Below are 288,358 nucleotides of genomic sequence, written 5' to 3'. Positions count from 1 at the left end.
AAACATAATTTTGAAGGGGTTGGTGTTTTTCTCACCTACGGAAGAATGGATGAAATCCTTGACTTGTCTAGGGGTATTTTGGAGGTTTTCCAAATAACCATCTTAGGATCGATATGGCGAGGACTTTCTAGGTTATGAAGGCTTATAACACTGGGCTTGAACCCCCCCTTTAATTTAAGTCTACCCCACCCCCCCCCCCCCAAAAAAAAAAATCAAACAAGTGTAACACCGAAAAATTCATCGCTTAAGTGAAACTTTAAAAATATAACTTTCATATTTTATTTCTGATTTTGATTAAATTTTGAGCATTATTGTGTGTTTTTCTCTCTATTCAAATAATCATTTCATGAGGTGGACTGGCCCTTTAAAGAACAAGTCCACCCAACGAAATCTTGATTTGAATAAAAAGAAAAAAATTCAACAAGCATAACCCTGAAAATTTCATCAAAATCGGATGTAATATGAAAGTAATGGCATTTTAAAGTTTCGCTTCATTTCACAAAACAGTTATATGCACATCTCGGTTGGTATTCCATTATTTTAACATTTTGTGCTTCCGGCAAGGAGGTCCAAAACGTACGTCAAATTCGTAAAAATTGAAATATTGTATAATTCAAACTATAAAACACAAAATAGTGAGTAAAATCATTGACTCTCTCATTTGGCTCGTTCATATCACTATTTTTTTTTTAAATAAGCGAAACTTCGAAATGTCATAACTGTTTATTTTACATCCGATTTTAATGAAATTTTCAGCATTGTGCTTGTCTGATTTTTCTCTATTGATTCAAATCAACATTTTTCTGAGGTGGACTTGACCTTCTCTCTCTCTCTTTCCTTCTGTCACATCGATCGACCCTCTTCAATTATCCTCTACCCAGTTTGTTCATATACACTGTAGGCAGCGGAAGCGGGGGGGGGGGGTCCTGGTCCCCTAAATTTTAGGTGGGGGACAGACCCCCAAAAATTTTTGTTGACAACTTTTTTTTTGTTCTTTGTGCTTGTCAATTTTTTTCCTGCATCCCCCTAAATTCAGGTGGACCCCCCTAAAATCGTTGTGGTCCGCCCTGAAATTCTGGTTGATAACCCTTTTTTGATACTTGTCAGATTATTTCTTTTGTTTTGCATCCCGAGTTCCTAAATTTTGGGTTGATAACATTTTTTTTGCTTGTCAGATTATTTTCATTGCGTCACCCCCTAAATTTCTGGTTGATAATTCCCCCCCTTTTTTTTTGCTCCACCGAGACATTTTTTCTTTGAAGACATTCGGCATCTCAAAAGTAAGTTCTGTGAAATTTCTGAAGTCTGTAAATCCGTCTCTGTAGCTTAATGTCTTTTTTACGTACTTAAAAAAAAGAGTTCTTGGAAAAAATAATTTGATCTATTGTTGACAGAGAAATATCACAAATTCACATGCCACAAGTTACATAAGCCCCCTAAAGTCCTAGTCCTATACCGTACATGTACCTATATAGCTTGTAAATTTTATTGTCCTTTCACAAATAAAAGATAAATAATTTTCAGAATACCTTGTAGATCCAGTCCTTGTCCCAAAAATCAGTCTATTTCGGTCAGGATCTATGCTTTGCAAAAAATATTTTTGTTTAACTCCTCCGAAACGGCAGATTTTCAGTCTTAACTTAAGTTTCACAATACATGCTATACACGGTCAGTATTTTCGTGTCTCAGTCGTGATATTCTTCTGTCCAAACATGATTGATAAACTCATAAAACTTGGTGACATTTGTGAATATTAATAAACTGAATATTTATTTGAATCATGGTTTGAATTCATCACGCTTCCAGAGAAATCACAACAATCGATAACCCCCCCCCCCCCCGGAGTTTTAGAGTTTTGGAAACTTGCTCTGGTAATTTAGAATTACCACACATGTATTTGAGCACATGGGACTACATAAAGTCTACAACTATGCAGTTCACCAGCTTGTCTTATCTGTGAAAAGTAATCCCATTTTCTCTGTTTCCACGGTCGTCACAATAAGTGCAATTATACGTGGCACAGGACGACATCTTAAACTTTGTATCAGGTATAGATTCACATTGAAAAGTGCTGTTATAAGAGTTGATTTGGTAAGTATAATTAAGAATTGACACTATTGCCGTGTACCAGACTCTACTCCGATTTTGGCTTTTTTGGGGGAACTCGGCGTGCGGAGGTACCAACTTCCGGTGCTTCAACACGGAATAGGCCAATCAGCGTTATTGTTCCCATCCAGGTAGGGGAGAGATCAGTGGTATGATCTCAGTAACGAGAAAATATTAGAAATGACTGGAAGAAATGAAAAACGAAGTCATGGAGATACGAATATCGACATTTTAACCGTCTATTTATCAAGGGTTGGAGTGGGAATCGGAGGGTTAATTCCATCTGTCTGCAGTAGCGACGCGACGGCACGACGTGTCGGTTTCAGTTGCTTCACATCAGACACGTTTTACTAAATTAGAGGTAGGAGAACGATGAAGTAATATCTGGCAACATGTACTCACTGATGGTGTACAGCACTATGGGAAAAACGGGCCTGCTGAGGAACAGTCATTGGCCGAAGCACATTAAGGTGTTTAAAATTATAATGATATAAATGAAGTGATATTAAAATTAAATGATAGGCCGGGTTAAATGCGAGTTCACAATGCGGTACTTCGTTTCGGCACCTCGAGAATATTCTGGGATCAGTGATGGAGCAAACTAAACGTATTTTTATTATGAATTCAAATTGGGTAATACTACAGACGTGTAGTTCGAAAAAATATCATATCTAATTACAGAGCGGTGAAATCCATCAACATCTGCCCATCCAACCTTCAAGCCTAGAATGTCACTGACCAAGGCGAGTTTCCAGACAGCCCAATACCTGGCGACGCGTCGCTAGACGACAACAAGAATATTTCAGAAATACGCAACAGACCAGACTGCCCAAATTAGGATAGGGTAAGATCCGTAACCTACCGGATAAAAGTAAACTGAATTTTTTTAGAAAGTCAGCAGGAAATAATCAACAGAGAGATACCGAGACGGGCAGCCGTAGAATTAAGAATAACCTTGATGTGATAGGATACCCAAAGGTATGATTAATAAATGTTAAAAGTAACCACAAACTCTTATCTTATAATGTTTTAGACAGAAAAACCTCAAAGATGTCAAGATCACTTTGTTTTCCACATTTATACGATGCGCACATGTGTTGGGAGTTGATCAGGTGCTCCAGACATATCCGGATATGATGATTAAAATTAATGAGTTGGTTGCAGGGGAATTTGATGCTTTTGTGCTTCAAAATGACTGAAAACAAATATCCAATAAAAAAGACAATGACATTGACATTTGTTACATTGTCTTCCACGGGAATATTGTCTTTCCTGCAGGGCCCTCTGGAATATAAAAGAAAAGCTCAGGGAGTCTATACAAGTTGGGTGGTATACAAATGACATAAATCATGACACGTGTCACGTTAATATATTGGGACTGTACTTTATTAAAAATGTTGCCACTTTTCCTGAAAGATCTTTTGTCTAAAAACAAATGACAATGAATACATAAATAAAAAAAATTCTCTCATTTTTCGAGCAATCGTTTAATAGCCTATCTTCAAATTTCACCCAATTTCAGACTATGCATGATATATCAAGACCAAAGGTCAAAAGAAATTTGTCCGAGGAAGTTTATCACCCATATCACCCACTACAATGTCTTTTTTATATTATCCCCATTTTTTATCATCCCATTGTTATCATGTACATAGTTATATGTTGCTTGTTATCCATGGTCTCATGTAAGATTAACTTTTGTTGAATGTGCTACCCTGGTAAAATATAATGATTAAACAAATAAACAAAATAAAAAATAAATCAGGTCAAATTTTCTGTCTGATACCAAAACAACCCTAAACTTCCCCCATCAAGACCATGGATCCGATCCTTGGAGTCATGTCAAATATTCATTTCCAGAACTAATTGCACATTCAGGTGGATCTTCATACACAAAATAACAACTGAACCTTGACTTTTATGACAAATTTCCCCAAGGTACCCCCAAGGTTGAATTTCAACCTAGATCATGTGCATCCAAATTTGATACATATGCTATGGCATCAAATGCGAGTCAAATCACTATAGTCGATGTGAAATAATTTAAAAACTAGGGTCATTGTGCATCGTCTGTTTATTAATTATTGAACGGTAATGTCGACAATTAATTCTGGTATGAATGGTAACTGTTATACTTTTACCTTAGCATGGAATCGTTAGAGGGTGTAGAAGTCGACACATGAGCAGGATCTGCATCCGGTCTTGACAGTACATTACTTTACCCAGAATAAGACCATGGTCACATTTGTTCTACGGCGAGTCGAAAACAGCCGTTTTATCAATTTTGATTCAAACCACCTATATGTAGTCGGACAAAAAATGTTAAAACGGCTGTTTTCGACTTCTCGTACGGCCGCCGTAGAACAAATGTGACCATGGCATAAGTCAGCGGTTCATTATAATGTGCGTAAGAGTCTCTGGGGAATTGATATCAATACCAATGGCGTAATTGGGATGAGCATAAAGGTATAATAGCTCCATGGTACAGGTGACTAAAATATATTATGGACGTTCCCTGACTGGACCATGGATCGAGTTGATCCTGCTTACCAAGCTCGGTGACGCCATAGAAGATACTTTGGGCTACATAGAATTGTTTTCAGGACCCATCTTTACTGGTCCACTCAGCTCTAGATTAATGTCAGTTGCCATTGGTATATGCCTATAGCCTTACTACAATCAAGCACTTTTGCACTTTTTGTGGGCATGGTTTTATTGTTTTAAAAAAACCTACTATCAATTATACAAATCATAATAGCGATGAATATAACAAGAGTGCTATTTTCGATGAAAAAATTAATAGATAAAAATTGATCAAGAACCCACCCCCTTTCAAGCCTGAACCTCAATATGACCTTTTGTAGTGATTCAAACAACAATAGGAAGTCCTTCATTTCCGTTCTATTCTGTTTGTTGGCAGAACAAAAATCCTGCCAGACGATGTTGACAGCTTCCTTATCAATATTTGTCACTGGACACATTGGGGTGCCCCATGACTTATTTCAAATTCCAAGTGACCAAGTCCCCTGTAATGTCCTTTGATTCAACCTATACGACGGTAAGTCTTACGCAACAGGTGCAATTATGATGAACAGATTGATGGCAAATCACGAGTACGTCGAGGTTCAAGGTCACCAAAGGATTTATCGCGACCAAGATACGAGCTCATTACGACCATTGACACCTCTGATGCACCTCTGTTACATTCATTTTCTAAAGGTTCTAATACGGATGCACCATGTGCCATATTTCGATATGTTGACAAGGTTGATGACGGACTACGAGAACACGGATGTTCGCAGTTATCAAAGTGCTTATCACGATCACGACACGAGTTCATCACGAACATTGACATTTCTTTCTGATACCCTCGGCTACACTCATTCTCAAAAGGTTCTAATGCAGATGAAACTTGTGCCATATTTCGGTATGTCAACAAGGTTGATGACAGACCAGCAAGAGTATATGGGTGTTCGTACTATGGAATCTATGTTAGTAGTTTCCAAAGGATTTATCGCGACCGTGACAAGTGTTCATCACGAACATTGACATCTCATCAGGTGTCCTAGGCCACATTCATCTTCAAATAGTTCTAATACTGTGTGCATCATATCACTTAACTTCATATACAGGCCTTAGCCTAACCTTCACACCCAAGTACAAAATGTGTCAGGCATCGCCGTTTGCCCATTTATCGGCTCATGGTAACAAGCAATTGTAAAAGCAAACACATAAGGTCAGACATTACAGGACAGACCTGTGATGCAAAAGAAGGAAGACCAAATTTCCGTTTTTATTTTAACGGATTCGTGGTCAAGACACCCAAAGCCGATAGTTAAACAGGATGAAAATGATAGTCACAAACATCACAGACAATATTAAGCCAACTTTGTGAGGGTAAACTGATCTTCCATTTGAACAACTATACTACGCTCTATGATAATCCATGGATCTTGGTAGCTCCATGGATTTACCATGCGCAATATGCAAATGCACCTTTTATTTGTTTTACTGAAAACATGAAAACTACATGTGATGAATACGCCGGTTTTTACTGCATGATTTAACAAAGTGTTTGCTAAAGTAAATTAAACCGCTGCCACATAGAATATGAGAAAACGATCCTTCCTAAGACCCTTCTTTAAACAGAGAAAGGACATTGCTCGTAATTTCTTCTTTTAAATCTTAGAAAACAGTGTATTTTTGATTGTTTCTATAATCACCTGTGGTTTAATAACATAGATTGTAAAATGCGCGAATTATCGTATTGGGAATATGAAGAGTAAGGGGGTGTTGCAAGAAAATATTTGCGATCATTTGCGAATATTTTATTGCAATTTTACAACTGATAGATCAACGGTAGTTATAGCAAATCAGATTAAACTTCTTGTTTCAAGGAGCAAATTAGCAATCAATCACTAATTTGCAATTAACTGCAAGACATATGAGTGATTTAGGGACCAAAAATAGACTTGCAATTGACCGCAAGTTTCTTGCAACACCCCATTAGTATAGTTCTTGACGACTGTTTGCCCCTTTTTTCGGTGTTGCCCTTTCACTCGGCTTGGTGTACAGGTGTAAGGAAAGGATAGTATAGTTAGTCGGCGAATAAAGAATTTCGGTAAAAATCTGTTTTAACTAGACGAATAAATACGATAAGTTGGCACTATTCAAAGCCCCTGCGGCTGTGACAATGTGTGGTTGCGTCTTTACGTGTTCACTTAAAATGACTTAAAAATGACTTAAAATAAACCGATAAGTATTAATATCCAAGTGCTCTTTATATAAGGCAGTGTTCGGCATAAAACGTTTTCTTTCTATCCCACTTTCTCTCTCTCTCTCTCTCTCTCTCTCTGTATTAACTGAAAATTAAGAGTTCAATTTCAGAACATGATGATAAAAGTACAAAGACAAAAATATATAAATTTCTTATTCCTGAGAAAAGATACCCCTCCCATTGTTACATGTCATTTTCTCCTTCTTTGATCAAACGCACGTATGCTCACACCTGTTTTCAAACGGTTCCGATCAGAAATATCATATCTTAGAAAAAAATATTTAAAATATATTTTCCCAGGCATAACGTTCTTGACTCGTCTCGCGACATGTCATTGAGATGCCAGATGGGAACAGCAATGACATTCCAGTGTAGAGAAGATGCATTCTCCGTTCGTACCTAAGCAACACAAACTATTAACAGCCAAACTCATTTGACGTGTTAAAGGTAAGGTACTTTAGTTACAAAGACTCAGTTAAAGATTGTTTTCTTCATCTTAATTGCATGTATCCATTGTTGAGTCAAATGAAAAATCAAAATACCATATCAGTGTTTTTTAATACCAATAAATCAAAACTTAATGGAAGATCGCACCACATCCACACATTGGAGAGAACATTGAAGAACCCTTATATAAATGTTGTAGTTCTGACTCGGGTCTATACTTTATAATCTGTAGAAAATATATGGCGCCAAAAATACTTGCAGTGATCATTGTTATATCATTGCTTCATATCTGTTATCATGATCTTCAATAAGTATAGGCCCTACAAATAAAAATATAGTTATTATTTTTAACTCTTTTTCAACCACACACCATTCCTTTAAAAGGAGAAAAATGAAATGTTTGCTCAACAGCCAATGTCTAGGAAAGGAGTTAGAATGTCCAAGATTACCTCGACAACGTAGACTTGTCACTGAGGACCTTCATTTGAAAATTTACAACGGTGCCAAAGCCAGTAGGGTATGTAAACATAATATCATAACTGAGATGTAGAAAGTGTTTTTGCTGACTGACTTACATGTATTCCCTACAAGAAATATCTTAAAGTTGACCCCCCTCCCCCACATCCCCATTTTTTATCAATGTTAAACTGGGGTAAATTTATCTGTTTGAGAGTATCGACCTACAAAAGAACTGAAAGAACAAATGTATTTAAGATTAATATGAGCTCATCCTATTAGTCTATGTGGACCATTTCACTTTCAATCAATCCAATCTCGGTCTAGGCTAAATGATGATTAGAAATCCGGCATAAGTTATGTATTCATTGGTACACTTTGCAAGATGAAATTCAGCTGAATTTCCCATTCCCTTCGTATACTTCTTGTAGGTTTACATATCGAAATATATCAAACCAAATACTTTATTAACACAAATCATTTTTTACACATTCGAAGCCTGTTATCTGTTATCAATAATACATGTTATATTATAATGGCCGAATGTCTAACAGGAAATGAAAGTAGCATCAGAATACATGTATATGTAGCCCTAGAGTACAATGATCCTTTTTATATATCAACGTGATCATGAGTAAAGGTATAAAGAATTCGCGCCTTAAAAAAAACGTACTCGAGATAGTGCTAGCAGGACAAGGAAACCGTGGTTCTGTCATTTATCGTCGCACGACATGAATAGACCGTTATGTTGGCGTGGTTGGTGTGTTTCACGAGCGAAGGAATGGCCTTGAACATGCACGCGATGAGTACGTCTCCAGCCCACCGAAAATGGGGAAAACCACAAACATTATTCACCCAACCAACCAAACGTAGCGTCACACCCCCAATTAGGATTGTGGAAACCGAAGTTTTCAACAAGAACCAAGGAAAGTAAGGAAAATATTCATTAAACAACAGATAAATAGAGCACGGAGAATGACACTCAAGGTCGGCTGAGATTGCCAGAGCAGCACCGCAAGGGAGGGATTGCCTAATTTTCGTTTTGATAAAAAATGATATCACAGAATCGACTCGGCAATAAGAACGTTCTGCACCTCAGAATGGCAAGAGGTGACGAAAATTACTCGTCCAAATCGATGTTCTTGTGAGTGAAAGAAAATAAACGCCTCAATAAACGTGTGATTTTTTTTAAACGATCGTATTTTCAAACTCAATTTCTGGGAAATTGTGAAGTTTCAACAGCGTCGTTGTCAAGAATAAACCATGGGTGCAAAATACAATGTATACAATGGGGAGGGGACTGATGTTCATTGGATATTGACGTGTGACATTTTCACTATAAAGATGGTGTTGACTTTCGTGCCATATAGCTGCCAAAAGTTGAAGCAAAGGAGATTTATATTGAACTGAAACAATACATATACTTTTCATATGAGAAGGATACTTGTTTGCCAATGACACGTTGGATCTAATCAATAAGCTATGACTAAGTTCACTATCTAAAATGTGCGTTTCTTTTGTTCCATTTATGTTGATGAGAACTTTAAAATCATACGTTGCCAATTGAGGTTAGAGTGTGGAAGTCTTCAAATCTTGAAAAATCATAAACACGGTTAACTAGTTTCCACGAAAGAGACAAATTATGGCTGAGTTAGGAAATTGGATTTCCGTCTGTTGCTTTACTTACGTCTGTCATGTTTAACGGATGAGACAGTTTTCATATCGAATAATAATTTTGAGGAAAATAATGACGCCTCCTTCATGCGGATCATATCTGTTCACATCTTAAGGAGACGTGTCTTTAGTTCTCCCCCACCCCTCTGGCCTCCTTTAACCGATCTGCTAAGGTGATCAGATGAGTAACTAATGGTTAGACATCAGGAGAGTACTAATGGAATCGACAGATTTTTTAGCATCCCATTCTCCATCTCTAAATTCTTTGTTTCCCGAAAAATCCATCCCATTCCCCCACATCAAAAAAAACGCACACACATAAACCTACACATAAATTCTTTCCATTTCGCGCGCGTAAGTTCTTGTCGAACTGCTACTCTGTTTGATTAAATACACAAATTTCCTTCTTGGAAAATCATTAGGGGATGGGTCGAAGAGGTCTGTCAACCCCACCCGTTCCCTTCCCTCTCTATCTCTTTCTCTCTTGAGAATTACCTTTCACTTGCTCCGTGTTTTCATGCCCCATCCCTTTGTCATCCTGTCATCTATCATTGTTGGCTACTGCCATTGTACGTACCTCAAGAACGGTTGTTACCTTTCGAGCGGAAGCCTCTGCATCCGGTATTGTTGGATTACTCACACACTTCGAAACATGAAAATATTCCACAAGGGGTAGGGGTATCATGTCAAAAACATTAGAGCGAAAGCTTCTCAGCTCTGCGAGAGGCAATCATTTTTGTTAGCTAATTTCATATTTTCACAATCATTTTAATGATATCTTTCCTTCGGTTACAAGAGTTTCGCCATCTTTTAGTTTGCTCTATAATCAGAAAAAAGTGAATTATTATCTGGGTCATGAAATGTCAACAATATTTGAATACTTACAACATGCAATATTCTAAAAGAAAGGATTAATAGTATAGACATTTTGTTCAAACCAAATATCGGATTTGTTCAACCAACACTGCTACATACATGAATATATACGAATTGTGAGATTTTCGTAAAGATAGTAAAGACACACATCAAAATCTTGATAATGTTTGTTCCATTAATTACAGATTGGATATTTATAAAGTTCATATTTAAAGAAATAATCGTTCTCTTAAATTTGAATTTGTGTGACCTCGTAAATATTTCAGAATATAGTGTAAAAAGGAACCAAAATAACACTTTTGACAATGTCTTCCTCGAGAAAGAAGGTAAACAAACTTCGAGAGTAATCGCTTGATTCTAACCCTTGTAATATTCCCAGGCTACTCACCAAATAAATTTACGATTAAAGTATATCTCGTCTTCGAATTGTATCTGATACTCAATCTTAATGGCATCCTTTACTGATGTACAACTAATGTGACAAAATCGATCTCAAGAGTATACATATTACCGTCAACAGTGTCAATTCTAAATAGTGAGCTCAACCTTGTGTAGATTCAATTTTATCGGTGTGAATTCAAAACAAACCTTTGATGTGTTCACTACTTCGAAGCCCTGACTTAAGAATTCGGGGAGTGGATATAAAGCCTACAAAAATGCAATGTATACATAAGTATAACTGTTATATCAGTATATTATACATGTTATAAGAAGGTGAGGTTAGTGACGCTGGAGTGAGCACAAATAGGCTAAGTTATCAAGCGAACGTGTATTGCTTGCTTGCTACTATTCCTACATAATAATGGGACAAGCATAAAATATTCACAGATTTCAAAATACCGAATTGATGTAGGCCTAAAATGATATGTGACAAATCACATATCAGTTGCTTGCTTATGATATTTTACGTGGTTAACTTTATAAAGGACAAGTCCACCCCAACAAAAACTTGATTTGAATAAAAACGAGAAAATTTCAACAAGCATAACACCGAAAATTTCATCAAAATCGGATGTAAAATAAGAAAGTTATGGCATTTTAAAGTTTCGCTTCATTTCACAAAACAGTTATACACATCTAGGTCGGTATGCAAATGATGAACTGATGACATCACTCACTCGCTATTTCTTTTGTATTTCATTATATGAAATATGAAATATTTTTATTTTCTCCTCATTGTCATGTGAAATGAAGTTTTATTCCTCCCTGAACACGTGGAATTCCATTATTTTAACATTTTGTGCTTCAGGCAAGGAGATCCTAATCGTCAAATTCGTAAAAATTGAAATATTGTATAATTCAAACAATAAAAAAACAAAAGAAATAATGAGTGAGTTACATCATCGACTCTCTCATTTGGATGTAACTGGCTCGTTCATATAACTATTTTGTTAAAAATAAGCGGAACTTTGAAATGTCATAACTTTCCTATTTTACATCCGATTTTGATGGAATTTTCAGCATTGTGCTTGTCTAACTATTCTCTAATTCAAATCAACATTTTTCTGAGGTGGACTTTACCTTTAAGTGTCATTGAATCTGATGCACTTAATATCCCTATTCGTTTAATGTGTAGGATATCATGACTAGATAAGCTGATGATGGCCTCATTAACGTACTGATAAAATGGATAACATAGGTCATTGCTCCTTCTAATAAGAATTCCAATGGGTAGTCATGATACCTACGTTACTATTTTCGGGGGATAAACAGATTTTTTAAAGGAAATTACCAGTAATAATTAATTATCAAAAATATGTTTTCAGTCTGATAAGCAAAAACGTCAATGTCACCTCGTGCAAGTTCACTTTTTTTTCTCAAAGTATATTTTCATTTCTGTTAGACCACGCAAGGTGCACATGTGGCTCATCTTATGAAGCCAGACCAACACAAGTTGCATTGTTCTACATCGTCGGGACAACCTCTATTTTTTCCAGGACGGCCGAACCTTCACAGCACGACCCGTCTGCGCAAAATTGAGCCATTTAAAACCAAAGATTGTCTCACGTTCTCAAATTTCGCTGCAGTTCCTTGAAGTTTCCTTTTGGCTGGACTTGACCAAGACACAATTTTACGATGAGTCAGATCACGACCCAGAGGTCAGTTTGTAGTAATTGTTATAATCCAGCCATGCACCTGTTGTATATCCAAGGTGTGTTCCATCTATACCCCTAGGGAGTTGATAGATATCTATAATGCATCCGTGATCTGACTAGCTAGCACATCGTTTTAGTATTTTACGCTCGAGAGGTTTAATTATTGAATACAAAACTAAAAAGCGCATTGATGACTAAAGTTGGAAAAGATTAAGAAGTTTCCTGATAAGTGATGACCCGTCGCGGTCATGAATGTGATTGTTTCCATCTCCCGAACCTTATCTATTTTTTATCTCACTTTCAAACATTTGATTGTACAAATTGTATTTCTGAATAAGCTTCATTAAAAACATCCATAGAGTTCTGTGTTATCTAATATCTGCTAGGCCACATTTTTTCTATTAAGCTTATTTGGAATTCTGTGACCTATCTTATGAGAGAATAAAAAAAAATTCTTCCATTATAACTCTTATATTGACATTTCATAATAGTCACCCGTTTACCTAATAAACTGATAATTAAAATTGAATATTTTTGTTTTTCAGCCCGATATATTCTCAGAAGCTCGAGGAAACCCAGCAAATTTAGAGGAAATTTGAAAACGTTTGAAAGAAAACTATGTACACTCTAACGGGCAAACACGTCGTGTGCGCGCACAGGAGGTGTCACGTGACTAAACATTCTGCCACTAAGGAGGATGTACGTCAATTAGTTTTCACAGATAAAAGTCAAGGAACTGCAGATCAAACTGGATCGGGGCGAAAGATCTATAGGACTTGTTGAGTCTTAAAGTAATGTTCCAAGACGTTAAAGCCTGGTAAGACCGGTTGCATTAGTTTATATCCGTGTTTAAAAATGAACTTTCAGGACGTCGCAGAGAGAAAAATATGATTTCCTATCAAATCACTAGCATTTTCTGCTACCGGGAAAGTAATCAACTTAAAAATAAAATGTTTGCCCGGTTGCAAAAATATACTTAATACCGTTTCTGAGATGCTGGATTTGCAAGAAGTCAGGTTTAAACTCCAAACCCTTATTTTCCTATACTGTATCTAGCAATGTAATGCGAGTAAAATGTATCATATAATTTTATTATATCATCATTAAATCATTTATTATATTTCCATTGTACTTTTCATACATTGCTTTCATTTGGTTTGTGTAATCATTGTTTATTTCTAGTATCATTTTAGTGTGATTATCCCCTTTTCTACTCTCTATCCATAAACATCTGTTCTTTGTTTAATCTAGTTTTATTTTTGTTTGTCTGTCTTGATGTATACTATGATGTTTGTTTATATGAACCTCTGCTGAGTCTGGAATAAAGTCTTGAATCAAATTGAAATACGACACTGAACTTCTCCGTATTATTAAAGCTCTAAAAAGAGCAAGTGTCATGACAGTTATTTTTGAAAATATATAACATTATACCTGAAGAAATGTAAAATTAATTTAAGATCTACGTATAAAGCAGTATGTATGTGTATATCATTACTTAAAGTCTATTTTTTTTTGTTTCGGCAAATCTCGTAAAATTTTATGTCACTGATCGAGTTCGTCATTGCATTATAATTATGAATAAGTACATATCATATAATTGTGATGTGTTGCATGATATGAAACAAGTGTAAGTGGATATATTTCAAGATTATACATGGACATTTATCATGATCAGTTCATGGCACCCGATCAAAATAAAATTTCCGCGTATTATTTTCTTTCAAACAGGTCCCAAGCTTGAAATGAGCTGAAAGACAGGATATGATCTTTGAATGCATAACATCTTGATATCAAATCGCTCAAAAAATGTGTAGAACTGATGTTCAAAGTGTAATTTTTTTCAAAATAAAACAGTACCGAAAAGGATATATGTATGTCAAAAAATGGAATGTCTGACTTTAATAAAGAATCAACTAAAAAGGTAAGTCTTTACATTTGTTTTAAAGATTGGAATGATAAATTACAGTCAGATATGATTCGCGTTCTTGGCCCTCTATCAAAGCTTTAAATGGTTTTAATGATAAAAAATGAATTACCGTCACAATGGTGGTGTAAGGTGAAAAAAAGAAACTGTTCTCACAATCAACATACTTGAATAAATACAACGAATGATAAAATTCCTCCTTTCCATTTTCAAAAAAAATAATCGGCTTTGAAGATGTATTCAATTTTGAAAGCAAGTGTTCAGATTGTGACAAATAATAAGTCTACATCTATAGATTGGAGGAACTCTTTTTTCTGCTCTGTCATTCAATTGGCATATTTATGGATTGTTTCGCTTATAGTGAGAACGCTTACTCCCATAGTTTTTTTTTTGGGGGGGGATGGTGTCCCCCTCCATTCTGTCAAGGGTAATATAATTTCCGATTGTGTTAAGCCGTTCTTGATCTTGGTTTACATGTCCTAGGGGAGACGATGCTTACACCCAAACACGTGTCTCCAATTGAATCGAACGAGCAGTCAACTCGAAACGTTTTGAGGTGATTGAATCCAATCGATACGATTCAAATCCATGCAGAAATCATTGGAAACGGATCCGGTAAGTTAAAAAAAAATCGAGAGAAATAAAAGTGAAAATATAATGGATAGTAAGAGAGTGCAAATTGGATGGTAATAGACATGAATAGGAGACGGTAAATTGCCACTTCGTCTCCTGCCTACTCGTCCACACATCACATGGACTACTGTCATTTATTCTGCCATTCCGTCCATCAACATTCGTCTAACAATCATTTGGTCCGGTAAACATTTGTTCCAATCATTACTTCGCCTAATCACCAATTCGTCTTTGACCATTCTCATAACCAGTTGGTCTAATATCCATTTCATTTTCATTTATTCTGCACAATTAACGCCGAGTCCAATTAGACCAAATGGTATATGGACTAAATGACTATTGGACCAACTGGTTATTAGACGAAATGGTAAGTGGACGAATTGGCAACTAGACCATGTGTAAGTGGGCGACCTGATGGTAGCCCGAATGATAGTAGACGAGTTGGCAACTGGACGAATTGGCATTAGACGAATTGGAACATGAAGCCCTACAGGAAACCTTTTCGTTCCCCAGCCCCAGTCCCTTCCCCACCCTCTCCCAAGACGGGAAAGAGTTTTGGATACGCCGCGCCCATCACAGCCACCTGCCACCGCACGACGATATAGAAAATGATAGCGGGTTGGGAGAGGGCACGAACTTTTTGGACTGTCGAAGAGAGAAAGAGAGGGAGTGTGAGACAGAGATTGCGAAGAATCTTTCGTGGGCACGGAATTTATTCTTTTCGTTCTTTATGTAAATAATGAATATGACTACAAAATAAATATACCGAACGGCATAATGAACGGAGTTCCAGTGATTTGATTTCCTAACAACCAGAATACATAACAAACACACGCTGGTTGTTGCTATGGATAATATCAATTACTTCTCCATCCTTATATGATATGATGTTTTGTAACCAAAAGAGCTGGAGAAAAGCAGAAATTCCACCTCCGCTCTCATCACTGACCAAATTTTCCCTTGACTTCAAAGTACCATAAACGAGTGGGCCCGGTGAGCTCATGAGTTTTTAAATAGCTCTGCCTTAACTGGTTCAAAAATGTCATTTATTAAACACAGTTTTATGTTACAGATTTGAAGGAGGTGGTCGATCGCTAAAGAGGGTACTAAGTAGTGCTGTCATTTTCATATTAAAGGTGAATCTTCTTCACCCCCGCAGACGCCAAGAATTTGATAGGGGAACCAGTTCGGCATGTCAGTGCGAGGAGAGAATTTTTTTTTTTCATCCATTCCTTCTGCCCCACTGACATGACTGACATATTTCCTAATAAACAAATGGGGGCTTTCAAGTTTAAGTTTCAATTCCAACATAACAGCATAAGTATGGAGATGATATTGTTCAATTTTTACACACAAAAAAATCAACATACATTACACTTTCTCTTCACCAACCAATTATGTTGATGTCTTTATGGACATTTTGTGATTACAGTGTGATTATATTATTGAAGTGAAAGCTGGACCAGGAAGGACTCCTTGTGTGTGTGTGTGTGTGTGTGTGAGGGTGTGTGTATTTTGTGGAATTGATTTGACTAGGCTTCTCTTGGTCACCGGGGTTTATTCACCTCATTCATTTTTTCCCTCTCGTTTGTTTTCCCACCTTTGTTTGACTTTAATCTATCTCATCTCAACCGATTATCTTTTAGATGAATTTCAAATAACTACACTCATAAATTCCCTGTTTTCTCCGCCTAAAACATCAGGTATTAATTGTTAAGAGTTTATCATCGAATGCACCGCTCGGGATTACAGCACTTAGGCGAAATTCTATGTAATGGACGCTTATACAACAAATACATGTACGTCCATGATACAACTATGATCGTCTATAATGATAAAAAAAAACGCTATTGATGATATTAGTACAAACATCCTTCTGTGTTTTACGTAATGTATAAATTAGTATAACTGATCAAACGGTTGTGACTTAATCAGCTCATCGTAGTAAAACAAAACACGAGCTACCACTAAAGTGAAAACTACTTTTTGGCTGGTCGGTAACTGGTAGCTGTTTAGTAGCTATCAATCATGCATGTACGCTAATCAATAGCATGACGTCAATTATATTCATTAAGATATCGGAGTAATGAAATCTACTCTGGATATCAAAGTAGTGAAATAACCAACCATAAATCATCAGCATATTAAATTACACCGTCGAAAGAGTTTACATCACACCCACGCGCACACGCACCCTCATCAGCACACACGCGCGCACACACACCCTCCCAAAACACATTGAACTTTGTAAATCTTTTTTACAAACGCAGTGCCGCACTCAGACTAAGAACGTGGTTGACAATTATTAATATGAATTAACAAATGCCAGCACTGTTCCATGATGAATCAGCTTTGGATGACAATACACTGAAAGTCAAACCGTTCTATAATTTACGAAGAAATTACGACTTCAACAGAATATCGATTGTCCGAGCAGTTTATGTAGTCACGTATCCTTTGCATGTCTATTGATACAAATGCGAATACATTTCAATTTAATATTAAATAACTATAAAAGTGACAATAATTTGCAGCCTATGGTTGTGAAATACTTTTTGAGCGATCCCTCGCCTTTTCACTGGTGAGAAAAATAATAACGTGAGCTTGAAAACGGAACGGATATATTTTCATTTAAGCAGTATATAGCGTGGTGGTTAGCTTGATAAATTGTTTGCCCTTATATGTAACTGGGGATTATAACTTATCTCATAAATCTAAAGGAAATCGATTTGTTTTATATTGTTTATAATAGCAAACCTGGACCAAAGCTATATACACGTTAGTTTTGCAGGATTATTATGGTTGGCACTGTTGTATTATATCTTTATCCTACCTCAACATATTTGCTCACGTTTTGTTTGCAGGATGTATTTTGCCCGGTAATTAGACGTCTCCTACCACGATTGTAAGTCAGGATTAGTAATGTGTCACTGCTTAGCTGCCATTTCCTTGCACATTAATATATACATTCTACGCACCCCTTGGAAAAACATTAATTTTCTTTCATTTCTTTGACGCCGTTTTTGTGTTTTCTCTTTTTTTTATTGCGTTTTTTTTTCTTCAAGATATTGCCACTGATTATTTTGGTTAGGAATGATTCTAAATTAAATTAAAACAAAGACATATTACAAACTGCAGAGTAACGAAAAAAGACTGCTAGCGTTCGACATTAACTTTAAAAAATACATTCAGTATAATAATTATTTAAAAGTTTCGTCTTCAGCACATTCGTAGATTGGGGTATTTGGAACACAGGGTTATGGGTTCGAATCCCTGTGCTGGGTAACAATACTTGCATTTCCTCTGGTAAAAACTCCTTTGCCATTATAAGGGATTGAGTGATGAAAATTATAAAGTTATGTAAATTATTATATATTTCTGGGGGAAATTTTAAAAAAAAAAACTGATATTTTGCATCAATAAAATAGACTTAAAAATTGCAATATCACCGTGCTCAAAATTCTTGGCCATATGGGATCGATATCACGGTATTAAACATTAATTATATCCCATCCAGATCCAGGTGTATGAAATTATGACGTGCTTTCACCCTTTCATCTAAGTCTGCGGTTCAGACTTTTGTCTTTTTTTTAATTTGTGACACTGCATCGCAGGAAACATTGTAAATCTCATTAATGATTCATTTGAGTGAGGAATTCGTGACACTTTGTCACTGGGGATGGGTGAGAAGACAAACTAACTCAAGGTAATCTTTACATTCTTACATCTAACGGGGTAAACTTCCTAATTACTTAAATATCAGAAAACCCATACAACAGGTGCTATGTACAAGAATGGGGTGTGTGTTGTAGAGAAAAACTTTTTGTAATGTTAATATTAGGGAAGTTTGGTGGGAATTTATTTTCGATGTATTGACAAGTTCAGAAGTTTTCCTCAAAAGATCTGATTCAATATCACAAAATATGGAAATTATGCTATTATTAATAACATGAGCATACTTCTCCTCATTCTATCAGCGACGGGAAAGGGAACATCGTAATAAAAAGTTATAACTTGAATACATGAAAATACATGAAGGAGTTGTGAAGAAATGCAAAGTAACGGAAAATCGTTTTTAAAAAATCAGTAAATTGAAAACATGAAAAATGAAGGAGTTGTACATAAACGCAAATGCAAATAAGGATTAAGTGTGGAATTATACACGGAGAGCCGGGTTTGAGTGTTTATGGGACACTGTCTGGTATCCGTAAACACAGGCTAGAGGAATCTAGACAAAGTTAAGCCCTGGTATCACGAACTAGACGCAAAGGCAGGAAAGAGAGGTAAAAAGAGCTCTGGCAGAAGCAATTCGTTATAATCCGGGAAGGAAAATGTCAGATTATTATAGAAAAGCAAATATGATTTCTAATTCCGGCCGGGTCTTGTATGAGTTCGCATTGCCGATATTTTTTTTTTATAAAGTAGAAGAAAAACCAAGTTAACGTACAGGTTAATATGGTAAAGGTGGTTCCCCGGGTTGAAAATATCACGATTTGAACAGATAAAAAAAGAGTCAAATCATATACAAATCATACAAACAAGACAATGAATATTTCATCAATATTAGACAGGTTTTGTAATATTTTGGTGAATCAGTTCTATGCAAATCCTCGTGAATTCGCAATGAGCAGCTGCTGATGATGTATTAATATCTTTTAATCTCTTGTATTTAAGTATAGGAAATTATATTCTGTCAACATTTATTGTTGAAAATTATTTTGTTACAAGATTTCGATTATACCTCGTTCCCACCGGAGCGCGATCCTTACGAAAGCCACCACAGACCCTTTGTAACTGATCGCTTTGTGAACTTTTCTTTATTTAAAGTAGATATGATTATTTCCAGCCGGAGAACCGACCCCCCCCCCCCTTTAATGACACAAAAATAGAGTATATTTGACCTCTACACCAAATCGGGGCCAAATCCTCAATAAATCTCTTTCGAAATAATATTTTCCCCTATTTTGCAGGAAGGAATTGTTGAAGAAGAATCATTCAGTATTACCATGGAAACGGACACTGCAGTAAATATATCGTCTAAACACATGTCACAAAATCAAACGATTCTTCCATTTCATCGGGTCCATGATTTTATCAACTTGTATCGAGCATTAAAAAAACCTTACATTTAACCATTATTTTACCAACATTTCTACTCAGGCCACTTCTAAACTTTTGGAAAGAAAAGAAAAGGAGTAAGTAGTGACCATCGCCATGATAGATTTGTTTGAAGTGTTTATGGGTTAATGCCCTTCTTTCTCACTAGGATGTGACAGATTAGTTCAGGTGGATAACACATGTCGTTTACTTCATTATCAGAACTCGCTGCTGAAATGAAGTAAGGTCGAATGGAAATTGTGTTATTTCAGGATCGGGTAAGGAGCTGCTATTAAATAATGATATCCTTGGTGTGTGAGGAATCGGGAATTGCCTATAACACATCACAACAGGAGGACAAAAAATCAAATGAATCGTATGCCACAAATGTATACAGGCCTTATTGTGAATCTAAAAGGCAAAAATATCTGCAAATTGGAATTATGTTTCTGATATCCTTAGGTTTGCTGCACCACTGCAATGCACTATCACTTTCCAATTCCCACTTTGTTGTTTTGTATCAACAAAATAATCACCAAATGCCTAGTAACAGCAATCTTTCAGACATTCGATCTAAAGTCAGAGAAACGAAAAAATATGAATATTTTATGACAAGCGATGCATCTTCAATGCTGACATCGTGTTTTCAATATAGCGAGTTGTCATTTATGTACCTATGCGAGTATGTGTACTCATGTCTTTTGAAATTTTTAGTTGCGTGTGTTTCCCTTGTTTTTACCAATTTTTTTTCATTGTACAATTAGATTATATTCCCTCACATCATTCTTTGTCACGCACAGGAATCGCTACTGTATGCCCGTTCTCGCGCTGCATATTGACCGATTTTGGACATGTTGGATGTGTGATGATGTCATATTAGGGTCTACTCCATCCAAGTCCCCCCCCCCACCCCCTTTTTTTTACATATTTCTCTCTCTTCTTCCTTTTGAAGTTTTTCGCACGAACTAACCCATGTGAACACAATAACACACGCGCACATTATTTTGAACACCCCCCCCCCATACACAAGGGAAGATTTTAGCGCGGAAGTTGCGATTTGAACAAGAAGTAGTTGCTAAGGGCCACTCCTTAATCCCCACTGTCTCCGGGGACGAATTAGGGGTGCTAGTAGCCACGGGAAGTCCCCAAGCCATACCTAATACAGGGCTTATTTGGGTCTCTCCTGTCACTTTGGCACCGTGAAAAACACAGCACGTCTCCGTTAATAAAAACCACCATGGACTTGCAAGAGACACGTCGAATAGAGACAAAAGAGTTATTTCATAATGAAAAATTATACATTCCGCTCCTTGATTCATATTCATACATCGTTTTACGATTAAAAGCAGATTAAATGAACCTCGGTGATTTGATAGGCATATACACACTACAACTTTTATCTCTGACGTCAGGTCATGGTCAACTTCAACAAAAAGTGGAACCTCTTTTTTATATTTTTTTTTGCGAGGGAATGTAGGGCCAACAGGACTATAGACAAAGTTACGACAATAATTCATTAAATATTCTTGAAACATAAGAAAGACCATATTCTGTTTCGTTAGCAGTTTTTACTGTTTATTTTATCCCCACTTGTGGAGGTCACCCCCACACTATTCCCACGAACCAGTCATATCCTTTCCTTGTAATTCCTGAAAATGCCCCCTCGCTGGTCCGTAAATTGCCCTCCCCTAGCAATCCACTTTAATTCTCTCCCTCTATCGACTTTAAAGGGCAAGTCTACTCCAAGAAAAAAAATGAATGAAAAGAGAAAACAAAATCAAACAAGCGTATAAGGTCGAACACATTTATCAAAATCAGATGTAAAATAAGAAACACGGCATTTAAAAGTCTAGTCTAAATTTATAAACAGGTATTGCCAATCATGATTCGTATGCAAATAAGGAACAGTACTACTGGGAAATTGTGATAGTGACTTGACACATATTTTACGTGACATTTAAAGGCTAGCTAAAGCTTTGGTGAAGGTTCAATAACATAAATTATCTCGTATTATCATCTAACACGCAAATCTTACAAAAAGTATTGTAACCGTTTTATTCTATGTGAATATTTGACTTTTACGTTTGAGATTAGCGTCCTCTCTCTTGGTTATTTCTGAAAACCCTCTGAATATCAATTTTACAAATTTAGTGATTGAATATGAGAAGGCTATATAAACAAAGATGAAGTCCAGATTTTTTACGCAATCTTAAGAAACTGATTACAACTGAAAAAATAAACCCATTTATTGTTTTGGTCAAAATTCAGCCGATTTATTTTTTATTAAAATCATGAGAGTCAAAACAGAATAGAGATATATAGAGATGAAAATGTTAGATGAGATGATTAAAAATTTACTGTTTCCTGGAATGTACAAACAAGAATCATTTAGGAAGAATTTAATTTCTATCATATTGCATGAATTTTATTATAAATCTTTAATTTAAACGGCTGTGTAGCTGTTTCGTCTCTAAAAGAAAAACAAGTTCTCTGCAACTTTTTTGGGGTTGTTTTTGAAAAGCCGATAACGTACTTTGAAAGACATAAAACCACTTGTTTGCAAAACACCCTCGTGATAATCGAAATCACATTGGGTGATATCCGGAGTATTGCAGGTGTAATACCGGTGAATATGGTGTAAATTAGACGCGGGCTTAACCAACTATTAATATGTGCACAAAGACATTACACATTTGATGCAAGTACACGTACCGATTTATCAATAAAAATAGTAAACATCTGACAATGTCTTGTCATTCTTTTGTATGAGGCTCCACTACGATGACAGATAATGAAAAATCATGATAAATCGCAATAAGCATAGGGCAAAAATGTCATAAAGTATCGATTTTATTCATCCCAAGAATATCAAGAACCGATAATATGCAATGTCATTGGGTTAAAACGTTAACTATCGTCGCAAAGATGAACCTTTTAAGTCTTAATAGAGTTTCTAGAAAACACCGGGAACGTTATCAAGTCGGCTTTTTTTTCAAAATTGCTTAATTATGTTAACAAAGAAGAGAGGAAGCGTTAAAAAGCATGAACACCAGTGTCTCTAAGTGTTACCCACCACGTCACAATACTGTTGAATACTTGAAGTAAACAACAACCGAGAGTTAATGGATTAAACATGTTGAATTTAAAGTTGGCACTACATTCGAATATGAATAATTATCCGATCCTTATTAGGACTTTGACGATCACACATCAGCTAAGGATGGGAAATGGAGAGTCACCCTTGGCGAATCATCTCAAATAAGAATTTCTGATTTTCTGCAGAAACGTGATAAATTGCCAATCCGGAAACATCATTTCAAATCAAAGAAAATTATTTTGTTATAGATCACAACTACCTTCTTTTTTGACAGGTGATAGCTTGCTATGTCACTGTATAAAAAAAGAGAAAAAAGATGTTTCCATTCATATCTGCTCATGGGGGGAGGTTGTCTGCCATTTATCGGTTTTACCTGTTGGATGGCCTTGATGACTTGGTTCGATGCCAAAAGGAAACATATGCAGCAACACGTTCTCATCTGAGGAAGTCTGGAAGTTACAAATACATTTAGCCATCGGGTATCCTTTAACTGCTAGGAGATTACATCAACGACCAAAACAGTCATCTTGAGTAGAAACATTCCCTTTCTTCAGGAACGGCAGCATGAATACAAATACTGTGTGGTAAAATTGGCGGTAATGCACAAGAGACAATCGCCACCTTCGACACATCCTTTCCATTTCTCATAAAATGGATTTGACCAGTGACTAGTGCACTTTTGTGGGGGCTGTGGCGTACATACTTAAACCGCGAACGACATTTGGTGAAACGTATATTCAAATTCAGCATGTTCAGTTGACCTTTTACCAGTGTCATGAATAGATTCGTATCGTTATATTTTGCTATATATATATTTGATATGTTGTCGTTTGAAAAACAAATCCTTGCCACCCAATAACACTTCAAGTACATTTCACTTTGCTAGTCTTAGCCAGTTGAGGATGTACTATTGTTTTTTTTTCCTCATTATTATTTTGAACACCGTACAAGGGGTCATCATATTGCCTCACTCTCAGTGGACACCATCCCTTTAATCTTGAGGTACACGGTCGCCGCCTGCAGCGGGTGAACCCTTGGGCTGACCCCGTAAGACAAGGCGCGGTTTGTCGCGAGGGAAGTTCACGAATAGTCACATATTTCATTCATCATCATCATTACCAGCATCACCCTGCCATCGGCCCAAATACCCACAATTATAGGAGACCTTGCTACAATGACTGATGATATGATCATCGCCATGTGCACCAAACTGGTACAAAATGTGGATGAAAAATGAACATGAAAAAGAATAGAGTTACGTCCTGCAGGACTTAAATGTCCAAAATATTGGTCCTGTTATTGGTTAACCCTTCTTCATCTAAAATGTTCGCATACAACCATTCTGAATGGCACAAAGAGCAAAGCAGATACATTGCTAATGTTCAACGAAATGAATGAAAACTCTTCCCCATGTATATAATATTTTGTTGTAGATAGGCTTTCAATTTAAAAAAAAACACACATCCGCCAGTAATTTGTTACGCCTTTGTCGCCATAATAATTTCAGTCCTTCAACATCTTCGGAAGATCGGTCTAGGTTTTCCTTTATAGGCAAGTTTTAATTATCCTTCAAGGCCAGGTATCAAAACAAACTTCCAAATCTCTTCTTCAATTTTGTATGAAATTAGGCTCACCTGAGCCCAGCACATTGACAGTTAACGTCTCTTGTGCCTGATAGACGTGATGGAGAGCGACCTTCTGCTTTTTGAGGACCATCTGAACCAAGTAGGCCTAGATCCATTCCTCTTGAGGTGTAAGGTAATCGTTCCCTCTGCGACGCAGATTTATCTTATGTTTACGATGCGTGACATAATACAACATCAAGAGCTGATACTTACATGTCTTATGACGAAGTATGGATGTCTCCCTATCGGGGTTTGCCCGTCACATTTCGTTACTAAACTCGCCTACAAATATTACATCCTCGAAAAAAAAAGTTGTCTGAATCTAGATCACGGGAATAAATTCGTGTTAACTCGTTACAAGTTTCGAGGTGTGACTCATTCGCCCGCGACACACATCCTCGATGAATTTTCATACAGAATTTACAGAGAGGGGTGTTGCTACATTCAGTGTTATAATTATGTCCTCAATTCTCATCATATCTTTAAGCACGATGAGATTAGCAAATATGGCTCATTTTGAAGATGATATTCGTGGCAGATTGATATAGTGTTGGTAATGTCTTGAAGGCGCGGCAGGAGAGTATTTCCAGAGGGGGATTGACTACATGATCTTATCTCAATTCGATAACATGAATACAAAACCCTATACGGTACAGAGTTAAAAACGACTAGGAACTTATTTACTAGTATACTCCCGTTTCTTTAATTATTCCGTTATGGGTTTTTTCACTTCTTACATGTCTTCAAAATTCAAAGGGGTGATCACCCCCTGCGCAGCCATTGAATTCAAATGTCATTACGATAATCATACTTTTATGTGGACCTTCCTACGAAACGCAGGTCAACTTTGGCTACTTGCTACGCATTAGGACTGGCCGTCAATCCCATACCAAATTTTCCTTCGATGACCTTCTTTTAAAGGCTATGGAGTGTGTCATTAGCCAAGCTGTATGTACAAATTGTTCTTTGAACGAACACTACGTTATTCAAATTAACCTGATAAATATCTGCCAGTTTACCTTCCTCCCTTTCCTTATCTTATTTATTGAAAGCTGAAAAACAAGGAAGTTCGACATTAATGTATCAACGCATATTTTGAAGGGAATTTCAATGAAAGTGATTTTTTTTGCTCCCCGCCAAAGTCGAGATGCACTTTTGTGAATGACCTAAATTCAACACTTTTTAGTCTACACTGGATATTGTAGAGAGGTGATAAAAGATAGATAATACTCCGATTACCATTGTTTTATGATATTTGGTGATGATCTGGAGATGTAACATTTATTGTGTAATGTGAGTCAATGAGCTTCCTCGTTGATTAGATTAACATGCCATCATATTATTTGATTCTTAATCATGTTTATGAGGATTTACCTTTCTTTTACACTTGCCTTAATCTCTAGACCACAATAATGAGTAATACACATTGCCACGTGCACTATGTAATACATTTCGGAGTTAAAAGTAGGAACATTAAAAATGCTAAAGTGGGGGATAATCTGATAATTAAACCGAGGTTCAAAGAAAATAAGATTTTTGGACCACACTTCAACAGAACTGTGGAATGCTGGGTGTCATAAAACATTTTGCAAGTTCATTTTAAAGATATTATTTTCATTTAAATTCATTTTTTTCATATTTTTCTTATTTTAATATACAAGTACTTTGACAATTTTTCGTTGCAACATTAAGTAACATTACTTTGTGAGTATAGGCTTTTAATTTGACAAAAGACTCCCCATAAAAGTGTGGTCCAAGAAAACTCACGGGTAACTAAACCATGACAACAGAATATCACACTTTGATGACTTTAGGTCGATCTTGGGCTACTCGTTTCAATGAAGGTTAATGTTTATTAATCAGAGCTCTGCCATATCAGTCAACTAGAGTGACAAGAGAGAGAAATCAAAGAGAAATCGATGCCCAAAATAAGAAGTTAAAGAGGTTGTGTCTGAAAATAAAGTTTGAAATTAAATTGACACTCAACGCAACTTACCTGCTAACAACACCGGAGATTACGGCGACAAAAACGGCGGTACATAGTAAAATCTGCATGCTTGCACGGGCTTCTTAGCTCAGCTCCCGATGCGGAACACTTCCAATATTCTCTTACTCCTGATCAGCTGTTGTCCAAAGAGGAGACAGGGCAGAAAAGTTTTGAGATATCCAAGTAAGTAAAGAATGCCGACAAGTTGATCGGACCACGAACAGTGACAAATGAGCGAAGGCCCGTGCGTCAGAGTAGCCCGGCGTGTTGCACCTGTTTCGAGTAGATTTCAAAATGAACGGATGAAGAAAACTTTTTTTCTTCGAGGCAGACGAATAAGTTCGAACGATTTCTCAGCGTGTTGCAAAAGACAAACTCCAATTTGGGGTTGTCATTAGCAACTGTGTAGGAGACAAGGGATGGATTTCGTAGCGAGATAAATATTTTGAGGGAAATGTGTGATTTGTTTTCACACTTTGACGAAAATGGGATAGTGATGGAGGGTAGTTGTGGTGAGAATGGTGACAGTGGTGCGTCCTCGCTCTGGTGGACGGCCGGTGCGAAAACAAAGCAGTTGACAAATTTCTGTCTGACTGCACTTCTGAACAGCGCACGCCTCCAGTCTGCGGGGTGAGCAGCGCGGTGGTGGTGTGTGCGTACGACAACCCTTTTTTGGTCTGGCTCTGGTCTGGTGATGCATGTTGGGAAGGGTTGGGGAAAACAAACTCGAAGTTTGTGTCATCTTTACGTTAGCCTGTGTATTTATGAAATAAATCATCACAGACGTTTTGGAATAAGCGGAATGAATATTCACCAGAAGCATATTAGTCCAAAACTTGTTACACTATTATACAGGAAGGATCGTGTGTGGAGGGAGGGAGAAAGAAGAGAGTGGAGATAGGAGGAAAATTATGAGGGATGCAGAGAGTGAAAATGAGTGGGAGAAAAGAAATAGTGAGAGGGTAAAAGAGGAATAGAGGCCGGAACGATAGTATGAGGAGATTTAAAAAAAAAAAAAAAGAAAGAAACATACGGGGTATCTTGAAGAGATAGATCGTGATCGCGCTGTATACAGTGCGGCGATTTCTATTTTTTATAAGGTGAGTGTGCCGTCGTTTAGCTAAGGACAATGGTTGCCACAACGTTTAAAAGCGAAATAAATAAATAAATAGGCATATGACGATAAAGAAACGTCATGCAAAGGCAGTAAAATATATCGACAAGTTGAATAACCTTTTAAAATATAGTTTTCATTGTCCTTTCTCTCTAACTTTAACGAACGTACTTTTTTTGCAAGCATCATGTCAAAAAGAGATTTAAATGCTCTGGTTATTCTCGCATTCTTTTCGTCAATAAAGTGTTATATTACTTCCGCTTTTTCGTGGGGTAATAAAGCTTTGGATTTATTTAGATGTTGCTTTTGCAAATTTATTACACTGACATAAGATTTTTTTTTTGATACAGGAGATTGGGGAAAATATAATGATGCGATGGTGGTGGTGGTGGTGGTGATGATGATGATTATAATGATAATGATGATAATGATAATTATGATGATGAGATATGATGGTGGTGGTGGTGGTAACATCAATGATAATGATATGATTATAGGGGTTACATCCTGATAATAATATGATAGTAATCATGATATTAATATCAAGTATAATAATAGCCATCATGCTAAGCACAAAAAGTAATCATGAACATACATCATTATCAATATCACGAGCGAAAATTTATTTTCATGAAGGGGGTGGGGTCGAAACAATCGTCTTTCAACGCTATAAAAATGACAGTAAAAACTATGTTTCAGATATTATACAACGCTGTTACTATATGGAACTTATAGTAGCTGTTTACTGTTTTTATTGAGAATTAGATAACAAAACAAATAAACTGTCGTTTAAGATTTTGAACAAGTGTTCAAACCGTTTAAACGACTACTGTATGATTTTATTTAGTAAAGAGCATTAACATAAACAGCGTTGTTTTACTGTGTACCGCCGCCTCCATCACTCCCATCTGCACCACATCTTCATCAATTTCTTTGTTAAAATTTTAGAAAACATTAAACAATGTTAAGATCTCCGGAAATGAAAATAAAAGCAAGTAACAGAAGGGACAAGAATTACGTAAGCTAATAGGAGACGACATTATTAATGACTTGTGATCACCGCTTCCAGGTCAATTATTAATTGGTCTAGAGTGTCGATGAATAGGCCCCGGGTAAACATTGAGATGTTAACATCAATAGGGATTAACGTTGATCAATTCTTTAGGACCCAAATTACAGGAGTACATTGTAAAAAGAATAATGACTTGATGTTTCAGTTTCAGGTAATTTCAGTTGTGTTGATATATAGCTCCATGGTTTTAGCTAGTGTCTGATTCATTAATTGGTTGAAGCACAATAAGCATTATAATGCAGAGTTATCTTTTTTTAACGATATTGTGAGAAATTCAGTCCCACTTTTTAAAGCAATTTTATGGTATCTTGTTGAGTAAAAATCACTGACAAACCACTCCTTCAGTCGTCATCATACGAACAGCACCCGCGCATCGACATTTTTTTAGGCTCGGTGTAAAAATAGCAAAGGTAAAAATGGCAGAGGTAAAAATGGCAGAGGTAAAATTGGCAAAGGTAAAAATGGCAGAGGTAAAAATGGCAAAGGTAAAAATGGAAGAGGTAAAAATGGCAGAGGTAATTGATAACACTTGAGTTGGTATTTCTTTTTTTTTCCTGACTTACATGCACGACCTTCTCATGTCAAATCACTCTTCTAATATTCAAATTTGAAGAACACTTTGGATCCCAAATATTCATTACAGGGGAAATGCACACTGACATAAAGTTTATTACAATGATATTGGTGAGGGCTTTGGGGAATCCATCAAAGATTTAAAAAGCTACTAAAGTTATACATGTTAATGGGGACGTCATCTGCGAGCAGTTTTTCCCATATATGGTGTAATTAAAATATAAATGAAATATAATTTTCTTTAAAAAAAAAGAAAATGGTTTTAATTGTACCTTAAGTATATTGACATACAAATAATTTCACATCCGCTCCTGAAAGTTACTAGTATACGACGTCACAGATCAAAACCCAAACTTCTAATAACTTTCTTAATCTTTGATGGGTTTTCCGCAAACCTTCACCAATATGTTTTTGCCTTTTACAGTAAACCATTTGTCAGGGTGAATTTACCCTTCAAAAAAAGGTCGACTTGGTAACTAAGAAACACCTATATAAATTTAATCACTGATTCGCTACACATTTCAAAATTCATGCGGTTCCCGTTGCCATAGAAACTAGTTAAGGAACCTGATATCCACTTGGACTAGCTGCAATGAGGTATTACTCTGAAAAAAATGAGCACTAGTTGCTATTATTTTATCATTTTCATTATACGTATCATATGATTATCTATTCGGATCCATTATGATGTTGAAATATGAAAAATTACTTTTATTACAGAACGTTTCGTTATTTTTCGGTTATCAAAGTTATGCAAGTGGTTCAAAGAAATCCTGAACTCGTCTATTTCAGTGTGTTAATGGTAGCGCACATTGGGAATACATTATAATTCGTTTGGTATGTGTGATGATGTGCTGTTCTACTATACGAACTGGCCAAGATATATCCTTTCACTCACTAATTGAAATAATTTTGGCATGAAAATGTTTGAGTTTAATCATATCAACGATAAAGTATAGACCTAAAATGATGAAAAAAAATCTCCAAATAATATCTCAACAGTTCATAATACTCATTTTGACGATAGGAGTCCATTCAAGGTCAATAATTACGACTGATATTAACTGGAAAGGCTCTATTTCTATTGCTGATCTACTATAGCATGTCATGATCATTACCTCCGTCATTTTTGCCTTTGCCATTATTACCTCTGCCATTTTTACCTCTGCCATTTTTACCTCTGCCATTTTTACCTCTGCCATTTTTACCTCTGCCATTTTTGCCTCTGCCATTTTTGCCTCTGCCATTTTTGCCTCTGCCATTTTTACCTCTGCCATTTTTACCTCTGCCATTTTTACCTCTGCCATTTTTGCCTCTGCCATTTTTACCTCTGCCATTTTTACCTCTGCCATTTTTGCCTCTGCCATTTTTGCCTCTGCCATTTTTACCTCTGCCATTTTTACCTCTGCCATTTTTACCTCTGCCATTTTTGCCTCTGCCATTTTTACCTCTGCCATTTTTACCTCTGCCATTTTTACCTCTGCCATTTTTGCCTCTGTCATTTTTACCTCTGCCATTTTTACCTCTGCCATTTTTACCTCTGCCATTTTTACCTCTGCCATTTTTACCTCTGCCATTTTTGCCTCTGTCATTTTTACCTCTGTCATTTTTACCTCTGTCATTTTTACCCGGCACCCGGGTGCTATTTTGTCCGAAAAAAAATAACAATAAAAAAATCATTAGCCCCATATTGAGCTACGTTCTGTTTCTTGTAAATTTTGACAAGCAAGAAAAGTGTCATCAGTCGAAAATTAGAGGCATGTTACCCTAAAAGCTTGACAGGCAAAAATTGCAGGGGTCGTCGCTCCCAAAATGAAGTCATTTTTTTAGCGGGTGCGCCATTCTTTTTTTTCCAACCGACCCCAACACCTTCCCGTCCATCCCTGAATATGGGGAAGAGAGTTGGAGTATTGATATGAATATAAACAAAAACAACAACAAAATATAACTTTCACCAATCTAAATGATATGACAAATTTCGAAAAAAAAAGAAATTAAAATCTACACCTGGGTCCCGTATTACAAAGTTTAGCAATTAATTATACGCTTGACCATCGCAATTAACTGTACAGTGTATAGGTAATACAATCAATCACTCGTAAAGAAACGTTCTGCGATGATATAGCTAAGCTAAGTATTTACATGGCCTTGAAGAAGCATAAATGCCCAGAGACCTCGATTGGCCCACTCTGCCACTGTTATAGTGGAGTATCACGGAGTATGCCGCTCTTTGTCCAAAATAAAATGCCAGCGACATGAAACAATTAAAAATTGTTTGCATGTATTATTGCTTGAAATACTTCTAAAACAAATAGAAATAATGAAAAATGTGGGCGACGCCAACACATAAAGAAATTTATTAAGAATATAATTCAAATTTAGTGAAGGGCAGTTATTTACTTCGAACTTTGGTCTTCTCTGCCACTGATCCATTATACCTTCAACATTTCATAAAATTACATATTTTGTACAATTTACAAAGAATATTTTATCCTACAATTGCACATTTTCACAGAAATACTTAAATTACCCCAGAGCAAAAGTGTGTCTTCCACCCCTTTGCGTTTAAGGAAACTGATAAAAGCGATAATTGTTCGAAGAATCTACTTTTCCCCGGAAATATTCACCCACGATTGAGAAATAAAAATCCTCGTTGATCTTCATCCTTCCATTTTGCATTTGTAATTGCGTCTAAAAACGAGGCATGATGTGATTTGTATTCCCCTGTAGTCATGGTAGTACACAGTTCTATAAATATACACAGCATGGCGTGGAAAGGACTTTGCCGTTTCGGCATAATGTATTGGAATGAAAAGAGTGAGTAAATGAATTGAAACAAATGAAGATAAACCTGAAAAAAAGGGTGATTGCAAGATAATTGAGTTAAAGATTATCGAAATAATTGTGAAATATTCATTGATGAAAAAAATATTGAGGAGTACAAACACAAAAGTTGTCAAAGTACATATTAATTTCAGCGCGTCATGTAGTGAAGCACCCCCCCCCCCTTGTCCCATTGACCTATCCACGGAGGATTATCTATTGTAGTAACAACAGAATAATCCTCCGTGGATAGGTCCATGTCTTGTCCCCTTCACAGAAAAAAAAACGTTTAAGGGAGAAGTCGAGGGGAGAAATTGCATTTCCATCCTTCCGTAGAAAAATAAGCCGAGAAAACATAATCAAGATGGTTTGGCAAGAATCCGTAAATAATAACAGAATTATGGATCTTTTGAATGTTGATTGTGTGACGCCATATAATACAATCAGCTCCCCTATAATCATGTTATGTGATTTTAGTTCGATAAAGTGCAATATTCTTTGAAAACTGAAAACACATTTCCCTGTGCATTCATTATCATTATAGACACCTTTTTCTGCTATTTTGTGAGAAAACAATTATTTCAGCCATCATGAAACATCAATAAATACGAATATACGACGTATGCTATTGCTTTATATATATATACATATATATATATATATATATATGTATATATATAAACACTATTGGCATTGAAAGCATTATCTTCAGCATATTTTGTTACTATTACAGAAGCCAATACGTGAAACTTTAAGATATATATACATGTATATATATATATATATATATATATATATATATATATATATATATATATATATATATATATATATATATATATATATTTATATATATATGTATTTCGGAGATTCCATTTAATTTCCTTTCCTGCACTGCATGACAATCATGACAATACTAGAAACCAACTTTACAAAATGTTTGAATTTCTTTAATATACTCTTAAAGTGAGGACATTTTTTAACAGATTTAACTTGATTAGGTAGAGCAGTCCAAAATTGGATGCCATCAAAATAAAAAAGTGTTCCCTGTATGACCTTCACGTTTTGGTAGTACAAACAAATAATATTTCTAGTATCTTATCTATTTGATACACGGGTGAAATTATTTGTTATGTAATGATCTAATGTATCCGAATGGAATATCTGATGCACGTGGTGCAATACTAATTGATCTACATGGAGTAATCCTCATTACGGTTATGTATTATGTCTGCTTACTCTAAAATGGAATGAAAGGAAGGTCAACTTCTCCGAGGCTCTTTAATCATGTAAAATGTTTGTGAATGTGGCACAATATAAAAAAACATTGACTTTCTTCATGATGAATTTACAAAAGACACTAAGAGAATAAAAAAAGAGCAATGAAGGTCCGCTCAGATGTTTCTAAGAATATTCTTATTATTTTTCTGATTTTTAAACTACCTATATGAAACCAAATTCTGCCTCCACCAACAAAGATTAACACCGGCCTAATTGTAGTTTTATTTTGACGTCACAATGTCTCGCAGAGACAATCAACCGTGTATATTGCACGATATGAGTGTCGTCAAAGCCTACTATCCCAGTTTCATATAATGCTTCTGATTTCAAGGCTGATCAACTATAGATTTTACGGAAATCGAATTTAGATCATAGAAAGGGAGTAAATTTGCGACTCGCAGGTATTCTCGAACTAAATAATTAATGCTATTACCACAGAAATATGAACGGCGCATTGCGGTATCTGTTTTATGTTATGTGTGCAGTTGGCTAAACCGTTGTTAACTACATATATGTCTGCATTGTAGGATGTCACCCACTTGTGTGGAAAAGTCAGACCTCTGCATTTTCTATCAATTACAACATTATTTTAATCATCATTCTCAAGTGGTGAGGAAGAGAACAGCACATAGAATGACGCAACCGGAAGTTGAATAAGAAAAAAAAAGTGGCACGCAGTTGATGTCTACTATCTTTCCTACGAGTTTTAGAAATGTAAAATGCCCAAGTACATGAACTTTTACATTGCCACTTGTTTTACGACAGCAAGGATGTATAGATATTATAATATTCGACTTCTATGGAAAAGAGTTCGATGAGGACTTACAATCATGAAAACAGGAATAAATAAAAGATGATAAAATATGACAAACATACTCTAAAAAAAGAAATGTCAACTAAACATTTGAAAGGTTGGAGGAGTGACAACATTTTCTAAATGTTGCAGTTACCACTTTAAATGGTTCTACACAACACTTAAAATGTTGGATTCAGCTTCATACAAGGTTGGATGTAACATTTGGAAAAGGTTGTCACTGCTCCAACCTTTCAAATGTTGATTTAACATTCGAATTTAGACAATTGAAAACTTTCTTTTATCATCATGATAATAAAAGAAAGTTTTCAATTGTCTAAATTTACCAAGTTTTTTTTTTTTGTAGTAATCCCATGCATTGCAGAATGGAAGCGATTTATATTAATTCAAATCCCTCGGGACCCATCCTTCTTCTTGTTTATTTATTATTTTAGACAATTAAAAACAAATAATTAATACTAATATATCAGAAACTGAAAGAAACAGAACGCACCAAAAAATGACGGTAAACTTAAAGGGCAAATATAAACAAAAGATAACACGTTTACAAAATGTATAATAAAAAATGACCCATATTCTGAAGTTGTTAGGAAGCCAGAAATGTCAATAATTTTGTTTAGAGTTGTCGTAAGTGTCATGTTTTTAATGCACACTTTCCCGATCATTTAATGGTAAAGACAACTATTTTAATCGTTCCCAGACAGTTAGGAATGATTTGAGAGTCAAATGAGCTGATACATTGAACCTCTATACTATTTTACAGTAATGTCACGTTTGTCTTTCCATAGTTAAACCACATCTTTATACCAGAGTTGGATTATGACTGGCTTCAAAATATACGGGCCTTTGAATTGAATTGAAATTAGTTTAATTGTCCATAAAGGAAATTCTTTTTTTTTTCATTGGTTTATACACATGTAGATATAATGTACAATGTATGTATATACACAGAACAAAACCCCCCAAAAAAGATGGTGATAACATGTCAACATAAGGCAAATTTTTTCTCGGGTATACATGGTTCACGCAAAATTTGCATTTCACAAATATTTGAATTACAACTGTACAAGTCAAGGTGAAAGTCTGGTTTAAGAATTATTCATATTTGTACAATTATTTTGGGTAATAATCATCGGCAAAAGAGTAGTAATGGATCGAAAGCTGGAAAGCATGTGCAATGTAATTGTATAGTGTAGTGTGTCTGTTTTCAAGAGAGAACCTCTATTATATAAAATAAAATCAATCAATCAATATGAATAGTCAAAATTTATCTATTGTGATCATCATTAAACAATCAATAAAAAAGAGTTAGGGACTAATTACAAGCGAGACACAGACCTTCGGAATTGTTTAAGTTTAGAAGCGACTCTTTCAAGGTAAACATGGCAAAGATCATCAAGGGATGATAAGTCTAACCCTTATAAGCATTGTACTTTTTTGGGTTGATTTAGCTTCTTCAAGTCACATTTTGCTGCATTGGCAAAATAGCACACCACATTATACATCAGAACGCTGATGCACAATTACTGGCCTATTGTTCTATAGTGGACAGTGTTTGTATTCTGCGTAGAAAAAATCTAAGCGTTAATAGAGGGCGTAAACCACTTTAATGTAAAAGGGTGCACTTGAGCAGAAGGCAAACACACCAGTAAATATTTCTTCGTAGGCTCATGTGTTAAAATGAGATTTGATAAAATCACTAAAAATAAGTATCAATAATGACACAATTCATACCTTTGTTAGAGATCATCAAATATCCTTCATTTTCTGAGAATTTGAAAATAGGTTTTTAGTGTTTTTTCTCAGTAATAATAATAATGATAATAATACCAACATGCTTATAATAAAGCGCATATCACTGCCAAATTCGTCCCTATATTCCGCATTTGCAACTTCATGATTTTCTTGTTCTGTCGCTACGCACTCTCGCATATGATTAATTGAAATATGTTTTGTGATTTAAAAAAATTAACCTGATAAAACATTTATTAATGGCTTTAATATCAAGGAACCTGTACCCACTGCACACTGCAGCGTATTTGTTTCAACAACAAAAATAAGCATATACCAGCAAGAATTTGTTTAACAACGTTGAGCACGATAATGGTTCCGCATATGTTTCAGTCGGGTCCACTTGAATTAGACTGGATCTGAAATCACAGCACCATGGTTGCAAAACGAAGAGCGGATACCCCCCCCCCCCGGACACACTATCCCCCTCCTCCTCCTCTCCTCCTCCCAGGTTAAAAAGGAAGTTCACCCTAACAAGAAAATTATCGTGAGAAATAAAAAGAAAATAATTTTTTTAATGGTGGTGAAGGTTTAAGGAAAGTCCATAAAAGATTTATCAGAAGATTATTATTTTAATTTGTGAAGTCATTATGTGAGCAGAGTTCTATATATCGTGAGTTAAGAAAATCCACGAAATATCAGTTTCTCAAAATTGTAAATGTTTATGTCATACCTTCATTTTATCAACAGATTCACCACTTCAAACCTTCCCTGAAAGAAAAAAGGTATTTAGTCATCATCCATGAACCATTCAATAATTGAAATTCATAAATTGTATATTACATGACATTATGATACTCGTTTATGACATGTAAGACGTCAGATATATATATAAAAAAAAGAATCTAATACCTTTCTTAAACTTTGATGGATTTTTTTATCAAACTTTCACTACTATATATATATAGTAAATAGTGGTAGTAAAATACGAGCTGTGATTGGCTGGATTTGTACCACGTGACCTCCCTTCAAAAAGTTATATTGTACATATGTACAATATAACTTTCGATTTTTGGATGGCAAAATCCATGATGGGGGGCTTAGATTAAGGGATCTATTTACTATAATAAATAGTGAACGTTCTATCATACAATATTACTGGACTATATGAACTCCAAATATAAAATTATCCCTCGTGCAAGCCTACTTCACCTCGGCCTTCGGCCTCGGTGAAATAAACCTGCACTCGGGATAATTTTATATTTGTCGTACATATAATCCAGTATATTGTACAATAGTTTGTACACTATTTATACAATATTTGTTCTGGTATCTTTACAACAGACTTTCCGTCAGGGTGAACTCTCCCGGCCGTTAAGTGCGCATTGTCTCCAACCCGTATGTTTTTTCTCGAATTGGCCACTCTATACTTTAGCTCACTAATCAATTAATTTTACCCACACGCATTTGCTATCTTATTACCAACGTTACCACCTTCCAGTAAGAGCTTTTTGTCACATATTCGTTCCCCTCCTGTTGCTGAGATGTCTTGTACGACAAAGATTTTCTTTGTTGGTACACTGAGCTTATGTATTCCATTAATATGGATTGGCAGTTTACTAAACCGATCTACTCCGGTTAATCACAATTTTGTGGCAACTCGTGGCGCTATGAGAGGGGAGGACAAAGTGAATATGACAGGGACCCGGACAGGGATTGATTCTCGTAAACCATGCTATAAAGTGGTTTATACTTGGCTCGATGAGCGTGACGAGTTCCATGTCAAACTACTCTTCAAGAAGGTTGGTAGGTTTTCCTGTCCCGATCTTTCTTGTGGCGTGCAAATAGAGCATGGACGAAACCTGACTGAACTCGCTGCAAGTGATGTCGTCTTTCTCTTCTACAAACACAAGTGGGACTGGCAAGCAGTACTGAAGCATCAGTCCGACAGGCAGAAATGGGTATTTTGGACATCGGAGAGCCCACGGCACATCCCTCCGCGTCGTATCATCCCTCCACAAGAATATTCAAATAGAACATATGATTACATCATGTCATTTCGGAAAGGAGCATCTAACGAAGACGCCTACCTATCTGAGGGTGGATATGGTCATTTTGATAGAACAAGACCCTCTGTTCAGAAGGATGATAACAGGAATTGGGCAGAAAATAAAACAAAATTAGTCGCTTGGGTAGCTTCAAACTGTTACACTGGATCGCTGTCCTATGATCGTACAGGGTTTGTAAATGCTTTGGCCCGTCATATTAGAGTTGATACGTTCGGTCACTGTGGCTCGAGGCCCTGCAAAGACATAGCTACCTGTGGTCTGCAAAAATACAGGTTTTATCTAGCCCTCGAAAATTCGGAATGCCAGGATTATATCACCGAGAAATTCTGGTACAATTCACTCACACTTGGTCTGGTCCCCATCGTGTTCGGAGCTCCGAAAGAAAACTATCTGAGAGAAGCTCCGCCGAATTCATTTATATTCATCCCAGACTTTCCATCTATAGCGAAACTTGCGGCCTACCTTGTCGAACTGAGTGAGAATGATGACCTGTATAACAGATACTTCCAGTGGAAGAAAGAAGGGTCAGTTGAATCTTTTCTCCAGTATTCTAACTTCGAACCTGAATCCCTTTGCAGAAATGTCGTTCGTCGAGTTTTAAAAGATGAGCAGATTGAATCTGATAAAAAAGAAAGGAAGCATGTGAGGGAACCTGTGGTGGATGACTGGGATAAATGGTGGACAAAGTCATGCAAATATACTGTCACTGGATATCCTATTCCTGATAGTTAAGGATCTTATTTTTCCTTTATTTATTGCGATTTTATTTCTTCCACCTTCTTCATTAAGTAGGAAGTTTGAAGGGGGATTGAAACTTGGTTAAGGCCTATTCTTTTGAGAAAATAAGTTAAACAGTAATACTAATAAGTATGATACTTCCGTCTTAGATATCTATTGATGTTTGGAACTGAGATGCCTAATACTTTGAATATTCAAATTTCAAATAGTAAGATCAACTTCAAATCGTTATGATTTATCAGAAGCGTTCTGTGTGGCCTATTTGAAATCACCATTGGAACATTGCAAATAGGTTTGTTAGTCCAGAGCCTAGAACGAAAATGCTGCTTTGATTCACCAATTTTTAATGAAGACTTCCTGACTGTTCATTGTAATGAAAGACATTTGACAATATATTTTATATGTTCTTGAATCCGTCGTGTGTTGTGGAGCGAAAACTTGCTAATGTCCAAAGGTAAAGACGCCTTGCCGGAAATCGACCACAGCTTTGCATGAGATCAGACGCCTTAGACCACTCGGCCACGGAACCCCATACTTTACTCACACAATTAAAATCATACATTTCATACCCACAACATAAAGGAATATTTTATTTTTCTGTCATTGGCATTCCTCTCATAATACCTATATACAACTGACTTTCAGAGATTCATATTTTCATAAATTGATCATTCTTAAAGGGAAAAGTCGTAAAAGGGAGGAAAAAAAACATTCGCTTAGCTTTCTCATGGCAATTGTTTTTTTTTCCATATTTAGGGTTTACTCTGAAAAGCATATTTATATATTCCAAACTGATAACTGATAGGTACTAGATACATAATACAAGTAGAAAGGTGAATTCTTCATGCATAATGTTTTCCCCTTTTGTGTGATTAATATTGTTTAATTACATTTTAGGAATAATCGTAACTTGGTTCATGGACAGAAGTTCATTAATAAATGTTTTTCTTCTTTTTTCCAATTCAAACATAACAATTTCAACAATAGATCTTGTGCATGATTTTTTTTCCTCCCAATACCTAATTCATTTCAATTCAATTCCTTTTAAATTGTCTTCCGTCTCTCCTTTATACTATAGTTTTGTAATATACGTATTGAAACTAAGTTACGGGGGCTTGCCTCCCATACAAGCTTCGCTTTTCTTGGCAAGCCCCTCCGTTCTGTTTTATATAGTTATTATAGTCAAAGTTACTTTAGTTTGCATTAGTTCTCATTGTTTACACCTTATTTCGATTGATGTTGTACTTTAAATTTGACTATGTATTGTTGGATTTTGTTGTACTTTGTGAACGGAAATGAATCAATCTAAATCTTTATTTTCAATTCCGATTAAAAAAATATACAGAGAAATGTGTGTGGGCGTAATAACAGATTGTCAAAACAAAAAGAGACATTATAAAGATATACTATAAACATGCCTATGTTCCATAAAGTGATATAGAGATATCAAGAAAAGGATGGAATTGAGGAATACTGCAAAAAAAAAACATCAAGTTTTTGTCGAGGCAGTAGTCCAACGAGAGAAAGTCATGGAATTGAAGAATTAAAAACATTTTTTTAAGAAGGAATATGAGAAGAAAATTAAAATACATTGAAATGCATAAATAAATACATTCAAATACATAACAAATACAAAGCAAGGATTTTGGTCAAATTATCGTTAATCCGAATCGTGAGTTAAAATATATAATTTGAGTCTTCGTTTGAATACATTTGGAGAAGGGGAAACAAGAATGGATGAGGGAAGGGAGTTCCAGAAAAATGGGCCTGAGTACCGTATGGATTGTAACATGAACTCTTTATTGACTTTACCAACATGGAATTTAGAAGAACTTCTTGTATTATATAAGAGTGAATACTGCTATTAAGAGAAAACATGTTATTTAATGCATGTGGAAGGATTTGTTTGTGATATTTAAACAGTAAAATCATTGTGCAATATTTATTGAGTTGGTATCACGGACAGGAAATGTTTTATATTAAGACCTTAACATGAGGCAATCACTTTAAGTAATCATAAAAAAGAATCATATGTCACTACATAAAACAATAATATATTTGGTGTATATTGACTTGAAAACGTGAGGTTTTAGTACAACAGGTTTATATATCTCGTTAAACAGACATAGACATAGGCACTGCGGAGCAAATTATGTTTCATTAAGTTAAGAAGAAATGTTTCCCATGTAATATAACATAACATAATCATAATGTGATATACCATTATAATGCATAATAATATCTTCTTTCCCACTACGTTTCTCTTCCTTTCTCCCTCTTTTTCGCCTTTGCCTCGTTTTTGGTTTTTTTTGGTCAGCAGATTGGAGGGCACGTGCCCCCATGCCCCCCCCCGTAGTTACGCCACTGGGCGTGGAGGTGTCCTCCCTCCCACAGTAGGGAAAATTTTTGAAAATCTGTGTGTGAAAATGGCGTTTTCTTGCATCTAAAACACCACTATTTTTGGTATAGAGGTCGTTGCCAAATTAACCCCCATGAAAATTTGAAAAATTAAGTTGCATTTTCCTGCAATGTAAGGCCAGTTAACAACACAGCTACAAAGAATTGGGGACCTTGGAATAAGCACTCACAAAAGCTGATGGGGGGGCAAGGGACTCTGTGACATTTATTCGCCCAACCCCCCCCCCTCCCCCAAAAAGAAATAATAATAATAATTAATGAAATAAATACATAGAAATAGAATAAAATGAAATTACAAGTTAAAAAAAAGATAAGATTTAAAAAAATGGTCCCCGGATTTTTTTTTTGGGGGGGTTGCAACTCCCCCCCCCCTCTAGATCCGCTTCTGTTCAAGGTAAAGGAAGTTAAATGAAAAACAAAATTAATAATTCAGGTGAATGAATAAATTTGTAAATGAAATTTTGTCAGCATAATTCGAACATTATGGCAAAAGTAATAAAAGGATTAAGAGGAAATCTGCTGATTAGCCAAAAGTCTAATCATCAAATTTCTCATTTCTGCCATTTTGGCGCAATCCTCTTTCTGAAACCCCCGACAAAAACGTCCCGTGTTCGCTCAAGCATTAACAAAATTTATTTTTTTAAATGGCATTTCAAAGATAAGATCTCAGAGCATCTATGAACATCAACATATATAATGATTTGAAACAAAATTTTTATAGACTTTTTAAAACTTTTTTCCCTAAAGGTGCATTTAGAACATTTGTGAGCGAGTGAAGTGAGAAGCGAAAAAACATGGGATTTTCAATCAGTAATTAATTTTGTCAGTTTGTAGGGCTTAATAAAATGAAAAATTTAATTTTGTAATAGATTTTGACATATATATGTAATATTCCCAAAATAATATATATTGACATTCTTCCTTTTTTCTTTCTTTTTTATCCTTTTCCCCTTGGTCATGGAACTTTTGGGGGGACCATACCCTTTGTACTCCAGTACAGTTCAATCAAGATATTGTTGACTGTCCGTTTAAAGAGTCGTTCCTGTGCAAACTTATCCCATACCTTGTGACACTCATACCCCTTTCCATCCATTCATTAGAAAGAAATGATATAGCCCTTGTGCCGGTACATTATTTGATTTGTTAAGGTTGTAAAAATGATATCTTTGATCTAACAAAAATAAAGCCCCAACACCCCCCCAAAAAAGCGACTGAAAAGCTAAATAAATACGAAGAGTAAATGACAAAATGAGGGATTCTCTAAAACTTTTGGCACTTCCGGATTAGTATACAGATCAGTGAATTATGTTTATGAAGTAACTGTTTAGGTCTTTTGTGCCTCAAAGTTATGTTTTTTAATACTTATAGAAGCTGGAGTGGACCCAGAAGTGATTGGTATTCCACCTCCTAGCAGCTGCCCACATATTCCTACTAATAATGATCTCCGGTCGCTCCGCTGTATTTCACTTGTTATTCTCGAACAGTAGGGGACACAAGGGGTAGGAAGTGATTTATATACGTATCTTACTCAATATAGGGCTTAAAATATCAAATTTTGAAGTCGATTTACAAAACATATTTCAGTTCGGAAATCGAACTTTCATTTTGTTTGATTTACAAATTGATTTTTAAAAAGTGCTCTTTAAAAATGTCTGTCTTCATCTGAATATCAACATTTTCTGATTCCGTTGTACTTTCAAATTTTGATTTTTTAGGTACCTATTATTTTCCTGTATTCCATAAAGTCCTCAAAATATCCGTATTCAGGTTAGATTGTCGCTTGCATTTTCATTGGTGAGTTGTGTATATCTTAATATTAATTCTTAAACAGACTACTTAAAATTTTATGACAGTTTATCCAAAATTTCGGCTCACGATTTGCGCTCACATTGATTGTTGAAAAGATATATGAACTCATGCATCTTATTCATGATTACAAAAGTGCTTTACATGTCCAGTTCTCGTGTCATAATATCAACAGATTTCGCGCTCTCATTAGACTTAATAAATAAGATCAATTCAATAATCAAACTATCCCTTTTTCAGAATAGAACATCGACAATTTTAATCTCACGCTTAGGAGGAGAATATAAAGATAGTCATCATTTTCATATGATGACATAATGTCCTTCGAATTACTCATCCTTTCCATGATTTACAAACATGAATAGAGTGTCTCATTTTTAGGAGTAAATCTCGATTTTTTTCCGCTCGCAATTCGCCCTCGCATCAATTATAGACAAGACCAATATGGGGAGAATTTGAGTTCAAGAAGCATTTTGGGGTAAAAGTTCGGAATCGGTCAATTTCACCCAATTTGAATGTGCTGAATCTGATAAGACCGGTTCCCAAGCCAATATTTCATGTTTTGACCACCTAATTTGCATAAACAAAATGGCTGCCAAATTGACTATTTATAATCTTATTTTTACAATATTCTTTTATAATATTCGCTTTCACCGATATTGATACTGCAAAATCCTGCATACATAACAATGTACCTTTCAGAAAAATTTGTTATTTCTGTTTGCTGCTAATTAATTATGCAATTATGCATATTTTGCAAAAATGTGCTATAATTTGATAATTACAAAAAAAATATCATTCTGGGTACAAATATAATTTGTGTCAGTATGATAACTGTTTGCCCCCTAAATATAACATTTAAGTCAATTCTTATTTATGTATTTTATTATTCTTTGATATTTTTTTTATGTTCTTGTATTTTTGCCATTTCTTTGTATATGTTTGATATGAGATCTTGAAAAACTAGTATCAATGGCAGACAAATATTAATTACTCGTTTTTTTTAATCATTACCGATATATTTATTTTCTCTGAGTCACCCATCAAAGTAATAACTGAACACCACAGCTTCTATCCAATCCTTGCCATTGAAGATTCTTTGCCAAACGATACTGAATACGAGGAAATGAAAAAAAAAATAGGGGGCTAAACACAGATTAGCTCCATCATGTCCATGGTAAAAACATGGGCAAAACAAGAAGGTTTCCAGCTGCCCAGTCACGGCTAATGCAGAACAAATTTTCACACTGCGTTCTATGGTTGAAAAGTGCTAGGGATGCCTGATGAAGGTAAACCAGCATGGAGACAGTTTGCAGAAGTCCAGTCTAGAGGTTATATGGTCATAGATATTTTCCGCACAACCTCATGTAAGACAGTGTCTGGTCTCAGCAATTCTGTGAAGCTGGTAATATGCAGATTGGCAGACATGTGATGTGAGTTTCTTCATGCTCATTGTTCTATCAAAGACTACGCCAAAATATCTTTACTGGAGATATATAGCTTCCTCACCTATTAAGACTGGAGTTGTAGTCATAATAATTACGCATATGGAGATGACAGAACAAGTTACTTCGCTTTTAATCGTTAAGCTTCAAGAAGTTGACCTTCATCCAACATCGAATCCTCAGTGGCAGCACCAACAACAGCAGCTGCACGAACCTCTGTATCTTTAACTTTTGGATCAAAAGTGAGGTATACAGCTGGATGTCATCAGCATAAAAGTGTACACCAAGACCAAGTTGCCACATTATAGAGCCAAGAGGAGTGATGTACAGTTTGAAGAACAAGGGACCAAGGACAGACCCCCAAGGAACTCCATAGCAAAGGATAGTAACAAAAGACTGCATGTCAGTGATGAATACAGCTTGTCCTCCTGTTGGCAAGGTAAGAGGAAAGATATTGGAGTGCAGAATCATCAATTCCAAAACAGACTGTCAGTCTCCCAAGAAGAATGACATGTTCAGTGGTACCAAAACCGGTTGACAAGTCAAACATAACCTAGGCAACTGCTTTCTTCAGAGAAAGAGATCTCCTGGCTCTATAAAGAAATTCTTGACCTAGACTTTGATGGTGATATCTCAGACTCGCATGCAGCCTATTAGAGCTGGGTCAGCTATTGGATGCTGTTGGGTTTAATACCGATCAAAGGAAGTGGATTAATAATAACCTACATGAACACCAAACATGTCAGGAACCCACCATCCTCTGAAAGATATCTTCGTTATCAATTAGAAATAATCTATCTTATGAAGATATGAATATGTGTGAATATTAGAAGTTCGATAAATGGCCAAGGGGACATTAACAATTCACTGCGGTATTGAAGGTACACTCCGAGCATTTTAACACCTGAAACAAGATCTGGTCAGACAGCAGATTCTCTCTCAAGACAAAAGTTTAGGTTTTCTCTATGGATCTGTGACATAAGAATCGGACATATCTCAAGAACACAAACACGATGACTTCGATACCAACTGCCTCCGCAGAACACTTGTGCTAAATTGATTTGATTTCAACAATTTTATAATGAGGCTGCCCTATCAATCAAGCCATCCAATGGAACACCAGCTCGATAATAACTGACATTGATCATTCAACACCCCGAAGGTGTATCAAGCTGGAGGAAGCCGGATGTGGGATGAAGCGGCAATCCTTGATAGGAAAGGTGCAGTACTGCATTGGAAAAGATTTATTATGGAGATGCACATGTAATCAGTTAATGAAGTCCAATTATCAAAATGTGTTATTAAAAGGACATGCAGTGACTTATTCGTTGTGGAACTTTAGAACACCATAGTCTGGCTTTTAAATCATTTAAAACGGTCTAATTGATAGGCAAAATGAGACATTAGATGGTTTATAAATATGTGGGTTCAATTCTGAATTTTTTTTTTCAAAATTGGAACAATTTGACAAGCATAATGGAGAACACACAAGACATTTCATTTTCAGCAGACTGTTTTCACTTCTTTTTGCTAAAGAAAAGCACACTGAATATATATATATATATATATATATATATATATATATATATATATATATATATATATATATATATATATATATATATATATATATATATATATATGTGTATATATATATGTATATATATATATATATATAATTGTGATGAGCAAGGACCTAAACAGGCTACGTCTCCCGCTTCAATGCTTTTTGAGCTTCTTCGCCAATATATATATATATATATATATATATATATATATATATATATATATATATATATATATATATATATATATATATACATGTATGTGTATTGAGATTCTGTTGGTCGGGGAACGTAACTACTCCAAAGGATATTAAATGCGACTGATTGACTATTAAGAGTTGAGATTTACAGTACCGTCATGATTCAAATTTAATAATCCATCATCTAAAACTGTAAATAAGAATGAATTGATTGATATCATAATTCAAAAATATTTTATATTAAAAATTTAAGCAATTAATAGTGACATTCCCTTGAATACAGATAGGTTCATGAAATTCGTTGGATCACCACCAGTGTGCTATTAAAATGCGAAGGCCCTCCCTGCAGGAATTTACCTTTGTATGCAGATGTCAGTGTGAGAGTCAGTGCATCTGTTAATGCACATGGATACATACGAATACAAACAATTTGTAAAAATCATTGAAACTTGTTTTCTGCCATTGATAATCAATACTTTGACAGATCCCATGACAAAACATGCACGAAACAAATGGCACAAAATACAAAGAAATACATATATAAGAAATTCAAAAACAATAAAATACATTAATATTCACTGTGGTATTATATTCTAAGGGGCATACAATCATTTATAATGATGCAAATACTATTTGTACCAAAAATATAAAAATTTGAGCTGAAATTATCAAATTAAAGCATAATGATCCAAAATATGCATAGATCTGCATAATTAATTAGCCGGAAACAAAAATAACAATTTTTCCCGAAAGATATACGTATGTATGCATGATTTTGCAGTATTCATGTCCGTGAAAGCAAATATGAGTAAAGAACATTGTCAAAATAATATTCTGAATTATCAATTTGGCAGCCATTTCATTTATGCAAATTAGGTGGTCAAAACATGAGAAATTAGCTTGGGAACCGATCCTATCAGATTCAGCATATTTGAATTGTGTGAAATAGTCCGGTTCCCAACTTTTACCCCAAAATGCTTCTTAAAGTTTATACAGGCCACTTTTTTCCAGAATGGCTCTAGTCTATTATTCAGTAATATACTTGTCCTTTTCACGATTACAAAAAGTGCCATAGAATTTCCATTCTACAGCACCATTAAATGATAAAGGCGTCAATCACAATATTCTTTATGGTTCATATTTTAATGACAATGTACCTCTACACAGAGCTGGCCGGATAAGGGCCGATAACGATTCGCATGTGTAACATTTCATTTCATTTCATTCGTTTATTTCCATTTTCAACAATTACAGTTTCTTCTGTACATGTTGACATATATAAATAACAAAACATATTTCAATTATTCCTGTACAGAAAATTATATTCAAGATTATTACAAATCAGGTTGAAAATGGAGGAGGCTGCTAAAAAGCGGAGCTTGTAGAGTGCAGCCTCCTAATAAATATTCTTGCAGTTGTTTAGCATATAAAAAAAAATAAAGTACCAACTTGAGCATGACCAGTTGAATTAAAAAGAAAAATTGGAAATAAAAATAGAAAAGGAAATAAGAAAAAGAGAGATTAAAGGTCTCCAGAATCCAGCCCCTGCACTCACAGACGGACCTCGCCGATCAACAGGAAAACGAAAGAGATGTATAAGTGTACGTGACATAATAAACATGTTTGATTAAAAAAATACAAGAGCTTGAGTGATGAAGAGTTAAATTCAATGGTTATCTTGAAGAAATTTTTTGAACTTATATTTGAAAGAATTAAGGCTTGGAGATTCTTTGATGTTACTATTGATAGTTCCCCAGAGTCTAGGGCCTTCAAAAGTAAAAATTGATTTTGCAAGGATGGTCCGGGGTAGTGGTAAATGAAATTCATCGGATTGACGTGTGGGATATTTGTGAAGGGTTTTGTTTTTGTTAAATGAAAAATTAAATATGGGTGGTAACATATTATTGTTTAACTGATACATGAATTGACCTAAATTATATTGGTACAGTGTTTTTATTTTTAGAATGTTATTGTTTAAAAACAACTCATCTGTGTGAGATCTCCAGGACACGTTGAAAATAACACGCAATGCCTTCTTTTGTAAAAGCAATATTCTATCTAGGTAGGTTGAGTGTGTGTTTCCCCAAACAATTGCTCCATAATTTAGATATGGTAAAATTAATGTTGAATAAAGCATTTTTAGGGAGGAAGTTGGAAGAAAAAACTTAACTTTGTTGATAACACCAATATTGCGTGAAATTGTGCGACATATAGAGTCAATATGCGATTTCCAAGATAATTTGTTGTCTATTATGAGGCCTAAAAATTTAGTTGTAGTAACAACTTCAATGTCTACATTGTCTAATTTGATATTAAATGGCAATTGTTCTAAAGAATTGCTAAAAAGCATGCATTTCGTTTTTTGAACATTTATTGACAATTTGTTAGCCTTAATCCATTGTACCAATTTATCCAGTTCAGTGTTCAGTACATTAATTAAAATATTGGGGTTAGGATGAGAGTAGAGTACATTTCAATCATCTGCAAAAAGGACATAAGATAATATTTCAGAGGAGTTCTGGATGTCATTTATATAGATAATAAATAAAAGAGGGCCCAGGAGGCTACCTTGGGGAACACCCCAGTTAATATTTTGAAGAGAAGAATTTTGTTCATTTATGCTTACGAATTGTTTGCGATTTACAAGGTAGTTTCTGAACCACTCCAAGGCCTTCCCACGAACTCCATAATTTTCAAGTTTGTAGAGCAGTATCTCATGATTTATGGTGTCGAAGGCCTTGGAGAGGTCCAGAAAAACACCTATTGTATGTTCAAAGTTGTCAATAGCTTTTGTGATTTTGTCAATAAATGAGAGAGTGGCATGAGATGTACTATGTTTTTGTCGAAATCCAAATTGAAAATCGGAAATTATATCATATTTATTCAAAAATTTTAATAATCTTGTGTAGATTACCTTTTCCATAACTTTTGACAAAGTAGGTAATAAGGCTATTGGTCTATAGTTACATACATCAATCTTTTCTCCTTTTTTGTGCACTGGTATTATTTTTGATATTTTCATACTGTCAGGCACTACGCCATTACTTAAAGAAAGGTTGAATATGTATACTAATGGGTCAACAATGTATTCTATAACATTTTTTAATAAAATATTGTCAATACCATCGTGACCACAGCTTTTTTTGTTTTTTAAGTTGTTCACCATATCTGTTATTTCATTTCTATGTACAGGTACTAAAAATAAAGAATTTGGATTTGGTTGGTGAATGAAATCCGTATATTTCTTTTGGGTTAAAGGTATATTATCTGCAAGACTTTTTCCAATTTGTGTGAAGTATTGATTGAATATATCAGCTATACGAAAAGAATCGTGTATTTCAACATTATTGTGCTTTATTGTTTTTATGCGTTCTTTTGTGCTTTGTTTATTTATGGCAGTGTTTATTGTTTTCCATGTTTTATTGATGTCGTGTTTGAAACGAATTAATTGATTTGTGAAATATTTTCGTTTTTCACTCCGCAATAGTTTAGTGAGGGTATTTTTATATGTAGTATATTTACGATGTGACTTTTCTGAGCGACTGATTTTATCAGCATAGTACAAGTTATTTTTGCGATTTATTGATCGTAGTATTGATTTCGATATCCATGGAAGTCTTGGACTCTTTTTATAATTATTACATTTACTAACAAATTGGTACATGTCTATCTACATGTGAAGTAAAAATTTTCATAAATATGTTATATGCTGCATTAGTATCTTGAGAACTGAACACCTCAGACCAATCCGCGTCTTCAAGACCATCTTTCAAGCTCTGTAAATTATTTGGTGTTAGTCGTCGGAATTTATGCATATACAACACTGCCCGACAGAGGGCAGCAATCCACAATGGCGTGACCACTTTTTCTTTCCCTCTACTGACTTCTTTAACTTTCTCTTCTATTAACTTTCTAAATTACTGCAATTACCCATCTGACATCCAAATAGCTCGTTAAGTGTAAAATCATGTTTAGACCATATCATCACATTTAAGCCATAAAAAACACAACTCAACTGTTGAAATATAAAGCAATACAACTATTCAAACAATAACAGTAACAGTGATGCAAACTTGCCTTCACATAAAATCCACTAAATTTAAATGGAAAAATGCTCAACAGTAAACATTTTAACTCTGCTAATAATCACTGTCTTATCAATTACTGAAAGTGCTGTAACACTAATACCAACTATAGTGTACATACCAGTTCACCTTCATGAATAATGATAGTCTTATTGATAATTCAAAGTACATGTATCACTATAAATAATCATTGTCTTATCACTAATACAAATTAACTGTAACTATCATCAACTACAGTGTACATACCAGTTCACCAACATAAATTACATACAACTCAATTAAATTACACCAAATCACTTTCTCCACCTATTATCCCCCTATTACCCCATCAAAATACACAACATGTCATAAACAGATAACAGCTTACCATGGCAACTTTTTTAACAGAATAGGAAACTGAATAAAAGCCTACGTCTTTAAACAATGAACAAGCTATGTAAATACAGCAACTATGATAAAAATCAATTTCCACCAATGCAAAACATTACCCATATAAATCAGCCTAAGTTGTTGGTAAAACGCACAAGGCAAAATATAAGTCTTTAATACAATGAACTAAAATCAAAAGAATAACCATTTCCTTAATACAAATCCTTGAAATAAAAACTGTGCAAGGTAATGCAAACTGCTTCCTATCAATCTCTAAACATAATTACAGTAATAAGTCCAAATTTTACCAAATGCTGTAGCATATATATAAGACAAATAAAATCATTAATAAATCATGAATGTACTGCAACCTTTGACATGTATAGAAAAATGATAAACTTGTAAATAAGTAAAAATCACCAAAACATACACACATTTGCACATAATTCCCTACCTGCAACATTAAAAAAAAACAGATAACAAATAAGTAATAAGACAACGACAACAGTCTATCTAACTTGGACAGCGGATAAATGACATAAAAATAGATATCAACCAATAGGGTAATATACAAAATGACCACTCTCAATAAACCATCAGCAAAAAAAAATTAAAACTGTAGTCTAAGCAATTCACAATAAACAATGCATAAATAGCGAGCGTCATATAGCTGTAAAAGATAGCAATCCTAACCATACCAAACAAAATTAAGGGCAATAAACTTGGGGGGGGGGGGTTCAACAATAAAAGCTTATCAATGCAAAATACATGTATCATACAACAATGTCATTTCCATGGTATATAAAGTTCAAATAAACAATCTCATACACCCAAATTAATTTCAGCAAAAACAAAGGGAAAACAGGCATTTATGAAAATACACTCATACCCATGCATAGCAAGCATCTGTTAAAAATCCCACTACATACGAGATCATACATACGTCTCATAACTACAAGCAGCCATCAAACCAGTTTAAGTAGTACATCACTACACAAAATACTAAATAAACAACAATACATGAATAAGACCACCATATTCATATAACAATGTTTAATTAGCAGGGTTATTCCAAGCCCAAAACAAGTAGTCCATACAAACAAGAGTATAAAAACATTTAAAAAATACATAAGGCCATCAAGTATACAATAATATCAATGAGCTCAAATTTCGATCAAAAACAAGTGTCCATGATGACATCAAAATTTATAAAAAAAAAAAAAATAAGCTGTCCAGTATTTGCAAAAACAGAAGCAACCAAATCCTAGGTAAAGGCTTAGAGTCAATAGTTCATCCATCATGGTACATGTGAATAACATGGTCCAAAAAGTCCAAAGAATCAATCATGGGTAGCGGTTATAAATGTAGTCCGGGGGCGTCCATGAGGGGGTCCCAATCTCAAGCTGAAAGGGAGACCTGGCCGAGTACGAGCGATCAATGGAAGGGGCATGGCAAACCTTCTTACGTCAGACACCATGGGTGAGATAGAGACCATCCTGGAGTGCACATGGGCAGGGATGGAGGCAAACAGTCCAAGGGTAGTACAAGGAGTCCTATCAGGGGGGCGTCCAGGAGGGTACTCAACCTTCAAGGAACAGCGATGGTTTGGTTCGCCATTGAAGTTGGTGACCAAGCAATCCACAGGCTTATGAGTAGGGGACGCATCTGCCAGAGAATCACCAAGGTGGCACTGGTCGGCATTTGATGATGGTACTTGGGAGGACTGACCACCGGATTGAGGTTCCGGTTGGACTTTGGTGATCTCGCTATCAGGATTGACTTCTAGAGCAGTGGAGGAACCATCAGGGATGTACGTTTGGGGTATCTTAGAACAAACAGCATCCTGACGGGCATCCACAGTGACTTGATTATTGGTAAGTATTGGCTTGACGTGTATGCAAGCTTTTTCATTGACGTTGAAGCTGGAGGAATTTGCCTCCACATTGGCTGCAGGATCAGTGTGAGGTACCTGAGATGCAATGCTATGTTCGCCAATGGGAGGAACGACTGACGAGACGACAACTGAGAGCGGTGTATCTAAACGCGCAGGGGCCGGCGCTGGGCCATAGGTGTAAGAGGACCCATTAGCAATCGTGACCGAACACCGAGAAGGACGAACAGAGATATCATTCACCTCTAAGAAAGGGATACCAGCAAGGCTAATTCGGTATCAGCCTCGACGACTAAGCTTTCAAAGATGAATTCATTATCATCCCTTGTAAGTACGAGCTGCGTCTCTCCAACAATTACATAAGGCAGGCTTGAACTATCGGCATGACACATACCTGAGGACGTGTCAAAGATAACAGCACCAAGACTCAGAGCAGTTGAGTAACCTATGAAACTCTGTGATGACCCACTGACTAAGGTGACCCTGATGTCAGGGTCACCTTAGTCAGTGGGTGTGCACTGCTCACCATGATACAGGTCAATATATGGAAGTGTCTTGGCCTGCTTAGGCAACATAGACGATTCAGCCACTGGACAATGTGGCAATGAATGGTAACCTTGATGTAATCCATTGGACTTTGATGAATCAGCATTGTCATTAGTACCGCTGAGAGGAACTTCAAGAACTAGAGGCGACTCATCTGACTTCGATGAGTCAACAAGGCAACTAAGAGGACTGTCACAATAAACATGTGACTGATGACTGGTTCCAGAAATATCTGAATCTGTTGTTGGAGCACTACCAGGAACTTTGTCACAATCAATAGTTGATAAATTGTCAAAATCACTATCATAATCTAAATCACTGTCACAATCTGACAAATTCTTGTCAGACTCATGTATCCTAGTATACTTCCTGTTTGGCGAGCTTGCGCAATGATATTTTTCTCATGTTGAGGGAGGTATTCACAGTCACCGATGTGGTGGTGACTTGGGCGCTTAGCTGCTAAACATAAAAGGCAACTATATGGATCTACTGGTACTAGACCTATCGGACCTAGACTTACATTTGGCCTACTGTTGTTACTAGTAGTATGTAAAACCTTAACTGAGGGAGGACGATTGTTAGGAATAGGATTGTCCCATATGGGCTCATCATCAAACTCAGACTCATTGTGATCAAACTCGGACTCATTACGATTGTCAAACTCAACTAACTCAGACTCTATCTCCGAAATATTCTCTCTACAATCATTTAACTTCTCACTCTCAGCATAATCATCAAAATCATCATAATCAAGACTGTTACATTCATTCGCATTCTCAGTCACTCTTTCATTCTTTCGATTTGTATTAATGTGTAAGTTATAGTGATTCAATAAATCTACGTGAGGGCGGCCGCGGGTTGGGGCCTGGGGGCGAGGTTGAGGGTGCAACCTCTCATGGGTAAAGCCATAGCTGAGGCTATACATGGGACTACAGCTACTGCGAGTGAGTGGTACGACCCAAGACCGACAAATGCGGAAAGATTTATATCACGACCACTTTTGGTCTACCGACTGACTGCTATTTTGAGCAAATGCCATCATAAACAGACAATGACAGGGCTGATCCCAACTGCCACCACGCCATTAAATGATAAAGACGTCAATCACAATAATCTTTATTGAGAGGGGGGCCCATACAAATTCGACCTGATTTTGGCGCCCCTGTGTACTTTTCTGAAAAATGGCGACCCCTCCCCCCAGGCAATCATAAGTGCCTTAAATGCATGTTAAAATATCTTATTTCATAGGCACATGAATCAGGGGCGGATCCAGCCTTCGCCAATAAAGGGGCCCGGAATTTTTTTTTAGCCATATTTTCCCCGATCGGCCACTCGAAGATTTTTTTTTTCGTTTGTTTCTTTGAATGAGGTAGTCCTATACGTCACTTCTTAGCTTTATTCTTTAAATCAACATAAATGTATAATATCATAATCCTTATTATATAATGCCTGCGCGAAGAGCGAGCAATTTTTTTTTAAATTGTATGTACTTTTCCTAAAATTTGAACATTCAGAAGATGTGCCTGCAATAATTACTGCGAACGCGAAGTGCGAGTAGAAATTTTTGATAAACGTTTTGAACTGATCGGAAAGGTAGGCCTACCAGTCCTGTTAAAGACTACATACAGTTAGCCATGAAGACGTTATATATTTCAACAATCAAATAATGCGAGCGCGAAGCGCGAGCTGAAAAAAAATGACATTTCTACATAAAGAATGGAAAACTAATCAGTTTTTGTAATCATGTACAGGATAGCTATACAGTATATTAACTAAACAATTGATGCGAGCGTGAAGTGCGAGCGGAAAAATTCTAGATTTAGACCTAGAACGGGACACTCTATTCATGTTTCCTAAATCATGAAAAAGATGAGTGAGAGGGGATCTTCCTACATTAATAATGCGAGCGCAAAGCGCGAGCAGAAAATGTTTGTATACGTTTTGAACTGATCGAAAAGTGCCTTTTAAGGACTGCTTGCATTTAGCCATGAAGAAATTACATATTTCACAATCAAATAATACGATCGCGAAGCGCGAGCTGAATTTTTTTTGACATTTCTACATAAAGAATGGAAAACTTTAATCAGTTTTTGTAATCATGAACAAGATAGCTATATAACTAAACAATTGATGCGAGCGTGAAGTGCGAGCGGAAAAATTCTAGATTTAGACCTAGAACGGGACACTCTATTCATGTTTCCTAAATCATGAAAAAGATGAGTAAGAGGGGATCTTCCTATACATTAATAATGCGAGCGCAAAGCGCGAGCAGAAAATATTTATATACGTTTTGAACTGATCGAAAAGTGCCTTTTAATGACTGCTTGCATTTTAGCCATGAAGACATTACATATTTCACAATCAAATTATGCGAGCGCGAAGCGCGAGAGTAAAAAAAATCGAGATTTCGACCTTGAACGGGATACTCTATTCATGTTTTGTAAATCATGAAAGGGATGAGAAAGGGGATCTTCCGACATTAATAATATGAGCACAAAGGGCGAGCAGAATTTTTTGATAATGTGATCTGAAACTGGATAACTGAATGAAAATTTAGACCTAGAAATTTTAGACCTAGAATCTAGGCATTCTAAACAATCTTTTATCATGAAAATAAAAGCGAGCGCAAAGCGCGAGCTTAAAATATTTGATATTTCGATCTGATATTTCAAACACTGTGTAGAAGGTGGATATAAATCGCACTTGATAAAGAGCTGATATGTTTAATTTTGAGACATAGGACCTTGACATGTTATCATATGAATATGATGACTATATATCTTCCTATTCATCTTGCTAAGCGCGAGATAAAACAAAAGTGACAATTTAATTATTAAATTGATATCTTAGTATTAATGCATAATGAGGGCGCGGAATCTGATGATATTATGGCCTGAACACTGAACATTTCAAGCCCTTTTTATTTATGAATAGAATACATCATTAATTGGTTGATATATTTTTTAACCATTAATACGAGCGCAAATCGCGAGCCGAAATTTTTGATAAACTGTCATGAAAAGGGGATTTTAAGTAGTTTGTTATACAATCAATATTGAGACATACATAATCCGCCAATCAAAAATGCAAGCATAGCAGCGCTAGCTGATGCGTTTTGACAATCAGACCTGAAAAGGGATATTTTGAAAACTTTATGGAATACATGAAAATAATAGGTACCTGATAAATCAAAATTCGCGAACGCGCAGCGCAATTGGAAAATGTTAATATTCAGACCATAAAAATGACATTTTTACAGAGCACTTTTTAAAAATCAATATGTAAATCACAAAAATTAATGAAAGTTCGATTTCCAAGGAGAAATATGTTTTGTATACTGACTTCCAAACTTGATATTAAAGATCCGTGATGAACAAGATATGTGGATCACTTAACAGGCAATGCGAGCGCGAAGCACGAGCGAAAATTTTATATAGTGACATACAATATTTTGTCCAAGTCTTCCTCTAATCTTATTTTATTCATTCGTCTTCCTCCTTTTCTTTTTTCTCTTCCTTTTTGTTTCTTTCCCAACTTTTTTTGCTCTACCAATAGGGGGGTCCGGGCCCCTCAGGTCCCCACCTGGATCCGCCTATGCATGGAGAAGAGGCAATTGAATAATGGTTTTATAATGATGTATTCATGAATAAATGTAATATCACTTTAAAAAATAATCAATGCGAGCGGGAAACTCGAGCGATTTCTATTTTAACCATTCGATGCTCTCAATTTCGTTTAACTTCTCATCAGAGTAGGCCCTGCTAGAATTATGTGAGCGGGAGCCAGGCGCGGATCCTGGGGCGGTATTCTGAACATTGTCTTTTCTCCATATTTTATCTTATCTCAGAGATATGACAAAATCGGTATTCTGGTGGATGTCATAACTTTTGTCACAAAAACTGTCATAAATTTTGTCTCTTCTCTTTAGCGCGCAGCAAAAATACGCGGCTTTAAATGCGCGTAATCCTTTTATACAAGCAAAAGATATGACAAAAGTTATGACAGGGGGTAGCAGTCATAAATTTTGTCATATCTTTTAGTACCAAATATCCCGATACCCTGCCGACTGAATGTCAAGCAAACAATTATATTATTTAGATTAGATTGTGGTATTAGTTTTACTCATCTCCCATGACAATTTTCGAAATTATTTTTTCATGCTACAATTTGTTAGGCCCTACATATTTATTCCTCCCTTTTTTTCTCTGTTTTCCTTACTTTTATATTTCTCCTCTAAAATTCTTCACAGCTACTAGCTCCCTGTCTCTCTTTGTGATTAAGCGCATCGATATACGCGTAGTAGCGCGATGCCAGCAACTGTTATGGGGATACGCCCTACTTGCCACGGGGCTTTCCTATTGGCTAGAAGGGCTCCAACTGGGAACTAACGATGATTTTAATTGGTTTGCTTCCGAAAAGATGGGTGGGAACTTTGAGAGATATGACAGGGAAAAGACAATGTTCAGAATACCGATTTGTGACAATCATAGCGGTGTCACATCTCGGAGAGAAATGACAAAATTTATGACAAAAGTTATGACAGAGTTACAGAATACCACCCCTGGATTTCTTAGGGGGCCCTAATTTCAAGTCAAGTAATAATCGTGCCGAAATATTGACTCCCATTGCCGAATGGGTAGGGGAAGGCGGGGTAAGTTGAGCATAGGGGCAAGTTGAGCCACCAGCCCCAGGCCAATAATGAATGAGTCAGACATTGTGGTGGTGTCATGTATTGATGACCCATAGCATAACCCCTAACCCCACCATATTGTTTTCCACTTTGAAACAAAAAGTAGTTTTTTAGAGGGAAAAATATGAATTTCAGCCAAAAAAGTAAAAAAGAGTGTGAAATAGATAAGTGCTTTATAAACACACACGTCTTTAAATATAATGAAGACATGATAACAACATTATTAGTCCAGGTATGGATCTTCATTCTTGTCATAGTCTTTTATATGATGGATGCATAATAAATGTGTGGATACAAAATTATCGCACTAAGTTCGGACTGGGGTAAGTTGAGCCAAACAGCATGGGGTAAGTTGAGCCATGGTAATTCCTATGGTAATGTATCTTAAAAAACAAACAAACCATAAAAATTGATTGAAATGCTGGCTGAAAGGAGCAAATTTACATGACTGCTCTTTTCCTTTTTAAGGATGTTAGTATTTATAGAGAATTAGCAAGTGAAAAGACTTTAAACAAAAAATTGACATGCTGGTTCTCCCCTCATACATTTTGTACATAGTGTTTGTGGCTCAACTTACCCCAGAAGGTGGCTCAAACTTACCCCATATATGGGGCAAGTTGAGCCATTTGACATCGTTTTTTTCAAAGGTCACGATGACTTTCAGTGTGGGGATAGAAAGTTATATATAGGTGGAAAATATTTCAGAAGAATTAAATTTCAAGGCAAGGTACTTATTTCGACAAGATTATTAATCATATCAATTCTAACATGCAAAAAGCAAAAACTGTCACAACTTACCCCGCCTTCCCCTAATGTCTAGTTCAGTTACTTCTCACAGAAACCTTTAGGCATTCTTCGTTCATGTGGGTACTCCAATTTTTTTTTCTTTTCTACTTTTTGCTTCAGGAGTTGAAAAATCTTACGGGGATGACGCCCCTGTATCGCCGCGTATGAAAACTGGTTGTGCAATAACTAAATTGCATATTCTGCATGAAAGAAAATTAATATTTTATTTTGGGTAAGATATTCTTGAAAAGATATAAATTTACATGCTTTTTATTATATAGTTGAGGTAGACTCAGTAGTCAGCACTCAGCATTTACTAATTGGGAGTGCACTGCCTACTTAGATCTGTGTTTGGATATATTATATAATATTTTGTTATACGCTTGAAATACATTCAAATGAGTGAGTGTGTTGTCAATCCTAATCAACCGACATTGGCTCTTCCGCTCTTGCAACAATCATATAAAGTATCAAAAGGTTATGTATCTTATAATCTTGCTCAAATTTTATATACTCCAAATAGATTTTCAAAAGAAACAGAATGCGCGTAAACGGTGTATATAAAAGAATATAAGATACTAAGATAAGTGTACTGTAAAAATATACTTTATTGTCAGTGTCTTTATATATGAAAACAATGCTCTTAAGTTCGCATCATTTTGGACGATAAGTTCTTATCTCTCTCTTTCATACAATACTATAGTGAAACATAAATTCCAAGGTCCCATGTATCTTGTATACATCAACTATTTCAAGATGTAACAATAAATGTAAATGATAGCAATGCAGTTTAGGCCTGAGTAAATCCACGTAATGGTTTGACTGGAATTCGTTTAAAAAATAAAACGTGATTTCCCACTGTAGGTTGGAAACGAAAAGGTGTCGTATCATCAACTGTATATAGCTGTCTTTTACGCATTGCTACATGAAACAAAAATATAGTAACGATATAAACCATAAAGTTATGTCAGTTATTTGAGTATCTGACGATTCGTCAAAAAATAAGAAAAGGCATCCGAAACTTTCACCATTACAATGAAAGTTTCATTTATTCTATTACATATTGCACACTAAGAAATAAAGGTTCAAAATTGAACCCCGCAAGGTTCATGCAAAATCAGCACCCTATGAGTTCAAAAATTGAACCCCCTGATTTGGGGTACAAAAATTGAGCCCTGCGGTTGGGGTTCATTTTTGCACCCTGCGGGTTCAAAACTGCACCCCTAAATTTCAAACTGAACCCCTAGGGGTGCAATTTTGGACCCGCAGGGTGCAAAAATGAACCCCAACCGCAGGGTTCAATTGGGGTTCAATTTTTGAACCCATAGGGTGCTGATTTTGCATCAACCTATCGGGGTTCAATTCTGAACATTTATTTCTTAGTGTGTGCAAGTAAACTTAAAAATTTCTGTAAATGATATCTATCAATATATCCATCAGTGTTGTAGTCAAGGCTCAAACCTCCAAGGCCAAGGCTTTAATACCCAAGACCAAAGCTTCAATCATCAAGGCCAAGGCTTCAATCCCCAAGGCCAAGGCCAAGGCATGGAAACCCAAACCTAGATCGTGTAAGTGAAACAAAGTTGTTAGGATTATGGATAAATGATCGGTTGAAGTGGGATACCCATACTGATCATGCAATTTATTCCAAAGCTGCAAGACGACTATTCCTCCTGGTTCAGTTACGCAGAGCCGGCCTTTCTAGTAATGAATTATGTATGTATTACAAAGCCTGTATACGTTCTGTTCTCGAGTATGCCCGCCAAGTATTTCATGGGGGGTTAACAAACGAACAGTCGCAATTACTGGAATCTGTACAAAAACGAGCAATACGTATAATCAACCCACAATTATCGTACACTGAGGCACTCAAAGAATTAAACTTAGAATTGTTATCTAACCGTAGGAAAATCATGTGTGAAAAGCTATTCCTCCAATCACAAAATTCAGATCATATCTTGAATAACCTCCTTCCATCAAAGAAAGAGTATAAGTATGATTTTAGGAACAAAAAACAATTTCCTTTGCCAATGTGTAAAACAAAGAGGTACAAACATAGTTTTATTCCCTGGTGTCTGTACAATCTTCAATAGCAAGAATAGTCTCTCGCGCTTTAGAAAATGAGTTTGTTTAATCATGGACCCTGGTTGAAAGGATCAAGCACTCTCTCGATGTCATACATTTAATACATTTTCATATCTAAATATTGCGTTGGATTCGCTATAGTGTTGAGTCTGTATACTTGAAAGTGATGCAATGTATAATATCTCCCTTTTCATTCTCTATGTTTCCATTTCCTCCTCTTCTCTCTCTCTCTCATCTATTTTTTTTAATTTTTTTTTATTCCTTTCCTCATTCCTTCTCCTTTTTGACCCCTTACCCCTTTTCGTACTCCCTCCTCCTCTTTGTATTTTTTTTCTTTCTTCTCCTACTTCTCTTCATATTCACCATGTTTTTCTTCTTCATTTTCTTCCTTTTTATTTCCTTCCTCTTATTCCTCATTACTTTTCCCCCAATTCTTTCTCCTCCCCATCCGAATTATCTATTAACTATCCTAATTTATTCTGAATGATCTGGTTTGACCATTATTAGGAATTGCGGTTCAGGTTGTTTACCCCCATACCCTCTTTCATGTGAATATTTTGTCAGCTTTGAATTGATATTCTTGTTTTCATTCCCTGCTTATTCTTCATATTCCGTTTTCCTTCTTATATTGATTATTTCCTGTTTGTTTTTGGTATTAATGTACAGTGTATATTGTTACAAATTTCTCACTGGTTTTTAAATATTTATTTGATATGTAATTGTGAATTTAATTGTACTTCTTTGAATTGTCATAATCCAACTGTCATGGTTGCAATGAATGAATAAATAAAATAAAATAAATAAATAAACGCCTAAAAACCTCAAGGCCAAGGCATTTCAAACTTTCAATATATGGAACAATGAGCCAACAACAAGGCGGCAGTTCGAATATCAGTTCGGCGCCCCTTCATGTAGGTCGATCATCAATTTGCCCCCCCCCCCCCCCGAACATCAATTCGGCCCCAGTTCGAACATCATTTTGGCATCCCTTCGAATTCAATTTGTCTTCCCTAGTTCGAATATCATCCCCCCCCCCTAGCTCGAGTATCAATTTTGCGCCCCCCTAGTTTGAACATCAATTCGGCGCCCCCTAGTTTGAACATCAATTTGGCGCCCCCTACCTCGAACATCGATTCGCCCCCTCCCTAGTTCGAGTATCAATTTGGTGCCCCCATTTCGAACATCATTTCGGCGCCCTCCTAGTTCGAATATCAATTCGGCGCCCCTACATGTAGGTCCAACATCAATTTGGCGCCCCTAGTTGAGTATCAATTTGGCGCCCCCTACCTCGAACATCGATTCGGCCCCCTCCCTAGTTCGAGTATCAATTTGGCGCCCCAATTTTGAACATCATTTCGGCGCCCTCCTAGTTCGAATATCAATTCGGCGCCCCTACATATAGGTCCAACATCAATTTGGCGCACCTAGTTGAATATTAATTTGACGCCCCTACATGTAGGTAGATCATCAATTCGCCCCCACCGTTCGAACATAAATTCGGCCCCCAGTTCGAACATCATTTTGGCATCCCTTCGAATTCAATTTGTCTTCCCTAGTTCGAATATCATTCCCTCCTATCTCGAGTATTAATTTTGCGCCCCCCTAGTTTGAACATCAATTCGGCGCCCCCTAGTTTGAGTATCAATTTGACGCCCCCTATCTCGAACATCGATTCGGCCCCGCTCCCTAGTTCAAGTATCAATTTGGCGAACCCACTTCGAACATCATTTCGGCGCCCTCTTAGTTCGAATAATATCAGTTCGGCGCCCCTACATGTAGGTCGATCATCAATTTGCCCCCCGGCCCCGTTCGAACATAAATTCGGCCCCCAGTTCGAACATCAGTTTGGCATCCCTTCGAACTCAATTTGCCTTCCCTAGTTCGAATATCATTCCCCCCCCCCCCTAGCTCGAGTATCAATTTTGCGCCCCCCTAGTTCGAACATCATTTTAACATCCCTTCGAACATCATTTCGGCGCCCTCCTAGTTCGAATATCAATTCGGCGCCCCTACATGTAGGTCCAACATCAATTTGGCGCCGCTACATTTAGGTCGATCATCACTTCGTCCCCCCCCCCCCCCGTTCGAACATAAATTCGGCCCCCAGTTCGAACATCATTTTGGCATCATTTTGGCACCCCTTCGAACATCATTTCGGCGCCCTCCTAGTTCGAATATCGATTCGGCGCCCCTACATGTAGGTCCAACATCAATTTGGCGCCCCTAGTTCGCGAATACCATTTCGCTCCCCCCCCCCCTAGCTCGAGTATCAATTTGGCGCCCCCTAGTTCCAATATCAATTTGGCGCCCCTACATCGAACATCAATTCGCCCCCCCCCCCCCCGTTCAAACATCAATTCTGCCCCTAGTTCGAACAGCATTTTGACATTCCTTCGAACATCATTTCAGCGCCATTTTGGTTCGAACATCATTTTCTTTCCTCCTCTTCCTCTTTTATTTCTCGTCCTTCCCCTCTTCCTCTCCACTTTTCTTCTCTTCTTTCCCCCTTTCTCTCTTTCTTTTTTTCTTCTCTTCTTTCTTCCCTTTTCCTTTTTTTCCTTTTTTTCTCCTTTTCCCCTCTTCCTCTCTCTTTTCACCCTCTTCCTCTTTTTTTCTCCCCTCCCCTTCCTTTTCTTCTCTTCCTTCCCCCTCTTCCTCTTTTTTCTCTTTATTCCCCTCTTCTTTTCCCTTTTTTTCTTTCCCCTCTTCTTTTCCTTTTTTTTCTTTCCCCTCTCTTTTTTTTTCTTTCCTCCCTCTTCCTCTCTCTCCTTTTTTTCCCTTTTCTTTCCCCTCTCCCCTCCCTTTTCTTGTCTTCCTTTCCCCTTTTCTTCTCTTCCTTTCCCCTTTTCTTCCCCCTTCTCTCTCTTTTTTCCTCTTCTTTCTTCCCTCTTCCTCTCTTTCCCTTTTCTCCTTTTCCTCTCTCTTCCCCCTCTTCCTCTTTCTTTCCCCTCTTCTTTTTTTTTCTTTTTTCTTTCCCTTCTTCTTTTCTTTCCCCTCTTTTTTGTCTTCTCTTCTTTCCTCCCTCTCCCTCCCCCTTTCTTTTCTTCTCTTCCTCTTTTTTTCTTCTCCCTCCCCCTCCCTTTTTCTTCTCTTCCTTCCCCCTCTTCCTCTTTCTTTCCCCTCTTCTTCTCTTTTTCTTTCCCTTCTTCTTTTCTTTCCCCTCTTTTTTTTCTTCTCTTCTTTCCTCCCTCTCCCTCCCCCTTTTTTTTCTTCTCTTCCTCCTTTTCTTTCCTCTTTTTCCTCTCTCTCTTTTCTTCTCTTCCTTTCCCCTCTTCCCCTCTCTCTCTTTTTTTCTCCTTTTCCTTTCCCTCTCTTTTTCCTTCTCTTTCTTTCCCCTTTTCCTCTCTCTTTTCTTTCCCTTCCTTCCCCCTCTTTCCTTTTTCTTCTTTTCTTTCCCCCTTTCCTCTCTCTTTTCCCCTCTTCTTCCTTCCCTCTTTTCCTCTCTCTCTTCCCCTCTTCTTTTCCCCCTCTCCTCTCTCTCTTTTCCTTTTTTCTTTCCCCCTTTTCCTCTCTTTTTTTCTTCCCTTCTTCCTTTCTTCTTTTTCTTCTTTTCTTTCCCCTCTTCCCCTCTCTTTCTCTTTCTTTCCCTCTCTCTTTTTTTTTAGCCAAAGGGGGGGGGGCCAAGGCCCCCTCGGCCCCCCATGGATCCGCGCCTGCTAATGAGTGCCCCCGGGGGGGGGGCAAAATAAAGTACACCCTTTATAAAGTATTTTAGTCTTTTTATACTCTATAGTAGCTCGCAAATGGACCGTAAACTCATAGTTCCCTCGCCTGCTAGACTCCCTTTTCATTATTTTAGTTTCAGTGTTTTTGACACCCTGGCCTTAGTTAACGTGCCCCATCTTGAAAAAAAAAATTGTCTCGTTTAGTATCCACTCGTCATTCATGGAAGTGCCCCCCCCCCCGGATATATTACCCAATCAACTGGTAGTAAACATTCGACCCCCTAATTTCATCCTTATTTTTTTATGATTTTTTACGTGGCATTTTAACACACAATTGAATCTATGGGAAGTGTTTTACACCCGTTAAGCCCCCCCCCCCCCAAAAAAGCTGCACGTTGATTTCATGTATTAATTTTTCAAACAGCGCGCACGTGCTTCTGAATCGCATTGTATATCTGTACGCGCACGTACCAAGCGTGCGCATAGCGTATAAGCAAGTGAAGAGTCAACGTACATTGTGCGTTTATGTGTGGGACTACACTGAAAATTCCACAACTTTCGCTTAAATTTAGTCAAAGATGGCGTGTATATTATCAAATAGATAGTGGTTGAAATTGTTTTTTGAACTTCATTATAGCAACTACGCTCTCCAGCCACTGATTTCGCTGAGTCTCTGCGAATTGTTGGACTACGTAAACATACGGACATCAATCAAGACTCCAAAACTGTCCAAGTCCAACCAAGCCACACGAGTTGACACTGTTAGATAGTGTTACTGGCCTGTGCACGAAGTGATTGCATGCATGCAATTTCAATTGAATTGCAGACGAAGCGAAGAGTCGAAGATCAGCTGGAAAAGGACACAATAATGCCTGTTATTGAAAATGTGGAGGACTTGATGACATGGCTATCCAAAAAGTTGGAACCCATGTGAGTATTAGTGTAGTCTGTAGCAGGCCTCGAAATAGGATTTTGCATGGGCAAGGCCACTTTTTTGAGGGGCACTTTTCCACTGAGGCCAGGCAGCAGAGGGCACCAAGGCCACTTTTTAAGGGGCATGTAATAAATTATTTGTAGGTGTTACAGTTTCGTGGCGTGGGGGGGGGGGCTTTCCATAGTCGATGTTATACATCAGATTCATTACCAAACCACATTATTTACTTAAGAAAAAATGAACTTTACGCACTACTGGTGATACCTTCTTCATGACTCATGTTCTTGAGCTACATGTAATTAAATGTGAATCTGATTAGCACCCAAGAAAGTATCACCTGTCGTTCGTAAGTTGTTCGTAACTGACGAACAGCTTTTATGAAACACTCCCATTCAAAGTAATGTACTTACGCATCGCGCACGCTCGCCAGGAAAGTACAGCGCGCGACATTTGTGTAGTACACATACGGAGCTCGCGCTCGTCCATTCTTATGCTGCAGCTTACATAGCATGTGTAAAGCGCTCTAGCGGCCGGCCAGCTGTGTATAGTTGGCTCATCGTTCGGCGCGGCTTCGGACTAGACTGCATACATGCACTGGACGTCGCTGGTAAAGCTAAGGTATTAATACTTTTTGAGATCGGAGAAAAGTTTTCCTCGCTCAGAAAAAAAAGTGCAGACTTTCAAAAGGGGTACATTATATATCAGAAAAAGGGTACATTTATGAGAAAAAAGGGCACCACGGCCATATAAAAAAGGGCACATTTTTAGTGGCCGTAACTTTTAGCAAAAAGAAGAAGGGAATGACGGCCAGTAATGAGGGCATCGACGGCCATGGCCGTCGATTATTTCGAGGCCTACTGTAGATTGTTAAGTAAATTTAAAGTTTTATGATGGTCATGGTGGGCCCCAAGTCTGCTCACCTAACAATTTGAGTTCAAATTTAACATGAATTTATTCTTATTTCACAAAATCTTTTAATTAATAGTGTTCCTTATATTATTGAAAATAAGTGTACCAAATTTCTCATTAAAAAGTGAAAGGAAATACAGGATTTTCTTGAAAAAACCTCGGGCAGTCATTTTCAGATTGAAAAAAAAAAAATGGTAGATCTACCCCATGTCTGCGCACTCATTCACTTTGCACACGATTCGGGGATTGTGATGAAAAAGGCTGCATTTTGAGGCCGTCACATGAAATGCCCTGAATTCATTATTTTTCCACCATTTTGAGTCAGATTTTTTTATGAATACCTGTCTATGTAGTGCATGTGTAAAGTTTGTGTTGTTGCATATCTTCTGTAACTAAAATCACGCAGATACGCGGGTGCGCAGACATGAGGGAAGTGACCATATAGTGCGGGGTTTCCAAGTTCCAAATCCAACAAATTACGGGCATTTCAAATTATAATTATTCATCAGCATGATAATAATAATAATGCTCAGTTCTTGTATAGCGCATCACACATAGCATAGCATGTCCCTATGCGCTTAAAGAAGAAATAGTGTGAGGTAAGAATAAAGTAATCAAGATATTTTCATTGGACCATTAGTTCAAAGTTGGTATTTTATGCATTGAATAGATATGTTCTGAGGGATCTCCTGATCACAATGATCAGATCAGGCTGACATTAAACTTCATTCACAAAATATTCACATTTTATACCAAACCAATTCAAATAATAGCTAGCAAATTGAGCGCAAGATCGTAAACTTAAAATTCAATTTAGAAGAAGATGTGAAGTAGGCCTAACGTTAGAGTATGACTAGGCCTAGAGACTTCGTCTTCGGACTAGACGAGAAACACTCATTCTATGAACAAATGATTTTAACGTAGCTTACCCAAACTGGGTTTGTTACCATCCTGCCTGTGGGGAATCTACAGGTAGGACTATGGTCATGATGGTACTTAGAGACTGTGCCAATGCTGTACATAGCACACAATTTAAAAAAATCATTAATATATCACTTTTGTCATGTTTGTGAACCAAAATACTAATTTCCATGATATAGTTGCAATTTATTTTTCATTAGTTACTCGGGAGTAATGTTTTGTATTCACCAGAGTGCTGTAGAACTTGAATTTTGTGCATATTTTTGTGTACGCCCTCTATTGGTGGAAAATATGGCAAGACAATTGTAATTTTTCAATCTCTATTTTTAAGTAAGAAAAAATAATTTAAAGAATCAAATTTACTTAAGAGCCAAGTCATATGATGAAAAGCTGTAATGGAAACTGACAGTGTCAAAAAATCAAGCATTTGTCCCAAAGAAGAAGAGAAAATGAGCCAAACATTGCCAACCTTATTTCACCACACACAGGGAGTAGTAGCAGAGATAGTCCGGCAGCCCAGGAGGTTTATTCAACCGAAAGCAAGACAAGCAAATGACCCCATAGCTGGATGGCATGGACCTTGAAGTTTACAAAAATGCATTGCTGCCGGGTTCTATGCGTGGTCTTCCCTCCGAAATGATGTAATATATGACGTCACTACAAAATGGCCATATTTTACCATTTTGCAGACGTTGTACACATAGCATGAAGTCAAGGGAGAATATCTTGGCCAAATCATGCTTGTTTTGTATGAAACTTTCACAATATATTATTCAAGTAGTGCACAAGAGATATGCAAAATTTCACGAACAGAAATTATTGTTTACATATGCAAATTACGTAATGAAATTTGCATATCATTAGTTTTGGAGATTTCTCGCTTAAAAATCGTCAAAAATCGATTCAGAAATTTATTTTCTTTTTTAGTGTACTTTATCTGATATTTTTCCTCTCAAGCATAATATCATTGTCTTCATCTATATCTCTACTTTAAGAAAATATATAACAATAATTGAAAAAGACATTATAGACTGTGATTTCAGCCCCCTTTCCAATATGGTGCGCACGTAGAAATCGTGCGTTTTTGGCCTATTTTCACCATGTGGCTGAGGTGTGCGAACGATATGCCTACTTTATTGATGTTTCCTGCATTTTGCATGATACTAAATCTTCCAAACAACATATTTTCCTCTTCATTATGTCTCTGGTGATCAATCAATGATTTCAGCAAAAATTGATTGCCCACTGGGCAGTCTATAGGCTATGTTTTCAGCCTAGTTTTCAACAACGAACCTATACCATGTATGACTGCATCATTGTAGTCGAGTCGGATAAGGGGGTTTCTATGTACCATCAAAATATTTTTACTCAATGTTTTGGTATTTGCCTAAAGTGTCTAGTTAATGAAAATTTTTAATGAAAATCAATTATTTTCATATTTTATTGCACAAAGTCTGACAATAGGAAATTTTAAATCTATACGCATTTCACTAGGATTTGGATAGTAGAAATCGGTTGAAATTGTTTTCTGAATAGTCCGGTTAATATATTAAAAAAAAGAATTCATAAAAAATTTTGAACCAAAATGTTCATGTCCATTGACATCTATCTGTTTCATCTTGCATTCGATCGCCTTTTGTTGATGTGCCTAACATGCAGAAAATAACGTACTTAGCGATCGATAGAAAGGTATGTATTACTTGTATCATGTGTATGAGGGTAAAGGCATTTTCTACACAAAGCAATTTTTATGATAATTAAATCTCTTGAAAAAGATAGAAGTTTGAGGCATTGCTCTGCATTTTCATTTTGCATGCAATTACTCTCGGGCACCTTAAAGCATAGTCCCACAAGAACCAGTAAAATGTTACATACAGTACCATACCATTATCCATAGCTTGACTATTATGATATCATGCTTTTCGGAGCCCCCAATGTGGTAAAATTTTGTTTTGAGTATGTAATTTTTTCCTTTAAAGTAGACAACCGAAGAATCAAAAGTATTTTATAATGACTTTTTTTGGTCATCATTGTAAAGGGGAAGTATTACTAATCAGATATATAACTTCACCTTTTAAAATAGTGATTAGAGTTTGCAGAAATCAGCTCTCAAAAATGACTTATTTTCATGGCATATTTCTGCCTTCGTCCATCCTCTGGCGAGCTCCAGCTGAGTGACGTCACACCACGAGCAGTGAGCAGCTGAGCTGACAGCAGCCCATTGAAGACGATCTTTCCAATCAGTGTTTTTTGCTCTTAGAATAGTTTATTCCTCTGAAGATTGGTCTTATTACATAGATAAAAGTTTGAATTTTCTGAACAGTAAAATGAAATGCACATTTAACATATTTTGGTAACCGATATTTAGCTTAGAAAAAATTATTTGTTTTCAAGAAATATATGTGAATAAACAAAGCATATTTTCACTTAGAAATCATGCTTGCACCACATTGATATTATTATCAATATAAAGCATAGACATTCGTCTTCACAACTGAATAAAAATTATGAAATTTAATTACGTAGCAAGTTCAGGAACCACAAAAAAACACGGCAATATATGATCGCGAAATGATTGGAATTGCAGTTGGATTGCCGAAGCATTGCGAGGCAACAGCAGCGAACGCACTTTGTTCATATATCGTTATGAATACGATAGACATAGAGACATAGACTGTGGATAAATCTGTCCGCACGTGGGTTTTTTTATGAGTGCGGGGATCCTGGTTCGAAACTCTTTGATTTTTTTTTGGTTCTGGATTTTTTTAAAAATTATATTCCTTCCCCATTCCTATCAGCTCTTTTTACTCTTTTTATTTTCATGTGAGATTCTATTCAGTCCTGTATTTATTAAATCTTACTTCTTAATTGCTGCTTTTGATTTTCAAGTTCTTGATTAGATTCTCTACTTATTTGGGCAGCGACTCACTCACTGACTGGAGTGGCCGGATCGAGCAACACAATCACGACTGCAGTGGACAAAATTGGTCTTTACAGTCCACAATTCAATAAAAACGGGCAAAGGAACACAGTTCTGATTCACGTTTGGTCTGAAGTTGTCGAAAACAGAAATTGAATATCACATTACATGAAGAAAACGGTAAATTCGGAAGATATTGAACAGGTCAGTAAGGTGATTCAGTGCATGATGCACAGAGAGATGATGAGCACGTCGATTGTGTGACGTCATTATTCTCGACCGTTTTCGGCTGCGTGATTGTCGGTCTGGGGGGCTGAGAAGGGTGTCTAATAATTTCATTTCTTGCATTTCCACGACATCTATAAGACTTTTTAGTGACATATTTGTGTATAAAAAGACAATACCTTTCCATCCACATATAATTTGTCTATAATCATCACTTTCGTGAATTTTCTTCGTGTGTCTACTTTAACTCACTTTTCTCTATCAGCTACATAAAGAAATTGGGGCATAGCAAAGCCTACCCCTCAGGGGGCTGCCAAAGTCACCCAATTTTTTTCGTATCTTGCCAGTTTCTCGGAAAATTAGTCATTTTGAGGCCAACTGTGTTTCTGTGTGGTAAAGCCCTTGTTTTTGTTTTGTAACCACATAAAGATGACAAAGTAGGATCTTCTTTATCAGTTACATATGTCTATTTTCATTCTTTATTGTAAAAAAATGCAATGTTTGAGCCCCCATTCAGACAAAAGGGCATTTCTGCTATATAGTAAAGCTAGCTTTGATTTTGGAAACCCCCTTGGAAATAAAAGAAGAGGTATTTTTTTTCTATCAGCTACATGTAAAAAAGTGCTGGCACATCGACTGCTACCTTCTTCAGAGGCTCCAAGATTGGCAGATTTTCCCCACATTAGAAAAAATATGGAAAAGGGGTGGGTGCCTTTCGGAACCCCCGGAGGGGATAGACTTTGCTGTGCAGCCACGTATTAGCAGCAGATTGAAGAAAGTCTACTCCTTTAATTCCATGTAGTGCTCGAAAATAGCACATTTTCCCATAAACAGGTAAAGTATGGAAAAAGGGTAGGTGATTTTGGCGACCCCATAAGGGGGGTATGTTCCAATATGCCAACACCTCTTTATATGTAGCAGATAGAGGAAACTCTACTCTTTCGTCTCCATATAGTTTAAAAGCAATAAGAGTAGTTTTACTACATAGCAGAAACACCTTTTGCCTCAATGGGGGCTCGAAAATAGCATATTTTCCCATAAATAGTTAAAATATGAAATAGGGTAATTTGGCGACCCCCAAGGGGGGTATGTTCCAATATGCCAACACCTCTTTATATGTAGCAGATAGAGGAAACTCTACTCTTTCGTCTTCATATAGTTTGAAAATAATAAACGTGGTTTTACTAAATAAGCACTTTTTGCCCCAATGGGAGCTCGAAAATAGCATATTTTCCCATTAATGGGCAAAATACGTATAATTATCGGGTAACTTCAGCAGTCCTCAGAGGGGGTAGGCTTTGCTGTACCAGCACACCTTTTTTTGTAGCAGATAGAGGAAACTCTACTCTTGTCTCCACATCGTTTAAAAACAATGAAAGTGGCCGTACTACATAGCAGCAACACTTTTTGCCTCAATGGGGGCTTGAAAAAGCATATTTTCCAACAAATAGGTAAAATATGAAAAAGGGTGGGTGATTTCGACGCTCCCTGAAGGGGGTATGCTTCAGTATGCTAGTAGCAGATAGAGGAAACTCTACCCTTCTTATCTCCATGTAGTTTAAAAAGAATGAAAGTGGCTTTATTCCATATCAGAAACGTTTTTTTCCTTAATATGGGCTCCAAAGTGGCATTTTTTCCAATAAATGGGTAATAATGGTATTTGCCCTTAAACTAAGCAAATAAAGACATACATACTGTCATGAAGCGTTACAGTATTATCGGTATATTATATCCTCTTTCGTGTCGAATGCTGATATTTTGAAATAGTTGTTGATGTTAATGATTGAACAGATAGATATCAATGCACATGCAAAATTTTGACCAAAATCATGCCCATTTCGGGATAAATTTTATTTCAAAATATATCATCAGAAAAGGAATTAAATCGATTTCTACTATCCAAACCATAGAGAAATGCGTATTGATTAAAAGATTGTCCCATTGTCAGACTCTGCAATAAAATATGAAAATAATTGATTTTCAATTTCATTTTAAAAAAGTCCAAGAGGGCCGCCAAAGATATCAATTTTGAACCCCGTTGGACACGATTTTGGGAAGGGAACATCAAGATTCATTAACATGACAGTTTAGACAAATACCAAATCGTTGATTGAAAAATTGAGTGAAAAATATTTTGATGGTACACAGGAACCTCTTATTCGACTCGACTACAATGATGCAGTCTTACATGGTATAGGTTCATTGTTGAAAACTAGGCTGAAACGTAGCCTATAGACTGCCCAATGGGCAATCAATCTGTGCTGAAATCATTGATGTATCACCAGAGTCAAAATGAAGATGAAAATATGTTGTTTGGAAGATTTAGTATCATGCAAAATGCAAGAAGCATTAATAAAGTAGGCATATCGGTCGCCCACCTCAGCTATATGGTGAAAATAGGCCAAAAACGCACGATTTGTATGTGCGCACCATATTGAAAAGGGGGCTGAAATCACAGTCTATAATGTCATTTCCAATTACTGACATATATTTTCTTAAAGTAGAGATATAGATGAAGGCAATGATATTATGCTTGAGAGGAAAAATATCAAATAAAGTACACTAAAAAATAAAATAAATTTCTGAATCGATTTTCGACAATTTTTTATGCAAGGAATCTCCAAAACTAATGATATGCAAATTTCATTACGTAATTTGCATATGTAAACAATAATTTCTGTTCGTGAAATTTTGCATATCTCTTGTGCACTACTTGAACAATATATTGTAAAAGTTTCATACAAAACAAGCATGATTTGGCCGAGATATTCTCCCTTGACTTCATGCTATGTGTACAATGTCTGCAAAATGGTAAAATATGGCCATTTTGTAGTGACGCCATATATTACGTCATTTTGGAGGGAAGACCACGCATAGAACCCGGCAGCAATGCATTTTTGTAAACTTCAAGGTCCATGCCATCCAGCTATGGGGTCATTTGCTTGTCTTGCTTTCGGTTGAATAAACCTCCTGGGCTGCCGGACTAAGAACAAGGTTATATCATGTGAACCAGTGCAATATTTGTCATGATTTTAACAGATACATGTGTAATTTTTTTATCTCCAACAGCTGTGATGCGGACCCTAATGCCTTAGCCAAGTATGTAGTTGTTGATTCCCACTTTTGGTCTGACAATTGCGATGGGCCCAAAATTGCGCATGTCAGGCTTCAAACAGGAGTCATGACTTAACCATACGTCCAGACAGTCTTACATGTAGTATATAACGATAATATCAATAGGGATTAAAACTTGGAAGAGTACAATTTTTCATTATAAGGGGAAGTGTGAACACGATTGTGCGTACTATAAAGGGAATATAAAGCAGTTTGATCATGTGAACCAGTGCAATATTTGTCATGATTTTAACAGATACATGTGTAATTTTTTATCTCCAACAGCTGTGATGCGGACCCTAATGCCTTAGCAAAGTATGTAGTGGCGTTGGCGAAGAAGGATAAAAGTACAGATGAGCTGAGGGCTACATGCATTGATCAGCTTGGTGTCTTTCTTGTAAATGGTATGTTTCTTACAACATACTACTAATAGAGCTTCCATGACAGTATAGCCAGCATTGTTGCTGTTTATGATTACTAGTTACATGTACATGTAGATGCCAATTCTGGTCAGTATGCAAATGAGGGGACTGATGATGTCATCCACTGACTATTTCTCCTGTATTTTAATATGAAATATTGTAATATTCTCATTGTCCTGTGAAATGAAGTTTTATTTGTGAAACAAAGTTTTATTCCTCCCTGAACACATTGAATTACCACTGTTTTAACATTTCAGTGAAGATGATCCTTGTTGTCAAATGTGTAAAACTTGAAATTTGTTTAATTCAAAGTAGTTATAAAAAATAAAAGAAATCGTGAGGGACATCATCTTATTTGCATTTCGCTTACCGTAAGTAACGGTGTATTACCCGCACCTTTTTCTCGGCGGGATAGAAGCAAAAGTCGGGGGTGCGGTTTATACACGGTGACGGGTCTGAGCCAGCCCGCCGTAACCCCTCCCGCACATGTACGATGTCTGCCAGTTCACAACACATTGAGTGGCCGGGCGTAGCCGCCCAGGCAATGTCGTTTAGAGGGGTATGAGCCGCAGGTAATGGGAAGCGATTATTACGATCTTAATTAAATATTGTCCATAACAAATGCACCCACCTTCATGACACTAATTTTACTTTATTCTCGATTAAAAGTAGTGAAGTTCCCTGGCTAATTTAAAAGAGACGCCAAGCATACTCGGTAATATTTTGTCACCGCTGAGCGAGAGTTGACTGCTGAGTGAGCTGATCGAGCTTGCGTTGTATTGTGGTTATAGTGTGACTTAAGCTGGCGCTATTCATTTTAGTCCCTCCCCTCCAAAGTCTAGTTTCATGCCAGCTTATTTTTTCTTTCCCGTTTGCTTTTCATAAGATACCATGTAAACCACGCACGTAAAGCCGTAAAAACAACTGGAAAAAATGCCAATTTCTTTGTTTCTTGATCCTTCCTGTAATCCCGTATCCAAAATTCCTGCTAAGACATCAAATTTCTGAAAGTGATTGAGAGGTTGTGATGCAAGAAATGTGGATGTTTCTTCCTCCTATGCCTGGAAAGACACAGATCATAATTTGATAAGATGTACTGGTACTGTACCGTAGTTTGCAATGTACAAGAACGGCAGTTCTGAATGTGTACACTGTGATTGTGAGGTGAGTGAGTTTGTGAGTGGCCAATATTGTCGGGACCTTTCTTTCTTGCTAACAATTGTAGATGAATTGATCAAGAACAGCAGACTCCGCATACCGTATATCTCTTTGGATGCTTTGAAATCTTTAAGTTAGTTTTTGTTTTTTTGTACATGTACCTCAAATATGCATGTAAATGTGAGGATTTTTTTTTAGTTCAAAGATGGGGGTGCGTTAATCCACGGGTGCGGTTTATAGTCTGTTACTTACGGTAGTTGTACATATAACTGTTTTGTGAGAATTAAGTGAATCTTTATGTCACAACTTTCTTATTTTACATTCGATTTTGATGAAATTTTCAGCTTTATGTTTGTTTTTTATATTGGTACAACTACAAATCAACCTTTTTATGGGGCAACTTGACCTTTAAGTGTAAGTTTTTGCAACCATGAACTGAAAGAAAAATCAGATTTGCTGAATAGAGGTGGAACAATTTCTGTGTTACATGTACAGTATAGGTAATTACCCTATGGAACTTGTTACTTTGAGAGGTCATGCAAGTACAGCTGTTGCAAGTGAGATTATTATGGCACCAGCAGTTTTACATTCTTAACCACAACATTGGCCAATACAAGTCATCAACAATGTACATTCTTATTCTGTTAAACTACATATATCAAAATAACAGCTACTACTACAAACCACATTTTCAAGTAATGATTGTGAAGAAATCTACAGTGCATATAAATTATAAAGGATGTAATTTCTGTTAGGTACATTGTAATTACAGTTTTTTTAATTGAATATGAAGTAAGGAATACAATAATGTTATCTCCAAGATTGTGCAGCTACTTGTATGATCTAATTTTACACATCATATTAAAACCATGAGTTGAGGCCTCAGGTCCAATCTTAGATAGTCCTGCTGCCGAAATTCCCCATATTTGTCAAGATATTGTGTTTGCTGTTGTATGTACACATCTGTGAAAGTGAATGTTCAATGTGCCATTAATTACTGATAATGCAATTTCACATCCATTTTGTCACTGTTCTTTGCAGAAACCCAGTCCTTCGTAGATGACCTTTTCGTCGCTCTTGCCACAAAGTCTTACATTCCAGGGGGAAGTGCCAATATTACATCAGGAGAGGGCGGCAAACAAGATCCACCATCACAGCCTGTGGCAGCGGCTCCCGGTGGTGCCGACTTGCCGACCAGTACTGAAATTGTATCAACCAAAGAAGAGGGTCGATCAAGGAGCTCCAATAGGGATGTGGTGAGCAAGTTTTGAAAAAAAAGTTGATTCTGCAGACAACAATATATTTGTGTGTATGCGCATGTCAGAGCTGCCAAGCAGTACAGATTTTCCATATTTAGTACTGAAAAATGAGAAGAATACTGATGGTTTCATGCAAAATACTGATTTCTCAAGTTTCATTTTTATGTGTTGTCCTATGGTATTTCTTTGAAAATACTGATTTCCTCACCAAAATACTGATTTTCAGCTTTAAAAATACTGAAATGATCTTGTTCAGGTTGGCAGCTCTGGCTTGTGCTTTATTATGGACTCAAAACATAAAAACAGTTTTCATCAGGTTTAAACTGGTAGATAAGAACAATTACAGCAGATTACAATATTTGCAAAATAATTTGTTGATCAGGGGGAGGGGGGGGGGGTAAGAAAAGAAAAGCAAGGAAATGAGCAGAAAGCAGAATATATGCAAGTATAGTGATGTAACATGTCAAGTACATGAGCAAGAGCACCTGGATTGTGAGTACATTTGCCTGAAATCTAAAACAGCAGAAGTACAATACTCTATAACAGCAAGCAAGGCAGGAGGAGGAAATCAACTAGCGTGACAATCCGCTGCACCACATCCCCCCCCCCCACTGCCCCATGGACTTGTGTCATCTTTTATAATCACACATATCATTTCTAAGTGTAAAAAGGCATTACAGTTACCTTCTATTCTTGGCATTTATGTCCCTTTTGGAAACCTTGCCATATGATTTTTGTTTGAACCATTTTGTCATCATCATTGCGAATAAGAAGGACCAAATATCTTATTATTGTATTTTTTGCCCAGTGCTATGTAAGTGTAAAAAACAAGGAAACCTTATATTATATTGATATTTTCATCAACATAAAAGGAAATAATAGAACATGGAAAATATATGAACATGGGTTTTACGATTGATGTAACTTTCAAGGGTTTCTGGATGTGTTACATGTAGGTATGCAAACAATGAAACAAACACCTTCCAAAGAAAATCAAGATGACATCCACTTGAATTCCAGATAGTGCTATTTTCAAGAATATTTATTAAATACTGTTTTATATTTATTTATAATTCACAGTGTTAACATTAATTTCAGTTTCATTCAACGATGTAAAATAGTGAAAATATTATACAGTGTGTTATATTTACTTCAATAACTCCATACATCTACTTGATTTGCTAGTTCAGCCCTCTGGACTGCCATACCCGAATAGAACTCCCAAGGATTTAAAAAGCGCGAGCGCGCCCTCTCCCGTTCAGGCTTACTACCCATGATCACCGCGCAACTAGCGTCCATCTTCCTCTTTTGCTTTCGGCAAGCCACCTGTCAAGACGTGCTCAGATAAGTCTCCTAAGAGCTCAAATCTTTTTGAGCTTTGGTATATTATTTTCGCTTATCTGTGGTGCATTCTCCCTTTTAATTTCAATCTTTCCATTTGTGTGTAAGATTGTGTTCAGAATTTACACTTGGCGTGACTTTTTAGACGTGTTTTTGGTGACACTTAAATTGTTTTTCTAACGTTTGAGTTCTCGTCGCGCCGCATCGCTAGCGCGTTCGCGAGGCACCGGGCTTGGCCTGCCTACGTGGCAGCAAGCCTTCACCACCTGTCATGGTTATTGTTCTTCACGTTCAAAGCGTGGTGGCTTTTGGTGCCGTTTTTGAATTAAATTCTAGACAGCCTCTACACTTTGTTGTCGAGGGTGTTGTTATTTCTTTTTGCAGGTTGGGATCTTCAACTCTGTTCCTTCCTTGCTTTCTGGAATTGATTTATTAAGATTTTCGATTGATTATTGATTGATTAATTCTTCAATTCTCTTTCCTTTCTGTTCTGAATAAATTTCTTAATTGATATTTTATTCACAGGCGGATCTTGAAGCTCAATTCCTTTTTCCTTCTGTTCTGAATAAATTTCTTGATTGATATTTTATTCACAGGCGGATCTTAAAGCTCAATTCCTTTTCCTTCTGTTCTGAATAAATTTCTTGATTGATATTTTATTCACAGGCGGATCCTAAAGCTCAATTCCTTTTCCTTTCTGTTCTGAATAAAATTCTTGATTAATATTTTATTCACAGACGCTTCGGGGATTGTTTAATTCGGCTTACGCAATTATACCTGATGATTGTTTGGTTATTCAATCCCCCCTAAAAAAAAAAAAAAAATTTTGTTCTTTACAGGTGGGGTCTCCTTCCTGTTAGAAATTTTTTTGACCTGTCCCGGAATTGTTTTCTTCGTTCAATTCCCTCTTCCCTCCTAGTCTTATATATTTTTTTATTTCGACAGGCGGGCTCTACGATTCCCTTTGAGGATTTACTGTGTCGTTCTTCCTCTTGGAATCGTTACTAGAGACGTTCCTCCTTCCTCCTGTTCTGAATTTCTTTACCTTTCCACAGGAGGTTACTTTTTTTTTTCCTCTTGGAAATTATCGTAAAATTTCTCTTATCTAGGAATTATTTGTCTCTCAATCCCTTTTCTTCCTGCTCTGAAATGCTTGTTTTTGTGTTTCTTTGCAGGTGGAAACTTCGTTCTCTTCTGAACTTGCATTCATTTTTGAATTTTTGTTTCGAATTTTTCCTTCGGGCACAAAAAAAGAGAATATAGTAGGGGAACCTTGTAGGAGTTTCTTTTTTCAAAGTCTCCGACCTCCTTTTTATTTTCTTACAGGCAGATACCTAAACTATTCTCAGGTTCTTCTTCCTCCCTACCCCTCCCCTCTTGTTTTGTTCTGTTTGCTCAAACAAACTCCTTTTAGGAGGAGGGAAAGACCACTCCGGTCTCCACTTTTAATCTAAGCGAGATCTTTGTAAAAAAAAAAAAAAAGAAAAAGAAAAATTCTTGTTTTTCCTTTTTCAGGGTAGAGAGAGGTATCTTTGAATGGGACTAACACAGCCCCAGAGGACCTGGTGCCCTCCACGGGGACCGTCCCGATTGCAAGTTACAGAAGTCGGCCGCCTCCAGGCGAGCAGGAGGGACGCCGCGGTGAGCGCCCAGCGGCGGTGAGTATGAGGGTGCGTCGATCAGCATTCCGAATTTGCGGTCGGATGCTAAGAGAAGGAAGGCCGAGACTGTGGTGCCACGGTCTCGGACAAAGGAAAAAGTGGTAGCCAAGGCTTCCAAGCCTAAACTAGGTCCTGCCGCCGCAGCACCCATAGGGCTATGCGACCCACCGGCTACCGGGTCACCAGAAGTCCGGAGGGAGAGTGCGGTTCTCTCCCCCCGGCACAGGTCAGGATCTCTGCCGTATAAGTCGTCCTCCGTTGACAGCATCGGGAGAGATCGCCCAGCCCCTGACCGCGAGAGGCGTCACACAGACTGTAACCACAATCTGATCGTGACCACAATCTGACCCCGTCAGATTCGGGTGAAGTTTCGTTGTTGGCGGCCGCCCTGCCAGGGGCGGCAAATCGTAAGAGATCACCCGTGCCTCTTGTGCCTTCTTCTGCTCCGGCCACGCCGGCGGAGCCCGCAAAATAAGAAGAAGAAGAAGAGGTCGAAGGAGAGGTCGGCCAGCCCTGTTGCCATGGGCATTCCTCCTTCAGACCCTCTTATCGGTGGCCAGATGTTACAGTCATACATGTTATGCTGCTATATTCTGCTACCGCGAGAGGCGTCACACATCGGGCTGTGACCACAATCTGACCCCGTCAGATTCGGGTGAAGTTTCATTGTCGGCGGCCGCCCTGCCAGGGGCGGCAAATCGTAAGAAATCACCCGTGCCTCTCATGCCTTCTGCCCCGGCCACGCCGGCGGAGCCCGCAGAAAGAGAAGAAGAAGAAGAGGTCGAAGGAGAGGTTGGCCAGCCCTGCTGCCATGGGCGTTCCTCCTTCAGACCCTTGTGTCGGTGGTCAGATGTTACAGCTATTCATGCTGCTACATTCTGCTACCGCGAGAGGCGTCACACATCAGACTGTGACCACAATCTGACCCCGTCAGATTCGGGTGAAGTTTCGTTGTTGACGGCCGCCCTGCCAGGGGCGGCAAATCGTAAGAAATCACCCGTGCCTCTTGTGCCTTCTTCTGTCCCGGCCACACCGGCGGAGGCCGCGAAGAAGAAGAGGTCGAAGGTGAGGTCGGCCAGCCCTGTTGCCATGGGCGTCCCTCCTTCAGACCCTTGTGTCGGTGGTCAGATGTCACAGCTATTCATGCTGCTACATTCTGCTTTCGAGTAGTGCGGGTTCACCCCACCCTCGACGTCTACTCACCCCGCTGATGCCCCTGAGCATCAAGCGAGACAAGTGGGCAATAACCACCAGACACCCGGGAAATCCTCGAGCGATTCTGTTAAATCGCCAGCCAGTGCACCGACTAACCGGGTGCCCCAAGATCGCGTGTGCTTTCCAGCATTTTCGTCGATCTCAGAGCACGTGTCCCAGCCGACACGCGGGGCCACCCCGGCGCTTACTGGACAACCTCCCGGTTCAGTCCATAGAGCGAGACTCCCTTTACGAGGACAACCCCTATCCCGCGGGCGACTTTTCAGTAAGCGCTCAGGCGCTGCTTGACAAGTATCTACCTCACATCTACCCTCCGAGCGGGGGTATTGATGAAGCAAGGGAGTCCATATTTTCTCGCCCCGCCTCTTCAGGCGCTCCGAGCTCAATCGGCCGAATTGGGGGTCTCGGAGAGTGACGGGGTCGCTCTAGACGAGGCGGCTCCTACGACGAGGAAGCCGCCAGCTCCGTGGGTGTAAACCCACCCCCGCTCTGCTGCTGCCCGGAAGCGCCAGGCTCCGGCGCCGCCGTCTCGAAATTTTCAAGCCTCTCGAGGCTAGCGAGAAGGCAGAGGCAGGGGGGGGGCGATTATTATGCAGGTACTCCCGAATTCGCCCTCTACGTCAAGCTCACATACGGCGACGACTCCTTCAGCGGTAACTCTCTCCATTCTTCCCCCTAAGCGGGCCCGTAGATTGGAGGTATGAATCTCTTACATACCGCATGCCGCACTTCTCTCGTGAGAATGTTTGGCTGCTTTGAGAGGACAACCTATCACGTCCGCGGACCGTCCGCCCAGGCGACGGGACCGTCGCTTTTCTGGCCTGAACCTCACTTTCTATTCGAAAGTAAGGGTGCCCTGTCTTACTTAGCTCCTACCCTTGCAACGCCAGAGTCAGGGCTATAGTACAGACACCCGTTCTCCAGCGATCGCCGCTGAAGAGAGGGCGACTCTGATATGAGCACCATCACCGCTCAGCGGTATGTCTCACTATCTCATAGCTCTCCGAGCTTATGAGTATGTATATCGGATCTGAATGTCACGGCGATTAAAAGTTCTCCTGTGCTTAATAATCGCTATGCCTTCACCACCCGGTGCATTATGGTTATGTTAACCTATTTGTCTCGTATTCGGGCGGCTCGTACGAACCCTGCCCGAGCTGCCATCACCGGTCGTCCCCCCGGACACCGCCGGCAGCACCCGCACCGAATACGTGGAAGGAATCAGCTTTTCATATGCTAGATATCCCTCCTGTTGACATTCACAGCTGTTCCCCGAGTCTTTCCCGGTTGGGTAAACATCATCTCGGAGGAAAGTAACCGCCGTACATCTCATGAGATTGTTGGCTATGTACGTGCGTTCAAACTTGTTTAAAGCCCCAGGATTCTCTGTCGGCATTCTATGCCTACTTTCTGGGCACACCCACCGTACCGGGTCGGCGAGTTCACACCAAACTGTACACCGCCAGACCATCGGTCGAGCTCTAACTGTCTATCTTATAGACTGCCCTCTATGTGGGTCAATCTTGCGGGCGTCTACGCCGCTCCCTCCTTGTGCGGAGTGGTCTACGGTGGATGTCTTTACCGTGCCCGTTAGTCGAATCGGCTTCTTTCTTAGAAATTTTTTCACGGCACACTCGAGTCGCCCCGCATGCTGCTTTCATCCTCCTTCCATGCAAGGCATGTGGCCAGGGTCACCGCACGACCGAGGATGATGTAACAGTGGATGGATGTATGCTTATGCCTTCCTAACCACGATCACTACGACCCGCCTTCTCTCGGGCCGACTGTGGATGAGCCTCTCCATGTAAGTGATTTACTTCACTGGAGTTCTTCTTTTAGAAATTTAGATTCTCATCCCCCGCTGCTTAGGCGTCATTTTTGCCGCCCCCCGCAGCTTTTTGGAGCTCCTTATCTTACCGATATCGGACTGTTCCACGCTGCCGCAACCAGCGCCGGCGGTGCTCGCTCTTACGATCACCTGAGAAACAGGCCTTGTGACTGTTTTCATAAACAACTGGTTCTCACCGCAGACTGATGGAAATTTTGTGATTACTTCCTCAAGTCTCCTTCGCTTGTTTCTTCAAGCGAGGACTTCGACACTCTTAGCCAGTTTCCGTCCCTAACTTGATAGGACAGGGCCGTTGCTACCTCATTCGATTCCGTTGGGAATGTAACGGTTGAGGTATTATATCTGGCGATGTCTGTTCGTTTAGAGCATCTCTTGATGGTCGTTTACACGTAATATCGTGACAGATTTTTTTTTTTTTTTTTTTTTCTCGCCAGCTCCCTCTGGCGTACACTTGCTGCTGCTAGGGATTCCCCCGCCCAGCGGACAGCCATCGCAGCCTAGCCTCACGGGCTCTCTCGGCGATGGTGGCTTGAGCCAAGCCACCTCTTCCACCGCGGGCACTGCACCCTCAGATGGGTGCTTCAATCAGTATGGGAGAAAGGGGATCCTGAGTTCTCTCTCGATCACTCGGTCTAACACACTTTTGTCGTGATGTGTACCGCGCTGTATCCCTGACACGCCCGGTTGAGCTGTTTTGACCAGACTGCTCTATTCTACATAGGCAACATGTCCGCGGCATTCCTTATTAACAGGATGGCACTCAGTCGCTTTCTCGACCCTTGTCTGCCTTACGAGTGGTTTTCTTCCTAAATCCCTACTCTCCGTCGTTCCTGGTCCCCTTCGGACCGCTAGTAACTTTTTACCACAGCTCTCTATCAGAATTCTGCAGATTTCTGCCCTCACGCATTTGAGACAGATATCGAATTCTGGGCGCTTTCTCCCACGCGGAGGCTTCCCCTACAGAAATTTCCAAGCTTGCGGGAAGCGTGCGACTAGCTTGCGCAAGCTTGCGGCATGCTAGTAACTAGCATGCGGTTAGCTTAATAAGCGTGTGATATGCGTGCAGAGTAATAGTTAAGCGATCTTTTAGCGAGCAGGGACTGTTCGCTAGCATGCACTCGCTTATTAAGCGAGTGCCCTGCTAGTCGCATGCTAGTTACTAGCAAGCGGCACGCTTAAATTTCGGTAGGGGTTCTGAGATATCTCGCCTTCTCAGATTGGTCGATTGATCACTTACTGAGCCTTAAAAGCTTCAGTTTTCCGATCACGATTCTTGTTGAAATTTTCAACAAATTTCGATTCTTACGCTCTAGTCAGCAGGTGATGTTGTTCTCCTGACACTAGGCCGAGGGCCCATGATACTTAGTATTCCTGAGTATACAGGGCATTCCTCTCGAGGACATTTTTTAGGGCCGCCTTTTGGCGCTCAACTAACTCCTTCACTTCTTTCTACTTGAAGGACATTCCGTCCAGCGAGGCGAGATTTGCTGCTTCGGCGCTTAAAGCAGCTGCGGCTTTTTCCCCCTCTCCCTAAATTTCGTTGTTTTTGTTTTTTTCTTTTAAATTTTCTTAGGCTTACAATTGAAAACATGCCTCCCTACGGTTTGAGTCCGTGCTGGTCTAGCAAATCAAGTAGATGTATGGAGTTATTGAAGTAAATTATGAAAATACTTACCTGATTTTCTTATTTACGAGATAACTCATACATCTACTTGATACCCTCCCACCGACCCTCCGCCTTGCGTAGCAACATGTTTCAACGTATGGGCTTGCGAAAGGTGAGGAAGATGGACGCTAGTTGCGCGGTGATCATGGGTAGTAAGCCTGAACGGGAGAGGGCGCGCTCGCGCTTTTTAAATCCTTGGGAGTTCTATTCGGGTATGGCAGTCCAGAGGGCTGAACTAGCAAATCAAGTAGATGTATGAGTTATCTCGTAAATAAGAAAATCAGGTAAGTATTTTCATAACTAAATGGTTAGACAACCCTTAAAAGCCAAGGCTATGATGGGGAACAAACATAATATCAATAATAAAAATGAAAAATAAAAACATGTTTGCATTTCTAGACTGGAGAGAATGATGAGAGGGATCATCGGCGGAGCAGCAGGAGACACTCGAGGTCACATTCCAGGAGCAAGTCCAGGAGCCACTCCCCCAAGAACAGGAGTAGGAGCAGAAGTTACAGCCCAAGGTAATTGTAGTAAATAAATTCTGAACCTGGGTTTGATTTAACCCTATATATATAGCCAGATTTGCTATTAAAATTTTGCTTTTAAAAGTTGTGGAGGACTTGAAAGAAAAAATCCATGAAACATAGATCAGCGCATTCATTTTAGGCTAAATATTTATTCCAGAATACATGTATTGTATGTCATGTAGGGTTAACCTTCTGGGGCTACATAGGGATTAATTCTGGCCAGAAGGTATGGTTTTAATATGGATAGTCATTGACACACATCTCTTACAGCAGAGATCCCACTTTGTCAGCACAATTGGTGCTCAATTCATTCAGAATTGTCTGGCAATAATAACTGAAATAGTTTCCTTCACCATTAAAGATTTTTGGAAGGGCACAGTAAACATAAGTAACATGCAATGGAAACATAATGTAGATATTTCTGATTCCCTTGATTTTGGTACATAGTTTTTCATGCCATAAACTAGATGGGCCTTTAATATCTAACCATGACAGCAATTTGTGCGGGAAAAAATTGTAGAATTATAAATGAAAATATTGTTTTCACTATAATTGTTTGTGATTTTGCTAATAAAAAGAAGAAATTCTAAACAGATTATTTTTTACTATAATTGTGTTTTTCACTCACATCGGATCTTTGGTAAGTAAGTCGCGTGGTTTTGAAAGATAAGCGTTCATTGCATACTGTGAAATTGCTTCTTATGTGGGCTTATATTGGGGGTTGTGAACAATTATCTGATATATAGTAATTTCTTGATCCTTACACTTTCAGAGCTGCAAAGTAGTACTGGTTTTCCATATTTAGTACTGAAAATAGAGAATACTGATGGTTTCATGCAAAATACTGATTTCTAAACTGTCAGTTCAAGAGTTGTCCTATGGTATTCCTGTGAAAATGCTAATTTCCTCACCAAAATACTGATTTTCAGTCTTGAAAATACTGAAATGTTCTTGTTCAGGTTGGCAGCTCTGACTTTTTGCCTTTGACCTCTTTGCTGTCATTGCAGGAGAAGGAGAAGAGATGATGACCGAAGGAGGAGAGATGATCGGTTAGATCGCTATGGCCCTCGTCGGTATGGAGACAGGGATAGAGATAGAGATAGGGATCGTAACAGGGATAGAGACTTCAGAGATCGAGACAGAGACCGGGACAGAGATCGTATGAGAGGGCGCGATGGAAGAGGTGGGAAGATACACCAAACTAAGTGCATAATCTTAGAAAAAAAAATCAACATACCTCTCGTCGTACAGTAGGGCAATTCCAAGCAAAAGTGGACATTTTCTAAAAATTTTAATTGGCTCTATTTCAAATCTAGATCAATTTTTTCTAACAAAACTCAAATGGAATTTCATAAATACAAAAGGGGAACATAATTAACCACATTTTTTTTTTCTTACATATCTCCATATAGGATAATCCAAACCATACAAGAAATTCTATACATGGGACTACATTTATTGTTTTTTTACTTAATAACAATTTAACAGAAAACTATTGCTTGTTTTGTAAAATTTTCTTCTGGATAATCTGAAGGTTATCATTTTGCATCATATCAAACAAAAAATTTTAAATATAAGTTCATTTTACGTTGCCCACAAGTGGATAGTTCTGATGTCACTCCGTAACCAGGTATCGGTTTCCGTTTTAAGTCGTAATGAAGGAAACAATGCACCAATTTTTTTTATGTAATGCAATATATTAAAGCTAGAACAACATAGAATCCAATCAATAAATCAAAATTATGATAGCAATTTAAAATTCACAGTGTTTGAGCAATATGGTTTCTCCTCAAATATGCATGCCCATTTTGCATCACTCCATAACCATGTTTATGAATGTTCATATCATTAATTCAGTGGATCAAAATAATTTTTTTTATTATATTGAAAAGTGGGATTCAGCAACTACTGTCAGGTACCATTACTTAGTAAATAACTACTCAAATGTGGGTGATATCTTTGTTTGAATGCAAAAAACCTGTTTCTGAATGTCACTCCGTAACCGTGGAACTGCCCAGTACATGTAAATTACTAGTAAACAAATTCTTACTGTGCTGCCGCTGGATGTGAAGAATTCATGAATTATTGATATTGTACTCTGTAATAAAATTGTATGGCTTAATGCATATATCTTTGCAAGAAGTAAGATATTATTTGGGATGACTGAAGTTCAGATAACATAATAAGATCGCAAAGAAAATAAAATGGTTGATTACTAATCCCATGATTTTCCCATTCTTTTACATTACAACACATATGGTGATCGTGAAGAAAAGGGACCTTGCGCTAGGTATAATGACCAATCGCAAAAAAAATAAGCGATTGATTAGCAGTTCCATGATTTTTCCAAACTTTCAGACTCCAGCAGGTATGACGATCGAGGAAGAAATCGCGAAAGGGACCTTGATCGGGACCGCGATGAGCGGTTGAAAGAAAATAGCACCAAACCATCGGCAATCAGCAGCGTCATCACTGTAGTGTCCAATGATGGACCTGAACCTGCACAGGGTTCATCCAAGCAGGGAGAACAACCTGTACAGAGGATACGACAGAGATGTAGAGATTATGATGGTAGGTGATTTGAGCAGTGATTTCATTGAAGTTTTATATCAAGTTTCATTCAAGTAAATTTTGTTTGTATCCTGCAATTATTTGTATATTTTGTGACTTGAATATGTATAGAATGATTTTATTTAAAAAAATTGTCAATAAAAAGCGGGTAGTCATTGTTGATAGTTTCTTCTATTCTTATGTTCCATTTGCAGAATACAGTGTAAAGTCATGAGGACATAATAGTATTGTAAAAGTGGATTTCATCATGTAAGTCTAGAGTAACAATAGAGTAACAATATCCCATTCTTTTATCTATTTATTCTACAGAAAAGGGATTTTGCATGAAAGGAGAATTTTGTCCATACGATCATGGCAACGACCCTGTAGTTGTGGAGGATATAGACATGTTCAGACCGCCTCCAAACATGGATGCCCGACCACCAGTGCCTTCAATACCCCCTGCTCCACAACCTCCTCTTCCCCCGTTACCCCCTTCTCAGCCCCCTCCACCCCTTCTACCCCCCTTCAACATGCCCCCACCTGGGTTCCCACCCACGACTGGGATGCCCTTGCCCCCTCCACCGAGAAGTGTGCCTCTTCTTCCCCCTGGAAGGATGCATGGGCCACCAAGACCCAACGGACCGCCCCCTGGACCCCCTCCCGGGTTACCCCCACACATGAGGATACCACCACCCCCGACATCTGGAGGACCGCCTCTTCCCCCGATGCCTCTTCAGATGAACAGACCCCCTCCTCCTCTACCTCCTGCACCAGATGCTATTATACCACCACCAGGTCAGTCAATAACTGTCCGAATCTACTCATTTCCTACAATCAGTTTTAGCGCGCTGAAGTAACGTGACATTACTGTGATTTGTATCTACCTTACGATAGACCATATCATGAACAGGCTGTTAATACTTCATAAATAAAAATAAGAGAAAATGAGGTCAATTCAGAAAATGCTGTAGATTCATAAAGATGGCAGTGGTGGAAATCCCATATATTCTGTAAACAGTCTCCTAATTCCTGTATAGAACTTTAATATCATGACTCTAAAATAATTATTTATCCCGCCTTTCCTCGGAACTTTACGTTTAGAGATGCAAAGTTTAATAGGAGCAATACTGTTATACTGTTATTGCAACTACAGTGTAAAGGCCACCGCACACCTTACGACCCGACTGGCTGGCGACTGGGTTAGGGGAGATGTGACGTCACAGCTCTTTGTCAGCTTGAGCGTCGCAGACTGGTCAGAGACAAGTCGCAAGGAAAATCGGAAGGATTTGACATGTCGAATCCTTATGACTGGATCGCAAGCTAAATCCAACCTCCAGCCGATCAGACAGCAGAGTTGCATAACGCGTATGATGATAAACAACGCGCGTACGCAGTTCAGTAAGCGCAATTTCTCAGATGCTGTGCCAAATGGCAAAAAGCGCATGCGTGAGTCGCAGATCAGATCGCAAGGTGTGCGGTGTCGAGGCTTATGACTGCCTTGCGATTCATCTCCCCTCACTCAGTCGCAAGCCAGTCGCCAACCAGTCGGGTCGTAAGGCGTGCGGTGGCCTTAAGTGCAACATGATAAGATTCATCTTAGCAACAAGAATAAGGATAGCGATAGTTGTCTTCGTGATCATGTGCACGCTCAAATGACTTGTCTGAATATGAGTGTTTTTCTTGTTCTTCCAGTGCCTCAACCTCCATCTTCACCTCCCAGGGAATCCAGTCCTCCTCCACCACCATCAGACTCTAAGAATTATGTATCTTCTCAAGGTGAGCATTCAACATATTACTCGGATGAGGGGGGGTTGCCATAATGCCCCCCCTGCATTTTTCACAATTGGTCCATACTGTTTGGGAATTTTCATTATGCAACATTTTGTAAGTGCATGTCGGACCCAAAATTTCTCGAAAACATGAAGTTCAAGTGTAAAAATTTAATCCAGTATTCAGAAGTTAATGATTACATGTATTTCTAAAGTTACTATCTTATATTCGATTTCTTGTTGTTATTGATCAGAATAAAGTCACCAACAATATCCATTGAAAAGCAGTGAAAAAAAAAGAAATGCATAAGAATTTTTAAAAAACATGAAGAAAAGTATTATTGGTTATTTATGACTAGGGCAGGTGTCAGCAGCAAACACAAAGGTGGCACTCTGACTTAATGAGTGCTTCTGTGTTCAAAAGATTTCTTGTTGTTATTGATCAGAATAAAGTTACCAACAATATCCATTGAAAAGCAGTAAAAAAAAGTATTAAAAAAAAAGAAATACATGAGACTTTTAATAAACATGAAGAAAAGTATTATTGGTTATTTATGACTAGGGCAGGTGTCAGCAGCAAACACAAAGGTGGCACTCTGACTTAATGAGTGCTTCTGTGTTCAAAAGACTGCTAGATTAAATACCATATACTCCCTTGTAAATCAACTTGTGTCTGTGCTTTCCACACTGTCGGCTTGTCAAGAACAAGGGTACATTATTGTTTCATTTGAATGATTATTTCTGTTTTTAATAATATGGATATAGATTTATAACAGATTTTATCCTATATTGATATAGCAAATGATATATCACTTTTAGTATTTATGGTCTTTTTTTAAAACCAATTTCATGATGATACTGTGGGGTATTTCATTTAAGTTTTTTGTAAAGTTACACACCTCTTAACTAGGCCTGGGAGTAAACATTGATTTATCGAATGGATCGAATGGATTGCTGCCGATCGCTATTCAATTAGTACAATGTGCACTGTTCGAATGTTCGGCAGATCCTGAATAGACACTTGGGATCACGCAAATACTCAAGTAATAGTAACAAGATGACAGTGATAATAATTGTTTTTAAATACCTGATACAGGTTTAAAAATTATGTTATCAAGGTAATTTGTCAAAAATAAACAATGACTGTATCACATTCATAGTTAATTTACACAAACCTGAAAGAGCTCTTAAAACTGTAATCCCACCCGACCTTACCCTTGATACACAATGTTGTCTGCATGCTTAAAACAGAAAGTACACACAAGTAGCTCACTTGAGCTGATCTGCGATTGGACTTTCGACTTCCAATGAAACTTTTGGGGAGGTAAAGAAGAAGCCACATGCGTTCCCATTATCAGGAAAGGTCACGACTTCAGAAACAAATTGACCCCTCCCCCATCTTAGTGTGTGTGTGTGTGAGATAGAGAGAGAGAGAAAGAGAAAGATAGGGGGTTTGGATCAGAGCCAGGCAGGAGAATTTCCTTTCATGTTTCAAAACAAAGCTTCCTGGTGAGTGTTTCATAAAGCTATTCGTGCGTAAAGTCATTTGTATCTTACGAACAGCTTTATGAAACACCCACCTGGCTCCATTACCAGAGAATTTCTGCATTGGGGTCATAAGTAGGTCAACTATTGTGACTTAGATGACGTGATTCCAACGAACAATTGAATTATTCGATTGTTCCTTCAGTAAAAATGTCCCAGGCCTACTCTTAACACACATCTGGAACATGTAATTTGGTACTAAGTCAGCTACACAGGGATATTTGTACTGTAACACAAAGGGTCACAGGTAATGCATATAGTATATAATCATTCTTAAAGTTATATACAACTTTATGCTTGACTGGAACATGTAGTCATGTGCTTTGTCAGCTACCTGTATACAGGGATGCATCATATCAGACATGCCAACTGTTCCCTTTTTAGAGTATTTGTTCCTCATTTTTGCTATGAATACACCAATACTTTTTTGTATGATTTGTTACCTTTTTTTCAAAATTCCAATCATGGAGTGTGTATTATACACAGCATGCGACACTGGCGCCAATCCGAAGATCCCAGACCGGTAAAAGTCACTGTTGGGCCAGTAACTTGTTGCATGAAAAGAACAAGTAAATTCTTGCCTACGAGCACATGTTTAAATGTTTTAAATGATGAATTATCAAGTTTTCAAGTAGAGTCAATTTCAAATCTTTTTTCACCGATCTCACTAACAGGCTGGCGAGTGTTCCGTTGAGACAAATTTTCAAAAATACTCTATTTTGTCAATTTTTTTTTCCTTCTTTTTTGTTGTTTAGAAGGTTGGCAGGTCTGTCATATACATTTAGCACCAGAATGGGTTACCAGCCTAACATAAAGTCATTTGTAACATACAAACAGCTTTATGAAACACTCACCTGGGGGGGGGAGGGTGTTCACAAAGAGTTAAGTGTGACTCAGTGTCATGCTTAACACTTTGCTCTACACAAACTCTGTTTCTTGGTGGCCCGATTAGTCCATCAAAATCATCAATTTCATATTTTTCGTGGCGTGGAAGCAAGTTTGGTGGCCCCAAAACTATAGAAAACATTCCAATATATCAAAGCTTTGGGAGTCCAGGCAGGCCACCAAGTGTGGGCTTTTACAGATTTTGATGGCCTGACCCTCATTTTCGGGTTGCCCAGGGCCACTGCTAATGTCGAGCCCTGCTTAATCACCATCGAACATAACCATTTATTATAATGCGTACTCTGATAGATGGATAAGTGATAGTTCATGTACCGTGCACATGATGTGACCAATGAGGTGTTGCACGCAACTGACATTTCAGTGCGACTCAAAGTCAGATTTAAGTTTTTGTGAAAAACCTCCTGGTTTTAGTACTGAACTCTTAATTTTTCCTTCCCTCAGATTTTCAGATGGAAGGGTACAACCCCGAAGACCCTAGCATGGAGGTTCAGGTAGATTACTTTGGGGGCAACCGAGCCCCAAGGCAGGCCTCATCGAACCTAAGAACCTTAGTAGGCATCCAGACAGTCCCTACAACCACAAGGGAAGGTGAGTTGGCTGATTGATGTAAAACCACTTTGTTCACTTTCCATTTGGTCTGATCCCACATGGTCTATTCCTACCGGTAGTTCCTACAACCAGTTTTTCTACTTACCTGATGGTCTAATTGCCGAATAGCTTATTTACCACTTCATATAGTTTCTAGTTAATGTAGTCAAGGTTTTAAATACGGTTTAGTCCTTGACTGTGGGGATGGCTTTACCCATTTCAGCTAACATCCTCTTTTTTTCCTACACCACTTATTCTATATGATTAGAAGAACTGTTTGTGAACCAAGTTTTCATTTGACAAAGTGCAGAATAGTAATAATATAGGGTATTTATATTGCACACATATCCACCTTGTTAGGTGCTCAAGGCGCCCCTATATTACCCGGCTAAGCTAGGCATTCATAGCGCACACAGCTTTTTAAGGAATTACTTCCTACCGGTACCCATTTACCTCACCTGGGTTGAGTGCAACACATTGTGGATCAGTTTCTTGCTGAAGGAAATTATGCCATGGCTGGGATTCGGACCTACGACCCTCTGTTTCAAAGTCCGAAGACTAATCCACTCGGCCACAACGCTCCAATAGTAGGCAGACAAAATTAGACCATTAGACCATTTGGGCATAAAACGGACAGTTAGACCAAGTGGTGGTTGGACCAAGTGGATTTTGCCTTGATGGTTCCAGAGAAACTGAGATTTGAATTAGACCATCTGCTTGTAGACCAAGTGGATGCAAACCGATGAGAGGTGGTCAAAATGTGGGTGGGGTCACCCAGTGTTAAAGCAATGAGCCTTCATTATAAAAAAAAACAACACAATTTTAAAGGAGAATTCATCTACCATTAGTTCTAACATAGTTATTTTGCCCAATCTCTTAAGATTAGAGCGTATCATTGACACCATAATTTGAACTGTTCAACTTTGTGGTTGCCGGCCCATACAAAACTTGAGACCGCAAAAATATGAAGGGATCTTCTATAATACTAAATATACCGGTACTTTGCAAAAGTGCTAAAAGTTGTTAAGTAAATGGTCATCATCTTTGAATTAATTTTCCTATGCAAATTTACTTCCTATATCTTAGCTTTTCATAACTTTCAAATTGTAGATCTGATTATGATGAAAGTTTTCAGGGTTGTCGATATTGTTCATTTTATTCAAAGCAACATTTTATTGGGAGAACCTTACCATAACATACCCTTGTCTCCCATCTTTCTACCACTCCTTTGTACCTAACAGAATTGGAAGAGATAGGCGCCCTGACGAACAAGGATTCCTCTGATGAAGGTCAAAGTGAAAGGAAGGTTATCGATCTCACCACTGGCCAAAAAGATGAGGGTGTCCAAGAGGAGCAGAGACGAGCTGTGGTGAAGAGTGATGACAGCGCCATGGGGTATCCACTGAAGAGGCCTTTCAACCAGAGTACTGGCGGACCTGGCACCGGTGTTGGTATTGGTGGTGCAGTTGATCTCAGGGCAAGGATCGGAGGGAAGGGGAAGGGAAGATTTGTGCCAAACAACAGGATCCTGGAGGTGCGCAAGATACCCAAGGACTGCAACAATATCACCAAGCTCAACGAGCACTTCAGCAAGTTTGGCAATATCGTTAATCTACAGGTATGTGTCATGAGTAACTTGGCATTCCATGTTTCAGATTATGTTGCCATTTCTTATGAATATGAATCCAAGTGGATGATTCATAAAGCTGTCGTAAGTTATGAGCAACTTAATGAAAGACTGTTGATCCCTTCTTGAGCGCCATATCAACATCAATGAAAATTTGGTGTGTAACATTTACCACAAGTAAGGACACCACTTGTTTACAAAGTTGCTTGTAACGTTCAAACAGCTTTATGAAACATCAAAGGTTTCATGGCCATTCTACATTTGCTGTATCTTTGGATTTTGATTGATGTTGTTCTCATTCTAACAATGCTAAATACTACAAATGAAGTAATTAATCAACATTTAACTTTCTATATTTCAGATTGCATATGCTCAGGATTTAGAAGCAGCATTGGTCACCTTCTCAACTCATTTAGAGGCCAAGAAAGCTTACCAGTCCACAGAGGCAGTCTTCAACAATCGCTTTGTCAAGGTCTTTTGGCATATACCTCCTGAGGTAGAGTTGGATTTTACATTATGCATGTCAATCATCTCTTTTGTAAATATCAAAGAAAACAGATCTACACACCAAAAGGAGATATTGCTCCATACTCTAATGAGAGCACATCACAGAGCCTGTGCTACAGTCACATTAACAAAACTAACTCAAGACATAATGGCCCGACTTCACAAACATGTTTTGAAAACCCAGTTGAATCCATGGTTTATGCAGATTTCCTGTTTACATTGAGCTTTATTTATCACCTATCGGGCACTTGTATAAAAAAATGTCCAATGCTGATGCGCGATTCTGTCACAGTGCGCCAAATTGACACCTGTTACCTTGGTTAGATACGCTATTTATTCATGAGTCCACTGTTTGAAGAGTGGACTCATGTATTAAATAGCGTGGATAGCCACAGCAACAGGCGTCAATTTGACGCATTGTGACAAAAGCATGCATCATCATTGGACATTTTTTTTAATATACGCGGTAAAATATGCGTATCTGCATAAACCATGGACTCACCGTGGGTTTTCAAAACAACCTTTGTAAATTTGGGCCACAAAGGCTATTTGTCTTTACCATTGACAAATCATCAGTCGGTTTGAAGTCATTTTCATTGTTGTGATAGCAGAGCTGCCAAGTAGTATGATTTTTCCGTATTTCATATGGAAATCAATTTAAAACACGGCAGTACGCTTTTTCATGATAAAATACGGGAAAAAACAAATTAGAGAAGAAAAGGTATTGTTCGCCCCATGACTAAGCATCCAGGAGCTTTTGGGTGGAGATGAAAGAATGGCAGCCATATGTTGCTGCCCTGTACGTTCAATGAGTTGTGCTTGCATCAAGCCTTTCCGATTAGAATTTTTCGATATCATGGCGAATCAATGCGGGTGACAAGTTCTGAGCGCACGCACATCTACAAGCGCAAAGCAGCGGCTCAAATCGCGATATAGCGACTGGTAAATACATCTGTAAGGATGATGACGTCATCCAAGATGGCAACTCACTTTGACCAACGAATGGATCGAAGATGACAATGTTTCGATAATCATTTGAAAGGAATTAGCCTTAACTGCGGTCTAAGGTACAATATTTCTGAATTTCATACATTTTCCCGTAAATATGGATGCAATTTCTTTTTCATAATGAGACATTTTATGTACAAAAAAACGATCGGAAAATCAGGTTTCCGTCGAATATTAGATCTAACGTTACTGCAATTTAGTACGTTCTGTACGTGCGGGCCTTCAAGCTCTTCAGTCTATGTATTGGTGAGTGAGCCAACGCAGCTCAGCGAAACAACCAAAATACAGAGACTTAAGCTTTTGGTCTCGTGTGGGGCGCTAATGTAAGAAGTGATCAAACTTTGCCATTATGCATGCATATTTATCTCACTTGGTAAAAATACAGAATTTTTTGTCAAAACACTGATTTGGGGGGATAAGAATACTGAAAATGCATAATGCAACTTGGCAGCTCTGTGATAGTATCATGAAGTATGCTTGTTTTCAAATTTTATAGCAACAAACATCTCTATTTTTTTGAGGTGGGGGAGTAATCTCCATTGGCCTCTATTGTCGTTTTATGGAGAATACTTGGGTGACATTATTTCAAAGATTCATTATTGAATCTTAATGTTTCTATCATGTCCTTGCCATTTTTCTCAGTAGTATCTTGTTCTTCAAAGATAGCACCAGTTCCTGTACTTTTCCAAAGTATATATTTGTACTTCTAAATTTGCCATCATAATAATATTATGATTACTTTTATTATTTTGTTTATTCTAAAGAACACAGCAGGGGAGAATGAGCCAAATCAACAAACCAGAAAACCTGCCAAGCAACGAATACAATTACCTACCAAAAAGCAGCTGACTGTTGTTAGGAACCATCCCACTCCATCAGATAAAGTAAGAGGTGTCTTCCTTCCCTCTCTCAATATTTCCTCCCTCTCACTCTTTATCTTAATATATTGTCTACATGATCCATTTGCGATCAGGATTTGGAATGATCTTTATCATTTGGTACATGTAAGAGCATCTAAGCCCTATAAAATCTTAAAGATAAAAGTTCTGAAATATGGTATTAATACATGTACTAAAATCTTGATTTTCAGTCTGTTAATCATATTGACATAGCTTCATCATTGGCTCCAATTTAAAGCTTACTTCAACTTAATGTATTGTTTTAATGTTTAACATGCATGAAATATATTTGTCATGAGATTTTATTCATATTCTGTGTACAGGTTTGTACTGCTAGTGAAGGCCAAATTTCTATATTTTATTATGGATCAATAAATGGATGAATCTGATTTTTTTTCTTCAATTTTCATACTTTTATTTAGATCATAACTTAAGCAGCAAACAAAAAGAGGTATTCTGACTTAATGAGTGCTTCTGTTTTCAATAGACTGCTTAGATTAAATTCCATATACTCCCTTGTAAATCAACCTGTGTCTGTGCTTTCCACACAGTCGGCTTGTCAAGAACAAGGGTACACATTTTGTTCATATATGATACGTCATATGAAAGAATTCTCTGATTGGTCATTCATCATATGACCAGATGCGCACAAAGCGTGGTAGGATTGTCAGTCACTAGGCTAGTCAAGATCGGTAAGCAGTGCCAGTAGTGGTCCTGACTTATTTGGGACTGGCATACCCGTGCGTTGAACATTTGGTCTCAAAGATTGGAGATTTGAAGATTAGTCAGGAAATAGAAATTTATTTGGACTATTTCGTATTGAATAGAAACATGATTTCTTTTTACTATAACCAGGGGTGCAATTCTGAAAATTGTCTCATCTTTTCTATTACTTTTCTTGTAAGTCAGCAAGATAACGGCTCGCTAAAACAACCGGTATCTTAAATTGGTATTCTGAAAATTGTCTTATCTCTGTAAGGACGTCCCCTATTTTATCTCTGACACACCCAATATTTCATCATCAAGTCAACCAATCATTAAGCTTGTTATATGCTTAGGTCAACAATAGAAGCGTCTCTTCTGAAAAATAATGAAGGGCATTGTTGATATGAGGCGTAATTTCCTTGCGCCCCTGACGCTTATGCTTGTGCGCTTCTGTGCTAAAAATACACATGGCTCTTCTCAAAGATATATTTTCTCTGAAAAGATCCAGTCTTGAACACCAATTTTTAATTGTTGAAAAGTCCAACACCGGTGCCAATCCATCGTTATAATGTCTTTGGAATGTCTCGTTTTGTAAAACATGATGTTCTTGTGGGATGCAGCAAGAAATAATTATTGCAGACGGACAAATATCGCATGCAACAATAAGTTACAATAGCCCCCTACCTCTTGTAAATTTTCTTGTATTTTGCAGGGAAATTAATAGAAAGCAAAGATAAGAGAATTTTCAGAATACCTTTTAGCTCGATATGTTATCTTGTGCAAAGGGATATTTGTATGCACCTTTAACTTTATGCATAATTCTAGCTCTGACATCATAGCGCTCAGCAAAATTTACAAGAGAAGATACAAGAATTTTCGGAATACGGATTTTATTGTAACTTTAAAGATACAAGAATATTTCTCTTAAGACAATTTTCAGAATACGGCCCCAGGCTTTAGCTGGTGTAATTTTCTCTTTCTTTATGTTGTCTTTGTCTCCTGATATTCTTTTTTTATATTCTATTATTATTTATGTAATGATATTTGCTAGTGAGTGTCATTGTACATGTATTCTTGGAAATAACATAAGTAAATGAATAAAAATAAATAAATTAAAATAAGTCTCTCCATCTAACCCTGTCAGGTGGTCGTCCAACCCAGTAACTCCACCTTGACCAAGACAATCATCAACCCCAAGGCTGTGGCCATCAACCAAAGACTGGTCACGGTCCAGAATAACCTGGCCAATGCCAAGAAGGCCGCAGCGGCCCACACTTCGGCCTCGGTAGCCAGGAAGCTTGCTGCAGCCCAGGAGGCAGTTAGGAAGAAGCAGGAGGAGGCTAAGAAGCTAGTAGCCAAGAAGCAGATGGAGATCCAGAAACAGAAGCAAGAGCTGATGAATGGGTTCATCCAGCAACAAAAGGTAATGTATTTTGTTTTCATACAGTATGGCCCGGATTCACAAAGGTGGTTTTGAAAACCCACGGTTGAATCCATGGTTTATGCATATTTCCTGTATAAATTACGCTTAATTGTGGCCCAGTGGATTAGTCTTCGGACTTTGAAACAGAGGGTCGTGGGTTCGAATCCCAGCCATGGCGTAATTTCCTTCAGCAAGAAATTTATCCACATTGTGCTGCACTCAACCCAGGTGAGGTGAATGGGTACCCGGTAGGATTTTTCCTTGAACGCTTTAGCGCCTATTAATATGGCGGCTCAGCTACAGCCGGGGTAATAATATGATACCAATTATCAAAGCGCAGTAGAGTATACGCACATAGTAGCTGCGCTATATAAATGATCCTATTATTATTAATTTAGCGCGAATCTGGCGTGTGTATAAAAACTTGTCCGATGCTGGTGCGTGCTTTTGTCACAGTGCGCCAAATTGACGCCTGTTACCATGGTTAGATACGCTATTTTATTCATGAATTTACTTTTCAAACAGTGGTCTCATGAATAAAAACAGTGAGTTTTCAAAACCACCTTCGTGAATTCGGGCCTATGTATTTAAATTCAAGTTTTAAAACAATTTAAAACAGTTCAAATAAAAAGAAAATTATCTTAACCCTGATCGGGGTTTTGGGGATTAAATTCACCAAGAACTATAATTGTTCAGTTTTCAGACAAAAAATAATAATGCAAGTTTTACATACTAGAAATTACACGTTCATGTATAGCATCGAATAGCAAAATAGCAAAAATAAAAGAAGAGCTTAAGTCTCCGAAGCTAAAAGCATCTGATGATAAGCATAACAAGCAAGAGGATGACTAGAATAATTACCACATAATGTATCATGACTGCTTTACACAGTACCACTTATGAGGAATTCTCTCCTTAATACAGTGCACCCCCCCCCCCCCAAAAAAAAAATGTCCCATTGACATAGGGCTTGATTCTGAAATGTGGTAGTATTCTCAAATAAATGTTCATGAGTAGAAAGCTCATTTAATGATCTAACATAAGATGTGCATCCTATTCCTTATTTTTCACAAAATAGTTATATGCACAATTTAGTCACTTGCAAATGAGAGAATCAGTGATCAATATCCCTCACTATTTCTTTTTTTTTTTAAATTATATCAGTTTTTACAGATTTGACAATAAGTACCAACTTGACTGAACCATACAATATTAATACAATGGTAATTCCACTTGTTCAGGGAGCAATAAAACTTTGTTTCACTGGACAATGAGGAGAAAATTAGAATATTTCATATGCCATGTAATAAAATACAAAAGAAATAGTAAGTGATGTCATCAGTTGCCTTATTTGCATACCGACCGGGATGTGCATATAACTGTTTTGTAAAATTTAGCGAAAATTTAAAATGTCATAACTTTCTTATTTTATGTCCAACTTTGATGAAATTTTGAGTGTTATGTTTGCTATTTTTTCTCTTTTTATTCAAATCAACTTTTTTGGGGGGGTGGACTTGTCCTTTAAAAACAGCTGAGAAAGGAGAATTGTATATAGTGTAAATGCACAATTTTACATGACTCCATTTTGGATTTTGAATGGGTTGTTGGGGGAGAGAGATCTAGGTCATGTATCCTACAGGATGCTGGTAGATTTCAATGGATGTATATTACACTGGAACACTTGGTGAAATGTACACAAAGCAGGTGTTGGGGATAGTTTTGAGCTGGAAAAAGTGTAGATTACAGGATGAAATCAACAATGAGTTATCTTTAAAGCCAGAATCTGTAAACAAGTAGGAATGCAATCTACAATTGGATGATGACCATGTCCTAATTAGGCCTGCCAGGCCTCTTGAGTTCAAAAGTTCAAGTTGTATGAAAGTGCTAAGGCAGATGAAATAATGTCTTTTTTATTCCATTTTTAACATGCCAAAAGATAATTAATGCATTCTAATGTTTGTTCAATAAACTTTCAAAGAAGATGAAAATGCAATAGAGTACCGAAATGTGACATCATACAAAAACATATTTGTATGTCACTCTGTTTTATCCACATCCACAGTCTCAAGGGGCCTGAGATATGACCACATGAATACCTTATTTACCCTCTTAAGTAAAAAATAAAAAAAATGAAATCCAAAATCTTTTTATTCAGATTCATTAATTTATTGTCCTCAATGGAAATTCACTCTGTTGGTATTACAAAATATACATACATTATTTACATAGATTATACTGCACAACAATTCAATTAATATACATTATGCACACCATAGATGTCATTATTTCAGTCATTATATTGTTATATTATTATATTACATGTATGTTCACTTAAAGATATGTTAACTGACTGAAGTGATGAAAGTACAGATGACTGACAAAGTGAAGGGCTTATTCAGTTTAGTTCATTGTATTTGCGGATAGAGAGCGGAACAAAGGAATAGAGGAAGCATGAAGTATGTGCTTTCATTGACCGATACCGTTTGTCTGAGCGCATGAGAGTATAACATGGGTGTAGAGGGTCACTTTTTTGTACTCTACATGTATGTCTATGACCAAAATAATTGCAATAGTAACGCCATATTTTCCCAGGGTAGCCACTTCAGTTCTGAAATCTACTCCCACCGTGCCCTGCTTAACATGATAATGTAATTATTACCTTCGGTTCAGCATGCCTACCTTGATCGGGCGCTCAAGCATTTGAGGAATTTCTTCCTACCGGGTACCCACTCACCTCACCTGGGTCGAGAGCAGCACATGGCATCATGTTATGCAGTTGTGATTACGTGTTTGTAAATAGAAATATACCATTATTATTATCTTGGGGTTTTTTTTTTAAGACTAAAACTGTGCATATTTCATATTTTGAATAATTTTGTATGTCATCCCCTCCCCTTTCTTTAATCAGATCCTAATTGCAAAGTTAGAGCAGGGGAAATCTACCATAACAACCTTGAAGAGAGCTGAAATCATGAAGTCAATTAAGATGTTATCTGAGAATATTGAGAAGACCAAGAAAGAACTTATGGATGCGAAGCCAAAACCAAAGGATAAGAAACAGGTAAGAGTATTGTTTTCTGTATAAAAACAAGGCATATATGTTTTGCACTGAGGAAAGTAAGAAATATTTTACTTTAAGATTATATAAAAACATATTTGTGCCCAAATATTAAGTTTTTATTTTAAAAAATCACTCTCGAATAAACATAAGCCTTAGTTAGTTTATATGAGTCAAATGGCATAGAGGGTTCCTTAGTTTGATATAAATACTACATTTTACGTGGTTGCACTGATGATATATAATAATATAATTCTGTCCCATTCTTGCAAGTGAAGACTGTATGTGGGACAGGTAAGTGAATGTAAACCTCAGACTGTAATTTTGTTTCTTTTTTGTAAACATGATTTTAAAAAATTATACCTCCTTTAATAATAATAATAGCTGTATTGATAAAGCGCTTTTTGCCTGAGAATACAAAGCGCTGCTATTGTTACCCCGGCTTTAGCTCGAGCTACCATCACCGGTGCTCAGTGCATGCAAGGAATTAATCCTGCCGGGTACCCATTCACCTCACCTGGGTCGAGTGCAGCACAGTGCGGATAAATTTCTTGCTGAAGGAAAACACACCATGGTTAGGAATCGAACCCACAACCCTCTGTTTGAAACGCGAGAGTCAGAACCACTAGACCACAACACGCCCTTTGAGGATATGTAATGTACATTGTGATTTCAATATTATCAGTGTCGGCTGAAATAACTATAAATCTATGAATTTGATAGTTCTTATAGTAAATACAAGTGTATAAATTATTAGACTGCATTCCTGTACATTTTGTAGTTTACTTACTCTTTTGAAAGGAACTTAGATTTTTAACATTGATCCAACTAGGATCCATAGGTTTGAGAAGATTCATCATCCATCCTTCTCTAAACATGTGTGATTGTTTCCATTGTCTTTTCTGCCAGGCTGAGAGGGAGCTACTAGACACTGAGTTAGACCTCTACAATCAACAATCAGAGGGAGGGGATACCTCAGAGCTAAGAAAGAGAGTCGATGAGCTGAGAAGAGAGGTAAGAACTATCAATCTTTCAATGCTGACTGTCCTCCTTATAGCTCAGCACATTCAACGTCTACAGAGAATCGTTAAACGGTTTTCCTTTTCTGGAATTAAAAAACCATATCACCCTTTAACCAAAGTGTTTCTGCAGAGCAAATGATGTGATTAACTCACATTAAAAATGGATTAACAAGACAACAACCACCCCCAGAGGTGGTGAGGAGTATGAGAAACGTATTTTGCGTAAACTGCATCGCGTCTGTATCTACAGGGAAGTTTTCCGGAATCCTGGATACTTATGCGGATAATGCTGTTTAACTATTCTCTGAAGAAACATGCCAAATTGTGAATTTCCTGCCTTAGGCCCATGCTATATGACTAACTTGCTACAATTAGACTTTATCCTATGGGCAATTCCACAGGTTGGGACAAATCTGTAACGTGAGTAACCGACACATTCCAAAGATTTGCCAGGAGCATAATAGAATTTCCCAAGTTTTGTTTTTATACAAAGGATAGTCAGACTGTGTACTTTGTTGTGATACGGAGATGTTAGTTCCTATCAATAATAATGGAGTTACAGCTCCAAGTATGAGTCAAGGTGTCTCCAAATGTAACGTGAGTAACCGTGGAATAGCCCCTATCCATTTTTACACAGAGACAATGTGAAGAATGCTTACTACCATAGAATATTACCTTTGATGAATGAGGGATTGAGATTGGCCAGTCTATTAAAAGACACCTCCTTTATTGGACCTTTGTGAGAATGTAACTAAATATCAATAAAGTTTTCCTTGATGGAGTCATTAGATCATTCCAAAATTTGGCATTCCAATTAAGCACATACTGTTAATTGTTAGGAACAAAAACCATTGCAAGAGGTATGGAAGTTTAAAGTGGAAGGGACAGTACATTTTATTTATACTCTATTAATGTCTTGATCATTCATATAGAGTGCATATCAAAAGAAAGTTTACACTTAGAAAACATCCTGTCAAATTATACATTTGTGATATCCTGAAAATGTTTCCACATTTTAACATTGGTACAGATCCATGTAAGCAAATGACGATAGAACTGTCAAAAAATATTTCTGTTTGATTGAGCACCATTTACATTTGAAAAGTGAGTGAAACATTATTTGTGCAGAACTAGTTAATACATGTAGTTATGCAAATAAGATTAGACCTTAATCATGAAGAACGTGGAATTTCGCTAGTAAAATTGATTTGAAGATATCTTTTACCTGTTTAACTTATTTCCGTGCCCAAAACCCCGGAGGGGCCACTTCCATTGACGAGTGGATACCATGCGCGACCATGGGGTCTCGAAAAGCACCCTAAACTTGTATTTTCAATATTCTGAAATGCACCCCTTAACAAGTATTGACGTGTGAAACCCTACCCTTAACAAGTATTAGAAACAAAATGATACTCTTGGTACATGTCAGTATTCCCTGAATTGACCCCCTAAACAAGTACAATTGTTATGTCACGGACATCAGTCGTCGGTACCTACATCATCGGGTACCACCTCCCACATCTCTCGCAAATCGTACTCTAAACATGTATAGTGTTGGCTCTTGGGGCAAAAAGTACATCCTTTATAAAACATACACCCTCGCAAATTTTACCCTAAACATGTAGCTATCCTAGCCAAAATAGATACCTTTTTTCATTATTTTAGTGTTTTTGACACCCTTATTATGTTACGTATGTAACGTGCCCTATCTTTTACATGATTTTTGGGATGCGCATGGTATCCACTCGTCAATGTAAGTGGCCCCCCCTCCCGGGCCCAAAACACTTCAAAGAGTGCATTTCGCCCCATCCCACTTCCCCAAACACCGAGGCCATCGTGACGATATTGCTTTACACTGAGCTGTGATTTACATGAAATGGCTTAGGCTTGATTTTTATTTTGTTAATCGTTGTCAAGCTTGGGAAAAGTGTGGAGAAACAAGTATTAAATGAAAAATGAATTAAGAACCCACTTTAAATGATCAAAATTTTTAATGAAAAAATGCTGGAGATGTCTGATATAAACTTTCGTTCAAATTCAGTTATGTCCTCAGATCCAGCTGGCACAAAAAAGATAAAGGTTGTGCTTACTAAGTGTTGAAATTCAAATTGGGTTGAATAGTTGAAAGTATCCTTTTATTTCAATTTACTAAAAGTGTCAGGGAAATGTATGAGAAATGATTCGCAGGGTAAGTTTGATTTCGCCCTTTCCCCTTGACACAGCATGAAAACAAGCATTTCTGCGCAAACAGATTTCTGCGAGCTTTACAAAAATGGACAGTGCTCACTCAAGTTTAACATTCTATCATTACTTTTACTTTCATTGGATAGATGAGACCCAAACCCAAGAATATATGTGAAAAGAAAATTACCCACATGTTGTATAGTTTTTAATTCCCAGGGTTTTTTCTAAGTGTGAACTTTTTTATGATACGCACTGTATAAGTCTTAGCTTATCATGAAATATTAATATTTTTTATTTTCCAGGCCCAAGCCCTTGGTCTGTTAGACAATGCTGGTGGAAGCAGGGGGCGTGGCAACCCAAAGTCAATCCGAGGTCGTGGACGGGGTCGTGGGAGTGCCTTCGTTGCAGCCAGGAGGCGGAGCTCCACCACACACAAAGTGGTGGACAAAAGACCAAGAGGTCTCGTGGTTGGAGGTTTTGCACCTGAGGATAAAGACGAAGTACTGGTCCATTTTAGTGTGAGTGCTGTCATTGGCATTGTGTTTTTTATCCACCATCCGTACAATGACACTTATTTACTCTCAATAGTGTGCAATTTTTAAAGGGTACTTGTGATTCCTTAAAGCCAAGAGAATGTGGTGCATGTAGTTGCAGCAAACAATTATTTCATTTTGAAGTCTTTGGAATCAATGTTAATTGTCACCATATCATTGTAGATCTGGAACTGGTACATTAAAGGGGTACTGTAGGCTGAACATAATTTGATTTTTACAGATAAAGAAAAATCAGACAAACAAAACATTGACAATTTTATCAAATTCAGATAAGGAACAACAAAATTACGGCATTTTAAAGATTTTCATTTTCTTATTGAAACAGTTCTGTGCATGTCATCGTGAATATTCAGTGAGCAAACTGATGTTATATCTCCACTTGTCCTTTTGTTTTTTAATATATGAAATTGTTTATTCAAAATTTTTCCCCCAATGATTTAATGCATTAGATATTCATTGCTACAACTTATTTTATCATAAGGGAGACATGTCATTCACACTTGTATGAAAAAATGAAATAATTGATATTTCTTGCAATAACATAAGATAAAAGGAAAGCAGGGATGTGACATCATCACCCCCACCTAATGAATATTCAGGATGGCAGGCATATAACTGTTTTCACAAAATATTGCTTAACTTTAAAATTCAATAACTGTTATTTGTTATAAGCTTTTGATGATTTTTTTTTTTTGCATTTTGCTTGGTGAATTTTGCTCTATTCCTGTAAATATTAATACCCCTTTAACATAAATTTAACTTCGCGAAATCATGAAATTATCACACTAGAGATCACAGATATGCACATGTGGGACAGCGTATTATTATTTGGAAAAAGACCCAACAGCTGGCTAGAATACCAGGCCTATTTTGCTCATTTCTCAACAATTGCACATCTTCTTCCAGTGTCATTTGACACATATTTTTTTTTTTTATTTATGCATACATGTATTTGGAGGTCATTTTATGGGGTTCTGTTTAATCTCATATGGAGATAGTTGCTACAACTGGAATTTATCTTTAAAATTGTGATTTATAACAATGCAAATTATTATTCAAAGATTTGCTTTGGTTTTTGTGCTTGAATCTCAGTTTTTACTTATTTTTGTTTTTTATCGATGTTTGTTGCAATCGTCAAATGTTGGTTGTTAGTGTCCTGGGCATTTCTACAGAGGATATCAGGAATAGAAATCATTTACTTTTGTTATTGATTGAGAAAAAAAAATGTTCTCCATTGAAGTGAATTGACTTCTTTTTATTTCACATACTTATCTTTACAGAGTTTTGGCGAGATTGACAATGTAGAATACAATGAGGATTCCGGAACATATGTTTTAGAATTCAAAACGCGGCAAGAAGCTGAGTTGGTAAGCATGTTTGTGCCATATCTTGTCCCCCAAGCTTAGATAATGCCTCGGGGTCATGCAAGAAATTTGCAATTAATTACAAGTCAAGAATAAGTTTAAAAATCAATTATATGTGTGGCAATAAATTGCAAATTTCAAAGTGGCTTGTTGGTCTGTTTATTGCAAAAAGAGGTATATAAAGTAAACAAAATTATTTACCTTAGTGAATGTTGAATAATCATTTGTAAATGAGCAAATCATAAATGTAGTCAATTGCAGATAAGTATCTAGCTATGCCCCCTTTGCCAAATTCTAAAGAGAATTTGTTTGTGCATCCCACCCCCCCCCCCAAAAAAAAATGTGTGCTTTCTCACTCTCTTATTCTGTCTCTCTCTTTACATGCATACAAATGAAATGTAATCAATTTGATATGTGTATCTGTTTTGTTATGATGCAATGAAATAAGAAAATGTTAATTGGAGTACAGGTCTGTCTTTTGCTAGTGAACTGCTGCAAAAATTGCATCTGAAAAGCTTTTTCTTTTGTTTTTAATGGTTTAGTGAGTAATTCTGGAAAAATTTGAATAAATGAATTACAAAAAGTGTGTTGTATGGTTAGTTTTTTTTTATTACTGATAAGCTGTTACTTGATAAGCTTGCACGGAGTGGAAAATTAGAAACATTGTGTGCAGGCAAGCTAGAATCTGATGATCAAAATATAAGGCAACTGCGCACCCTATGAGTGGTCTGCAACCCGATTTGGAATAAAATGTAGTAGAATTTGATGCTAAAATTGAGACCTGTAATATCTTACTGTGTTATAATCTAAATCATCATATGAATACCTGCGTTCAAATCTGTGACTATGCTATCATGCTTACTAGAATAAATGTGAATTTAATACCTAGTCGTAATGATGTCAGAGCAATCGTACATTTGGCCTTTACTCCAAAATAAAGGCTTTCAATCATCCAAAATTGTTATATTAGTATTCTTTTAGTTAAAGACCCAGACCGGACCCAAAAATGAAATTGACAAATTATATACCAATCGAAAGCTTATAAGCTACTAAATACAGCAATGTATGCTTTATGCATTTTCACCGCTTCCCAGCTGAGTATTTTGTTTAAAATATTCCATTTATCGGGCTTCAAACTCAGCTTAGAAAATAGGCTTTATTGTGCTTTTCACCTGCCTCGAGTCTGTGATGTCACGTTGTGTAAGAAGTGTCGTGATTCCATAGGTTTGTACACAGAAAAACTGGGTGATTTTTTTTTGCTTTCCAGATAACGCATTTCATTTTCTTCACTTCTATCACAGAGGGATATCACATATATTTTTTTCCACAAGCTTGAATTTATGAAATCTACAGTTTTGAACTAGTTCTTGCCATATTTTATTTCCTGATATATTTGGCGCAGATTTCAATTCTATCTGCATTTAGATTATGTATAACAACTTTTTCTGACATAGCAATTTGGGCCCAATAAGAGCCAAACAAAGAAATATAAAAAAAAGGTAGTGAAAAGTTGTAGGTTTACATCAGTTTGAACAGTGAATAATTTTGAGTGCCATTTTCATATGAAAACGAAAAAAAAAATGGATTCATAACATGGAAATGGAAGAAAATACCCAATTTGATGCTTTTGTACACAAACCTATGGAATCATAACCCTCCAGACACAAAGTAACGTCATCTTTTCCAGACGACGTGGGGGTGTTAAATCGAAGCGTACTTTGGAGGAGAAGGTTATTTGATTTTTATTTAATAGTTTTAAGAAATGGAAGGAGATATATGTAATATTTTTGGTATATTTGTATTCTATGAATCATTACCTTTCTTTTGATGTATGATTGTCTTTAACCCGGTCAGGGTCTTTAATTCAAATCTCAAATAAAAAGATACTTTTCATCACATTTTCAGAAAATGAGCAAAATGTGATTTGTTCCAAAATAGGATTGTGGACCAGTTCTAAGGTGTGTAGTGGCCTGTATACCAGTATACATTTAACTTTTAAGTGCTAAAAGACATCATTCTGATGTATTAAGCACTGTATTAAACCTTTATTGTCATTACTATTTTAACCCTACATGTAACTACATGTAGGCCGGGCTTGTTTGGCTGTTCTGTGGCCGGGGAGGGGTTGATTCCCCCCAACCCCCCCCCCCCCCCGAGACCTCGGCTGACGATCGCGCGAGCACCGCAAAAATTTGCACGCTGGTAGTGTGCGATGTAATCTACAAGGCTGTATGGTAAAATTTTCCAAAATAATGAGATTTTATTTTATATGAATTAATTATGCTAATTTATGCATAAATCATACTTTTTGCTCTAATTTACTAAATAAAGCTCCTAGAATGCTAATTTTTGGTAAAAATATTCTTTGTAGCATTCTTAACAATCGCAAGTGAAAAAAAATTCGTTTTGGAAATAATTTCTTATGTATTTTATTGTTTTAAGAATTTCTTATGTATTTCTCTGTTTTTGTCTCACCTGCATAGCAGAATGAGACTATAGGCGCCACTTTTCCGACGCCGGCGGCGGCGTCAACATCAAATCTTAACCTAAGGTTAAGTTTTTGAAATGACATCATAACTTAGAAAGTATATGGACCTAGTTCATGAAACTTGGCCATAAGGTTAATCAAGTATTACTGAACATCTTATTGGAGTTTCATGTCACATGACCAAGGTCAAAGGTCATTTAGGGTCAATGAACTTAGACCATGTTGGGGGAATCAACATAAAAATCTTAACCTGAGGTTAAGTTTTTGAAATGTCATCATAACTTAGAAAACATATGGACCTAGTTCATTAAACTTGGACATAAGGTTAATCAAGTATCACCAAACATCCTGCATGAGTTTCACATCACATGACCAAGGTCAAAGGTCATTTAGGGTCAATAAACTTTGGCCAATTTGAAGCATAATTATGCTAAAATCAATTGATTTCAGCTGTTGAAAGTGAAAATAGTCATATCTTTATGAATATGATAAGGAAACTCAATTTGCATTGACTTTGTACACTAAATCACATTTTGAAACAATTTTTGGTCTGATATGCACTTACAAAATGTTGCTTAATTTCGGAACCGCGTACCTGGGTGTCATAAATTTGGTCTCAAAAGATGCACGAGACTTAAAAAGTATAAACTATGTGAGTGGCGCGGTCAAAAAATTTCACACGGCGGAATTATCGCAGAAAATTATGAGGGAGGGGGGTGATTCAACCCCCCCCCCCAGCCATATTAGGGTTAAAATGCTTAATTTCTCTTGTCAGTATATTGAGGTCATGTTGCTATTTCTGCTTTTATATCTAAGTTTTCCTAAAGAACAATTTCTACTAATCTCATAACTATGTTTCTGTCTGTCACTTGTTAACATGTTCCCTATTTAGGGGGTTCCACCTGAACCATAATTCAAGAAGACGTGAGCAAATAAATGGGAAGTCTTTAAAAAGTTTATACTGTTATAGAAAGAAAGAAGATCAAGTTTACCACAGTACAAAGTCCATTAGTTTGTTATCTCATTACTACAATATCATGAATGCCCTTTGGCCATTACAAAGTATGCTAGCTTTGTACAATCTCCAGTTCACAGATAAGTTTGAATTTCCTCTTGGGTATTGGAAGTGTGAACGCTGAATTTTGCATTTGATTATGTACGAGGGGGAAATGCATATGTTTGGGTACAAAAAAAGGAAATATATTGGAAATTCAAAATGCAAAATTACAGGAAAATCTTAATTCTCGACCCAAATTTGCATGTATATCATGTATGAGTAATTAATTAGATTTTAAATGAAAAAAATACATGACAAGTTTTAGAATTAACAATTATCAAACATGACATCTGCATTTAAAATTGAAGAACATTTTCTTGTAAATAAGCTACAGGGAGACATGCTGAAATTTGAATTTGCATTATTTTTGCATAATTGGCTGTGATTATCCATGTGGGGGTTTCAAATAGCTGTTTGCAAAGTAACGCATGACTGGAACATGTTCTTGGGTCATAAATCAATCATATAGAGATATCTCATAGCACAAGAACGGATCGCCACTCACGTGTGAAGTCATTCGTATCTTATGTTTTATGAAACAACCACCATGTATCATTAGTTAAAATGGATTGTAAATCCAAGATGTCATCAGAAGATTTTACACATTGCAGACTAAATATACTAATGATCCCCCCCCCTTGACCTCTTCTTTTCAGGCTGTAGCTAAAGGTTATCAGTTCAAGGGTGATTCGTTGAGTCTAGCCTGGCACAAACAGCAAGATCCCACTTCAGAGATGGTGGAGGACGCTGTAGATCCAGGAGAAGAACTCGAAGAGGAAGAGGTAAGATCCACTTCTTATTATGACCAGGGACCCGTAACTGTAACACAAAGCTTAGCAATGATCGATTGATTCCATTGACTGTATACGATGTATAATCAATCTTAAAATTCAAGCGTACAATTAATTGCTAACATTTGTTTAATGATATACAATCAGTTGTAAAAATCAAGCGTAATATCAATCGCTAACCTTTGTGTTCCGGTACCTTGGAGCCAGATTTTATATTACTTGTTTAAACAATAACAGTTATAAGCTACCGGAATCATCTGATTTGATCGGCTGATAGTAAACTTAATCGCTAGAGGGTATTCATTTGTCTCGCAATCTACTATGGTCAACAAGGAAATTCGTGATCACTCTCGCAAAAAGTGTTCACTGGCTTTCTAGGAAATTCGTGATCACTCTCGCAAAAAGTGTTCACTAGCTTACAAGTTCACGAGCTTTCGAGTGCCGCTGCAACTCTTTATCAAGTGACAAGGATTGTCCGATATCGTATTCTATTTATACTAATCTCCAAGACCGTACGCACAAGCGCGAGAACAATAGGTGGGCACTGATCCGTTGTGTGATTGGTCAGGAGTTATTCAAATTATATGCAAATACGCCGTGGGTCGGCAATATGCAAATGAGACCAAAATTGGCGGGCTCGCTAGTTTCCGCCTACAGGAAACTAGCGAGCCCGCCAATTCCCTACCCTCATTACTGAGAGAAGAATGTTCACTACCATAGGGTGAGTTTTGAGAAAAGAGGGATTAAATTTGATTAGTCCATTGAAGCACAGTTACCTTCACACTATTGTCCAAAGGTGACAAAAGGTGGATTAGAAATCATTGAATTTTCACTGGAAGGGGTCATCAAATTGGCTCCAAAGTTGTCACTTTGATTAAGCACATCCTGTTCATAATAACAGAGAGGTACACATCAATGCAAGAAGTTATCTTATATCTGTTGATGTTCAAAATGAGTTGAATAGTTTGACTTTCAGACTGCAAGGTGATACAAATATATTGGTCTAATTAAAAGTGTAAAAACAACCTTGTGTGGGTTGGTAGTATGTCCATTATTTTATTGAGGCACACATGTTGAAAAAATACCCTTTCCATAAAATACAAAAAAAAAAACACTTATGTCCTCCAGCTAAAAATCAGATAGTGCAACTTTTTGTGGGTTTTGCTGTGCCTGTTCACATTTATGGCATTGCATCAATGGAAACCCAGATGCATGTTGCCCAGTTGGTAGAACATCAGGGAGCTGTCCATCGTAGAACTCTTCAGATGTTTTATCCAACATACTTTGTTTTATCTGAAAGTTTTCCATAGTTCCACTAGTGCCTCTCAGGAACTCAAAATCAAGTAAAGTTGTCAGATCAGAAAACTTGTTGGATGACAAATGTTGATACTCCCTGGGTCCAAGGTTCATTTATATATATTTCCCATATCAAGCCTTCCTGATAGAGCAGAGTAATAATCACCTTCAGTGATACATGTATTCCTATTACCATTTCTATTAGCATCCCAATGAATTAGAAGTGATGTCAATGGTATCTGAAGATTGAATGAAATATTGTTCATTTTCATTTATTTCTATAATTCTTTTTAGTATGAGCCACTTCAACAGTGACTCTGTCACTGTGAAAGAGCTCCTAAGAAAAACTGTCATGTTGAGATAATTCACAAAGTAATTTGTTTCATTTCTAGTTTTGGTGTTTTTTTTCAATACCCAAGTTTTAATGACATAAGCCATGCTTACTTCTTAAGTACACTGTATTGGGATTGTTTATCTTTTTTCTCCATTCATTGTCCTAAAGTTGTAAATGATAATAGTGATGATAACATAAACAACAACAGTCTTTAATATTTTTCCCCTCTCCCTTACCAACAGGAGGAGGAGATGGAAGACGAGCTCGAAGATGATCTGCTCCTGGTCGATGACGAGGAGGAAGAGGATGATGAGGAAGGACGATCATGGAAGCGATGACGATTACAGGAAATTAAATGCTTATTCTGAGTGCAAAATATTGAACACTACATTATGAAGCCGATGCCTTGCTTTAAAAGGGCATGTAGCCACTATTGACATTATTGGATCTAATAAGGGCCTCGTGACACAAAGCTCTACAATTGATTGTAGGATTTATTTCTTACAATATTTAATTTGTACATGTAGTTGTGTGCAAGCTGTCATTAAATTAGTTGTTTGATCAATCAATAAGTTTTGTATTAGAGACGCCTGAATACTTGAACCTTGAACCATTGTTTATCAATATCCAAAGATGACTGGTAGTGTTTTAATATTTAAAGATCTGTCCCACAAGTTTTTTAAGTAAGGCAGATTTGAATAATGCTTTTCAAGACAACTTCAACTGGGAAAATGCACTTTGCATGCTCTGAATGGCTCAGGCATTGACGATTGTCTAAAATAGCACAAATTTCTTTCAAATATAAGTCATCTTCTTGGACATTCAATAGTTGAACCGTTCAGCAGAATAGCCTGTGTATAGAGATATCACCATTGATGGTGCCAAATACAGTTCTCAATTATAGAAGTTTGATGACCAGTCTTGTCTAAGGATTTTATCTTTTGTACAAAAGAGAATAGAAGTTTAATTACATCGGAATCGTTCTCAGATACTCTCCTTTGGATATTAGATGATCTTTAGAATGATATCATGGGTTGAACCCTACCATGTTTCTGCATCAGCAAAAGGTAATATAGATAGGTATCCTTCAGGGTTGTCCCTTGTCGCTATTCACTTTTTGAGGGTTGAAATTTTATTGCCCAACTCCTTGTAATAGAGCTTCAGGGGAACCCAAACGCAATATTTTTCAGGACTTAAACATTGAGAATATCGTTTTGTTATAATTTTGTTTGCCAGTCGATAAACTAGCGCTTGTCATAAATTTTTATGGGGGAGGGGGGTGCCAATGGGTGTCGACCACTGCAATGGTAACACTGGTGTCCTTCATAGCAAGGGTGTTAAAACCCTCATATCTCAACATTTTGATATTTATAGGACAGCTCAGAATAAGCTGTAAGTTTTGAAATGTGGAAATACGAGCAAAATCATAATTGTTTAGAAACAGTCGCCTAATTCTGAACATTATGGCAGATTTTTGGGGGCTTTAAAAGTGGTCAAAATGAAGCCATGACCTTTGAAACACTACATGTAGGTAATTAAAATGGTCAAAATTGAACCTTTACCCATTAGAAACTTCACAGGTAATCTGTGTATCAAAGCTATGGGACTTGGGATGTTTCCCTATGTGGTGTTACATTCTACATTGAATATCATATTGTCACAGGTGTCCTAGGTCCATATTAGGTCAAATGATGTCAATTGTCTTACCCTTTTCTATCAAATAAATCATACATTTGTACTGATATCAGGATTTTGAGATGTATTTCTTGACATGATTGTGTAATAGGACTTTTTGGTAACAAAATGATAATTTGCATTTCTACTTTATAATATCATCTGTTTCACAGATGTATTGGACAAATTTTCAAAGCCTTAAGCATTCAAAACAATAGATACAACTGTCTGAAATTTATCTGAGATCTGCCTATTACACGTTATGAATTGGGACAAAAACAGAGCTTATTCATAGGCAATGATGCAATACATTCAGCCTATGACAAATTGATGGCATTGTGAAATTATGAATCATGGTTTTGGCAGTGGTTTAGACTGTTTCCACCAGAGTCAAATTTGTATGACTGAACACGTAAAATTTTGTTGTTAGAAAAATGTCGCTAAACTGGATTTGTCTTTAGAATTCTGAATCGAGTCATGGCATAAACCACATGTGCATATATATATATATATATATATATATGTGTGTGTGTGTATATAAAAGGAGATTGACTTGTATTTTAGGGTCATGTGTCTCATGCCACTTTTAAACAAACTTAGATCTTTTTTAAACAGCCCCATTCCTCCCCCCTCCCCGAAAAACATCCACACCTGGATTTGCCATCTTATTTAAAACAAAAGGCTATAAGTGATCAGTTCCTGCACATTTGGAATATTGCATGGCAATTGATATCATCTTAACCGTTTTTGAAGTAATATTTTACACAATGGTCCATAAGCTACAGTAAGCTTATTTTCTTGATTTTTTTTCTGGTGCATTCTCTTCAATTTCTTATCAATGAAATACTTTGTTTGAAAATACTAAGAAATGGTTGTTTTCTTTTGATATGTGTTTTCTCCATATGATGGGATGATTTTTTTTTTGCATGTTATTTTTCAATTATAGTGTGTTTTCATTAATAGGTATTTCAATATTGATTTTCAATTTCAAATCTTACCAAGGAACACCAGTGCAGTATCATATATTGATATTGATATCAATAATAGACAAGAAATGAGCATTGTTGGGAAGATGATATTTTAGATATGAAATAGCACTTGAAGTCCTAGATAATTACCTGTCTTGACTAGTAGTACTTACACACAAATGTTGCTCTAAAAAAAGTTACTTCAAGACATGTTTATTCTTCGCAATGCTCTTAAAATCTTTCCTTTGAATTGATAACATTCAAATGATTGTCTAGGAATTTGATGATGTACATGTATGTTTCTTATCTAAACATTTGTTCAGAAATGACTTTGGATTGGATACTTTTGCTCATTTTTTATTGATGATATGTTTTAATGATGCTAGGATTTTAATGGATTCATGGAAAAAAGAAATCTTTGGATATATATGCAAATTTAATTAGGCATATGGATCTAGGCTAAAGTCATTTCTCATGCACTGTTTTTACTATTGCATGTACTTGTAGTTAAACATGATATAACTGTACCAATTTTGTAAAATCTGTTGAAATGTATAACTATGTTTGAAAAGAATATCAAAAAGAGAACTCTAGACTAAATAAAAAAAAATACAATTATGTTTTCAACTGAAGAAGAAATAAAACAAAAGAAAAACCTGATTTTGAATAACTGTTAAAACATTCAAAATCTGAAAAGAAAGCTCTCTGGAATTGAAAAAAAAAAATAATGAAAAAAAAAGGCTGGCATAATGTTTTGGATGATAAAAAAGAGAAGAAAAAAAAGAAGGGGAAAAAAAGAGAATCGATGCCAGGTACAAGTCAGTAGTTGAAAACATGTACAGAGTTCTCAAAAGAAGAATTCCTCTTGAGGAATCAAAAAAAAAAAAAAAAAAACCTCCAAGAAAGAACCAAATGATTTATTCTCTTCATTAGCATCTTGCTAATTCCTTCATATTGGACTGAGTTGTCAGTCCTGATATGAGAGATGATTGACAACCACACCAAGAGCTGGAGGATGATACTGGGATCGAGAGAGACTGAAGACTAGAGGAGATGGGATGCTTTCTTAAGGAGCATGAGATCTATGTATGGACTTGTCCCATGTACTACCATTCCTCCCAGGTACATGTATATCTTCAGCAGGAACGTGCCAACAACCATCGAAAGATTCAACTGCCTCCCAATATATCTTCAGCAAGAATGTTTCAACTTGTCCCATGTGCTACCCGCCCTCCCAATATATCTTCAGCAAGAATGTTTCAACTTGTCCCATGTACTACCCGCCCTCCCAATATATCTTCAGCAAGAATGATTCAACATCCGTCAAAGGCATCCTGAAAGAATGTTTCAACTTATCCCATGTACTACCCTGCCTCCCTCCCAATATCTTCAGCAAGAATGTTTCAACATCCGTCAAAGGCATCCTGAAAGAATGTTTCAACATGTCCCATGTACTACCTTCCCTCCAAATATATCTTCAGCAAGAATGTTTCAACATCCGTCAAAGGCATCCTGAAATAATGTTTCAACTTGTCCCATGTACTACCCTCCCTCCCAATATATCTTCATCAAGAATGTTTCAACTTGTCCCATGTACTACCCTCCCTCCCAATATATCTTCAGCAAGAATGTTTCAACTTGTCCCATGTACTACCCTCCCTCCCAATATATCTTCAGCAAGAATGTTTCAACTTGTCCCATGTACTACCCGCCCTCCCAATATATCTTCAGCAAGAATGTTTCAACTTGTCCCATGTACTACCCTCCCCAATATATCTTCAGCAAGTACGTTTCGACTTGTCCCATGTACTACCCGCCCTCAACCGCGTAGCCAGAATTTCATTTTGGAGGGGGCGGTAAATGCACGCAAAGCGTGCCAACACTTACAGAGCGCGCGAAGCGCGCTCCCTAGGGGGTGGGTGCAGGGAGGGGGAGTTTCCCCCTCAAGCGCGAAGCTTTTAGTGTTTCATAAATTAAAATGAAAAGGAGCCGTTTCTCTTGTCTCTAGTACCTCCAATTCGGTTGACTATATTGCGATTTTGAACCTTGTTTTCAAAAGTGATTGTGAATGCACAAAATAGGTATACAATGGAGGAAATTAAAATTAGCTTCTGCGCGAAGCACGGAAGCTAAAGTGTTTTATCAATTTTTCTTGCCATAAAAAGGGTCCCGAGAAAAGGGTATTCTCAAAGATATATTGAAACTTTCTTTGGAAAGATCAGATTTGATTACAAACAATTTAGCATCAGTGCATATTTTTAACTAGCAAAACAGAGGAGAAGATTGGTAGAGGAAGATATTCCTCCCCGCGCAGAGCAATGAAACTCTGAAATTTCAAAGAGCGGACGTTTCATCAATATCTCTAATACCCAATCGTCTCTAATTCAATTGAATTTCTAAGATTATTGAACTTCATTTCAAGGAAAATAGTGCGCATAAAGTTGAAACTTCTGTGATTTATTGAAATTATCTATATAATAAAGGATGATTAATTTTTTTGACTTATCCTGAAGCGCTTCATTTTTAATATAAAGAAACTTAAGTGTCATTCAAAATTTCAAACTGAGGGCGCAAAACAGGACAGGAGATGAATGTATACAGGGAAATGACATGAAGTTTAATACAATTTGATAAAAAAATATTGTACTTTTTTATTTAATACGACACAAATTCCATACCTTCCTCTTTTTAAATTAGGAACCTGTTTGCCCCCAAATTATGGTTGTTTATAGTAATGAGCTGAAAAGCGGGAGAAGCTGACTTTATGGAGATGACGGTAGAAACTGATATAAAGATTTTACCCGCTCGGAGCCGACCAGACCAGAAGTTGCGCGATCAATTGAAAAAAAAGATAACTTCATATATTTACTTCGGCCTAACCTTACTCAAATTCATACAATTTTAACTTTAACTGGCAAGAAGCACATAGCTGAGGTGGAAAAACAGGGTTAGAGAAAAGGTGGGGGAACAATGGAGAACTTCAATATTGTCATTTAACCGCGCACAGCGCGGAAGCAAAATTCATATATGAATTTAGAGCAAGAAGAGTGAAGGAGTTTCTCTTTTGAGAAAAAAATAAAGAAAAAAAACACAAAGCTACCTTTCTTCCCTTTCCTCCCTTCCCTTTTCCTTTTCTCCTCTCTCTTTTCCCTTCTTTTTTTTTCTTTTTAGGGACGTTTGGGGGGGCGACCGCCCTCCCTGGCTACGCGCCTGCCCGCCCTGCCAATGTATCTTCAGCAAGAATGTTGCAACATCCATCAAAGGCATCCTGAAAGAATATTTCAACTTGTCCCATGTACTACCCTCCCTCCCAATATATCTTCATCAAGAATGTTTCAACTTGTCCCATGTACTACCCTCCCTCCCAATATATCTTCAGCAAGAATGTTTAAACTTGTCACATGTACTACCCTCCCTCCCAATATATCTTCAGCAAGAATGTTTCAACTTGTCACATGTACTACCCTCCCTCCCAATATATCTTTAGCAAGAATGTTTCAACTTGTCCCATGTACTACCCTCCCTCCCAATATATCTTCAGCAAGAATGTTTCAACTTGTCCCATGTACTACCCTCCCTCCCAATATATCTTCAGCAAGAATGTTTCAACTTGTCCCATGTACTTACCCGCCCTTCCAATATATCTTCAGCAAGAATGTTTCAACTTGTCCCATGTACTACCCTCCCTCCCAATATATCTTTAGCAAGAATGTTTCAACTTGTCCCATGTACTACCCGCCCTGCCATAAATATATCTTCAGCAAGAATGTTTCAACATCCGTCAAAGGCATCCTGAAAGAATATTTCAACTTGTCCCATGTACTCCTCTCCCTCCCAGTATACATGTACCTTCAGCAAGAATGTTTCAACATCCGTCAAAGGCATCCTGAAAGAATGTTTTAACTTGTCCCATGTACTACCCTCCCTCCCAATATATCTTCAGCAAGGTTTCAACTTGTCCCATGTACTACCCTCCCTCCCAATATATTTTCATCAAGAATGTTTCAACTTGTCCCATGTACTACCCTCCCTCCCAATATATCTTCAGCAAGAATGTTTCAACTTGTCCCATGTACTACCCTCCCTCCCAATATATCTTCAGCAAGAATGTTTCAACTTGTCCCATGTACTTACCCGCCCTTCCAATATATCTTCAGCAAGAATGTTTCAACTTGTCCCATGTACTACTCTCCCAATATATCTTTAGCAAGAATGTTTCAACTTGTCCCATGTACTACCCTCCCAATATATCTTCAGCAAGAATGTTTAAACTTGTCACATGTACTTACCCGCCCTCCCAATATATCTTCAGCAAGAATGTTTCAACTTGTCCCATGTACTACCCTCCCTCCCAATATATCTTCAGCAAGAATGTTTCAACTTGTCCCATGTACTTACCCGCCCTCCCAATATATCTTCAGCAAGAATGTTTCAACTTGTCCCATGTACTACTCTCCCAATATATCTTTAGCAAGAATGTTTCAACTTGTCCCATGTACTACCCTCCCAATATATCTTCAGCAAGAATGTTTAAACTTGTCACATGTACTTACCCGCCCTCCCAATATATCTTCAGCAAGAATGTTTCAACTTGTCCCATGTACTACCCTCCCTCCCAATATATCTTCAGCAAGAATGTTTCAACTTGTCCCATGTACTTACCCGCCCTCCCAATATATCTTCAGCAAGAATGTTTCAACTTGTCCCATGTACTACCCTCCCTCCCAATATATCTTTAGCAAGAATGTTTCAACTTGTCCCATGTACTACCCTCCCCAATATATCTTCAGCAAGAATGTTTAAACTTGTCACATGTACTTACCCGCCCTCCCAATATATTTTCAGCAAGGATGTTTCGACTTGTCCCATGTACTACCCGCCCTGCCATAAATATATCTTCAGCAAGAATGTTTCAACATCCGTCAAAGGCATCCTGAAAGAATATTTCAACTTGTCCCATGTACTCCTCTCCCTCCCAGTATACATGTACCTTCAGCAAGAATGTTTCAACATCCGTCAAAGGCATCCTGAAAGAATGTTTTAACTTGTCCCATGTACTACCCTCCCTCCCAATATATCTTCAGCAAGGTTTCAACTTGTCCCATGTACTACCCTCCCTCCCAATATATCTTCATCAAGAATGTTTCAACTTGTCCCATGTACTACCCTCCCTCCCAATATATCTTCAGCAAGAATTTTTCAACTTGTCCCATGTACTACCCTCCCTCCCAATATATCTTCAGCAAGAATGTTTCAACTTGTCCCATGTACTTACCCGCCCTTCCAATATATCTTCAGCAAGAATGTTTCAACTTGTCCCATGTACTACCCTCCCTCCCAATATATCTTTAGCAAGAATGTTTCAACTTGTCCCATGTACTACCCTCCCTCCCAATATATCTTCAGCAAGAATGTTTCAACTTGTCCCATGTACTACCCTCCCTCCCAATATATCTTCAGCAAGAATGTTTCAACTTGTCCCATGTACTACCCGCCTTCCCAATATATCTTCAGCAAGAATGTTTAAACTTGTCCCATGTACTACCCGCCCTCCCGATATATCTTCAGCAAGAATGTTTCAACTTGTCACATGTACTTACCCGCCCTCCCAATTTGTCTTCAGCAAGAATGTTTTCATTTTTTCCCATGTACTGCCTGCCCTCCCAATATATCTTCTAGAAGAATGTATAATATAGACTAAGTGGTGTTGGACCAAGTTGACATTTGACCTCTACTAGGTATTAAAAAAAAGTTGTTACAGCGTCACTGGAAACAAGGCAATATGGTGAATGGGCAAACCAGCAATTATATCACATAATTAGTAAAATTGTTTGTAGATGAAGTAAAATTGGACCGTGTGGGATGAGACCATTTGAGCAGAAATTAGACAAAGCAGGTTTAGACCTATTGGTAATTTACCACTTCTGAGTCACGATGACTGGAATAAGGAAATTGATTCATACAAAAGCAGAATGACTGTAAACAAAGTTTGATCTTATCTTGTAATCACCTTGTACAGTACGTAATGTACTTTGCATGCAGCAAGGTCAAGTGAATAATATGTGTACCAACTGAAAGGCAAAATCAAAACTAAAATAACTTTGCTTGAATTGCAGAACCAGACAAATTAGAGGAAACTGACATGTATGTGTAATTTCAGGAATTTTTTTATCAATCAAACTGGAAAAAAATGGCTAAAAACGCTGTCATTTAATCGAGCTCATATTCCTTCTCTATTTTTTTTTAATGTTTATACAAAAAAACCTACTCAAAAAATTTAGGTCAGATTGATTCAAACATATACCAACGCTGTAGGTGGGGGGGGGGGGCGATCGAACCCTCAAAATTTTCCAGAGCAATGAAAATAGGGAAGGAAAATAGATTCTATGGGACAAAATGTCTTAATAATTTTACTGAAAACTCTCTTTTTGCTTGTCAAATTTTCAGCCAAGGAATAGAAGAAATTGAACCCCCTAGTTTGAAATCCTGCATACAGGTCTGCATACACGTATATTTGCAATACTAAGGGTGGATGCACAGTTGAAAATACTACAAAGACGTTTTGTTGTGTTTCAGTGTTTTCTTTCAAGTGAATTGGATATCACAGTTGGCAATATATATTCCATTATCAGGATTTAAATATTGATTTTTAATACTTTTTCAAATGACTTTCATGTCCTCATACAATGTGTATATATATATGTAAATAAAGCCAACTTTGACAACTGTGAGAAAATTTATCTTACAAATTGAAACTATGACAACAGTTTTCCAAAGATACCCAATTGAAAAAACATGAATTATCCAATAAATAAATGATCATCTAATAGTATTAACTGATGCAAGGCCTTAACCCATCAATGTTGTATTTCAATTCTAAACGTGTAATAGTCAGAGATATGATTTAATCATTTCCTCAGGCATGTCCTGGTGGATGTTTCATGAATGTTGTCAGCACTGAAAATGTCTGAAATTGTCAGTGCCAACTATTTTAGTGAAATCCCTTTCATTAAACAGTCCTGTTTACTTCGTATTTTTAAAGTAAATTCCTGATTTTCATTTAGCAAAAAATCCCATAGTTCAACACACACACACTCGGCCTCACCTCCCTCGATCCCACAAACACAGTCACCTAGGGCCTTGCAACTTTACCTGTTCGCTCTGAACAACATTGATTTGATTTTATTATCTGACAATTGGAAAGTTGTCAGATAATAGCAGCATGGATTGCATGCATGCCAGTCCTGTTAACTGCAAGCAGACTTCCGATTTAGCAACACACCGCATACACTCGACAAAGGAGATAGATACGCATACATGTAAAATACAAACAAAAAAAACATGTATACATTCATTAATACATATATTTAATGATATATAATATCTTTTTTTCATACACTAACAATATAAAGGATTTTGTCAATGCTGGATAACATTTCTAAATATGAAACTATTTCACCCCCAAAACAAATACTTTTTTTTCATGTCGGTATTTAACAGTGTAACTGTTCATTTTGTTAACTACTCACTCTTTATAGTACACGTACACAGACACAGAATAGCTTTCCTTTTACATTTAAACATGCTTTCCACTCAAGAAATGGAATGATTTATAACTGCACACATTGAGTGCAATGAACAATTTGTACACTTATGGATTAAAATGACAGATCATAATTATTTGGTGCTACATGTAATAATAAATTACAATATCTTACACAATTTGTCAAATAATATGGCATTCTTAATCATGCAAATGTGTCTATTCTTGGGAGAAGCTCTTATATCATACTGCATGCTATTATCAGAGGAAGAATTCGAAAGAATGCTGGAAAAGAGTGTGAAGTCAATACAGTACTGATTACCTTGTCGTCTTTCAGCCTTCCAGACAACATCAATTCATTCTCATTGTTTTTACAAGACATATTGCTTAATGGGGAAAATGACTTCATCAACCCACATACATGTATGTTACTTTCTTATCTCAACTTAAAATAATGTACATTTTACAAAAGTCCTGTATTAGCCTGGGGGTGCTTTACAAAGATTTAAGTATGACTTAGAGTCGCACTTAAATGCCTAGTTGCGCAAAGGCATGAGCGCATTGGTCAGATCATGCCAAGAGGATGCACACTACTGCATATTGATAAGATTGCGCGTTTTATTGTACGCGGTGGCATTTAAGTACGACTTGAAGTCATACTTAAATCTTTGTGAAACACCCCACAAGTCTCTGGTACCAGTCAGTTAATGCCTTTATTTAGTGGAAACAGAAGTATGACTGCCACTTTCTTACAAGAATATTTGGAAACCCCTCATTACCCGTTTCAATTTTCTTTTGCTGAAAAGTTGCTATTTGACTAAAGATTACTTTCTAGTTTCTTCCTACTGTATTGCTCAAACCCAGAGATACCACATCATGCATTCATACACAACAAATTATTTTGTTGGTGGGCTGTTAAAACTTCTCTCCAAATTCAACAACTTTTGAGGAGAGCTCAGAAAATAGGTGACAACTTTCTTTTGCTTCAAAAGAGCTCTCTCTATAGGAATAAGGAGACTGTTTACAGGCACCATGAGGTTGCCATAATTCAAGAACACAGTATTTTCTGAGATTATCCATCAAAAATGCATTTTGAGATACGTTTCAACAGCCCACATCAGAAAGTCAAACTTCATAGATATTAAAAAGTTTCAATGTACATGCTTTTCACATCGTTTATCCCAGATATATCTATAACTTTGGTAACCTAGAATGCACTATAACCTAGGTGGAAAATGAAATAAGTCTTGATCTGGACAAACCAGTCTCTTTCAGAATATATGTGTTTATATACAAATGCATCTAACTGATAAAATGAAAAAATTAGGTAGAAGGAAGAGATGTGTCTGATATTTTACATAATTTGGCAGTGGCAATTGCCATCAATGTGCAGATTGCGAAAAAATACTTGCATCATAAATTTGATAAGGTTCCTTAAAAGGTCTTGTACATATGAATACATACAAGGTCCGAAAGTACATTATTTACACAATTTAGTGTCCTCACTGTGTGTATAGATTTTTGCGTCACAAAACAAATTGAAATTTCACCCTGGACTCGGTATTCAATAATACCAGTAATCATGCGGATGAAATATGGTCAACTCAAATCTTTACAATTAAGTTTAATAAATTCTTTCTAGTATTCAAGTAGCAACTCACAATCAATGTAAAGCATGATAGATAATCAATGCTGGAGAAACAGAGATTAGAATGAAAGTTTATGAAAAAATTATAAATGTACGTGTAAGTTAGTACACATATAAAACTTAATTTTGGTGTTGTTGATATCATATGATTTTGCAAAATCAATTACATGTACTAGTAATGAATTGTTCTTGTATTAGTTTGGTGTTGTTTGTTTTAGGACTAGCATGAATTTACATTACTAAAACATTATTCAACAAAACACATTTGAATCACATAATAAAGAGTCTATCAATCCAATATACAGTGATTGGAAATATATATAACTAGTACTTCACTCTAAGCTTGACAAACTAAACATTAACAAAGAATCCCATATAAAACAAATTTCACCATTTTCCAAAGATTATATGAAAGAATTGTTTTGCACATTAACCCTTGACTATTGACAACGGACATCAGTGGTATTTTTCAAGCAAGCTTGCATGAAAAATATACCTATGTTAATAATGTTAATAATAACAATAAACCAACATAAACTACAATGTCACAGGCGATCAATTACTATGTTTCACTGTAAAGACCACTAACATTTAATATTGCTTGGGGAAAAATTAAAGAAAGGAGATTGTTTATTAATAGAGGATCAAGTTTAATCAATGTACAACATTTCTCTCAATTATTCCTTTCGATTGGGAAAAAAGAGAAGAAATGCACATTTCACCTACTGAATTAATAACAGAATAAACCCAAGAACCAAAGATCTGTCTAAATCCTGATTAGATTACAATTGAATACTAATTCACGTTCATTGCAATGGGAGTTTCCATGTTCCTTTGACATCATAAGCAGACCCAAATAAATTGGGGACCACATTGATTGACACACTACATCAACGGAGATATAAACGGGGGCCCAATCATACCTAATCATTCAAATAATTACTATTACATTTTTTAGGGGGGTGGTCTATTTTGTTGACAACACCAGGGCCACAATCAGACCGTATAGACCTAGAACTTCTGCAAAGATAAGGATGATGATCATTCCTACAAAGAGCCTTGGTTGTTGCGCTGTACCTCTTACACCCGCGTCTCCTACTATTCCAATAGCAAAGCCAGCAGCAAGTCCACTCAATCCGACGCTAAGACCGGCACCCAAGTGCATAAAACTCCTGTAATGAGAGGGATAAGGGGAAGTATTAATATGCTGAGTTCCAGACAATCCCCTAAAAACTACACATACTGATATTTTACCAAAATACATCAAAAATAAGAATCTATTACATTCTCATTAAATTTCAGAGTTCAAGCATAGAAACAAGGTGAATATGTTTAAAGATACCTTTTCAGTAGGACAGTATTATGCAAAAAGAGAGAAAAAATGCAGAGTTTATCTTTTTATAAGAATAAGGAGGGGGATATGCAAAGCAAGAAATGAAATTAACTTGAATTACTGCTGTCCCATGACAAATGGAGGCAACTGACTGGTGGTGGTGGCGATTTTTACCCAATTGCAAAAAGCAAAAAAAGCATGAATGCTTGTAAACAAGCAACCTGAGGACCAAAAGCTTAAGGTCCTCTCCGAGGGACCTGGTAATGAGGATTAATGCCTTACAAAAGGGCACGAGTGCACTAAGTGGGAATCGAACCTGGGTTACTAGAATCTGAAACCACCGCTCTACTGACTGTATGATGGGGGGGGGCTTCGTAAATGACATTTTTTTTTCTTTACTTGGGATATTTTCTGTATGCTCTACATGATAGCCCCCAATTTCTGAATTGTAGACGTTTCAAATTAAGTAATTCTACATACTTTCGCATGGCACATTTTCCTCATTTACTAAAAAAAAATCATTACAAAGATCAATGAACGTCCTACTTACTTGTATAGTGTGTAAGCACCTGCATCTGAAGGGATTCCATTGGCAATGACAGCAGCAACAACCAGACCATAGATACCGACGATACCAGCCATAACAACAGGGATGATAGACTTCATGATAAGCTCCGGCCTCATCACACTCATGGCGGCCACTCCGGTACCACTCTTTGCCGTGCCATAGGCTGCTCCGAGGGCTGTGATTGGAAGACACAAAGAAGGAACATGCATTTTGAATTCATTGTATATAAGAGTGACTCGTGACAGTAGCTACAATAATTCAACCCAACATGTATGCCACTGACACATCCAATATGTATCATCATCTACAGTCCTTATCTGCCAACAGTTCCCAGTTTCTAACCCAATAAAGCAACATTTTCAAGACTGTTTGCATGAAAATGGCATTGCATTTTTATTTATTCATTTTTTTGGCTCTAAACTGTATTCTTCACTTATCATATTTAGTTTTTACTACATGTATAGGAACTTTGAAGGGGTCTATTACCTTAAGCTAAAACCACCATACATATATATGCAAGGGGACAAAGAGGGGATTCATCATAAAAACATCTTGTATATAAAAAAAATCATTTGGTCCAAAAGCATGAATGTACATATAGGTTTTTTTACCAACACATGAAGGAGAAATTATATTTTTCAGAAAATTATTTCTTTAGAATGCATGAATTCATACACATTTACATGTAAATGAGAAAAAAAAATATCCCCACCCATCATCAATAATTAAAGAAATACAGGTATCCATGAAATTTGTAATGGGTCAACCGCTGAGATGTATTGTCACAAAATGTTTTTGCTTTTTTAAATCTCCATAATACATGTGTGTTTGATACTTTATGCTTTCATTATAAAAACCCACTTGATATCAGCATGGACTGCCCCTTTACTAAACAAATGCACTTTTCCAATTAAGTCTTTGAGGTATGTACTTCACCCAAAAGAGAGGACACAGAAAATCCCCCCTCCCCCCCCAAAAAAAAATATTTGGCTCCCCCCCCCACAGATTTTGTTTAAAAGTAAATTCTCCAGCAAAATCCATTTGTTGTGCCATTACAATCACACTGTACTGTACCTTATCATTACACTTTATCTCAAATAATACATCAGTATCAACAACGGTTTATAACTTTATTTCCAATTTTCTAATGTAAATTTGTCCAACCGCCAACTCGTCTACTATCATTTGGTCTACCATCAGTTCGTCCACTCACCATATGATCTACATGTACTTTCATTTATACTAATGGCACTCAGTCTAATAACCAGTTGGTCCAATAGCCATTTATTCCATATACCATTTGGTCTAATTGGACTAAGTGTTAAGTTGTGCGAAATGAAGAAAAATGAAATGGGCATTAGACCAACTGGTTATGAGACGAAATGGTGATTAGACGAAGTGATGATTGGACCAAATGGTTGTTAGACGAAATATTGGTGGACAGAATGGCATGAGACTAAATGAAGGTAGACCATGTGGTAAATGGACCAGATGGTAGTAATCAAATTGGCAATTTACCTCAACAACTTTACTTGCTTGTTTTTTGGTTTTACTCTTTTCACTTTTTTTTTAAGTATGAATATTTTTTTTTAACACCAAATAATATCATATCTGGGACTGCAAGGGCAAATCAGGGCATTATTATTATTCATAAAGAGATCTGCATGTTCATGTTCCAGGATATCTGACTGATTCCCAAAGTACATAAACTTGTCACTACTTCCTTTGTTATTAAGATAGTAACATCCTGTTCTAAACCTTTTTACTGTCAAATAAAGTTAAAGGTCTCATCTGCTTGGATGCCTCTCCCAATACCATTTTCTAATACAGCACAGTGGCCTGCATGTACATGTATGCACCTACACTTCACATAACATAAAATTACAATCATATTACTGATTTGGTATGTAAGAAAATATCAAACAGTATGCTGTCAAACAGATTTTGAATAATTTTGTTTTAATCACAACTTTTCAATATTGAAGTTAAAGATCTATTAAAGACAAACACATAAATTACATGTATCTCGAATGGTCAATCTGCAAGTGTCACAACCTCACCTCCAGCCAATTAGAGCAGACATTGTCTGATGAAGCCTACAGTATTAAAGGTAATACATGTAGTACATGTAGGTAGGTATGAGGGGACAACAAATTGTGAATTGCGATGAATTATTAAGCCTTCATTGTATTCAAGATGTCCATGGACGCTAGTCACACACAGGGGCAACACCAGGGGTAGTTTGATTTGGGAGGAGCAAGATTACCTAGAGTAGAATTGCTTTCTCAATGAAATAACAGAGGTATTGTACTTAAATGGCATGAAGTTCTTTTTTAAATACATATTTTGCTGTATTACCCCCCCCCCCCCCCCCCCCAATTTATTCTGCAGTAAACTACTTGACAAATAATGCAGATTAGTCATACCTTGCTTTAATTTCATCAAATTGTTTTTTCCTCATAAAAAAAATTGTTTGTGGGCTATATCACAATATGCTCAAAATTGCAGATTTGAGTGCTCTTAGCCTGTGGTGAAAATAAAAAAATAAATGTAATTTTGTTTGTTACCATAAGGTTTTAGAGAAATGTTTATGCTTTGGTTTTTATCTATTTCCTACAATTTTAAAGGTATGCTACAGGCTGAAAATATCTATAAAATATAGTAAGATTCACAGAGCAAAATACTGACAATTTCATCAAAATCTGAAAATAGCTAAGTTATTGAATTAAAAAATTTAGCAATTTATTGTGAAAACAGTTATATGTACATCGTCATGAATTGAATAAACCTAATTTCATAAAATAAAATACAAAAGAAAAAGTGGGGACATGACATCAGACTGCTCATTGAATATGAATTCATGAAGTACTGATTCACCAGAATAATGCAAATCTTTAAAATGAAAAAAAATAACTTTGTTATTCTTTGTCCGATTTCAATCATATTTTCAGTGTTTTGTCTGATTTTTCTTAATCTGATCAAATCAAATCATTTTCAGCATGGAGTACCCCTTTAAATAGGTTTGGACACATACATGTACATGTAAGTGTGACATGGCATGCCATGTATCATTAAAACTATAAACTGATTTTATTTCTTTGTCATATGTGATACTCATATCAATGTAATGAATTATTCTGACAGGTTTCATCCTGGCACAATGAACTCTCAGAAATCTGTAGACAAAAATTAATCTTAACACAACATTGAAACATATTTTTTTCTATTTTATGGCATATATGCTAATTACTGATGTGAATTTACTTGGCGAGTATTATCAAGATCATATATGCTACCTCAAATGATGAAACCATTTTTCTTTTAAATAGGCCTACATGTAAATGATTGAAAATGTTGACAATCCAACATATGTATTTCCAAAAATGGGTTAAGTCTGATGCTAAATTCCTTGTTTTTTTGCTGGATTTTTTTTAACCAAACGAGTATTGCAAACATTTCAGGGAAATACCAAGATTAAATATCAGATGCCACAAGAAACCCTTCAACATTGGAAATGATTTCTAGAACCAATTTTGTCGGGCAGTCAAGGTGAGTGGCGCAATAATAGTAAGTGCCCAAAACTTCTGTGCAGTGCCTGTTGTCTGCACATGTGTATCTGCTGCAAGATTCTAATAAAAGAATACATGCAACGACCACAAAGATTACACCTGCAATACTACAGTTATTCATAGAATAATTGGACTCAAAATAATGGGAAAATATCAAAGATTAGGCATTTCATGTGATGACTTCTTTATTTTAATTGGAAATTTGAAGATACGATCCTAAATTTGCGAGAAAGATATCGTACACTGAACAGAACCAAGGATTTCTTCATTTTTGGTGCATTTTTCAGCAACCCCACTTCTTATATCTGAGTTAAGCTGCCACATGCTCTACTAGTCTGGATATATCAGTATATGGCGCATCCTCCTGGGTAAGAATTCCATACGCACCCCCACTAAAATCGAAAATAAAAACATGGAGAAGGTTCAGAATAATATATCTAGCCTTAATACACTCACACGTATTGCAAGGTTGGTATTAGTATACTAATATACATTGTAGAACTTATATGATGGGGAAGTGGAAATACATACCAAAATATGTTTTTTTCCGTCAAATTTTGAGCAGGATCTAATGCATGTAATTGTCTATAAACATCGGTTTATTTAGTCAGTAAAGGGTCTGTGAGTCTAGACTAGTCGAACTATCGACTGATAATCGTTAAATGCTAGCTCTTCTTGCTAGCATAGCCGGAAGAGGTCTTGACTGCAGATAAAGCGAGGTGATTTCGAGTCCCAACTAAGGTAAGCAAGAGTGAAAAAAACCATAGAAATATTTGAAGTGAACAAACCGGAAGTCTCAACAATTTTGTTATTTTTGGTGGGGGTGCATATGAAAGTCTTTCCTATTCCTAATTTTTTGAGGGAAAATTTTTGACTTTTTAACTAGCCTAGAGGACTCAGTGATCATATCTTTTATGATTATTGCAAAAATAAATATTTACAATATTCAAATTTTATTATTAAATTTTTTTTTTTTAATCTATGAATTTTTCTTTAAAACGGCACTTCCGCCATGTACGTGGTACAAGTACATTAACGTCATATCAAAGTGGGTTCAAGGGTCAGGCTATTGTATCGCAGTGTTTACAATATGGATACTTGACATTGGTCTGGTAAGAAATCTCCAATTTTTCTTATTTGGGGGGGAGGGAGAACGATCATACCTTTATACGCATTAGGTGTATAAAGGTATGCAATTTAATACAATTTTGGTCTATATATGGACCACTAGTTCTAATCTTAAATATGAAGGGAATTCCCTATTGGACTAGCCTGGAGGCGTCTAGGGAGTAAAAGTCATCTACTCTACGTAGGCTTGCTCCCCATTGACGCCTGGGACGCCAAGCTATATTCACGCACGTACAGATACAAAACCTGAAACTTTTGCCCACAAGATTTCTACTTTCCCCCTAAAAAAGATCTAGCCCTAAAACATGTACATGGAGTTCAACTTCATTTCCACGTTTCTGCGATATTGATTTTGTTTTTAAAGAAGAATTCAATAAAAAACAAGAAAAATGTTATGAAAAGATGGGAAGAGCTTACGGCCGTGTTTGCGTCGCCATCTGGATTTCTTTGTCAAATCGCGTGAGTTGCGTGCTGTCGCCAAGCGGAAGACAAAGAAATCCACACTGGCATAGCATACCTTGTCTAGGCTCAGTGATCAAATGACAATATCAAAATCATAAAAAATTATGACTATGCGCAGTCTATCTACTGTCTAGGCTATTTTTTAACAACAGATTTTTTTTAGTTAAAATGAGGACTTTCTGGAGGTGATACTACTAGTGCCTTTGTATATGAAAATTGGTGTTTGACTGTGATCCTGTGCTGGCATGTGAAATTCAAATTGGGATTTCGATTGGTTTGCCATATCAAATCTCGGCACAGTCATCATCATTGGCATGGCCATTGATTGGCATTGTCCATTGTCAAATTTAGGCCAAAATTATTCAGGGCATGTAGGGTGCGTTACTTTTTACACTTACAGGAACAATAATGATTTAGGGGAGAATTAGATATATGCGAAATCTCTAGTCTAAAGTACTAATGCCAAAAATGGTGCGAAGACAAGGCAAGGCCCCCGTCCCCATTTATACCCCGATTCATACATGCATGACATGTGTGTGTGCAGGCGCAGCTGCAGATGCAGGCACTTGACACTGTATTCTGTGCGGGAAACTTACCACTGAATACCATCGCCGATGTGGCTCCCATTACACCAAAAAAGGGCGTGTATGCTGGACTTGTGTCAGTCATTTTGAAACAGAAATAATTTAAAAATACAAATCAATATCTAGAAATCTTCTACGATTCAGCCAAATCCTTTCCTCGGTCTAATTTCGAGCGTGAAGTGTATTTTTGTGAGTTTAATCAGCGGCTTGTCGACTCCTCTGAATGGCAATATGGCTAGCGCAGCTGATGAACCACTCAATGATTTAATCATGTGATACGATTGTTGTATAAAGGTCACGAGCTGTGATTGGGTAACAAGACGAGAAAGAGGTCGTAGTAGTAAAAAAATGTCCAATTGAAATATCAGATACAAAAAAGGCAATCATAATATGCAGACTTGCGCACTCTGTCCAGTCAGGTGTCATTACTCACTGCACTACTAATGCTATGCTGGTGGAAGAATAAAAGAATTAATTAGAGGGGTTTTAATCAATTTCACATCCCAAGCGGATTAAAGTCAGGACATCATGTCTTTACAAATAATAGTTGTAATAGATTTAAGAATGAGAGAGAGATGGTCAGGGAAGAGGTAATTCATTTCAAGGAGGGGGGGGGGGGCGCCGCGCCCTTAGTTAGAGCAACATGGGAAAGTCATAAGGATTTTTTTTTCTTGCTTGTCACATTTTCGGGGAACGATAATGTCTACCGATCAATTCACCTAATATTAGTTATGGTTGACTGCTATTTTTTTAAAACTTTTTTTTCGGGGGGGGGGGCCGGTTGCATGCCCCCGTAGGATATAGCTCTGGTGCATATCTCACTTATAGGCCCTACCACTGAATTCTGTACTTCATTCATTTTCATTCATTGATTTCTGCAACTGTTTCATGCATGAACACTTAACAAAGAAAATACAATAAACAGGGTATAACAAAATATCTGACAATTAGCAAAACAATGACAAAGGTTTTTTTTTCTATGACATATCGATTGAACATGATTGAAGGGCTGAGCCGGGGGCACTCATATTGCAATACGAGTACATGTGTGACCCTTAAAGTCCTAAATTTATTGCCATCTGAAGTTCGATCCCTAAATACCCTGGCATGTTCTTCTCCGTTTTACCGTGAGCCCCTCTTTCCAGATCAACGTCAGTCAATTCCAACTCCAGCCCGTGATAAAGATGCGAATAAATGTCCTACTGCAGTGGCGTGCAGATAGGGGGGTGGGCTTAATTTGGGAGCTCTATAATTGCTTGGGGGCGGCCACTCCCGGGCCCACTCGGATTCCCGCTTTAATTTCCATGAACATGATATACTCAAAGTTAACGATCCCTATGTTTCATCTTGAAGAATTTTGTATAAATTCAGCTCGGTTGCTCTTCCCTCTGTTTTTATGACGTGATATCATTAACATTATTATTATTATCATTACTTTTATTGTTATTATCAGGGGCGCGGAAGCGGGGGGCTGGGGGCTTCAGCCCCCACTTTTTTCCAAAACCGTGTACAAAAACGTAAAAATGACCATAGGATTGTGATTTTTTGCATGGTTAGCCCCCCCCCCACACACACACACACACACTTTCCGCGGCCCCTGATTATTGTTGGTATCCAAAGAACTCGTCATCACTCCTCAACCAGGCATAATAATCTTTGATCCGTTTCCTTTACGCTTCAACTTCATACTCGCTATACATCACCAGTGCATATTTTCTTATTTTAGTCCATATATTATGTAGAAATGATCTCCTTCATCGTCTCCGGCATTACTCTTCTCGTTACTTTCGGACATTACTCATTCATGTATTATGTTGTTGTTTATTTCACATTTTCCCTTTCTGTTGGCCACTATTATGTAATTGAGTATTATTGAATAATGAGGGGTCCACGATTTTTAATATACGTTCTGGCCCAGGCTGATGGAAAACAGACCGTACTAGAACTGCTTGCAGTTACCCATGAAAACAGTACATATTTCAACCATCAGAAAATGCGAGCGCGAGCTGAAAATTTACGACATTTTGACCTAAAAATTTGACATTCTAAAAACTTTTGGTAATCATATACAAAATAGGTATATAACTAAACATTTCATACGAGCGCGAAGCGCGAGCGAAAAAAATGAGATTTAGACCTAAAAACGGGCACACTATTCATGTTTCGTGAATCACAAAAAATTATGAATAATTGGGTATTTTCCTACATTAATAATGCGAGCGCAAAGCGCGAGAGGAAAATTTTTGATATTCTGATTTCAAAACTGGACAATTCAACTGCACGTTTTGAATAAAGAAAAAACTGCGTGTTTTTTTAGATTTAATTAGACCTAGAATCTGCATTCTACTGTAGATGCATTTCTTTTGTTTTGAAAATCAATAAAGCGCAAGCGCGAGCTGAAAAAAAAATGGAAGGCGTTCTGAAGAGGGTCAATTTAATCACTGTTTCAAGCATCGTAGGAAAATTGTGAAGTGGATAAATGGAACGTACTTGTATGATGCGAGCGCGAAGCGCGAGCCGATTTAAAAAAATATATATTATTTAGATCAAGCACCCGCGGAAATTGTAAGGACATTTTGTCATCATATGAAAATGACTATTTTTCCTATTCCTCTTCCTAATCGCGAGATGAAGCTAATTGTCGATATCGATATTCCATTCTGAAAAAAGGGACAATTTCATTATTAGGAATTCATGAAACTGTTACCTTATTCAAATTGATATTAATGAGAGCTCGAAATCTGGTAATATTAATGCCTGAAAACAGGACATTTTAAGCATTTTTTAAATACTGTTTTACAGCTAGCCTACTTGTGCACATATGGTAATCCTCCTATGCAGAGCTAATCGGCCGTTGACTGGAGTGAAGCAGACCCATGTGCTGGAGAATGTCTTGATGCGCGCAGTTTCGGTAGCGTGGTTTACCTACATTTTGTGAACTAACAGGATGCGGTGCCCCTTCCCCCCCCCTTGGATCCGCGCCTGGAAAGAGAGAAGTGTGAAATGTGTTATTTTCTGAATGTTATGTCAAAGTACATCACATAATTGTAACTGTAATTGTTAGATTACAAAATAACTGAATAACAGTTCATATTCAATTCCGAGCGAGCGAAATAAGCGGAGAATTGCAGCGAGCGAACGTAAGAAAAGTTCAGCCGTTTAAAACAATGAACATAAGGGTAGTAAGAAAGAGAAAAGAAACAATGGTTGTTATATATATACATACATACATATACATAATCAAATAGTCGAGAATTGTTCAATGAAAAGTCATTTGCCCACTAGTTAGAGGTGATCGAGTCGAGTCAAGAATAAAAATAATGGGATCATGATTTTCGGGGGATAACGGTGCCTTAAAATGATATTAGGGCCATCACACCCCATAATATAAACTTCCCCAAATGCGGAAATGGCACAATAATACAAAATGAAAAGGAAAAGATCGCAGAAAGGAAAATGTTACAAATGTCGAGCGAAATTGATATTTGACACATTCATTAGATTGTTGCCTTAAATTGTGGTTGAAAGCGTGCCTATATCGTTACTAGCATATATAAGACATAAATAAAATTGTTAGGATCTCTGGGAAATATTTCTGTCGTAACATTAAGCCTACGTATTTCATTAACGGAAAATTATCTGATCGACATGATCGATGTCATCAGACTTATCGTACAATATGAAGCCAAGGTTATAGACCTATATTTTTTGTACAAACCCCCGCTTCCAATGATGCCAGGATATGACCCCCCCCCCTGCCAGTGTATTTAAGGAACGTTTTTTTTGGGGGGGTATGATATTTTAAAGTTGTATATTTAAACGTCATTCTAATTATTCATTTCATAAATGGATTTATTAATTAGCGAAATAAAAACCTTTGCAATAAGCTACACGTAAGGATTTGTCATGGCCAAATTCTTGTAAGAATAAATAGAAAGCGGGAAGAAATTTTACCTTAACGCGACAATCCAAGCAATTTCATTAACAGTATAATGAGTATCGTTTCTGTCTTGAAAAGTGTCACGGTGTGTGTGTGGTGGGGGTGATTATATGCCGTATGATTTATGCCATCCTCCTCTTCGAAAAGTGTGAAGATATATCCCCCTTTCCCCCTCGAGATTTACATCCGTGAAGATGGGCAATAGGCCACCTATTTAACTGAAAACTAACGCGAGCGCGTAACACGTGCATCTAATTGAAACTGATAGTGTGGAGCTCGATCGAGCATACAGATTATTCCATTGGACCGACGATTTCAAGGCATAGTTTTTTTGTAGTCCTATACAAGCTGGCATCAATCATTTGATTAAAGTGATTTATAGTATATGCCTAAGTATATGAAAACTCAATGATCACGCGAGAAGAATAATTTGTGCATATTGAGTTGAGCACTTTTGAACACTAGATTCTTAACCCCCATGCCGGCCCCCATGTTATCATTGATCATTTATCTCAGTGAACAGCCACTGCGAGCACGAAATGCGGAGGAAATTTTGAATTTTATGTAATGACCTAAAAGATTTATGTTGGTGACTAATATTGTTGGGTACAGTGGCTGGATAGGAATATTCAACTTTGAAAGAACTTTTGAAGACGGAAAAATGTTGTTTTGGCAACAGCTTAATTAGGATAATTATGACAACATTTATGATACAGTTTGTTTCCAATTTTCGAAATTTCGGGGCGGGGGGGGGGGGCAATTTGGGGGCACGTACGATCCTGACTGGGAGGGCCAGGGCAATGGCCGCCCCCCGGATGTCGTCACTGCATGGCCCTGCAGGCGCAGCACAAGTCGATTGCATGGCCACGGAACTATAATGGTCGTATATTATGATATCAAGGGCCCGTTGTACTTGAGCTCGAAACTTAATTAAAGGGATGGTCTAGGCTGGAAATATTTATATCTCAATAAATAGAGTAAAATTCACAAAGCAAAATGCTGAAAATTTTATCAAAATCGGATGGCAAATAACAAAGTTATTGAATCTTAAAGATTTGAATTATTCTGGTGAAATATAGGCATGTCTTTGGGCTGATGATGTCATATCCCACTTGTTCTTTTGTATTCTATTATATGAAATTAGGTTTATTTAAAAAAGTTTACCAAGAATATAACAATCAGTGGGATTGACAATTGATAAAGTGTATAGTTATTTATTGCCGCACCTTATTTCATTATAATGGAGACACCTCATTTACACATGCATGTATATATGAAACAGGGGCGGATCCAGCTTTCGCCAAAAGGGGAGGGCCGAAAAATATTTTCATCAACATTTTTCTCGATTGGCCGCTATAAATCTGTTTTTCTTTAGGGGTTAGTCCTAACTAAAGACTGAAGTTTTAGTTTTTATTGTTGTAAACAAGATAAGGTATCTCATTTGGTCTTAATACATACAGCGAGCGCGAAGCGCGAGCTCAAATTCTTTGATATGTCCTTAGACCTGAAGATTCTGAGCAGTTTTTATAATCATGAACAAAGATAAGTATCTAACTAATGCGAGCGCGAAGCGCGATCCCAAATTTTGATATAGTAACGTAAAAAGGGACTCAATCAGGATCGACTGTTTTTAGTGATTAATGTAGAGGATACAAGTATCACCAATTAAATAATGAGAGTGCGGAGCGCGAGCTCAAAATTTTTGACATTCCGACCTGAAAACTGGACACTAAGCGCGTTTTTATCTAAATAAAGAACAGGCTGTGTGTCTTAAACAATTAAATGCGAGCGCGAAGAACGAGCTTAAATTTTTGAAATACTGACATGATAAAGAGGCATTTTGAGAAATTTTGGTGAGAATTTCAAAAGAGGATAGGTATCTCACAAATAAAACAATGCAAGCGTGCAGCGTGAGCTGAACATTTTGATATACATGTATATTAACAATTTGTGTAAATCAAACAAAATAATGAAAGCTTGATATGCGAGCTAAAAACGGTGTGCAAATCAATTTCAGAACTGGATATATTAAGTGCCATTTAATCCTCTTGAATGGGATTCATTACACATACAATTAATGCGAGCGCGAAGCGCGAGCGAAATTTCTTAAAAATATAAAGTCTATTTTCCAATTCTTCCCCTCACCTTTTTCTTGTTTCCTTTCGGGGTCGGACCGGCCTATACGAGGCTGTAAAATACACATCATGGGTATAATACCTCTTTCTTACTTTTCTTTCTATTTTTCATCGTTTCTATCAAGTTAAAGAGTACACTGGTTGCCAAAAAATAGGGGGGGGGGGCGGGGCCGGCTGCCCCCTCCTGGATCCGCGCCTGTGAAAAATGGAACATTTATGATTTCATGTAACATAAGAAAAAGGAAAATGGAGATGTGACATAATCAGCCCGCCAAATTGTGCCCGATTGTGCACTCTTTTCACAAAATATTGATAAGCTTTAAAATTCGACTTCGTTATTTGTTATCTGATTTTGATTAAATTTTCAGTATTTGGCTCTGTGAATTTTATTCTACTAAAATAGATATATTTTCAGACTATCCCTTTAAGGGAGTGCAAAATTGTCAACTTTCCAAAGAATGTTTGGATGTAGCTATAACGTCATCACAGTTATTTCCTTCTCTGTACTCGTTTGGGGGGGGGGTGTCAGTACAGTTGAATATAAATTTGACAAAAAAAAGTTTTTACACCTAATATAGAAACATGGGGTCTTTTGGTAACAAATGAAATCCTTGAAGCAATAAAAGAAGGGTTTAATTAAAAAAAAATCTCCTGCCAACGCGCCTGTATCGATGTTAGTGGTTAGTTTAGACAAGAAAAACCTAATTTCCATTCCCTTCTTTCCTTCATTAAGATGAAGTAGGCCTATATAGAGCTGAATATCTTATTGCTGAAAAACAAGATTACGCAGCGTTTTCAAGAGCTTGTTTTTGTTATCTATCTTGTATAAACCTGTAATTGTACCTTGTGAATCAGTTTTGAGTACCCAATAAAAACATAAATAAAAGAATTACATATCACCGTATAATCCGATCAAATCAAACTGTAAGAAAATCCATGAATGTCATATTTTTTCCCAAGGAAATTTGCACAAAATATGATCCTTTAATAAATCAAGAAGAGCACGTATACTGAATCTCATTTGAATTGACGAAAATTGCTGAATATACACCATATCTTGTAAAATGATTTTTGAACAAACTTATAGCTTAGAGTATGGTATTGCTATCCATATCTGCTCTATATTAAGACAATGATCATAATAAATTGCCATAGAACATTTATATTGCGTTATTATGCAGAGATGCTGACAAGGAGCTCGGCCTTCTAGCTAGGCCTACGAAAAAAAAAGTAGCAACCACGTGTGTATTCTGTGTGTGAGAAAATCCTTGTTTACTTTCGTACCGCTGCTATTTTGAAGGTCTATGACATTTTTCCCGGTGCCTGGAGGTCATTAATATGAATTTTTCATATAAGGTAATGAAACTTCATAGACTTATGATACTTAACCGCTAAATAGATTGCTTGTACGACATACTATCCTGAATTTTTGTTCATTTATTTCCACAATTCTGATTAGAACTTTAGTGTAGTCCCACTCGTAAAGTTTCATGTTCTTTCCATGGACATGATTGACGCGCATCTGTCTGGAACAAGTCGATTAATGGCCTCAGCCCTCATCCTGATTTGTAGCCGATTACTGGATACATCATACTTAATGAAGTCACTGGCATTGGTCCTTGCGTCACACCTATCCCAGGGGGGGGTGATCTATTGACTTTATTATTTGTTCGAAAGAGGAACTTAGGAAGCAAGAACAACAAGCAGAACACTTCATCGAAATCGGATGTAAAATAAAAAGTTATGACATTTTATAGTTTCGCTTAATTTCACAAAACAGTTGCATGCACATCCTTGTTGGTATACAAAGGAGGAGATTGATGACGTCATCCACTCTTCTCACTATTTCTTTTGTATTTTATTATGTGAGATATGAAATATTCTAATTTCTCCTCAGACATTGTCAAGTGAAAGCGTGATTGATTATTCCCTGAGCATGTGGAATTAGCATTGTTTAATAATATATAGTTCAGTCAAGTTGGTCTATAAGGTCAAATCTGTAAAAAATGAAACATTGTATAATGTAAACAATTAAACTAGAGTTAAAAAGAAATAGTGAGTGATGGACATCATCGACCGACTCATTTGCAGTGACACTAAGTTGTGCATAAAAAAAAATTGAAAATAGTTTTTATTTAGTCTTGAGGACTCCATGATTATGTTTTTTAAAATATTTTGACATACATGTATACTTCTTCATCATGGAGTCTTGAATCACCAGCCATATATGTATAAGAGACACATGTAAACAAAGATGGATTTCCCTAGGAAATCCATAGTTAGAGGGTGAATTCGGTTTGTAGGCGTGAATTTTATTTTATCTATGAACCTTCATGCGCCTAATGTGTATAAAGGGATAAAAATTATTTCACAATAAGTGGTATAAATGAGACGTTTCTAACCAGACTCTTTTGCAGTGTATAATTGCAGAACTGTATGTGTAATTTCAGTTCTTATTTAGTATTTTCCACTTCTCCATACATATTTTACAAATAAAACATAGACTGTTTATTTTATTGTGTTAATTTATTTCAGTTTTCTAACCTCTTGGGGTGTGTGTATCGCCGTGGCAATCTTGCGTTCACAACTGATGGTGATAGTGTAGTCAGCCCTGTTGGAAACAGAGTTACAAGATTTGATCTGAAGAAGTAAGCAAGTTTCTCCCACCATGGTGCCTTTCAGCGTTGCCTGTCAGTCCATACTAATTCATATTTTCCAACTCGCTCTTGATATTAAACTATAGACCGTACATGCAGATAATGCAGGATTGACAAATAATTTCTTTCATTTTGAGGGGGATATGCAAGATCAAAGGCTGTAAAGGTCATTATTTATATATATGGTATTTCTTGTTCCCATGATAAAACAAGCACTGTATGAGGTCACAAATATTCAAGAGTTGAAAGTGGATCGGGGTTGATTTGTAATTTATGAATTCAGCCAAAATCTATGACATCCATCCTATGAAGAAGAGTTATAATTATTAATAGAGGAATAATATTAAGGTACAGCGTAATTTCTTTTTTCTTACTTGGATCAGTTGCAGAAGGGAGACATAGATCAACTTTTCTGACAAGGGCTAGGGCAACATTAAAATATATTCTTAAGCAAGGTTAATTTTTTTTTACATGTAAATCGAAACATTGATAGTACAAGGGTGATCAAGTGTCACTAATATAATCTTGCATGAGTTGCAGGTCATATGATTAATGTCAAAGGTCATTTAGGGTCAATGAACTTTGACCATGTTTTGGTGTCGAAAGAGAGAACATAACTAATTGCTTATCAATTATTTCAGTTTTCTTGCCAATATGAAGAGTACCATTATACAGCCATATTGAATAAAAACATACATACATGTATATTGGTTATCAAGTATCAAAAAATACAAAATTGAATGGAATTTCAGGTCACTATGCAAATGTCATAATGAGGTCAATATTTGATATCAACTGAAAAAAAAATTACCTCGGTTAATTTCAATTTTCAATATAACATAAAAATCAAAAGTTTCTATCAATATTTTTTTAATAATGTATCAAAAATTAGATGAGTATTATTCAGGTAACTGTGTTACTGTCAAAGGTCATTTTAGATCAGGTAAGAATGGACATTTATAAATTTTCATTATTTGAAAAAAATATCAGATGTGACTATTAATATTTGATTGAAAATAGTGTCAAATGAATAGCAATTGTCTTCGTCAAGGCCAAATGCCATTTGAGAGTAATAAACTAAATATTTTACTATAAAAAGAATCCATGTTTTTTTCTGCCTTTGTGAAAATATATCTTTGTTGTTTTCTGCTCTGCACTTATTGATTCTAAAAATTCAGGCAAGATTAAAGTAGCCCCTGTCTAGTTCTGTGCATCAATATCGCCATAAAACGTTTTAGTTTTTGGATTTGAATCATATTTGTTCAAGCCCAATTGTTAGGAAAACTATGAAGCATTTCAAGACTTATATGAATTTCTGCAAGTGGAAATTAGAATATGAAAGAAGTGAAATGGACTTGCAAGTGGTCACTTCCCTAGTTGTGGAACCAAATAAATGCTATTTTTACAATTTACATACCCTGTAAATGTAATTAAAAAGGTTATTGAAAATGTTCATTTCATGATCAAATTCATTCATGTACTACCCTTGATGTTTTAGATAATATGATTGCATTACAAGAAGCTCTCACTGAGTGGTCTGAGAGATTTCATATTTGCTCTCTTGCCGAATTTTGAGACAGAATTCGCAAGAAGCGAGACCATGGTTCCAAAGTTAAGTTTACGTAATTTAGAACAAAGCGGCAGGTCAAGAATGCATACATGTTTTCATGTACAATTCCAATTGTTGGATGTTTAGTCATCTATTTTAAAATGTTTGTATACTTTGTTTGCTTCATCTTACAGTAGCAAATCAGAAACCTTTGCTATCGAGTCTAGACTGAACATTGTATGTGTAGCATTATCACCGGATGGATTCTCGGCAGTCTTTGTAGATGAAGGTTTGTATTTTTTATTTCATTGTCCTGTTCATTCCTTGTTTTTAAGATTTGAAAGTTTAATATTGACAAAGAAAGATGTTCTGTAAACTGAACAGAGAATGAAAATATTAGAACAAATTAAGTCACATGTGTAAACAGAAAAATTAGTTATAGATCAATGAAAAATTGGGAACAATTGGACAAACAAGAATGTTACAGTCCTGAGCATTTGAATGTTGGGATCACTAAAGTTTTGGGCATCCTCCCATTGGCAATGCAAGCAAGAGATAATGTCACATTTGCACCTGCCACTTCCCTCCCAATCTCTTTTGTACTTATCTTTCATAAAATCTCACTTTTATCAAATTTATGCATACATTGTAAATCAGGTACGGTATCCTTTTTCCCAGGAGGACATGTAACTTACAATCCGAGGGGGGGGGACACTTATATTGGCGAGTGGATACCATGCACGACCCCCCATAAAAGTAAAAAGGATGTCTTTTTCAAGAAAGGGCGCGTTACGTACTTAACGTAAGAAGGGTGTCAAAAACACTAAAATAATGAAAAAAAGGGTATCTATTTTCGCTAGGAAAGCTACGTGTTTAGGGTCAAACTTACGAGGGTATAAAAAATTAAGACTAATATGCTTTATAAAGGATGTACATTTTGCCCCAAGAGTCAACACTACACGTGTTTAGAGTACGATTTGCGCGAGGTGTCGGAGGTGGGGCTGTACTAAACCCAATGATGAAGGTAAAGTTAAAACCGACGATCGACGTCCGTGACATAACCCCATAACAATTGAAATATCGCTGTACTTGTTAAGGGGTTCAATTCAGGGAATTCTTGCCAATAGTATCGTTTTGTTTCCAATACTTGTTAAGGATAAGGTTTCACATGCCAATACTTGTTTAAGGGGTGCATTTTTCAGAATATGGAAAATCTGTGTTTAGGGTGCTTTTCAAGATCCCATGGTCGCGCCGGGTATCCATCGCCAATGGAAGTGGCCCCCCCCCCCCCCCCCTCCTGGGTCTACTGTAATGTAATGGAGGTTTCACAAAATGTATCATGTCCAGACAAAGAGTTTGTTCTATCATTAGAATTAATAAATTAGTTTGGGTATATTTTAGGGTACAAATGCTCTGGAAATCCTCCTGTCATAACTTGTACTACAACTGGTTAAGACCATGCTACATGTAATTAATTAATGTTAATCCTTAAAATCTCTAAAATGGCAAACAACTTTGCTCTTAGTAATGTATCCTTGTGCATGTGATTGCATATTTAATTGAATGTCAAATAACTGAACGGCATTATATGAACTGAATTATGATATATGTTGCATATAATACACTCTCTTTTTTTTACAAGTTTGACATTTTTTTTTCAATTTGCAATCAACACGTTTTGTTGGTCCATGTTTTGTCTGTATTCCCTTCCAAAATTACCTGTTACTTGAGTATACTTGAGAAAGAAATTCTGATTATCACAAGTCCAATAGTTTAAGCTGTAAAGTGGGAATTGAAAATAGCCCTGTGTACTATATTACTCTTACTGACTTATCTAAAATCACTGATTTTGCACTTAAAAGATTTATCCATGGTTTCATGAGTTCTTAGTAATTTTGCTTTTGCTTTCATATGAGGCAGACAATGTATTTAATGGATTTTTTGTGAAATCTATAGATGTAAAACCAAAACAAAATTTGATTCAAGTTGATGAAGTGTTATCCTCATCAAACAATGAATGATGAGCTTGCAGTAACATTATATGATGACGTAACTTAAAGACACTACTGACAGAGACCCATCATACATTTTCACAATCTTTCTGTATTTCTATAAACTTGTATTATAAGACACCTAGATAGATCCTTGTGATTTGCAATGACGTCATCAACTGTGCAATTTTGGATCCATTCATCGTGCAATTTTTGATCCATACGATTATACGATTTCGTCCATTGCACTCGCGCATTGAGACTGCACCTCATGCAGTCATGCATGTTGTACATGTAATGACGTTACAATCAACAGACCGAACTCGCACTGCATGAGTTTTGCATCGAAATTCATGAATTTCTTAGGTGTCATATAAACCAAATAATGATTTTTTTTCGTTCGTGCAATGGACAGAATACTTCATTCGGTGAAAGATGAAATAATGATCCATTCAACTCAGCTACACCTTGCTGAATGGATCATTTCATATTTGACCTCATGAATTATTCTGTCCATTGCACTCATAAACATTCATTATTTGTATAATACCATTACATATGACCGCTTACATGTTATTGTAACAGATTTTATAGCACTTAAAGTGGGCCAATGTATACACTGTATGTTCACAGTCTATTCTTGTGTAAATTAATGACAGATGGGATAATGCTATAACTTCCAAATCAATTACTATTCAATTTGAGGTCCCCAAATCAATAATTTTTTGTAGATGGATGGATCAATTGTAGTTACCGGTATAAAAAGTGAAGATATATTTTGGGAATGCATGAAGTGAAATCGCAATATTCAGTTGCACATTTTTTATTCATTGACTGATTTCATCATTGATTTCGGGAGGTACATGTACATTTGAACTTGTGATTGATTATAAGGCATTTTGTAAAGTGATCTTTATTTTTTTTCCTTCTTTAGGTGGAGGAGCTCTTCTTTGCAGTCTGATAAGTAAAACAGTTCTTCATCATTTCAGCTTCAATCGCCCAGTTTCATGTGTGAAATATAGCCCAGATGGAAAGTGAGTTCTAATGATTCATTTACTAGTGGGTATGGCCCACTTTGGTTTGGTTGCTGTTTTTTTTATTGTAATTTCAAACTAGGGGGCTTCAGGTATGTCTAAGAAAATACAGCTTTTATGCACTGACATAACAATTCACATTACACAATGCATATTCCATCGTAAGGGATTTTGTTATTCTTTTGATGCACCCCCCCCCCTCCGGTCTACACTAATAAAAGACTAATTCACCTTTTTTAAAAAGGACTCCCATCTTAGATATTATTTTTTCCTGAGGAAATTGGAAATCAGTGACAATTAAAAATCATGTTTCCTGCAACTACTTCCTATTGCATTGAAATTATATCTTGATTTAATATTTTAGGACCATGCACCACTCAACAGCGTTTGATCACTTGCATGTTCAATGTAGTCTGCTGTGCAGACCCTTCACTCCAGTTGAGTGGCCTGAATAAGCAGCCTACAATTATTTGTATAATGAAGCCCTCTTGCTCAGGGAACAGCAAGTTTTATATTGTGCTAGTCCAGTGTGAAGACCCGCTTGTTAATCAAAGTTTCAATAAGGGTCTTTGCCTGAAGACTAGGCTCAATACAATGTAAACATTGAACAATGAAAAATATTTATGTTCACATAGACTTGTCTGAAATTTAAGCCTACCAGAGAGTTATTGGTATTGTGTATTGTGCGTTATTGGCACAAGCATATTGTAACTTTGTGCTATGCATGTCTTTAATCGTATCCTTGTCTTTAATCCATTTGTTGGTTGGGGTCTGAATAATGTTGCCAGTCAACTTCTGTAAAGGTCTATCATTCTTTATTTTTATTCTTTTATTTTTATCCATTTTCCTCTCTCCTTTTATTCCTTGCTTCCTAACTTTCCCAATCCATCCGTCAATCTTTCCTGCTCTGATAAAGGTTTTATTTCCTTTTGTTTTATTTCTTATTTGTTTAAAATTTCTTCTTCTTAATCTTGATTTGTGATGTTTTTTTTAGATCAATTGATGAAGTGATTGATTATTATTTTTTATTATTTATTTATTTATTTGTTATATTTATTTCTCTATCTATTTCTCTATCTATTTCTCTATCTATTTCTCTATCTATCTATCTATCTATCTATCTGTCTGTCTGTCTGTCTGTCTGTCTGTCTGTCTGTCTGTCTGACTGTCTGTCTGTCTGTCTGTCTATCTATCTATCTATCTCTCTATCTATTCATTTATTTATTTAGTGAGGTATTTATTCTTATTTATTTTGGTGGGGATGTGGTGAAAAATCACTTCCATTTCCATTAGGGTCATAGAATAGTCAATTGACTACAGTATGCTATTCACATGTTATTTTAGCACAGAAAGCTAGAAGAATAGGTTTCAGGAATGACCTAAACTGAAAAGAGAAAGGAGGATACCTGAGTACAGTATTGTGTCATGGCAGGAAGGTGATTGAATTCATGACAGGAAATACGATTGCTTCTCTTCTTACTCAGGAAGAACTGGCCTGTAGAGTTATGTGCATTAACAGGAAATTATTCTCCCATTATCATTACCGCAAAATTTGCACTCAGAAAAAAAATCAAGTAATTTGAGTACTATTGATATATTGTTAATGAAAACTGTTCAAGAAATTTGAAAGATCCCTACTATTAATATATTGTTAATGAAAACTGTTCAAGAAATTTGTAAGATCCCATATACACATACATGTACATGTGTATAGATAATATACAACTTTATACAACTTCTTGTGTGATAAAAGAGTTATGATACTTATTTTGAGGAATCGTTTCTCAGTAGAATAGTGACTGTAGAATCAAAGCATGCTGCCTAATTGTGGCATCCTCTTTCAAAGTGAATGTAGATATGTTTTTTAATGACCAATGATAACTTGATGAATCCTTGTTAGAACTATAAACTGTCTTTGGAACTCTTGTTTCTGAGGTTTTCATAAAACTAAAAGTGTGGATTAAACGCAGCAGTAAAAACTCTGAATGTACATTTATATGACAGAAAATAGAAGGTACTTCACAAAGTCTCTTTGCTACAACATACTTGTACCTGCTTGCCCAAATTGCTACAAATAATTTACACTTAATTGAAAAAAAAAGATATAATGCAATACTTTGTTTACGTTAGTTTACTTATTGGTGTAAGTTGTACATGTATGCCTTCTTGATAAATATTGATCTCCATAGAAAAAATAACAAGAATAAAAACATTCTTGATTTTCAGCTCACTGCCTGTATGTAAAGAGTCAATGTTCATGAAATTCTTCTATTTGTTGGGAATGGCCTACATGTACACTGATGTAACTGTGAAGGTAGGACCTTACTTACAATGTATATGATGTACATGTAACCTGAGTACCAGCAAAAGTGTTATAATGTGTAGAAGTTAATTGTAATTGAGTATAAAAGTGTGTAAATTTTATCAGGGTGGTCCAGTAGTTACATGTATGCCTTGAAGTAAGCTTACATTTTTAGATGAAATTCAGTGCTTGACTCTGTGTGCCAAGGTCTCATTAGTCTGCCAGCACAGACCTTCACAAAGGCCTGTATTCTGAACTCGGGTATATTAAACTTTAATAGACCGTGGTCTATCTTTGTGCTAAAATTATGGGAAGCCAAAGTCAAAGTGTAAAAGTTGAGTCTGTGATTGCAGATTATTAATCTCTTGCACTCTTTCAGTATCAGAAATCACAACTTTCTGATTGGAAGGATGAGAACAGTTTATCCATTTTCTTAAAGGGGAAGTTCACCCTGACAAAAAGTTTATCGTAAAAATAGCAGAAAAAATAATAAAAAATATTGCCGAAGGTTTCAGAAAAATTCATCAAATAATTAAAAAGTTATTAGAATTTCAATTATTTGATTTGTGACGTCATATGCGAGCAGCATTCCTACATAGCGAATGGTAAAAAATCAATGAAAATTTGAAATGTCATTTTCTCAGAAAATTGAAAATGGTTTTCACTGTAACTTTTGTATATCAATAGACAAATCATTTCACATTCGATCATGAAAAGAAAACAAAATTAAGTCATCAGGAACCATACAAAATTTGAAATTCATACATTTTATATTACATAACACATGGGGCAGCTGCTCGTTTATGATGTCACAAATCCCAAATTTTGAACTCTAATAACTTTCTTACTCTTTAACAGATTTTCCTCAAACCTTCACCATTATTTTTTACTATTTTTCTGCTATTTTTACAACAAAGTTTTCTTCAGGGTGAACTTCCCCTTTAAAGGCCTAAACTGCTGCATTTATACTACAATATTTCTAACTGGGGGGTTTCAATTTTGGAAAACAAAAATCAGAAGTTGTAAAGTCAATAAAAGTGAAGTCATTTTCAATAACCTGCAGTCTCTTGATTGAACTTTTACAAATAGAGAACAGGATATTTCTATAGGCTTTTAACTAAAAATCAATATCATTATTAAGGATTTAAGACAAAAAAAGATGTTTATTTTATAGTAGAGAAGGATTTTTTTCAGTACAGTGTAATCCACGATTCCATGACATTTGCTCCGCCAGCAATCGCTCTGCTGTTATTTCCATACACAATAATGAGTGACCACATTTAAGCCTGGATTTAACACTATGCCCTATCCTAAACCCAACCCTAAACGTAACGTAACATTAAACCCCATAGCAACCCTAGCGGATAACCCTACATGAAATGAAGCCCTGAGCAATTGTCGCCAGATTAGATGTCGTGTCATCGTAATGTGCTTTAATGGCAATACAGAATGACTACATGTGTAGGCTCATAATTTTCAGTACAGCAATGGTAATGAACTCTGATTGTATGAATTATATAAGTTACTTGTCATAAAATGCAAATGTTTATAAAAGAGAGCAGTAGAGGGCAATATTACTTTAAAGTTGCTGCTGGAATGATGACTGAGAGGTATCTGAATTTGAAGGGTAAAATTTGGTTTAGGTTTAAAAATACCATATTTTATACTGACTGTGTCATAATGAGATAAAGAATCAGCTTGATATGATTGGATGGTTGGTTTGATGGGTCTGTCAGCCCATTGCAAGTCTTGTGGATCAAACTACTTCTCAGTTTTTGCCAAATGCCTGACTTTGGTCAAGGTACCCTATAATCCACTTTCAGAATACATGTAGAAATTATTATGATGATGATATCCGACTTCTATATGATGCTTATCCCCATAGCAGCATCTTTAAGCACGTTGCAGATATATTACCAAAGTCATATGTTCTACAATTTAGCTTGCCTGCATACATTGTATGTCCAATCTCCACTCCCTGGGGAGCATTTAATAATGAGCAGTCAAGTCACTCCTTATTGCTAAGCCAACATGATTTTCCTATCTTACTGGGTACCCATTTACATGTAATATATAGGTTAAGAATGGTTATTTGGTGAATATAGCAAAGTAAACATTATCATGTCTTGTCTCGAGATCCTACATGTGAGGCTTTTCTGTTGATATACATTGTAACTATTTGCACAAGATAATAATAATAATAATATGCAACATTTATAATGATTTCTAACTGCTGCATACTACTACTCCGGCTTTAGCACGGCTATCCTGGGGCCCATTGCAGGAAGAGTTGCAATCAAATGCAACTCTAAAAATCATGCGCAACTTCATTTTCAACCTATCAACAGCGTGCATTTGGGACTTGCGATTGATTTTTTGACTCCCATTTAAACGCAGCTCTTTCTGCAACGGACCCCTGATTGGACATTCGAGCATTCAAGGAATTTATTCCTACCGGGTACCCATTTACACCTGGGTCGAGAGTGGCAAATGGAGATAAACGCTTTGCCAAAAGATGCGAGTGCTGTGGTGGGATTGCGGTGGGAACCCCAGACCTTGTGGTTCGAAGTCAGGAGATTTATCCACAGAGCCACAATATCTCTTGATGTGATGCAGCATGGATGAATACTGTACAAGCAGGAATAAACACCATCTCAAGACTGACTCTATCAAGATTCATCTATATCCTCTAAGACCGAATCTGATTCATCCAAGCAATAGACATACTGTATCACAACATTTTCCTTTTAACTGTTTCGCACTTTAATTTTGTCTTTTGATAAAACAGAAAACTCGCTGTGACCAAGGAGAATGTTGCCCTTGTATACACCACACCATGCAGTACCAGCAGGGAGTTCAACCCCCTTATGCTTCACAGGACGTACTACGGTGCTTACGATGAAACAACCTGCATTGATTGGACGTCCGATTCCAAGTATGTTTAAAGCTGAAGTCTCCCCAAACATTCAGACATCTTTTGACTTATTTATCGCTACATTAAAAGAAGTGTACCTAGCAGAAAATTGTATTGAGCATTGTAAGGACACCATTATGCATAGTTAAAAAATTAGAATATACTGCATTCAGGGTAAAAAGACAAAGTAACATGTACTGCTTGGTACATGGAGCTATGGTCATTGTTTTTTTTTTTTTAAGTTCACTTAAACCAAAAAATTGATTTGAATAAAGAGAAATAAAACAAACTAGCATTACCTGGAAATTTCATCAGTTGAATATAAAATAAAGAAAGATATGCCCCAGATGAAAGGAATATGGGAACTTGTATGTATAAACTGATGGCAGTGTTAGTTAAGAAACATGAAGATGCATTGATTTTTTTTATTTCTATTACAAATTAAGATTTGGATAGAAATGGATCTGAGAATAATCATTCCATAGATGAAAATAAGAACAAACAAACCTAGATCAACTTTGTCTCTGAATCTACTCTTTCTGATTTCAGTTTTGTTTTGGAATGTCTTCTAAGTTAGAATTACTGCTCAAATTGAAAATTCTTTAACACAAAGTTAAATGAATATGATACAACCATTTAATGACAAAATTTTGATAATGATTTTGTATTTTTTTAACAGAGCCTTTGCGGTCGGTTCTAAGGACATGAATACGAGAGTGTTTGCTGTTGATGACACAGATCAGCTCATCGTTTACTCGCTAGCAGGTCACAAGGACTGTATTGTTGCTTGCTTCTTTGAACAGAATTCACTTGATGTATCCTTTTTTTTTATTCCCTTGACTTATTAAACTCTCAGTTTACTCTCGAAAGTGAAAGTCTTGCACCTAATTCATAACCAACTTTGAAGGGAAAAGCTGATATATGATACTAAAGTCTGTCTGATGGTTTAACAAAGTATGAATTTCTAATAATAGCAGTGTCTGTGCTTTGTATTATTTCTCGAATAATGATAACTGAAAGTTGTGGTAAAGATGGAATAATCGTTCTTAGCTCTCAAATTCTTTTCATGATGTAGAACAGGGGTTCTCAAACTTTGTTCTTAAAGGTCCAGATGAACTACATTGAAACCTGAAAGAGCCAGAGTGAACTGGAGACCAGTGGCGTAATGGGCAAAAAATTGGACGAGGGGGGGGGGTCAAATATGGCACAAAATGACAAAATCTCAGTTGAAATATTGTGAGGGTGTGAAGCAAGCAAGCAAAAATGTTGAACTTTTTAATACAATTTTTTTTCAAATAGAATTTGACATTCTTTTGAAAATAAGGTAATATATCACTCTTTCCCCTTCCTTTCTTCTTGTCTCCCCCCCCCCTTGGTCAGGAAACTTTTAGGGGCCATTCTTATCTGAAAGCAGTGTGTGTTGCAGAAGAATTTAGTAATATGTTATCAAATCTCTGGATATTTTATTGCTTTTCAGCAAGCACTGGTTTTCATTATAAACATCCTTTTATAATGTGTTTAAAACAGTTTTCTCCATTACAGGTGTTCAAATTTACGACCAGAAACAGTGCTATGTGCTGTAAAGCTCAAATATGATTATCATAAATCTTTTGATTGTAATAGACATTGATGACTTTTCATGGCTGCAATTAATTTCATAAATCACAACTCATTGTAAGAAGGGACCTTTGCTTTTGTCCAGGGACTTCCTTAGGAACCTTTCATGAAATAAATTGTTATTTTGACTGACAACTGTTATAAGCTATGGAAATCCTTGCATCTGATTGGCTGAGAGCAAATAGTGAAATTCACTGATCATTTGCTTTATGAACCCCCCCCCCCCCCACCCCCAGTTTCAGTGGGTAATGGACTAGTCAAGGGTTCCATTTCTGATTCTGCTGTGAAACTGCCATTCAGTTTTATAACAATGAATGAAAATGCTGAACAGCGCAATGCTTTATATCACTTTATGGGTTTGATTGCCTTGACTGTTCTAAACCAGCTGTACACAATGAGCAGGAGAGCCGATCTGATCGTGTGGGAGTGCGATACGGACCTGGATGTACTACAGCCCACCACGGAAGACACTCACAACCCTCGCAAGAAGAAAGGAAGAAGAAAAACAATTGTCACTGAGGAGGAGGATGAAATTGAAAAGCAGAAACAGAGAGAGAACAAAATCAAGTATAGGAGAACTGCAAAGTAAATATGAGGGCAAATTAATTCAATCTGTACATGCAGTAACTTTTCCGCAACCTTGATTTTACACTTTCTCATGAAATCAGTGTTATTCATTTATTCAAATCATTATCTTATGCCCAGTGCACACTATACAATTTGTTGCGATCAGAATTTCAAAGAAATTGTAATAACATTTGATGTGAACATTCCAACCAATATTATCTAAGTGATTAAGAGTTCAGAATAGTAGTAGGAATACGGAAATCGAAATTCAGGCTGTTCGATCCTCCCTGTCGGAATAAAAGCAAATTCAATTCGAAATGGTAATGACGTCATCATCGGCTGCAACTTGAAGCCGATTTGGACTTTACTCCGACCACAGGGCTTGTGTAAAGCAAAATTAAGATTTTATTAATCCAAACATTTTCCCCGAACTTCAAATAGAATAATTTTGCTTCTTGGAACTTTCACACTTAATGCGAGATGCGATTTATTTAAAAATTGCTTTCGGAGCACGTACTGTGGGCTGGGCTTTAAAGTGCACAGAGCTAGGGTAATAAGGAAAATTCCCTTTTAGTTTTTCATTTGTGAATAGATGATGCTCTTAAAATCTCAGTTCTCTTCGCATCCCCCCCCCCAAAAAAAAGAAAGAAATAAAATAAAATAAAGACTAAGTGGTGTTTGACCAAGTGGATATTTGTTCTCCCAATTTGAATGAGACAAAATGGTTCAAACTAAGTGGCGATTATTTTGACCAAATGGTTAGTAGATTATTTTGACCAAATGGTTAGTAGACCAACTAGTGCTAGACCTTAAGGGATGACACCAAACAGAAAGTTTGCAATGTTTGGGTTTCATGGGTTACCTTAACATTATTTTAAAAATACATGTATATGTATTCTTTCTTTTTGTTTGCAGGCATTTTTATAACAAATCTGGTGACTTTGATGACTTGACCTGTGCCGATTATCACAAGAAGAACAGAATTCTTGTTGCCGGATTTGCTTCAGGGGTCTTCCATTTACATGAGATGCCAGACTACAATCTCATCCATACACTCAGGTACATGTAATAGCATCACATTTATTCTAAAATTCTTATACAGTCTGATGTGGTCCCACATGTAGATATTGATGTCATTAAACTCTGTTGACTGTGTGGTATCAACTGAAATCAATCCTTTGGAGTCAAGAAAGAAGAGAATATACCTAATTTTATCAATAGTTTCCAACTAACTCAAATAATTTCAAGGAAATATGGAACATAGACAGGCATTTCATGGATGTAAAGATGTGAATATGAAAATTTAGCTACTTTTGGGAGGATTCCCCCCCCCCCCCTCTTGCCAGTTGAAAAAAATAGTTTTGCACTACTGAATTCATGATAGTTTTAAATATCAATCTCTCAGGTATTTATTGTTAGCATTTGGTTTGGTTTGGTTTGGTTGCAGTATTTCAGAGCAGCGTGTAGCATCCGTCGTCTTCAACGGTCCGGGAGATTGGATAGCCTTTGGCTGCCTTGGCCTGGGGCAGTTGTTGGTGTGGGAATGGCAGAGCGAGAGCTACGTTCTGAAGCAACAGGGTCATTTTAACAACATGACATGCTTAGACTACTCCAGAGATGGTCTTCTGGTCGCTACTGGGGCCGAGGATGGAAAGGTAAGGCAGTAATTCCGTAGAATAATCAAGGATTTTCCATGTCCATTCTTCATTTCATGAACTGTTCAGCAAATAGACCTAATGGGCTTTATCCTGAAAAGAGGTTTCAATGCTACCATGGTACAAAACCATGGATTATCCTGATTTTTGTACATTGTATATTTTTGTTTCGCCTGAGCAAAGTTCGGCAGAGACCAAGTTATCACTTTTCCTGTTAATCTGTTCCAATATGTTAAGGTTTTTGTTCAACTTGCTCTCATTTCTTAATTTGTGCATCAATTATGCTCATACTTGGTACAAATGTTCTTTGGGTAATACAGTACCACATGAGAAAGATGGGGTCAAAGATCATGTAAGGGGTCAGATGGTCAAATGATATGAGGTCATGTCTATCCTTTTTTGGAGCCTTTGACAAACTTGAAATCATTTCTTTATTTCTGCGTCAAATTTTGTCACAATTGGTACAATTGATCCTTGGGTAATACCACATATGTGTTGTGCAGGAAGATGGGAGTTTAAGGACATTTAGGTCAGAAGGTTAAATGAGAAACATGTAAGGTCATGTCTATGCCTTCTCAGTTTTTGTCTCACCTGCGAAGCAAGTGAGACTATAGGCGCCGCTTTTCCGACGGCGGCGGCGGCGTCAACATCAAATCTTAACCTGAGGTTAAGTTTTTGAAATGACGTCATAACTTAGAAAGTATATGGACCTAGTTAATAAAACTTGGCCATAAGGTTAATCAAGTATTACTGAACATCCTATTAGAGTTTCATGTCACATGACCAAGGTCAAAGGTCATTTAGGGTCAATGAACTTAGACCATGTTGGAGGAATCAACATCGAAATCTTAACCTGAGGTTAAGTTTTTGAAATGTCATCATAACTTAGAAAATATATGAACCTAGTTCATGAAACTCGGACATAAGGTTAATCAAGTATCACTGAACATCCTGCATGAGTTTCACGTCACATGACCAAGGTCAAAGGTCATTTAGGGTCAATGAACTTTGGCCGAATTGGGGATATCTGTTGAATTCCCATCATAACTTTGAAAGTTTATGGATCTGATTCATGAAACTTGGACATAATAGTAATCAAGCATCACTGAAAATTTTGTGCAAGTTTCAGGTCTCATGATTAAGGTCAAAGGTCATTTAGGGTCAATGAACTTTGGCCGAATCGGAGTATCTGTTGAATTACCATCATAACTTTGAAAGTTTATTGGTCTAGTTCATTTAACTTGGACATTAGAGTAATCAAGTATCACTGAACATCCTGTGCGCATTTCAGGTCACATGACCAAGGTCAAAGGTCAATGAACTTTGGCCGAATTGGGTGTATCTGTTGAATTACCATCATAACTTTGAAAGTTTATGGATCTGATTCATGAAACTTGGACATAATAGTAATCAAGCATCACTGAAAAATTTGTGCAAGTTTCAGGTCTCATGATTAAGGTCAAAGGTCATTTAGGGTCAATGAACTTTGGCCGAATCGGAGTATCTGTTGAATTACCATCATAACTTTGAAAGTTTATTGGTCTAGTTCATTAAACTTGGACATTAGAGTAATCAAGTATCACTGAACATCCTGTGCGCATTTCAGGTCACATGACCAAGGTCAAAGGTCAATGAACTTTGGCCGAATTGGGTGTATCTGTTGAATTACCATCATAACTTTGAAAGTTTATGGATCTGATTCATGAAATTTGTACATAAGAGTAATCAAGTATCACTGAACATCCTGTTCGAGTTTCAGGTCACATGATCAAGGTCAAAGGTCATGTAAGGTCAATGAACTTTGGCAATGTTGGGGTTTTTTGTTAAATAACCATCATATCTCTGTAAGTTTGTTGGTCTAGTTCATAAAAAGTGGACATAAGAGTAACCATGTATCACTGAACATCTTGTGAGTTAGAGTAGTATTCAAAGTCAGCACTGCTGCTATATTGAACCGCGTGATGCAGGTGAGACGGCCAGAGGCATTCCACTTGTTTGTTCAACTTGCTCTAATTTCTCTAGATCTGCATCAGTCGTGTTTATACTTGGTACAAATAATCATTGGGTAAAAACACACATGTGTTCTTGAGGATGATAAGGATCAAAGGTCATCTACATGTAGGTGTCAAAAGATCATATTGCATATTTTATTGATACCGAAATCAGGCGAGAATCGTAGCAGTAGCAGGGATTCCTGAGAAATAGACGAATGTCTAAAATATGGGAATTATGTATTCTACCAAAACCAAATCATGTTCTACAGTTTTATTGTGAGGTTCACCGAAAGGATTCTTACTCAGTAAAAATGGGTCCAAGTGATTTATCAGTGACACAAAATTTATTATAGTGAAAGTTGCTCCAGGCTTTATTTCCTCTAAGAATTAGGCTTAAGTTTTGGGTTGCAATAGGGTTTTATGGTAGGTTTAGCATAGGGTATAGTGTCAAGTCCATGGTTGAAATTAGCCATTTGATTAGTGCGTGGAATTGATAGCAGAGCAATTGTTGCTGGAGCAAATTACACAGAACCAATGTTTCAGTTCTATTCCTTCCAACTACATGTAGCATTCTTATCAATAAAAAATCAAACAATACTTCGTTGCATTATTGTATCAAGCAAATAAACTTATATTTTATCACCATTCATTTTTTTCTTCATGATAGGTGAAAATTTGGAATCTGTCAAGCGGATTTTGTTTTGTGACATTCAGCGAGCACAGCGGAGGGGTGAGCGGTGTGTGTTTCAATGAGGCTGGTAAAGTGGTAGTTTCTGCTTCACTAGATGGTACAGTCAGGGCATTCGATCTTCACAGGTGAGTTCAAAGTTTGCTTCCCATATTTACCCATGAAGCATGTCATGCACCTGAGAATAAAAATAAGGTCAGCTCCTTGTTTTATTGTCTATAAAGTCCTTTGTTCCACATTTATAACTTGTAAACTCTCCCCCCCCCAAAAAAAAGAAGATTTGGCCTGTCCCTTTTTAGTTCCACACATGTAAACTACATGTATATGCTTCACAACATTGTGATCGAGACACCATGATTGCCACATTACACACTACCATAAAAAGCAGCCCTAGGGTGAATTTCTGTATAAGCAGTTGAAAAATGCTTTGATTGAATGATTACTTGTTAAAAAAATAATTTCTCAGAAATGAAATTGTAACAGTAAACTGTAAGAACGGGTTAATTTTGCTGATATTTGAAATAACTTGTTCATCTTTCCATCGCAGGTATAGGAACTTCAGGACATTGACCTCTCCACAGCCAGTGCAATTCTCCTGCTTGGCGCTTGATTCCAGCGGTGAAATCGTCTGTGCTGCTGGCCAGGATGTCTTTGAGATTTTCATGTGGTCAATGCAAACTGGACGATTATTAGAGGTCAGTCTATGAATGGTCTTCGATCTTAGAAGGCCGCCTTTTCTGGTCCCTCTACATCCACTCTTCTCTGTTTCCGTTCATTCGTTCAGTACCACACTCTCCATTTCTTTCACTCCCTTTATCCCTAGTTTAAATTGCACCTCAGCACTCATGTCCTTTGGCAAGGCATTCATTTTCATTTGCCACTCTCCAACCAGGCATACAAGTATGAAAGCGATACCTGGGGGCTGTTTCATAAAGCTGTTCATAAGTAAAGAGCAACTTTAAGAATGACTGGTGAACATTTCTTACGCGCTTAACCATCACTAGTGAACATTTGGGTGTATACCATTTACCACAAAAAAGGATCACCAGATCTTAAAGTCACCCTTTACTTACGAACAGCTTCATGTAACACCCACCTGGTATGAAGAAATTCCTTCAATGCTCGATAGCCTATTCAGGATAACCGTACAAAAACCTGGGTAATAGAATGCAGAACTTCAAAACATTTATTAAGCGTTGTATAAGTATGGCATACTATTATTCCTTTTTTCTGATTAAATAAACTGTTTTATTTGCAGGTACTTTCAGGTCATGAAGCTCCAGTTTCTGGTTTGAGTTTTGGTCCAAGTGGTTCCCAGTTAGCAAGTTCTTCCTGGGATAAGACAGTCAGATTATGGGATATCTTTGGCCACAAAGGATCCAGAGAGACCCTCAGACTTTCTTCAGATGGTACGTCTTCAAACTAAAGTTAGGTAGTCACAGCAAATAATGGAGTCATGAAAAACTCTTTGAAATCAAAGCCAATTCTCACTTTAACGGCAAAGGATCTCACACAAACAGTTGGCATAAAAAACTAACATATTGGCAACAAGCATACAATGTGTATTTACTGTCGTGATGTATGAGTGGATCAATGACTAAGTGCTTTACAATCAAGAAATCTATCTACTTTTGAGTATTTATTTATTTATTCATCGCATTATACTTGAGCAAATGATGAAGATTTTCCTAATGCTTTTCACTTTTATTCTCCCTCTTTTTTTTCCTTTTGAGGCATGTGTGTTGCTGTTAGTCCAAGCGGGGAGCAGCTGGCCGTGGCAACCCTTGACTATCAGATAACATTCTGGGATATCCAGACCGCCGTCCAGACTGGTTCCATCGAAGGCAAGCAAGATCTAGGTAGCGGTCGCAGGAGAGATGATGTGGTCACTGCAAAGACATCTTCTGCTGCAAAGTAAGAATATTATGCATTTAATTCAAGGGAGCATTTCATGAAAGGACTTGGCAGACATTTTATGCAAGAGTCCTGTTCTATCTGACAGTTTCTGTAGCAATAGTGCTTCACGGCCAATCTAAATCAAGGAAAGTTGTCCGATCTAACAACTTGTGGGAATAGCAATGTTGATGAAAATGCTCCCTTGGGTAGCGTTTCATCAGCAGTTTTCATCTTCCTTGATTTTGATTGGCTGAAAAGCACTGTTAGATAACTTGGGACAAAACAGAGTTAATTGGATAACACCTCCGACAAGTCCTTTCTTAAAATAATCCCCCTGGACTGGAAAAATTCTGCTCCAGAATAAAGCTCACCGATCAACCATTCAGGTTTTTTGAAAATTATTCTCATTATGTCTTTTACCAAGCTGATCTCTTGTATGAAATGCTTTTTCTATTCTACTTTCAGGAAAAGCATCCTTAATACAGATCTGATAAAGATACAATTGATTACTCTTTCGTCTACTGTATTACAAGAAAATTTGTTCTCCAAGTATTGTAAAGAGGAGTGTTTTTTTCTCAGTGTGCATTCATTTCTGGGAAAATAGAGGGGGAGGGGAATAATAATATTTAAACTGAATTGCACAGAAGAGTAGATGAGTTGAGAAATCCTGGAGGCAGAGAGTAGATGAGAAGTAAATAATAATAATAATAAACAGTTCTTGTATAGCGCATATCACAATTATGAATAATGTCTCTATGCGCTTCCAAAGGACTTGGATATTATTACCCCAGCTGTAGCTTGGCTGCCGTAATTACTAAGATTACAGCGCACACGCATTTCAAGGAATAAATTCCTGCCAGGTACCCATTCACCTCACCTGGGTTGAGTGCAGCACAATGTGGATAAATTTCTTGCTGAAGGAAAATACGCCATGGCTGGGATTCGAACCCACAACCCCCTGTTTCAAAGTCCGGAGACTAATCCACTGGGCCACAACGCTCCAAGTTGAGAGTAGATTCGATGAGGACTGAGGAGTCCTCAATATTCTAGGCTGCTTAACTGTTGTAACTTCTGAAGGTTTCCATGGCAAAGAAAGAGTGAGTGTAGAGGTTTCAAGGTACACCATGTATTCTTTTGTAGGCATATGTTGTTCTTGGAAAGGACCACCTAAACTTGACGTTTTCAACAAGTACATGTATGTTTTTGTTGTCTTCATGAGAATGCTTGACAGTCCTTCATGAGAAAAAACATTTCAACAACAAGAATTCTTGATCTTCTTTTGATCCTCTCTATATGATTTCATGGTGACAGGTCTTTCACTACGTTGTGTTACTCTGCCGACGGGTGTTACATCCTAGCTGCTGGCCGTTCCAAGCACATCTGTATATATCACATCCAAGAACAGCTTCTGGTGAAGAAATTTGAAATCTCCTGTAACATGTCTCTTGACGGAATGGAGGTGAGTTTTATCAATTGAAATGTTTTCCTAGAAAATCAGTCTGTTTTGTGTGCTTAATAGTGCATGTTGTACCTGTATTGTGATATCACTTGTATGTCTTAACGCCACTGCACACCTTACGACCCGACTGGTAGGCGACTGGCTTGCGACTGAGTGAGGGGAGATGAATGGCAAGGCAGTCATAAGCCTCGACACAGCACACCTTGCTATCCGATCTGCGACTCACGCATGCGCTTTTTGCTTTTTGGCATAGCATCTGAGAAATTGCGCTTACTTCTGCGTATGTGCGTTGTTTATCATAATACGCGTTATGCAACTCTGCTGTCTGATTGGCTGGGGGTTGGATTGAGGTGGAGATCCAGTCATAAGGATTCGACATGTCAAATCCTTCCGATTTTCCTTGCAACTTCTCTCTGACCGGTCTGCGACTCTGAAGCTGACAAGCGCTGTGACGTCACCTCTCCCCTCACCCAGTCGCAAGCCAGTCGGCTCCCGGTCGGGTTGCAAGGTGTGCGGTGGCTTTTAAAAATAATGAAGTAAATAAGAAAAACCTAAAAAATCAATAGTTGTGCGGCTTTATAGTTTTACAGCCAAATCCTAATTCCATGCGTAAATAAGCTTAATTCATTTAAGATCAAATGAATGGATAAAATAGTGCAATTTACATGTAGCTGTGCATCCCTGTAGATTACATGCACCTCATTTTTTTACCATCACGCAAATTTCATCTTGATCACTGGATCCATGGCCAAGACGGGGAACCCCCCCCCCCCCCCCCCCGGACCACATACATGTATATTAGAGTTATATCCTCTACAGTGTATATATTCAGTGTTTATTCAAAGTGGGGTTGGGAGGGGGGTAATTTGCAGATTTGCCGATAAAGTGATCTGTAACAAAAAAATGAATAACTGAAGCTCAGAATACATGCTGTTGTGTTATGCAGGTCCTGCTGGCAGAAGAGCTTTATTAGTGGCTACCCTTGGTATTTAATGAAACATTAATACTATTTATTTATTATTTTACCAAACTGGCTCTTTCAATGTTCAGAAAAATGTTAGCTGGCCAAAATTGCTGTATCAGAGACATTGAGGCTTTAGGTAGTATTACCCCCTCTATGTTCCAAATGTGGACAATTTTTATGATGAAGTTGAGCACTATGGGAGAGTTTCATCAACATTTATCATTTGACAGTACCTAACACTAATATACATGTACTTATCCCTAATAAGACGGGGGCTGATTCAGCTTTTGATTTTATGCATAGATTAGCATAGTCAATTAGTAATGAGATCTTTTACAGAAATTAATCTTATAGTTTGGTAGATTATGCCATGGTAACGCACGTGCCAATTTTCGTTGTGATTGTGCGATCGACGGCCAAGATCATGGGGGACGGGGATTCACCCATCTTCTAAGGCGTCGAAGAAGTCTGGTTAAGTATTGTTTAGCAATTCAATATGACAAATAATAGTAGTCATTACCCATTGAATGTTTTTTTTTCACCTGTTGGAATTTAAAAATTTCCCCTTGATATAATGTGCAACATATTAAATGAATGAATTAAATGTGGGCGCATCGTGGTCTAGTGGTTCTGACTCTTGCCTCTCAAACAGAGGGTCGTGGGTTCGAGTCCTAGCCATGGCATGTTTACCTTCAGCAAGAAATTTATCCACACTGTGCTGCACTTGACCCAGGTGAGGTGAATGGTTATCCGGCAGGATTAATTCCTTTAATGCACCAAGCGCCTTTAGCAGCTGGAACTACAGCCAGGGTAATACATGTATATAGTGCACCACTGAATAGGCAACTAGATAGATCAGCGCCTCATAAATGCTATATATTATGAATTAAATACATAAAACTCATGAATTTCTCATTCCTCAAGTGTCTTTTTTTTTAATAAAAAAAACTAAATTACCAAATATGAACAACCTCTTTTACTGTATTCTACAATATGCAGAGGACAAAATAATAGATGCCGTTCCTTGCCCCCAATTTAATTATTATATATTATCTTAGTCTTCTGTAGGAGTTATTAAAAATGATTATCATAGGTTTTCCATACTGGTTGATTGATAGAGCATGCAGTGTATAACATGAGACCTGTGAAGCATTAATATTGAAGGTCATTTCAGAGTCCTGTTTCATGAAGACTTCTTATGATAACAAATGCACAATATCTATAACAAGTTTACCATCAGCCTATCAAATTGAATGATTTTAGTAGCTTTTTGCTGTTATTGCAATTTGTTTTCATAACAAGTTTTATGAAACAGACCCCAGCTGATCTTTCTGCAATGAGCCTGTTGCAAACACAACTACAAAAATTAAGCACAAGTCCCTAATAAATACTTCTGATTGGTTGAGAATCAAGTTGGGTTTGGTTGTAATTGTTTGTGCAACAGACCCTAGGGCCCTAATTCACAAAGGTGGTTTTTAAAGCCATCGGTTGATCCCCTTTTATTATTTTTCAGATTTCCTGTATAAATTCTGCTTAGTTACCTCAAATATTTTAAAATGTCAAATGCTGATACACGCTTTTGTCACAGTGCGCCAAATTGACGTTTGTTGCCATGGTTAAGTACGTACGCTATTTTATTCATTTAATTCAAAACAATGGACTCATGAATAAAATAGCATGGATCACCATGGCAACATTTTTATTGAAGAAAGGTTGCCCAGAAAAAAACCTGCTTCTGATAGAATGCAAGGTATACCATATATCTTTTAATTTATAATACCTGAATATGACTATACAGACATCTGAGTCAAGCTCAATTTCTTTTTATTACATGTTGTAGCTCCAAAGAAAATGTGTCTTATAAACTTAAATATAAAATGTTAATATTCATCTTTGATGAGAAGATATTGCTGAATCAATGAGAACCTACCACTAGATTTATGTGATATCAGATTTAGGCATGCAAAATATATATACTATCTTTTTAATACATATGATACATATTATCATTGAGGGTATACGTTGTATAAAGTAAGAATTGCTGTACATTTGGAAGAGTTCTAACACACCTAAGGGATATCTGAGGGTATTTGGACTGTTTCAAAATGTTACAAATGTGGGCAGTTTTTCACATGACGGAGCAAAATAATAGACTGGTCATGTTATAGATTTGGCCTATCACTTGGTTAGGATCCAACACTTTTACATGTATAATACATTACATGTATATTCTCCCTATGCATTGGCATGTGTTCTGCAGAATTTGAGGATTTGAAAGAAAAAAAATATTTAGCACAACTCCTATTACAAATTCTAGGCTAATTGGGCTCAGACTAGAGAGAAGCATTTCATGGGACATCTTGTCAGAGTTTTTCACTGACTAATATGCTCAAAGCCAATCAGATGCTAGGATTTAAGTAGCTTGTAACAAATAATCAGTGAGATTTACTATTTTATTTCTTGAAATGATCCCATCATTGATGTGCTGCAGTGCGTGGTATAACCAGTAATGTAGTAATCAACGCCCCAGGATTCAGGGCAAAGAAGAGGTCTATTTTAAAATGCTGATTTTCAATCTGGGGAGTGTAATTAACGATGGTTGTGGGCCACAGTGGGTGTGGATTGCAACAACGTCAAGATAAAGATTGGATAGGTAATATTTCATGCTTTGACCTCAATCTTGTAATAAAGATGAGATCCGATGAGATTAAAAGATGCGATCGTTAAAGACTTGTGTTCTGAAAACAATGGTGTATTTTTCAGAAACTTGAAATGGGAATACTGGGTATCTCAAATGGAAAAAAAAGAGTTAATATGGTACCTACATGTAGAATAGGAAAACATAGAGAAACAAGGAAGATGATTTAAAAAGACAGAGTATCACAAAGTGAATACAAAGAGCCATGGTACATGTACTTTGAAAGTATTTTTTTTTGAAGACATGAAAATAAAAGGAAGATGTATGTACTTGTATTATTTTGGAACAAAAAGTTTCTTGAAGATATTACAAAGTGCTGTGGTACATGTACTTTAAAATATCTAGAAAAAGTATTGAAATATATTTTACGAAAAACCAATTATCACATAAAGAATACAAAGGGCTGCAATTCTGGGAAATATGTAGAAGTAAGTAGAAATGTAAAGAAGACTGATGAGCTAATAGAAACTAAGGTTCTGGCATAGTTATTGCAAAAGTGGTAAAAGGAGAGAAGATTGAAATGGATTGGTCATGTGTGGAATAATGATGCTAAAGATCGTAGGCTGTGGAATCAGATGAATACATGGAACTGAAAGAGTGATGATTTCGTGGAATATAAGAAATGGATACAGCACGGCTGCTCTGAATGAAAAGGGTGTCAAACATGTCATCATTGTGGTGTGGGTGGTGATGATAATGATGATGATGGTGATGATGATGATGATGGTGATGACGATGATGGTGATGATGGTGGTGATGATGATGGTGATGATGATGATGGTGGTGGTGATGATGATGATGGTGGTGATGATGATGGTGATGATGGTGATGATCGTGATGATGATGATGATGATGATGATGGTGATGATGGTGGTGGTGATGATGGTGGTGGTGATGATGATGGTGGTGATGATGATGATGATCATGATGGTGGTGATGATGATGGTGATGATGGTGATGATGGTGATGATGATGATGATGATGATGGTGATGATGATGATGATGATGATGATGATGATGATGGTGGTGATGATGATGATGATGATGATGATAATGATGAAGATGATGATGCTGGTGGTGGTGATGGTGATGAGGATTATGATGGTGATAATAATTTACAATGTTATTGATGTTGGTGATGATGATGACAATGGTGATGGTGATGATGATGATGATGATAGTGATGATAATTGATTATGAAGATGATGATGGTGGTGGAGATGGATTTGTTGTTGGTTTTAATGATGACGTTTGTGATAAAGGTATGATGATAATGGTTTATTGATAATAATATGATGGTGATGATGATTATTATTATGGTAATGACGGTGATGATTATTGGTGATGAGGATGATGATGGTGATGCAGAGCTGCCAAGTAGTACTGATTTTCCGTATTTAGTACTGAAAATAAAGAAGAATACTGATGGTTTCATGCAAAATACTGATTTCTTAAGTTTCAGTTTATGTGTTGTCCTATGGTACTCCTGTGAAAATACTAGTTTCCTCACCAAAATACTGATTTTCAGCCTTTAAAATACTGAAATATTCTTGTTCAGGTTGGCAGCTCTGGTGATGATGATGATGGTTTTGGTGATGGTTGTATAGTTTGGGATGATGAGGATGAAGAGGAGATGAAGAAGATGCTGTGATTGATAATGTTTATACTGCTGAAAACTGTTCAAATATATCAAGATAATTAGGGTATAAAGTAAAGAAAAAGAAAACACTTTTTAATTTGGTGAGAAAATCCTCTCAGTTTCTTGATAATATAAATATACATGTAGTATCCTTCTGAATTCTCTGAGAACTAATGGCTTGTCCTTTTGTATTCACCAACATTTATTAATTGTGTATTTACAACACATTTACCAAGCAATACAATTTTGTTTTGCATCTTCATCTATTATTTTCTATCATGCATGTTTTCTTACTGGTCAATCCAACTATTTAATCATACACTCATGGAGAACAAACCAATCTACTTCCATGTTTTATTTACCAATCAAAGCAATATTTTCCCCTGAATATCCAACCTTTGTCAGCCAATATTGCAATGAAATTGGCCTTGGATTCATGGCTTAAAATGTCCAGCTTAAAAGTTCAACATAAGCAAAGAACAATATCAATAAGAAGGCACGGAGGTCCGATATGATTACGCGACTTGCCATTCAATGAACCTTAATTGTACTTTGCCATGCGGCAAACTAAGGGAACGGGAAAGTTGTAATTGAAAGGAGTACTATGAGAGAGTAGAATCACATACTGGATTCTTAAATAGATCAGGGATGACTTTTTATTGCAATCAATCAGTGTCCATGGTAATAAAGCACCAGATGACTTGATAGCATTCAACTGGGATTAATGTCTTCCTTTTCCTTTATTTCCCTTGTTTACTTTTTTCTTCGTGATTTGTTCTTGTCTTACTTTTTGTACGCCATTTTGCTTCTTTTCTTCTTTGATTTTTTTGCAATTATTGTATGAAGATGTAAATAAAGAGATAAATGAAGCAAGGTATAGAGAGTTGGTGACTTGTTATTTGCTATCTTGGTAGTTGCTCCTGGTTTTGCATCGTGTTCAGGTAAGAATCATGTTACATACATGTAGCTATGATGTTTCATCAATATTTGTAGTCTGACATACATGTCAGACCTAACATATTTCCTTGATTATGATTGATAGAGACATCTCAAGGGTGTAACTCTGATTATGAGCAACTATTGAATGAATAGGTACTTGAATTCACATAATACATATTCTTTATTCCATCTTTTATACTAGGAGTTCTTGAGTAGGAGGAACATGACAGATTTTGGCAACGCTGCACTAATAGACATGAATGTTGGGGAAGAAGGTCAGCAGATGGCTCTTTCGCTTCCTGGGGTCACCAAAGGAGACATGAGTTCCAGGTCATTTAGGCCAGAAGTCAATGTGTCCTGTGTCAGATTCTCGGCTACAGGTAGGTCTATTAATTAATTTTGTATGATTGTTGTTTTAGTATGCTAAATGAAATGAACCATTTACATACAACATAAACCACAAAGAAATATTGCATATACATATACAAATTCATATTCTTTTCCAACAGAAATTTTTTAAATAGATCTGTAAATAACTGTGGAAATAAGCGGATTCACGAAAAAGCATAGCATGTATAATGTGATCTACCCCCCCCCAAAAAAAAAAAAAAAAAATGAATAAATAAATAAAAATAGTGTAGCTACAGCATGTTTGTGCTTATGCAGATTCACAATGTACTGATAATGAAGATCAAGGCCGGAAAACAAAATACCACAAGGGCCAAAGATTGGTGCTTTTTGTTTAAATGATTTGTTTGAAATTACAAATGTTTATGAATATAGTCCTTCAACCTCTGATGTTCATATTTTTTGCTATTTTTCTAAAGATAATTTTTGAAAAAGTTTGGTGAAAATTGTTGCTGCATGGATTGATGTATTTTCTTGATCTTATATCATCTTTCAATTCAATAAAAAATCAAAATGGTTATTCAAACGACACTGACATGTACATGACGGCATGGAGCCGAATTACCAAAGTTTTGACAATGAAATACATTTAAAGCAATATGTGATCAATGTATTTGTTTCCATTATCTTTTGCAGGATCACAGTGGGCAGCCACCACAACCGAAGGCCTGCTTGTCTATTCCGTGGACAGTAGTTTGACCTTTGACCCCTATGACCTGACCCTTGACCTCACTCCATCCGTCGTGTTCGATGCCCTAAAGGAAGAGGAGTGGTCTAAGGCTCTAATGATGGCCTTCAGGCTCAATGAGAAGACGGTGATACAAAGAGTTACAGAATCAATACCCTGGTCACAAGGTGAGAAGGAATCTCTTTTCTTTGACCCATTTTCTGAGGTCCTGGGGAGTGTTTCATCAACTTTTTTATCCGACAAGTTGTCAGATCTGACAACTTTCCTTGATTTTGATTGCCTGAGGAGCACAGTTCCTATGGCAACTTTCGGATAAAACAGGACTTGTCAGATAAAACATCTGACAAGTCCGTTCATGAAATGCTACCCAGATTAAATTTCAAAATTATGGGAAGCCAAAAATGTTAAAATTCTGTTTATTACACTATGTATTTCTTGTCATTTCTAGGGATAGTGATTTTTCTGTGATCACGGAAACGGCTTTTTCAAACGGAAATCAAGAAAAACATATTTTCCCTCAAAATGCACAGTGCATCAACATAATAGTTGCAAAAATTTACATTATTCACCATATTTTTGACGAATTTTCCACAGCAGCGAAACTTAATTTGTCACAAACAAGATACAGTGATACGTACGTATAGTACTTCATCATCAGAATTAACGCCCCATAGTGCATTGTGTGGCCAACTGCTTCTGAAAAAAGCAGCTGGCCACGCAATTTACTACGGGGCGTTAATTCTGACGATGAAGTCTGATGCGTACGTATCCATGCAGTGCACAACAGTCGGATGGAGTCGAGTGCAGTCATGATTGTAGTGAAGTGAGATCGTGTTTGTAGCCATTCAGTATTCTTATTTTGTTCAGGATTTGGGAGTAATTTATGTTGCTGTTCTGTGCTTTGTTGACTTTGCTACAGATATCTTCTGTTTTTGCTGTCGTCTGTATTTTTTGTTGATTTTGTGACAGATTCCGTTCAGTTGCACTCATGTCTTTCTGCTGTGTTTGCCCAGCGCGAGAATTGTATCGCTGTACCTGTAATTTGTATTAACTTCATGGAAACGGAATTGTCACTTTTTCTTGTGCACAAAGTCTATGGGAAACAGAATTTCTGTTTTCAGACGTGCTGAAACAGAATCTAAGATTTTCTGGAACACAAAAGGAAATTTTTAGAAACAGAAAATCACTGTCCCTACATTTCTATGCTCTTTCCTCTTGCTTTAATGGTGAATAAAACTATTATAGTCTTTTTATAAAGAAATTAATGCAAAATCTTGAAATAACTACACATTGTTGCAACATTTCACCAGTAACTAATTGGCTTTCTGATGAAGAGAATGTTCTTATAATGTTTGAGATCGTGCAAATCATACGTGCACTAAACTTTGTCTAGCATGGCATTATTCCCAGGCTGCCATTAATGTTTTTAGTGCCAAAGGTGTTGACATACATGTATTTAATGTCTATTTAATGTCTGAGTGCTTCATAATATTAAAACAAAAAGTTGATCCTTGTCAGGGGCCTCGAAACCAGGCAATGGGGTGGGGGCTTTGGGGGCTTCAGCCCCCCTCCCCCTTCCCCTTCTTCCAACTTTTTATTCAAAATCATGTAGAAAACCTTAAAATTATCATCTGATTATCATTTTTTTGCATGATCAGTCCCCCTCCTACTTCTAAAACCTTTCCATTGTCCCTTGTTGTGTCAGTGTCAGTGATAATGTCGCTTTGAATTTGTTTATGAACTTGGCAGGACAGCTTAATGTCTAGCTTTACATGTATATAACCGTTTACATTAGAAACATTTTACATCTAAATCAATGGGTCATGTTGTGGCTGATTGACACGTCAGGCAACAGAAATTATTAATCTACCTCTTTATTAAAGTGGAAATTACAGCTGAAAGGGAATTCGAACCTAACCATTATGAGGCCAATGCTCTTTATCACTAGCCAACATGGCCCCATGTATTAGCATATGTGGTTTGATCAAGTGGGAAATCTTTTATTGAATCTTATTCAGTATAAAACTTAATAAAAAATGACTGGTGGTTTCTGTCACATTGAATACTTATTTGAGTGGGAGTATGAGGCTATTAGATTCATGCTTAGAAGGCAGATGTGAGACTATGGTTTTAGCATAAACGTCGAGTCAGACAACATATGTTTGCTGATTCTACAGGATACCAATTTTTGCTTTAAGCAGAAATTATATCAATAAAGAATTGTTTTAAAGAAAGATTTGATCTAGAATTTGAATTAACATCTAAAAAAATATCTTAACAGCATAATATATTGTTTAATCGTTTTTTGTGACATCTTACAATTCATTTACCTGGGTCCGTAACACAAAGGTTAGTGATTAATCGTACGTTTGATTTTGGCTATTGATGGTACATTGTCGTCAATGGAATCAATTGTAGAAAAATGTTCTATGATGATTGAAGCTGTGTGTGACAGGCCTCAGGTGTATGAACAAGACTCTTCAAACTTGATAGCAGCATGAGTATGTTTGTGTGTTGGTTGACATGTTATTGATAAACTTCTCACCATAAACTAAAATGCCATGTTTTCAGTGGAAACTAGTGCAGCATTATGGATGTACATGTATGCAATGTGGTTTGTTGCCTGTTCAGAAATATGTACTGCTTTGATTAGCCGAGTCTTTACATGGACAATCCTTTCTTTTAATTCGGTTCTAGGTTCATATATGTACAGTACTTATTATAATAGCAATCACACAGATGTGAGTCCAATAGATTTTGTGAAATCAGATTGTTTTTAATAGTCAAAAGTGGTACATGTATTTAAACAAGCTTTGTTGTGTTCTGTGGAAAAATGAATTGCAGCATTTCTATTAGTCTCTCGGGACCAAAACTTAAAAAGTTTGAAAATTGACCAATACTTATTCCATTAGAGAGTTTAGAATAATAATAGAGCTAGATCTTTCAAGATTTCTTGACAATGAACCTCAATCCAAAATACATTCAGCAGCTGTTTTATCACCCATGTTGACATATTATGGGCACATACCTGTACATCTCTTTAAAAAAAAATCAATTTAAGACAAAGTTTACTCTTTAAGGTTGATTTTAAAAGAGAGGAAAAAATATCTTACTGTGAATTTTCTGTAGCACCTGAAGATGTGTCCTATTGAAAGAATTTAATCAGTTTATTAACTAAATATTATGAATAGAATCTTGTCAGGACCATAAAATCATCTCCAGTATGGCTGTTTGTAATTAAGGCACTCTGACATTGATGCCCCATCATGAGCACTTGAAGAGCAGTGCAATTTCCTGTCTTCATGAAAGAGGACACGACTGCTGCCAAGCTGCAGGTTTGAGAAGTCTTTGGAGGCGGTTCTCGCTTGCTTTCCTTCACTTCAAGAAATTCAATTCATTGCGGTAGATCATGAAAGCCATTTATAACCATGCATGCTTCATAACATCCAACCATGATGAATAATTGTAGCAATAAAAGGCTAAAAGTGATGTTCTCTTTATGTACTACATGTACATGTATATCGCAATACTTCTACTGTTCTATAAGGCACAGCATAATGTAATCATTAACAGAAATCATAATAGCCACCTTGATGGAGATGATGGTGATGGGGTTAAAGATGATGATAATGATGATGATTATGATGATGATAACTTAGTGATAGTGATGATGATGAATAGGTTGATGATCATTTTATGTTGGAGGAGGTGGTGAGGGTCATGATGACATTGATGATGATGATTATGGTGATGGTGATGATGATTTTGATGATGTTATGGATGATAGTTTTAATGATGATGTTGATGATGATGATGATGGTGATGATGATGATTTTGATGATGGTTTTGATGATGATTATGATGATGATTTTGATGATGATTTTGATGATGATGATGATTTTGATGACGATGATTATGATGATGATTATGATGATGACGATGATTATGATGATGATGATTTTGATGATATAGAAGATGATGATGAATTGATGACGATGATCATGATGGTAATATTAATGATGATGATGATGAGGGTAAAGATGATGGCGACAATTATGATGGTGATGATATTGATGATGATGATGATAGTGATGATGATGATGATGTTGATGACAATGAAGATGATGATGACGATGATGATGACGAAGATGATTTTGATGATGATGATGATGGTTTTGATGATGATGGTGATGAGATTAATGATAGTAATGGTACTGATGATGGCCTAAGTTATAAACAAAAATTCTGACATTCCACTTTCAAGGCCTATCAAACTCAAACTTAGCTTAAAAGAGACTCAAGTACATTTAATCTTGAAACGATGTGGCATTCTAAATTGCAGCTTGAACCAGGGGAGCGTTCCATAAAGACCTCCGTCGGTGATTCCCACTGACTACCATGCTCTTAGCCAATCAGACACCAATATTTCAGTAGCTTGTAACACTTATCACTGATTTTTCACTGACATACACAGTTCCTCATGAAATGCTACCCAAACCAATCGTGACATGAATGACCATGCAATAGATTGGTTGTCTTTGAAATTGAATCAAGATGTTATTATCACTGATCAATATTGCTGATCTAAGCAGATGATTTGAGTCCGTAAAACCACCTGTTCCCATCAAGAACCTGGGAGTGATGATGGCCCTGTACAGGGTTAATACGTTAGCTTATCATTGAAAATGGGGGAGGGGGGGGGGGTGCTGATCAATTGAAAATGTTACGATGGCTAGTTTCTCTTCCCTGGATGGATAATTTCATGGTACAGTTCTGTTGATTACATGGATCTTAACGTCTGCCATTAAGACTCTTTCACATGCAGCAGGAAAGCTCGGCCCTCAAAACTACAGTAATTTTGAAGTGTTTTGTTTTATATTTTTGTTTCTTATTTGGTGGGGGGGGCTTGTTTGTTTGGTTTTTTTGGGGAAGGGGTGTTTTGTAATCTTCATATATTTTTTAATGAAAAGGCATGCAGCTACCATATCACCTGCAGAACTAAGGCGTTGTGTATTAGCTGATGGGTGTTGCAAGAAACTACATGTAACAATTGATCACAAGACAGGTTCCCAAATCAATTAAAATCATGCATTTCATTGCAAACTTTCAGTTGATAGTCATTGATGGTTTGCTTGTTGCATCATATGAATTGATTGGATTTTAATAGTTAAAATTGATCTATCACTTGTAAATTTGGATCTGAAACGGGACCCTGAAAAAAAAACAGTTTGAGTAGTGCAATGAAGAGAAGTTGAGGAAAGATGAAAACTGAAGAGATTTATTTTGAATTGAAAGGTGAGAAAGAGATAAAAAGAGAGTATTCTGTTGTGAAGTCCTCAAAAGGACTTTAGATCATATGGAAAAAAAATCGTTATTTGAATGATGATTCCAGTGAAAAATACGGCTAATGACGAATATTTAGCACGTGTGAAACCAAACTAGAACATGATTAGAATCACAAACGCTTATCACAGTAACAATAACAATATCAATCATCATTACAATGACTATTCATGGTTCACGTGTGAAAAGGCCCCTGGTGCAGCATAAGAGTAGATGGAATGAGAGAGACAGTGACACGACATTTGCTCCCGCGTCAATTGCTCTGGTCATAATATATCAGAAGGTTAGAGTTCGTATTGTAATAGAGTTTTGGGGTCATAAAAATATGAAGATATGGATTAGGGTTTTACTTACATGTAGTTTTGGAAGTGAGATTTTATGTTTGCCTTAACATGCAGATTTTCCATCGGAGCAACTATCGCCGGAACAAATGTCATGTACAGTGTAACCAAGAGAGACTCCTATTTGTTCTCTTTCTTTGACCAACCATATGTGAACTGGTCTCCAGGTACTGCTTAATCACATCCAGTCAGGGGATGGTAGATTGCCGTTCAGGTTTGATAATCACTGTGCGCAAGGTCATTTGTATAGATCTGTAAGAAGAAATGATTGTTTGAATTGAATTGTGGGAAAGGTAGAGAGCAATCGTGAGATCCACACCACAGATTAACGCCTGATTGAATATCAATCAGTGTAGAGTTAGATGAAGTCCAAAGTGAATGATGACATTCATTCCCTTAGGATTTGTTTGATAAAATCTTTTGTTGGTTCACATAATCTTTTGTTGGGCATACTATGTTCTTTGTTGGGCATACTATGTTCATTTTCTTTCTAAACTCAATCATCAAATTCAAGAAAAGAGTGATTTGTAAAGATATTCTACCAAACTATTGACAGTAAAACTTGTTTGAATGGTTGTAAGCCCAACAGAAAACTGAATCAGAATACTTTAAAAAGCCTTCTTTCAACTACACAATAGCCAGTAGGTGAGCTTAAAATATGGCAGTATCAGCTTTCATAGGATTGCCAGCCCATAGTGACAGTCATTTTTGTATTTTTATTCTGTGATTAATGCTTGTGATTCTTCTAGCTTCAGAAAATAGACTGTGGACGTCCCCTTTGATGAGCATCATGTACTCATTAACTTGAAAAAATGTTGATGCCCGAACATCCGAGCCTTGTTGCGTGTTACGTGTCTTTACATGATGCAGAAATACACTAGCCTGAGGGCATATCTTGTAATATTAAGCTTTACTTGCCGTATAGATGTCCACATTTGTCAGGATTTTTTGCTTCCTGATTAATTTTTGTTGTTTTTTCTTTTCTTTTGGTAGCCAGAGCTACATTAAATGTAGAATCTTCTCTTTAAAGCCACCGCACACCTTACGACTGTTCACGATCCGATTTTCCAACTAATCGCATTTTGCTAATATTCTGAAAATGTGAATGGAATATCGTTTTATTTGAGGTTAAAATGAAAGAATACTAATATAACAAGTCTGGAAGATTGCAAGCCATTATTTTGGAGTAAAGGCCAAATTAGTTTCAAATCGTAGCCAATCATACAACTGCTATGACGTCATTACGACTAGATATTAAATTCGCTTTTATTCTAAGAAGGATGATAGCATAGTCACAGATTTGTAAAAGGTATTGGTACGATGATTTAGAACATTACACAGTAAGTTTTTCCAAGTCTCAATATTAGCATCAAATTCTACTACGTTTTACCTTTAATCGTAAGGTGCACGGTCGCCTTTAGACTTAAGAAGCCTAAGAATTACATTGTATCTGGGTGTGTCTGTTATGTACTTTAATGGAAAACATGAAAATTATGGTTGTTAATACAAATGAAAATACAGTGGGTAGTAAACAGCATGTTTTGTGTAAAACCTACGTGATTTTTGTCTCACCTGCGAAGCAGAGTGAGACTATAGGCGCCGCTTTTCCGACGGCGGCGGCGACGTAAGTAAGTTTATTGGTCTAGTTCATAAAAAGTGGACATAAGAGTAACCATGTATCACTGAACATCTTGTGCGAGTTAGAGTAGTATTCAAAGTCAGCACTGCTGCTATATTGAACCGCGTGATGCAGGTGAGACGGCCAGAGGCATTCCACTTGTTTTTATATCAGTCTCCTGGTGACAGTAGCGGACCGTGACCCGGAGGAGACAAAGCATTGGGGGGCACTGTATTGTTTGTGAACAATGCTGTGCCCCTCCAATGCTTTGTCTCCTCCGGGTCACGGTCCGCCACTGCCTGGTGACTTTCATTCTGAATTTTCTCAGAAGAGTCTAATTTTTTTTAAAGCATTTTTAATTTTTGATTCAATGTTACAAAATGTGCATTCAATATTACCCAATCAGATACTAGGGTTGAGTAACTTTAATAGCTGTGTTTGATGATCATTGATAAGATACTAGATGGGGCTCTTCTGCACATCTGTGTTTTATACCCCTTTCACAGTGCGCTTTTCACCAGCGAAGTTCGCCAGCGAAGGGGAAAGTGTCCAGTATGAAAGGTACACAGGAGAACTTCACCGGTGAAGTTCGCCGGCGAACTTCTCCACCTCTAGAGGTGGAGAACTTCGCCGGTGAAACAGCCAGTATGAAAGCAAACCGGAGAACTTCTCCTCTTTAATGACGTCAGAGGTCAATTTTTTTCTCTCCCGAAGTCCCCTGCACCGAGATTCCGCGCGCAACTACTTGCAAGCTCAGCTGAATGCTGTGGCCAAGTAGATACCCTCGAATCGCCCATTGAATTTTCGCCGGTGAAAAAATGTCAGTGCGAAAGGGTACATTTTTTTTTCGCCGGTGAAGTGAGGAATGCGAGGCGGAGAAGTTCGCCGGTGAAAAATGAAGAGGGCAGCGTGAAAGGGGTATTAGATCAGGCTACTATTTCTACCTTGATATGTTTGTGATTTTCATATGTGAATAGAACAAATGTTGGTCCCTATTGCATGAAAGTTATTATATCCTACATAGATTGAATCCTGTATATCGATTGGTTCAAATAGCATCATGTGACCATATATATTTCAAATAGTCGCGTGACGTCAGACCTCAATATATTTTTCGCTATACCAATATTCTGACATCATTATTTCAGAAAACTGGATATTTAGCTAAACTCTCGGGCGCACGGTCAGCGAGCTCTCTCTCCCGGGCAAGTCCTGTGATGCGTCGGCGCAGGCACTAATCTGCGTTCCACTGAGCGCATTGGCTCGATGAAAAGTAGGTAATTCAATGCAAGTAATCGGACTTTCCAAGCTCAGCGCATAGATTTTGGCTATAAATTATTAAAAGTAGGATATAAAACAAATATATCAGGCTTTTCATTTGAAAGCATAGTGGAAATTATTAATCCTCGGTTGGACTGGCAAAACTACTATATTTCTCTGGGGGGAAAATAGTGATTGCCAGATCCACCTGGGATAAATGATTCCACTGTACTTTCTCAAAGCCTGATATATTTTTTTTCTATGGTATTTACTTTACCTCCTCATGGTAAGCACCAGTGACAACAGTCGCTTTAATACAAGGACTCAATATAAGTTACCAAAGTTACAATAGTAATAAATTTTATGCAACAGGGACCAGGTGAATGTATGTAAAGTTCATCACCGACTTATGGTGGGGTTTAAATCTGAAATGATTAAACAGGAGATTGGAATGGTGGGGATTATCCCATCATTAGATTATTCCATGAGAATAAGTCAATGAATATAAGAGTGAATAAATAAATAAATAAGTATTGGTAAATTAATGAATTAATAAGAAACAAATAATCATATAAATATATGTTTAAAAAAATCATACAAGTAAACACAGATCCAAATGAGCAAACTTGGATACAGAAGTATTAAAAGGAAATGAAATTTAAAAGAAATGCAAAAATGCAAAATAAGATGAGAGGGAAAGATTTACTCAAAACTAAAGTAAATCAATCCTACCTGAATCACATTACATTCATATCTACTGCTGATCATTATATATATGTTTTATCAAATCAGTTGATAGAATTTATGTTTTTATAGTACAGTACAGGAACATAAAGATTTCAAGAAAATAGTTGAATTATATATACTGTACTATGTTTTATGTGTTGTCCTATAGCATTTCCTTGAAAATACTGATTTCTTCACCAAATTACTGATTTTCAGCTTTAAAAATACTGAAATTTTCTTATTCAGGTTGGCATCTCTGAATACAATCTAAATTGAATACATATGTACATGTAACAGAAGATTTCTTCATGTAGAAGTTCTTGAAAATTTATTGATAAAAAATCATGAAAATTATTCTTTTGACTCCGATGGTGATGATGATGATGATCGTCATTGTCATCGTTATCATCATCATGGTAATGAAAATGATAATACAGTGCTTTATCACTGCCTGGGTATGTTCATTGAGACTTGAGCTTGAAGGTTTGGATACCTCCTTGATGGGATATAAGATCTTGTTCCAAAGTTAGGGGTCACATCTGAAGATAACCTCTCCCCCACAGAACTTGGTCAGAAAAAAAGAAAACTTAGGGATATGTTTCTAAGATGATCTTATGTAGATAGCCAATTTCTCACTATAAAGTTGTTCAGGAGCCAAGGAATTAAAGATAAATGCCAGTTGTAAAAGATTTACAACTGAGTTTAAACAACTTTTATTAATTTACCACCCAAGTGTCTGTATGTACATGTATAGATAAAAAGTGTGTACCAAATGGTTCTGGAAGAAAATGTGTAAATGTTGGGAAATTGGCAAAATAAGCACTGTTTCACATACATGTATGCTTTTCTGTTTTAAACTTTGTGATTTCCAGAGTTTTACATGTAGGTTTTCAGCTATAAAGATTTCAGGATTTCACAAAGTCAAGTTAATGTCAATGTACCAGATCTAGATCTTTGGTAATATGTTGACCGTTAAATTTGTTTTTAAAGAATTTTTAATGAAATAATCGTTTGCTGCAACTATTCTATTATACTAAAGACACTGGTAGGTAAGAAAAAGTAACATGAAGTTGACAATGTATAGTTGGGAATTGGTAGCCAATGTTGTTAGTGACCTAGTTTCTCTGTTTCTCTCGCAGTGGATGTGATTTGTAGCAGTATAGCTGATACATACGTGGAGAAGATGTTGTCTTTTGTAGCGGAACGGCTCACAGCTTCTCCTCACCTTGAGTTCTATGTCCTATGGGCAGAGAAACTGCTGTCCATCCATGGTTCCAGACTCAAGCTAAAAAACTCGTCTTCCCATCATGCAATGCTCACCTCTCTACAGAAGTCACTCATCACCAAATCAGACAGCATTGGAAAAATGTAAGCTATCTTTTCTTATATGTTCTAAATAATAATAGTATAAAGCCTATTTCTAGTTCTGGTAAATCCCACCAAAGTGTATCACTTTTCCAATTTATGGCTACACTGTAGATTATATGAATAATTATGTAATTTTACATCCTACATCCTATTTGATGATCAGGCATCTGATGAGAATGAAATACCTGCATTATTTTTGTCTTTTGGTTTTAATATGAAATCTCTTCTTAAGCATGAAATGGGGTGAAAATTTCAGGACATAATCTTTGTCAGTAACTTTCTATTATCCAATTACTAAATATATAAAGTAAGTGCTTTTTTGAAATAATATAAATTTTAAAGAGAAGGGGCTGGATGCCAAAAATGATTCTGATGGCTGAACATGCTTAATTTTAATTCTTATCACTGAAAAAAACTAAATGACGGGCTTTAGCAATTTACAGCTGGGAACTGAAGCAACAGTGTAAGTGTTCTGAAAAATTATAATTTTTTTTATAAATTGAGTCAAAATATGCTGTAAAAAACATTGAAAATTACATCAAATCACAGAGATTGAATTAATTCAAGACCATTCAAATCACAGAGATTGAATTAATCCAAGCCCATTCAAATCACAGAGATTGAATTAATCCAAGCCCATTCAAATCACAGAGATTGAATTAATCCAAGCCCATTCAAATCACAGAGATTGAATTAATCCAAGCCCATTCAGATCACAGAGATTGAATTAATCCAAGCCCATTCAAATCACAGAGATTGAATTAATCCAAGCCCATTCAGATCACAGAGATTGAATTAATCCAAGCCCATTCAAATCACAGAGATTGAATTAATCCAAGCCCATTCAGATCACAGAGATTGAATTAATCCAAGCCCATTCAAATCACAGAGATTGAATTAATCCAAGCCCATTCAGATCACAGAGATTGAATTAATCCAAGCCCATTCAAATCACAGAGATTGAATTAATCCAAGCCCATTCAGATCACAGAGATTGAATTAATCCAAGCCCATTCAAATCACAGAGATTGAATTAATCCAAGCCCATTCAGATCACAGAGATTGAATTAATCCAAGCCCATTCAAATCACAGAGATTGAATTAATCTAAGACCATTCAAATCACAGAGATTGAATTAATCCAAGCCCATTCAAATCACAGAGATTGAATTAATCTAAGACCATTCAAATCACAGAGATTGAATTAATCCAAGACCATTCATATCACAGAGATTGAATTAATCCAAGACTATTCAAATCACAGAGATTGAATTAATCTAAGACCATTCAAATCACAGAGATTGAATTAATCTAAGACCATTCAAATCACAGAGATTGAATTAATCCAAGACCATTCATATCACAGAGATTGAATTAATCTAAGACCATTCAAATCACAGAGATTGAATTAATCCAAGAACATGCGAGGCTATGTCGCTCTTCTTCAGTGCTGGGGTTGGGATGGAGGCAGTTTGGAAGAATGGTCCCTCTTTTTATCATTATTCTTCTTCTACTTTGATCATTTACTACTTAATCTCAATCTAACAATCTTTTATTTGGCCTTCCCTTTTTTCTCTTCCTCACACTCTGTTGTCCTGAAAAGGAGCTCATGAAGGATATCATATCAAACTTTTTATAACATGCCAGATGAATTTCAGTTTTGTGGGGTTTTGTGGATCATTTGCTGTCAATCAACAACAACGACATGTTAACGTTTGATAACATGGCTCCCACAAATGAATATTTCATGTCTGTCTTTCATCATCCTATCACTCATTTCTTTTCTTTTAAAAGCGTCTTTAAATAGATCAGTTTTTCTCACTCTGTATGAAAACCTTTGTAATGGGATAGCTGTTGTGTTACTTTGCTGGACAAACGATAACCAACAATCAATTACTATTATAGTCGGTGATCAGTCATTGACTGTTAGAGCAGGTGGCTGTGTAGGAGAGATTTTCCGCTGATCAGTTATCAATTATTCCTGATGAAACCAATGAGAGATCTGACTACATCCTCTGGGATGATGTTGAATTTCTCCTCATCCTTTAGATTTATCTATTCATGTATTAATGGTATGTCCCTTGAAGGTATTGAGTGATTTGTATCACTGCAACCACGAGGTAGACAGCTGCACCTGTTTGAATGGTTTGCAACATTTCCTGAGAAGTTGCCTCTGGAAATTTTGGTGGTTGGTTAAACAATTTTAGCATGAATTGGCTAACTGCAACATGGCAAAAACCATCCTTTGCTTTAAAAAAATATCTATCTATAACTCTTAAAGTACATGTAAATGCTATACCAATAAGACACAATCTCAAATCAGCAAACTGGATGACCTAGACAGTTTTATGAAAGTTGTAATTTGATGACCGCAGCCACTATATAGAAATAGTACTTCTCAGGAAACTAAACTTAGAAAGTAGTGAAACTGGTAGTAATTGACAACTTGTCACGTATAGCCATTCTAATGTGGTGTCCTGTTCAATAGGAGACTGCTTGGTACAAGCAATTCTTCATTTATTTTCTTTTTTTCTTTTTTTTGGATAAAAACTAAGAATAAATGATATGATATAGCACCATTTGGAAGAACCCCTCAAAGGGTGATGTTTGTAATTTAGAGCACATTTTAGTGATTCAAAATAAACAGGTAGTAATTGTATAGATTAGCAAGTTTTGAATTTTCACTGTGTTTAAGGCAAGGGGTTTTTCCATTGGACACATCGCAACACATTGGGGAATGTAAAAAAAAAGCACAGAAAACCTCTGAGGCAAATACATCTGTATTTTAACAAAATCATATAGACTGATGAATGTGTATGTATTATCACCATTGACTGTTTTTAATAGTTGTATTGTTTGTTATCTAGGGCCTCATGAAAGATCAACTTTTGTTGAATGAGCTACCCTGGTGAAATGTGAATAAATAAATAAATGAATGAATAAATAAATGAATGAATGAATTAATGAATGAATGAGTGAATAAATAGATAAATAAATAAAATAAATGAGCGGAGCATAAATAGGCTTTGAGACCATTATTAAAGTATCTGCAGCAGGGGCGGATCCAAGATTTTCCAAAGGGGGGGGGGGAATTTTTTAACAGGAAAAATCTGACAAGCAAAAAAGAAAGAACGGAAAAAAAGGAAAAGTTTATGAGGGTCATTTTGTTCCAAGAAAAATTTTACAAGCAAAAAAAAAAGAGGTTTCACTGCAAAATGGAGTGCATTTTGTTCTACGGATAATTTAACAAGCCAAAAAAGGAGTCCTCATTTGCGTATGCGTGACACATTTCGCTTAAAAAAATTTGGGGTTCCACTCAAAAGGGGGCATTAGCTGGATGTGCCCCTGCCAAGGTCATAACCTTCAATGGCTTCTAGTTTAATAGATTTATTTGAATGTTGACATTAAGTTTGTTTAAATTAAATCAGAACAATTAGAGAAAAATAGTGAAGTTCCTGCGAAAATCTATCTACCAATAATTGAGTAATAATTTTTCTTAAAGTTTGGTTATGTAATGTCACAGAAGAGCAGCTCCTCCATGTGTTATGTCATGTAATTTCCATAAAAGCAATTTTCCAGAAATTTAAAATTATTTTATTTGTGCTGGAGATATATCATCAGACACATCATTTTATACCCCCTTTTATAATTATAGAAACATATTTTTATTCATTAGTGTTTGATTAATAGAGAAAATGTATTGAATTTGTGTATATGAGGAAGCTGCTCATATTATGATGTCACAAATTAAAAACCTGAAAAATTCATCAATTCATTATTCTTTCATATATATTCATAAAAACTTCAATGTTTTTCTCTATAAATTTTTATGCTTTTATCAAAAGCAGCGTATTGTTAGAGAGAATTGCCCCTTTAAATCTTGGAACATCAAAGCAAAATAAAATGTACTGAGAATAGTAAACATTTTTTTCATAGAATGAAAATAAACTGTGCTTAGCACATATTGATTTTTTTTTTCATTTCTTACATGTAGCTCAGTTTTCTTTTACTCAATATAATTCCTAACTATTCCTCTTAAATGTGTGTTCTATGATGTGGATGGACATCTGGAAGAATGAATATAGAGATCTGCAAAATGAAAACAATTATTCCCTAACTGATTTGGAATGACAAAATTGCATATTGATAAATAGAAAACAGCCAGATATAGAAAACAATTTAGGGAAGCATTGGCAATCGGCTTAAAGTAGATCAATTCTTCCCCTTCCAAACCTAGATTTCCATTTTATCTCTCTCACTCTCTCAGCTGTGCTTCTGTCTCTTTTTCTGTCAAGCTCTATCTTGGTCAGTTTGCTTTCTTCTTCTTTGGATCTGATTTCCCCCATTCCAATCACAAGTGAATGTTTATGCTTTAAAATATGTATTGATGGTTTTGTAGATGTAGGTGTCCTATCTGAATCATAATCATTCCTTTTTTTCTCTCTCTTACATCTTTGTAATGTTCTTTTGTTGTTATTTACCATTTCACTCTGATTTACACTATAATTTGCTGTTGTAGTGACTTTCCTGCTCAGCATTGCATTTTGATCTTTCACTTTTCTTTCTCTTTCCCCAGCTATGTATGTGCCATTTTCGCTTTCTCTGTTTTTGTGTGTGTATGTGTTTTTTATCCTTGCCTCTCCCTCATTACTTTATGTAGCTTTCACATTCTCGGCCCACTCTTCCATTGAGCTACATCTATCTTTACCACATCTCCTATTATCCATGTATAAACTATAATCACCCTTTACCCCCTCCCATTTTTCTTCTACATGTACACCCCCATTCCAATCCCCCCCCCTTTTAATATCACCGTTCTCCCATTCTTTTTTTTTTGTTTATTTACTTAGCTCTTAATGTTATACACTAATAAAATATTTACTTTGTTTCTATTTAAATCAATTGTGTTGTTCTAGTTTTATTTACCTTCAATTTAAGCTGTAATAGAAACTTTGTTCTGCATGTCTGTTTTCTGTTTCCTATCCCCTCCTTTTTCGCCTTACCCTATTTCTTTCTGATCCCCTATTAACCACCACTCTCTTTTACCCCTCATGTACCTCTCTCTCTCTTCTTCTCATGCACCCTCCCTCTCTCTCTCACTCCCTCTCCCTCTCTACCCCCTTCTCTCTGCTCGCTCCTTCCCCATCCCCCTCTTCTTCCCATCAAACTCTTCCTCTTATAATCCATTTAACGTTGTTTTTCTAATCTGAAATACAAGAGGCCCTAAATTGCCTTTCTATTAGATCTGCCAGGTTTGATTTCCCAGGGAAAAAAATGAATAGGATTCATTTGGAAAATTCCGAAACCAATACTACTTCAGACTTTGCCATAATATTGTGCAAGCTATTAAAGGGGCATGTACTATTTTTCTTCGTTAATCAGTGTTGTGTGTATAGGCTTGAGGCTGATGACTAGTCAGGCAGAGATGCTTGGGTTATAAGACAGGCTACCATTTTAAAGGTTGGGTAGCTTCCTAATATCCAATTATATATCCTACTTCTAAGAGGATGCGGTAGGATGTTTGATGCTGTAAATTATTGAATTTCGGTGTCTGCATGTTTTGGGAGTTACTTCAACAAAATTATTGTCAGAGTTGCCTACATTAAAAACATAGGAATATCTTTAATATTCATGAACAATACAAGGTGCAATGATTTTGAAAATCTGTCTGTCCTGTTCCATAATAACAATGTTGCACATTATGTGCAACATTACAAACAACTCATTGGTTTTCATTCTTGGTTTGGATAACAACATTTATAATAAAATATTACCATATGATGATTTATATTTTTATTCCCCCATGCAGTCCCATCTCATGTGCAGTTGATTTTGTGAATAGTTATCTAACATTGTCATTCTTCTTTTTGTCATTCCTGAAATATTTTTTTTTCTGATTATTCTGACAAGAACTAAGAAACAAAATTTGCCATGTATTGACTGACATGACATCAATATGGATATTTATTCTCAGTGATGCCATGCATATAAGCAATTTGTACTGGTATGCGCCTTTAATAAAAACCATCATTCTTGTGACTACCTATGGCATATCTCTTTATCATCACCATCCTTGCTTGGTGACATGATTGAAGTCATGTGCTTGGCAGTACTACTTTGCTTGCGTCAAAAATTCAATGCCCTTTTTTAACTTGACCTACTTATTACCAGCATTAATTTGTATCACATTGCATTGCCCAAGAGGTTTCATTTAGCTAGTTATGACATTTTAATGCATAAAAATTAGATGAAGTTGTTTGTTACTACTTCCCCTACTAATGTCAGTATTACATGATCAATGAAATCTTTGCAATATAATGTGCCCTCCTGCCCAACATGCCTAATATTCCTGATTTTCAGTCAAATTTTCACAATTTCTAACATTACTCCTTTTGATTTCTGGAAGCATGCACATTTTCTTTGAAAAGATATATGAATCCAATCAATCCTCAGTAAATTTCATTTCATTTTGATCATTTCATTGGTCCATGAGTGGAGGCATATAATGAAATAGAACTTTCAATTGCTTTCAAATACCTACACAAATTAATAAAGAAAAAAAACAGTAAATCATAACAATAGAAAATAATAGGTAAACAGACAAATTTTCTACAGTTACTTCATACCCCTTCAATTCATCATTCCTTAGTAAGAGCTTACATGTACAGTAAAATGGTAAACTGCCATTTCAGGACAGTACCTGTATCAGCATCACATTGAGATGATTATAATGATGATATGAGATTGATTTAAAGGAGAATGAAACCTTTGGACCAAGATAGCTTGTGTGAAAACAGAAAAATCAAAGAAACAGATCAACGAACGTTTGAGAAAAATCTGACAAATAATGAGAAAGTTATGAGCTTTTGAATATTGTGATCACTAATGCTATGTAAATCCTCATATTGGCAATGCGACAAAGATGTGTGATGTCACTCTTGAACAACTCTCCCCATTACTTTAGTATATATTTCACTTAAATTGCCTCTTTTATTACATCTATCAGTAGAACATGTATTCTTTCTATAGGAGGGCATGTAATACAGATTTTTAAAGAATACATCATCGATAAAGAGTTTGTATCACCATACGAAAAAGCAAAAAGACACATTTTCAGGGTATTTCATAGTCCATCAAAGGGAAAGTTGTTCATGTGTGACATCACACATCCTTGCCGTGTTGCCAATGGGAGGATCTCCATAGCATTAGAGATTGCAATATTCAAATGCTCAAAACTTTCTCATTATTTGTCCGATTTTTTTCAAACTTTCTTTGTTCTTATTCTTTGATTTTTCTGTTTCGACACAAGCCTACTTGTTCCAAAGGTTTCATTCCCCTTTAATGAGAAGAGCTTAGTACTGATGGGGTGTCACACAAGATTTATTAATGTCTGTCTCTCTTTCAAATGATTAAAACCTAAGCAGAACTTGTCTACCCAAACAACCACTGCTTGCCACTCTGTGCTGAATTAAAAAAAAACATCCTTCAGCTGCCTCAAACAACATTATGGAAGATCTTGATGAGACTAGAGAGTATAGCCACTGTAATGGCAACAGTCTAACGATTAAACAGTATTATAGAAATTTCTTTTGATTCAAAATATTAGTTATTTTATTGAATAAGTTTGCTAGTATTGAATGATATCAGGATCAGAGATCGCACCCTGTCAAAGTCTACTTGATGAACTCCATGAGGCAGGAGCTTAGCATTCAAAAGGCAGACTACTTGGATTCTTGAGCTGTGTACACTATTTGACGCTACTGATTGCATGCGGTCCCGTGGTTCCATGGCATGTATTTAAGCATTCACAAACCCATCATGGTGTTGTCGAACCTCCTAGTGGACAAATATGCCATTTGAATACTCAAACACTCTCTGTGTCTTAGATGAGAGGGGCAATATCCCACGGCAGTGTTTGATATGGAGTCCCTAAAATGAGTTTGAAGTTCACTGACACTGGCTGTGGCAGGGTATCAGAGATCGTTGAACAGGTCTCTGAAATTTTCAGTGAGAAAGTTGCTTTACAACGTCAAGGGTATGATGACAGCGTTAAAAAGGAATATTATACATGTATGCAGCTTGCGACACAAGAGCAGTGATCTTGGAATTTGGTGACAGGTAGACAAAGCCTAGTAAATTGATCATGTGATTGGTCATGTTCAATTAATTTCAAATAATGATTAATATAACCCATTGTTATAAATATCATGCAGGCCTCAATTACATTGCTAAGTTTTTTTTCTGACCAGCCCCAGATTTATTTATTCATTTATGTATTTATTTATTAGAACATATTTATTCAGGTACAAAAGATCAGCTTAAAATTTTTTTCCATCAATGACCTGATTTGAAATCATGTTGTTAATATTTAGTTGGGGCCTTTTAGATTATTTCATGCCATCTCTCACTGGTCACTCACTGTCTCCAACTTTCTTGACTCTTCTAGCTTTCCTTTCTTCTATTCCTGCAATGTGATCTTTGTACCCATCTTCCCTTTTCTCTGATCCTGTTTTCTTTTCATGTATATTTTTTATCTCTTTGGTATTACTATTTAGCCTGTAACCCATCAGGCTGTTCCATTTCAGTAGTGTATGACCTGCCATTGGAAATAGGTTTTGTGAAAAAGGGCCCTGCAACAGTCACATAATTTGCTTTCAAACTGTATATATGTTTCACCTCAACTAAGGAAAAAGTATGGGTATGTCATTTTTGATGATGTTCCAATCCCCATCCAAGCCCAGTATCAATTAATCAATCAATCCATGACATACCTTGAATGCATGAAGTGCCTTTAAGTAACTGAAGCTTATCCGGGGACCCGTCTTACAAAGAGTTGCGATTGATCCAATCACAACTATGGATGGCCAGCAACGTCAACATCTAAAATACAAATTTGTTCAAAATATTTTCTACATATATATGATGTTTATTTATACATTCATCATTTTCTTGAAGATTCTTTGTAATTCTCTTGCTTTACCTAAGGGGATCGTGCAAATATCCTGTAGAAAAAAATATTGCTATGGATGGATTTCCATAGAGTTGATCTTGATTTGATCAATCGTAACTCTTTGTAAGATGGGGCCTGAAGTAATATAGAGTGTTCCATTGAGGCAACAACTGCATGTAGATAATCGCTGCCTCAAAGAGCTATTAAGTTATTACTATTCTATAAATGTACTTTCTTTCACATTGGTGAAATATCATTTTTCTTTCTTGATCTTGGAGGTGTAAAATACACCTGCTATATTCCCCCCTCTTTCCATACTGACTTGTACAAACCCCCAGGGAGCCAGCCGTATCCAGGCACAAGTGATTTTATAAATTTCTCCTTCCTCGCCCCCCCCCCCTCCACTTCATCTCCGTTTCACTCCAATAATCCCAGCCGCTGGGACACAACATAAGAAGTAGATCATCAAATTTATTTTCATCAATACAAAGTTTTCATTTTATTCAGCTTTTCTGAGCAAATACTTGGTCTGGATTGGGATAGGATTTCACGCAGTGAGGGGCATCAAATTGTGATGGTGCTGGTCCGCTGGGAGGAACGATAGCAGCCAGTTTGGCTTTTTGAAAAGGAGTATACTCCAGTGTATGTGGTATTCAGCTGAATAAAGTTATTGCACTCATACACAGCTATTCCCTTAATAATATGAAGAATGAAAGGACAGAGTAGAAACACTGTTCTCTAACTGCTATTGCTGCCAAGTTATTTTTTTCTAAACCATACGGATATGCTCAAATATGAACTAAAAATTGAAATAAATTAATATGTCGCCTATATTTTCTTCCGGGGGAGGGGCATAACTGTTTTTATCAAGTTGCATGCTAAATGTTTGATAAGAAATCATGAGTGAAATCATAAATAACAGCCATGTAAAAAAAATTCTGCCAAAAATGAAAAATAGAATAAATGATCAGCATGAGGATGATTAATTTAATGGAGTATGGTCTTGCATCACTCACTTATTTCAGGAAAGCATATTGGTGTGGATTGTGCTATATTAAAAGCCATCACATGAATTTGAATGAATAGCAGTATAAATGCAACAATATTATCACAAGCACAATATCATAACTGTATTTGTAATATATTTGGAACAGTGTACTTTTTAACCACTGCAACATAAGATGGGCAGTTTTAGCCTCATCACAGCACAAATTGTCCACTAAAATCCCCCAAATTGAATGTTTTTTGGGGGAACCCTCTATTCTAGAGTATCCCCCAGCTCTCTGCATCAAAGAGTAGCCTTTGAAATGAAAGAAATAGCCCCCAAAATTCAGAAATTGCTCCAATGTGGAAAAAATCTGTTGAAATATGAAAAAATATATTCCTTATCCTGACATCTATGGAACAGAACATATATTGTGATAACATGATTTATAAAAGAGCTTTGTAACATTATTTTTCGTAGCAGGCACTCGAGAGTTTGTAGATATTGCCCCATTCAATGGGACAAAGATCTTAATTTATTTTCAAATATCATTGATGATTTGAAAATGGAGATGATTTTCTGTGTATGGTTGTAGCTTGCTTATGAGATGATCTCTCCTGTATATCAAAGCACCTTTAAGTCGAGTATAGTGCACTTCTGCTCTCATATATTTAGCATGTCAGGTAATCTCATCTTGATTGCCATGTCATGCGCCACAATATGGCATTATCTTTAGGTATGCTCGCTTAATTACCTTATTTTCCTGTTTCTGTCCTGTATGTCGGCGTAGCCAATCTCGAGTCATTTGTTTTCATTAACGTCTCATTAGTTGAGGTCCTTGAAAAGCCACCATCAAGTTGAATTAGTGCGGTTGGGAGTGCGAGCCGGGTTTATTGCCTTGTACATGGTGAACTTCACGCAGGGTAGGGTTATTGTAATATCTCTCACAAGTTTAATCCAGGATGAAATGCTCAATAATGAGCGCGGTATGAAGAGCATGATGATTTAATTATCTGGTTGTAACAGGGAGATGAAAATGACTTCTACAGTCATCCTCAACAATGAATAGCAACAAAAACTAATATACATGTTCCTATTCTTTGCGGCGAGGCATTTGACTCTTTTATTGCCATTTTACCCAGCATTGCAAGCTGCATAGTTTCATGCTTACCAGATGCCGGCAATATTGTAACATGGCAAAGTAGATAAGCAACAAATTCAATATGCATTCTATGTGGCCTGTGATTTAATTTAGAATATATTGTTGAATTTGTCCTATTTTTTACATGTCCACGTTCCCACATGTGCAATTTTATGACCTCACATGATAGTAAATTCAATATACAGTGTACATGTTTAATCTGTAGGAAACTGAATGATTTTGCTATAACATTTTTTTCCCTGCCCACATATGCAGGCTCAGTTTCCAACAGAAATGTGACAGCCAATATTCGTGTACGTGTATGTTTCCTTTGGCAGGAGTTGAACCTCTTTTTTAGTTGCTCTGACTGCCTTCTTGGGGAGTCATGTAATGCATTTTTTTTTTTTTAAACATATTATTTAAAGTGGTTAACAATGAATTCAACATACATATTTTATATGATAGAGTTTCTTAAAATTATCCAGTTCTTCTGTAGTGTCTATCGTATACCATTTAACATTTTAACGTGTTTCTAAAGGGACTTGGAAATCATTAACCTGATGTTTGCCTGGCAAGCGTTTTATATCATAGAAGCAATTCAAGAAATTAATCTTTACCAGGTATCCATTCACTTCACCTGGGTGTAGTGGAGTACAGTTTTTCTAATTGCTTCTTGACAATCACAAGTTAACCAGTCCCTTTTTTGCAGTAACAAATTATCTATGGAACTGTAACTAAAATAGATGCTTTAAGCATTCTATTTCATTTCATCAAATGATGCAACATCATTCACAGTAACTCAGAACAATAAAATATATGTCAGCATCACACCATATAAAATATCTAGTATATTTGCTTAATTTTGTCAGTTAAGTGGAATACATTTTAAAACGTGATCTTTAAAGGGGAATGAAACCTTTGGAACAAATAGGCTTGTGTAGAAACAGAAAAATCAAAGAATAAGACTAAAGAAAGTTTGAGAAAAATCGGACAAATAATGAGAAAGTTATGAGCATTTGAATATTGCAATCACTAATGCTATGGAGATCCTCCCATTGGCAATGCGACAAGGATGTGTGATGTCACTGATGAACAACTTTCCCTTTGGTGGACTATAAAATACCCCCAAAATGTCTCTTTTTGCTTTTTCTAATGATACCAACTCTTTATCCATGATGTATTCTTAAAAAAATATGTCATGCCCTCATGTAGAAAGAACACATGATCTATGGATAGATGTGATAAAAGAGGCAATTCAAGTGAAAAATATACTAAAGTAATGGGGAGAGTTGTTCACAAGTGACATCACACATCTTTGTCGCATTGCCAATTTGCTATCTCCATAGCATTAGTGATCGCAATATTCAATTGCTCATAACTTTCTCATTATTTGTCTGATATTTCTCTAACTTTTGTTGATCTGTTTCATTGATTTTTCTGTTTTCACACAAGCTATCTTGTTCCAATGGTTTCATTCTCCTTTAATCTATCCGTATATTTTTCATGATTTTAATGTTACTTTTTAGTCCACCATTCATTAGTACATGTAAATGCTTTCATGTGTTTCTTTGTGTTTTTGTTTCCTTGATGTTTAAAGATGCGACACTAATCGGTACACACTCCAATACCTTCAGACTCTGTCAAAATTACAACCCAAGAAGAGGAAGTTAGCGCCGTTAGGATCAGAAGATGATGACAAGGAATCTGAGGAGGAGGAGGAGGACAGTATAGGGGATGGTGAAGATATTGACAGTGATGATTCTGAGACACAGATTACACCACTTATAAAATGAACAATTATACTTAAGATACATTGTACTACCTGTAGCATTCATATGAGATTATCAGATGGCATGCCTTCATCTGTTTATGTGACCAAGGGGATGGGGAGTACACCCCCTCCCCCAGTTTTCCAACATTGAAAAAGAAAGAAGAAAAAAGAGAGGTCTTTGATAATTACATAAATTTGGTATTTTGGGGTATTACATATGATAATGTGTATTACCCTTCTTATTTAATTGAGAATGAATATGCCAAATTATAAGCTTCCATGTGCCTTCCCCCGTCAACCCGTGACGCCACCCTGGTACATGACATCATCTGTACGCATGACACCATTGTTGGATGTGGCATCAGTCATAAGACATTGTCAAATCATAAGACATCATCAGATATGATATCATTGGTAGATGTGAAATCATCAGTAGTTGAGATATCAGTTAATTTCATATAACATTAGTAGATATGACATCATCAGTAGATTGGCATCATCAATAGATATTGGATCATCAGTAGATGTGATATCATCTGCAGATATGGCATCATCAACATATTTGAAATCATCAATAGATGTGACATCATCAGTAGATACATGTATGACATCAGTACATGTAGATACATGTATGTCATCAGTTGATATAACATTGGTACTTATGATATCATCAGTCATATGATACCATCCATAGACATGAAATCAGTAGATATGATATCATCAGAAGATATGACATCATCAACAGATATGACATCAGTAAATATGACATCAGTAGATATGGCATAATCAGTTGATATTACATCATTGGTAGATGTGATATCGGCATTCATATGATATCATCCATAGATATGACATCATTAGTAGATATGATGTCATTAGAAGATATGACATCAGTTGATATAACATCGGTAGATGTGATATCATCAGTCATATATCCATAGACATGACATCATCAACAGATATGACATCATGAACAGATATGACATCATCAGAAGATGTGATATCATCAGAAGATATGACATCATCAACATATATGACATCACCGGAAGATGTGATATCATCAGAAGATATGAAATCATCAACAGATATGACATGAGAAGGTGTGACATCGTCAGTTGATATGACATCGTCAGTTGATATGACATCATCAGTAGATATGACATCATCAGTTGATATGACATCATCAGTAGATGTGATATCATCAGTAGATGTGATATCATCAATCATATGTTATTATCAGTAGATATGACATCAGTAGATGTGACATCATCGGTAGATGTGACATCATCAGTCATACGATATCATCGGTAGATGTGACATCATCAGTCATACGATATCATCGGTAGATGTGACGTCATCAGTCCTATGATATCATCAGTACATGTGACATCATCAGTCATATGATATCATCGGTAGATGTGACGTCATCAGTCCTATGATATCATCAGCAGATGTGACATAATCAGTAGATGTGACATCATCGGTAGATATGATATCATCAGTCATATGATATCATCAGTAGATGTGCCATTATCAGTCATATTATACCATCAGTAGATGTGACATCATCAGTCATATTATACCATCAGTAGATGTGACATCATCAGTCCTATGATATCATCGGTAGATGTTCCATCATCAGTCATATGATATCATCGGTAGATGTGACGTCATCAGTCCTATGATATCATCAGTAGATGTGACGTCATCAGTCATATGACATCATCAGTAGATGTGACATCATCAGTCCTATGATATCATCATTAGATGTTTAATCATCAGTCATATGATATCATCAGTAGATGTGACATCATCAGTAGTTGTGACATCATTGGTAGATGTGACAACATTAGTCATACGATATCATCAGTTGATGTGACATCATCAGTCATACGATATCATCAGTAGATTTGACATCATCAGTCATACGATATCATCAGTAGATGTGACATCATCAGTCCTATGATATCATCAGTAGATGTGACATCATCAGTAGATGTGACATCATCAGTGCTGTGATATCATCAGTAGATGTGACAACATTAGTCATATGATATCTGTAAAATTTGCAATTAGAAGATGTGGTATCATCAGTACTATGTGCCATCACGAGATTATGACATTAGTTAGGTATTAGTAGGTATGATATCCTCATGATACATGTCATTAAAGATTGATATTATTTCAGTGTATCAATTTATTTGCAAAAAATTACATCCAAGGATGGAGCAAATCTCTATTACCCAGTGATTTATGGGTATCCATTTAAATTCCAAGTGAAGAATATTGTACTAAAATTGTTATTGATCTTATTGTTGGCCAAGTATATAAGTGAATGACTTTGTTTTGAGAGTCATGTAAATTTACCACTTTTTCGCATCACTTATACATGTACATCACCAAGCAAATGGAGAATGAATATCAATGAATGTTACCTGGACAAGTGTATTTTAGCCACAAATAAGGTACTGTACTTGTCTACTTCTCTGAAATGAAACCAGGTGGGGTGATATATTGCTCTTTTAGGCTTTTCCCATATACATGTAAAACTGTATGGTGGTGTGACCTTAATTTGTGCGTTACCTAATTTTGCGCACGGTTGAATATCTCTTTATCTAATAAATGTCTTAAAAAACTGATATCACAACAGAAAAATTTACCTAAAATTACTTAGTATGGTAATTTTCTTGAAGGTACGGTCTCAAATCATGAAAATATTGGCAAAACATCAACAAATTTTGTTACCTTTTGCGTCCGCTCCAAGAAAATCTGATCTTCATGACAAACATAGCCAGTTTGCAAGCAGAAGTCTCCAAATAAGTAAGTAAAATGTGATACCAACTGAATTGATGGCATGTTAACCTCCATCTGATATAATTATCTTACCTTTGTCGGCTTGATTTCTTTTTTCTTAAGCTTTGCAAAAAGATCGTGCCCAAATTAAGGTCACACTTTTTTATGACACTTTTTCAGCTGAGCACACACTAGTTGATCGCCGTGGAATTTTGAGATCGCGATACGAGCAAACCCTTGACCTACTTAATAATTCCGTCAAGCAAATTTCACTTTGGGATCTTGCCTTTCGACTGGTATTTATGATTTTGATTAATTTTGTGTGAGTTGTGAGAAATTTTTGATTGAGAATCAACTTCATGATAATTTTTAAAATGTGTGCAAATTATGTCACTCCATCATACTATGCTTAGACTATAAAGGCACTCATCTTTGACTCGTACAAAATGATAATGACCCAGTCAATATTTCAGATAAAAGTATATCTTTTAAGCCCAGTTGACTCTTATAAATGTGAATGCATGACAATTTCAAGGCTTTACGTAGCACTAGATAGTTAGAAATACATTTCCTTTATGCATTGACATACATGTAGATATGTCTGCACTTATAGTTGTATAAAAAGTTCATTCTTTTAATTGGTAGGGGCTGACACCAAAGGGGAAGGCTGGCAGGGAAATTTTCACTTTCTCCTTCCGATTATTGACTTTTCCAAATCTGGGCCATGTCTTACCAAGCGTTGCAATTGATCCAGTCAACCGCAAATTCGCAACCATAGAAAGCGAGCAACGCCAACATCTAAAATGCATTTTTGCTTGAAATTTCTTCGGAATATTATTTTTAAAGTCATTATTCGCAATTTAGTATGCTTTCGCTTTGCTTACAAAGGGTACAGTGTAAATTTTCTGTATGAAAAATTATGACATTGATGGCTTTCCATAGTTGAAATTGATCGGATCAGTCGTAAGACAGAGCCCTGGTATTATACCTTCATGGCAATGAGAGGAAGGAGGGGGAGGGGAGATATCGTACATCGCATTGATTACAATAACCAATAATTTTTCAGATCTATTTTTCTGTTCATTTTATTTCTAGTCAATAAATGCTTTTGTAATAAATATACAATTGCAATGTTTGAGAGCTTAATTTGTCTGTTTAATTGTCCAGTGGCATGTGTGTCGGAAGCAAGGTGCCCCAGATGACACTTTCAGGGAGTGCAAAAGGGAGAAAATTAAAGATTTTTGTCTCGCCTGCATAGCAGAGCGAGACTGTAGGCGCCGCTTTTTCCGACCAAGGTTAAGTTTTTGAAATGTCATAACTTAGAAAGTATATATACCTAGTTCATGAAACTTGGATATAAGGGTAATTAAGTATTACTGAATATCCTGATTGAGTTTCAGGTCACATGACCAAGGTCAAATGTCATTTAGTGTCAATGAACTTAGACCATGTTGGGGGAATCAATATCGAAATCTTATCCAAGGTTAAGTTTTTGAAATGTTGTCATAACTTTGAAAGTATATGGACCTAGTTCGTAAAACTTACACATAAGGGTAATAGTGTATCACTGAAGATCCTGAGTTTCAGGTCACATTATTAAGGTTAAATGTCACTTAGGGTCAACAAACTTTGGCCATTTTTTTTTTTAGGAATTGTCATCATAACTTTGAAATTTTATGGATCTAGTTCATGAAACTGGGACATAAGAGCAGCAATGTACCCCTGAATACCATGTGTGCGTTTCAGGAACATGCCCAAGATCAAAGGTCATTTAAAGGTCAATGAACTCTGGCCGTGTTGGGAGTATGTGTTAAATTGGCATCAAAACTTAGGAAGTTTATGGATCTAGCTCATGAAACATCAACATAGGGGTAATCAAGTATGAACAATTATTTTGCACATGTCGTAGGTGACATGATCATGGTCAAAGGTCATTTTGGGTAATATTAAAAATGAAAGTGAGCACATAAAGAACATAAACTTTTGAAAGGGTGTATGGTTTCGCTCTTTACTCCTGATGTTGGAAGTTGTCCAATTTCAGTGTGCGCTGTAGACACCACTTTTATTTGATGTGCAACTGAATTTGTCTATTCATTAAAAGAAAACAATATATATATATATATATAACAAAATTCTGTAATTTTTATACAGTTAGTCTTCTGATAGCCACTGCAGAAGAGACAATGAAATAAAAATATTCATAATACTATGAAATGTTAATAATCACAATATTCTGGAAATATTACATGCAGAATATTGATCATGCAAGTACATTCTTGAATAGGGCTCTCTGCTGAAATATATATATTTTTTAATGAAATAAAGGTTCTCTGTTATCTGGAATAAGAAGGAGAGAAAGAAACATGAAGTGAACAGACATTGACATTACTTTACATTAATTTGTTTATTTGGATCTGGTTTTCATTTCAGGCGTTCCTTGAAACGAAATAAGACGATTGATTGATGTTATCAATCATCGCATTACAATTAACATGGGTTCTTATAATGAGAGAAGTAATGGGGAAACCGGTCTTAATCTCTGGTACATGTCACCCGCTCCAGTGTTATTTCACTTCATCTGTGAATATACTAATTACCAAAACGGGGGAAAATATAACACCCCCCTTCCCCTGTCAGTTTTGGAGCATGAAGATAAATATGCTTTTTAGATTTTTGAGCACCTTACCACATGACCAATCATAACACAGGCCAAAAAATGTAGCTTCCATAGCGTATGGAATGAGTGCGAAATTTATAGCCGGGCGGGGGGGGGTCGGGGTGATTATGACTTCCGTGAGGTTGGATGCGTCCGACTTGCACCTCGCTTAGACACCCCCCCCCCCCTCCCACCATGTGACAGGTTCGACCTCGTGCGCAAGCCTAGTTGAAGATACAAGACAAGACCTTTAATGAAATTGTCCAGGTGTGAGGTACCTTTATTTAATTAAACGTTCAGTAGGTAAAGACGTTACCATTACCCCGGCTATGATTGTGTTTCAATTAAAACGTCTCACGTTAACGCCCCCACCCTGCTTCTACTCTCTCGCTCTCCCTTCGCACTCCTCACCCTCACACACTCTTCCTCTCTCACTCTCCTTTCTCTTCCTTACTCTCTCTTTTTTCCTTCCTCTCTAATGCTTCATCTCTTCCCTATCTCTCTCCTTTCTCTTCATCTCCCTCTTTTATCTTTCCCTCTTTCTCGTGTTCTCTTTTCGTTTACTCTCTCTTGCACTTGTTTCTTCTCTGTCCCTCTTTATCTTTCATCTCTTTCCTCACGACACCCCCCCCCCCTCTCTGTCTCTCTCTCTCTCTCATTTTACGTCTGATGTACATACGTCGGATCAAATATGCATCCCTCTTCCTTCTGAACCTCTTTATCATCCACGTCACCTCTCCTTCAACAGGTCGCAGCCATCTCCTCACATTTAACCCTCGTCATTCGCCCGTTTCTAACTTTCCTTTCCGACTTTCTTTTCTTTTGATCTCTCTCATTTCATCTCCCATGATTTTAGAATAGGAAATGGTTTAGTTTACCGGAAGTCACCGTTTGAATATTCACAAGTACTCGTATTAAGTGGTTTATTTTTATAACCCGAATGTAAGTGAATCCTTGGATCTCAATCCTCTAAGTGAAAGCGGCGCGAAGATTAAGATGCTGAACATTACCCTCCTTTGAACATCTTAATCCATATCATTGTCTGAAGAAGTCCTCTGTGAGGGTCTCAGAAACTTCTCCTTAACAGAGAAGACTCGTCAGCATTACGTAGCCTCCAAATCAAGTCAGCATTTTGACTTTTTATTTCAATAATTACATAATACGGAGTAATTTAAGAAGCACGACGAATTTAAGAACAAAGTATTGAAAATATCCGTCAAATAACAATGAACAACTGAGAGGTCTTTGTCGAAAATTGATGCATCGAAACAGCAATTTTGTCCAAAGTTTCGGAACTGCATGACGAAAAATTGCAAAAATGTCGATTGTCCATAATGAGACTGTTATTGATTCACCAATTTTCATCAAAGACTGTGGTTGTTCATTGTCATTTACGACATTTGACAATACATTTTCTATGTTCTCGAATCCGTTGTGAGTTGTAGAGGCGAAGACTCCCTAATTTTCTGTAACGACAGTCTCTCGTTGGCTTTACAAGTTAAGATTCTGAAATTTGTCCTCATAGTAATGAAAATCATGAACATGTCAGCTCATTAATTGGCACAAAAATAATGAAAAATCATCGCAATCAAAAGGAGCAGGCCAGGATGCGGTATAATACTATTTGAGTCAAATGAATACTATCAATTTGTTTCCGAAATCAGTGGCGTATGTAGCATGTTTACTGGAAGAAGAGGAGAAACATATCCAATGCACCCCTTCGGACGGTGAAGGGGGAGGTAAACAAGCAGCTACTTGGTTGCAGGAAGAAAGAAAGGATAGACTGAGATTTTTTTTATATAGATACGCCACCACCCAAAGGTTCGTGGTTCGAGCCCGGAGCAAATCGTTTGGGCACTGACTTCAATTCAGAGTCGGTTCCCAGACGTAGGCCTATTATCTGCTTGATACACATTTGTTTAAAAAAATCCTTACAGGCTTTAATGCACACACACACCCTTACAATGGCCAAGGAGAGAAAGAAACTCTTTAATTAATTTGGTATAATATATCAAGAGCTGTGGTTTGTGAATGCCAAAGGCATTATACGAAGTCTCTATGATAATATTCCTATTATCTGATGTCAAAAGTGACATTATGTTACGCCATATAACATGTATAAGTTATTCAATTATAAGCCGCGACTATCATGCGTTATCACGATCAGTTACACGAATTTACAATTCTGTGGTCATCTTTTCTAGCTTTCTAATTTTATGTTTAATCTGACGTATTTGGGTCATTTGGCTTCCGGGATGATTGTCTCATGTTTTCACTATTCGTCTGAAACTCAAAGTCTGAGTTTTTTGTTCCTCTCTTCCCTTTTGTTACTCTGTGTTTTGTGCCAGATACATGATAATGTAAATAAATTAATTGGGCTTCTGGGAAGAAAATCGAAGTCTGCTCTTCTAGGTATGAAGGTTGAATCTCACCGTAGAAGTCTGAACGATTCCCCTTTGGTCTAAATCAGTGAAACATGAAGATGACTTTTGGGATTTGTTTCATAGATATTTACGCTTAATTGTAATGGAAACCTTGATTTGGATGTTACCATGCTTGTTAACAAAATGGTAAAGGTCTGATAATCGTACATCACTCGTAAAATAAGACCTCTGGTCATGAGATTGAATGGTGGAAGAACCCGTTTCAGCGTGATAGTGATCGTAGTGAAATGCATCGAAGAATTAGTTTATGTTGCTGGTCTTTTACGGTCTGCGCCAGGGTATTTTTCTTAGGTAGTCGTTTTTGGTCTCAATTGAATGATCTGGAATTACAGTTAGATTTCCAGACTACTCTCATTTTTCATAGTCTTCTTTCTCCCCCTCCTTTTTTAGTTCCTTTTAGTTAATACTTGAATAATCACGAAGGCAGTCTGGGTGGTAGACCTACCCCCCTATTTTTTTGCTAGTCACAAGCATTCATGCGCGAATGCCTACACAGATATGTAGGTCTAATACGGGATCGGTTTCCCCCACCCCCCCCCCCAAAAAAAAAAATGTGTATTTTTGTGTGTTTTGTCTAATTTGTTTTTGTTTCTTTTTGTGGGACGGGTGTTAATACTTTGAATTTCAGTGCATCCACAGAGCATCGTTGGCAGTCGGTAATTCTTTTGTTATTCTCTTTTAATGTTTTCCATAAATAATATGGACAGAGCTTAAAATCTCACGATGACTCCAACTCCCTTTACGGTTTTCTTTTAAGAAATATTTTCTGCCAGAAAATGTTCGTTTGGAATTGCGCTTATAATTTACAGGCCTTTACATCTACGTTAGATGTGAATATATTCTCAAAAACGGCATATTCCGAAGAAACTATTTATCCACACAGATTTGTAAATTTATTCCAATTATATGTAAAGTGTGCAGTACTTATGTACATTATTTTTCCCTTAAAGACAATAATATGCGGTTCGATGCACTTTGAATACCAAGCATTAAGTATTAATCCGTTATGAATATTTTACTGGATGTTTGTGAAAATTATAAAGTAGAAACTCACAATTCTCTGTATAGTGGCGACGTTTCACCAACCACTGTTTGCTTCATCAGGCGAATGAAACATCAGCACGTCATTAGGCACCAAGCATTAAGGCTCAGTGGTATGGCATCCTTCCACACAAAAACGGGAGGTTTTTGGTTCAATCCTTTGCCGAGTACTTTTAAAATGAGCCTTTCTGTCATCTAGGCAGTAAAACAATTTATGTTATACAACATCAGCTGGGAGACGATTAAACAAAAATGAAGCAAGTAAGTAGCTCTGACTATTAACATCGTTTTCAACTGATATGATTGACACTACAAAGTTTAAAATGCAGCAGCCATAGGTAATCTGTGCAGTTTCAATAGACTTCTGGATGATAAAAGGGTGATTTTAGAGTTAAGAGATCTTAAGGATTGAATATTTTGGGAGAGCATTCTAACTTTCAGAAAAAAAATAATTTGAATGTTTCAAACAAACGTGGATACGTATTAGTTTTGCTCTTCTGAGCAAACTGTTGATAAGTTATAATGAAGTCAAGTATTTTGAAATTAAAGAAACATAATATATGACTGTCCATAATAGGTTATAAATAGAGTTTTGCCTGACGTACTTTCAAGATAAGTCGCTTCATTTATGCCCGACACACAGGCCTATTATCTTTAAAAATGTTTTCACTTCTGCCATTTACAACATTTCTACTATCTTCCCATCTGATGCAACCTCTTTTATACGCTTGTTCTGAAAGTCATGAATATTTCCCCTGTGACAAAATAATTCGCACCACCGCTACATAACCGCCAGCATTTTTTTTTATTTCCCCAAACGGAAGACCGGCCCGTGGTCGCCTTGAAACATTTCCTAATATTTCCATCCCCTCAAATGAAAAGTAAGAGCACCGGTGGGAGTTTTTCTCCTAATCATCTGACGACTTACTGATTTTTAGCTGGGAGGATAGTTCTTTGGTTACCATGGCATCAAGAATGCAGATAGTGTGAGATGTCGCCTGCAGAACTTCAAAGATTATGGATTCTCTGTGAGATATGTTCGTCATAAAAAATTATACCGTTTCCTCTTTCTTATTATTTTATCCAGCCATCTCCATGTCTTTTCAAGCAAGGAAAATATCCCATTATCGTGCAATATCTTCTTCTTTTTCTTACCCTCAAGCATGGTATATAATTAATATTCTATCTTTGTCTGCATCGTTTCCAACTTAAAAGTAGTAAAAGAATTGATTACAAAAATGTAGGAAATACAGAATGAATGTAGCATTGACGATCCTCAATAGTTATTGATGGCTACACCAGCTTTGGCGCTGATGATCAGAAAATTAATATTGACGACCACGCCGCCGCCGACGACGATGATGGTAGTAACGGAGATTGTGATTGAAACGATGATGATGACGAAATCGATAATGGTCAAGAAGATGATAAGATTAGAAACGCGATTTCAACAAAACTAAATATGATATTGATGCTATTATATATGACGAGGGACAAATTAAAAACCGACGGTAAATAATGCTGGTGACTGTAACAGTGATAACGGAAAACAAGGGTCCGTACCTTATAACTTGTTACAGTTTAAAGCTACTGAAATCCTTCAATCTCATTGGCTGATAGTACTCTTGTTATAGAAATTGTGCATTTGTGATTATAACAAGTATTAATGAAACCTGATGAACCCTGATGATGAGGATTATCAGGGGAGGCATCCGGATATTTTGGTGGGGGTGGAGGGGGGTCAAGACGACTAGAAGGGGATGTCAGTGTTTTTTTTTTATTATTGAATTATACTGTCAATGAAGAGTTACTTGCCTATACTTTCATAAAGCTGTCGTTCTCCTTTCCTCCGCTTCCATCCATTTTCCCTACACCTTTTTTTCACTCCTTGAAATAGGAAACCACCTCCTATCCCCTATCGCGTCACCACTGAGGATTATACTGCCAACTGCAATGCTCTTATTCACTCTGAACATCGAAATCCTTTACTCGAGTAAGCTCCGATAATGTCAGTGTTTCGGTCATTCAACTTAACGGATGCAGGGGATTAGACAGTTTTATTATTCATTTTCTTCTAACCATAATTTTACTCGTCAACTTTCAACATTCATATAAAAATCATCCATGCTTGACGAGAGATAGTCTAGGCCGCAAATATCGTGTGCAGTCGCGTTTAGATATTCCGTAAACTGATACTTTTGTTTGCTTTCCACTCTTCGGAAACGGCGGTGTTAAAAATTATAACTACACCGGTCCGTGTTGTACGAGGACCACACCAAGTATTCTACACCAGTGTCAAATGTATGATGTTTATTCAACACCCGTGGATGTTTTTCTGTTTGCATATTGAAGGCCTTTGGTGTTGTATTTAATCCCCAAGGTGTATTTCTAACACTGGCGTACGAATGGGGAGGGGGAGGCATGAGGGCCATGGACCCCAAAAGATAAAAGGGAAAAAGAAAAGGAAAAAGGGGTGAAATATAGTTTTCTGAATATTGTTAATCAAAATATACAATAAAAAATTAAATTGAAAAAGGTTTGCTCGCAGATGTTTAAAAATATTGCCCCACATACGACATGTCGTGCCCTCGACATTGTTGACTCATTCATACACGTTACTGAATTGTTACACCTCACATTTAACATTGCAACTTTTTCTGACTTTGGAGGAAAGAAAATAGCATTTGAGCATTTTGAGCTCTTTTACTAAAAGTGAAGTTTCTGTTTTTTGATCACGTTGGCCTGCCTCTGTTACCTTTTTGTAAGGGGGGGGGGGGCGAGAATGACTATTCCTTTCTCCTTATTGTCAAAATAAAATGACTAACTGTGACCATACTACAACTTTTCTTTTGATCATGCCACACATAGGATTTTTGCGGGCCGAGAATTATTCAAATTATTGGAGTAAATGAAAGCAAGGACTTTTTCATTTTTGAAGGCGAATTGAGTCAAGTCAATGACATTCAAAGATGAAAAGAAGAATCCACATATGATTGTTTGCCCTTTCACACGGTAAAAAATCTTAATTTGAATGATGATATTCAGTGGAAAATGAGGCTAATGGCGAATTTTTAGCACGTGCGAAACCAAACTAGAACACGACTAGAATCACGAACGCTAATCACAATCACGAATTCACAATTTACTCCAAGGTGAAGTCCAGTTACGTTTCACTCAAATTACGGTTAGAATTTTGCGTGTGAAAGGCTTGACCTCCAAAACATCCAAAACGTAGATAATTGTAGTTTGTATTTACGATTAAGTGCTTTGATTGACAAGTCAACAAGGACACATATCGCCTCCGCCCGGGAAATCGAATTCAAATCACAGTTTTCGAGTGAGAGTGTGAAAGGTCCGACGATTCTAAAGACGAATTGCAATTATCATTACAATGATGATTCAAGATTCACGTGTGAAAGTCCCTCTACAATGCGGTGAGACCATAGAGTTAATTATATAACTCTATGGGTGAGACATTTTAGGGCCTTTTCACAGGCTCGGTGTAAAAATGGCAGAGGTAAAAATGGCAGAGGTAAAAATGGCAGAGGTAATAATGGCAGAGGTAATAATGGCAGAGGTAATAATGGCAGAGGTAAAAATGGCAGAGGTAAAAATGGCAGAGGTAAAAATGGCAGAGGTAAAAATGGCAGAGGTAAAAATGGCAGAGGTAAAAATGGCAGAGGTAAAAATTGCAAAGGTAAAAATGGCAGAGGTAAAAATGGCAGAGGTAATAATGGCAGAGGTCATAATGGTATAGGTAAAAAGGGTCTTAAACCCCCATGAAAAAAAATCAAAAAGTCCCCTCATGTAAGCCCTACAGAGATTAACTAAGAAAGGTTCTAAGAAAATAAAAATAATGGAAAGGGTGACATTTTTAAAATCATACATAGATCGTCTACACCAAATTGATAATCTTTTGGCTGGAATATCTTATTTTTTCTGGACTCTCATGGACGGCCTTCTCATGTCAAATCGCTGTATTAATATTGTACTTAATTCATTACAGGGGAAGTTCAACCTCAGTCATGTCAGTTAAAAGTCATTGAAGAAAAGCAGAAAAAAAATAAAATGATATTGGTGAGGGTTTTAGGAAATCAATCGAAGATTTAAAAAGCTATACTTTTATATTTCAATGATGACGTCATTTGCGAGCAGCTTTCCCATATTTGGTGTATAGAAAATATAAATGAAATGTAATTTTCTAGAAAAAAATCCAAATGTTTTTTTTTATCTTCAGTATATATCAAGAGACAAATAGTTTCACTGACGCTCCTGAAATATTTTTTTAAAACAATTATGAACCATTTTGTAGTGCATAAAATGTCATGGGGCGGCTTCCCATATATGACGTCAAACCCTTTGGGAACCTGGCATCCACTTGGACTAGCTGCACTGAGGTATTGCTCTAAAGACTGAACAATAATTGTATCATTTACATTTAACATATCACATTAATCAGGGGCAGATCCAGGATTTTCCAAGGGGGGCACATTTTCTTGAAAAATGGCACGCAAAAAAGTTTCCCGCCTACTAACTCGTCCACAAAGATAATTAGCAAGCAGAAAAGGGTCTCGCGTTAAAAAGGGGACACACTTGAGTTAGCATATTTGCTAAGATTCTAATTGTACCTCTCAAGGGGGGCACGGGCCATGGATCCGCCAGTTACATCAATATCTATTCATCATGATCCATCATGATGTGGAAATAAAAAAATACTTTTATTACAGAATTTTCAGTTATTTTTTATCCAGGTTAAATTATGAAAGTAGTTCGAAGTAGACCCGAACTTGTTCGTTTCAGAGGGTTAGTGGCTGCACACATTGGTGTTTACATTAAACAAAATCGTTGGGTTTGTATGTAAAGCGTTGTTCTGCTTACGAGCTTAAGATCCTTCCATCATACAGTCACTAACTGAAATCATTTTGGAAAGAAAATGCTTGAGTTTAGTCATATAAATGACAGAGTATAGATCTTTAATGACAAAAAACAACATAATATTTCATCAGTTTTTATAGCCCATTTCGTCGACAAAAGTCCGGTCATGGATGATATTATTATGATGTAGCCTATCTTTATCATCTTTACCTCATTATTACCTCTGCCATTATTACCTCTGCCATTTTTACCTCTGCCATTTTTACCTCTGCCATTTTTACCTCTGCCATTTTTACCTCTGCCATTTTTACCTCTGCCATTTTTAACCTCTGCCATTTTTACCTTTGCCATTTATACCTCTGCCATTATTACCTCTGCCATTTTTACCTCTGCCATTTTTACCTGGCACCTTTTCACACGTGAATCTTGAATTTTGATGACTCAACACTTTATGGCGACAAAGACTGGCACAAGTAGACGAAACTCATGGATCATTAATTTGCATCGAAAAAACATTTGGCCTTCGCCTTATCAACACAACTTTTGAAATGATATACCATCTCTAGGTTATAGATTATTTGGCGTCTGAAGAGCCATAAAATCAGTAGAGCTTTTTTGAAGTAAGGACTAAAACAAGATTCGGTGTAATTATCGTCAAATACTTAAGTTCAGTGCTGTCACTGTTGCAGTCGGCGCCGGTCGGAACCTGCCACAACTATATTCCGAGCGGTCCGCCCACCCGGCATTAATATCTCCACTGACAAAGAGAATTTATTCAAAATGATATTTGAAACATGTAAGCGTTGCAAACCGATTATAGTTCACTCCTTGTAATCCCATGGTAGTTTATCAAGTGGTGGAAATTACACCAATAAAACAACCCAAGTGACAACCCTGCATGTAGAGGCTTAATACTCCTTAAATCCTTTAGAATTTTATCATATTCTGCAATTTTTAAGTGTTCATTGCTTTCCCCATAATCTGGCTTCTCTCGATTTTGAAAATTACCTTTTTTCTTCTTCAAAACTATTTCTTATTGTTATTGATTTACAATTTATAATTTCTAGCCCAATCATAACAGATTTTTTTTTCAAATCGGATAGTGCCAAAATATCATGAATTATCAATCTGAACAAGCTTTAAGGAATTTACCAAAATGACGAAGAATGAGGATCATAATTCTTCCTTTTTTTCATTTCAGAAAGAAAGGAAAAAATTGAGTAAAAGTTTGCCATTTGCTACGTATAAATGAATAGATTAATTAACATAAATATAAAATCTTTTGGAAATTATGTCTTGTGAACAATAATCCACGGGCGGATCCAGGGGGCCGAGGGCCCCCCCCCCCCCCGTATTGGCGGAGCAAAAAGAAAAAAAAAGGAAAAGAGAAAAGAGAGGGGGACAAGAAGGCAGGGGAAGCATAACAGGAGGAAGACTGGTAAATGAAACAAGATAAGGGGAAGACTTGGAAAATATTTTTTTAGAATCTTTCATGCAACTACATGAATTTTTCGCTTGCGCTTCGCCTTCGCATTGCCTTTTAGGTGATTTAAATATCTTGTTCAATATAGAGAGCTCAGATTATCAAATTTTGAAGTCAATATACAAAACATATTTCAGCTTTCATTATTTGTTTGATTTACAATTGATTCTAAAAAGTGCCCTGTAAAAATTATTATTAACATTTTCTGCTCGCGCTGCGCGCTCGCAAAATTTGAATTTTTATTTTCCTGTATTTTATAAAGTTCTCAAATATCCCTATTTAGGTCCGATTGTCAAAGCATATCAGCTAGCGCTGCACGATTGAACTATTGGTGAGTAATGTGAATGTATATCTCAGTATTAATTTTATTAAAAACTACATAAAATCCTCATTTCATGACAGTTGACAACAAAATTCTGATCGCGATTTGTGCTCGCATAGATTGTTGAAAATCTATTAACTCATGCATCTTATTCATAATTAGCTTTAAATTTCCAGTTTTCATGCCACAAAATCAAGATACTTTGTGCTCTCATTAGGCTTATTAGATTAATAAACAAGATATTAATTCAATAATCACATTGTCCCTTTTTCTGAATGGAATATCGACAAGTTTCATTTCGCGCTTAGGAAGAGAAATAGGCACTAGCGTACCTACGGGGGGGCATGGGGACAGTCCCCCCCTGACGAGCCACAGCCCATGCAAAGGACGTATCACTCCCCCTCCCCTGACGAGCTTGAAAGACCTTTAATGCCCTTCCCCTGACGAGCTTGAATACCTTTTTTTTGCTTGTAAATTTTTTTTTCTGGTACGAAATCCTTTATTTGTAAATGAAGACTTTTTTTTTGTCAATTTTTTTGGCGGACGTTCCCCCCCTGTGGAAAATTCTAGGTACGCCACTGGAAATAGGAAGATAGTCATCATTTTGATTTGGTGACATAATGTTCTTAAAATGTCCCCCACCCCCTCCCCCTATTGGCGAAGGCTGGATCCGCCCTTGAGAATCTGTTACAAAAGTTGGTCCGTGGTAAAAAAAAAAATCACCTGCCTTATATGATAAAAATTATCAATACACACAATTAAATGTATAAAATTAGATAAGAACAAGTGATAAAAGTAATAATCACATAGTACAACTTTAAAACGCAGAATTTAATAGTATACTTATACAAAGAACCAGAAAACAATAGAATGAAACAGGTAAAGAAGGATAAAAGAAATTCAAAAATACAAACATACAAAAATACCTGAACAGACGATAAAAGAAGCTTATCAGAAAGATACTACGACTTTAACCTTTATGTTGTACCTTCATCTTAAGAGCCCCCCCCCCCCCCCCCTCCTCTCCTCCTATCCAACGACTTGCTCCAGCGGCAAGTGGAATGGATGTTTTAGGACATGCGACACGATGGACACTTGAATTTGAGAACTCTTTGGATCGCAGGCTCTCTTATCGTTTAAGACATCTCCCCAACTCTCGACACCAAACTGAAGAGTTAATGCTGATTTCAAATAGATGCGATCTTAACAGGAAAACGGTCCGATTCTCATTTAAAGGGTCTGCTGTATAGACCAATGCTTCAAAGACAGATCTCTGAACAGTGACTGAAGCACTCTGAAACACTCATTCTCTTTCTTCTTCTTTGTCTTCTTTTTCTTCCTCCTCCTCTTCTTCTTCTTCTTCTTCTTCTCCTCCTCCTCCTCCTCCTTCTTCTTTTTCTTCTTCTTATTCTCCTTCTCCTCCTTCTTCTTATTATTATTTTCCTCCTTTTTTTTCTTCTTCTTTAAGAGTAGAGATTGCCCCGCGATGTTACCATGATTGCTGATCGATGAAATGTTAAGGCATGAGCTCACAAATAGTAATGTACATGTACATAACAGCTATAATTATATGGTTCTCGAAGATCGACCTGCAAAGATTTGAATGTTCTTCGCACTGATATCAAATTTGTAGCCTTAAAACAAAATTCTTGTGCCAAATTTGATTTCATCAAGCCATAAAAGAAAAACATTTCCTCCGTAAAAAATATATAAGATATAACTACAATGATCATGAAAATATGTGATCATGTTGAACATTTTTTTTCATTCGCGTCAAGTACAAGCACAAGTGAAATTCTCGACTTCTACATACTGTGGATTCTTTGTGAGGATTAATACATGAATAAACTTTTAATATGATTACTAAAGGTGTGAAAACTGTATTATACAAAATTAATATGTACAAGAAATTTGTGAAAATTTCGTCTCTGTTTATAGTGGTTTACATTTATATCTTTTTTTTCCTGTATGTGAAATATATTCCAGGATATATTGTGAAAGCTAATATGTTATGAAATCCTGAAAAACGATTCTTCCAACCCCAGCTGGACAGGTGAGTATCTAAGTGTTTTCTTCAAAATGCTAAACAATTCAACACCCAGTTCGCCCTTTTCGGCTCTTGGATTTCATAATCTTCCAAAGAACAGCCAGCTCGCCCCCTGAAAACATGATGTTTAGCCTATTTGTCGTTAGGAATACTCGGCTGCTTGTTAACATCAAACGAAGCTCACGGAATGAAACGTACTCGGCTAGCGCAGATACGGAGCGATGCCGGCGGCTCACACGCGCACATCTGGTGGGGTTGAATTACGGGCGCGGTTACTAGTATACGTGTAGAAGATAACAACCTGTGAAAAAAAGAAACTCTGTAAGTATACGAGGTCGATATACGAATACATAAACTTCTCTTAGATTTAATCGTAGATCTGAATCACAAGGATTTAAAAAAACATCTTCCACGCCACTCAAATCTTCTATTAAAAAATAATCTACATTTTTGCTATAGGATGAGGAAGGAATAGGAGACCAATTTGAAATGCTATCAAATGTCATAAATCAGCCTTCAAAACTCAAAGATATAAGTGGAGCGCCGTGATCATGAATTCTCTCAGACCTGCATGCTAAACAATGTAAAGAGTTAACATCTTGTACTTCTTGTACGTGAATGGAAACACAACTCGGGGAATCTTCTTAACTTTATCTGAACTAGACCACCAAAGACAAGAAGGAGGAGGAGGAGAAGACAAACAAAATTGAACGGAAAAGAGGAGGTAGATGTGGGAGGACAAGAGGTAGAAGAAAGAGTAGAAGAAAAAAGAAGACGAAGAAGAAATATAAAAGAAGAGAAATAAAACGGAGAGGAATGAGTTGAGGGATGAGAAGACGAAGAGAAAGGAGGAGTCAGAGAAGATGAAGAAGAAAAGAAGAGAAGAAAAAGAAAACGGAGAAGAAGGAAGAGTTGAGGGATGAGAAGAAGAAAAGGAAGGAGGAGGAGAAGATTAAGAAAAAGAAGGAGAATAAGAAAACGAAGAATCAGGATAAGAAGAATTTAAAAAAGAAGGAGGCGGAGGAGAACGAAGATGATGAAGCCCGTAATTATGTCGATATTGATTAAAGAAGAGTGAACGAGAAAAAATGGATGAGAGCACTAGCGTACCTAACGGGGGGGGGGGGACGTAATTTGTAAATTTCTAAAAATGCAATGAAAACTGACGTATGGTCCCCTCTTTTTAACCTGAAGACCTTTTTTTTTACTTGTCATTTTTTCTGGTAAGAAATTTTTTTTTTTTTTTTTGGTTGAATACCATTTTTTTTTGCTTGTCAGATTTCTTTGTGGACGAACTTGCCCCCCCCCCCCCTCTTATTAGGAAAATCCTAGGTACGCCACGGGATGAGAGGTATAGCATTCTATTCTTCCCATTTATTTCTCTTTATGTGTGCGGAAACGAAGAACATGTTCCGCCCACCACCTTTCGTAAAACATGAACCCCTTTTCATTTCTTAAAACCATCTTTTTTCCATTACAGAAATTGCATACTCTTTTTCCTTCTGAAATGTGGATTGATCAAAACATGTGACCACTAGGAAAAATAAAAAAATCCTTCTTGAAACGTCTCACCTGCATCATGTGCTGGATGATAATAAACATGCGACATTATTAACTTCAACAGTCTGTTATTACCAATTCCTAAATCTTTAAACTGTCATATTCGTTTGAATAATTGAATAACTTTTAAATATATTTTATTTGTCATGTTAACGCAAATACAAAATATGCATCATTGGAATACTAAAACACATAACTCCGTGAATTGCATGGTTATCAATTTATGAAAACCACATTTTTCATGGTATCCTTGTCTTGTCGTGGAGCGTTGTGGCCCAGTGGATTAGTCTCCGGACTCTGAAACAGAGGGTCGTGGGTTCGAATCCCAGCCATGGCGTAATTTCCTTCAGCAAGAAATTGATCCACAAAGTGCTGCACTCAACCCAGGTGAGGTAAATGGGTACCTGGCAGGAATTTATTCCTTGAAACGCAGCGTGCGTAACAGCTGCACTCCTAAAGCCAGGGTAATTATGCTGCATATACTGTAGAGCGCTTAGAGACTTCTGATAAAGTAAATATATATTAAGCGCTATATAAGCAAGTATAATTGTCTGATTTTTAGTTATTGGCACTACAGTTTTATCAATCTATATCGTATTTTACTTCAGTACCATCCGTGCTACAATGACAACAAAAGTGTCATATGACTGTGTTTAGTGTCATAATGTGGTGTACCTAAAGGGTCCTTCAATGGACCCCTATTATTCACATTTAAAGGACCACATTTGCACCACCAAAAGAATCGATGAATTCATTATTCAAAATTTTGCGATAGAAATGCATTGACTAAAATAAAATACCAAAAAGATTTGCAGGGATCATAACCTTTTTACATGATTTAGACACGAATATTTTTCATTCATGTATTGTCAGAAAAAAAACTTATCGGATATTTCAAGAAATGGCAAAAGATTTCAAAAGTGAAAACGTAATATATAAGCAATAATAATATTGCAACAAATTAGATAAGAAATTTGAAGCAAAAATATATTATAAGACTGAATGTTGATATAAATACTATAGCAAGAATTTGAAACATTAACTCAGTTATTCTTTTTTACCAAAACAAAAATAATCTTAAAACCGACGCTTACAGTCATGTTTCTTGACCATGTCTTTTCGCCTTAAGAATGTTGCCATCGTTGTTTGAAACAGCTGCTGTTCGGAAAAATGAAGCTAAGAGGAATGCATGAAGCATTCATTACCTAGCACGCAGAAGTCATGATGAAGCCCCTTCTATCTCTACTGAATCATCCGTCAAGTCCCATTCTATGTCTGGAGTAAGGTTCATACGAAACACTCCAAACTTTAAATGCTACATCTTCCAACTTAGGGCCTTTTTACGCTTGACTCTTGAATCATCATTTCAATAATGATTGCAATTTGTCTTTAGATTCATCGGACCTTTCACATGGAAAATTCGTATCGTAATTGGAGAGAAACTTAACTGGAAGCCACCTCCGGGGTTGAATTTGAATTCGTGATTGTGATTAGCGTTCGTGATTTTAGTTTGGTTTCATATGTGCTAAAAATTCATCATTAACCTTATTTTTCACTGGAATCATCATTTGAATTACGATTTTTTATTACCGTGTGAAAGGGCGGCCAGACGTATGCGAAACCTATTTTGAATGAAATGCCCAGCGTTGCAGCTATAGATTTTATTGTTGCCAAGTATCATCATAATACTTGCACTTTCTGAACAACACCAAAAGTCGTCAATCGTCATCAAATCTTTGCTTATAAAAAAATATTTTCTGCCCCCTTCCCCGTGTGTTTTAGGTGCATAAGGCTTTTGAAAATGAATTATTCACCCGACTATACTCTCATCATCATGATAATTCAACCATTCTGTGAAACAGATCTCTCTCAGCCATGTGTCAGCAGCCATAAGAATTTGGACAATTTTATTTTAACGAAGTTTATAACTGCCTACAACCGACTGAAGTTAATACCTTATCACAAGAAACGAATTCATAGTAGAACCCCAACCCATCCCCCCCCCTCTGTCTGTCTGTCTGTCTCTCTCTGTCTCTCTCTCTCTCTCCCTCTCTCTCGTTCTCTCTCCTTCTGAATTCTGCATCCTTTTCTAGGTTAACTCTGATGTTTTTGTATGTCTGTATCAGGACCAGCTGCTGCTTATCATGTTGTTATCCTGTAAAATAATATTCTTATACATAAACGGATAAATAAATAATGTTGCTGATAGTGCACATATATTATATAAGCATTATAAATCAATGCAAGAAAAATCGATTCATGTGGCCGATGTCGGGATTCATTCAAAAGCTAGGGATTCATGCAAACACAACTGCTATTATAAATCCACCTGTCTTTAACCACTGCATGTTCTTTATCCCTCTGGTAATTCCATCCGTTAAGTTACGTATCCTTCAGTCTCATACTAATGATAAAATGTCATCTGGGAATAGTAACGCCACAAAAGTGGCAGGGGGCATCCCGCATCCGCCTAAAGAAAAAAAAGAAGAAAATGAAGAAATTAGAAAGAAAAGAAAGAGTTAAGAACTAACGCCATAGAAGAACGACATAAGTAGTGTAACTCTTCATTCCTACTGCATGTAATTCAATAAGAACAAATATGCAGTGTTGCCCCCCCCCCACAAAAATGAAATAAAAATACGCTAGTGCCACCCCGAAATCAATCACATCGATAATTCCCATCCCTTCTTAAATGTACTGCATGACATTTTTTCTGCATTTATTTACTCTCATATTCGTTTATCTAAAAAACTCTTTTGTATAGGTGAATAAGCTTTGTAACTATATGATTGTACTTTACTCTAGTTGACACATTGTAGGACCTGATATAAGATTCGGGGTTCTAGTCCCATCTGAAATTTGCCAAGATTGGTATCGGCCGAATTTACGTCTCTCCACAAAGGGCCTTGCAAAAAAAAAGGCGGAAATATACAGAGAGAAATATTTATAGAGATTTATGATAAAAGATTGTATGTGTATAGGAGTATTTATTATAAATCTCTATAAATATTTCTCTCTGTATATATACAATTATACGGCAATTGTTAAAATAAGTCTCTTATCATATAACATGTTTTCTGTCTGCATTTCCTTAGATATGTTGGCACCTATACATGTATACATTTATAACAAATCTATATATAATTACATAAATATCTCTTTCTATAAATATATATCTTTATCTGGCATTTGTCAAAATAAGTCCTTTTATATCATATAATATGTTCTCTTGTTTATAATTCCTCAGATATGTTGACTCCTACATGTGTTTACATTTATAATAAATCTCTGTATGTATATATATATATATATATATATGACAACTGTAGTAATATAATTACATAAAATTAATATCTCTTTCTATAAATATATATCTTTATCTGGCAATTGTCAAAATAAGTCTTTTTATATCATACATGTATGATATGTTCTCTTGTTTATATAGTGTAAAATAATTAATAATTATAAGTAACCGTGAAGCATGTTTAGATTATTTTAGAGGCCATCATATTGTATTATTATATTATTGTATTGTATTTGTACTTTGTTTATATATTTATAGTCCTGAGGAAGATCATGCATTGATCGAAAGCTTGATTAAAAGGAGAAGCAAGGAGCAACGACCACTTCGTAGTCATTTTTTCCTCTATATTGACCCTCACCACTATGAATGACCGCCAGTGTTACGAGGCTTTTGGAAAATTTCTTCCGCTATATATATATCAACAAGAAAGAATTAAGATTTTTTTTTAAGATTCTGTACTCACACATTATTTTCCTTTAAAAGTTGAGTCTCCGGTATAACTTACCGATAATCCTTGATGAATTTCTTGCAGGCACGCTTTAGATCGGCCATGCTGTTCCAAACCACAGCAACAATAGCTTAGTAACATTATCCAAAAAGATGCCATGGGATCTATCGTAATCTACCAGACGGGAATCCACCTTCCTCACTGATCATGCAACAGGTAAAATTAGTTGTTGACAGCCTCTTTCAAACGCGTGTGGTCGGAGTAAAGTTTTATTGTACATGGATAAAAATCAAAAGGTAATTATTATATCACGACCAAAAGTTTGCTTTTTTTGTCGCCGGACAAAGGTTGGGAGGAAGCCAAGTTGGAGGTAAGGTCGGGAGTAGTGCCCGTCTGGACAGAGTTACTCCCACCTTCCTCCGACCATGATACTCCTACTGGTTTCCAAGATTTCAACTAACACATATCATTATAGCTCCAAAATTTATTACGTTGGCTCAATTTAGTAATATGATAAATGTCGTATCTTAGATTTTTTTTCAAAACGCTTAGTATGTGTGTGTGTATTTGAGTGTTGTCAGGCGTGTATCAATCAGATGTGATTATTTACGTCTGGGAGCGACCTTTAACGTCACCATCCGAAACACGTGACCAGGGCTCGAACCTCGAACCTCTGCATCAACTTGTAACTTCCCCGCAACGCCACAACGACCAGTTTTAAAGAAAGAGTCAGAGATACCATTCTTTCTTCCTTCATTTAAACTTTAAAACCGGTGGGAGAAGATATTGGTTCTGGTATCATGGTCCTTGGATATGATTCGCAAGTTACTTTTTTTTACTACTTTGATTTAGTCACTTAATTCCGAACCTTTCATCTTTCTTTTTCCCCCTTTTTCTTTTTTGTTTACATTGGCGCGGTTGGAATTGTGATTGTGTGGTTAGCGCTGCTTTTTTCAGGGCCAGCTATAATGTTATCATGGAAGCATCAGCATCATCAGTGTGACTAGCCTTAAAAAGAACGTGGAAGTTCGGTGTGCTAAGGTCTCCTTAGCCATGTTAGCCCAACTGTGCGGCTACGCAAAACACTCGTATGTCAACACTTACGTACGTATAACCGAGTTCGCACGGGCTCTATCATCAAAGCAAGACAAACCAGTGGTTAAGTGTACTAACATTTTTCTTTCGGAGTTAAGAAAATAAGCTTTTTGCAAATGTTGCATTAGCTGAATAGACACATTTCAAGCGAGTCAGAAGTTTTCAAATACTTTTCAAAAAGTTGCCTTGCAATGTTGAATGGTCGGTCAAAGTCAAGTGACAATATCTGTAGTCCCGAGACATTCGCCTTCAAGAATAATATATATATATATATATATATATATATATATATATATATATATATATATTTAATTGTTTGTTGTGGCTGTGGCATCTAAAAAAAAGAACCCAAACTTAACTTGAATATCAGGGTGGCCGACTTTAATATAGGTGAAGATTTTCTGGGTAGTGGATGTGTCATCGAACACTGAAGGTAGAGAGACTAATCCCATGAGCGACTCAGATTAATCCTTAGGCGATTTGGAATCAGAAATGAAGTGCGCTATGGCGGAGACAGGTGCGCACTATCTTTGAGGCTTTCCTCCCTACTTTATCACTCTCTCCGGGTTCTCCTTGTTTATAAACATCCAACGTCACGCTAATCACGCAGACGGTATGCCTCCCCGCACGCAATCCGACACTACCTGTTGCCCGCCAACTCTCCAGTCGCCATCTTGAAATGCATACGTTCGTATTGGATATCATACCCAAGAGCGTTCCCTATTCCAACATCCTTTACCGCGTGAGAAAAATAGAAGGTTACACTGTGGCCTAAACTTCCATCAGGTCTATGGCAATACAAAAGCAACGCTTGAAGTAATGCACAGGAAAAACCCTTTTTGGTGGCGGGATATGATTCCGAATAGCTGGTAGCAATTCGTCGGCTCGGGTTTAAATTAATTTAAAACGAAGAGGGGCGCAGAATGTTACTCACGTCAAAAGTGAGGGTTCGCTAGCCCGTAATCCTGCTCGTAATACGCTAGATTCCATGAAAATAAATAAAAACAAGGTATAAAAATGATCAATGAAGGATGTCTGAAATAGTATTTGCTTCGTGACGTCATCTGGACGCCATTTTAAAATTCTTTCATAGCTTTAAAAGTAGATATCCGAAATATTTCTAAAAACAAAACACCTTCTTAACTCACCGTCTCCTCTGTGTTGCATACAGTCTGAGACCAATTGAGAACATACAGACAAAAACAAGTTTACCTTAACTTTGGCATATTCTCCAGGAAAATCTTTTAGAATCTAGTAAACACAACTAAAGGATTCTGAGTCTTTCATAAATATAGTAGTATTATGGCATCAAGCATATTCTAGTATTTTATATTTAGAGCAAACTATGTGAATAGATCTTCGCGTACTATTTACATTCAGTTAGTATTACAGATTACTTGAACATAGACGTACTGTCTTAATTTCTTCTAAGTGAGGCCTCTTGAAGTAGAATGGTGTCGAAGTTCTCATTTTAGTCTTGAAAATATGTATATCACTAATCAACAAGTATATAATGATCTTTCCAACACGAATGAATAAAGGAATATGTAAAACGCTTATGTTCATGCAATGATTCGCTTTTGTAGGAAAAGGTTTCAGGTATACTGCTGAGTTCGTATTTGTATTGTAAAAAAATATATATATATTTTCAGACGCAAAATATGAGGGTAGGTGAGGGATTTTATGGAAAGTCATAGAAAATCATTATTCAGAATGTGTTATTATTGTTAATGTTAAGAAATGGATATGAGTTAAGACCGTTCCTGCATCAATACAACTCTGATCATCATTTCAAAATCTTCATATCACCACTTCATCATAAATGTGATCGAAAAATCTACAATAATTGGCTTTTGAAACTCTTGGGCAGTATTAAAGGGGAAGGTATTTTTCTTTTTTAAAGTTCAATGGAAGTGAATTTTAGTACTTCCGCCCCATTATTTTGTGCAACCTTATTTCCTTTTTTTTCCTATTTCTGCTTTTACTGACACAAACACACACCCTCTCTCTCACACACACACACCCTTACACACCCTCACACACACACAGCCATGGTGTTGCGTGTTTGTGTAAGCGGTTTATTTCCACTTGGTCTTTGGTCTACAGGCAGTTGGCCTACCACAGGGGCTAAACCCATTTTGTCTGTCAATTGGGGTCTTATTGCCATTTGGCCGACATTTCACTTTACTGATTTTGGACACACTAAGTCTACTTGTGATTAATTCTAATGTCCAGTTGGTCTAATTCCAACTTCGTTTACTTATTATTTTTCACTTTGTAAAATTAAATCTTGATTCATAAACAGGTCATCTAACCACACACATGCTAAGCCGTGTAAAGGCCACCGCACACCTTACGACTGTTCGCGATCTGATTTTGGAACAAATCGTATTTTGCTCATTTTTCTGAAAATGTGAATAGAACATATCATTTAATGTGAGGTTAAAATTAATTGGAAGAAAACTAATATAACCTTTTTGAAAGATTGCAAGCCTTTATTTTGGAGTAAAGGCCATATTAGTTTCAAATCGTAGCCATCGTACGACTGCTATGACGTAATTACGACTAGATATTAAATTCGCTTTTATTCTAAGAACGATGATAGCATAGTCACAGATTTGAACATAGGTATTTGTACGACTATTTAGAACATTACACAGTAAGATATTCCAAGTCTGAATATTAGCTCCAGATTCTACTACATTTTATTCTGAAATCGGGTCGCAGACCAATCGTAAGGTGTGCGATCGCCTTTAGACCAAGCGGATATTCGACGAAATAAGTAGAGCGGAACTGTAAATCTATTCAAAATTTTGATGGGCTTATTTGCAATTAGATCAAATGGTTAGTAATCGAACTGATAAATTCATCTCTCAGGAGAGTAGAAGCATTTACTCTATTTCACTTCCATCGAAATACAAAGAAATTACATTACAGAATGCACGTACATGCAACTATAGTGATATGATGTTTGATGAAATCTAACTTTATTTTATGTGTTAGCATTTTCTCATATATAATTATTATAGGTTTGAAAAAAAGCAGCTCTTACTTTCATTGTAATATGACGATTACAAAGAAATTGCATTACAGAAGGCACGTACACAACTAGTGATACATTGTTGGATGGAAACTTTGTTTTATTTGTTAGTATGTTGTATTTCGATATCGTTTCCTGTTTGATATTAACAGTGATACATCCCGCTCTATTTTTGTTCAATTTTTTGTAAATAAATATTCAATGTACAGGGAAGTCATATTACGCTGTTAAAAAACCTGACTTTACAGAAAAAACAAGATTTTACATAAAGCAATAAAAGAATCATTCTGTGAATTCATAAAACAGGAATATTTCTACAATTTAACAGAACAGGTCTGTTCAAAGAGGGGAAAATGGTGTTTTATTTAGGAAATTTGTAAGGTTCCATACACCAAATACCAATTTCATGAGTGTACGATATCTGGTAAGATTACAGGTGTTCTAGAGACACTGCTGCAGGAACTTCTTTTATTTTAAGGATACATTTTCTAACAATGTATGAATTCAAGGGGGTGCTCATGTTGGTCACGGCTCAGTTTTGTGAAATGCATTGTATGAGATTGCTAGCTTTAAACGATATTTGCTTAACTTTTATCCTTCAAGAAAGTACCCTCATCGTAATCCCCCCATCCCTCTCCCTCGCTCTCTCTTTCCCCCTCTCTCTTCTTGCGTATATCTGTCCGTTGAAGATATTTATATTAGGACATCATGATGTGTTAGTAAAATAAATAGTTTACCACACTTCTGCAAACCATTTTCAACAGCAAACGGTCAGGGATATATAAACCGCATGATGAAAAATTATAAACAAAGACCAAAACTTTAGATCAATTCCATTAGCGACAGTTACTCATTTCTTTGACTCGCATACATTCGTCACAATTCTTGCATAACGTCTGTTTATTTTGGTTTTTATTACGCGTGTGAATCGACTACACTTTCAATTTGTCTAATGGAAAAGGCTGATTAGATTGATCTATTTCATACTAAGAGACTAGTTTATCACCTCCTATCTCTTCAGATGATATTAACCAAGAACCAAGAATTGGCGAACAAGGGGTAAGGATCCTAACACGAACGCCATATAACCCCCACCTCTGTGCCTGTCATGTTTATACACGTACGCAGATGTAAACATTTGATTTGATTGATTATATCCCTACTTCTTTCCACAGAAAAAGCTTTGCCATTTATCCTTCGAATTCGCTTTCTTTATAAGCAAAAGCATGCCACGAAATCACGCTCAAAAATAAGCATTAGAAATAAAAACATTCCATTTCTAAAATATACCGCCCCTATATTCGCGCTCTTGGCGATTGTCGAGGTTTGAAATGCCTAGTGAAAATGCAACCTTGGAAAGACATAAAGAGAGAGAAAGAGAGAGAGAGGGAGAGACGATGGAAGGGTTTGCCTCGGAAATGAAAAAGGAAATTGAGCAGAGGGTGGTCAAAAAGACAAAATGAACAGAAAGTCCTTGTATTGATACATCACGAGTGTTGGATGGTATAGTTGGTTTTACAAAGGAGTTTAATTAATGGGAGAAAGAATTTTCAGATTTTTTCCCACATGATTGATAGTAATTTTAATGAAATATAATGATTTCAATCCCAATGCAATAAGGAAAGGGCAGTACGGACATTACCACATACAGTGAAGAATAATTTGAAAAAAACATGAAAATGTACTACGTATTTTAAAGATGAGTTAAAACAAGACCTTTAAAAGTCTTCGTGATTTTTCTCTTGCTCTCACATAGCTCACGTGAGGGTGCGTCGTGGTCTTGTGGTTCTGACTCTCGCCTTTTAACAGAGGGTCGTGGGTTCAAGTCCTAGCCTTTTCGTAATTTCCTTCAGCAAGAAATTGATCCACAATGTGCTGCACTCGACCCAGGTAAGGTAAATGGGTACCGGCTGGAAGTAATTCGCACCAAAATCCGTTGGTAGACTAGCTTAGCCGGGGTAATATACATGTAGAAGTGCCTTGAGCACCTAGCAAGGTGGATATGTGCGCTATACAAATCTTATATTATATTTTATCAAAATGGAGGATAAACGAAATCAATTGAAGGTAGATTTTAAAAAAAACACTGAGGGTACGATTAGAAGGCGAGATATAGTCAGGTCACTTAATGTTCACTGCGGAATGAAAACAATATATATTTCCCATGTGCCCATGAAATGCAAGGTTTTTTTTCTAGCTCTCAGAGTTGACGACGGAGTATGTTCACAGTGTCAACACGGACCAGCGGCCCGTTTCATAATAAAGGAATTGCAACTGTTGTAACTTTGCCATTACGACAACTACCATGGAAACAATAGTTATGATTGGCTGCTGAGTCCTTTTACCATGGTAGTTGCCATATTGGCATAATTAAAACACTTGCAAGTCCTTTATGAAACGGGCCCTAGATTTGGATGTGACGAACCTCAGCTCGCCACCAAGCGACATAAAAAAAGTTTTAGGCCTATACACTAAATGTTTACTACAGTTGATTCGTTTATAAAGTATATCCATGGTTCGTGAGCTACGTGACACGAACGAATGACTTTTAACCCCTCCAGAAAGAAAAAATCATCTAAGCCTCCAGCATTGCTGCGTGTTCTCCCCTTTCTTGCAAATATGTATCCCCTACTCCCTTTCAAACAGTCTTAGTATTCAGAGCACACGACACATACTCCCAGAGCAGTACTAATGCAGCGCCGGTTATGGCAGTGGTTATTCAATACGCGTGTATTTTCATAGCCGTGTCGCCGGATATAGAACCGATATTGGATCCAATTCGATGACAGATAGCTTTTCGTATCAATTTGTGGCCCTTAATCTATGCTAACAAATGCCGTAACCAAGGGGGTCGCGATTTACAATGTGAAAAGGGGCTAATAAAATTTTCCAGGAATATAAAATGCACATTTAAGATGAATGAATGAGGAAAGAGGTGATAGCAACGCGGGGATGAGAGCAAGAGACATCTTAAATATCTTTCAAATTGGAATTGGAAATAGCGTTCAGACGGGGACAGTGCCACAGGTGGGGACGGGGTCGGTGACGAATATCATGACGATCACCCACATTTAATATAACATGCTGTAAAGCGCTTTGAGCCATTCTGGGAAAAGCGCTATGTAAAAATTGGTTAGTATTATTATTATTGTTTAATTATTGCACCGAAAATGGAAGAACCGAGGATAGAAAAATTAAGAAAAGATCATGTCGTATGATTTTATACTAAATCTGTTATTATTTTTGAAAAGAAATACGTCTCCTTCAGGTGATCCTCTGTATTGAAGAAAATTTAGTACATACTTTTACACTGTACATTATAAGAATATTTAAATATCGCAGGGCCTATATATCTTCAAATAAATGTAAGATAAGACTAAACCTAAAGAGAAACACCCTATAACACACATAAAATGTTTACTAAGGTATTAAAAAAGGGAAATATAGTAAACGTGATTGTGACAATTATCCGCTTCAGATGAGTGAAAAGATATCAGCTGGTAGTCATTGGTCGGTGTTTTTTTTTACATCGAAAAACAGGATACATGCATGTATATGAATCATTTAAAAGAATATCCTCTGAACTCGCTGTGAAAATGCTAAGAACTTTTTTGACCGAGATCCAAATGAAATATATTTCGTTTGCTAAATGTAAATGATTGCAGAAATTTATTTGGGGACAACATGCATGTTCACTGTAAGTCTACACATGGGAGAGATTAATGTGATAAGACGCGATGATAAGCTGGAATGGTGCTTTAGTATTATACCTGGGTATATTTCTCTGATCAACAATGGAGTCTTATTGGTAAACTGTCATCGAACGAATAAGTAAGATAAATCGCTGAAGATTGGTTACGTCGAGAAAAAAACACTGTCAGGTTTCCTATAATGTTAAGACAATGTTCTGTTTTCCATCCCCCCCCCAAAAAAAAAAAAAAACACCATTTCTTCTCTGTAGGAAATTTGTGAATCGAATACAATGCAGGGAAATTCGAATTCTGGTAGATTAATAGGGCGATGAAAGAAACTTACGTTTTTAATTCCAAATAAAGCGTAAGTCCCGCGAAATGAAACACTAGTCATTTCATTAAACGCAATTAGTAGTTATTTTGTGTTCAATCGCAAACTGAAGGGTTTTTTTCAATTCTCAATAACGCTTGACTTTTGGACTTGAGCTTACGTTGCAATTGAATATAAGTTTCTCGCAACTCCCCTTAACCTTCACGCACGCACTTACACATACACGCGCGCCAACTGACAACACACACTGAATCAGATAAGTCGACAAGTCCGGCTGTCTGGTTTTAAAGGGGGTGGGGCTGTGCCAAATGTAGGGGCTGAAAATGCAAACATCACAAGACCATGGTCATTTTACGTTCTTTCTACACGTTTACTGAAAAAATAAGGGGCAAAACCCACTCCTCCCCCGACGTTCCCACCAACCTGTCCTTTCTGTACCTGTTTCTTTCTCGATATTCCTCGCGCTTGATCAGTCTTTAGTTTATTTTTTGCTATATATTCTACCCGGTTCTACCTAACTATAAGCGTACAGGACAGGACATTTATGTTCTCTCAAAATATTCCATCCAGGTATTCGGACACGGTAAGCTTTTATTCGAAATATGTCAATATCGTGTACTTGACGAAAACGGCGCATGATCATCTCCGCGGTGAAATCCAATATTTCATTGATGGTCCATGCAAATTTGTCAACATATTGGTGCAAACTGAACATACCACCTGCCTCTTCTATAAAGGTGGTCTACTTGATAGGGAAGCGGGTAGGTAGTCAGAGAGGGCGGAAGAGAAGGGGAGAGAATGATAGACAGAGAAAGAGAAGGGGAGATAATATAGAGGGGAGAGACATGGAAGAGAGGGAGGGAGTAAGAGAGAGGGGGAGAGAGGGAGGTGAGGAAGAGAGTAGGTGTGAGTGTATGAGTGTGTGTGTGTGTGTGTGTGTGTGAGTGAGTGAGTGAGTGAGAGAGAGAGGGAGAGAAGGACGGGGGAAGGAGAGAGAGAGGAGGGGGCTGAAAATATGAGAGAAAATAGAGAAGAAAACGGGTAGAAAGATGGAAAGAGAAGATAGAACGAGGTACAATGGGAGCATATAAAGACCAAATAAAAAAAGTCGTAGCCATAAAAAGGGTAAAAACACAAAAAAAAATTACTTCCTTAACACCTACTAAATATTTACGAATGATATATAAATGAAAATCACTGAAACAATGTATTGTAATTTTAATAGTTACGTTATCCCAGAGGCCAGGAAATCTTCACGTAGTTCCTACTTAAACTGAATTGTTTCTAGTCAAAATGACAAGAAGAGTGTAATAAGGAGAGAAAATATGACCTTTTAACATTTCACAAGTATTTTCTTACACAATTTTAGTAAGTCTTTAGGGGGACGTTCGCCCTGTAAAAAAAGCAGGAAAAAATCATTTAAAAATATTTGAGAAAAATCCATAACAGAATGAAAAAGTTATAAGGATTTTAATTATTTGATTTATGACGTCATATGCGAACAATATTCCTACACAGCGAATGGTACAAAAAAATCAATTAAATGTCTTTTTCTCAGAAAATTGAAGATGGTTTTAACTTTACCTTTTGTAATTAATAGACAAATTATCCACGCAGCCATTGACCATCCTCCATTTCTGCTATGAAATCTTTGACAATGCACAGACTGTATGAGAAAAATAATGATGCACCGATGTGAAATTACGTAATGAGTACATTATGAACCTTTGCAATAAATGCCTCATGTGTATCCAAAGCAAACATACAACACGATACTGATGTAAAATAATTTGGGAAGAAACCATATAAGCATTTTGTGATAAACTATATACTATTCATGAGTAAGTTTTAAGGTAACAGTGTACTGTTTTGATGATTACTTGAAAAGGTTCTTTATTGTTTTAATCGCTCGGCACATTCCATTCCAGGCAATTTTGCATTTGATTTGCCAAATCCCATTTCGTATACACTTGCAGGACTATAAATGAGAAATCCAAACATATACTGTAAATGCCAAACTCTAATAATAAAAATGTGAAAAATAATGCTGATGGCGGACTGCGGTGCAGTTATTACATCGATTTCTTCCATTTTCATACACACCCACATACAAACTAATCATGGTGTCCGCGCGTATTTATATAGACTAAAACCAAACCTCAAAAGAGATCTTAGCATAGACCTCTATTCCCTTCTCATGAAATTATCTCGACGAAAGAAAGCAATTTGTTTTTCCCCTATGCCAAGCACGTGTTTTATCTCCATTCCTTGTGCTCCAAATTAACGAGTCGTGTTGATGTAATGGACATAGCACGTGCTGGCATTCCGCATCTTGCTCCGATGCAAGAGTCTTCATTTATCACCGTCCTATTTCATTTTTTGTGACCCGTTTCTACAACCACCAAACGAACCCTGGCCTCCAATGGCTACTACTAGTCTGTCTGCGAAATATATCGAAGTGACGAGGAATAATGTTTGTTTATGTATCCCACATTATGTCTCTAATTGTACTTAATTGTAGGTCTAGTTAGTGTGAGGTACTGATAGGAAAGAATCAACGTGGGGATAGTAATTTAATATCTGTAAAGCGTATAGAGGGTCGTTTGACTATTATGCGCTAAATAAATTACAAATATTATTATCACAATTATCACAAGCATATCATTATGCAAACTAAAAAAAATCAAGTTGACTTAATAACTCTTTAATCCCTCTCTAGCATGTGTCTAGTGTTAGATGTATCATACCTATGGAAAAACAGTGGTCGTGTAATCGAAAGCATCGGATTACACTTTTTTACAATTCGAATAAATGAAGTAGAAAGAAGAACATATGGAATTGATATAAAGATACGTACCTAATTCACCCGATGTAAACCAAACATATAGCACAGTTTAATTGGCTTCGATTGGGCAGTTGATAAGTCCAGCACTTGCTGGTATAGGATGTGTTGATTGTTGACATCATTGTAACCGTTGCTATCAGACGTAGATGTAGAACTAGTGGTGTTAGTCAGAAATAGTATAAATGGTGGTATCGGTGTCGGGTAGTATAGTTAGTAGAATCGTAGTAGTAGTAATAGTAGTAGTAGAAGTAGTAGTAGTAGTAGTAGTAGTAGTATAGTAGTAGTTGTATAAGAAGAAGTAGTAGTAGTAGTTGTTGTTGTTGTTGTTGGTGGTGGTGGTAGTGTTGTAGTAGAAGTAGTAATAGTATTAGTAGTAGTAGTAGTAGTAGTAGTAGTAGTAGTAGCAGAAGCAGTAGTAGTAGGAGGAGGAGGAGCAGTAGCTGTAGTAAAACAGCAGTAGGCATTTATATATAAAAAAAGATCAATCTCGTACGACGGGAAACTTGTCCGTGGAATGATAAATGATAGATATCTTTTTAAATATAATTTTGATAAGTCATGTTGCATTGTGACCCCCTCCTCCCCCCATAATAACAATTTATAAATGAATTAAATAAATTCTGATAATACAATTGAGTTGGCCTGCATGAAAGAGAAGGGAAACTAGATCAAAACAATTATATTTTCATCATCATCATTATCTTTTTTTCAACAGGTGAATGAAACTTTCCGCTATTTATTCATGACGTCAAAAACACCTTTCGGCTATTATTTCATCTGAAACAAGTCCCCTTTTTCAGAGTAAATAATTAAAGGCCCCTACTTTAAAAAAAATCGTATTATTTGGTGGTCTTGTTTACTAGTACATTACATGTAACAATTCGGGTTTAGACTAGCAGGGGGGTAGGATGCTATAAACATCGATATTATGTTTTTTATTAATCTAATTCAAGATTGCACGAGGTCTATAGATGACCTAAAGTGAGTCACGTTTCTCCGTTCCTTTGATTTATTTCCTGGTGAAATGAAGCGGACAGGCTGGCGTACTCTCTCCACGTTCAAGGTTTGAAGATCGTGTTTGTTTAAGCTGACAAGATTTATTTTTTCATTCCTCTACATGTAGCGATTTCTTATGAATGACCTTCAAATCTCTGCAGTAATGATGACCAATGTTCATGATTCTTTAACGCAAAAGTTGATTTAGAGTCCCTTCCTTGCCTTTTCTGCACAGGTCTTATTTAATTTTTTTGTACCGATGCATTATAGTTTTACCTCAATTATAGCTTATTTTTGGATTTTACTCTATTCACTCTATCAACACTTATACATGTACCTATTTTCTTTCGTGAATCAAAACTGAAATATAATCTTTCAGCACTCGACATTTTCAAGCTTTTCACTGTCGCCGTTTGAAAATGCAATAAGATCACACACAGACCCATATATAGCACCCAACCCCACGATCTAACATATGCTAAGACTTACCATTTTCAGAGAGAATAACCCTGTCTTGAATTTTCCTTTATATTATACCGTCATAGTTTCTTAATATCGTTAACTGCATTATTCTCCTTTTCATATATCGTTTCATCATCAAAGTTTGAATTTCCCTCACATATCTTTCTCATTTTCATTCTTTAAAAGTAACATTAAACCAAAATAAAAATGATGAATAACTACCCGGACTTGATATACGTATCATATCAACGATTCTTGGCGTCGATCTGAAATTTTACGAAACTTTATGCACACACACGGTTTGGATTACCACAGTGCGTCAAACAGCACAGCGTGCGTGTGTGTGGGTGTGTGTGTGATTGTGAGTAGTATTCTGGGCGTATTATGGGTTTAGGCTCGGGAAAGTGTGTGTGGTGGAGTGTGCATATTTAGGTTTTTGTCGGAGGGTGTGTGCCAATGGGTGTTTGTATGGAACAAAAAAATGAAGAAAAAAATGCAACGATGCGTACACTCTAAAAACATTATACGCAGCATTGGGTAAACAAGGAACATGTCTGTTGTGTAAAATGTTATCTCATGAATATGACTAATAAAACATGCATTTTGCATAGTATGAAAAACATTTAACCCAACAAACGCGCATTTTTCCTTTTTTATATACAATATTGGGTAAATTTTTATTTAATCTTTTTAGAGTGTATGTATTTGCTAAAGAAAAATTGACATCAGCAGCAAGTAACACTAACACATTAGATGTGTATTCATCTATACACTAACATGACTAAGAAATAAAGGTTCAAAATTGAACCCCGAAAGGTTGATGCAAAATCAGCGCCCTTTGGGTTCAAATATTGAACCCCTGATTTGGGGTTCAATAATTGAACCCTGCGGTTGGGGTTCATTTTTGCACCCTGCGGGTTCAAAACTGCACCGCTAGGGGTTCAATTTAAAATTTAGGGGTGCAGTTTTGAACCCGCAGGGCGCAAAATGAACCCCAACCGCAGGGTTCAATTTTTTAACCCATAGGGTGCTGATTCTGCATCAACCTTTCGGGGTTCAATTTTGAACCTTTATGTCTTAGTGTATACTACGGGTAGGCTAATCTTTGACAGCAGTACCTTCCAATTGGTCATCCTCACCATTTTCTTTCTGTTACATGTCGTGCCATTCACTTTTTATGTATAAAACCAATATATATATATTCATACCATAATTATCTTATAGAGAATTGGCAACAGCCACAAAAAGTTGGAACATTACAGAAAAATCAAGCAAATTTTGTTCAAATGAAGTTTCGTTCTTACTTTCAAAAATTCTTTATTTGGCTTCCTTTATTATGACGTCTACCGTGTCTCATCTGGAAATCCGAACTAAATATAGAATTTCAATAAAGAGAACATTTCATGTAGACAAATGGACGTTTTGACCTTTTTTCCTATTTTGTTTTCGGATGTCAGATATTTTTCGCTTGACAGAAAAGGAGAGAGAGGGAGTACTATAATGACTCTGGTCTTTTTAGTCTTCGTAACTTATGTTGATTTCCTATTTTGATCATTCATTCTGCCCAATTGTTGATTAACTACAATGTGGGTGATTATGACATTGCCGATAACAGATTTCTTCAGTGAATATGTCAAAATACAAAATATGTCAGAATGTATAATATGTGAAGTATGCCAAAATACAATGATCGGGAGAACGAAGCGGTAGCAGTACCCCTCTTGATGACGCAAAAACAACAAAAATGTATTCTGAGGAGGATTAAAAATAAATGATATAAGTCGGTGTGAAAAATTTTAGGGAAAAAAAGATAAAATCTTCTTAAATCTTCTCTATACACTTAAAGAAACATAAGTCCGCTCGCCCTTTACGCTGAAAACATGCCAGGTACAACTCCATGCCATATCAGTGCTAATAAATAGCTGATCCCTGATAACAGTGAAGGTCTTTTTGAAAATCATATTCGATACAACCAGAACATTTTGTAGAATAAAGACCTCAGTTTACTTGATTCGTGTTGGTTTTGTTTTTACCGTAGCTCTAAAAGTAGAGGTCCAATGAAACATATTCATGTTCCTGAAAGTTAAAGCGCCATTATGTAAAAGGTCATCCCAGCTCGCCAAATGGAAAACCATCGATTCTAAACTCCATGTCAGAGATTAGACAGAGATCTTCGGGCACAGGCTCTCCTTCAATTTCAACGTTAAGGATCTGATAACAAGCAGTTCCGATCGCGCAGAAACGTTTTTAGGGCTAACAGAGCCGCTATTTCAACCGGTAGAGTCGCAACGATGGCTAATAGCGAGCTTTCGCAATTGAAGCGGAGATGGATTCTACAACACAGTAAATCTATTGAAAATCGCGAAGGACAGCTTAGAAGGTTTTGTCGAAAATTGGTGAACCGGGACAGCAGATCGTCCTAAGATTTGAAGTAGACGAAAATTTGCAAATATGTAGTTTCTCCAGAGTCCAGAGGAGCGTTTCATCAGCATTTTTGTCCAACAAGTTGTCAGTCCGACAACTTTCCTTGATAACGATTGGGTGAGAGTCACTGTTACCATAGTAACTGTCGGATAAAACAGGACTTGTCGGATAAAACAAAAGATAAGTCCTTTCATGAAAGGCTCCCTAGGATTCACCGATTTTTATAATGGCTGCTTTGTCATTTATTTACTTCATCATTTATTTATTTATTTATTCATTCATTTGTTTTTTTATTCATTCCCTAATATTTAAACAGGGTGGCCTGATAAGCATGAAAACATACAATCTACGAAAAACAATGAACAGGACATTATGAGATACAGAAAAGAAAAGCAAAGAACAATTAAAAAGTAAAAATAGGAGAATATGTTACGAAATACAAATGGCAAGATACGTAATATAAATATGCAAAATACCAACATTAAAAGCTGGTCTTCCTCAGGGCTCTGTCATTGTTACATGAAAAAAAACATTAAAAGTTTAATTTTGGAATAAGGCTTTTTACAATAGATTTTCTACGTTCCAAAAAGCATCTGCGTAGTGGTGGTGAAATCTGCTTATATTGTCACAGCTACGTGTTCTTGAATCAATGCTTGACATCACAGTCTGAAATAACTCAGCTTAACAGTGCGTCCCACAAAAAACGAAACCGAGATTTATCGATGATTTATCATAACTTAATCACAAATACAATAGACAAGTGACCTACCATTGTTCTCCTCTTTCATCTGAAATTACTTAGATTATTCCTCATTTACGCATGAGTGAGCAAAAACAATTTGAAGAAAGAATACCAAAAACACAGTTGGCGGGGTTATCTGAATTTCAAAAAGAAAATCACATTTCAAAAAAGTTCAATATCTGCTCTATTATTTGATACCTTAATCACAAAAAAAATGTTCAAGAAGTAAAAAAATTATGTTCCCTCGAAACAATGCTTGTACTTCCATAATTAGATAAACGTGTTTTCACCGGTTCCCACAGAAGCTATCGCACGTTCAAGCTTGATTTCAAACAAGCAGAACTTCGATATTTCTTGACCATTTTCTGTAATTGATGTATCAAATTAAAGAGCAGATATTGATTTTTTTTATGAAAATAAGGTTTTCTTTTTGAAACCCAGATACAGCCCGACAAGTGACTATTTGGTATCCCCTCTTCAATTTTTTTGCTCACTCATGCGTGAATTCGAAATAATCTAAGTGATTTCAGATGAAAGAAGAGATTCTAAGCTTTACAATGGTAGGTCACTTGTCTATTGTATTTGTGATTAAATTATGATAAATCATCGATAAATCTCGGTTTCGTTTATTCTGGGACGCACTGTATTGTTATTGCTAAGGGCTGTCGGTATAGCATGCTAAGGACTTCGAAAGATGTTTCTCAGTTCCTAGACAAATGGGGCTTACTTGGTGTCATGTCACTTAAAGAATGAATTAAGGTTAAGTAAACAAAAATGAATGGAGAGCGAAAAGGACCAAAAAGCGAGAAAATCAACATCAGGCTCTGTGTGGCGCTAAATTGACCACTATCATGTGTGAGCCAAGCAGCAGCAGATCTAGACCTTGTGACTTTTTGTCCAAGTTTTTGTTCAATCATTTCCTTCTTTTCTTTGACTTTGCGCTATTTTATATTGACACACGGATGAGCGCACTAGCATGTTGCACTTGGCTTTTGCTTGCTCTCCATTTAGAGCTTCTGAATGCTTATTTTAGAGGTTTTCCATTAATCATTTTTCTATTAAGGTTGAGAATCTACTAGACAAGTTTCAGTCAGCAAAATGCCGGTTTTCATGTTGTATTTTGATTTGCCAATTTGGAAAAGGTTGGCTCTTAATGTACTCGGTAATCGGTATACCATGTTTTTCCTATGCCATACTGTATAAGTAGTATTATCTATTGTATTGTTCCTGCTTGAATGAACTTGAACATCTGGATACAAGTCAAGCACAATGAAGTCCTTTCATCTGAGAGTCTTTGTTGTTCTGTGTTTGTGTGCTTCCTTGAATGACTTTGTGGATTGCAGTGATTGGTCTTCTGTGCACCCTTTTCATCATGGACTACCGGTATTCACAAGAAAGCACTTTCTAAAGAGGAGAATCCTTTACAGCTTAAACTGCACTGACTCCTTTCAACTAGAACTTCTCAATGCAGGTGATGTTCATCTAAACCCCGGATCTTATAATTATATTCAACATGAAGAAGTATCGCCAACGTCACTTCGACATGGTGCAGCTAATGTTCAACGCACGATCAAATATTCTTCTGCTACCCTTCTTGACTTGAGAAATTCCAAGAAAAATCTCACATTGGACATTTTGTAATCTCATTCACTCATATGGTATTCTACGGGGGAAAACACGGCAAGGAACTCGGGGAGGCCGTAGAAAGAACTATATTACACGTGATAAACAGCCAGGATCGTCATCATCATCTTCTTCTTCGAATCTTCAGCTCTGTTCTGTAAACGTACAGTCTATGCGCAATAAGACTGTCCTCATTCACAATTTTATTTGTGACAGCAAAGTAGACTTGGTTGCCATTACAGAAACTTGGCTTAATAAAAATGACTCAGCAGTTTTGTTTGAACTTATTCCCATTGGGTATCAATTTGTTCACCATCTACGAAGTGGTCGCCCTGGCGGCGGGACTGGCCTTGAGCATGAGTTTAGAGAGACAATTGATGTCCGTATGGCAGCTGCTGGTGAGAAGAACTCTTTCGAATTCGCTGAATATCTTGTCTCATATCAGTCATTTAATATGCAATTGATTAATATTTACAGACTGCCATACTCCAAATCTCATCCTGTAACAGTTTTATCATTCATATCTGAGTTTAATGATTACATCCAATGCCATTTGTTGTCTAATCTCCCATTGCTAATTGTTGGAGATTTTTATATCCATGTGGATACTGTCAAAGCAGAGGAATCTGCTCGGATCTGCTCGAGTCTCTTTTTTTTTGCACACAACAGGTTGATTTTGTATGGTCATATACCCTTGACTTGATTTATCGACAGTCAGATGAAATTATAGTTGGGAAACCTTGCATGGCCACACATTCCTCTTTTGTGCGATCATATTCTTGTTATGTGCACTATTAACTCATACAAACATCCACTGCCTTCTAAAGTAATGTCATTCCGTATTGATGCAATGAAGCTTGATATAGCCGATAGTGATCTTTGCAAACATACATGCACCTTGTGATCTTGAGGATTTGGTCTCATTGTATGATGTAACAATAAATAGTATCTTAGATAAACATGCACCTGCCGTAACTAAAATAGTTGTTCTGCGAACTCAAGTTCCTTGGTTTATTGATAATGTAAGGATCTCAAGAATACAAAAAACGAAAGCTGAAACGCGTTGGTTAAAATCTAGGACGGAGAGCAGTTGAAACAGGTAAAACTCGCTGCGCAATCACATGTTGCATGCGTTAAATGAAGCTCGCAGAATCCATCACAATGATTTAATTATGGAAAACAAAGGTGATCAAAACAGTTATTTCGTGTTGTGAAGTCTCTGTTGAATATTGCTAATAAGCAACTTATAATACCATGCAATATTGACAAACAAGGCTTTGTGGATGATTTAGGCACGTTCTTTCAGAACAAATAAAAATACAGATCCATGAAAATATTGAGTCAAGATTGAATGCGAGTAGCAATCCACAGACAAATTATCTTTAGGTTTCCTCCCATGATGTACCTGACTTTATGAACTTTACTCTTCTTTCAGAATATGATTTTCAGAATCTTATAACCAAGTTCAGCAAAAAAGTCGTGTGCATCGGACCCAATGCCCACAAAGATTCTTTTACAATGCACAGATACACTGATTCCCACTCTCACATCTCTAATCAATCTCTCATTGTCATCTGGTAATTTTCCTTCGCTATGGAAAACTGCAATTGTTAAATCATTAACGAAAAGCCTTGTTTGGAAACAAAATTCTGTAATCTTCGGCCTGTAAGTAATCTGAAGTATGTATCAAAGCATGTGGAAGGTGCTGCATATACGCAAATAATGAATCGCCTTGACTGCAACTCCCTTCTTCCAATTAATCAGTCCGAGCCTACAGAGAGTATCACAGTACTGAAACGACACTGTTAAGAATTAAGAGTGATATTCTCATGGCTATGGATGATAATAAAGTCACCTTATTACTTTTATTAGATCTTAGTAGCGCATTCGATACCATTGGTCATACTAACCTATTGCATATACTTTGGTATTAAGGGTGTAGTACTTGACTGGATAGAATAATATTTAAATGACAGATGTCAGCGGATCCAAATTTATGAAACTGTTTCTGAAATTTTTTCAGTACCTTTCGGAGCCCCGCAAGGGTCCCGTATCGGCCCTTTACTGTTCATTTTATACACAAGTCAACTCATGACAAATATACATAGTATATTTCCTATATCTTGTCACTGCTACGCAGATGACACACAGGTCTACCTGTCTTTTACACCAGACTCGCTTGCTTTTAGAATATTGTGTTGGTTACATATACGTGAATGGATACTGCACAACAAACGTATGACAGTAAAACAGAATGGCTATTTATAGTTACATCTAAACAACTGAATAAGCTAGATTTTGACGGGATATCAGTTGGCAGTTCAGTCATTGAACCAAATTCTAAATTCGCAATTGAATATGGAAACACATGTTACCAACGTGTGTAAATCTTCATTTCATATGATACAACCTCAGATGTATACGAAAATACTTTGACGATGAAAGCATAAAAATAATTGCCTATGTATGCATTATTAGTATAAAGGTAGATTCTTGTAACAATTTCCTTTATGGCTCCCCTCGTCTCGAATCGGGCGTCTTCAGCGAGTACAGAACCCGTGTGCACGGCTGATTTGTAGTCAATCTAGATTTTCAACGATCATCCCTGTCTTAAATGATCTCCACTGGCTTCCAGTTCGCCAACGAATATCTTTCAAGACTTTGTTAATCGTATACAAGGCACTTAATGGCCGAACCCCCAGTTATATTTCTGAGCTTTTACAAAGAAAAGTTCACAGACACTCTCACAACCTGCGTAGTTCTCATTATTTGCTTGTTCACATCCCCACTCATAATAGAAAGACAACTTTTGGAGATCGTGCTTTTGCCTGTGCAGCCCCGAAATTATGGAATGGTTTGCCTACGTAATAAAATCCTGTCCATCAGTAGAAATGTTCAAACTTAAACTAAAAACTTATCTGTTCAAATAATTCCCACACATTTCTTTACCCCCTTTTTCTTAATTTGTTCTCAAGCATTTCACTAGCTCTTATATAATTGCAATGCAGTAGAATATATGCACATAATTTATGTACCATATAAATCAGTATATTATTATTATTACAAATGATTATAAGACATTAGAAAGTGAAAGTAGATTTATCAGTCCCATTTACTTTAAATCACCGTCTAATATTGATCATGCTTATTGATATGAGAGTCGAAAGATGACAACTATTTATGACAACCATTTATTCTATACGAATGAAATGTTTATAAGACAAAAAAAAATCAATGCAAATTAATTTTGTAAAGCAAGAATCTGCATTGCAATTGAATTAAAAAGATAAAAAAAAATAATCATGATAATCAAACTGCCGATTTCAATGAATATATATTTTTTACTGTTTGAATGTATCATTAAATCCCTTCGCGCAATATACTATCATACCTAGTTTTTTCGTTGAATATAGCTGTTGTGTGAATTTGCTTGTACTATCAGTAAATTTTCTGTTATACAGATATGAAGCCAAACATGCATTTTCACCGATTTAACCTTTCAAAACGCCATCATAAGCTGAAATAAAACAACGGAATGTTTTCAGCAAACATTATGAGTACTGCTTTAACATGGGATTGTGTAGCTAATTGTGTAAAATTTTCACGTATATTATAATAGGCACTGACCCCTATTCATTCTTTTGTTTTTGTCTCTGGCTGTCAATATTGACCTGCTACTCCGCTCACATATTCTGATCATTAAATTGGCAATGACAGTGATTGAATGCTAACTTCACAAAATCTGGCATAGACGTTCCGCTAATGGCAAAAAACTGTGTGGAGAGTTCATAGGCCCATTATCATAATTTTAGGTTACCCTTATGTTATTCCAGCCTATTACTGAGCCAAATATAGCTCATTTTTTGTCCATTCATAAGTTATCATATATTAAGTAAGCATTCCACGTGGGTAAATGTATGAATCTGCCATATAAAAAGAAAACTTTCTTAAAAAATTGACCGATGAAAAGGATTTTTTTTGAGATCAAGTGTCATTTACAGTAATTCACAACAGTGTGTTACCATCGTTGTGACACCCTTTCTTGTTTAATTTTTCTATTCTTCTTTAAGGTGACATGAGCCTATTAATTACAACACGAATACAAAAAATATATCATTCGACCCACCCAACCTATTCGAAAATATTTTGATTTGATATTGCTCATTGACAATGAACATGTTTGACCATCTAACGATGACTATAGGAAGGGCAACTAGTGACTAACTTTGCTCAAATTAGGACAAAGTATTGATGACTTAGGAACTATTTTTGGCTGACGGAAGAAAGGGCTACTTTACTGTCTCGGGTGATGAATTGGATCCCGTGAGGAGAAGTCTTCATCATTTCTAAAATTTATTTCTAAAATCAGGTGGCTGAGGTGTCCTATTTTGGTCAGATATGGAATGTCTGATATATATCCTATCCACCGGTAGTTAGCATTCAACCCTCTAATTTCCGCATACATTCGTAATTCCGAAGCTTCGTTATTCCGAAGGTTCAGTTATTCCGTAGGTTCGCATTTCCGAAGGTTCGCAATTCCGAAGGTTCTTTAATCCGAAAACGAAATAAGGTTCGTAAATGCGAAGGCTCGTTAGTCCAAAAACGAAATGAGGTTCTTGATTCCGAAGGTTCGTTAATCCGAAAACGAAATGAGGTTCGTAATTCCGAAGGTTCGTTAGTCCGAAAACGAAATGATTAACGAACCTTATTTCGTTTTCGCATTAATGAACCTTCGGAACATCGAACCTTATTTCGTTTTCGGATTATCGAACTTTCGGAATAACGCCACAAATGTTCGGATTAACGAACCCTTTTACGTTTTCGGATTAATGAACATCGAGGTATATGCAATTTACGTGTTTCGGAATTACGAAGTGTAACCCTAATTTTTTAATGAATTTTTCAACAGCACCATTTTGACACACGAGTCAATGGCAGATATTTTACGGGCGTGATCCCTTAAAGAACGCAAAGTGTACTGAATGGCATGAAGTTAGATTACTTCTAGAATTTTATAAATCTGTCATCTTATCATTTCTCGCCATTACTCATCTTTTTATTCTTCATTCCTATCATTCTGTCTTAACATATTTTATTCACTAGTGATATTATATCGTATATCTATACATGCTAATGAGTCCTCAAATTTTCATTATTTAATTATAAAAAAAGTGCACACCTAGTTATACCAAGAATGCGTATAACATTTTCATTCATTTGAATGCAGGATTGCATTGCATTGCCGATTAAATGCCTTGCTCACGGGCATAGGTATCGCGGCCGAAGATCGAACCCCTGACTTTCTATATATAGTCAGGTGCCTTAGACCACTCGACCAAGGCACCTTCTTTGATGATATAGGAGCATCCACGCTCTAGAGGCAGTGCTTCTATAATTGATCCCCTTATTTTGATACAAACTTTTGTTATCACTTTTATACAATTTTTACCTGATTAATCTGTAGTTGATTAGTATTTGCGTCCATATCCGATGTAAATGGTGGAAATGAAAATATAAACTTAAAACCAAAGAATTGAAATTCATGATCAGTTATTTTTTTATGAAATGATTTTAAGCTCAATAAGCTCAATCTTAACCACCCGAGCTATTGTCCTAACTCCTACCACAAAAATTACATTTATAACATACATAGGATTTACGCTCTCAATTCCTTTCCAGATATTTGTATTCAATTTTCATATATCTTTAAAAAACCTGCATATCTTATTCAAAGTGCGTCCCTTTTAGTGACTATTTATGCTTCCTTCATTCATATCACGTACCCTTACATTTATATGTGGCTTCCTAACTGCCTTCGTTTGAAAAACACATTTCAATATTCTATTTCTATTTTCTTTGTAATTTCTTCCAGCGAGCCCTGTGTCTCGTCCGTGGCGCCCGGCTGATCCGCATGCCATGGTACTTTTTTTTCCATGTCGCATTGCGTTCATTACCGCTCAATTGTTTTTGGTCGAATGCGTGCAACGCGGAAAACAATATTACACGTCCGTTTGCGGTAATGAGTGAAATTACCATGAAAAGACCGCCCCGCGAGGAGGATGGTAGCGTTCAGATTTCTCCTATTTTACCCTTAATTTGCTTTCATTCCAAATGAGGCTGGCGACCCCGGGGGTAGGGGGTTATTCCACTTTCTTTCAACGAAGCATAGCGAGGGAAGCATGGCAGTGTCGTCCTCAGTCTGCGGCACAGTCACCCTACTTTCCATGTCTGACAGTTTGCTAATATTTAGGACGGAAAATTGATCAGCGGAATATTCTTGATAGATGAGAGAGGGCTGAACTAAAATGATGTCCAATCTTGTTAAGACCATTGATATTGTTCTGCAATGCCATACATATGCAATGTATATACAATTATAGCCCATGTGATAAAATATGAGAGACTATTTTGATCTCACAATACACGAGTTATGTTAAAACAAGAAGTATCTATACTTAGTCAAAATGGTTTAGAATTAGTTTGTTTACTTTAAAGGAAGGTGACAAAGTATGAGAAACAATTTATAGACCCTTACTCAATTAGGAAAACAAAAAGAAATTGTCCGACACTTGGCGAAAAGCCTATATGAAAGAAATGCTTCCGAAGGAATGACCGACTGCAAATCAGAGTACATCACAGATTTTAAAGATTTTGTGAATCAAGAAATTGCCCCTCCAAAAAAAATATAATAAAATATTTAATATAATTATAATAAAATGAATAAATAAATAATAAAAAAAGAATAATAATAATGATAATAAATATATATATTTTTAAATCCATATATGCACGAAATTCCGTTGAAGCTTTGTCATCACAGATTCCTCTTCTCCAAAAATCACATCTCTATTATTTTTTTTTCGTTTATTTCTGTTTCAATATTGAGTACTACCGTCTTAAAAGACTGCAGTTTTTATTCATTGCTTCCTCGAATCTCTGACCATTAATTCGCAAAGTGCCTTTATTCGTATTCCTCATCTTAAAACATTTCGATGACCAAGTCACGTGACCAATTGGAGAGTAGTAAAGGAAGTGGAATAGAGTGGGCCGTCCATCTTTGAAGGGAAGAAAACAAACAACCCACGTCTTTAATCGATGCTGCTAAACATAAGCTTTTCTTCTACAAGGATATGACAGAAGAGACTTGCGAGATCGGTGGACATGCATGGGAAGGAGAAAAAAGGTCTTCGTAGGTGAAGTAGAGGTGGGAAAGAGCTGGAAAAGTTTGACATGATAAATATAATAGAAGACAAAAAATGGGAAAATAATGATAATAGGACTAAAAAAATAATAATGTAGGGTATTTATATTGCGCACATATCCACCTTGTTGCTCAAGGCGCTCCTATATTACCCGGCTAAGCTAGGCGTTCATAGCGCACACAGCTTTTTAAGGAATTACTTCCTACCGGTACCCATTTACCTCACCTGGGTTGAGTGCAGCACATTGTGGATCAGATCTAGCTGAAGGAAATTACGACATGCTGGGATTCGAACCCACGACCCTCTGTTTCAAAGTCCGAAGACTTTTCCACAGGGCCACAACGCTCCAAAATCAGGGCCGCGGCAACATGGAATTTTTAAGATGAATTGAAAATATGAAAGAAGCTCTCTGATTGGTTCCTGGTCAGTGCTTTTAACAAAGTGTGTATGCAACGGTGATCTTGATTGGTCATTAGCATATTGGCCTAATGGATTAGTCTCCGGACTCTGAAACATAGGGTCGCAGGTTCGAATCCTAGCCACGGCGTAATTTCATTCTGCAAGGAATTAATCCACAGTGTGCTGCACTCGTCCCAGGTGAGGTAAATGGCTACCGGTAGGCAGTAATTCCTCAAAAATCTGTGTGCACCTCAATAGGTAGCCTACTTTAGCCGGGGTAATAGGTTTCATATAGTAATGAGATAATTGACAGAAAAGATTCAGTAAGACATTTGGGAATTAATTTAACAAGTAACCTATCCCAGAAAAAACGAAACAGAGATTTAGTGATGATTTATCATAACTTAATCATAATAAAATAGACAAATGACCTACCAACGTAAAGCTTAGAATCTCTTCTTTCATGTGATACTACTAAGATTATTCCTCATTCACGCATGAGCAAAAACAATTCAAAGAAATGATGCCAAAAACTCATTTGGCGGGGGATATCTAAATTGAAAAAAAAGTCACATGACTAAGCAGTTCAATATCTGCTCTTTTATCTGATACCTTAAATACAAAAAATGGTCAAGAGGTAAAAAAGTTATGATCCCTCGAAACAATGCTTGTATTTCCATAATTTCATTAAATTAATAAACGTGTTTTCACCAGTTTCCTGCAGAAGCTATCGCACGGTAACAAAGGAGTTAATGCATGGCTGATCGTCAACAAAACGGAGCGTCGAGTGAATTTAAAAGCTAGCCTGTAAAACCTCTTCATTTTATGAAATTATTGAAATTCAAGCCTTATTTCAAATAACCAGAACTTTATTATTCCTTGACCATTTGCTGTAATTGAGGTATCAAATTAAAGAGCAGATATTGAACTTTTTAAGAATGTGGTTTTCTTTTTAAAACCCAGATACGGCCCGCCAAGTGACTTTTTGGAATCCCCTTTTCAAATTGTTTTTGCTCACTCATGCGTGAATGAGAAATAATTTAAGTAATTCCAGATGAAAGAGGAGATTCTAAGCTTTAAAATGGTTGGTCATTTGTCTATTGTATTTGTGATTAAGTTATGATAAATCATCGATAAATCTCGGTTTCGTTTTTTGTGGGACGCACTGTATAGCAAATAATTTCACCCGTGTATCAAATATCCATAGGTACGATACTCGAAATAGTATTTTTAATTTCGTATTACCAAAACGTGAAGGACATATTGGGAACACTTTTTATTTTAATGGCATCCAATCTTGGAATGCTCTTCCTGATAAAGTAAAAGCCGTTAAATTTTTTCCTCAATTCAAGAGTGCATTAAAGAAGCACCTCAAACTGGAACCTGCTCGAGAACAGCATTACCAGTAAAAATAACACATTTTGTACAGTTGGTTTCTAGTATAGTAGATAATGTATACATTAGGGTATGTTGAAATATAATCTTGTTTCACATATTAGGAAGATTATTGTTTGTTTTAGATGTTTGCAAATTATTTGACTGATGGATATGTATGTATGTATTTTATTTTTATTTTTTACCATATTCCAGTACTTGTCGTAGTTTATAATTTTTGTTACAATATGTTAATGTTTTATACTAACTATATAGGACTTCATTGGAAATAAGCCTTTCGGCTTTCATGGGCTATCCTGTCAAGGTTTTCTTTAATTTCTTGTAATCTCCTGCGATATTCTTGTCGAATAAAATCAATCAATAATAATAGCAGGGCCCGCTGGGAGAACGATTTTCGGAACTGAAGTGGTTACCCTGTGTAAATGTACCGTAATGATTATTGTTATTATTATCATTATTGTTGTTATCGTTATTGTTGTTATTATTATCATTATTAGTATTAGTATTATTATTGTTGTTGCTATTGTTATTATTATTATTATTATCATCATTATTGATATTATTATTAGCATTCAGCGATGGATTTCAAACATGTATGTCACGGGGCCCAGAAAAGAAGATGGAAAGATGTAGATACTGATCGACTTAAAGAAAGAGCTCGAAAGAAAATCAAATGATATAAAGACACAGGTCGTGAAGATGAGATGGTGAATAGATTTGCATCTTGGGGTAGCTTTCAAAATAATATAAACTTTTTTACGTTTCATTGTTTCATCATGACCCTGTTGCAAGTGGTTCATAGTAATAATGATAATAATAATAATTATAAACATTTCTTGTTTAGCGCATATCACATCATGGTCAACTCTACCCGAAATCCCAAAATGCACACACCACTTCCAGTGTGACATATTTGAATCTTTCATAACAATGAAAATAATGGTACTAAAGGAGCAAAATTAACATATTTTTTGTATGTTGCATCCATTCAAATACGAATGACTTTCATTCTTGAATAAAAAAATGCTTGGAATTCAAAGAATTTCTGAAAAAAAAATCAGTTCAGGGAAGAGCAAATACTAGGTATATCAAATATGAAACTATATGAAATATTAAATTTTAACAAATCTCTGAAAATATATTTAACTTGATGGAAAACGAAAGTGGGATTAGCCTTTCCAAATCTACCCTTAAATGTCAATTTGCTTACAGGAGACGTATAGCATTGACCCTGGATTGTTGATGTATTAAACGAAAACGACCTACATGTATTTGGTATTTCAATCAAATTCTGTTTTTAGATATATATGTTCGATATTGCAATCTAAAGGGCATTCAATTATATTTTTAGCTTTCCTCGAATGTATATAACCCCTCTGATAATTATTACGATTATTGAAATCAATTCTGTGAATGATACGATGAGGAGGACGGTCTTAACTCTAATCTGTTTTATGGACCGTTGATCGCTCTTAAAACGATTAATTAAAGGGATATTGATGGTTGACCAACGTTTGAAGACTGATGTCCCTTGTCCATAATGTCCGTTAAACCGGTGACTTTATACGCGGTATTTGTACGATTTCCCTTGCCTTTATTTTGTTACCCTCGAGGAATAAACCCAAAATGAGATTTGATGAGACAAAATGCTAGTTATCAAGTGACTTATAGGGTTATGAGGTTAAAGATATACCTTTTTATATATATAGTATCGCCTTTATGAAATAAAAAAGAGAAAAATGTGGAATATTCGAAGACCTTTAATCGATAAAAACCACTTTAGCCTAGATGTATTATGAATAATTCTGGTGGGAATATAATTGACAACTTCGATAAATCAATTTTAAAAAGTCATAAATATTAGAATGAAATTTTACTGCCAAGTACAGTTTATTCTTATTTCCATGATATGCAAATGAATAATAGTGTTTTGCGTCAATTTGATATCAAACCACAGAATGTAAGAGGTATGTGGGGTATATTTACAAATGTGCATTGTAGTAATAATGAATTAAATGTATATTATTATTATTTTTACCAGAATAAATGCTTCTCCTTATATTACAATGGTCCACTTTCTGTTACGTATTATACCTTCAGTATTTTATTTACCTATATAATTTTCAATACAATACATAACCCGTTCCCCTCCAAAATACGTCAGTCAGTATCATCAGATAAAACCTTTTTGGGGGGGGCAAAACTCTTCTCACTCTCACTCCCTCTCCCCCCTTCTTCTCCCTCTCTCTCTCTCTCTTATTTTCTCTATTGGGGGCGTTGCAAGAAGCCGACAATCAATTGCAAATTTATTTTTTTCCATGGGAGGGGGGGGTTCAAAATCGAGCACAATGTCTTGCATTAATAAATTACAGTCGATGCCTCTTGTGACAGCAAAATAACCTGATTTGATGTAGCTAAATGTTAACTGTAATTTTGTAGATTTTGTAGGAGAAATTTGCGATTGATTTCAAATATTTCTTGCAACAACCTTTTGTCTCTATGCCTCTCCCTCTCTCCCTCCTCTCCCTCTCTCCCCTCCTCCGCTCTATCTCTATCTCCCCTTCTCTCCAATCCGACCCTTCAGTCTTTTTCTGTCTTCCCTATTCTCTTCCAGTTTCTTCGGGGTCTCATTAAACTTTCAGAGATAAATGAATGGAATCAGATCAACATTTTCTGTTCTGCAAAAGAAAAAACATAATTTATTGTATTTAAAATGAAGTACCTGTTTTACGTTTGGAACACATGTATATACTGTCTTGACAATCTAAAACTAAATATGTTGTTATCTTACTATATAAGATTGTATTGAAGGGGGCAAACTTCCATTTTCTTTTCTTTTTGGTCATTAAGTTAGGGATTATCCGCAATTGCAATTAATGACCATGCAACTTAGCACACATTTACTGAAAACAATATCCCCTGTTTTCTTCTGAATGTGTCTATTTCATTGTCATTTATTCTATCGATTGATTGATATTGCACAAAAACGCCAACATTGTCATCATTTCACATTATTTTGATGAGGCTTAAAGTTGCGTAGAAAATATGAAAACATGGAGGAATATTTATCCATGTACAGAGTTACAGAGACTTGTGCAAAGGTAATTTAATCCACAAATTGGACTTATTCGGACTTATCGGGTATTAAACATTTCAGAATCTCGACATGAAATTGAAAAAAAAACACCTTAATATGCAGTTAAGGGGCCCGATGCAGAAAGAGTTGCGTATAAACACAGGTCGAAATATCAAAGGCAAGATCCTGATATACGTTTCCGATTGGTTGAAAATGAAGTTTAGATTGATTTTTAGAGTTGCGTTTGATTTTAACTCTTTCCGCAACGGATCCCAGTGGGTGCTTCATAAAGCTGTTCGCGAAACTACGCAAGACTGGAACATGTTCTTAGGTGCTAGGTCAGTTACACAAGGATATCATTTAGCACAAGAAAGGGTCACCAGTCATGACTGGAGCATGTTCTTAGGTGCTAGGTCAGATACACAAGGATATCATTTAGCACAAGTAAGGGTCACCAGTCATGACTGGAGCATGTTCTTAGGTGCTAAGTCAGTTACACAAGGATATCATTTAGCACAAGAAAGGGTCACCAGTCATGACTGGAGCATGTTCTTAGGTGCTAAGTCAGTTACACAAGGATATCATTTAGCACAAGAAAGGGTTTCCAATCATGACTGGAGCATGTTCTTAGGTGCAAGGTCAGTTACACAAGGATATCATTTAGCACAAGAAAGGGTTTCCAGTCATGACTGGAGCATGTTCTTAGGTGCTAAGTCAGTTACACAAGGATATCATTTAGCACAAGAAAGGGTTTCCAATCATGACTGGAGCATGTTCTTAGGTGCTAGGTCAGTTACACAAGGATATCATTTAGCACAAGAAAGGGTTTCCAGTCATGACTGGAGCATGTTCTTAGGTGCTAAGTCAGTTACACAAGGATATCATTTAGCACAAGAAAGGGTCACCAGTCATGACTGGAGCATGTTCTTAGGTGCTAAGTCAGTTACACAAGGATATCATTTAGCACAAGAAAGGGTTTCCAATCATGACTGGAGCATGTTCTTAGGTGCTAGGTCAGTTACACAAGGATATCATTTAGCACAAGAAAGGGTTTCCAGTCATGACTGGAGCATGTTCTTAGGTGCTAAGTCAGTTACACAAGGATATCATTTAGCACAAGAAAGGGTCACCAGTCATGACTGGAGCATGTTCTTAGGTGCTAAGTCAGTTACACAAGGATATCATTTAGTACAAGAAAGGGTTTCCAGTCATGACTGGAACATGTTCTTAGGTGCTAAGTCAGTTACACAAGGGTATCATTTAGCATAAGAAAGGGTAACCAGTCATGGCTGGAGCATGTTCTTAGGTGCTAGGTCAGATACACAAGGATATCATTTAGTACAGGAAAGGGTCACCAGTCAAGACTGGAACATGTTCTTAGGTGCTAGGTCAGATACACAATATTATGTAGCACAAGAAAGGGTCGCCAGTCATGACTGGAACACGTTTTTAACTGCTCAGTCAGCTACATGTTAGGGATATATCATACAGCACATGAAAGGGTCACCAGTCATGTGTAAAGTCATTTTTTGTGAAACACCCCCTCCCACTTAACTGGTTATACGAGGATATATATGCGAGTCATAACGAAAGTCATAGGTGGCACTCAACACATTCCAACGGTGTAATGACGACTATCAATCTATCCTGAAATTTTACCGAACTTTTTGACAGGAGATGTTTAAAAGCATTGGCCAAAAACGCCTACAGAATTCCAAGTTGATTTTAACCAAACCTCTGAAAAGGAAGTGTGCTTTAATTATTTTCTGAACAGCGCGCGATATTCCGCTTTGAAGTTAGCCGAAGTCGAATCCGGAAATAAAAAATCTCGTATAATTTTATTTGATAGAAGTTAGGCATGACCAAGTGAAGTCGGTGTTTTTCAAAGTAAATCACACAATCCGAACATTGATACTTTGACAACATGACCTGGCTCGCTCTTTTTCTTGTAAAACGCAAGTTTTCCTGCTTACAAAGATGCGATTATATTCCACATGTTTTTTCTTTGCTCTTCATGACAATGAACAAGTCAACAGATTCATGCACACCTTGTGACCAAGTGATTAGCTTATTCAATTATTTCAGTTATACTGTTTTTGTCAACCTAAGCAAATAAATGCAATAACCATTCAAATGGGATACTGGACGGTTGAAACATGCACGGCAATGGATAACACACAAAGCATAAATATATAGAACCATATATTCAGAACATTCAAATGAAATATTGATAAATTTCTGAAATTGAAAGTACATCTCATGGAAAAAAATACATTGATGGTCGATCAGAGATGAATAATTTACATGAAATAAATAAATTTGATAGCTTATTTACAATAGTCGAACCCTTATCGGGGAAATGTTATTCAAAGAACATTTACATCACACGAAATGTATCGGTCAACAATCAGTCATAAGGATTTCATGGTTAATGGAAATATTCCTATGGTATTATTGATGGATTGTGTCTCTGTTATCCTTAGGATATGCAATCCGACTTTCTGCTAGCAATGAATAGACATTAAATCATTAAATGTATGTCTATTACTATAAAAAACACAAGTAGCACACAAAGAACAAGCTCTATTTATCTTAATCAAGATATAATGAGGCTCATTGCTCCATTACCGATGACAAAATCATGGCTTTTATTATGTATTTAAGCGATTTTCTTTATATAGAAGTATATCTGAATGGATTTTGTTGGATTTGACTTCAAGGTAGAACTAATTCATCTTCAGCATGTTCAAAGAAATGTAAGTTATAAGTGTTTGTGACCTGTCGTACTTTGATCAAACACTGCAGAGCTGAAGGCGTGACACATATAATATTGTACTGGCATCTGTAGAATTCGTTTCTTTGTTGGTACAGATATTTCCCCTCCGCAGCCTTTCGTCAATACAAACACGCAGATTGGATAGTTCAATTAAACCCACTTCAAGTTTCACTTGATATTTCACTTGTGTTAGGGTTTAGATTCCTCTGAGTGGGCTGGTGCACAATCTGTTCCCAGATGGATCCGACTTTATGGTCTAGATCTACGACATCTTCCAGCTCTTGACTTCATGCGTAGAATTCTAATTCACTTAGCCTTTGCCCAAATCGGATTTAAGCATGAGAGGAAGAACTATACATGACCCACAGCCGCAACGTCTCCACTCTTTTTGTCTCCGACTCCATTGAACTAGCTAATAGAACCATGGTTATTTCCGTTTCAGAAGACATCTTTCCACTCGTAACGACGTCTGCCGCAAGTCAGGATTTTCTTGAAAGCGACTTTAAAATCTCGGTTGGCGAATGCGTAACACAACGGGTTGCAAGTACTATTGATATAACAAAGGAAGTAGCTAAACGCGAAAAGGCTGTCATTGACGCAAGGATCGCAGAAACCCTTGACGATGATTAAGATACTGTAAGGTGTCCAGCACAGAATGAAGAAGCCTAAAATTGTGCTGAGGGTCCTGACGGCTTTCGCTTCGCGTAAATTTACCAGGACAGATGATAGTGCTTTGCCCAGATGATGATCTTTGTGTTTGAAGTTGCTCATAGCTGATTTAAGACCCCTTCGATCAGAGTTAAGGGATGAGCAGCTGTTTGGTCGTTTCATCGGGTGGGTTTCAGCATCACAGTCTGAATACACAGAATGGTTGTCACTGCGCATCGATGTGGCCCAATTTGCTTTCTTGTTGTAATTATCAGGTGTTTTATCTCCACCATTGCTATTTACATCGAACTCGTCGCTCTCGTCCGCCGAATTACACCTCTGTGGCAAGGGAGTAATGGTATCGAACTCTTTGCCCATTTCTGAAGATGCTGTGTCAGGAATATAGTGATCAGGATCCTGTGGCGTCTCGTCAGAGTCTGTTGGCCCCGATACGCGATGCGTGCCGTTCTCCGTTCGTGAAGGAAACACATCGGTCATCGTTACATTGGTTTCCGTTCGACTTCGCCTCTTCTTTTTTGTGCGCATACTGAGTCTCCCTATAATCCTTGCCTGACGTCGCGTAAGTTTCCGCGTAAGGAGGTAAATGCGCGTATACAACACCAAGATCACGAATAACGGTAACCAGTATATCAAAATAATTGATCCCGCGGTGAAATATGCATTTTGAACAAACTGGACTTCACACTGATCCTTCTTTACCGTTCTTTTCCCCTCAACATACTGCCATCCGATGATCGGCACTCCAAAGAGGAGTAATGAAATAACCCACGTGGCCAGGATGAGGGCCATAGCTCGAGGTCTTGTCATTTGATGTCGGTATGTCATCGGAGCAGACAATGACCTGTACCGGTCAACACTGATGAGGAAGATACCTAAGACCGAAGCAGCGCAGCAGACATAGTCTAGCGATAACCAGACATCACATACATGAGGACCCATCGGCCATCTGCCCAGCAGGAGATACGTCGTATAGAATGGCATGGAGATCAACCCCACTAGCGAGTCCGCAACAGCCATACTTAAAACGAAGTAATTGCCGATGATGCGTAAACGACGTTCTCGCGCGAAGGCAATGATGACAAGAAGGTTTCCTGCTACGGTAAAAAGACTGGCAAACCCTGCTGCAATGGCGGCAAGGGTGATCGTGGCGAGGCTAAAAGATTGGGTTGTCTCGTCATCACCAGCAGATACGTTCACTGTTATATTCACCAAAGGCTCCATGGTTGGTATCATTGCTTTATTTTTTCATTGGATCTTCTTCAGCCACTATAATGGTAACAAATAGGTGTTTCATTGGTTCGTCTCGCTAGGCATCCTCTGGGGAATGAGGCATGGTGAGCAATCCAGTTCTACTTTTAGTTGATCTCCTATGCTTTGATTTCATCATCATCAAAATATCAGGCATCACGTGTACTAGCTGGCTCCTGCAAATAGGGTATAGGAAAGAGGGGGAAAAATCAGATCAACGCTAAGTTTGCCATAAGCGAATAACACGAATATGCTGCACATTATCCCAACTTGGAAGACATGTATCCCACACCTTGTTTACATGCATATCTGATTATATATATTGAATTGAAATATTATATGATATATCATTATTATTCCTCTTTATTTTGAATGTGACAAATACTTCATGCATTAATGAGAAAAACGAGATTGAAACTTTAATGTCAAAACCAGGATGTGCAGGGCGTGTGATACGACGAAGTGCTTATTCGACGATTGGTTCAATAGCATTTCTTTTGTATTCTTTGTGAATTTTTTCTCACTGATCCCTGAAATGAGAACGGATTCAGATTTACACGTGAGTTTTTAAACAAATCGTTTCTGATATGCCTCAATTTTTATTATTATTTGTAATCTGCCATGCGTGAAAATTTTGCTAAGCTGTTGGTTTCATATAGGAGATGAAAATCCACTCTTGCCATGAGTAACCAATCTACAGTACGTATAAAAAAGTTAACACTTTGAAAAAGCCATGGGAATAAAAAAATATACAACATGTGGGATTGTTTTCACATAATAATAATCTTGGGTTCGTGTCTCATCTATGCAATGAAAGTAAAAGTTTCGACAGAATGTTACACTTGAGTGAGCACTGTCAATTTTTGTAAAGCTCGTAGAAATCTGTTTGCGCAGAAATGCTTGTTTTCACGCTGTGTCAAGGGGAATGGGCGAAATCAAACTGACCATGCGAAACATTTCTCATACATTTCCCTTGCACTTTTAGTCAATTGAAATAAAACGGATATATTCGAGCATTTTCTAACAATTTTGCCACCCAAATTGAAGTTTCAACAATTAGTATGCACAACCTTTTCCCTTTTTGTGCCAGCTGGATCTGAGGACATAGTTCAATCTGAACAAAAATTTATATCAGACATCTCCAGACATTTTGTCACATTTGTATTATATATTACATTTCATTTTTCATTTAATACTTGTTTCTCCACACTTTTCACAAGCTTGACAATGATCTGATGATTAACAAAATGAAAATCAAGCCTAAGCCATTTCATGTAAATTAAAGCTCAGTGTAAAGTAAATATCTTCACGATGGCCTCGGTGTGTAGGGGAGTGGGGTGGAGCGCAATGCACTCTTTTGAGTGTTTTGGGCAAGGAAACAAGTAAAAAAGGATAAAGGGTATCTTTGTATCAATTTTCTAGCTAAATTTCACGTGTTCTTCAAGATTAAGGTCTATTTTTATTTGCATAACTATTCTGCGCAAATCCTTTTTCACTAACTTTTCAAAAGTAAATGGTGCTCACTCAAGCGGAAATATTTTTCGACAGTCATATCGTCATTTGCTTAAATGGATCTGCACCAATGTTAAAATGTGGAAAAATCTTCAGGATATGACAAATGTATAATTTTACAGTATTTTTTTTTAATTGTAAACTTTTTTTGATACGCACTGTATAGTAAACACATATTTAATAATTGTGAAGTCTATCTCTGAAAATGGGTTTCCTTTTTGTGGGACGCACTGTATAATGATGAAAAACAACGTTTGAAACCTGATTTTGCAGTATGAAAACACACTCAGTGTGGTTAACCATAGTGTTGTTCACATAATCACGTTACTTTCACATTCTCCCTCATGAGAGTAAAAGAAAAAAAACAACATTTCATAACATTAAAGTGACTGAACACTCTATTGGACATAAGTATATATTTCCGTATGGCATGGTTATTTAAAATGCCTTATTATAATGCCTCTAGATTGTAACGTAATAAAACAAATATAGAGTTGGGAAGTATATTATTGAGGACATTCATTATTTCAGAAATCTTATACAAGAGTTTGGTTTTTTTATATCTAACTGCATTTTATAAGAAATACTGCTAATTTACAAATAACAACATCCACAAAAGTGCTAAGAATAACTGATAAATTAATAATAACAACAATGACAATGGAGTTACAACTTGCTAAAATTCTGACCTAGATCATTATGATACACGATGGTTACATCAGTATCAAACAATCCATTTTTGGGTAGTGTATTTTCTATCTGTGCCGGTTTAATTTACTTCTAGCAAGAGAAGGAGTTCATGGTAGTCGGACAAAACCATTCGAGACGAAATGTTTGTAAATTTTTTTTTTAATTATCGCTTTGTTCTTTCTGTTGTTGTGTTATAATTTACTTATCGTATAAACAGAACTACAATTTTGTGAAAATTTTGACAAACTTCTCTGGCTTATTTGAGGCTTTAACTGCGTTCGGATACTATAGCCATATCAAATTTAATCGCGTGACATAGTCACACTAAAGCAAAAGCGCTGTTTGAGATTTTAAGGGCGTTGTTTAAGCCTGTCACGACAACTACTGTATAAAATTTTATTAAAATATTGTTTAAAATGTTCAAAAGATTACAAAAAAAGTTTAAACAATTTATTGTTCGAGTGACAGGCTTAAACAGTTATCTATATTGCCCAACTTTTGCAAAAGGAAGCAAGTGACACATCAGTCAAATTTGAGCTATTGTCGTTTCTGAAACACCCTTTGTATGTTGCACGTTCAGTGCAAAATTAGGGGAAGAAAAGGTCGTTCTATGGAAAGATATTGAAGATATTGAAAATATGCTGTTAAACTGCACTGACGTCTATGTAAAAGACAAACACACATTGCTCATCTACAGGAAATGATACTTTTGTAACTTGCTTTCTTTTGCCAAAATACGGCACGTAGGATACTTTCACATTTTCAAGACCAGTACTGAACGTATCTTCGAAGGGGCCGCATATGGGTAGAGTTCTGTTGCTTGCAAGTGTATTGATCGGGGAAACGATGTTACCCGCTGGCCTGGTATAGCCATGTCCCTGAACTTGGATTACTGCTGGTTCATGGTTTTCATTTAAATTGGACATCGTCTTGAATATGACGGAGGACATTTAAGTGCCATTTGACCACATTTTAACCCCACACGCTCTACATTGAACCTTCGCATAATGTTATCCACAATTACCGTTCAGTTGATTTATTTCTTTTTCTTTTTTCCTATCATCGGCAGCAAACTTTAATTGCGGCAATTTATGATCATTTTTATCTTAAAGATTAGAGAATTGGACATGTGGGCTTGGACAGTTGGGAATATAGAAATTGAGGTGATTGTCCAATTTTAATACGGCTGCACATTTAAGGTACAACGGTGCAATGTGCACTTTTTTTCTTCCTGTTTGCAACCGAAAATACCAGTTTACACCCCCAAACTGGTGCAACGTTGTACCTTATAAGGTCCATTAATTCTTGTGTTCAAAGGGTACGAATTCATACCTTTTCTTTATAAAAGCTACTCCATTTGATTGAATAAACATTATATTTCATTGTTTTTAGTTCCGTGTTATTTTCATTTGTGTGCACATATATTACTGCCGCTGTTTATTACGTTGGATGTAATAATTGCTTGTTTCGTTTGTTTTCTGCTGTATTACGTCAACCGAGAAATTTGCTCTTCTATCTCTAATAATTTTAGGCATTAAAGCCTAACCACGTACTCTTCACTGTAGGCTACGTGGGCAGAAAGTATGTAACCAAAATGTATATTGAGGGGAAAATTCGGTGGTTTGTATGGTTAAGTAAATGAAACTATTTTAATCCCTGTTAAAATGATAAATAATTGGCATTTTAAAAGTACAATAGTAGAAGTCACTGATAAGTGCAATCTGGTTTGATGAGGCCTACACGGGACACTCTTTCATGTCTTTCCTCCTACAAAATTCATCATGCTTTTTGCCATATCCCTGATTCTCTCTCTCTTCTCTCGCTCTCTCTGTATTTGTGAAAGACTCCCTCTTGCACTAAAAACCGTGTGATAAACTTATGTCAGCCCCATTGTGGTGTTGCAAAAAATTACGTGCAATTCCAAATGAATTGTAAGTCCCAAAATCAAGAATAATTAAAGTATCATGCAATGTGCCATATTAAAGTCCCCCCCCCCCTCCTTTCCACTCCCGTAACTTTACCAACCCTTTTACGCTTTAATATTGACGCGGTGTTCACGTAGAAGCAGCTCAAAGGTAGATGCGGACACTTCGATCGTCTCCTCTCGCAAACCTCCCCAAAACAAGCCTTCTTCCGATGGACGATAACGATTTCTTTTATTTATGACCCTCCCCCTCTCGTAAGTGACAATTTTCGCGACTGATTTGAATTCACCACTCTAGCTGATGTTATCCCCAAGTTCAGCGCTCATCTAATTCTTTGCCCGACAGATTTTCGTCTCTGATTTATTAGCGAGTTTTCGCACCGCTACGCAGAAAGAATTCAAGATTACAGTAAATGTATTGAAAATGCCCGTCAAATGACAATAAACAGCTGGGAGGTCTTCGTCGAAAATTGGTGAACTGGAACAGCAGTTCGTCATACGTTTTCGAGTTGAAGACAAAATTGTAAAAATTTTATAATTTTAGCCCGTCCAGAGTCCAGGATGAAACTGCCGGTTTGATTCAAAAATTTTCGAGAATGACTTCTTGGTTGCTCATTGTCATGAATTGCGCTTGACAATAAATTTTTATAGATATAGGCCCTATTCTCATAAGCGTTCTGCGTCCCGGTGTTAAAACTCCCTAAAGTGCTAGCACAAGGAATAATATATTATTGAAATAATCATTTCAATTATTTACTCTATTTTCTTGTAGGACGGAACACCCTATTAGACAACTTTTCAGTCAGTGTTATGATATTTCATATTTCGTGTTTTCTAGTAGATGTTTGAATAATTCTTCACAATCATGTTAAGTAAAATGACTGGTGATTCAGCAATCGATAATCAAATAGTCAATGAAGTTGGCAAGTCATTGTAATATAAGTAAATAGTAGTGGCCCTATTACATATTCTTGTGGTACACCATGTTTGTTCAAAGACAGTTGTATTATGCTTTCAACCGCGTGTTTATACACATTGTCTTGATCGCTATCTATTATCAGGCCACTTCATTTTCACTAGGGCAGTGGAATCGTAAGTTTCTGTGTGTACATGGTTTATGATTAAAGTACCCAATATTTATCGGAGTGTTGGAGTAAAATTAATTGTATTAATTTGGTATAACACAATAAATGTTCATTATCATTTTGTTTTCGAATTATAAATAAAGATATAATAGATTCACATCATTCAACATTCTCTTATGCATTTAGCAAGGCATGGTACTGCATGTATACATAAGCAAATGAACATTAAAGTGCTTAAATAAAATGTAGTGCAAACTGTTCAAAGACCCCCATCACACTTCTTCGGAATCAGCAGGAATCAAGCACAAGGCTGGAACGAAAAAAATATTCAAAAATTCTAGATTTTTTTGGAGGAACTAATAAATTCACCAAACTGGAGATGAAATTTAGTAAATTGACCAGGTGAATCATCATACACTAGTCAAAATGAACCGCAATGGAGTCAGACTGATAATTCGTGCTACATTCTTGGACATTCTAGGTGCATTCTAAATATTCTGACCTCATTCTGAGTGAATTCAAAATATTTTTGTCATTTCTTTTGGCCGTCCCAAAGGTTTTGGTCATGTTCAAAACATTCGAGGGGTATTTTCGAACGGTGTTCGAAGTAGATTTAAATGGCCCACTGTTGGTCAAAGAATAGTCATTTCATTCCGGCTAATTCTGCTTGATTCGGAATAAGTGTGATAAGAGCTTTAAGAGAGGAAGCACATCTAAATTAGGTGATCAACATTATGCCTTTGAAATGATTATACTAACTGAATAAATTTGATGGAACCTAAAAAAATGTGTGTTTAATTTATTTGAAGGTAAAAAACAACCACGCGAACCCCAAAACATCACCGCGCTTTTAGCCATCGATCGCCTTTTGGCCAGTCCGACAGTGCCTAGTTCATATCAGCCAAAGGGGGAACAAAAAAAATCTTCAAAATTGGCTGGCGCACATATAGGATTTTGATTACCTTAGTAATCGAATTATTTGCCCGATTGGTTTTATTTCAGAGAAATAACAGATTGGAGGGAAAATAGTTTATTTACTTTAGAAAATCGGCTCTCTGGTTGCCCGAATTAGCCCTGGCTTATAGCGATTTCGCTAAATTAATTTTGCCGTCAGGGACAAAAGATCGATCCAGAAAACTATATCCCGCTTTATGAGTATAATTAGCCTGCTTCATTGAGTTTTTACATCAATTAATAGCAAAGGATGATGTAGTGTCCAAAATAACTAAAAAAATGTTGCCTCAAAAATTATTTGATAGGTTTATCTTAAACGTAAATTTGTTCAGGTTTGATGTAACCAATACATTTGTTATTATCTTATTACTTGTAAGTTTTGTCGCTATTGATGTTGTCATTTTTATAGTAATTAATATCATTATTTTCATAATTACTGTTTTATTATACGTATTATGATCATCATTATTTTATGATTATATTGTCACCTTTATTATTCATTTTATTGTCATTATTTGTTTATTTATTCATTTATTATCTTTATCATTACTATTATCATCATGATTATTAATATCATTACTATTTATATCATTGTCACTAGTGTCATCACTATTGTTAAATGTCACATTAAATGTTCGTTATCATGTTCACTATAATTATCATGGTCATCAGCAGTCATCTTAACAATGTTCAACATCTTTATCTTCTAAGAAGAACAAAATGAGACATTAAGGAGTTCTTGCACATAGCCGCAGAACGAATCCAGGAACACAGAAAATGCATTGAAAATAAAAGTTAAATCACAATGAAAGCCGGGGGGTCTTTGTCGAAAAGTGGTGAATTAGAACAGCAATTTCATCCTTCACATTAGAGCTGACGAAAACTGCAAATAATTATGTCGTTTGATCAAAGTCCAGGACAAAACTGCCATTTCGATTTACCACTCCTCGACAGACTTAATTGTCATAAAGGGCGTCTGACAATACATTCTCTATGTTCCTCAAAGCGTTCTGCATCGCGATTTTGAAAATTCCCTCGTGCTATAAATAAGAATACATCCCTTCACTCCAAACCGGGAAGTGTGATTACAAAACCCTTTTATCTGTAACGCACGAAATTCTCAAAGGGAACAAATGAACTTTCACAGACACCGTCATCAGCTGTCTGGAGCACGGACATGAATCCAATCCTTATCACATTGACATGTAATTACATCACACAAATATATTTATTTGTTCTCCTTTGTGCTGCATACATTGGCGGTGGAAGCCCAAAATTTAAGGGGGGTGACCAACAAATTTTTTTGACAAGCAAAAAAAACAACAACAAAAGTTATCAACCCAAAATCTTAGGGGGGATCGTCCCCCCACCTCAAGAAAACAAATTTGACAAGCAAAAAAAAAAATATCAACAAAAAATTTAGGGAGGAATCGTCCCCCACCTCAAATTTAGGGGGCCCCCGCACTTCCACCGCCTATGGTTACATAACGATTAATGCCTGATTTTGTGCCCGGATCCCCTCCCCTTTCCCTCGTGTCTGGCGCACGAAGGAGACCTTTTGTGCAGCAAATTTGAAATGCATGAAAAGCCATGTTGTTGATGATCAAAGAGGCTAGTCCGTACAGGTTTAAACATCAACTCAAAATTAACAGCGCTGCTATAAACAGATCGTGTATGGGAAACACAGGATGTGTGACGTACGCTCCGCGACTGGTAAAACTCTTTTCATCAATTGGGAGAATTAGAGTTTGATCACTGCTTCGTCACACATTTACTATTTTATATCCTAATATGATTTCACTTCGTATCTAGGGAAATGTGGGAGTGAATCTGGCCCATCACTCCCTGTGAAACGAATACTTGTTTCAAATTTTGAACAAAAGTGAAGTTGTGTTATATGGATAGAATTGATAAATACAATCCGTCACTCCCTCAGACAAAATGTATGCACATCCTCCACTCCCTTGGGAGTATTCCAGCCAGTGTCCAATGAGGCGCACACAATCCTGGACAAGCTACAATGGTTTTGACTTCCTACCGGTTACCCATTTAGCACATGGATAAAGAGTGGCAAAGTGTTGAAAAACGCCTTGACAAATGATGCTCGGCCGCGGTTGGATTCGAACACCCGACCCTCTGGATACAAGGCGAAAGTCCGTACAACTCCACCATTGGTTTCAACCATCTACCATGTTACAGTAAATTGGTTCTCTTCGGAAACTATGTAAATTTTTGGTTTCTTTCTGTCCACCTGTCAATTCGTTCACAAAGTTTACTGAAAGTGCAAATCGAATGCCAGGAAAGAGGAAAGCATGTTAATAAAAGTACCAAAGTGTTAATTCCAACAAAGCGAAGAACGCAAAACTCACAGCATGTGTTATTTCTTTCTCGCTCATTCGGATAATTATGAGAGCTCGTGAAATAGTAATAAAGCTGATTAACGCCTTCAGAATAATCCCTATTGCTTTCAAAGTTCATGCCAAAGGATAAAAAGTAGAATACCTTTGCGAGTTAGAAATTCGCCGATTTGCGTGGAAAAAACCAGTGATTTGGAAATTTTTATCCCCTGATTTATTAAGAAATCGCATTAACATTTCTTTAAAGAGTGATTTAGAATTGAACGAAAGACATAGATGGGAACAGTATATGCATACCTTTATTCCTTCAAGTTTGTGCTTTAAAAGTAATTGGCTAAACCACTGTCCGAGATGCTTCCGAATGTGGCTTATTTGTCAAAAGATGAATCCCACGCAATTCCCGTTTCAAAGCTATCAAATTTGGAGAAACTAGGAAGCGTTCCTTGATGTCATTTGTCAGTGATCATCACAACTGTTATAAGCTACTAAAATCCTTTCATTTGATTGGCTGAAAGTACATTCTCTCGTTGAACACCACTTACAAAATCCTTCATGAAAGATTCACCATGCAGGATCTAACGTACTATTACGTCGAACATGCACGGAGCGTCGGGTTGATATAAGTTAGACGAAGATCGTGATTAACATGGAAAACACATAAAGATTCTGAGATTCTGTACAACGAATAAAGGATGTATTTTCGACAGAACCATCCGTCAACATGACATGCTTTCCATACAGATTTCAATTCTCTCAATGCAATTATGTGACAAAAATCTTAGAAAGGCATCTGATAACAACGTCTATTGATAATTCATGTTGTGTTGCAGACGTAATAACTTCAATGATGTAAGCTATCTGTAACTTCATGGCCCATAATGGCCCATACCATTCATCATGGTCATTATGATGATGAAAAGCTTCATGGACGAGAATCTCTTACTGCTGCAATATCATTAAAAAAAACATGAAAATGACCCGGTTGCTCCTTCGTTTCTATTTCGCGGTAGAGTTAATAAAATTCAGATTTTGTTGCTTACATGGAAAATTGTTAAACAATAGAGATCTAAGATCTTCGGGAACCGGGTTGTTGACACCTTGTAGAGACCTTGAAGAAAAAACTTTTGCTTTTATAGTGCTCAAACTTAATGTCCGACAAAACGCAATGCCAGGGGGGCGTTTCATGAAAGGACTTGTCGGACGTTTTATCCGACAAGTCCCATTTTATCAGACAGTTACCAGAGTAACAATACCTCTTAGCCAATTAACATCAGAGAATTTAATGTCAGATCTGACAACTTGTCGGATGAAAATGTTGATGAAACACTCCACAGGTCTATAGAGCCAACTGAATCAAACCTTAAGACATATTTATTCTATAATCCGATTCCATGTACAAATTCTGTCCGCTCCTCTGAAAAGGTAACTATAAAGAAAGGCGTACTTTAAATGCTATATCTTATTATCATGATTTGTTTAATCTGTGAGTAAATATTGTAATAAACAGAAATATTCTTAGTATTTTATAAGAGTTTCAAATATAATTCTATTTATCACAATTCGAGTGAAACTTGGGCCCGTGACATGCAGAGGTTAGCGATTATTCGCTAATTTGAAATAAAAGAAAATCTGATTGGTTCCTAGTCACACCTTTGAGCAAAATGATTATGCAACGAAGGTCTTGATTGGCTATGAATTTATCGATTGATCGCTAACCTTTGTGTTACGGGGCCCAGGTAATTCATGTACTTAGAGAAGCCACTTCAAGATGTCTGAAAAAAAACAAGGTACGTTATAACTTTTCTCGCACTGGTTTATCTTTTATTATTTGCAGTGAAAATAAAGCAATGAGAAAGGGATCTTATATTGCCAACCGTCTGGCACTCAAATGTTCCATCATTCTTTTCTCATAAAAAACACCGGCAAAGATCACTCGACCCGGACAAAATGAAAACCTTCAATGTGGGGGTGATAGTTTAGGATGGGTTTGGCCCCGAGACATACTCAAATTTGCAGATTTGGTCATAGCCGAAATGGATGAACTTTTTATCTCCTCCGTCATCCCCGGACGCTCATGTTGTTCATCTCTTCATCTATCCATCTTATATCTTGTCCGTCTATCCATTCACTTATTCAGCTATTGTCTAAAGCAGAGTGAAGTGTATTTTTCTCCCTTTTCTCTTCTCCCTTGCCTTTCCTTTCATTCTCTTTTCTCCGTCGTTGGTTTCTGTTTTTCTTTTTTTTATTAATTTCATATATTTTCTTCAACGAAAATCGATGCATTATTCTGATTGGACTTGTACCTATTTTTCTGTATCTCTTTTCTACATGCACTGAAATTGTGTTCCTTTACTGGCCTGTCATCAAGCTCTTTAAAAACTCACAGAACTCTCCTCCCGATGCAACTTCATCATTTAATTAAATGCATGTTTTGTGTAGTATACACTGGCGGATCTGGGGGGCACGTAAAATACCATTAAAAGAGAGGTGTGCCACCCTTTTTTTAAAGTCAAGACCTTTTTTTTGGCTTGTCAAATTTTTCCTCCGAAAAATGTGCACCCCCCCCCCCTTTTGGAAAATCCTGGATCCGCCCCTGGTAGTATAGTATAGTATTTATTTACCGTATAAATATATATATATAAACGGAAGGATAGCCCATATTAAGTTTTGTCGACATGACAATACTGTTCTTCCATGGGGTCCATATACAATAAAAAGTAAAAACATATGAAAGAATCATTACATATACAGTAAATCAAACAAAATAACAAAAGTGATATAATGTATCATGTTACTACAAGAACAAGATAAAAAATTCAATAGCTTCGCAAGAATTTACACGATATATTTTATAAAATAAATTGAATGAGTTAGGCTGCTATCATATTATTGAAATAATTCGCAAGGAGCAAACGACTGTTGCAGGTAAATAATAATAAAATGAAGATACAATGATTTTAAACTGTCATATAACACAAGATTTTGGTTCGAGCATACAATTTTTAGAGGACAACTAAAGTAGGAGCGTAAAAATATTAAAGGAAATTCAGAATAAGAATACATATTGCATTGAGACATTATCGGAATAAAATACATGCATAGGCCTATACACTGATTGGATTCATATAAGAAGTAAAAAATAAAAAATAAAAATGAGAATGCACTTTGTGGAACTATTAAGTTAATTTAAATCGGAATTAGTTTTGTTATTTAAAGTCTGTTAAGGAAACAATGGTACAGGAGGAGAAGAAAACCCCCCCCCCAAAAAAAAAAAAAATCATAATAATAATAATAATAAATACATAAAAATAAAATGAAAAAAATAATAAAAAATTTTGACGCGCGCGTACGCGCACGTCGTGACCTTTACATGACCTTTGATGACATGGGCAGTTGACCCTTGACCTGAAGTAAATGTGATGTAAATATTGTTAATTTTTTATGATTGATAATGAAGATATGATTGATAATGTGATTTTACAAAATGGCATCTAGATGACGTCATTATGACTTTTTGACCTTGAACTTGCTTTATACACATGACATGATAAGTCCCCATATCTTATGATATTTTGAAGAGAATTGATGATGTAGATTTGGAGATTTTATGGTAACAAGAAAAGGGTGGAAAAATAAAAATTAAGAAATAAATAAATAAATAAAAAATAAAATTCTTACGAAATTAATACTTTATCTGTCGATTGACAGATCACCTAATAAAAAAAATACAATATTGGCTTTATGACAAGGTAAGCAGGTCGCTGAAGTAAGATGATAATTTGGTTCTGAAATTGTGTACATGCAGTAGGAGACAATTTTAAGTCCCAAGGTAGAGCATTATATACCTTGGCACCTCTATATTAAAAATATTTCTTCGGGAATTCTGTCCGTGGTTAGATAAAAGTAGTTTTTAATATTGAGGTGCGATCTTGAATTCATTAGATACAGAGGAGTTAGTTCGTGCATTACCTTGTACATAAAAGCAATACAATGCTGATTTCTCCTCTTGTTGAGAAATGACATGGCCAGCTCAGAGAATTATGCAGCTCAACGACTTAAATTGGTGACTCTGTTCTGTACCTTTTGGAGTTGTTCGATGTATTCATTACATATATTCATTACATGCTAAGCTGTATATTTCGTCACCATAATCAAAATATGGGAGTATAAGAGACTTATAAATTGAATTTACAACTTATTTATTCAACAAGCGTTTCAATCGTCTTAGAAAACCAACCATCTTACTCACTTTCTGAACTAGTTCTTCGATATGTTTATTCCAGGTCAAAGTTTTGTCACAAATCAGTCCTACATGTAAGTACTTAAATTCACGCACTAGGTTTGTACGAAAATTGTTTAATGATACATTCAAGACATTGCCTTTAGCAAGCATATGCTTACTTCCAATTAGGATGCATTCTGTTTTATTACAATTGACACTCAGTTTGTTATTCTTCAGGTCGGAGTTGAGAGCTGACTTTACGTTTTTGGATAGATGGGTGAGAAAAATAAAGAACCGTGTCATCGGCGTACAATTGAACTTGACATAATTTCACACAGTCTATTAAATCATTTATGTACATGATGAAAAAAAGTGGCCCTAGCAGTGAACATTGCGGGACTCCGCAGATAATGTTAGATTCTGCAGAAAGCTGAGAATAGACAAGCGTCCTACAAATTCTGTCGACCAAGTAACTTTCCATCCATAGCAATGGAGTACCCGTTATCCCAGTATTAGTAAGCTTAGTTAGAAGGATTCCCCACCGCACGGCACCGGTATACTCCTTATCAATTGAATGGTTGATCAAGGTACACACACACATATCACGCTCTCTCATCTTCCTTTTTATGCTCCCTTTTCACCTTGTCTTTTTTTAACGCTGTATCGCACCCCTGCGATATTTCTCAATGCCCGAATTTTCCTATTTCTTTTCACTGTAACTTATACAGTACTTCATTCTCTGTTATACCTTTCTGCGGGCCGTGATTGCACTCAAAGAAGACGTTCGCCATGATCGTTTGCTTATGGGGTTTTCTCAAATGAAAATACATCCCCATAGTTGGCATGGAATATGTCTTGATTCACATCACACCCGTTGTCTTTGATAAAAAAAAACTTTTAAATATTCCCATATCAGTAGGACTAACTAGTCATCACGCCGAACATGGATCTTTCTGGCTTATTTCAAGTTTGAATCCGTACACTCTAAAAACACTGAGTAAAATTTTACCCAAATTGGGTAGAAAGGGAACATGCATGTTTGCTGGGTATCTTTCTACCCAACCAACATGCATGTTCCCATTTTACCCAATATTGCGCAAACCTTTTTTTAGAGTGTACTGCATATGTTTATTTTACTTTTTACTTTGTATTGTATATGGACCCCATGGAAGAACAGTATAGTCATGTCGACTAAACTAGAAAATGGGCAATCCATCCGTTTTGCTTTTTTTTGTTTTGTTTTTACACGGAAAATAAATACTATCTATACTATATTTTGGTGTATCTGGCATATTATAGATGTACTACATAAATTTAGGGTGAAAGTCTATGTCACCAGAGTCACCGTTACTTTAAAAAAAAGTTGTATATATTTTAAACAATATGGTTAAAACTTTTCTGACATTATTATTTTTTTTGCAACTGGAAACCTTTAGTAAATCTATCTTTCAACTTTGTGAAAGGTGTTTCTTCTATTCATCACATCTTCTCCCATATTACCGCATCATCATGGTGATAAAATCAATCCCTCTGGATATAAAGTTAAGTAAGATCGTACAAGTTTTCAACTACAAGCGATAAACCTATATTACTGATTTCTTATCCTCATCTCTCATTAAGATAGTTAACCTCATGTCCTTAATACGTTAAAAAATCAAGAAAGACTGAAACTAGCTTTTATTTATGCACTAGAGATCGAAGAAACCGATGACCCTTCTTAAAAAGAAAACGTACTATCAAATACATAAAGCCCCCTGGAACACAAGATCGTTTCTTTAATGTGCATAACAACAAGTAAAGCTCGCAAGGCAAAAGGGTTTGGAGCGGATCGATCAGTCTCAGCCGTCAACCCGCCAAACCTCCTTTCTGAAATGGCGGTCATTAGCGGAGATAAGAAGAAGGGCTTATCGCTCAGGGTCGGGCTAATTTGAAGCTTGAAATGGAAGACAAAGATCCTGGGGAATGTTTAAGGAACATGATATCAGCACGTGAGGAACATGCACTCATGGAGAGGCGCCATTCTGAATATTCTTCTAGTACAGAAATATCCCCTATTAGATGTCTCAGAATAAAAAAGATGAATAGACCAACAAAAAAAAGCCCATGGAAATAATCAGCAAGTCTAAAATTCCTTCTTATTTTCTTTTGTACTCAAGATGAAATGTCATATTCAGAGTATTCTATATAGGGGTTACCTTTTGTAACGAGATCGCCAGTATGCACGCACAAATTTTATCTTGTATGTCAACGGTGTATCTAAAGGATTATCTGGAAGCATGTAGTAGGCCTTACCTGCGACATCAAATTAAAACTCGCCCGACTGGCAATCTTTGTGAATGAAAACTTTAGACTTGGCTCTTTATATCGTTTCATGACGCACTGAAGGCATAATTTTCCACGATAATGATTTTTCTCAAGTGACTTAAACATTCTTCAGTCTATCTATATAACTGTAACATCTTTTTTCGCGGTGAGCAGAAAACAGTCTACCGTATAGATTAATATATTAAGAGTCCTTTAGAGAGAAAGTGAACATTTTTGTTAATATACCGACCGCCCCTCCCCTTCTGGCAATCACCATCCATCCATCTCCATCCCCCCCCCCTACCCGTTGTAAACGGTCTGAGCAGATGCAAGCGATCACATGCCATTTACGACATTGATTGAGTGGGTTTGATTGATGAGGGGAAACATAGAAGGCTGACTGCCCAAGATCTTAAAAGTCCGTAATTGCTTTCTAAAATAGAAAACAAAATTAATGGAAAACATCCATCTACACAATGTGATTGTTTGGAATGAGGCGGTCGAAAGTTACGCGACGCAGCTGTTTCATGCTAGTATCAGACAGCGGTTTCAAGCCATGCAATATAACTTTCTTGTTTAATATGATCCTAGATTTCATGAGGTTATTAATGTTTTTATGGCATAACCGAAGGAAACCGTCATCACAACATAAGATAGCGAATAAGACGAACATGAATCGAATTACAAGATTTCGAGTACACTATCTACGCGCAAATCTCTCGACAAAAGTGCTGACGAGAATATAAAGTAGGACCAAACAAACTGAAAACGACTACAACTGGGAGCCAAAATATGAGTCACAAAAATAACACAAGATAATGCAAAGTCCAATGCCTCAAAGTAATCGAATGTATTAAGAGAACAAACATAAGAGTGTAAGCAAAAGAAAGTATTTTCGTTTTAAAGAATCAGTCAAAGTTTAACGAATAACTTTGTTAAATTCCACGATTTAGATATTCGTTTTGCCAGTTATTTCTTTCTCGTTATCTCCCTTCCCCTTCTCTTTTCTATATGGGTCTCACTATATTGACGCATTCTGTATTTACTTTTAATTTAGTGTCGAGTATTTTGAGTAAGTTCTAAATAATCTATTGCTTCACTAACATAGATTTTGTTTGTCTGATAGCATGTAGAAAATAGGCACGTGAAAATGACAAATGGAATTCGTTACTAATTGCAACTATTATGTCAAAAGCCCATATAAAAGGGAAAATCAAAATAAGCAAACATTTCAAAATTTATTTTGGAAAGTAAAATTATGCCAAGATCGAATAAAATCTTACATTAATAACTTTTCATGCATTAATTTTTTTTTTCTAAATCAATCACCGTTTAGGGACGCACCATTAGATATCCAGTCGGGGCTGGAAATTTTCACACAAAAAATTAACTTACTATATGAGCAAAAATAGTACAAACTTGACTCGTCATCAGAGTAAAAAATAACTTGGTCCAGCACTGAAAAATCATCTGAAAAGTGCAACAAAAAGTGTCTCAATTGCGTAAGGAAAAAACTGCTCAAAGGAGAAAGGAAAAAAAAATGCATCAACCGAAACTTCTAGCCCCCCCCCCCCCGGTATCTAATGGTCCCTCAGGGTGCAAAAATATTTCTATTTTATCTTGACCTCACTTTCTAATTCTGAATATTAATTCATGTTATTATTTAACAAGTAATGTAAATGCCCGGATACTACTTCTATTAAAATCATTAGAAATATATTTTAAAAATAAGGTAGAGTAAATAAGTATGCTAGTATTACGATCTTTCATTTGCATTATTATTGATAAAGATGCATATCATCAAAAAATTGACATTTGATGTCTTAAATCTATACAGCGCGATTAGGTTGAGAAAGGTGAAGAATCCAAATTCCCACATTTCTTGACAATTCATGGGCAATTAAGAAATAAAATGAATTGAGTTGAATGTTATTTCTGAATAGGTGACACGATAGATAATAAGACACGCTAGATTAATTTTCATTGTTAGAGTCTTAAGAATGAGCAACATCATATACATGGAGTTACTTCCTCATTTCTGTTGTGAAATACAAAAGTCCTAAAATAAACATATGAAAGTTTAGAGACCCCTTTACTGATTGTTATTTTTCTTATATATCACTATTGTTGTTTCAATTTACAGAAAATAAATACAATGTATACAGTGACTCCCTTAAAATCGAAAGTACAATAACGATAAGTGTAACCATGGTAACCGTAAATCATTAAATGAATAATAAAGAGTATGTTTCCGCGATATAGGATAGAAGCGGGTAGCTAGAACATATTTTTTAAAAATAAGCAAAAATAGCATTCTATGATTTATCATTATCCCTAGAAGTGTTGATCCCATCAAAGCAGATTAATACCAGCAGAAAAAAAGGAGTATAATCGTATTTTTGAAATAATATTTCAAACTACTGCCTTTGACTTTCTTCGCCTGTATATTTATTTATTTTTTATTTTCCTTTGCTAATCTCAGCCTTTATCTCTCATTCTCTCCCCCCCCCCCCCCACTTTCTTCATTTGCCCTTCTTTTGTCTACAGAGAAATCTTGGCGCCTGTATCTTTCTCCTGATTTTCTCTCTTTCTTCCTTTGACCCGCTATCGCATGATATTTTCTTATCAATTTTGCATGGAATAATTGTGTTAGAAGTATCAGTGTAAGAAAATGAAAATCACTATTCGTTCTTCATGGCACTGGTCTATCCACTTTGTGAGATCAACATGAACATCCCACGTGCTACAGCATTCTAACCAAAAGTATATGGAAAGCCAAAACGTTTTTTCTTTATTGCCTCAGTTGCACTACCTAAAACTGAAATATACAAGTCAGGCCTAACACTCTTACCATTACACATACAATTTTGAGGACAGGATGTAATTTGCCACAGATGGAATGAGATTATATTGAAATAAGGTCACATTTTGCTAAAAACATGAGAACCGTGTAAACAGGGGCGGATCCAGGATTTTCAAAAAGAGGGTGGGGGCATTTTTGTACCGGAAAATTGACAAGGTTAAAAAAATCACTACCAAATGGAGGTCATTTTGTTCAAGGAAGATTTTTGGTAACAAAAAGAGAAAAAAATCATTACCAAATTGAGGTCATTTTTTCCGTTAAAAAAATGGACAAGCCCCCCCCCCCCAAGAAAAAAAATAAGTGTAGAAAAAAATGTTTCTAATACCGAATCGAGGTGATTTTGTGCTAGGAAAAAATACAAGCAAGAAAAAAATATTAAAAGGTTTACGATACCAATTCGATATCATTTTTTGAAAAAAATAGAGAAACAAAAAAAAGGTCTTGGCTTACGTATGCACCACATATTCCTCTAAAAAAACAACTTTTGTGACTCTCGGAAGGGGGGTAGGGGAACGGGCAGCATGCGCCCCTACCTGAATCCGACCCTGCGTGCACATGCCATTGTGAAAGCAATTTCCCATTTCGTATTCAAGTTTTTCATTAATATTTAATGCGTGAATTTACGGAGAGTTTATGAAATGCCCGGAGAAAATAACCGCGATTTAATATCTTCCTTACCTTCACACATGCATAAGAACACATCAATTACTGGAATCAATCATTCAATATTAAGAAACAAAAAGATATTCACCAAATTAACAAAATCCTTTCAGTTGCAACATTGGAGTCTCGAGTGTCAGTGAAATAACAGACGTTGAGTAAAACTTTAAGCGCCGCGATTTATCATCACGTCCATTCGAATAGTTAACGTATCCATCGCAATACAGACGATAACTCTAGTCGCTTCCTTCATGACAGTCACATGTCAATCTAGAACGTGAAATCGTGTGGGTAATTTAGAAGAACCGAGGCAAGAATATATCACATCAGATTGAATAGCATGTAACGGGTAGACACCCCACGACTTATCTAAATTGACTTGTCTATTTTTGTTTTCACCTCGGCAAACATGTTCCGAACAATGGCGAAGTCCTGAGCACAAACCATCACGCACTTCTCCGGGAGAGTTTAATACAAAAGGTTTCTTTGCAGATGAATCGGAGTTAAGTTCGCACAATCTTGACAGAAAGTCCATGACAGGAATATGATGGTGCAACTTTACCACTTGGTGAGAACAAAAGTTAATTTGTTTGCCACCAAAAAAATGCTTGATCCACAGACTGACACACCGTCATTTGATTAAATTAGTGATTAGGCTGGAGAATAGAGATGAGACTATAATTAGCATCGGAGCTTTCTATTATTCAAATGTGTGGTTTTGATCAGGATGAATGCCTTCGAAACGGTTGACATTCCACTCTGCGAGAACTTCCTGGTTAAGTGGTAAAATCTGCTCAAATGTAGAACAATACAAGTTTACTGGCAACGGTAGCGAATATAAATATATACGTATGTCATCGATACGCACTCACCCTGACTTTTTCGTATAGATTCCATAATTTTCACGGATGTTCGATCACATTTCAGAGTCGGTTTTCGAATTGTAGATATTAATTGGTATCTTCAGAACAAATAATGATTATACTTGTTTTTATAGCATTTAACACTTACTTTATCAGAAGTCTGTAATTCTGTCTCTATAGTATTGCAGCATAATTATATTCATTAAATGAAGTAACGTCTCAACATGAGTGACTCTCTTATCTCATAAAAAATTCTAACAGTTAAATATGAGCCCACATGTCCCCCTTCTCTCCTTCTTTTTATCTGTCTCCTCTTCATCTTTCCCGGCTCCTCATCCTTCCACCCTTATCCTTTTACGCATTTCACTTAATTGTATTAATTATCTTTTGTGTTGATGTTGTTCCTCTCCTTGATATTATTCTTCACCCTTCTTCATCATCTTTTTTTTCGTCTGCTCATCATCCCCACCATCATTATCATCATCGTCATAAACATCATCATCACCACTACCATCTACATCATCATTAGCTTTCTTATTATCATCATCATCAGTATCATTACTGGTATTTACTAGTACGTTGTTTAGATATAATTATATATTGCTTAAAAGAGGCTCTTATGATCTTTAGTACTTGAGGACTACAGGGAATCGCCACGCCGAATTTTCTTGTAGCTTTTATAATATAAATATTAAAGGGGTGATACTTGGAACTGCATGGTTTTCCATTGGTTAGTAGGGAAACTATACAAGGTAGATATGAATTGGCGGGGTGGGGGATTCAGAAGGACGTATCATAATTATCTTACAAGTCTTTCATTTTCTTTATTCTCATTTCAAAATGATCTCTTTAAAAATGTGTTTCCACGCACATGGGTGTGTGTGGGTGGGTGTGTGTGTGAGCACTGCAGAAAAAAAATTTGTAGGAAGCGCCTAATTCCCTTAGAAGTGCATAAAAAATCTCAAAGTACTATCACTGTTATTTACGAATTATATTAAAATCCCGTATAACCTTTCGTTACTTCCCTCTACTTGCAGTGGGAGGAAAAACGGGAAACTCCGGTTTGCGTTTCCAAAAGAGGAGCTCCATTTAGTCACTACTATGCAAATATTAGTTCATTTGGGATACGGACCAGTGAAGACAATTTCCAATAACATCTTTTACCGAGCCATGTGTGTCCTGCAAACAATTACTCGGTATATTTGATGAAAGTTTACCGGGAGTTCATTTTACCCAAATATATAAGCACGCCATTTTGTCTGTATTGATACATGTATATTGCATTTCTCCAGATAGGCCTATTTTTTCTATCGAAATATCATTTACTGTTGGTCTTCTACGAATCTGCAGGTTTAATGCAACAATTTCAGATGACGAACCCTCCACCAAAGGGACAATTAGTATACTTTTGATCAATTATGTCATATTCCCATGATTAAATTCCTTTGACATAATAGTATATCTAATCCTGTTTTGGGAGAGTCGTTTCTCAAAGCCGCTAAGTAGTCGATATCATAATTATTTGCGACTTAATCTTCTTTGTTTTGTCCATGTACTAGATAAACAGTGAGTGTTCTGTGCAAACTCTTAACAATATTTTTTTATTTTATCTCTGTTTTGTGATGTGACTGCTTTTGAACTGTTTCAAATCATTTCCAATTACCTGTAAATATTGTGATTATATGTGATTTTGAATACCAATAAAACACATAAATAAAAAAAAAACTTCAAACAATATTTTTGCAAAATGCCCGCGTCACAAAAGTATGTTATCATAATCATAGGTGACTTAACAGTGGCGTACTTAGGATTTTCCACAGGGGGGGGGGGCAAAAACGTCCTCCAAAAAATCTGACAAGCAAAAAAAAAAGTCTTTAATCATAAATAAAGGATTTCGTAGCAAAAAAAAATTATAAGCAAAAAAAGTCTTCAAGCTCGTCAGGGGGGGCAATAAAGGTCTTCAAGCTCGACAGGGAGGGGGGGGGGGCAAAAAGGACTTTCAAGCTCGTCAGGGGGCAGGGATACGTCCTTTGCATGTGTTGTGGCTCGTCGGGGGGGGGGGCAGACCGCACCCCCCCCCCCCGAAGGTACGCTAGTGTGACTTAATTTCATGCCTGAAAGGGTCGAAAAATACCCATACATGTATTTCCGATTCTCAATTTTGGGGCCTAATTTTGAGTACGTAAAAATGCAAGCAACTACTGTCATTGAATTTTATTACTTTAGTATCTTATAATGATTTGTCCACTCACATGTAACGTCATGGCCATGACTACTACGATGATCATTGAAAAACCATGTGTGTTTGCATTTAGGTATGACTTAAGTTATCCTTAACCCTTCGAAGACCACTTCCGAGATTCATCCTCGGTCGTTTTCTTTTGTATAGACATTTAAGCATGAGTATTTTGTAATGGAATTTAAGCATGAATTAAGTTACCCTTAACTCTTCGATAACCACTCCCGCAGATTAAATCATTTTTTTTTTATTTGTATTGGCATTTAAGTATGACTTAAGTTATTCTTAACTCTTCGGATATAACCTTGGATTTTTTTGTATTGGCATTTGAGAATTACTTCAACCATCCTTAACTCTAAGGAGACCACTTCCGAGATTTAACCATGTTCTATTTTGTTTGATTTTTTATTCGCATTTTAGCATGACTTATTTTCTACTTTTTGTAAACGAAAGGAAAAGGCGCTATATCAAATGATCTTTGGATTGGATTCGACTTAAGTTATCCTTAGTTTCGAAAACTGCTTACGAGATTCGACCCCGTTTTGTTTTGTGTGTTATTTTGTTATATCTGATTTACGGTTTAAAGATATACCATATTTTTGAAAAAAAATCATAAGTTGGTCTGTATATTTATACTTACTGTCATGCAGATTATTGCATAGTGAAATCAATGTTAATTAGATTGAATTGACAAAAAAATATGCCAGATGACCAGTTTCGTTTGCTCTGAAAAATGGTGTAAGCCATTCAACTGTTAGTTCAAATGTTTGAACTAAGCTATATTGATCATGTATAGATATGAATATACATAACCAATTCGAAACAAAGGATTCAAAATGAAAGTGGAATCAAATTACAAGTGGGAAAAAAATATTTCTACTGTTGAGCTTTTGGTATTAAGGTCTAAATTTTGGCAATGACACTTTGAGTTCTGCACAAATTTTAATTTCTCATATTTAAAATCAATGCAAACCGACAGCTATTTAGTACCTACACATACCTTATGATCGTACGTAACAATTTATTTCTATTTATTATAGTTTTTGAAATCTTATTTCCCTTATAGCACTTAGTTTCTGACCGCAATGCATGAGCCTTATCATATCCGACCACTTTTGCAATTCCATGAATTTAATTCACTTAATTGTTTGGAAGGGTTAAAGGTCTCTGTAATGAGAAACCTCAAATATATATTTATCGGTAAATATGAGAGGTAAACATATGGGAATGAATAATTCATTTTGAGATAGAAATAAGCCTTTATAAAAAAGCAACTGGATTAGGACATTCCAATGTTTTGCATGGCACTGTCATTCTATCGGTATACTAGTAATACTTCTCTATTCTGAGTTCCTATCTCCAGTCCATCTCACTTCCTGTCCATCTCTTTCTGGCTGCCTCTACCACCCCCCCCCCTCTCCTCTCTCTTCATCTTTCTCGCCTACCCTCTATTTCTCTTTCTCCCACATCTTTTTTTTTCTTCATCTTTACGGGTATGACGTTTTGGATGGTCCCCAATCCTATCTCATCCTGTTAGAAATGTCAGTTTTCAGTACAGAATGTCAAAGTTGCCATGGCAATACGTCATGTTAAATTGTGCGATGCATCACACCTTTTTTCTGGTAAACGAATCATGAATGTCAAACAGTCTAACGAGGCAAATACATGTAAAACAAATAAACAAAAATATTTTTAATTAACCTGTCATTAGTTAGTCATCATGACCTCGGTTGTTATATTTATTTTCATTTGTATTTGCTTTGTTACACTGTTAAAAAAGCGTGATTTTACAGAAAATAAACAGAAGATTTTGTAGAAAGCAATAACAGAATCATTCTGTAAATTCATAGAAATTCTGCAATTTAACAGAACAGGTCTGTTTAAAAAGTGGAAAAGGGTGTTTTTTTCAAGGAAACTTGTAAGATTCCATACATCAAATACCAATTTCCTGTAAGATTACGCAATTCGGTTAGATTACAAGTGTTCTCGAGACTCTGCTGCAGGAATTTCTTTTATTATAAGGATAAATTTTCTAACAGTGTACGATACCTTCTTTAAATTCCGCTGTCTCGCTCATTCTCTCTTTCCTATTCCCATCCTTTCTCCCCTACCTCCAAATATCTCTGTCTCTTTTTCTCTCCGTCTCTCTGGCCTTATATTAATTTCTCTGCATATCATTCTATATTTCTTTCAACATTATGCTGTATAATTATTTCGCATATTAGTCCACGTTTAGCGAGTGATATTTCACACACAGAGAAAGTGTCTGCACCTAGGAAGTGAAATCCAATTTACACAAGTCCGCGTTTGACGTTAGAATTCCAAATGAATTTGGAATGAAGTCCACGGTTTAAGTTATTTACACGAATAGGCGGGTGGATGGGTGTGTATGTATATGTGAGCGGTTGGGTATGCGCTGTTGTATTGCTTGGTGCTTGATGTATGGTGATTTTATCAAGTTTGTAATTTTTTATCTTTTTTATGAAAAAAATATCCATATATATTTGACATTCATATTTTCATCTATTATTGTAATTTATATTGTAATATTGGAAGAAATCACATGTAGTTTAAAAACAAAACAAAAAGTGTGTAAATGTTGTTTTGTTTTAATAGAACATACTGCCGGCATTTTTCGTCTTTGATCTCGTTTGGGTTTGAGCTTGAGCTAAATCTGGGGTAATTAAAACAATAACAATGCGCCTCGGAATAGATTATTTCTAGATAAATGGCGCTATGTAAATGTCTCTTCTCGTTATCATATCATTTTTGTTATTAATAATACAAATTATTGTAGACATGTAACAAATATCATAAAGTATACATGATATTGCATTTGTGTATAGTGAATAAAGTATGCATTTCATACGGAATTCAAAAAAATGCAGATATATGATATTGTCATTCTTATGACCCCATCTTGCACAGCCTATACATTAAAGTAATAGTCGTCTTGTTTGAAGTACATGTATATGAACTCACCTTTAAATTATCATCTCTCCTTATCAGCTTCACTCCCCTTCGAGAATGTCAATTGATTTTAATCCATACAGCTCACCTGTAAGAAGAGGAAGATTAAAAAAAAGAATTAAAAATATGAGAATTTCAATCTACAATGATATTGACACGCTTTTTGTGATTTGCAAGTTTGGTTTCTATCCAATTGTTGTAGTTGTTCTTCCGCAAATGAATCATACATGTTCTAACAATATATATTTTGTTTCAATTTCTATCGACCTTGGAACACTTTTGAGATCTCCAAATATTCAATTGACATCATTCAAGAGTGTATTAATGTCGTGTATATATTATGATATTTTAACTGTTCCTGTTGGAAAGGGACTGTCCCTATTCGGGCAAAAGAGATGAGACTGACAGTTTGCTCTTTGCCGGAGTATTAATATTTGTTTAGAGTCACGGATGAATAATTCAGGATGCACCTTTTACCAAGGGTTATCAATTTTCTATCCCCGACTTTTATTTCTCTGATGTATTGATGACGATAAAGAGGAACACCAGAAATTACCTCTGGTTCACCAAAGCCTACAAGTAACACCTGAAAAGTCATTTGGGTTCAGTGGTAGAGCGCCCGCCCCACGGAAGATAGTGGGATCTATCCCTGGCTGAGTCATGTATACCATAGAATTTAAAGAAAGGAATCTTCTGGCTTGGCGCTCAGTATTTAGATGAAATCGCAGTAAAAGCATGTAATATGTTGGTAGAAGTGACTGCTCTTGAGAAAATAAAATGTTACTACTACAATTACTACTATATAATTACTACTATTACTATCATTATTAGTATTATTATCATTATTATCATTATTATTATTATTATTATTATTATTGAGAGCGTTCGGAGTCGGGGAAGCTAAACGGGTCAGTTTCGGTGCATCATTTTCAAACAGGGAAAACTGTGATATTACTCCCCGGCTACATTATTGACGAAAAAGAAAACCCACCAAGTTTCGTCTGCATGGTATGGTTAAACACCATGACATTATATCGAGCGTTAAAAACCGTATCATATGTCATTGACCTTTGACCTGCACTGACATTGAACCCGACCTACATAAGCGAAACCAGATTTGATCTAAATGGGTCATGATCTAAAAATAAAAGTTCTTCTCATCGGGGAGAAGTTACAGACACATACAGACATAGCATCACGCTCGCCATCCATGCATGTTCAAAGCATTCAGAATCTTTGCCTCCAATTAAAGTGTAAACAGAGGTATAATTTTCTTTCCTTGTTTGTTTCTTTATTTATTCTTTTTTCTTTCTTCCTCCCTCCCTTTTTTTTCTTCCCTTCTTCTTCTTTCTTCTTCATTTTCTTTTTCTTCTTCTTATTATTATAATTACTCTCCTTCCTCCTCTTCCCTTTCTCCTTCTCCACCTCCTCCTTCTTTATCATCATCATCTTATTATTATTATCATTTTTATTATTATTATAATTACACTCCTTCCTCCACTTCCACTTCTCCTCCCCCTCCTCCTCCTTCTACTTCTTCATCTTCTCCCTTTTTTAAGGGGGGGGGTGATATAGGTTCCCTGATTGGTAAGGACGTAGTGTTCCATGCACTGTATACCCCCTACAGTGTGTTCACTGGCCTGTATTCTGAAGTCAGGTTGAAACTTAGACCACGGTCTAACTCTCTACTCAAATTATGCGAAGCCAAGAAAAAGAAAATTAAGTTTACATTTAATATTTCACATGTGTAGTACTTTGTTTTCTTTTCCTTCCATAATGAAAAAATACTTCAATTATCATTACCAGACAATTATGAACAATTTGGGTGTCATGTGAGTTAATAAAATGCTCCCTCCGTTGAAATTTTCAAATCGTCACTTAAAACTCACCTTTTCTCATATCTTTTTTTTTGGATTGACTGTATATTTTTATAATCTGCCAACCTGTGCGCTTTGAAACACCAGTATAAAGCGCCCTACAAATGTTATTATTATTATTATAAATTGGCTCTCCACACTTAAAGGACAAGTCCACCCCCAACAAAAACTTGATTCGAATAAAAAGAGAAAAATTCAACAAGCATAACACTGAAAATTTCATCAAAATCGGATGTAAAATAAGAAAGTTATGATATTCTAAAATTTCGCTTCATTTCACAAAACAGTCAAATGAACGAGCCAGTTACATACAAATGAGAGAGTTGATGATGTCACTCACTCACTATTTCTTTTGTTTTTTATTGTTTGAAATATGAAATATTTTGATTTTCTCGTCATTGTCATGTGAAATGAAGTTTCATTCCTCCCTGAACATGTGGAATTCCATTTTTTTAACATTTTGTGCTTCAGGCAAGGGGGTCCTAATCATCAAATTCGTAAAAAATGGAATAAGGTATCATTTTTCTCTATTGATTCAAATCAACATTTTTCTGAGGTGGACTTGACCTTTAAGCCACAACTTTAAACCAGGGTTTAATCTAAACCCGACTTCAGAATACGTGCCATAGTGTGTCCGCATTATGGTACACAATGTGACATCATCTTCACACACTGTTACAATGCTCAAATGGTAACATGATAAATTCAAATAGTCTGTGATCACACTGTGAATTATTGTGTGTGTCCACATTACGGCATAATGTTTGCATTATTAAATATGGGCATCTTAACAGGAATCACATCGTCCATTGTGTGATCACATTTTGAGCACATTGTGTATACACTGCATGACACTGTCATTGTGTATACACTGCATGATACTCATTGTGTATACACTGCATGATACTCATTGTGTATACACTGCATGATACTCATTGTGTATACACTGCATGATACTCATTGTGTATACACTGCATGATACTCATTGTGTATACACTGTATGACACTGTGATTTTTCAGCAGTAGGCCTATTATTCACTGTATTCGTACTATTATATTTTTCAAATGAGGTAGAAAAAACAGTGAGTCTGAACAGTTACAATTTCCGTTTTAACATAACTCAGCAAAAGAAAAAAAGTGCTTACATCAGTGATTATGTTAACTATTATTTGTTTTATTTGAATTTAACGATATCATGTATAACTGAAATGAGGTCAACAATGTTTAAAGTTTAATTCGAATCCTAAGAACGCACTTAATACCGGTACCAGTTGCCGACCAGTTGTCTACTCGCGTGCCGTCATATTATGTATATCTCTTTCCGATCAATGAGGGGCTAGAAATCGTGCTTGTTTCATCACGACTGCATAAGGGGAGTTTGAGTACTATTCTCTCTTTCATAACGCGGTGACCGGAAACAGTCACTCCTAATGACATATAGGATTCACAGTATCACTTAAGACGTGAAAAAGGTCCTGACTGTCGTATTATTGATATTATGATAAAATCAAGTCCAAGGTGTAATGTTTGTAGATATATCAGCGTGATTGATTCACTATTCCTTCTGAGATGTAAGATGCTATCACACTGTGAATGGGATTAAAGTACAAGTGAAAAAAAAATCCGGGGAGATAGCATCAAACCATTAGCATTCTCAAGTCTGGGAGCTGACCGTGTAATTGCGCAATCGAGGAGAATAGGATATGCCTCCATCATTTCCTTTCAATTTGTTGTTACAAAATGTACAGCGGATTTGCATGATTTGTTTGAAGTCACCGTTTGAATGAATGAGGATTGAATATATTACTTCAATTTTTTTTCAGGACAAGAGTGGGTTTTCCCCCCATATATTGATGGAAATAAAGATAATTTTCTTTTTTTCTATGGGAAAGCACAACTTAATTTTTTTTAATAATGATGTTACAAACATTCGTACTGAAAATAATCACATTTCTAATAATAATTTTAACACTTCCAATGAATTTGGCGCAAAATAGTAATTACATTCCACATAATATGGCTTGTTTACACTAATATGAATGGACTCTAATTGGACTTGAGTGAATTATATAACAAATTTTTTTTCTTAATCCTGTACATACATGTACATCCCAAATTGATAATCTAATAATATACCTTTCATAAGTATGAAAATAATATATGATGATGAAAATAACAATGATAATCATAATCATAATAATGATATAATAATTATAATAACAATAATAAGAATAATAATAATGAAAATAAAAATAGTAATAATAACAAAATATAATAAGACGACGTTGCTAGTACAAACAAGACGCTGACTTATCTTAAAACCACATTTCCCATCTTGCAGAAGCGCATATGTTTCGTATTGATGAGAAACAGCTACCACAACCAACCGCTACCCCTTTATTTTGCACAGATATGATCACCTTCAAACTTGTAGCGTCGGCGTTTAAAATTGAAAAATTACGTTATGGAATTTGCTGGGTTCACGTTACGAAAATTGATGATGCTCCCTCGAGTAATTAAATTAAGGTTTGGGATAAATTTGCCGAGATTTTTGGCCAGGTTTTCATGATTATTATTTTTCCATTCTAAAAATATGAACGACAAGGAAACTACCCGGTATGGTATCGCCGAGGATGCGGATTGGTTACCCAATGCTTCGTTACACAGCATTTAGATCAGATATCACAAGCAGTCTCATTATTGAAACTGACATTCACCGTTATCTTCTATGATGTAAGGAAGACGTTGTGTATAATGCACATTCATCCAGCGTATAATATGAAAACAAAACGCGGAGGCGCACTCCGATTGCGACCACCAAAAAAGATGATATTTTGTTTGTTATTGTTGAATGGCGGAAAAGGAAGAATTGATATGGAGACAAAATAGAATATCAGATATGAGAACAGTAATTTCCAGACGTGAAATGACTAAATAAGAGAAAATGAGAATGAGGAAAAAAATAGACAGAAAGGGGATAAAAGGAGGACAATCGTATTGGTAAAATGCGTCAAAATAACGAACGAACTGAACAACCGAAGTTATTTGAAATGTTTAAAAAGGATACTTATAAATCATTATTTAGTCGCCAAAAAGATGAAGAGTAATTAGGTTTTGGCAGATGATTTCTTTTCGAGTATTGTAAATAAAAACATGACGAGTCAAATATTATCAAAATGATAATCAAGCAGTCAGCAAAATATGATTCACATTTATTTCGTATTAAACATTATTTCAAACGTCATTGCAGTATTTGTTTTCTATATATGACGAACTGATCAAAGCGTTCGAATTCTGCGCTATATATATGGGAATGAAATTAATTTTGTGGTACTACATAATAACCTAGCCTGTCTTACCCATTCCTGAAGCATATTGGACTCATACACTTTGACAGCAGGTTGCATATTGACCTAAGGCACGATTGGGAATATGGAACAGCTTGGAATCTTCCGGGAACTCCTCCTGAAGGAGTGTGGGTAAATATAATTCTCAACAAGGAGGGGAGCATCGTGCCGGCGATGACATCGACAGCGTAATTTGCAAGAAAATTACATGAAATATGCAAGTTTCATAAATCTTAAATTCTATGCGGCATTAAAAAGGAGTTTTAAAACCAGTTCGAATACACACTCGTTTGGAGGCAGTGAAACTGACGGCCTGTTAAGCTCGTCTCGTCGCGTCGTATCGTATCGAAAAGCATACAATAGCTGCTGAACCATCGAACGATCTCTAAGCGGTTTTCTTACGATTATTGCAGTTTCATATGAATAAATTAAAGACTTATCGAATAGGAGAACGTATACGTTTGCGATGTCTGTATTCCGTCGTCCTCGTTAAGAAATTAGAAGGAAATTCTGAGCTCATGGCAAATACAAATTACACCAAGAAAAGACTAGCAAAAATGAATCATACGCAAGTCGATTGATAGTGTTCCGTGGCTTTTATCTTATACAGTACAGACATGACAGAAGGATTTACTGTTGCAAGTGTGATACAGCGGCATTCTGCTACGAACACCTTGATTAACCAATAATATTGCTGACGGGCATGTCCCGTTCAAGGATGCAATATAAACGAAATATTCATTATTGTTTTTGTTAGCACCACCAGACGATTTTTTTTATCATGACCCCTAATATAGTGTACATGCTTGAAGAAAATCAAATAGCTTCATTAGAGTCGATTGGCCATACGTTATTGTAGTATATTGTACGTTCACTTTGACGTTTTAAGGATATTTTGCTAGCCTTCAACCGACACCCTACTGTATAGAGCTATCAATCAAGTAATAATCTATTACGAGGCGCATTATTATTATTTGCCAAGCTTTAGCTCGAGCTGCCTTGGCAGCGCTCAGTGCGTTCAAGGAATTTATCCTGCCGAGTACCCATTCACCTCACGTGGATTAAGTGCAAGTGCAGCATTGTGTGGGTAAATATCTTCTTGAAGTAAAACCTGCTATGACTAGGATTCGAACCTACGACCCTCAAACAACAACGCCCCACATAGATTGTTTCTATTCACACTCTAAGGTGTATTGCACTTTTGATTTAGAATTAAGACATTATTACAATTGAACAGCGTGCAATGGTAATTGCGCAAAATACAGTGCGTATCAAAAAAAGTTTACACTTTGAAAAAGACCTGGGAATTAAAAAATATACAACATGTGGGAAATTTTTTTCACATATAATCTTGGGTTTGGGTCTCACCTATCCAATGAAAGTAAAAGTTTTGACAGAATGTTACACTTGAGTGAGTACTGTCCATTTTTGTGAAGCTCGCAGAAATCTGTCTGCGCAGAAATGCTCGTTTTCACGCTGTTTCAAGGGGAAAGGGCGAAATCAAACTTACCCCTCGAAACATTTCTCATACATTTCCCTGGTACTTTTAGTCAACTGAAATAAAAGGGATACATTCAAGCATTTTGTAACAATTTTGCCACCCAAATTGAAATTGTAACACTAAGTAAGCAAAATTTTTACCCTTTTTGTGCTGGATCTAAGGACGTACCTGAATCTGAACAAAAGTTTATATCAGACATCTCCAGCACTTTTTAATTCATTTTTTTTTTCATTTAAAGTGGGTTTACATTTCATTTTTTATTTAATACTTGTTTCCCCACACTTTTCCTAAGCTTGACAATGATTAACAAAATGAAAATCAAGCCTAAGCCATTTCATGTAAATCACAGCTCAGTGTAAAGCAAATAACGTCTCGATGGCCTCGGTGTGTGGGGGATTGGACTGGGGCGCTATGCACTCTTATTAGTGTTTTGGGCAAGGAAACAAGTTTTGAAATGTAAAAATATCTTTAAATCAATTTTACTCGCTAAATTCCACGTGTTCTTCATGATTAAGGTCTACTTTTATTTGCTAAACTATTTCAAAGTTCTGCGCAAATCATTTTTCACTAACTTTTCAAAAGTAAGTGGTGCTCACTCAAGCGGAAATATTTTTCGACAGTTATATCGTCATTTGCTTAAATGGATCTGTACCAGTGTTAAAATGTGGAAAAATCTTCAGGATATTACAAAATGGTAATTTTACAGGATTTTTTCAAAGTGTAAACTTTTTTTTGATACGCACTGTATACAAATTATTGTATCTACTTAATATTCTGACATTATGATTGTATTGAAGTGTGTGATACCACATCGAATGTTTTCAACCTTTATCAATTCCGGAAATTCATTGAATAGAGATAGGGCTATACCCGCAGAATCATTAAATCATTATTAAACCATGTTTGAACGTGATGTTTCCACAACGGTGCAGTATGATTATCAAACCATTTCTATATGTGACTCAGACATGATAATAGTATCATGTATAGAATGCAATATGATTGTACTAATTCATGCAAGAGCCGCAGTCGTACAAAAATGCCCATGTCAAGGCTTTTATTGTCATCATATATAGACTTCATTTACAAACATAATTATGTAATGAGTTTTTATCGAAAATTATGTTTTATAACTTTTGTTCTTATTTCCTCTTCAAAGGCATAAATACAACTGCGTAACGTAAGAAATGGAATGATTCATAGTTTTAATACATACTGTATATCAAATCGGGACATAAGAAGAATGTTCCAAGCGATGACAGTGAAACCAATATATCAATCATCAAACGGGAATAAGAATTAGACAGCCACCTACGTGAACAAAAACACTATCCGATTGTTTATGGTATAAAGCTTGTATCCTTTGCCGCTGATATTTTGGACTATGAGGGAGATCGTATTAGACGTATGTTGGAGACAAGGTTGTCTTTTTTTCATATATTCACTTGCTATATTGAATTCTAGATAAAGGTTCACTAAATGTCAAGGGAATCAATATTGAAACGTCAAATATGTAGGTTTTTTCATTGAAACGCAAATGAAATTAAACATGCCCCATGAATTCCCTCAACTTTAAACTTGCTCTCCCTTCCTTTCTCTCCCTCTTACTCTCTCTCTCTCTCCCTTCTATCTATACTTAAAAGAAGATTCTGTAACTCGCCATCGTGTATCATAGCATTTTTTCAACAGGTTTGTAGCTGTACCCAACCTTTTGATAATCTGATAATAATAATAAATATTGATTCATTAAGCGGCTGAAATGTTTTGCGTCATCTGGTAAAGAAAGTGAATTACCAATTTACTTCATATTCACTATAGAAAAGCTAAAAAAAGTATCCCTATAATACTAGTAGTTGCTTAAAATGTTTTCATGATTAGTATCGTATTAATCGATAATAATTCACAGGATTGACAGCCAATGGCAGAAATGTAAATGTTTACATAGACAAAACATTAAGAACAAACAATGAAATGAAAATTCATAAAGTAGAAATAAAGATATCAGATACTACGTAATATTGCTCATAATTATTCTTCGCCCCCCCCCCCCGCTCTCCCGCTCTCTCTCTCTCCCTTTCCCTCCATTCTGTTCTTTTCGTGTAAAGGGTGTCCTAGCATTCTACTATACCATATTTGTCATTTTGAACTTCACTGCTAAAACGTTCCCTTTTTCATGTTCTTCCTATTCTTATTTACCCCTCTCACTCTGATGTAGGTGTGCCTTTGTTCAAGCATATTAAGAGGCCTAAGCTGAAAGGAAACGCCTTCCTTTAGAAGGAGATCAGCGTAAACAACTTGTCATTGAAGGTAAATTGCCTCTTGTTTATCCTTCACCTTGTAAGAAAACCTACCTCGTGCGCTACAGGGCTCGACCTACCACGCTATGTCAACAAGTGGTATTCCCCTTCTCATCTAACGAACACCTTACACATTCAGGGCCCCGTAACATAAAGCTCAGCAATTGATCATAGGACCGATTTCCATAATTGATTGCATTGATGTGTGATCAATTACAGAGCTTTATGTTACCGGGTCCAGGGTTGAAGATACGTGACCCTGTCCTAATGGAGAAACTTACATCAGAGGCCCCCGTAACATAAATCTTGATTTTAGGGCTGATTCCTCTGATTAATTGCATTTCCCACGATCAATTATTGAGCTTTATTTTACGTAAAATAAAGCTCAATAATTGATCATCTGGTGCCATCCTATCAGTAATACAGAGCAGGTATCAATATATCTTCAAGACTTTCATTTAATTGTTGGTTTTAAAAATATCATCTGATATAATATGTATATCATATAGATTTACCCCTCTAAATCTATCAAGTTACATGTATGTCAATAGTGTGTATCGGTGACAACACAGCTCTAATGGAATTAAGTCTCTGCGACTGTTTGAGCCATTTTAACTGTATATATATGAAATTTATCTTTCTATCTATGCATCTATATATCGACCTGTCTGTCTGTCTATCCGTCTGTTACCGTGACTCCTAAATTTATTTAAATTCAACTCGAATACTTGATAACTTCCTGATGAATGATCTCAGGTAGATGTAGACATACATTAAGCTCACAACACCCTTCATCCTTTGTATCAAATGCTATGTAAAAATTGTTATCATCTCAACTATGAATAATATTTCAAACCGTGTTTGTATTATTATTTATTACTTTATTTCTTTCCCTGTTGCCTGATTCATTTTTAGGGGGATGCATGCGACAAATTGAATATTAATGAGATGAACCTTTACAGTTGCTTTGAAATTTTTGATGTAGGCCTACAAGTTTAAACAATTCATTGCTGTTAAAATACAAAATAACCTGGAAAGTAGAGCAAACCATTGCTACTATCTTGAAGACGATGTCGTTAAAGAAATATACATTATTTAACATTCACATGCAGTATTTAGTAACTGGCCGACATTTTCCCATGTGAAACACAAAATCCAATACCTCTTACACTACAGAATGAAATATTCCGAAATAAGGTCATCATTAGTGTCAAGATAATGCTACTGATAAATGCGACAGATCAATTACACTCTTAAACAAATCAGTCAAATTGACTAGACTAGTAGTCAGCTTGTTGCAACTGATATGACAATCATTGATAACCACATTTCTGACATTATATTCTAGTCAGAAATAACTATGTTCTAGTGAAACACAACTAGAAAATAGTCAAATATGACGAGAATAACAGTTGCGCCCAGCTGACCCTATTAACTAGTCATTTTTACTGATTTTTTTAAGAGTGTAAGAAGTTACTTTGGTTTGATTGTCAGACACCTCTTTGAGCCGTTCAAATTGCAATTTGAGTTCACGTAATGCCTACAACATGATTGCTGGATGCTAAACATCTATTATGGCTGTGTTCATACATTGACATTTTCCGATATTTTCTGATTGAATACAAGATGTATGTTTTGAAGCACAGCATCTATCATGCAAAAAGGTTTCGAATCTATTGAAAGACGTGAGGCAGGATATGGTTTCTCTTGCAATGATATGGCCCAGTTTTGACCAACTGATCATTGAATAACACGTTAAAAATACAAACTCGTTAATATAATCATCTTTGTAAAGAACTGTGGAATATAAAACTTTCTGTCATATGTCTCTTAGTTTTTAGTTATCTATATAATAAGTATTACCCTAAAATACAGGTTAAATATTCAGTAGTTGATACATATCACAGATCCCTTTTGGTCCGTCGACGGTGGATTAATTCATCACCATTAATGACGTCACTTTATTATCTTTACATGTTCGTATTAAGGTATAGTGTCAATTCGAAAACGAAAGAGACAGAGAGGAGAATGAGAGAGAGAGAGAGAGACAGAGATAAAAAATATATAAAGGTTACTGTGCTTCAAAAATACACCAAAACTGTGAAAATGCCATAAATATGCAATGCAGGATGGTCTCTCCACGTCAAAGAAGTGTGTCAAGCTTTCATCAAATTTGCACCATGTTGTGCCTGCTCTGCAAAGGGGAAGGGAATTGTGATAAGATATTCCGTCTCCCCAATCAAGAATTGGCTATTTTGGTATTACATTGTAAGAGTACAGGTATACGAGTCTGTATGATACTGTATCTGAATTCTTTAATCTACAAACGCTCGGCACAGGGCAGCAAGGTTCCAGGGGGTGGCAATATGCAAATAGAAAAAAAATGGGTCGGAAAGGGAGGTTCCACACTCTAAAAGATATTGGGTAAAAATTCTCCATGAGGGTAATTATGTGTCCAACCAACATTGGGCATTCCTATCTATTAAGTGTGATGAAAATGCTGCCCATTCTAAAGTAATTGCTGCTTACATTTTAAACGTTACTGGACTATATGCTTCCCGCATTGGGTAAAATACTGCTCCAAATTGGTTGGACACATAATTACCCTCGTGGTAGTAAAAAAATACCCAATATTTGTTACAGTGCATGAAATTTGCTCCGGCGACAATTGCTCCGCCCTAAATTCCACACACTAATCGAATGACCAATTTCAACGCTGGGCTTAACGCTTTACCCAACCCTAAACCTAACACTAAACCTAACATAAAACCCTATTGAAACCAGATTGTAACCCTCAGCAAATGTCACGTCACCTAATGGAAAAATATCAGTAATAATAATAATAATCCGCTTTTTTATATAGCGCTTAATACATCGGAACGACGTGTCTAAGCGCTTTACAGATATATTATTACCCCGGTCATCGGATTCAATCAGTCATTCCCGCACACAATGTGTGCACATCCTCCACTCCCTGGGGAGTATTCCAGTCAGTCGCCTGTGAGGCGCACACAGTACTGGACAAGCTACAATGACTTTCACATCCTACCGGGTACCCATTTAGCACCTGGGTCGAGAGTGGCAAAGTGTGGATTAACGCCTTGCCAAAGGACGCCAGACCGAGGTGGGATTCGAACACACGACCCTCTGTTTACAAGGCGAGAGTCAGAACCACTTCACCACGGTTCCTCCACACACCACGGCTCCTCCAGTGCCTCTCTTTCACATGTCAGTCCACACACACACACACACACCCTCCATCACACGCCCTCACATGTGTTGTTACACACTTCATGGTTTGTATAGTATCATCAGATGGTTGCACGAGTTTGTGTAATTATCATCGTCATCATAAATAATAATTTATTGAACAGTGCGCCTTTCTTTTAAATTCAAATACTGTAACCCTATTCCTGCTAAACTATAGATTATTTAAATACACTGTTAAAAATAATTCAAACAACGCTGTTTACTGTGTGAATCGCACAGAAGTTGTTTAAACAGTATAAGCAGGTGTTTAAAATCTTAAATAACCATGCTTAAATTATTGATACTTGAATATTTGAATTAAATCTTTGTTTAAGATTTTAAACACTTGTTTTGAAATGTTTAAACTACTACTATGCGATTTAAATAGTAGACAGCGTTGTTAAAATTATTTTTAACAGTGTAACATAACCTTATTCCATTTTGCCTCTCCCCCGCCCGTTACGAGAAATGCTGGCATGAATCAATTGTCAGTTTATTAACAACCACAGAACGATAGATTTCTCATTCACACAGACAGATCCCCGGGGTCCATGTGTTTTAATATGTTGCGTTACTTTTAAGTATTACATAATAAATGGGGTTAATTATAGACTGGCCGATGTATAATAAGTAACAATCAATATGGCTAATAAATGTATTGGTCCGGAGGTCTTTTGCTGTGTCGCCCCTGTAATCGAGTCATTCGCTCATCGAGGACTTTAAATAGAGTTATTTTCTGATGATGGAAAGCACATGCTTTTAAATGTACCGTAATTGGGGCTATGAGGCTCGCGCGCTGGGTATCAAGCTTCGTTACAATGTGCCATCATTACCACAGCCTTGAGGCAAACGCTTGTCTTTCATAATGTTATGATTAAGGCGACAGTCTGTCAAATTATCCCCAGGGAAAAACACAGTAGGCCTATGTATTGTATTAAAGGTAGTAGAAGCGTTAGAAGTAGTAGTAGTAGTAGTAGTAGTAGTAGTAGTTAGTAGTGTTAGAAGTAGGAGTAGCAGTAGTAGTAGTAGTAGTAGTAGTAGAGAAGGAGGAGTAGTAGGAGGAGTAGTAGTAGTAGTAGTAGCAGCAGTAATATTAGTAGTAATAGTAGTAGTAGGAGTAGTAGTAGGAGTAGTAGTAGTAGTAGTAGTAGTAGTAGTAGTAGTAGTAGTAGTAGTAGTAGAAGTTAGTAGTATTAGAAGTAGAAGTATTATTAGTAATAGTAGTAGTAGTAGTAGTAGTAGTAGTAGTAGTAGTAGAAGTAGTAGTAGTAGTAGTAGTAGTATGAGTAATTCTTTATTACAAATTTTCATCATCACACTCTATAAGAAATGTGTGACGGTTATTTTTTTTCTAGAATGGATTGACAAAAGTTATACACTTCGTCAGACATGTCGGAGATCGCTTTCATCGTGTGGAGTTCCCCCATAATTCAACTGAATCCGACATGACTTATATGCATGGCTGGGAAACAAATGAAGCAAAGAACAACCTGATCAGATCTCCTTCATTTACATAATTCCCCAATATAGACAGTATACTTCCCGTGAAATCTGAGATGTAGAAGAAATAAATGTCACTGTCACAGTCGATCTCCCTTTCATCTAATATTTGTCTGATTGTCTCAGAAGTGTCTTCTCCTTGATTTAATGTTTTAATGTTTTTACATTATGCATACATGCACACATAATTACGCTCACTCACATACACGCACAAAATTGCAAACACGCATGCGAAGACCTTTCTCACAAATTACATTAAAACACCCTAAGAAAATTACACTTTAACCAACTCCGCATTTTTAAAAAGTCTCAGTCGACTCTTTTTCTGTTGGTTTATATCAAAGTGATTTCATTTGGGCAATCCATCACTATCCCAAATGAAATTGCTACTCATTTAAAACAAAATTAAAATCGCCCACAGCATGATCTTAACAACTAAACACTATAAACCAATAGTGTGTGGTGTGGGCACTATGACCCCATCGACGGCTTTGTATACCATTGTTTTTAAACGTACAGACTTAATGGCTTGAATTTTATTATTTTTAATTGTCAGTCTTTGGAGACCAGTTAATTGTTATACGAGTATTATATCACCGCGACGCCACACACTTTTTCATGAGACAGTGTGCAAAAAGGTTATTGTTTTTCTTTTATTAGGCTGAAAGGATAATCAAAACTTAACAAAATAAATGCTTGACAAAGCCTTTAAAAATATTTAAACATCAATTTCTTAATTTCTCAATTTTTTTATGATGAAAATCTTTGAAAGCTTAATCAAGATTCCTTTGGAAACTTTTTTTTTGTAATCAACAACTCCGGAAAATGAATTGATAATTTAATGAAACAACATGATATATCGGACGAAAACCGGTACACACGGCACGGTGTTGTCGTGTAGACTATTCAGCATTGTACAGGTATGGTCACCATATACCCAATAAAACTTTGATTATTCATAAAGTGAAAATGAAAAGAACAAAACAGTTCACTCTACAAACTAAACAATTTTTATATTTAATTTGATTTTCATTTTTCCATTCAAATCATTTTTTTTTGGGGGGGGGTGAATTTAACTGTTTAAACCTACGTATTTCTTTCACACACTAGAGTTATTTGTAAAGAGAGATGCTGCTTGTCGACCTGTGTGCATTATGGGAACGGAAAAATAAAGTATTATACTCCTACTATTTCAACTATTTTTTATAGAATATATGATCAAAGTTTTACGTCATATCCCAGAAATTCTATTTGCTTTCTTCAACTTCATTTTTTTTTTGTATTGAAAGGAAAGGAAACGGGGACGAAGAGCACTAAAGGCTATGAATCTATAATGCATATTTATCATGTTTATGGTTTTCTACACAATTATCATGCTCGCATGCACGGCGCTGCCTGAATTTTTCGGGAGGACGTGATGTAATAAAGGCTCAGCTAAATGCATTAAACAGGTGATAAATAGCCTTAATAATTCAGCGATCAGTCTCACTCATTTGATTACTGCCTCCCGACCTTGCATATATAGAAATCAAGGGCGAATGAAATAGCTGGATTCTAGCCACACCATGTGTTTGTGTGTTAAAAAGAAGACGAAGGCGTCACTTAGCATCGTTTAGTTCAAGTTAATGCGTGTAAATAGAAACAACTGAGACTTATCCGGATTATGTGTACCACCAGTTAACATGAAACTCTTTGTAGTTGTCTTTTGCCGAAATAAGCCAGTTCACGGTTAGCTCATGATCAACTTTTCTCAAATGACCTTTGTGATTTTTTCATTAACCTGTCGCCTGAGGTAGGATAAATACTTCGCGTAAGCTCTACCGGTAGAGTATTCAAATTCTAAGAACAAAAAGGCATTGTATAGACCAGCTGACTAGAAT

General features: G+C 36.5%; 5 protein-coding genes across 7 annotated transcripts; 3 read left to right on the top strand and 2 right to left on the bottom strand.

Annotated features, from left to right (window-relative positions):
* Nucleotides 1-37,577: 37,577 nt before the first annotated feature.
* Nucleotides 37,578-39,699, top strand: LOC121406436 (alpha-(1,3)-fucosyltransferase 7-like). Its single transcript, XM_041597459.1, has one exon. It carries the CDS (start codon nucleotides 37,748-37,750, stop codon nucleotides 39,002-39,004), a length of 1,257 nt encoding a protein of 418 aa, XP_041453393.1. The 5' UTR covers nucleotides 37,578-37,747; the 3' UTR covers nucleotides 39,005-39,699.
* A 25,320-nt stretch (nucleotides 39,700-65,019) lies between these two features.
* Nucleotides 65,020-115,675, top strand: LOC121414256 (RNA-binding protein 26-like). The gene is made up of 19 exons (XM_041607375.1): nucleotides 65,020-65,491; nucleotides 73,870-73,988; nucleotides 76,206-76,420; nucleotides 84,555-84,679; nucleotides 85,693-85,868; nucleotides 87,044-87,256; nucleotides 87,566-88,033; nucleotides 88,931-89,014; nucleotides 91,900-92,046; nucleotides 93,288-93,664; nucleotides 94,035-94,169; nucleotides 95,953-96,072; nucleotides 97,937-98,215; nucleotides 101,124-101,276; nucleotides 102,183-102,287; nucleotides 104,782-104,997; nucleotides 106,314-106,400; nucleotides 110,599-110,724; nucleotides 112,606-115,675. Exons 1-19 carry the CDS (start codon nucleotides 65,361-65,363, stop codon nucleotides 112,699-112,701), a joined length of 3,372 nt encoding a protein of 1,123 aa, XP_041463309.1. The 5' UTR covers nucleotides 65,020-65,360; the 3' UTR covers nucleotides 112,702-115,675.
* A 6,676-nt stretch (nucleotides 115,676-122,351) lies between these two features.
* On the bottom strand, nucleotides 122,352-132,112 carry LOC121414246 (V-type proton ATPase 16 kDa proteolipid subunit-like). Its single transcript, XM_041607364.1, has 3 exons — nucleotides 131,853-132,112; nucleotides 126,080-126,272; nucleotides 122,352-125,368 (listed from the first exon to the last, which is right to left on the bottom strand). The coding sequence occupies exons 1-3, from the start codon at nucleotides 131,923-131,925 to the stop codon at nucleotides 125,164-125,166; spliced, it is 471 nt and encodes a 156-aa protein (XP_041463298.1). The 5' UTR covers nucleotides 131,926-132,112; the 3' UTR covers nucleotides 122,352-125,163.
* Nucleotides 132,113-139,140: 7,028 nt separating this feature from the next.
* On the top strand, nucleotides 139,141-192,083 carry LOC121414236 (periodic tryptophan protein 2 homolog). Its single transcript, XM_041607353.1, has 18 exons — nucleotides 139,141-139,271; nucleotides 140,451-140,563; nucleotides 142,316-142,410; nucleotides 145,047-145,146; nucleotides 150,237-150,383; nucleotides 151,042-151,177; nucleotides 152,365-152,564; nucleotides 153,462-153,605; nucleotides 153,994-154,201; nucleotides 156,863-157,011; nucleotides 157,431-157,578; nucleotides 158,142-158,292; nucleotides 158,617-158,797; nucleotides 160,091-160,238; nucleotides 166,681-166,858; nucleotides 167,523-167,741; nucleotides 178,002-178,230; nucleotides 190,903-192,083. The coding sequence occupies exons 1-18, from the start codon at nucleotides 139,254-139,256 to the stop codon at nucleotides 191,096-191,098; spliced, it is 2,760 nt and encodes a 919-aa protein (XP_041463287.1). The 5' UTR covers nucleotides 139,141-139,253; the 3' UTR covers nucleotides 191,099-192,083.
* Nucleotides 192,084-245,262: 53,179 nt separating this feature from the next.
* LOC121414221 (muscarinic acetylcholine receptor DM1-like) lies at nucleotides 245,263-272,788 on the bottom strand. Of its 3 annotated transcripts, none has more exons than XM_041607340.1 (2): nucleotides 272,720-272,788; nucleotides 245,263-248,240 (listed from the first exon to the last, which is right to left on the bottom strand). In XM_041607340.1, exon 2 carries the CDS (start codon nucleotides 248,047-248,049, stop codon nucleotides 246,586-246,588), a length of 1,464 nt encoding a protein of 487 aa, XP_041463274.1. In that variant the 5' UTR covers nucleotides 248,050-248,240; nucleotides 272,720-272,788; the 3' UTR covers nucleotides 245,263-246,585. The 3 variants fall into 3 exon arrangements, with proteins under 3 accessions (XP_041463274.1, XP_041463261.1, XP_041463270.1); XM_041607327.1 differs by lacking the exon at nucleotides 272,720-272,788 and adding an exon at nucleotides 266,654-267,617; XM_041607336.1 differs by lacking the exon at nucleotides 272,720-272,788 and adding an exon at nucleotides 266,727-267,617.
* Nucleotides 272,789-288,358: the final 15,570 nt, after the last annotated feature.

The sequence above is a fragment of the Lytechinus variegatus genome, chromosome 1 (assembly GCF_018143015.1).
Source record: "Lytechinus variegatus isolate NC3 chromosome 1, Lvar_3.0, whole genome shotgun sequence".
Taxonomy (NCBI): Eukaryota; Metazoa; Echinodermata; class Echinoidea; order Temnopleuroida; family Toxopneustidae; genus Lytechinus; species Lytechinus variegatus.
The sequence above is the reverse complement of the archived record's forward strand: the minus strand, read 5'-3'. Positions and strand labels throughout refer to the sequence as shown.

Bases quoted from the DNA above. Each gene is read 5' to 3' on its own strand.
- LOC121414236 (XM_041607353.1), top strand. The intron at 145,147-150,236 runs GTGAGTTCTAAT...TTGATAAAACAG, and splicing joins AAATATAGCCCAGATGGAAA to AAAACTCGCTGTGACCAAGG. The intron at 153,606-153,993 runs GTACATGTAATA...GTTTGGTTGCAG, and splicing joins AATCTCATCCATACACTCAG to TATTTCAGAGCAGCGTGTAG.
- LOC121406436 (XM_041597459.1), top strand. From the start codon at position 37,748: ATGTCTTGTACGACAAAGATTTTCTTTGTTGGTACACTGAGCTTATGT.
- LOC121414256 (XM_041607375.1), top strand. From the start codon at position 65,361: ATGCATGCAATTTCAATTGAATTGCAGACGAAGCGAAGAGTCGAAGAT. The intron at 104,998-106,313 runs GTGAGTGCTGTC...TTATCTTTACAG, and splicing joins AAGTACTGGTCCATTTTAGT to AGTTTTGGCGAGATTGACAA. The intron at 110,725-112,605 runs GTAAGATCCACT...CCTTACCAACAG, and splicing joins AAGAACTCGAAGAGGAAGAG to GAGGAGGAGATGGAAGACGA.
- LOC121414246 (XM_041607364.1), bottom strand. From the start codon at position 131,925: ATGACTGACACAAGTCCAGCATACACGCCCTTTTTTGGTGTAATGGGA. The intron at 126,273-131,852 runs GTAAGTTTCCCG...TTCCAATCACAG, and splicing joins ATCGGCGATGGTATTCAGTG to CCCTCGGAGCAGCCTATGGC. The intron at 125,369-126,079 runs GTAAGTAGGACG...CTCTCATTACAG, and splicing joins GGTGCTTACACACTATACAA to GAGTTTTATGCACTTGGGTG.
- LOC121414221 (XM_041607340.1), bottom strand. From the start codon at position 248,049: ATGATACCAACCATGGAGCCTTTGGTGAATATAACAGTGAACGTATCT.